Source organism: Hippocampus bargibanti, linkage group LG09, assembly GCF_051943395.1.
Source record: "Hippocampus bargibanti isolate YZ-2025 linkage group LG09, ASM5194339v1, whole genome shotgun sequence".
NCBI lineage: Eukaryota > Metazoa > Chordata > Actinopteri > Syngnathiformes > Syngnathidae > Hippocampus > Hippocampus bargibanti.
The window spans coordinates 16,358,974-16,647,331 of NC_142742.1; the positions used below are offsets into that span (position 1 = coordinate 16,358,974).

General features: G+C 41.6%; 6 protein-coding genes across 10 annotated transcripts in view; 4 read left to right on the forward strand and 2 right to left on the reverse strand.

The window, feature by feature from the left end:
- Positions 1-8,880, forward strand: part of maco1b (macoilin 1b) — a 13,474-nt gene extending 4,594 nt beyond the window's left edge. The window contains exons 4-11 of one of the 2 annotated variants that reach the window (XM_089004690.1): positions 295-418; positions 1,090-1,268; positions 2,245-2,794; positions 4,732-4,890; positions 5,010-5,192; positions 5,293-5,413; positions 5,550-5,724; positions 6,192-8,880. In XM_089004690.1, the coding sequence (XP_088860816.1) occupies positions 295-418; positions 1,090-1,268; positions 2,245-2,794; positions 4,732-4,890; positions 5,010-5,192; positions 5,293-5,413; positions 5,550-5,724; positions 6,192-6,394 (1,694 nt within the window). In that variant the 3' untranslated portion in view covers positions 6,395-8,880. The remainder of the gene's footprint in view (positions 1-294; positions 419-1,089; positions 1,269-2,244; positions 2,795-4,731; positions 4,891-5,009; positions 5,193-5,292; positions 5,414-5,549; positions 5,725-6,191) is intronic. The other variant, XM_089004691.1, reaches the window with a different exon arrangement.
- Positions 8,881-15,899: 7,019 nt separating this feature from the next.
- On the forward strand, positions 15,900-38,452 carry ldlrap1b (low density lipoprotein receptor adaptor protein 1b). Of its 2 annotated transcripts, XM_089004742.1 has the most exons (10): positions 15,900-16,124; positions 21,706-21,848; positions 26,691-26,803; positions 28,628-28,742; positions 29,213-29,285; positions 29,681-29,776; positions 31,072-31,205; positions 34,651-34,685; positions 37,483-37,514; positions 37,909-38,452. In XM_089004742.1, exons 1-10 carry the CDS (start codon positions 15,938-15,940, stop codon positions 37,953-37,955), a joined length of 975 nt encoding a protein of 324 aa, XP_088860868.1. In that variant the 5' UTR covers positions 15,900-15,937; the 3' UTR covers positions 37,956-38,452. The 2 variants fall into 2 exon arrangements, with proteins under 2 accessions (XP_088860868.1, XP_088860867.1); XM_089004741.1 differs by lacking the exon at positions 37,483-37,514 and having other exon boundaries at positions 15,902-16,124.
- Positions 38,453-40,177: 1,725 nt separating this feature from the next.
- On the reverse strand, positions 40,178-42,831 carry s100pbp (S100P binding protein). The gene is made up of 4 exons (XM_089004868.1): positions 41,563-42,831; positions 40,909-41,009; positions 40,714-40,804; positions 40,178-40,640 (listed from the first exon to the last, which is right to left on the reverse strand). Exons 1-4 carry the CDS (start codon positions 42,474-42,476, stop codon positions 40,511-40,513), a joined length of 1,236 nt encoding a protein of 411 aa, XP_088860994.1. The 5' UTR covers positions 42,477-42,831; the 3' UTR covers positions 40,178-40,510.
- Positions 42,832-55,681: 12,850 nt separating this feature from the next.
- On the reverse strand, positions 55,682-133,969 carry fndc5a (fibronectin type III domain containing 5a). Of its 3 annotated transcripts, none has more exons than XR_016116059.1 (7): positions 133,285-133,969; positions 123,071-123,144; positions 65,521-65,636; positions 64,281-64,479; positions 62,199-62,288; positions 60,306-60,503; positions 55,682-57,698 (listed from the first exon to the last, which is right to left on the reverse strand). XR_016116059.1 is itself a non-coding variant. In XM_089004967.1 (7 exons), exons 1-7 carry the CDS (start codon positions 133,302-133,304, stop codon positions 57,648-57,650), a joined length of 684 nt encoding a protein of 227 aa, XP_088861093.1. In that variant the 5' UTR covers positions 133,305-133,969; the 3' UTR covers positions 55,682-57,647. The 3 variants fall into 3 exon arrangements, 2 of the variants coding, with proteins under 2 accessions (XP_088861093.1, XP_088861094.1); XM_089004967.1 differs by having other exon boundaries at positions 60,370-60,503; XM_089004968.1 differs by lacking the exons at positions 123,071-123,144; positions 133,285-133,969 and adding an exon at positions 81,206-81,618 and having other exon boundaries at positions 60,370-60,503.
- A 19,553-nt stretch (positions 133,970-153,522) lies between these two features.
- On the forward strand, positions 153,523-154,610 carry olig4 (oligodendrocyte transcription factor 4). The gene has a single exon (XM_089004710.1). The coding sequence runs from the start codon at positions 153,523-153,525 to the stop codon at positions 154,426-154,428; it is 906 nt and encodes a 301-aa protein (XP_088860836.1). The 3' UTR covers positions 154,429-154,610.
- A 4,196-nt stretch (positions 154,611-158,806) lies between these two features.
- On the forward strand, positions 158,807-172,281 carry bsdc1 (BSD domain containing 1). The gene is made up of 11 exons (XM_089004987.1): positions 158,807-158,832; positions 159,380-159,434; positions 164,375-164,491; positions 164,985-165,152; positions 165,517-165,571; positions 168,949-169,064; positions 169,153-169,221; positions 169,894-169,978; positions 170,083-170,568; positions 171,068-171,171; positions 171,261-172,281. Exons 1-11 carry the CDS (start codon positions 158,822-158,824, stop codon positions 171,288-171,290), a joined length of 1,296 nt encoding a protein of 431 aa, XP_088861113.1. The 5' UTR covers positions 158,807-158,821; the 3' UTR covers positions 171,291-172,281.
- The last annotated feature ends 116,077 nt before the right edge of the window (positions 172,282-288,358 follow it).

Genomic DNA, 288,358 nt, shown 5'->3' on the forward strand with positions numbered 1-288,358 from the left:
ACACACATGTGTGTATGTATATATGTATATGTATATGTGTATATATATATGTATGTATATATGTATATATGTATATATGTATGTATGTATGTATGTATATATATATATATATATATATATATATATATATATATATATATATATATATATATATATATATATATATATATATATATATATGTATGTATGTATACATATATGTATGTATGTATGTATGTATATATAGATTTGAACTTATCTGTGGTGTTAATATTTGATAGATGCACATATGTTGACTGTTTCTGTTGTCCTCAGAGAGAGGAGTCTGTCTACCCACTGTGTCACTATGGATACTGTTCGTGTACATAGAGGCCGCTATCAGATTCAAAGACCTGAAGAACTTCCATGTAGACTTGTGCCGCCCATTTGCAGCACACTGGTGAGCCGCTCTTCTATTCAATACAATTTTTTAAATTATTTTGCTCTGATCTTAATTTACTTGAGTTTTGGTTATTTTCCAAATGTTAATAAATAGGTAATGCTTCTTTGAAACCTATTTTGTCACATTGTGTATCACATTTTAGGCCTTTGCTAATTTTCACAGAAAATCACTGTCTTTCCTTGAAACTTCTGAAAGAATTATCTTCAATGTAGATGCTTACTTTTTGTATTTGTGTTTTTCTCAATCAATGTTTCCCTTATTATTCCAATGCAGGCAAACATTTTACATTTGGTGTTGGGAAACAATTTCAAAGCACACTACCAAATAAAATGTCAAGACAACTGGATACCCATGTTCATTGTCATCTCAAGGGCATTGTGGTTGTCAACGTACATTGCTGACACAAATACATTATCAAATGTTTTTGGTAAATTGTACATACCGTATGTAGCATATGTTAATGTTTTAGTCACAGGGTGGGTGCTTTTAACATGAAGAACCTTTCCATGTCAACTGTCTTATTCAGGACCCTTTATTGATGTAATTATTTTATGTATGTATTTATACATGTATTTATTTAATTATGTATTCATTTGTTTATTTATTTACATTAAACATTGCACGAAAGAAGTTCATTGACTTGGTATTTTTTGTTGTGGCTTTTGTAGCATTGGCTACCCAGTGGTGACACTGGGCTTTGGCTTTAAAAGCTATGTCAGCTATAAGATGCGCCTCCGGAAGCAGAAAGAGGTGCAGAAGGAGAATGAGTTTTACATGCAGCTCCTTCAGCAGGCTCTACCTCCAGAGCAACAGATGCTTCAAAGGCAAGAACGAGAAGCAGAAGAAGGTAAGATTGATGATTGCAAACAATACTGTATCTTCTCTGCTTGCAAAGTGGATCTTTTCGACTTCACACATACAACCGTTGTACGACAAAAGTGGCAAGAAAAAGTATTTGAACCTTTTGTTGTTTTTTTTCCTTAAATATATTTGAAATGCTCCTGAGTAAGGCTACATTTATAGTGGAAATAAAATCAAATAATTATTATTTGCTCATATAGGATAAGTAATACTAATTTAATCACACTTGAAACAAATCACAAGGTAGACGTTTGTGGTATAGTAATAATTCAGCGAAAAACGATTCTTAAATTTTAACACGTCAATCATGTGACATTATCTTTAGTTGACATTTCGATGAAATTACATCTGTTGTGTTGGAGGAGGGTGACAAATAAAACTGCCTGCATTTTTCATTATTTATTTCTTTACTTTTCTTTCTTATATGGCACAATGAACAGGACATTGCATCAGCAGAATTGCAAGAAATGTAAAACATTTTATTGAGATGGTTATGTGATCTATGTTTTGTTTTGATATCTGAATCAGATGATGCTCAATGTGGCCATGTTATCCCTTTTCTAACTGTTCTAAAATATATATATATATTTTTAAACTGCCTGGAGAGGGGCTTTTGAGTACCGAACTTGGGTATCCCTGACCTGGGGGTTTGTCAACTTATAAGCACTACTGTAAGTTGAGTTTGGCCTGTTTTAGGTGATCACCAATAAAGATCCTATCACACTTGGGTAAATTTATGACAGAAAAAGTTTACATATTTTTCCTTGCCAATGTATACATGTTTACACTTGCAAAAAAGAAAAAAAATCATATTTAACACTTGGTATTTTCTTATTAACACATGAACATGAAATACCAATTTCATTAGAATTAAGTCATTAGAAGTTTCATTCGAAGTAAGTACTTCTAGATCTGACTTTGCTATTATATCGGCCTTCTCATTAATCAACGTATTCTTACAGCAGCAGCTAAAGGAATATCTGAAGTGGACACACATCCGGTTTCACAGAACGGCGCCCCTGCCAATAAAAAGACCTCAGCACCTTTGCCAGAGTTAGAGTATAGAGAAAAGGGAAAAGAGGGAAAAGGTGGCGGGGAGGCTAAAAAGCAGCACAACAGCCACACCATCCTGCCATCGTCAGTGGACTCTAAACTCCAAGAGATGGAGTATATGGAAAACCATGTGAACAGCAAGAGACTGACCACTGAACTCGGCAGCACTGACAATTTGTTGCTTAAAGAGGACAATAATTCTTCCTGCTCATCCTCTTCCTCCTCCTGCTCCAAAAACTACAAAAACAGTAACGCCACAGCGCTCAACTCCTCTCCACGTGGGCACAGTGCTATGAATGGCAGCCTGGTCTCCTCTACGCCGTCTTCCTCTTCCACAGGGAAGACCGACAAGAAGCACAAATTGGCAGTTGGGAAGGGGACATCAAGTGGCTCCAACAGAGATCCTACAGACAACTGTATTCCCAACAATCAGCTGAGCAAGCCGGAAGCACTTGTAAGGTAAGCACATACCCTTGTACATGATGTACAGAAGGGGACATGGTTTGAAGCCTTACTGAGAAGAAAAAGCACTGCAAAGTAATAAACTAATGTGTTTGGTCTAGGGAAATAAGTCCTGTAATTGATTCCCTGCCAACCAGCTCATGTACATACAGTCCACCATTTTTTTCCCTCCTTCACACAAAACTGAGTCTTGGGCCTCAAGAAAGAAGTCCTTACCTGGTTATCCATGTAAACGAAATCACCATAGGTTTTTGCACACACAGTTTTCAAGTATGTCAAGGAGAATGCAGGAATGAACTTTACCGGAGGATCACCAAGGGCTGCACATTGGGGCCGAATAAATAGATGTAGCTCTGGTGGGCTGTTGCTGTCCATAGTGGAATTTCCTCCCTCTGTCTCACTACCTCCATATACACATACACCACTCATAAAAAGATGGTAATATTTGGCTTTCGGGTAAATTTTCAGGACAATTTGACCTCAATGTGACCTTCTCTAAACATTTGAATGTCGATGTCCGAGTGTTGAATGTTTCAGTACTTTTTGGAAGTGGCCACTGAATTTTGAATGTCACAAATGTCATCGGCAGGTTGGTTGCAAAAGACATACAAAGTGTCTGAAAAAGTTACAGAAAGATGTAGAAGTAGACATAGCATTGTGACATCACATGCGGATTCCCACCACATTGTGAACATTGCCCTGAGAAACCGGAAGAATGCCACTAAACTCCAGGACTGTTTAAGGGAGATAGATGTGGGGCACATCAGACCATTCAAAACCGTTTATACTGATACGTCTTGTAAACTCTGTCGTCCAGGAGTGGTCCATCAATGAAAAGGTTTTTTCAGCAAGCAAAACGTCCGACACCTTCAAAGAAGTAAAGATGACGACTGAAGAAACCTTTTCACCGTTGAGACCGATGTTGTATGCATGCCAGACAACCTGTACAGGTCCCTGACTGCACCACCCGGCGCAGCTGTCATCATCTTGCATGATCCAGGAAGCATTTATGCTGGAGAAGGGCACAGTGGGCCTCGCTGCTGTTCTCTGAAAATTGATTTGTGTTGAGCAGAAAGGATTCCCACAATTGCTGAGATATCACGGAGTGTTTTACTCATCAGACACAAGCGTTTGGTATTGGCAGTTTTACAATGTGGGCAGATGTGTCCAGTTGGTACAGAGCAGCGCAACACTTTGTGGATACTTGAGTGACAATCCCATACTATCGAACTAACATAATTTATCCATCGATTATGCCCTTTCATGAAAAACACTGGCCGAATTTCATCTTCATGGAGGACAGTACTCAACTTTCATGAGCTTATTGTGTCATCAAGGAATGGCTGTTGGGAGACTGGTGTACCTCAAATGGAATGAATTTTCTTCAGATCCGAATTCTATTGAAAACGTATGGTGAGTCGCCTTCTTGATGATCAAAACGCCCCACCATGGAGACCTCAATAACCTGAGGGCTGGTCTTCAAAGAGTGGGATGTCATCCTTCAAGTCATTGGTTGACTTGTGCGCAGCATAAAATGATGTTGTCAAGCTGTAATTGTGAATCAAGGGGGGCACATGGGTTGATTGCGACACTTTATTATGTACCCATCATTGTTGTGAACTTTTGTTTCAATGAATTCAGATAAGAAAATTCCCAGTGCATCCTTATACTTAAATGTCCTACATTCATACGATGTGTCACTTAGTGTGAATGTTTTACATTTTCCATCAATTTCACCTAAAAGCCGCTACCATTTTTCTGGATAGTATGTGTCTTTACATGTACATGTGTATGTATGTATGATTGGATATGTACTATGCACACACACAATGTGGGTGTGTTAAGAAAATGTTTCCAAAAATGAGGTGGTTTATTTTTGTAATTGTAACTGGCTTGTGAATGGGTCAATACTTGTCTGCTCTCGTTTGGGACAGATTGGAGCAAGATGTTAAGAAGTTGAAGGCAGACCTGCAGGCAAGCCGGCAGATGGAACAAGACCTGCGAAGCCAGATTGGCTCACTTGGCAGTGCTGAGCGCTCAATACGTACTGAGCTGGGTCAACTCCGCCAAGAGAACGAGCTGCTACAGAACAAGTGAGTGGCTTACGTCATTCAGTCAGTCCCAAGAAGGTCGGGCTTGTTTGGTTTGAGGGTGGCTTTATTTTTTTAGTCAATTAAAATAGTTGATTCCCTCTGTTTATGTGGAATTGTAGGCTCCAGAATGCTGTACAGGCAAAGCAAAAGGATAAGCAGGCTGTGGGTCAACTGGAGAAAAGGCTGAAAGCTGAACAGGAAGCCCGTACCGCCGCTGAGAAACAGCTCGCAGATGAAAAGAAGCGCAAAAAGCTCGAGGAGGCCACGGCAGCCAGGGCAGTTGCTCTAGCTGCTGCTTCCAGGTAGCGAAGCTTCCAAATTGTTCTTTTCTTGGCGGCCATATTCTTAGTATTTGTTCACTGTCATTTGTTGGGGATCAAATGATGTCTTCCTGCTTGACAGAGGAGAATGCACAGAAACGCTGCGGAGGCGGATCGCAGAATTAGAGAGTGACTGTAAGAAACTAACCTTAGACAACAAGCTTAAGGAAGACCAGATCCGAGAGCTAGACTTGAAGGTCCAGGTAATCTGTTTTTTTTTCTTTTTTATTTAATTGATGTTATTACTACACAATCTGGGCAACCTTAAATCCCAATCTCCCAAGAACTGCAGTCAATGGACGTTGCACTCAACCTGATTGAAAATCTATTACTTTTCAGGAACTTCATAAATACAAGGAGAATGAAAAAGATACTGAAGTGTTGATGTCAGCTCTGTCGGCCATGCAAGACAAGACCCAACACTTAGAGAATAGCCTTAGTGCAGAGACCAGGATCAAACTGGACCTCTTCTCTGCACTGGGAGATGCCAAGAGACAGCAGGAAATCGTTCAAGGTCTGTAGTGTGGAGGACTCAGGTGCTAGCATTATGAACATCCCAAACCGTAGATTCTTTGGTCACAATTTCAACAAAATGATGTGATTAATGGCTTCCCATGACTACTCGAGACAAATGCTTTTTAAGACGGAAAACTGCAGCTGAAGGAATTTGGCAAACATGATACTTTGAGAATTTCCCCTTTAAAGAATTAAATGTAGCCGACCCCTGATGACTGCTTTTATGCAATTTTATGACCTGATTTGCTCCCTTTATGTTGTGAAAGTAGCCGTTCATGAACAGGCCACCATTTGAAGAGCTTAATGTGCTAGGTACCCATGAAAGATGGGTATTTTCACTCAATTTGGGAATTTGACGCTCCGAGGTAGTATCACGGGAGTAGATTTTAGAAAATTCCACCAGTGTCCATCAGCAAAAACAATTTGTTTGTGGAATAACTGCTGACTATTCATGTCGCTCCTCAGGTCAGATTCTTCAGAAAGATCAAGAAATAAAAGATCTGAAGCAAAAGATAGCTGAAGTGATGGCTGTCATGCCCAGCATCTCATACACAACCGACACCAGCAGCATGACCCCCGTGGCCCCCCACTACTCCTCCAAGTTCATGGACACCAACCCCTCTGGCTTGGACCCCAATGCCTCAGTTTACCAGCCACTGAAAAAGTGACAGTTTTGTTCTATTGCTCCCCCCCATTCGCTCTCCCCCCCCTTTTTTGTGTGTGTGTCCTACCTCCCGGCCCAGCACCTTTCAATCTGCTCGGCATGTCTGCAGCTGAGGATGTTTCTCTTGGGCCAACCCCTCCCCCCCTTGCCAGGTCAGAAGGATGTTGTATTGTGTGTAGTTGAAACAAAAGATGAAAAACAATTAAAGCAGACACCACATCACCTAGAAAGTCCCAGTTTTATTTCTCATCAGTGTTAAGTGAAATCTTGGGTACATCTCAAGTAGTTGCGTTAAGTTTATACTGTCTCCTTATTATCTAAATTACAAAAGATTCTTTGATGGCAGACAGGTAATTGAACCACCTAAAACACCACTGTCTGTAATAAAATAATCTGTTATAAATTACGTCTGAAGTATTTTGCTCTCGATATCCACCCCAATTATCCAACTCCTGGCCATGAATGAACTGCAATTTGGCCCGAAAGGATAATATATTTAACATGTAGGAAGGAGCTGTGACTGCTGATTGTTTTAACAATCAATACATCTTTCAATTTATGTTGAATTCGATTAAAAAAATGAATTTCCATCGCTTTATTTAAAGAAAAAAAAGCTTCGGTTTACGGTACCGTCTGTAAAGTGTCGGAAAATTGGCCAAAATGTCAACGTAAAAATGATCAAAACAATAGATTTCTTAATGTTGAAAAACTGATGTTCTCCCTCTGGGGACAATTTCAATTCTAAACGGTATCTAAAAAATGTGATAATCAATGGGTTTTGACTGATCAGTGCAGCTCAATTTAGAAGTATGGGACAGAATTTCCATCCAATGGACCGCAAGTTGTACCCCATGGATTTATTTAAACTCAAAGAAGCAATAAAAATCAGGGGAATTCCGTGGAACATTAGCACATTTGATCCATATTAATTATTTATATCCACATTCTGACTCCAAGTAAGCAGTGATCTATGCAGTTATTTTTAGTTATTTTTGGTGGCAAATTGTTTTTAAGATGTGTGAGGTTAAAAGGTTCAAGGTGTAAATGCGATAACTATATGAAGGAAGGTGACTTTCTAAAATAAATACAAGCACCTCCTTCCGGGTTGAGTGAACGCTGGCGCGTGTGGCATGCCGCTGCTCATCTGCAGAAAAAATATCCTGTGACTGTAAAGTGTCCTTGAGAGTTTTGAAAGGCGCTTAAAAATGTATTGTTATTATCTCAATTTAGAACCAGGGAAATTTCATAAAGTGGTGTTAACTGAATCTGTTGTGAGCACTTGAAAGTCTGTCTCTTGCTGAAGACATGCACTTTTTCAATTTCTAAAGAAACAAGTCCTGATTAGCCCACTCAGTGTAATGACAAGTCGGTCTATTCCACATTGGTTTTGATCTGATCACAAATATCACATACATACTTCCTTAACTCAGTCAGTTGAGCGGCTGTCTGCGTTTCCCTTTTCAACTAATGATTCTGTAGAAAACCCATTTGAAATGGGAAAAACCTAAAATGAACAACATTAAAATAACCTTAAAATTACAAATCTTAGTCTTGCACTGAGAGTATTTCATTTAATTTATCACCCCTCCTGTTCAGTTTACGTGCCAAGAATGACATTCTAATGTCTCTCCTCCGCATTCAAAAATGTATTGCAAATATTTGGCTGACATGGCTGAATATTTGTGTAATGCTTGGGAGCAGGAGTGGTTTCTTGCTTGTAGTCGACAGGATAGTTTCCAGCAAAGGGACTCAAACGTCTAGTTTATTTTCATGACTTTTAGCAGTATTTGCAATCGGCTATCAAAGCCGAATTCTGAAGTACACATTCAGTTTTACCTGCACCGAGCAAAGGAGTCTGATAAAGTTTCACCGTCGTTTGAAATGGTCGTTGTTGTGGACGTAGTTTTTGCTTTCGGTATATGGAGTTTTTTTAAAGTTTTTTTTTTTTAATTGTTTTGTTATTTTTTTGGGGGGGGTGGACTTGATTGCTGTAATGGTATCTTGGAAAGAAAAGTGTTGGCGATACAAGTTCTCGACAATTATTGGTCAATTGATTGTTGAAAGTATAGAAAATGTGTCGGGGTGAGGGGGTTGTTTTTTCTGTGCCCAGTCCCTCCTCTCCCCCATCCCGGTCTGACCTTGGCTGCTCTCTCACTCTGAGGTTTACAAGAAATAAATGTTTTTTTTTTCTTGCAGAGTGATGGTGTCTAATTTCCGATTTACTCATAATGCAGGCGGGTGTTTGAAGAGCTGTTGAAAATGTGCAATTTGTAAACTGTTTGTTTTGACCCGAGCCACAGCATTGCTTGGTTCTTCTAGTTGGGTGAAATAATGTTGAGATTTAATTGAATACAAAGCTCGAGGGGGTGGGTTTGGCGGTATATATTGAATGGGTATTCTCTGGGTACTCTGATATCCTCCCACATTCTACAAACAAGCATTGTGGGTTTATTGATCAATAAATTGCACAATGGTGTGATTGTGAGTATACATGTTTGTTTGCTGGCAACCAGTTCTTGGAGCACCCTGCCTACTCTCTCGAAGACAGCTGGAACAGGCTCCCGCAGGCCCATCATTGTGAGGGTTAAGCTGTTCAGAAAATGGATGGCTGGAATGTTTAGACATTTCTTGACCGATTTTTTTGCCACTTTTTCGACTAATTAACAACCAAAATATAGTAATTCGTGAACAAATGAAATGTTTCCAGTTGTTGATCATCTAATTTGGGATTGAAATCTGCAAATTCAAATCGATGTAAAGTAATTACATACCACAGCCACACCGGGGCGCTATATTCTCTCTCTCTCTCTCTCTCTCTCTCTCTCTCTCTCTCTCTCTCTCTCTCTCTCTCTCTCTCTCTCTCTCTCTCTCTCTCTCTCTCTCTCTCTCTCTCTCTCTCTCTCTCTCTCTCTCTCTCTCTCTCTCTCTCTCTCTCTCTCTCTCTCTCTCTCTCTCTCTCTCTCTCTCTCTCTCTCTCTCTCTCTCTCTCTCTCTCTCTCTCTCTCTCTCTCTCTCTCTCTCTCTCTCTCTCTCTCTCTCTCTCTCTCTCTCTCTCTCTCTCTCTCTCTCTCTCTCTCTCTCTCTGTGTGTGTGTGTATATATATATATATATATATATATTTTTGGACTTCATTTATAAGTAAAGGTAACACGATAATAACGTTTTTTAATTCTTTTTTCTATGCTACAGTTTGTATACAGTATATAAAGAATGCTGACATTTTAAACAAAACACGGTATAACGGTTGCCAATCAAATGGTGACTAAGCTACTCTGTGGAGTCATGTTTGTAAATCTGACTTTGATGACGTCAGTGCCTCACCAGCCATGAACCTCACCGCACATCACTGATGTATGTATATATATTATATATATACATACATACAATATATATTATATATATACATACATCAGTGATGTGCGGTGAGGTTCATGGCTGGTGAGGCACTGACGTCATCAATATATGCTATATGCTATATATATATATATATATATATATATATATATATATATATATATATATATATATATCAGTGATGTGCGGTGAGGTTCATGGCTGGTGAGGCACTGACGTCATCAAAGTCAGATTTACAAACATATGACTCCACAGAGTAGCTTAGTCACCATTTGATTGGCAACCGTTATACCGTGTTTTGTTTAAAATGTCAGCATTCTTTATATACTGTATACAAACTGTAGCATAGAAAAAAGAATTAAAAAACGTTATTATCGTGTTACCTTTACTTATAAATGAAGTCCAAGTCTCTCTGTCTCAATGGAGATCACTACCAGTTGTCAGTCTTTTGTGCTGAGAATGAGCGCTCCACTGCGTCTTATTGTGCCGGTCCCAAGCCCGGATAAATACAGAGGGTTGTGTCAGGAAGGGCATCCCATGTAAAAGCTTGGCCAAAACAAACATGCGAATCAAACCTCTGAAGATGGAGGCGCTGTGGCGACCCCTGACAGGAAAAGCCGAAAGGAAAAGAAGAATGAGCGCTCCACTGATGCTGTAGTAGCTGGAACAGTGAGCACGAGCTGGAGCAACTTTGTCGCTTCAGGAATAGTTTCAATGAGATCCTTCTTGGCCAAAAAGCTGAGAAGCTGTCCAGGAGATTTACATTCATCCCTCGCCGTTTGTGAGCTATAGAGTCCGGTGTTGGTCTTCCTTTAGTTATTATCTCCTGCTTCGATTGAAAGTCCAGTTTAGAAAATTCTTTAAATTTTGATATGTAATCCATCCATCCATCCATTTTCCGTACCGCTTATTCCTCATTAGGGTCACGGGGGGTGCTGGAGCCTCTCTCAGCTGTCTTCGGGCACGAGGCGGGGGACACCCTGAATTGGTTGCCAGCCAATCGCAGGGCACACAAAGACATACAACAGTCACTCTCACACTCACACCTAGGGACAATTTGGAGTTGTCAATCTGCCTGCCATGCATGTTTTTGGAGTGTGGGAGGAAACCGGAGGACCCGGTGGAAACCCACGCGGGTCCGGGGAGAACATGGAAACTCCACACAGGGAGGCCGGACCGGGACGCGAACCGGTGACCTCTGCACTGTGAAGCCGTTGTGCTAACCACTGAACTACCGGGCCGCCCGATATGTAATCCTCCATTCTGAAAATAAGCAACACAAAAAATGACTTGATGGTTGCACTTAACTTGCTAACTGTTTACTGTAGCTTGCTGTCACTAATTCTATTATTGTGCAACCGAGGAGTCGCAAGAAGAATCTCTGTAATCACCAGCGCCCCCTGTCATGAGGCAGGAGAACTGTGTGCCTCACCTATGCATACAGTTTTGATAAAAATTAAATAAAATAAACACTGTACTACTGTGTTTATAATGTAAAGTGACTTATACATTATATACACAAGCTAAACTCGAAATTTAGTTCATATACTAAAAGTGTTTGAGCACAAAAGCGATATGCAGAGGGACAGCAATGCGGTCTCACTGCAGAGCAAGCCAGCACAGTTAGCATAGTCATTGCGCAATCCTCACCGCTCGTCTCTACTTGGTATTTATACGGTAAATGTGAAAATTCAACGATTTTGAAAAAAAAAATCCAAAAAATGGTGAAGTTAAACGGAAAAGAACTTTAAAGTACAAATTAGTACTTTAAGTACAAAAATGTATTTGATATTTCCATGATGACAGGTACGGCCTCACCTGCCTGCCCCTGACTGCACGTGACTGACTATTATCTGTTCATATTCAGCCAAATGCATTACAATGAATTGGTGGTGCTTCACAGTGCGGGTGGAAAGTGACCATCAATGAGTTATTTGGGCATCAAAACATGGAATGTTATGCAATCTCTTTTCGTCAATGGATGCTACAGCTGCGTGTTTGCTTTCAACATTTAGCTTGTAGTCGACGTGCACATTCCACCATGATGTCCCTGATCCACTGGTGAAGAGACGCTTTGATCCTCTCCTCTTTCATCTGGAACTGCTTTATGTAACAAAGAGGGTACAGAAAGTGCTTCAGAATGAATGTCTCTGTGTCTTTGTGTTGTCATGTTATTTGTTATTTAGTTTTTTTTTTGTTCTTTTGACTTCAAGACGGCGACGCGAGAGTGGCTGCCTTTCCAGCAGCTCCTGTGTTTTGCTTTTCTACTTTCATTTCTTTCATAACTTTGCTGCTGTGAAATGTAAATTTCTCCACTGCAAGACTAATAAAGGCAAAAATCCAATCCAATCCAATCCAATTGTTAAATCCTGATCTGAATCTGATTGAGCATGCATTTCAAACTGATCAGAGCATGAGCAGACATTAAATACAGCATCTGGTTTTGTGTACACATTCCAGATTTTAGGCTAAATTTGACTCCCGAGGATTTGCAGCCAAGTATTAATAATTAAAAATGTGATCCATTATTATCCATTTGTACCATTAATTTTGGTCCCTTAGAGAGTGGGAAACATAAACTACATAATTCCTCTACCTCTCACCCGATTTGGGTGGAAGTACAACCAGGTTAAAGAAGAAGGTCTGTTGTTTTGTTGTGTATTTTGTTCATTTGATTTTAAAGCCATTGTGGTGGTGTTTACATGTCCCAATATTTCTGGGCCTGACCATTTTACCCTGGGAATATGCATGTTTTGAACTAAATCCTGTATTTTTCTGTGTTAATCGCACATAGAAAATGCTTTTAGTTCCAACTGGGCACTGCTGTGTTTGGGCCAGCCAGGCATGTGGAATTAACCGATTCTGAACCCCAAGCCCCGAGTAGAAATACGCTTAAAATCATTTTCTATCCATCCATCCATCCATCCATTTTCCGTACCGCTTATTCCTCATTAAGGTCGTGGGGGGTGCTGGAGCCTATCAGCTGTCTTCGAGCACGAGGCCGGGGACACCCTGAATTGGTTGCCAGCCAATCGCAAGGCACACAAAGACGTACAACAGTCACTCTCACACTCACACCAAGGGACAATTTGGAGTTGTCAATCTGCCATGCATGTTTTTGGAGTGTGGGAGGAAACTGGAGGACCGGAGAAAACCCATGCGGGTCCGGGGAGAACATGCAAACTCCACACAGGGGGGCCGGAGCGGGAGGCCGGAGCGCGACCTCTGCACCGTGAAGCCGGTGTGCTAACCACTCGACTACCGGGCCGCCCATCATTTTCTATATTTTTCTATTTTATTTTCTCTCACCTGATAATCTTTTTGAAGCGCAAGTAATAGTCTTTGATTTGTCTCGTCATCACATCAGTTAATTTACTGTTTATCCTTCGGCTTTAAGCAGCTTCATCATCATTACAGTGCAGCGATAATCATTTTAAAAGCTTGACACTGAAACGGAATTTCTGTTGTCTTTGTCCCTACTTCCAACAAATATCTCGATTACCAACGCACCTTTCAAAACCTGAAGCATTATTATTACTGTTAACAATTGTCTCTTTGACATTTTGCTGAATAGAGCTATTATTGTGTCACAGTTTGTCACTGCCACGAGATCTTGAAAATAGATTGGGAGGTGTTATGCAATACAATTCTAGGCTAAATGTCCCCGGGGACTGTCAGTCTGTGTCTCCTTTGTCTCTCTCAGCCTCTCTGAAATCCAGTCTTGCTGGATTTTTCTTTACCCTCCTCAGTGATTCTTTTGCTAATTGTAAAAGGTGGGAAGTAACAAAGTACAAATAATTCCCTCGGCTATACTTAATTCGATTTTTCCAGATATCCTCTTTGGACTTTACCTTAGTATGTACAGTATATTATTGTCATTGCCTGAGTAATGATATTAGTTTCACTTTTACACCTTCCATTTGAAATGGAATACTTTCTTGATCTTATTCTCAAAACAAATAGGAATGACAATTTTTAAAACCTCCGTAGATGACACAGATGTTAAAAGAAATGGCTTGCATTGAAATAAACCGCTGTTGATTCTAATTGAGTAGATGGATGGATGTACGGATGGATGAATGGATGAACTTAGTCTTGAGGATTTATAAAATAAATTCTACCAGCATACATTCTGTGAAGGGTTCATGATAGATTGACAAACATTCAGTCACAACAGAAACCCTTTGCTTCACGATAAAAGCACTCCCTTTTTTCACTCAGAATTTCTAAAAAAAACTCAGTTTTTAACAGATGATTGGAAATGTATTCTTCCTTAATCAGTCCTGTTTCAAATTAATGCTTTGAGTGGTCTTACCACAAAATCTGTTGTAGCTGGCGTAGTCATACAGATTTATAGAAACTGCCCAAAAAGGCTTTCATTCGTTCCTCACTATTTGAGAACAATGCAGCTTGATGACATCACCCTTTAAACTTTCAAAATGAAAGGGACAAGGTTGGCTGGCTGTGTAATAATAATAATAATAATAATAATAATAATAATAATAATAATAATAATAATAATAATAATAATAATAATAAAATGTTATTCCAAATTATTATTATTTTAAAATATTTGTACAGGGTGCTAGAAAATATGTGGTTTCCCTTGTATTCACACAGTGGTTGTAAAACTTGTTTTAAGAATATAAAACATTTGTATTTAACACTGACTGGCCAATAAATCTCTGCAATTTTTCTATCAGTGACTTCAGCAAACTGTTCAAGACTGTTTTGATTTCTTTTACCCTAGTTATTTTTCTATCCAGCACATCATGTTTTCATAATAATGCTATTATATTATTATTATTATTATTATTATTATTATTATTATTATTATTATTATTATTATTATTATTATTAACACCAACAGTGACCCCAGTGAGGTATAAGCAGTTCAGAAGATGAATGAATGAATGCATGAATGAACGAACGAATGAATGAGTAATAATAATTTTAAATAATACAATAATAATAATTAATAATAATAATAAAATAAAAAAACGACTTTCCCATCAACCGGTCGCCACAGCGAATCAGTGGACTCCATTTTCAGAGGTTTGATTCACATTTGTTTTGGCCAAGCTTTTACATCGGATGCCCTTCCTGACACAACCGTCTGTATTTATCTGGGCTTGGGATCGGCACAAGAAGACACTGCCTTGTGTCCCCTTATGGCCACAGAACAAGCAACTCGATGAACTTAATAAAGATAAAGATGCTCAGTAAAAAGCTCCCAAACACAAAATGGTCATCGGCACAGCAACATTCAAGCAAAGCAAAACTCTTCTTCATTCTTCTTCTTTTCTTTTCGGCTTTTCCCTCCAGGGGTCGCCACAGTGAATCAATGTCCTCCATCTAACCCGGTTTTGTGCATCCTCTTCTCTCACACCAGCTACCTTCATGTCCTCTTGGACCACATCCATAAACCTCTTCTTCGGTATTCCTCTCGGTCTCCTGCCTGGCAGTTCGAGGCTCAGCATCCTTCTCCCGATATAGTCACTCTCTCTCCTCTGGACATGTCCAAACCATCTCAGTCTGGCCTCTCTGACTTTCTCTCCAAACCTCTAATATGAGGTGTCCCTCTAATGTACTCATTCCTGATCCTATCCAATCTGGTCACTCCCAAAGCAAAGCAAAACTATATTCACAATAATAATAATAATAATAATAATAATAATAATAATCATCATCATCATCATCATCATCATCATCATCATCATCATCAACATCATCATCATCATCATCGTCATCGTCATCCTCATCATCATGGAATGGTTTACTGTATTTTTTATACATGACAGACTTGCGCTTGAAAATTTTTGTGGGGTGTTTCAAGATTTTGTTGTTGAATGCTCGATACACATATTGAGCATGAAGGACATTAACGTGCTGTGATGTCCTTACTAAATACGTCTGTCTGATTATGGTTGATCTGTAGAAATCACATTCAGTTGTTCATGGCAGCTCTAGCTTGGATTTCATCAAATAGTGTTCAAAATGAAGAGGTGGGCGCGTTTCTTCGCCTAGAAAACACCGCCCGCCCGACTCGCGCTTGTACTTACTTCAACCGTTCCACTCAGGTTTTTTTTTCTCTCCCAAATCTTCGACAATTTGCATAATATGACACCGCCCAGGGGGCAGTGCATATGATCCACTGTGGCTTGAATAACCGTGGCAAAACCACGGAAACAGATGAGAAAAGTTCACAAGAACTCCTATTTGCAAACAGGCGTGGTTGTTTCCACTTCCAGTGTACGGCTTGACGGAGGTTTTGCCCCATTTTTATATCGCGACATGGACGCGTTGAAATCCGCTGGAAGGGCGATAATACGCAGCCCCAGCATCGCCAAGCAGTCTTGGGGAGGCGGCAGACATAAAAGTGAGTACGTTTATTCTACATTCTGATACGCATTAAAAGAAGGCACCATTGTGTGCTAATTTAGCTACACTAAGCTAGCATCAGACTAAGGTCTACCGGCGCGTGCCTTAAATGCTACAATTCGACAGTTATGCTTGTTCCAGCAACTTAAAGTCAATGTTGCGGATGTTTGACAGCCGTCACAGCTAATATACACCATAATAAATGGCCCATTGAACTCAAAATTGTGTACGTTTACGTTTGAACTTGACCCGGACTCTTGACAGCAGCGCGCTGCATCCATTTAATGTACGCTAGGACATTGTAGGGCGGGTTAAATGATACGCTCAGTCCTAATGCCTCACTAGTCACATGTCGCTTCATGTTTGTCCAAACGGGGGGAAATAATAACAGGACTCTTACGGTCCTGTGTGAAAAGACCGGCATTGTCTGCCAGGTCACGTGTGACATTTACAACACAACAGTGGTACAGGGTCGGGAATTAGTGGTCGTATTTCTGGCAACACTGTACAATCCTAGCAACCCACTGTTGCTAGGCGATGCACTGTGTAAAATAAAAATGCGTGCCGGTGAAGTCAAACCCTTGTTTAGCCTCGTCTCTTCCTTTAAGTCGGGGCTTTTGTTAGAATGGAAGCCACTTTTGACATTTTCAGTTAGTACGGTCATCACAATTGATGTATTGATCATAAATGGACATAGCTGACCCTTATGAGACTAAAAGAGTTGTCCTCATCTTGACCCCCACACGCGCAAGCATCACTTAGTTAGTTATTGAAGTACACCTATATTGTGAAATGCAGATGAAATTTCTTCCCTCTGAACCCGTCAACAGATAACACGAGGATCTGCTGCGGGTGTCCGCAAAGAACATTTAATGACAAAATAATACACTCTGAAGTTATCGGCAGTCAGTGCAGGACAAATATACAGTATAGATAAACAACCATTCACAACCACATCCACACTGTCACTGAGAGGGAACTGATCCCACGGTCCCCGTACACAAATCATCACTACACCATCGGGAGCTTTTGAGGGTAAAGTGTCTGACTGATAATACGATCTTTACCATTTACTCGACTGCATTTCCTGACACAATATTGTGATAATGACTTCTTGCATTTAACTCATTGCTGGTGAATTGGGATGTGATATGAAAATTCCTTCTTATATACAGTATGTTGGTGAGGCAGTGCGTCTGGCCTCTGCTTTTTAATGTGTTTTTGCTTTTATTTTATTTTTTTTACTTGAATTAATTTGACATACAGGGCATTTAGTTTTTTTTTACTATTATTTGTAATGTGCAGTGTTAAAGTGAGAGTAACATTTTTTAACTTGACTAATATTGTAGGTAGCACTCCAGGCACATTCCAAATGGATTGCCTAGATTTGAAAAACACTTTAGATTGTAAGATTAAGAATCAGAAGGCATTGAATCGTCCCACAATGAGGAATTTTAAGGGTCTCTGGAATATATTTTAGACAACATTGTCACCACTAAACTGCAAACTCTGGTGGGGCACTGAGAGGAAGAGATATTTCTTTCTTGCCTGTATTATTCTGCAGCAGGAGGTTTATTTTTTGATGCTTTAAGCCGGTAATGCTTGCTGAACCTCTGGATACTATGATTGTGAAATGTCACCATCTGCAAGAAGGTAGGTAAATAAGCAAAACTATGACTATGCTGCTGTAAGCCTGTAATATTTACTGAACCTCTGGATCAGGGGTGTCAAACTCTGGTCCTCTAGGGCCGCCGTCCTACATGTTTTCCAAGTCTCCCTATTGCAACACACCTGATTCAAGGGAACTTGCTGATGATCTGATCATGAGAATCAGGTGTGTCCATTGAGCCTGTTCCCTTGAATCAGGTGCGTTGCAACAGGGAGACTCTGAAAACATGTAGGACAGCGGCCCTCGAGGACAGGATATTGACACCCCTGCTCTGGATGCTATTGTGAAATGTCACCATCTGCAAGACGCCAGGTAAATAAACAAAAGAATATGGCTTGACCAGTGATTTCAGAAAGTTTGTTTGTGACAGGCCAACTGGAAAGCGAAGACTGGTGGGAAGGATTTTACGTATTTAATTTTTTCTTAATCGATAAATTGTCTTGGCTTGCTGGTATTAAATATTTGAGAAGCGCATTCCTCCCCAAAAGACAATTGTTTCTACTGCATTAATCAATTTTATGATTCGTGAATGACAACGAAGTCATGGTTCAAAGAGACAGTGGTAAACCAGTTTCCTCATCCTGGTCAGAAATAATTAATGAAAGCCTCTTCAGCCATATGCCTACACATATGGCCATTTTGCACCTCAGCACCATTTTCATAACATGTTGGTCACTGAATTGATCCTCTCCTCTTTTATCTGGAATTGCTTTATGTAACAAAGAGGGTACAGAAAGTGCTTAAGAATTAATGTCTGTGTCTTTGTGTCGTCATGTTATTTGTGATTTAGTTTTTTTTGTTCTTTTGACTCCGCTGCGAGACTAATAAAGGCAAATCCAATCCAATAATAATGATAATTAAAAGAACTGACTTTCACCACCAGGAAAAGGACCACACATTTATTTATAAAACCTCAATATGTAGCAAGTTAAACATACCCCGAACCATGAAAGTTATTTATTGCTGTTTTTCTGTAAATTGGAGTACAGATGGGGTAGTTACATGGTTTAGTTGGGTTTTGGCTGGCTCAGCTTGGCTTCACATTTAAACCTGATAAGCTGACAAAGTCATTTTGATTCCTCAGTAGGAGACGAACCACTGAGATTGCAGAAGTTGAATACGTCTCCTCAGTAAAGCATCTCTCTATACGTATTTGCAATGTGACAAGTGGCTCCCATTTTTGTGGAATCTTCTGGGGGGCGGGGGGGAACTAACATGGAATGAGCACTTAAAACTGTCTCGAATCTTTTGTGATGAATGTAATGTGAGTCAGTAAAAGGCTCACGAAATGAGATAAAAAGGTTTGGAATGTACTGTAAGCTGTTTAAGTTGATGGACACAGGGAATTGCATGTACTGTGATTCAGCAAAAGGCTCACGAAATGAGATAAGAAGGTATGGACGCTTTGCTTACCCTTGAATAACTAGAGCAAATAAGGTAATACAGCCGAACCTCTTTGATGAACTGCATTGATGTCCATGTCAGCCAAGTTTTACTTTGAATTGGTACTGCAATGCATTGCGTAAACAAATGATGCTGCTGCTAGCTTGACGGTATTCCTGATAGTGCACATCAAATACATGGGTATTCATGGGGGATAAAACTCCAACCCTTTCAAAAAAAATGGTTGTGGTATCGGTTGACTCCACATGGGTGTTGGTCAGTACGAGAGCTGCCGAGGGGTATTGATCCAAATTTTAGGATGTTTGATACTGTTGGGGGAGAGAGTTGACCTTACTCTTACTCTGCATGTTCGTTGAATTTTGAACAGTGAGAATGTTGGTTTTCCAAATACAGGCTGGAAATGATGAACAGTACCTTTAATATTATTTATTTTCTGCAGTTACGATTCGATTCGGGCTCCTGAAAGTTTCAGATTTCTCCAGGAAACAAACAGACACACACTTATATTTGGATCAAATGTGAATGAGAAGTAAGCTGTCCTGCCCCTTCTGTAAATGACTTGAAACAAAGAAAGGTTGATACAATTCTCCTGGTATGAGAAGAGGGTCCAAACTTCTCCCATTGTGCCTAAATCGCAAGATGAGTTTCATGTCAAAGGAGCTTGACAGGCCTCAAGGACTTTCTTGAAGTAGGGAACAGAGAAGATAATTATGGGGTGTTGGTCACTCATGAAGGGAAGTGGCTCCAAACATAACATTATATTATTTGTTTAAGAAATCAAACAGATGTTCAGGGGAGAGGCTGGTTCCAGTATTACTCATAATACAGCTACATTCCTCAACAATACCTTTCAACAATATTGAATAAAGAAAAATAACAATATTTTTCTTTTGGACTTTAAAAGAAAGTTGGTATTGAACTTTTCATGTAACTACTCTTTGCACTTGATTGCATTCCTTGAAAAAAATGTGCTACCAGATATTTTGACACTTGGATAAAAGAAATCATATATTTTTTTCATTTTGTTGTAAATATGTAACATGTGTTTTCTAAAAAAATTGACAAAAAGATGAAGAGAAAATGACTATTCTTTTGTATCTGGAGAAACAACGTAAAGACGAGATGGCGGGCGTGGGGAACTGCGAAACTTGTTTTTTAAATAATGTAGTTGTCGTGCTTAAACAACGTAACGATAAATTTAGTTGATTCATCGCACATTCTCTAGTGTGAGTTATTAGTTGAGAGTATTAAAAAATACAGGAAGAGTTGGAGTATATAACAACCCCTACTTAAACGAGGGATCCCTCATGAGTGCTATTGAGCAATTTTTCGAACAATAACTTGAGTTTGACATGATTTGGTGCCAGTGTAACATAATGTACATTATAATTTTGCTCCTTCTTCTTTTAAATATTTTCAACCCACACCTTGTCATTCTGTGCCCGAGTAATTTCTTTTGTAATATGTGTGAGGCCATTTGAATGTGTGTAGCCGTATCGTGTGCTGGCGAGTTGTAAAAGAGGATCAAGGCTTTGGCAACACTGCAAGGAACTTGTGCCAAACAAGACCACCCGACCTGATTGCAGCATTTGCAATCTTAGGTATTCTCGAAACATGATTGGTAGAGGAAAGCTTGATGTTTTCTCACTCTCTTCTCTAAGCGCAATCTCCCTCGTAGCTCAGCCAACATGTTCACTTATTTCAAAGCAGCATCACACAGGCGAGCGGTGCTCACTGCCCAGTTGGTCACAGGTCCAGCGCAGCCTTTGAAGTTTGTACTAATCAGTGCCGGAGCTTCAGTGAGCTGCCATGGAGGCTGATGCTGGGTGCTGTGGGGGCTTGGTTATATGAATACAAAGTGACTAATATGAACATGGATTATTTTCTTTTCACATGAAGCAGCATTAGCTGGATGAATGATTATGTAAAATTAGAAGACAGTCTTCCGCATCCAGCATGGCATGCTTTATACAAGTGTGTTTTATCACACTTCAAAGGCCCATCGAGATCGGATATTGTATTCGTTGTCTTGTTTCATTTTTGCTGGACTCTGAGTCAGTCGGATAGAGCTGTTCCTCCGTCGGTGATAAATGGGTTCCCCAACTTCAGTTATCAATGTGAACTGTGGCGCTTGAGGGTTCTTTTTGAAATATTAGTGTATTCCCCACAATCAATCACGGTTGGTTTGCAATGCCAACATTCTGCATCAAGAATTTTTAGAGCAGTTTCAAAGGGGTCAAATGTTACAAAACTGTTCGTGGTGATTGTTTACAAATAGTTGGACCGCTCTGTTGGTTTCCTTTAAAATGACACAAATCTAATCAAGCTGCATATTTTTGAAAATATTAGTATTTTATCATCAAATCCTATCTGTTTTTGGTTAACTGTGATTTTTTTTTTTTTTCGGGGGGTTGGGGTCGTTTGTATCATTTCATTTCACTTGATTTACATTGCATCGTGTCTCTGTGTTTGTGATTTTTTTTTTCCTTTATTTATTTATTTATAGAGCTTCCAGAGAACTGGACAGACACGCGGGAAACCCTACTGGAGGGTATGGTGTTTCAGCTCAAATACCTCGGGGTCACAATGGTTGAGCAGCCCAAAGGAGAAGAGCTGTCTGCGGCTGCCGTCAAGAGGATAGTAGCCACAGTAAGATGGTGCACGCTCAAATACTAGTACCCAAACAAGCTCAGAAAGTGAAGACTGAATGAATCCCAAATTGCTGTCGCTAATTTTCCAGACTTAAATCTTGAGGGTTCCCAGAATAAGTACACTGATACCTCAACTTACAAACTTAATTGGTTCCCAGAAAGTGTGTGTAAGGCGAAAAGTTCGTCTGCCTAACATTTATTTCCCATAAGAAGCCATTAAAAATGTGACTAATCCATGAAACATAATGTTCTACTAAATAAGCCTTAAAGGACAACCGACGCCTCTGGACAAGTTGTGTCCATAATTTGTAAAATCACTTCAAATGACTTCTTCTACTGAGCGTATTTTACAAAGATTCCACGGCATATAGCTATATTTTACGTTTTAAGACCCGTGCCGAATATTCAGGAAGGCTTGTTTTCGAGATGATGACGATTCCTGACGTGACGTCACGTCTGGAACGCCCCTGACCGAGAAAGCGACACAATGCATTTTGGGTACTTTGTTTGGTCTGAAAACTTAGTGTTGATCCGTGTTGATGGCGAAATTAGAAGGAAAACACATAAATAATGTGATGGTGCATTGTTGTTTGTTGCACCAAGACTGCTATTTGATACTAGTTGACACAAATTCCCAGCAGACAAATCAGCCCATTTCCAACGGAGCTTGGGCGCCATCTTGTGCATTTTCTGGGACGCTACATTGGAGTCCTGACGGCTCGAATTGATACGGGAGGACTTTTTTAATCGATTGCAAACATTTATGCTTTCCTCTTCAGAACTATTTGAATCATATTCATAACTGGATGCGTAACAAGAAAGCATCTTCTTTGAATCTGAAGCCATTGTTTTGATTTAGAGCAAGGCAAGACGTGCTGGCGTGACGTCACAAACAAGGGGGCGGGACCTTCTGAAACTGCATCTCCGAGGTCATTTTGAAGTAGTTTTGGGACACTTTAACTCATTTTTATTGGTGTTTTGCATTTGACTAAAAATACCAGCCTGCGTGTTTTGGGTATTTTATTTTAGATGCTATAAAACATTTTTCTGATGTCAGTTAAGAAACAAAAAAATGGTGTCGGTTCTCCTTTAAAACTACACAAAATATACATTATTGTATGTATAATAAATGTACTATTTTATTGTATTGTAATTAAAGAAATAAAATGTACTGTATAATAGTCGTTTTATTTACCTTTGTTATGGTTGTTGATGCCTTGATGGAATGTAGTGGGAGGACAAGGGAGGGACTTACTATTTGGAAGGAGAGTCACCTTCCATAAAGACTGTCCCCTGCTAGCTGTTTTTCATTAATCCAAATCAACAGACATTTTTCAACTTCTTCTATTGCTCGAGACCGTTGCTTAGACAACACAGAAACTTCCTTTGCCACATGTAGCAATGGTCGACTTAGCATACTGGTACTAGGACGCTAAGTCACACAAGCGCACACCTCGTTCGTGTTTTTCCATGATCTCCTTCTTCTACTCTACCGTAATTTTATTTTGTGTCCTCTTCGGCTTAACAGTAGCCTGTGGTGGGGTCTTTTTCTGTCCCCAAAAAGCAAAAGTATCCACTCGATAACCACGTCTGCACTGAGTGCACTGAATGAAAGCGGGTGTGGAAAACTAGTCCGCCAGCCACAGTGGCGCTGTTCGACTGGTGGTTTGGTGTTCTGCCGCTGAAAACTAGTCCGCAAACCATTGTGGCGCACTGTGTTTCCCGAAAACTAGTTTGTATGCCAAGAATATATTCTCGCGAATTTAATGTTCGTAAGGCGAAAAGTTCGTAAACTAAAGCGTTCGTAAACCGAGGTATCACTGTATTTACAAAAGACATAAACACATTTACATTTTGTTGAAATAATTCTCATCGGTTGCTGTGCAGGACTTTCTCTAGGAGCACAAATGATCATTTTATGGAGTTTGGTAAGAGTGGACCAAAAATGACATTTACTCACCGTCAGGGGGAAGTGAAGCCACCCGGAGCCATCGTAGGTTGGCACTCTCTAATATTGAATGGTTATCATGCTCTATGGCGTTTTCAGGTTATTTTCTGAGTCGACTGCAAAAATGCCACCGTGTATGCTCCACCATACGGTTGTACCACTAAGTCAAGTAAAGGAACTACCGCAGGGGTCCCCAACCTTTTTTGCGCCACGGACCGGTTTAATGTCAGACAATATTTTCACGGACCGGCGGATAAATACAACAATGTAAAATGAGACGACAGGCATGGAAACTGTTTTTTTCTTTCATTTAAATATAATAATAAACGTGAATCCATTGTGTATTTTTATACAACTTTATTAGCAGAGTCCTGGTAACATCGCGGCAACATGTAACATCGTATCTGCCCCTTAACACTCTATGGTCACCAGGGTAATGTTTAAGCGTGCCTTCAAAATAAGATACACCACAAAAACAAGTACAAAGCGCATGAAAAATACAACTCACTGCATCTGAATCAGTGGGACCCCTGAGCTTGTTTCTCTGCAACGAGACGGTCCCATCTTGGGATAATTGGAGACAATGACACCCAAAGTGTGTCAGTCTACTCCGTAGTTTTGTTTTGGTTGCTGTCACTGCAGAAAACCCCGCTTCACACAAATAACATGTCGGAAACTGCAACAGGGTTTTCAGTGCTGTTGTGGCGATCTCTGGGTATTCTGCCATCACTTTAATCCAAAACACCGGCAGAGTTGTTGTCTCAAACATACTTTTAAAATCTAAAATACCGAAAACACGCAGTATGATATTTTTCGTCAAATACAAAACACCAATAAAAATGACTTAAAGTGTCTAAAAAGTACTTCAATTTGAAACCGTAAGTGGCCATTTTCAGAAGGTCCCGCCCCCATGTTCGTGGTGACACGGCAAAACGTCTTGCCTTGCTCGAGAATCAAAACAATGGCTTCAGATTCGGAGAATATGCTTTATTGTTACTCATCCAGTTATGAATATGATTCAAATAGTTCTGAAGAGGAAAGCATACATGTTTGCAATCAATTAAATAATTTATTCCGTGTCATTTTGAGCAGGGAAATGTAGCACCGAATGTGTGTCATCTGGGTGGGGAAATGTAGCACCGAAAAGAGGCAGAAGAGGGCGACAAAGCTCTGTGGAAACGGGCTGATTAATTCCTTTCAATTTTTGTCAGTGAATATCAAATAGATGCTCGGTGCCACACACAAGGATTCACCCTCGCGTTATTTATGTGTTTTCCTTCTAATTTCGCCATCAACACGGATCAACACGAAGTTTTCAGACCAAACAAAGTATTGCAAAATGCATTGAGGTTATGCAAGGTATGTCCTTTCTCGCTGAGGGGCGTTCCTTCAGTGACATAGGGTGAGGACTCGTCACCAACTCAAAAACAAGACTTCCGGAATATTCAGCGCGAGTCTTAAAACGTAAAATATAGCTATATGCGGTGGAATCTTTGTAAAATACGCTCAGTAGAAGTCATTTGAAGCCATTTTACAAATTATGTACACAACTTGTCCGGAGACGTCGGTTGTCCTTTAAGTCCGCCATCATCTGCTAACTCCAGCAGTTGTTTTTCCTCTTGCACAGGCATGCTGGATTCACCTGGTTTGTTGACAAATGGGTTGCGGATCCATTCCTTGGCAGTTCGTCAATGAAGGCTCGGGCTCAGTCTTTTCCAAAAACCCTGCCAATGTTTGAAACATGTCAAATACACCGCTATTCATGCGCCGTCCTCACAAATCCAGTTTGGTTTTAAATGCAGCTACTTTATCAGCCAACTTGAAGACAGTTGTCATTTTCCCTTGACGTGACAGATTGAGTTCATTGAGCAGGTTTAATATGTCGCACAAGTAAGCGAGCTTTGCGACCCATTCCTCGTCAGTGAAATGCGCTGCAAGCAGTGACATTTCATTTTCCTAAATAAAACGGAAATTATGTAAATTATTTATTCTTTCTGTGCGGCCCGGTACCAAATGACCCACGGACCGGTACCGGCCCGGGGGTTGGGGACCCCTGAGCTACAGTACATGCGCACATTTCATCAAAAGGAATGCAATTTTAAACATTCTCATAAGGTGTATCTTTAGGTCCTTCTCGAAGATTCTTTCGCATCATGTCAGAATGATTAACAAAGAAATGGAGGCAAATGCTTTTGGCACAATACTAATTTTTAAATATAAACTTAACCTCTACCACTCATAATTCACAATAGTGAGACCATGGAGTGCAAGGTCGATGCAAATAGTGAAGGTAGTTTATGACATTACTCCATACAGCGATCCGAGCATAAAACACACACTGTTATCTCATCTCTTCGGTGAAAATATAATAAATGTTCATGTACTCCGTTAACATAGCTAGGTAACATGTTCCAGAATGAAATATTTCAGCAACTTACTTTATTGTTCTTGAATTTGAGTGCATGGTAGCGAGACACGTTTGTCTTTGAAATCTTGCGGCCTTTTTTTTCCCGTAAGAACTACGAGTGAATTGATTTGTTTAACAAATCAAGTGATAATCAGGCCTGGGTGTGACCTGCAAAATTCAGTTTTCCAAAACTTTGGTTTTAATATTGTTAACTGTTAATTGACGACCCAACATAGCAATGCAATTACATTCTCACAAAGTTCCAGAAAGTATTATTTAAAACCTGCATTTTGTATTTACTTGGATTGTTTTTGTTACATATTTAAACTAGCTATGGCGACCCCTTGAAGGGAAAAGACGAAAGGAAAAGAAGATGAAGATTTAAACTAGCTTTATTATCTGAAAAGGTGTGATAAGTAGGGAAAATACTTATCACATTCTGTCTCACACTTATCTTGTGGTTTTTATTTTGTGTTGTTGTTCAGGCCAAAGCCAGCGGAAAGAAGCTCCACAAAGTCACATTGAAAGTCTCCCCTCGTGGAATCATCCTTTATGACAGTGCCTCCAACCAGCTAATAGAAAACATTTCCATTTACCGGTCAGTCCTCCTCTTCTTGTCATATACTGAGTTAATCATTCAACTGGGCAGCCCCTGTTTTTGCATACTTTCTGATTTCGTCATTTCATTAAAACAAAAGTATCCATCGCATGTTTCAAGTTCTGCGTCATTGGATTCTGTGGAGGGTCAAGAGGTGTGAGTCACTACAGTAGAGTTGTATGTGTCTGTCAGCATTCTGTCTCGCTCTCCCCAGCAAGCAGCACAACAAAACTGTATGTCTGCGCCTTCATGCAGGTGTGACTGACATGCTCGCATTCTGTCACACCCAAGTGACACAGACATTCCTCAAATTGCCATAGAAACCTTTCGCCTGCCTCAGCCTGCACATTTAAGACTTGCCCTTAATTGGCCTCGAGCTCAAATGACTACCAAGTTCTATTTTCATGAGTCTGTACAAAGAGAGTTAATCTAGATTCTCGAGTCTTTATTGGAAGTCATTTTGACTTGATGTTTCAGTTTTATATTTCCTTCACAAAGTATTTTCCTTATTTTTCATGAATTTGTGAAATTTGTTAAATTCTTTGAATTAAATAGTGGTCATAGAATTGCATTTCACAATTTTTCTGCCATCAAGTAATAGATGGTTTCATATGATTGTAGTAACAAAATGGCACTGCATCGCAAATAGTAGTTTGCACCAGCCAAATTGACAAGGGCTTTGCGATTCACAAGCAGTATATCTCTGGTAATGTCAGTCAAAATAGGACATTGGTATTTCACGAGCAACATCTTCATTAGTTTGTCTCAATGTTACGGCTGGTGGGTTGCTTTGACACTACAGCCTGGAAACAACAATTCATATATTTTGCGCTCAAGTGGCACAATTCAAATTCAATTTTGCAGCAGTTGGATTGACTCTTGGAAATTGGTTTCAAATACTATTGGGAATGTTTCAGTCGTGAAATAAGTAAAATAATTGACAGCAGTGGCCAATAATGGTCCCTTTCATTTCATTTTGCTTAAATCAAGGAATAAGTGGTGTGGGATGGCATATAGTCAGTCCAGACCACCTAAATGTTAAGTAATGATTAACATCCAGGTAACTGCTATTTGATCTGCACATGAGGTTTGTTTCCTGTGCTCTGTTCATACACTATTACTACTAATAATATTAATAACGTTTAGATTTGGAATTGGGTTATTTGATCAACAATGCATTGCGAATCCAGTGACGTGTAATTGACAGCAAAGCCTTCATTTATATGTCGCTATGTCACTGTCAGTGTCGGGGCGTTACTATCTGATTTACACAATCTTCATCAATAATAAATCTGATCTATGCACTGTTTGGGGTTTGTAAGTAACATCACTGTCATGAAGAATTTGGATGATAAATAAAACGTATTGATTGGAATCTGAGACACGGAATTTCACAAAGCCCCCATTGCAAATATTTGCCATTAATATTATGATTGCTTGCTCAGATTCTTCCAGCCAACCTCGGGCCCTTAGCTCTTCAAGATTTAAAATTGGAATGCTTTGAGGTTCACCTTGATGAATTGTTGTGATCAATTTCTAAAATTCAACCCACCACATGCATGCACGCTCACCCACACCCCCACCCACGCAAATCCATCATTTGAATAAATACTATCCATCCCTGAATTATTGGAGAAGACGTGTTTTCTTGCACAGACATGGTCAGTATGTAAAGACCAGGCAATAGTGATGCAGTTGGACATTTTTTAGGAGGATACATCAAAAGATGGAACCGTTTACAGAAAATTGTGTCACTCTGCTAACTTTATGTTGTAGTCAGTGCATCATTGCTTTCCATTGCCCTCAATTTGTCTGTCTTTTCAGAATATCCTATTGTACAGCAGATAAGATGCATGACAAAGTGTTTGCCTACATCGTCCAGAGCCAACACAATGAGACACTTGAGTGTCATGCCTTCCTCTGCACAAAGAAAAAAGTGGTAAGCAGGCAAGACTCTATGGTTTCAGTACATAGCAATTCAAGAGCAAAACAAAGCTTCGTGGATGCGTTCCTTTAAAAAAATGTAGTGAGTATCTCATCTCCTTGTCTTTTTGACAAGTTAACATACAAACATTCCAACAGAACTGAAAAAAGATGAGGGAGAACATCAAAGGGAGGCTAAGTTATCATTCCCTTATTCCCTCGAGGTTCTAGATCAAGTGAGCCCCACCCTCTTCCTTTCCCTCACTAATTTAGTTCTTGCCAAAATTCTCTATTGCCTCCCAGCTACCTAGAACAGGTCAGGGTGTCTCTATTTTTATGCCGACGGGCACATGTTTATACTGCTTACCTCTTTGCCTAAATACCCACAGTGCCGATTGCGAACCCCCCCAAAAATGTTATGTAAGAGTTGTGGTTTTTCTTCCTTTTACTCATTTTCCTTTGTGTGTGTGCACTTCCCCACAACAGGCACAAGCAGTAACTCTTACAGTGGCGCAAGCTTTCAGAGTGGCGTTTGAATTCTGGCAGGCAGCCAGGCAAGGTATGCATGCCACAGAATATATGATGAATAATCTGATTGGAATATTAAATGATTACTTCTTGTTCTTGATTGTATTAATTGTACATACTATAGAAAAAATGTCTGAGGATGCACTGCCTGATTAATTTATATGCTGCAATCACGACTGACTAAACTGAATGCTATTTTCTCAGTTCAGTGCCTCAAAGTCAGAGCAAATCTAATTAGGCTAATCTTATCAGCCAATTGTTTGTGCTTATTTGTTCAAACATTATTATATGTGTAACTGGTGGAAAATGTTATTTTTTCCAGCCACTAAATGAGTACACAGTTGTGCGAGAACAACCAATCCATTGTTAGTTTTCCTGTGTCGCATTGGTCTTTTCTCTTCCTCTGCATCTTTTCCACATATGCAGAAAAGGAGAAGCGAGTGAAGTCGGGTTCAGATGGTGAAGGAGTCAACGGCATCCAGTTGGACAGCTCAGTGAGCCTCGGCAGCCTGAAGGGAGAAGGTCAGTCATGTCACCTAACATCATGCCATCTGCAACAAAAATCAAGCCACTTGTCAAATGTTGGCCTCCATTCAGGCCGGAGTTCATCTGACAGCCTGTCTTTGTCTTGGGTTCATTTGAATGCGGAGACAATGGCATTCATGGTGAATGCACATGGTTGTCATTGGGAAATATAATACAGTAATAAATAAGGGCTATAGTTTGTTGACTAACCGATGTTTCTGTGACCTCATTGTTCGCACGGATTATCCGAAGATTCTCTTCATGCCCGGCCAAAGGGACATTATTGACATCCCGTTGGGCTTGACCTTCTGCAAGGCGTCATTAGTCTTGACTTTTTTTTACCGAGCTAAGATTAGACACAAGGGTTGCACACCCAATCACGCGTGTGAATGTCCTTTTCCTGTCACATTTGGTACATCAAATATTGAATGCTCCCGTTATCTTTATCTATTTATTAATGGCGGGGTTGATGCCAGTCCAGGAACATCTGACCTCAGCTTTGTAGACAGCCTTCCAGCCAAATATCCTCAACCTAGAAAGGGATCTCTGAGATCTAATGTGTTATGTGAAAAATAGGCGTGACAAATAAACACATGTAAACCTTTTGGATTTTTGTTTATGGGTAAAAGAGACACTTGTATACCGTGCCTCTAAGCGGTCCATGTCATTGTGAATCAGATTCTTGGAAATACAATCGACCTCATTTCTACATGCTCGAATCCTCCCTGCTTGTCATGTTGCAGATTAAGGACAAACATATATTTGTACCCCTGTCACTCTGCCTGATCACGCATCAGGCCACTGACTACTCGATGAGACTCTGGAACACTAATTCTGAATTTGCCATAAAATATGACACTTTAGAGGCAACTGAACAACACCTCAGTGTATTTCCTGTGTGTCCGCCATCAGTGTTACTTTCAAAAGGGGAGATTTCTGTGAATACTTTCAATCCTGTGCCAACAGAAAGGACATAAGTGGGAGCTACATTCTACTGGCACACAAATATTGTCCTCTTTTGATGTCAGGGGAAAGCCATCTATAGAGAAGTTTTGACTTTGACATAGGAAATTGCAACACTGAAATACCGCTTGGTGGCGTTTGAACTGCGGTCAGTGGACGTCATTAATTTAAAGGGTTCTCAAATATGACAGTTGACACAATCGGCCAGAAAGCGCATCTTATTATATGTCAGTGTTGTCCATATGGCACAGAGGCCTTAGTCCAAACTCCGTTATCACATCATGCATCGAGTGGAAAAGTGTTCTATTCGTTGTGGTTTTATTTTACAGAGGAAGCCGCCACAAAACTCCTCGACCTGGCGGAAGGGCCCAATGAAACGTTGGTCCACTCAGGAACATTTCAAACAGACTTGAATTCCTTGACGGTGCATAACTATACAACTGAGAACAACAATACAGTATGGGTAAGACAAGAGTCTGGTATTTTATTTATTTGCTTAGTTACAGCAGTATACAGTACAGTGGTGGGCCGTCAGGGCCAGCAAGGCCTTCTCTGCTGGCCTAATATAATCACATCATTATCATAATTATAATAAAAGTCAATTTCATTAAAAATGTATTTTTTCTAAATATATAATCTACATACTGTTTTCTTATATATTCTGTTATATTATATCCATTTGGTTATGCTCCTTTCAGTGTTGTAGTTTTAGGTCAGGGTTTTTAATCCAATCAGAATTCAGCTAGTTTGTGTCGCCAGGCTGTATGAAATCTGACCGACGCCTTCAGAATCAACAGTGAGGGCGTCTGTGCGCTGTACATGAACAGGCACATGTAGTTGATATACAGTTGCGATAGCCAATCAGATCACGAGTTGGCACAGTAAGGCCAGCTAGAGGGCCTCGCGTTGAACATGACGTACGCGTCCTGTGATTGGATACTCACTTTACCTCAGCCCTCAGCCCGGAAACTTTAGCAGAAAAACCAAGTATAACTACTTGCTTTTTTAACCCACAATGGCTGAATGAGAAGACAACTCGCTGTCGCATGTAGGTAAGCATATTGTCAAGAACAAATGAAAAAGATTTGTTTACTTTTATTTTCAACAAATAGTTCGTTTTGTGAACGTCTTGTTGTTTTTCTTATATTAAACTGACATTTTGTAATTTAGAGTAAAATCTTGTTAAAGATTGCATATTCTTGGTGGACTTCATAAAACTTTGTGGACAAATGATTTTAAATTTCCTTTTATTTTTAAGTGTTTGCAGTATCACGTATAGTGACAAGTTCTAATTGCTGATGCAGATTTATTGATGTGTAATTGCTCTGGAAAATAGCCTGTGTTGTAGATGATTAAGGTGATGCCACGCCCAGTACTGCGTGCGTGTGCTTTTGTAAATGATATCTCCAGCCGTTGTGTTATAAATTATGGTAATACGAGGGATATTTGTTCAAGTCGAACTAAGCAGGACTTCACTGAAGGCCTAGGTGTGAAATGCACGGACCGCCACTGATACAGTATATAGCCTTGGCATGATGGAATACTATGCAGTAATTTTAATGTCACCGATTAAAGGGTAAATTTGGATTAGCTTTTCGTCTTTATTATTCTCCTAGTGGAGACATTTAAATTTCACAGCAGCAAAGTTATGAATGGAAGAAGAAAGGAAAGAAAGTAGAAAAAACTAAATACAGGACCTGCTGGACAGGCAGCCACGCTCGTGGCACCATCTTGAAGTAAGAAAAAGAACAAAAAATCTAAATAAAAAATATGACAACACAAAGAAACTGACAGTTATTCAATCTTATGCTTTTTTGCACCCTCTTGCACGAAGCAGTTCTCGATGAAAGAAGAGTATCAAAGCATCCTTTTCACCAGTGGATCAGGGACTTCATGGTGGAATGTGCATGTCAGCTACAAGCTAAATGTTGAAAGCAAACACGAAGCTGTAGCATCCATTGACGAAAAGAGATTGTCTCACATCTCCTGTCCTACGTAAATCCGCTTTAATTCCAAGCCGCGGCAGTTCCACATACGAACTGGCACTCTGCGCTGACATGTCTTTCTTCTCATCGCCGGCTCCTCAAGCCATGCATACATCCAGCCGCAGACTGTCCAACAGCACTGACCTTTACGCTGAACATTTTGTTTGGCCGTAATGTTACTGTACTTGGATAGGAAAGGCATGTCCTGTTCTCCTGCTAAGAAAATGGGAAATGCTTCCCATTGCTTCACTTTTTCCATATTTTATGTTATTCCAAAATAGAATGAGTTTTTTTTTACAAACAACGCAAAAACACAGAACCCCCACCATGATAACATTGAAGAGTTTTTTTTTTCTTTTTTTCCGATAAATCTTTGCCAATTAAAAAAAAACAAATGTGAAGAAATTTTCTTTGTATTCACAATATATGTTAAATAGTTTTTTTAGTTCACTCGGGGATTACAGAGTCACAATAATGCCACAAGCATTGCACTGAATATTTTTGCTTTGTGCTTGGAGTTGAAGTCCCTCCAGAAACATGAATGTTGCCTCATTCTGAAGTCAAAATGGTTCTGGATCAGGTTTTCCTTCAGAATGCGTTTTTACAGATACAAACATGGTGCTTGATATTTGCTATGACATGACTTTCCAAATCATGTCAAATAAATTTAAACAGCGATTGACTCAGTTTGAGCACAATATTGAGCTTATTAGCAATACCTGTGCACCTGTACTTTTCTCTTTGAGTTGTTTATTTGTAATAAATTTGGAACGATCATTTCAAACATTATAATCTTGTCTTCAAGGGGCTGTGTGTGTTGGATTGAATCCATTTTGGATAATGCTGTTGACAAACACAATTTGGACAAAATTAAGCATTTTGAATACTTCTGAGGCACCCTGTAGGCTGGACTGAAGAATACCCGTACCTATTGGGCTGGAAAGTTGTAGGTGAGAAAGAGAAAGACGTTTTAAAGGACAACCAACATCACTTTTTTGTTTCCTAACTGACATCAGAAAAACGTTTTATAGCAACTAAAATACCCAAAACACGCACTATGATATTTTTAGTCAAATGCAAAACACCAATAAAAATTACTAAATGTCCATAATCTGCAAAAAAAAAATGAACCCGGAAGTGGCCAGTTTCAGAAGGTCCCGCCCCCTTGTTCGTGGCGTCACCCCAAGACGTCTTGCCTTGTTGGAGAATCAAAACAATGGCTTCAGATTCGAAGAATATGCTTTCTTGTTACTCATCCAGCTATGAATATGATTCAAATAGTTCTGAAGAGGAAAGCATACATGTTTGCAATCGATTAAATAATTTATTCCGTGCTATTTTGAGGCGATAGGGGGGGAAATGTAGCACTAAAAAAGAGGCAGAAAATGGCGACAAAGCTCCGTGTAAGGAATTAATCAGCCCGTTTCTACAGGCTGATTAATTCCTTACACGGAGCTTTGTCGCCCTCTTCTGCCTCCTTTTGGTGCAACACGAAGTTTTCAGACCAAACAAATACAGCAAAATGCATTGACGTGACGGAAGGACTGCTACAATGTGTCCTTTTTTCCGTCAGGGGCGTTCCTTCAGTAACATCGTCACCAACTCAAAAACAAGACTTCCGGAATATTCAGCGCGAGTCTTAAAACGTAAAATATAGCTATATGCGGTGGAATCTTTGTAAAATACGCTCAGTCGAAGTCATTTGAAGCCATTTTACAAATTATGGACACAACTTGTCCAGAGACGTCAGTTGTCCTTTCCCTCTTATTTTAGGTTCAGATTGGCAATAGGTGTGTATTGGTTTATGCATTCAAATAGCTCTAATATTTACCTTGTAACATCAATCTACTTTGTTTGAGTAATGTTAATGTACTGTTCATTGTGAGGTGATTTAGAAATTAACATTCTTCCTATGTTTGTTAGGAGCTTGAAGACGGTCTGGATGAGGCTTTCTCAAGGTAAGATATTTTTTTCCAACCGCTGAAAGCAAAACATCCCCAAAGGAGTTAGGGCATTGGAAATAAGGCACACCCACACTTCAGCTATCTTAATTCCTGCCAGCAAGCTCATTTTACAGGGCCCCAAGATGAGATGAGTTGAGATGAGATAACCTTTATTCATCTCACATTAGAGAAATTCCCAATTCACAGCAATAAAATTCTGAAAGGAAGAGTAAAGGAAAAAGAATACGTTGAAAAACAAAATATAGGGGCTACTTTAAAGGCAGCCACTTGGCAGACACTTTACCTGGCAAGCTACACCCTCAAAGAAAATGGGTCCGGAAAGTATCAATTCATTCATCCCGAACCTTCCAATCAAATTTGATTACTTGTTGTGATGTGTCCTTTGTGCGCAACTTCACCCAGTCTTTCTAAATGACGCACAGAAGAGATGATAGTGTGTATACCTCATTCAGCATTAAATCTGTTCGGAATGCCCAGAAACACATAGTCATGAAAGCATCCCGAACCTTCCAATCAAATTTGATTACTTGTTGTGATGTGTCCTTTGTGCGCAACTTCACCCAGTCTTTCTAAATGACGCACAGAAGAGATGATAGTGTGTATACCTCATTCAGCATTAAATCTGTTCGGAATGCCCAGAAACACATAGTCATGAAAGCATTTCATGGCATGTCCATTCTTCTATTTCAGCAACTCCATATTCATTCTTTTTAATAGTGTGATTACATTGAATATGTTGTTTGACATAATAACAGTATCTTGTTCTCACAGATACATTCTGAAAGGATTAATTCATCAGATTTTAAACCAAAATGTGCAGCGATATCACACATTGTATCTCAATTGTGCCTGGTTTGCAGCTCAATTGTTTTATTTTGGTTCTTCTCCCACCTAGTGGTAGTTTTATTCTCACTGTTTTTGACTGCTACTGTAGGTCAAAATATCCAATTCGATTAATAAGTATCAGAATATTTTTATTTTTTTAGTAACCAATACTTTACATGTTGGAGACACGTCTGCATCCCATTTATGAGTTTGTGCCTTTTAAGTCCTGGCTTTCCTGTGTGGAGTTTTTGTTCTCTCCATGCATACTTGGGGTTTCTCTGGGTACTCAGACTTAGCTCCTCTTTCAGAAAACATGCATGCAAGGTCCAATTGCAATTGACTGGCAATAGATGCAATAAGATCCACCTTATTACTGTATCTGGATTTAGATGTGCTTGCATTTGTCGGGGCACATATTCGACAGATGTTCAAACAAGCAAACAAATACAATAAATCAAACACACAACTAAAATAAAAACTAGAAGTACAGGAACAAAAAAATCTGATGGCTTTTTTTGTGCACATGGAAATAAATAATTTATCTCATTCATCGAGCAAAACAATCAACAAATGAATCTATTATCAAAGTAATCGCGGTTACAGCCCCTAAAACATTAAAGTTAGCAGGTGTTTTTCAATTTTTGTACAGACATTCGTGCATTCAGGGTATGGTTCGATTTTTTTTTTTCCACCCTTTCTTTATGCTGCTATGCTTCATCTGTGTAAACTGTGCTACCTTGGTCAAAAATTAGAATTGTGACAAAAAACAAGCAATGCACAAAAAGAAAAAAAATCCCATGAATGCAAACTGATTCTGGAAACTGTTCCAATGCTGTTGTTTCAGTTTGATAGGAATTGCTCCACCTGGTATACATATGATCCACAAAGCAATCTGAGTAGCTGTGATTAATTGACCATTTTAGTATGCATGCATACAACTATGTTCTCATAGTACTTGAGTCATCCCTTGCCAGGTTGTATGGTGACTGTTTACAAATTATTGTATTATTTTTTAAAGATCACCACAAAGTCTCATTTCTCATTAGTGCATGGACGAAGGGTGGCACGTGCTCCCGTTTCTGCCACTAAGTGCCTGGAGGCAGTTTCTTTTATTTATTTTTGTTTTGTTATCAGGTAATTACTTTTTTTCTCCACAATGTAATTACATCCCAACATCATAAATCTCCCACTCACGTTATAATGAGAATGTTCCTGGCATGAGCACAGATAGATCTGTTCTGTAATTGAAAGCCGCTTTAGGGCCTGGCTAGTTAATGTTGCCCATATCGAAAAATGGCTTTTTAGTTGTTGTTGTTGAGGTGTAGAAGAATATTGCTCCTGCTTCCCCCCGTGCCCCTGTCATGGAGGCCAATCTGTATCAATTTACCATTTCATCACGTCCTTCGATTTTATTCCATTGCAGTTAGGGGGTGATGAAAACTGCACCCAATTTCCTCACCCCGGAGCATGACTAGACTTTTGAAATGTTCATGGAGAGTAAAATCTGGTCTAGACTTTTTACATTTGATTGCGCTGGATTAGATGATGATTTGTACTTTAATGCAAATACTTTGATTTGCCGGAATGTCTTATTTGCCGTCCTTGACCAGCTCCGCAAAAAAAATTCCAGCTGCAGTGTGTCCCACATACATATTTGCTTGCGACCGTCATCTACAAATAACATTTTACTTCCCATTAAAAAAAATGTTGCTTATCATGACATTTTATGAACCCCCTCAACAGGAAATTATTGGATCACGTTACGAAAGGTAAAAATACAGTATGAGCCGGGACTTGGACCTGAGAGTTTCCTGAACACAACATACTTTAGCTGCTCTGCCATTAGCTACTATCTAGTTAATCCAGTCCGCGAGTTATCGGTCGATGTATTAAGCACCTCTGCTTGAAAGTATTTGCAACACATATGTATTCTTAGCTGACTTATGATGTTTGCCCCCTTTTCCAGCCAAAGTCTGGATAGCTTTGAATCCTGCTCAGGTAAAATGATGTCATTCACTGGCTCTAGTGAAATCCACCTCATTGTCCCTCTTCATCTGTCTGGATAGCCACGTGTAGTCAAATTCATTTCAAGTTGCCATCAACCATTCGCACTGCTCAGATCTCTTGTATGACTCATGTGCAGTTAGACAAAGAATATAGTCAACGTGTCATCAGTTTCTCACCTGCCTGCGAAGGAATCTCACTCCTCCCATCAATATATTGTCAAAGTTTTGGACATGTGTCTTTCATGTCAAGACATTTGACTCATCTTTTTACATGCATAGATAGCTCATATTTATCCAATATCCCTACAATATGTTCTCAAGGTTTTTGAGCATGTTGTGAGCATTTCCAATCCTGTCCTTTCAACTCTTATTGTGTCCCCTTGCAGACTCGCTGAGTCTCGCACTAACCCCCAGGTCCTGGACATTGGGATAAACCCTCAGGATTTCACCACTAATGAGTGCCTGTCGCCGGGCAAATGGGACCAGGAAGACACAGACTTTCCAGCACAAGAAGACTCTCTGGGGTTCTAATTGAAAGCCTCCATCCAGAAAGACCAACATTGAAAAAGGCGAAACAGTCAAGTGGGCGGGCTCTCGCCAGCCCGTTGGTCATTTACTGGTTCAGGCTGGCGACTCTCGGGCGTTTCTGCATCGACTCAACTCGAAGGGTAACACGAGCAGGCTTTGCACTCAACAGGCCAAAGCAATATTAAATGAACTAAACTAGTTTATTTTCTCCAACGTGCAGCCTATTTGTCACACTCTGTATTATTTTTTGTTACTTCTCCATATCCATCCACTGTATGTATTATGTTTTTTCACATGTTAAGAGTTTGTGTATGTGAGCAGATCATACCAAGGCGTTTGCTTCTTGTTGGTCAATATACACTTTAAGAAAAAGGAAGAACGTCTTCGTAAAAAAATATATATATATATATATATATATATATATATATATATATATATATATATATATATATATTTATATATATATATATATATATGGTGTGTGTGTGTGCGTGTGCTCAGAGATATGAACAAATGACAATCCTATTTTTCCAAATGCAAAATCTATTTTTGGCACAGTGCATGTTTCCATGTTTAAGATGACATATTTGTTGTAAGGGAATTTCATGTCCAATTTATTTGTTACCCATGCCTCGATACCTTGAATATAGCGGAGGAACCCTTTCTTACCCGCATTACACACAAAGCGTTACGAAGGCTGGTAAAATTGACTGGAAGAAGTGGAACACAGACATGTTGTTGGAACATACCATACCTGCAGATTCAAGATGGTTTTGATTATTTTTGCTTCGCAAACTTCAGAAGACAGAGATCCATTCCAAAATAATTTAAGGGGAGTGTATTCAACAACTGTTGGTGCAATGATTTATTTTTTTGGATTCACCCTTCAGTGTTATTTTTGTACCTTTTCGTTTGATGGATGGATTTAACTGAACACATTAAATTTAATTTCAATACAAACTGTGCTTGCTTATGTACAGTTGTGCCAGCATTTTGTTTGTACACTATTTTATTATTTTTTAAGACTATTTCCTCATGATGCTGAATGCTCAGGTTTCAGAATCTGCCAGTTTTCAACTGTTTCACATTGAGGTACACGTTTCAGCTCACAATTCACAATATTAATTGCATTGAGTAGTCAATTACAGAATTAAGCTAAAACAACAACCAATAATATTAAAGGACAATCAACGCTATTTTTTTGTTTCCTGACATCAGGAAAACGTTTTATAGCATCTAAAATACCCAAAACCCGCAGGCTGATATTTTTAGTCAAATGAAAAACAAATAAAAATGACTTAGTCTCCCAAAACTACAAAGTGATCTGAGAAAGTTTGTTTCAGAAGGTCCCGCCCCCTTGTTCGTGACATCACGCCAAGACGTCTTGCCTTGCTCGAGAATCAAAACAATGGCTTCAGATTCGGAGAAGATGCTTTCTTGTGACTCCTCCAGTTATGAATATGATTCAAATAGTTCTGAAGAGGAAAGCATAAATGTTTGCAATCCATTAAAGAAGTCCTTCCTTGTCATTTTGAGGCGTCAGGACTGATGTGTAGCGTCACAGAAAATGCACAAGATGGCACCCAAGCTCCGTTGGAAATGGGCTGATTTGTCTGCTGAGAATTTGTGTCAACTAGTATCAAATAGTAGTCTTGGTGCAACATTCACCATCGTGTTATTTAAGTGTTTTCCTTCTAATTTCGCCATCAACACAAGATCAACAAGTTTTCAGACCAAACAAAGTACCCAAAATGCATTGTGTGTCGCTTTCTCGGTCAGTGACAATACCTACCATGACGTCACATGAGGTATTGTCACCAACTCAAAAACAAGACTTCCTGAATATTCAGCACGAGTCTCAAAACATAAAATATAGCTATATGCGGTGGAATTTTTGTAAAATACGCTCAGTAGAAGTCATTTGAAGTGATTTTACAAATTATGGACAGAACTTTTCTCGAGGCGTCGTTTGTCCTTTAAGTCAATAAGTGTACCATTTTGGATTTGAAATGTTTTTATAAGGTCAAAATGTTATCTACCATGCCATTGTTCGGTAAGTTAATGAAACAAACAAAACAACACCTTACCACCATGAAATAACCGAGGCAAACACAACTATCATTTGATTCAAACATTTAACCCGAGCTATATACACATATGCAAAGATGATTCTATATCTAAATACAGCAAGTACAAAAACGCTGTAACTTTCAAGGTTTAAGTAACAAAACATTAAAATCGCAAATACTAAGATGATCAAAAAGCAATTTTGGTTCTTGAGCAGTATGATTTATACAGAAACTCGGCAAAAATGATTTCTTGTCCACATTTGCCAAAGCATTAATATTTTGAATTCCAGATTTGTAATTTGTTACCCTTAAACACAACATGCATTTACTTTTGAAACACTACAAACGTATTTTTAAAAGTGCTGCCATCACAATTGTTATTAAAAAAAAGTTAGGGAATGGAACTTCTTTCAAAGATTTTCTGCACCTTTTCAAAACGCTTGTGCATTCCCAAGCTCTTGGCCTGCCATTCGATGAGGGATATTTTCGGTACATAGTTCCTTAAGTGCGCTCTGTAGTTCCTGAAAGGAAATGGAATATTCATGTGTTAAATTCCTTGCGTCTTGGGAGTGAAATGCAACAGAGAAGGTGTACCTGCGCGTGAGGTCAGAGAGATGTTGCCACTGTCTTCCGGAGGAATCGTGCGACACTTGTGTCAAAAGACCTTGCATTTCATTGACGACTTCTTTACAAAATACATCAGCATTGTTAAACTTTGAAAAGTAACATTGTTGGCGTTGTGACCGAGGTCAACCATGTGTGGCGGTTCAAATCAGACCCTGACTTTACCTTGAGCAGCATCTGAAGCCTCACTAAGATGTTTGTGAACCAGCTCGACATACATTTGTTTCTCTCGTTCCCAATCTGCCTCGGTGTTGAGCACCACCCGCCTGGAAAACAGTGTCAACAAAAATATTGGGACACCTGGCCATTACAACTGCAACAAGTGAAAATGAAATTCAGTTGGTCTCCCCTCTTAGTTATGAGAGCTTCTCTTCTGTGATTTTAAACATCAGGACTGAGAAAAAAAATGCAATATTGACCCATTCATGCACTTTGTTACCCAAAAACATGACATGATGTCCACTGTAGTGTCTGCTCTCCCTGAAACGGTTAAGTTCATCTGACGAAACAATTCAACACAAAAGCAATATGAACATTCGTGAGGCGCTGGAGCCTACCCTAATGGACTTTGGTCTTGAGGTATATTACCTCAGTCTTCCCTCTCCCTAGCCACTTCTTCGAGCTCTTCCTGGCGGATCCCGGGGTGTTCCCAGGCCAGCTGGGTGACATAGTCTCCCCAGCGTGTCCTGGGTCGTCCCCCGGGGTCTCCGGTCAGTGGGACATGCCTGGAACACCTCACCGGGGAGGCGTCCATGAAGCATCCTTATCAAACACCTCAGTCGGATCATGTGCTCGTGTGGAAGGTGCTCGAGTACTAACCTCCCGGGAAGGATGGAGACTTGACCGGTGCTGCCGATTGATGTGTACAACTTATCCTTGTTAGGATTTTGTGAGTTCCAGATACTGTGCTCATCCTTTTTGCACACAGATTCTAAAACGGGGGAAGCAATATTCCATACCTCTTCCACATCACCCACGCAAGATTCTACACCTGAGTCTGATGACGGTGTACCCAGAGCAAGTTCTGCACTTGTCACAGAGTGAGAACGTTTGGGAAAAGGATGACTCTTGTCCTCAGTTACCTGTAGAATTGGACTTTTTCCTAGTAGGGACTGTAGTGACAGAGTGGGGCACACGGACAAATAACCCTTATCAACATCTTGATGATCTGTCGTATCGCTTTCATGGGACTTGGGGAGATTGAGGCACATGGCCTCATTATCATCGGAGTCAAAGACAGAGTCATGAGGTCCAACCTCATACTTGCACAGACATGGATCAGTCCCCGCAAGACTACATTGTTCCCACATGGAATTACATGCCACATGTTGCAAACTAACAGACTCACTGGTTGCCAGTTTGATGGGCCGGGTTTTAGAAAATGGTGAGGACTGACATTGGCCTAAAAGGAAGTTTTGTCCCATGAGAGGACTGGAGTGGGATATGAAACAGTCTTCATCTGGCCTGGACACATTGCGACTGATTGCTGGTTTCTTTGCTGGAGTCTCAAAGTATCTACACTGAATGGAATCACCCATTTTCCGCTTGGTCGCTGTGTTGTTGAACAAATCACTTTTAAAATTCGTAATTGGCTCTGCAAACTTGTTCAGATTCATCTCAGCAAATACCGCCATTCCATATGCTGACAAAGGTTTAAGGTGTCTGAAAGCAGAGCTCTTGGAGGGCATGTTTGTGTCTTTAAGGTGATCGAAAGTGGAACTCAAGGGCAGCATGTTTTTTTATCCAAACCTGTTGAGAGAATAAAGGAAAATAAGTTTACTCATTTCTCAATTCCACATGTACAACCAACCACCATCGTAGCCATATAAATACAGGACATATGACATTAATTCCTTATGTGGCACGACACATAATGTTGACGTCACAATACATGAAGGTAGCCTGATTTTGAGCGGACAGATGTGTCACAAACAAGCATATCCGATTCTGACTTGTCAACGGTTAGTTGTGAGACGTCTGCGAAACTTCGTGACCACTACAGCGAAAGCCTGGCATATCAAAATTTTTCTCTGAAATGTGCAATATCACCCTTCTATAGGTTCTTGGGCACTAACCAACCGAAAGACAGTGTCCTCCTTAAAACGAGATTTGCTGTGGCACACAATCACAAGGTGGTGTGTGCAATATTGTGATGTCATAATTATTTTGGTGTGCAAAGTTTTGCTAACTGTGCTTGGTGCTATGTAGTTCTAAGGAAGTAAAATGTGTGCTCTGGCTCAAGTAAATCTTTGGAAACATTTAGGTTGACTACAGCACAATTTTCATGTTCATAAAACTGCATAATTTGGGTTAATTTTTTTTTCAAATCTCCGACCTCTATAAATCCCAAGTATTTTACTCCTCATACTTCTCAATCCTGGTCACCAATATGTAACACATGCATTGAATTTTACATCCAAATGGCACAGGCCCGAAGCTTTTCAAACATACCCATTGAACCGATGACTAATTTTGTCATAATACCAAGTCCAAAAACAAGATACAACCGGACAGACACAAAGGGCCGGGGAACCGATGTCAGTATACGAACAGTTAGTTAGCAACAAACCAATCGAGAAACCGACGTTGCAAGCATTAATCGGTCATTATTTTGCACGGCGCGCATTTGTTATACTCTCAACTGGCGGCCACATTGGCTTCCTGTCGATATTCGCTTGAAAATCGAATTGATGAGTATTGTACGCAAAAGAAAAGACGACGATTGTTCCAGTGAAGTTCGTCTTACACACGATGTCGACACTGCACAGCGGTCCAAGGAAAACGCTTCTTCGAAAGTGTGGACTGGAACAGCTCTCACCAAATTGGCAGACTGCACACAACGACAGGTTGAGTCGAGGCGTTAGTGAGGTGGGGCATTGTTCAAATTTAGTAGTTTCATCATGTTTTTTTTTTTTAATTTATCATCGTCATCATTAGCAGCAGCATCACCGCCATCAGCATGATTATTGAAATACATCCTGTATCTGTTAATTGTAATGTGTGGATGGAGGGGCGGGACCACTCGGAGTCGTTGGGGTTAATGTCTGTGAGAAGTTACCGTTCTGGCGGTGATAGTTGGCCACCCGCCGCTCTCATCTTCGTGTATTCGTGCAGTTTTGTTAATTAAAAAAGGCAAACGGGACTTCGGGTATGTCAGTGAGACGATAGGCAGCAAACGCACGTAGCTCCTAGCCATACGAGCAAAAAACGGAAAAAAGGTTGGAAACAAACGGAAACTACAAATCGAACAAAATCCAAACTGGATATGAATAAAACTAACTGGAAAGGAAAGGGACAAAAAGAAGAAGAGCGAGAAACAGATGAAAAACACATACGACGACGAAGTTGAAGGAGGCCAGGTGTTAGCGACTGAAGCTAACACAGCACTACCTTGCGAAAAATAAACGGGGAACCCCTAAATGCTTTGGAAGTTCAAGTTTTGATTAAAAGGGATATGTTTTGTGTTTTACTGTTATTATTGTTTGTACTTAAATCGGTGATGCATCTGGGCCGCCCTTGTGCCATTTATACATTTTGACAGACACTGGAGCAACTTTGTAACTCCACTGCAACAGCACCAGCGCACGCCTATTCGGTAGAACCTTTTCCACGAAGGCGAATCCTTCAGTCCATTCAACCTGAAGTGTACGATACTCGTCTTTTTTTACTAGACAGGCTTATTTAAAAGGCGGCGTTTACCTGTTTCGACATCAATGGCCACTAGTTCAGTATCATCCAATCAAAATTGCGCATTCAGCCAACCTAGGTCAGTATCATCCAATCAAAATTGCGCTTTCCGCCTGTAATGATATGAGCAAATCGTATTTGTATGTTCCTGCCTGGCTATAGACCAAAGGAGCATGCGCGCTGCTGCAAGTCAGTCTGATTAGAGCCTACAAGAGGCCGACATGTCAATTGCCTTCTCCCTCCAACCAACACAGCCGTCCTAATAAAGTACCTCAACTCTATCCAAAAGTTGTATCATTTACCGAACCGCTTACACAAAGCAACACATGGTGTCAGAATTGGTCTGGAAGACAAGAGGACGATAAAAGGACGTGGAACGGAAGATTCCACGTAGGAAAGACATTGAGCACAACCCCTGGCAGAAAACGAAAACAAATGGAAGCTTTACGTCCACCACAGCTTTGCAGCTAACAGGTAACATGGCTGAAAACTGGAAGATTTAAGCAACGTTTTGACTGTATTTGTCTGCAATTGGAGCTGATGACAGCCATTCGAAGATGAAAGCATCCATGTTTTTGCACGTTGTGGGAGAGGAAGCTCTAGAGGTCGACAATAACTTCACATTTGATGCTGAGGATGACAAGATGAAGCTTTCAAAAATAATGGAAAAGTTTGAAGCTTACTGCATTCCGAAACGCAATGTGCCGTTTGAAAGGCACAGATTCTTCACATGTGTACAGACAGTTGGAGAAACTATTAACCAATATGCAAATGAGCTGAGAAACAGATCAAAAACATGTGAGTTCGGTGGATTCACAAAATCACTGATCAAAGAGAGAATAGTGTGTGGCATTACAGACAATAAACTGGGAGAAAGGCTACTCAGAGAATCAGATCTGGACCTGGAAAAAGCCTTAGCACTGTGTGGAGCCGCTGAGACTGTTAAATCACAGGCTAAAGAGCTGCTAAATGATGCTAGCTGCAATGTGGATGCAGTGGAAAGAAATGCACACAGATTCAACAAAAACAAGACTCCTGATATGAAAGCAAGAGTGAGACAACCCAACAAATATCGGATATTCAAACAAAAATGTTGTACTCGTGGTACGCAACATCCCCCAAAGCAGTGTCCAGCATATGGGAAAATATGTAAAAACAGCGACGAAGCAAATCACTATGCTCGTTTCTGCAGGAACCAAGAGATGAAAGTCAAGGTAGATGTAGTAGATGATCATTATGAAGTGGAGGAACTTTATGTGAATGCTGTAAAAGATGAAAGAGAAGAAAAAGATTGGATCAATACGCTGAAAGTGAACGATATTCATCTAAAATTCAAATTGGATACTGGAGCCAATGTGAATGTCATTTCAGAGACTGATTTTATGAAGATCAGACCGAGACCAAAAATACAAAGGGAAAACATGAAAGTAACAGCTTATGCGGGTGCAGTCATACCAATTAAAGGAAAATGCATTGTGAATGTGACACATAAAGGCCAATTACATAAGGTATCTTTCATCATAGTTCCAAGGGATGTGCAGGGTCTACTAGTATTGTGAAAGACTACACTAGCTGTAGTCTTTCACATGCCCATTAAATGAAATAGTGTGCCCAATTAAAAGGAAAAAAATCATGACGCAGCCTCTCCTCTTCCCACTACTACTTTACTTTTCCTTTGCTGCCCTCTGTTGCCTGATTGGTGTCTTTGGGTTGCCAAGACCGTTCTTCTCAAAATAAAAATGATGTACGTATTTCTGCAGTGTTCCATCCAGTGCACATTTTGTTTCTTCATCTCTCCAATAATTATAATGTCCCGTCTCATGATATTTGATTAAATGACTGTGTTTCGTGCAAACATTAGCAAATGCTTTTATTTTGTTGATTTCATTTAACAGGCAAACTTTCCCCCTGCTTTTAAATGGACAGAGTAGCCAAAACTGTTGCTCAAATAAGAGTAATGTTATATTAGAATAGTATCACTCAGGTAACAATAAAAAAGTCTTACTTATTAATAAAATATATAATAATAAAAATAAAATATAATTAACTAAATAGAACATTAATCCAAAACCTAAACTCTTTATCTCAATGTGTGCTGAAGTTTATGCTAGCTTTATTCTCATTAAAACTGAAATTTTAAACCAAGACAGAATTATTTTAATTGTGAGGAGATTTAGGATACACCCCAGGTCCTGTGGTTAGTGCATCAACCTCACAGTGCAGAGTAAAGTTCAATTCCAGCTTCAGCCTTCCGTGTGGAGTGTGCATATTCTCCCTGTGCTTGCGCAGGTTTTCTCTGGGTCCTCCGGTTTCCTCCCACATTGCAAAGACATGCATGGCAGGTTGATTGAACACTCCAAATAAAAATAGGAGAATAAAAAATAGGAGTCCAAGATGGCGCCCGAGTAGGCAGCCGTCAGCAAGTGCTCTCATGAGCCTTGCTTTTTTTTTGTTGTTTTTGTATTGTTTTGTGTTTTCTTTTGTCACTTTGTGTTGTTGTGCGTTGTGTGGAATGGATACGGATTGTTTTTCAGCATTTTTTACCACAACATTCATCAAGGAGGAGACTGTGCTGAGCGGTTGCGCCTTTTCGGCAGCATGAATATGCCAGTACTGTTTTTGAATGGGAGGAATGTTGGTGCCATTCGACTGTCATCGCTGGACACCACAGGGGCCATTGGGGTTTTTTGCGCCTGCAATGGGCAGCATCTTCATAGCCCCGCTTTGTTCAGCGGAAGGTCGGTGCTGTTGGGCAATCTGCGGCTGGATGGATACATGGCTTGAGGAGCCCGCGATAAGAAGGAGCGCCGATGCGTATGTGGAACTGTCGCGGCTTGGAATTAAAGTGGATTTATGTGGGACAGGAGATGTGAGACAATCTCTTCGTCAATGGATGCTCCAGCTGCGTGTTTGCTTTCAACATTTAGCTTGTAGTCGACGTGCACATTCCACCATGATGTCCCTGACCCACTGGTGAAGAGACACTTTGATCCTCTCCTCTTTCATGTGGAACTGCTTTATTTAACAAATAGGGTACAGAAAGTGCTTCAGAATGAATGTCTGTCTGTGTCTTTGTGTTGTCATGTTATTTGTTATTTAGTTTTTTTTTGTTCTTTTGACTTCAAGACGGCGCCGCGCGAGTGGCTGCCTTTCCAGCAGCTCATGTATTTTGTTTTTCTACTTTCAGTCCTTTCATAACTTTGCTGCTGTGAAATGTAAATTTCTCCACGGAGAGACTAATAAAGGCAAATCCAATCCAATCCAATCCAAATCTATAATATAGTACATCTTTAAGACAGGCATTGTGAAATGTATTCTACAACACTGAACTATATTAAAAGGACAAACTGAAATATAAAGTGGGCCGTTTGAGCCATGTAACTCCACGGCTCAATACAGCGGTGGGCCGTGGATTTCATCACTAGGCTTTCAGTCGTGCTGCATCTGAATCAACCCAGACTGAAAAAGTGTGGTAGGTCCACGAGACGTTACCATTAGCCAGGAAATAACCTACTGACCTTTCTTAATGATGTCTTTTTTTTTTTCGAAAAGTCCGTCTTGAAAATAGCTTTAACAGTGAATCTCCAACCAAATCCATTTATTTTCCCCCTTCAGCCTTTGTGGGTAGACACAACTGCTATTAAATTAACACAATATATTTGTTTATGCAGCTCACTACCGATGCAGTGTGCTAGCTCTGGCCAGTATACTCTTGTCCCTCATGGCTTGGGATCAGAGCAGTTTTCACAAACGATGATTGGCTAGTGACTAGCCAATCATCGTTTGGGAAAACTCTGATGTTGAACGAAGGCGTCAGTACCCCTTTTTGGGTTACTAACTAGAAATCTAAGTGGTTAGTGCAACAGTTAGATCGACACATTTGATGTGACAGGGCCCGCAAGAACTGATTGGTAAGGCTTCCATGCAGATTTCTGACCCTGGCAACAAATGATGGCTGAAATGGGATTAGTTAAATGCTCAAATTCAAAGACACACATCTGGAAGCAGTGCTACACAGGAAAAGTAATGGACAAAAGCTGAAAGACAATTTCGAATTATTTAATAAGAATTCATGGACAAAATATAATGTACATCAGTACGTGATTCTGATATTTTTAGACCAGCAGAGAAGGCTTTGCAGGCCTTGACGGTCCGCCACTGGGAGAATATGAGTTATACCAGGGGTCGGGAACCTTTTTGACTAAGAGAGCCATAAAAGTAAAATATTTCTAAATGTTTTTCAGTGAGAGCCACACGCACGCGCGCGTGCACATACAAACGCTCGCGCGCGCACACGCACGCGCGGCCACTTTTCAACAAAATATCAGAATGTATTATTTAAAATAACTTTGTGATAGTACTCACCGTTAACATGAATGGTTTTCCGTTCCTCGTGATTGGTAAAAATCCAGGCAAACGATCGGAATGAAATTCAATTTGCTGGTCCAGAGGCGAAGTTACTGCTTGCTAGCCTGCACACAGCTCATAAGCTTCCACACTTGCTATCTTCAATCTACTTCTCACAGAAGTATGTTGATGCTAACGTTAACATGGGGCTTGTTAAAATGTCTGTTAAACGACTGTTTCATCCATCGATGGTATTGTTTCATTGCAAATTACAATGAGAACATTTTCTTTCCTCTAATGCTCCGGTGCATTCACGCTGAAGTGCACTAGTTGGGCTCATTTAAAGGGGCGTTTACCTGTTTCAACATGACGGCCACTATCATCCAATCAAAATGGCGCTTTCGGCCATTCTAGGTCAGTGTCATCCAATCAAAATTGCGCTTTCCACCAACTGCAGCCCCAACGGGAAATGAACGGCGAAAAAAACGACAATATGTATTTAGTTTTTTCGGCGAGCCATATGCAATCATCAAACGAGCCATATATGGCTCGCGAGCAATAGGTTCCCGACCCCTGAGTTATACTCTAGCTCCGGTATAATGTAAAGATACTCATGACCTGAGCTTGTGTTTAGGGAAAAGTAACAATTATGACAATGCAAATATTCCAGGTAAGGACAGTGACATATTTCGATTGCATAAATAGTGTCATCACGCATTTGGGGAAATTCTTTCTCAGCCCATCTGTTTTTTTTTTTTGCTCTTTCACTCGCCCAGACAGATAGCATTGAAATAAGACAGCAGGCCCGAAACATCAGCAGGGGGAGCTGTCGGATCGCGGTGTGTCGTGCGCGCTTCTTCCAGGTCCTTCTGTCTTTCACCCCCCCCCCCCCCCACACACACACAGAGACACACATTTAACTTATGTGACAAATGGTAATGGATGTAGGAATGAAATCAAATCTCTTTTCAACTCACAGGATTTTTATTGACAGTCTCAACACAGACATTGCATTTGCAGGCCATTGTAGCAGTTGAGGAAGGCGCACACACGACTGATTGTAGACATGTGTTTATTCCAACTGCTAACAAGTGGATCTCCTCAATCATGGAAAAATTGAGTAAAATATTCTTAACATAAACCCGCCCCCTTTGGTACACCTTCTGGGTGCGATGCATGGTCCTAGTGCCTGCCTCACCATCCCATTTTTAGTAAATTATAATCACAAAAGCACTGTGGAAGACTGGTTAGCGCGTCTGCATCAGAGATGCAGTGTTTGGTTCCGGCTCTGGCCTTCCTGTTGTGCTACTCCCGTTTCCTCCCACCTTCCAAAAACATGCAGGGATTAATGGGACACTCTAAATTTGTCATAGGTGTGTTTGAGCGCCGATGGTTGTTCATCTCTGTATGCCCTGGGATTGGCTGGCAACTGGTTCACTGTGTCCCCCGTCTAGCCCAAAGACAACCCTCTCCCCTCGCGACCCTTGTGGGGATGAAGCAGCTTGGTAAATAGATGGATGGTATTGTGATTCTAATTTTAATGTTACTTTTTAGCTGTTTACTATTTAGCTATTTAATGAGTGTATTTCTATATTCATGTATGTGAATGCATGGTAAGTACGCTAAATTAATACAGTGTATTTAATCCACAATGTGGATGTGTTTAAAAGATAACATTTAAAAAGCCAGTCTCAAAAATTGTGAATAATTTACAACAATCAAGATCAAAAGAACTGAAAATTTTAAGACATTAAATGTACTATTTAAAAAACAAACTAAGTACAGTAATTACTGAAAGAATGGGCAACATTAGAGATTTGGAATGTTTTGTCATTGAAATATTCTAAAAACCTTCATCATACATGGAGGAAAATATGGTGTACTGCATTTGTTAATAGAGGATAAATGTCTTTTTTCCTTGAGGGCAAATTTTTCAGCTTTCAGCCAAAATGTGTTTCTGCATGCAGTTCAAGTATTTTATCCTTTGTAGATGTTGATCCTCTGTGCCTAGCAGTAACGTGCAGTCAGTGGAGGCAGGGGCGGCAGTGCCTCACCTGTCATCATGGAAAGCTGTCATGGAAATATCAAATGAAAAAATAAATTAAACAGTTATATGTATTTAGTGATTTGTACTTTAAAGTTCTTGTCCATTTAACTTCACCGTTTTAGGATTTTTTTCAAAATCGCTGAATTTTCACATTTACCGTTCAAATACTAGTAGAGACGAGCAGTGAGGCACCAGCCGACTGATCCTCACCATGGATTGCGCAATCACCATGCTTACTGTGCTGGCTTGCTCTGCAGTGAGACCGCATTGCTGTCCTTCTGCATATCGCTATTCAAGCGTTCAAACACGTTTAGTATATGAACTAAATTTCTACAGTTTAGCTGGTGTATATAATGTAGAGTCATTGTACATTATAAACACTGTACTACAGTGTTTATTTTGTTTTATATTTATCAAAACGCTGTGCGTAGGTGAGGCAAACAGTTCTCCCGCCTCATGACAGGCAGGGGGCGCTTGTGATTCCAGAGATACTTCTTACTCCACGTCTGCAGAATAATAGAATTAGGGACAGAAAGCTACAGTAAACAGTTAGCAAGTAAAGTGCAACCCTGCAGTCATTTTTTTCGTGTTGCTTGGCCTCACTTTCAGAATGGAGGATTACATATCTAAATTGAAAGAATTTTCTAAACTGGACTTTCAATCGAAGCAGGAGGTAATAATTAAAGGAAGACCAACACCGGAGCTAAAAGGTTTGCTTCAGACAACGGGACACAATACTCTCTCTTTTCAGGCGGACTGGTACACACGAAAAGGCTGGCTGTGTGGATGTCCAGCAAGAAACCGCCTTTTCTGCTTTTCCTGCCTTCTGTTCTCAACTTGTGACAATGTCTGGACTCAAATGGGATATTGCGACCTGAAAAATTTACAACGGAGCCTCATCAAAAATGAGCGAAGACTCAACATCAGCATCCACAATGCTAAGGTAAAGGAGAACCGGGAGATTTTAAAAGATCTCATCAATGCCACCTGCTTCCTTGCCAAACAACAGCTGGTATTTCGTGGAAATGATGAAAGTAAAGGCTCTGCTCATCGTGGCAACTATGGATTGGATATTGGATATTGGATATTGGATATATCTTTATTAGTCTCACAGTGGAGAAATTTACATTTCACAGCAGCAAAGTATGAATGAAAGTGAAAAACAAAAACATGAGCTTGGAAAGGCAGCCACTCTCGCGGCGCCGTCTTGAATGAACAAAAAAAAACAACTAAATAACAAATAATATGACAGCATGTGAAAGACATTCATTCTTGACTTGCTGTACCCTCTTTGGATGACATCGTTCGAGATCAAATTCCACCAGTTCAGGGACATCATGGTGGAATGTGCATGTCTGTATGTATGTATTTGAACTATTACATGCTTTCGCTGTGAAAGTGACAGGTTCGCGAGTCATTTTGGGATTTTCTATGAAACAGAATACAGAACGATTTAATTGAAGCAGTTGGTGATGTCATTAGAAATGACATTAAAAAGGAGATCGGTGAAGCCCCATTTGTTGCTGGAGAAGTAGACGAGATTGTCATTCTCAACACTGAAAACATACAGTCAGAACAGGACTGATCAAGGACGACTTTCTTCACTGGCAGTGATCTCCGTTGAGACAGAGAGACTTTTAAAACTGAAGAAAGATAAGGAAGGCTTCTACAAAGAAGTTATCGATGCCTTTCCTCAGAAGGAGCGCCGCATGGACTTCATTTACAAGTAAAGGTAACACGATAAAAAGGTTTTTTTTTTTAATTATTTTTTTCTATGCGACAGTTTGTATATACAGTAAAGTCTCGTTATATCGATATTCAAGGGAGTCCGAAAAAATATCGATATAACCGGGACTATCGATATATCCGACCCTGTTTGCATGTAATTTTCTCCGTGCGTGCATAGAAATAGTATCGATATAACCGGGACTATCGATATATCCGATATCGATATAACGAGACTTTACTGTATAAAGAATGCTGACATGAAATTTTAAACAAAATACGTTAACTGTTGCCAATCAAATGGTGAATAAACTACTCTGTAGAGTTCATATGTTTGTAAATCTGACTATGATGACGTCAGTGCCTCACCAGCCATGAACCTCACCGCACATCACTGGTGCCTAGTAACACATGGATAGATCCTTCCCTCCCTCTGTACATCCATTTTCATTACCGCTTATCTTGAATTGCTGGATCCTATACCAGGTGATTTTGGGCAAAAGGCAGAATAACCTCTGAACTGGTCGCCAGTCAGTCACATGGCACACCTTATGGATGATTATTATCTCAATTGAGATTTGTCCTTTGCCATTTCACATCAGTGACACTTTTTCCAATGTTTTAAATTGATATGGTATTCAAATATCATTGTAATACCTAGGGGTATAACATATACCGTATGCACATGATTAAAATATTCATTTAATTTGATGAATTAGGAGGCTACTGAAAAGGATAATATTTTTCCCCATATCTTTTATGGATATAGTGCATTTAAATAGCTTGGTGCACTAGTGGTTCGCACAGCTGTCTCACACATTGGCCGCCCTACTGAAAAGGCCAGCTTGTTAAAGATCCCTACTGCCTGCAGACCAAAACCTGGTTGACATTTTTCTCATTTATCAAAGTGAGTTATCTGAGAAGTCTGACAGTGAATGCCTCGGGAACCCCAAGCTTCAAATGTATTATCTATGGGATCTTCTTGGATTCATGTACTTTTTCTCCTCGAGCCAAACACCAGAACTGTTGCTTTATATTACCAGAGAGATTGAGATAGCAGCAGAGCAAATTATACATCCCACCAAACATTGTCCTGGATGAAAGAATTTAGACTGTTATTTGGAGAAAATATTTGATCCTTTATTTTAATCCAACACAAGTAAGCACACACCAGGTACTTCATAATTGAAGTCGTGTCATCTTGTGCAGAACAGTTGAATTAAACCATGCTAGCCCTCATGAAGCAACAACTGTCGTACACATTATATACTAAATAAAAATCAATGTTTTGAATCCCCCTTGTGTCAAATCAATTAGGCATCACTACTTGTAGAACATGAAGCTACAGCATATTTTGAGTGAAAATTATGTTTTTCAAGCAAAGTCAGTGTCACTTTTATTGTTGTTTTGTACAATTTAACCCTTTCATGCACCAATAATGTCAACCTGTAACTCGATGACATGATAACCTGTCCACCGTAGTCACTGCTGTCCTTGAAAGGGTTAAAAAATATCTTGACCTTTGTCCTTATCAGACAGTTTCAAATAATCTTTTGTTCTGTCCCTTTTCATGCCATTTCCAGCTGGAAACATTTTGCCATGGTAGTGATTTTTTTAGTTGTGGTGTAACATGATTTTGTGATGATTATTTTAGATTTCGCTGCTGAAAATTGTTGTTCAGTATTTGTTGGTTGTTTATTATGTCGTACAAATTATGTTCGTTCATCATAGTTGTTTTGACTTTCTTTTTCAAGGTACCCTCTACGACGGGTGTCAAACTATTTTTTTTGCCGCTGGCCACATCGCAGTTTCCTCTCGAGGTCCGTTATGAATTTGGGGAAACCATTCGAATGTTTCATCTCCTCCACATAACACAACTAATTTATGAATAACACATTTTTAAATCTGAAGTCAAGAATAATGACTGTTATTGTGGTTTACACGGGACAATTTGGAACTTTGGTCCGGACCTTAGCAAGCACTATGGCACTTCACATGCTTGATTTGCTTTCGCGCGCCGAATAAAATAATGTGGCAGGCCAGATTTGGCCCCTGGGTCTTGACTTTGACACCCGTGCTCTATGGGAGGACCAAGCTAAACAGCTTGAATTTTACTGCCCATTGCAGTTTTCAGGCCAGGGACGCTTCAATTGGAGCTCAATAATTGTGTTTGCCACGATAGCCGAAACAGAAAATTAGTGCGCTCTTGTCAGTCTTCATTAAAAAAAAAAAAAGATTAACATTTTTGAAAAAAAACCCAAACTGATAAATGCTCTCACTGCAGTCGTGATCAGTGCTATAACTATTAGACTCACTTTATCACTTTGTTCTCCCACTACAGTCTAACATGGACCATATACGTCAACGAAGTGACTACATTAGTGCAACACCCTGCAATCACTGTTGCATTCCGACCAGCATTATCATTTTGAAATGAAATGGGGTCAATATTTTTTCCAATGTTAAAAGAAGGGTTTAAAAAATTGTATTATTGTCGTGTGTGCAGTCTGAAAACACAATGTAATCTAGGATTCAAGCTAGTAAACAACTTATTCCACTCTCATTGAACCATAACAGCCCAATGACAAAATGTAGAATAGAAATATACAGCAGATAAGTGCTATGAACCGATTGTTATTAGTCTGACATAAACAGTAAGGCGCACAGACACAAATAATCGACATATTTCACCAAAAGGACCACCGTGTCATGTTGACAAATGCACTTGCAAAGGTCTTAGTCCAACTCTTGCCTCCATGCCATTTTAAGAGGCAGTTTTAACATAGTAAAACAGTAAATAGGAGGACTGATATAGATTTTATGAATTGCATAAACAAGGAAACTGTCAGTGATTTGGTCCCTCATATATAAATGAGGGTCCAATCCATTCAGCAATTTTTTTCCTACATTGTTTGCACTGGTATATATTTTGCAATTGTAGCATTATATAATGAGCGAATGTAAGAGCGGCTTTAAGACTCTTGCACAGTACTACAGCTGGTGTTCACAATTGTCATAACTAATTTTGAGCTCTGATAATATTAAATGTATTTACACATTAAATATTGAAGCATTACTCAGCCTGGTCTTGCAACTGTATTTTTCTGTTTACTGTACACACACACACACACACACACACACACACACACACACACACACACACACACACACACACACACACACACACACACACACACACACACACACACACACACACACACACACACACACACACACACACACACACACACACACACACACACATGCACACGCGTGACAAATTGTAACAAAAAATATCATGGCATATCTATATGTATACAGTATATCTTCTTCTTTTCCTTTCGGCTTTTCCCTTCAAAGGGTCGCCAGAGCGAATCAGTGTCCTCCAACTTTAGAGGTTTGATCCACGTTTGTTTTGGCCAAGCTTATGAGATATGAAATTAGATGGGCTGCCCGTTTTATCAATAAGTAAAATGTTAATCTTGATATCCTTTAGTATACATAGGTTGGAATCAGCCCTCAGGCTTCCCAATGAATTGCAAAGGAAATTCTTCTTCATAAAAACAAGATTTAACCATTTCCTGCACAAAAAGTAACAACCAGAAACCTGATATGTTAAACTGTCCACTGAAAGGGTTCAACTTCAAATAACCTTTTGAAAATTGCGAATTAAGTTCTTGAGTGTGATGTGCCATGATTCTATCGTGTTAAAGTTCCCTTGCCACATTTGGAGGCAGTCTAATTTCATAATCATATTTATATAACTTTCAACAATTCTACCTAGAGCATGGCCCAAAAACAATGAACTGAAAGAAGCACAATAGGTCCCCAATGTCAATCCTTTGTATGTATAATAGCCGAGGAATACATTTATAATTTGGAATTGAAAATTCTCATGAAAAGCCCTTTTGCCTTGATGACACCTGTTCATTCACAAACACCGGAGGCCCATTGTACTCACGCATGTATTTATCACAAGGTTGCTCTGTCCCAACATTGCATACCTAGACATTGCATGTGTGTGTTGTTTTTCTACAGAACGACCCCATTGCACGTGAAGTCCTTTCCCCCCAAGTCATGGGGCTTCGAGTTGATATTGCTTAAGGAATGCCGTCGAGTGTCTCTACAAAGGCCACTTCTCTGCAGACGTATTCAAGACTTTTTTTAGAATTCGTTATTTACATGAAACGCATTCGGTCAATTTGTCTTTTCACCCAGAATGCTGAGATCCATCACTCTTATAGATGAAAACACCTCATTCAAGATGTGGAATGTAAAGAGTTAGAATCGATTAAAAACACAAACGAGACAATGAGATGTGACCCAACGTGACAGCAAAATGTAGCCGTGAGCGATCCTTTGGAAGCTGTGACAGCGTCATCACAGTTCATTTTAAGAAAACGCTCCGAACTCAGCCAGGTGCAGTCTGGATTCCCTGAGGGGGGGAAAACAAGTGTGCCAGACATATATTCCCCGCAAAACGGCAGCACGTTCTACCTTGATGAGGTCAAAGAAGTACCGGAACATTGGAAATGTACTGGCAGTACGTTGTGGAACAAAACAGCACTGGAATGAGAAATTATTCACCTTCACTCAAAATAACAAAAGAAATAATTGGATAAAAGAATGTCAGAGCAATACAAAATCTAGATGATGGGACTAAATTACTCCACAAAAGAACATTTAGATACAGTGAGAACCACTCACAGACTGTATGTACGACCCACTAAAATACAGAGAAGAAATGGGAGAGTGGATGAAAAGGTCTCTGGCTCAGCTTTTCGACATTGGTCCAAAGGGTTGCTTTATCGGCAGTCTGTCCACTGCCAGAACCATTTGGCCCCGATCTCTGCCTCCCCCATGGTACGATAGTTGTTAATCGAGGCAAATCCGCTCAACTCTCCCTGAAGTAGTTCCACTCAGGATCGCTTGTTACGCTGGCCAAGTTGCTCCGAAATCCCTGGAGTCCCTCAAGCTTTACTTCATTGGCACGCCCGCGGCAAGGGAGACGTCCATGATGCATACTCACAATCAGATTTGCTTAAAAGGGCCTGCTGGTTTGTGAGGAGACCAAGTCTTTGGGATATAGAAAAAACAGTCACACTTCAATGATGTTGACAGATGGCATCCTGTTGTTGTTCTTGGAGAACTGTTGGAGAAGAGAAGATGAAATGATTGAAGATCCTGGAAGGACTCTCAGGAATTAAACAATCAACATGAGGATGCCTCTTGTGCTGTTTATGTATTTAACGATGAAGAGCTTTTTGTTTTGCTTGATTTAGGCTGATGCGTACTGTACATTGGCAAAAACGGCTGTTGTCGTGTTGGTATTGTTTACAAGAGCCTGAGCGTGTTTGCTGCAGTCATGCACAAATTGGAACCACATTGAAGCCATATTTTAATGTAGCCTGAAGCTAATTACTAGATGACGCTGTGGGTGTTTGTCAATGTCAAGTATGCTTGGGTTACAAAGGTCTCCTTCGCACTTCAGAAGATGCATCATTTCCTCTAATCATTAAAGGGCAGAGGTGGTAGTATTTCTAGGATTATTAAATTTCATCTCCGGACTTTGTATCGTTCTGTAGTGGAGCTTTTCTAAAGTGCAACCCTCCTCAAAAGAAGTCCAAGAAAGCAGCCGTCAGCAAGTTCTCTCACGAGCCCTGCTTTTTTTTGTTCTTGTTTTTGTGTTTTCTTTTGTCACTTTGAGTTGTTGTGCGCCGTGTGGAACAGATACAGATTGTTTTTTAGCATTTTTGGCCACAAGAATCATCAAGGAGGAGACTGCTGAGCGATTGCACCTTTTCGGCAGCACGAATAAGACAGCACTGTTTTTGACTTGGGATAATTGTTGGTGCCACTTAACTGTCATCGCTGGCAGCTCTGGGGTGATTGTGCCTTTTTTTTGCGGCTGTAAAATGCAACGTCTTTGCAGCCCCGTTTGTTCAACAGAGAGGTCGATGCAGTTGGACAGTCTGCAGCTGGATGGATGCATGGATTGAGGAGCCCGCGATGAGAAGAAAGGAGCGTCAGCACAAAGTGCCAATGCATATGTGAAACTGTCGTGGCTTGGAATTGAAGCAGATTTACGCGGTACAGGACATCTGAGATAATCTCTTTTCGTTCATGAATTCTACAGCTTTGTGTTTGCTTCCGACATTTAGCTTGTAGCAGACGTGCACATTTCACCAAGACGTCCCTGATACACAGGTGAAAAAATAATAATAATAAAATAATAATAATAATAATAATAATAATAATAATAATAATACATTTAATTTCTAAGCACCTTTCAAAACTCTCAAGGACACTTTACAGTTACGGGATTTTTTTTGTGCGGGTGAGCAGCGGTAGCCATTCTGGATCATCTCATCTTTCATCTATAACTGGTTAAGACAACAAAGAGTGTGCAGAAAGTGCTTAAGATTGAATGAATGTGTCTTTTGTGTTGTGTCACATTATTTGTTATTTAGCTTTTTTTGTTGTTGTTTTGACTTCAAAAGGGCGCCGCGAGAGTGGCTGCCTTTACAGCAGGTGCTGTATTTTTGTTTTTCTACTACCCCATCTTATTCTATATTTTAATGAGATACATGATGCAAATATTTACTTTACAGAGTTCATAATGTACAGTCTGTGAGCTTGTCACTAAGTGCTATTCAAAGTCACAAGCCAGCCAACCACGACTCCACTCAATGAAATACCATGTGATGTGAATGATTCCTCACACAAAAGAGTTCTCAGAAGATGCATAATTAAAATTTGTCATCTTGCATGAAGTTTGAAAGTGTTACAAAAGTATTGCAAAAAGCCCATCTGTTCATCAGTCTATGTGGTAAAATAGAGGGTCAATTAATTGACAGAATTTCACACTGTGACCTCCCTCCGTACAAATGGTGATCCTGTAGAGATGACTGCAAGAGCACAGTGGAGGTGTTCAATGAGGTGAAGAAGAACCCTAGAGCATCTGCTAATAATCTCATACACATTGTATCATCTTTGTTGATAGATCTATCACAAGTAAAACCAAGAAAAATGGAAATTAAAGAAGACACACTTGCTGTCCAAAAAACTGGCACAAAATGTTGCTGTTAATCTATTCTGCATATGAATGAAACTAAAATGGAGTCATCTGTGAAAAACATACAATGCTACGTGTAGCATGGTGGGGAGGAATCATGATTTGGGACTGCACAAATTGTGATTATCAACGTAAAAACAAAATCCCATACTTCATGTGATTTATTTGGCAATTAAAGTGTAATAGAGGAGGAACAGGACAAAAACCCAAATGACCCCCCAAAGGTAAATCAACAAAAGAAAGACTAACAGTACAAAAATGTGAAGTGGCTCAAGATCCAACCAAATTGAAATGCCCCTAAATATTTGAAGAAAATAGTTTGCTTTTGCTTTTTACAAGGATGAAGATCACCTTTTATGATCAATTTATCCAGACATGTGTGACGTCCAAAGGGACCCAATCCTTTTTATTGCAACTGTTAATACGATTTTTAAAAAATCCCACTTAAAACGCCCCGTTTGGGATTTTTCACTCATTTATGCCTCATTACCTCAAAGCTGATGCATAAACAATATAATGGGCAGTATTATACAGGTGGCAAGCAAGATACAGAATAGTCATTTGGAGGAATCCTAACCAACCACAATGACATTGACAATTTTTGTTTGACATTGAGAAACACTGTATGAATGCACATGAAGGTCAAGTGGTAAAGGTCTTGTGGCGGGCGGCACCATTCACCTGCCCGGAGCTGTTGAGGTGGGGGGGGAGACACCTCGAGGGGAGGGGAGTGGGTAGGTTATACCTTACTGCGCAATAGACCCCCTGTCGGGTGTTCTGGAGTGCTGCACTCTGATGAGTTTTTGGCTTTGTCCTTGTTGTTGGTAGGCTCATTGTCTTTAATGATGTCATACTGGCGACAAAAGAGAGCGATCACGCCTGGGAACAAGAGAATCAAAACGATCAGACAAACTGATTCGATTGCCTTTTGAGCGAGATTTATCATGTGGTCGTCGAAAATAAATCGGAATACATATGGACCGTGTCTGACACTGAATGGCTTACCAGTACATTGATAAACACAATGCAGCAAGTTTACAGGACTTTGAGTACTTCGAGTTAGTGTTTGTCCAGTGTACTCCTGTTTGCATTCCTGTTAAACCCTGGTCCTTCTTGCCTCTTGCCTGCTTTTTGGGGTCCGCCAACATCTAGTCGTGACATTTGCATTGATATTGATCACATGTTTATCATGATGCATAATGATACGGAATTATCACCCAACCGTATGTTGAGATAATTTATAATATGTCCTAAAAAGATTTGAGCTAGGAAATGAATTATTCAATCGAATTTTACAACATCAAAGATTATATGGAGAAAGTTGTTAAGATTGCACAACCGTCCATGTTTTTATGTTACTATTGTGTTCATTATTTTGCTTTATGTTGACTATATGTGAAGCGCTTTGTTACAGCTGCAGCTGTTGTGTAAGCGCTATATAAATTAGGATGTACAGTATTGTATTGTATTGTATTGTATTGTATTGTATTGTATTGCATTGCATTGCATTGCAGTGCAGTGCAGTGCGTCGCGTTGCGTTGCGTTGCATTGCATTGCATTGCATTGCATTGCATTGCATTGCATTGCATTGCCTTGCCTTGCCTTGCCTTGTCTTGTCTTGTCTTGTCTTGTATTGTATTGTATTGTATTGTATTGTATAATGCTATTATTTCCACTAGGGCATTTATTATCAAAGAATAGTTTGCTGTTTTGAAGTTTGAACAGAGAAAACATTGTGTTTGAATTTTTAAATACATTTTTCACAGAAGATAAAGGATGGCATTATGAAAAGAGCACTTTAGGTGTAATATACCTACCCCCTATTATTTTGCAGTAAATGTATTTTTTTGCCATCTTGTGTCATCTTGGTGCCAAGGAACCATGTTGAAGTGAGTTTTGTTGCTTCATTCAGACACCGGTAATTGTATTGTATTGTATTGTATTGTATTGTATTGTATTATGGCTTGAATAGGCAATTATTCATCTCTTTCAGGTCGTATCAGTCAAAAAAATTCTGTAATTCCCCACATTTGTCCTTGATTCCTCCCACCCACCCACTTTAACAGATTAACAACAAGGTAAAAAAGTAAAATTTTGTTGACATCTTCTCGGTGCCGCTGACAGGACAAGGAGTGTTTATGGTATCTAAAGATTGCAATTATACAGTATATTATATTCATCTCATCTCATTTTCCGTACCGCTTATTCCTCATTCGGGTCGCGGGGTTTGCTGGAGCCTATCTCAGCCGTCTTCGGGCACGAGGCGGGGGACATTATATTGGGGATATTATATTGTCATGTAAAAAACAGTACATTTCTTTCTGTCAATCAATATGCTTTTCTTATACTTGCACTCTGTACAGTTTTTGTTTTTTTATCTTTTCATCCCCCCACCCCCTTGCACGATGTACAGTTTTTGTTTTTTCCCCCTTCAAATTGCTGCTGTGGACGGCAAATGTACCCATTGTGGGACTATTAAAGGCTTTCCGATTGTGATTCTGTAGCACCTTTCAACAGTCAGATACAATTTATGAAATAATCTGTAGAATTCAATATAATTTAAATGATCCTCACCTGCCCACATTATAAGCACCACCACAATGATGATGAGCTCCCCCGCCCTCAACTGGTTGGTCTGGCCCACTTCCTCCATCGTTACCTCGTCTATGAGAAGTAGAAGGCAACATAATTGTTAGGGGATCACTGAGACACTGATTCTGTTGTGTTCCCACTTTTGTGATTCTTAGTGTTGAGTTGTACTGACCTCTGAGGCAAATTGTGCATCTCTAAGTCTTAAGAACGTGAAAGGTGGGTTTTGCCAGTCTCAAGAAATGGCAACAAGTTGTTGTAGAAATGAGTCTGAATCCTGTCAACAGCCAAGGTGCGCATGGGCCCTAAGCCGTTACATTTCTTATAGTAGTTAATGTCATTGAAGTCACAGTCTAGATATTAAGCTCACCACAGTGGGTGACATTTTGAGGTTGCGGCGTGGCAAGCATGCACCCCATGCTCCAGTAGCTTTCAGAAAACGCAATTTTGCTGATCGATTGGCCTCTGTTGCCCAGTAATATCTAATCAAAGCACAAATACCCAAAGGGTGTTTGGGCTTTTGATTCTTTCGGCTTGACTGGCCAAACTGTAACCCTTTTAAATCACAGTAGCCCTTGCAGAAACAGTGATTTCCTCCAACAACACAGATATTTGCCCAGTACAATGAGATTCAATACAAGAACGTCTCCAAAATAGGACAACATATTTGATTTCATTTGCTGATCTCGGTAATTCTTCAGGATGTTCAGTGGAAGCCAGCCTCAACACTCATTATGATAGTTAAAGTATGTTAATATTTACTGTATAAGTTTGGGGTTGAATCTTTGGGGTCTACATCTCTGTGTGGTCTGTGGAGGCTCTCAGTAGTACAGGTCCATCGAAAAAAAGGTTTCTTCAGCATTTATACTTCTTTGAAGGTGTCCGACGTTTTGCTCTTCATCCGAAGAGCTTCGCCAGTGAACTAAAGTTGTGCTGGTAACCCTGGCCCTATATCCCTAACGGACAGAGGTTGCTGTGCCAGACCTCCGCTCTGATAGGTCCCTGTGCCCATCCCTTGCTTTGATAGGTCCCTTCTCTAAGGTTGTGGGAGCAGTGGCCCCCACTGAAGCGAATCTGTTTACCTCTATTGTGCTATCCCTGGCTCTGGTTTCATCTCATGAGCCAATCTGAATACCTTTCCAATATGATTACCTCGATTGTACTAACCCTTTGCTCTGGTTTCACCTCATGAGCCAATCTGATTACCTCTATTGTTCTATCCCTGGCACTGGTTTCACTCATTAGCATACCTAAGCCTATGTGATATCAGCAAAACATGATTGAAGGCCGCTCCGTGATATTTATGCAAACACAATATGACACACCTTCATTTATTTATTTGACAAAAAAGTGAATACATATTTGAGAAGATTAAAAGTGATCAATATCACATAAATGAGCGTCAGGCAGTATGGTAAATTAAACTTGAATGAAAGTAAGAAAAGAAATATGTTCCAAAACCTGTCCAGCTATTGATTTAAAAAAAATTCTCTTGCAGCGAAAACACTAAAACAACACTTGCAGAGTTAATGTGTCAGGGGTGGATGAAGCCTAGCTCAATCTTTGACAATGATGGTACTTCCATTTGTATTCCACACTATCTTGCAAATGTGAAAGAAGTTCAAACTCTCTTTGGTTCCAATTTCAGGGAGGAGTCCTGCAGAGTGTCACACATGAGATGAGGATGAGGAGAAACACTATAGATCAGGCTTCAGCTGAGAGCGTAGTGATTTACCACCGCTTACAGCTGCGGCTTCGTGTAAATGCTGATCATTTCTGATAAATGTTCCCTCCTCACTCTCATTTCGGTTAACTGTACAGCGGTGCTGGTTGCCAGAACAGTGGCCTGAAGAGGCCACGTCAATACACAATGAAGAATACGCCCCTTTGGCTGTGTCGGGCACTCTGTTGTGAGATTTCATTTCACGATTTGTGGCAAATTGATTGTTATTGGTGTTTGCACAAAATCAGTCAATTTTATCAAGAGGCCAACTTCATCTGGAACTTCTGGCTCAAGAACAAACACACAAAGCCGAATTTGTATTTATGTGATCTGTGACCCTTTACCTTTGTTCTTAGAAGCCTGAGTCTCGGCCTCCTTTGGTGTTCGGAAGTGTAGAGGTTCGCTTTGGGGGCTTGTCCCAAACATGCTGATAGACTGCACGTGTACAATGTAGTCTGTCTCCTCCTCTAAGTCCCATAATGCACAGGAGCGTGTGGTGGTGTTGACTTCCTGGATGAATCGTAGCATGCGCACGTCTTTCTTCTGTAGACGCATAATACAGGAGAGTTGTGTGGAAGAATTTTGGACTCTGGAGGAACACACATCTCAAAGATGAAATTAAACTTCAAACTAAAAACTAAAAAAAGGATTTCTTACTCTGCAAATCAACCTGGGATTATGGGAATTTCTCCATTGTGAGATGAATAAAGGTTATGTCATCTAAGGTTATCTCCTCTGACTTTCCCCAAATGTTAATTATTGAGCCCAGCTATCTTGACAGCATCAGTGTTCCCGAGTGCAAGAATCCACATGTAAGCGTGAAAGGGATCCGAATGCCATCAAACATCTTCCAGATGAACTCGAATGGATATTGTAAACCACAAACTCTCGGTCAGCATCAGCAATTCTTAAAGACACACTTCAAAACTAATGTCTAAAAGAGTAAATATTGCTCATTATTTTATTCCACTAGTGTGTCGACTAAGTCTCCTACTACTTTAGGGAGGTTTTTGGTGCAATGACCTTTGAGCCACCCTAGCCCTGAGTCTGTTCATGAAGTTATGCAAATTAATAATTACAATTTGATTTTAGGAAACCGATTGCACTGTAATAAATTACTTTCAGAGAGGAATCAAGCAAGGCTCCTTTACTAATTCCTATAATAATAATAATAATACAGTAAAGTCTCGTTATATCGATATTATATCGATAGTAATCGATACTATTTCTATATTAATGCAAACAGGGTCGGATATAATAGTCTCGGTTATAATAATAATATATATATAACGAATAATAATAATAATAATAATAATAATAATAATAATAATAATAATAATAATAATAATAATAATAATAAATTTCATTTATAAGCGATCTTAAAGGCCAGAGGAAGGGAATCACACAGCAAGGAGAACAGGGAATTACAGGGAATTACATCAAGCAGCAGTGATGAAACGAAACTTTATACGTCTGTCGTCTTGAGTACTTTGTCCATGCATACGTGGAACCTCCTTAATGTCCATTATTTATTTGAACAAAATACAGAGCGTGCAGCATTTGTATTATCTGGATGTCAATCACCTGCTGTGTGATGGCAAAGCCAATGACAGGGTCTCCCTCGGGGATGTCCCATGTCACTAGAGCAGAGTTAGCCTTCACCGCTTTGATGGTAACATTGACAGGGGGGGACAAGGTATCTGAAAAAAGACAGAGATGAAAGTGTTTCTGTTAAAGTTTTGAAGAGTAAAATCAAAGTAAAGTTGGGCTCTGCCACATCTCTCCTGTCGAAGCAAACTGTGCGGAAAATGACTGGTTGGATGGTGTGCAGTTTTTTTTTTAAGATGCATCAATGAATTTAAAGAGGCAATGTTGCACCTATTGCACAACAAGGTGTGGAGATGTGGAAATGGCTGACAAATTTTATTCATCCACCCGTCCATCATTCTATTTTTTCGATCCGTTTTGTCTTCACAAGGGTCGCGGGGTATGCTTAAGCCTATTGCAGCCGTCTTCAGGCAGGAGGCGCGGTACACAATCGCAAGACACACAGAGACAAACAACCATCCACTCTCACACTCACACTCAGGGACAAACTGGAATGTTTTTAGAATGGGGAGGGAACCACAGTTCCCAGAAAAAGACCACGCAAGCATGGGGAGAACATGCAAACTCCACGCAGGAAGGCTGGCATTGGAATCCAACCCTGAACCCCTGCACTGTGAGTCCGATGTGCGAACAGGTTGACCAGCGTGTGTCTGACTACTTGTATCATATTTAAAATATCTATTTTTCAAAGTTCATTTCCACATCGAAAATATTAGAACTAAAATCACTTTGAAAGAATTAATAAACAATGCTGTCATTCCTATAAAACAATAATGAAGAGGAAAACAAATCATAATTGAAGAAGGGAAGGGACAGGAAAAATTTGTAGCAACTTAACTCATTCACTGCCAGACGATGTGCAAAAATGTTTCAATTTCATTTTCACTCAATTTGCAGGACCCACAGAATATTGAGTTTTAGGACTCCATAAACATCAATGCAGCGTAAGAAATCTTCGAGACTTTCATCAGAAAAAAAAGTTAATTTCTAAGTTACAGTATATGAGTCTGACATTATATGAGTGTAAAATGGGGGCGGCTGTACAAAAGGCAAATGCTGCCCCCTCGTGGGAGGGAAAAACATTGCCAGAGGTCTGACCAGCGCTTTATCGGCACCCCACCGCAAAAACAAAACAAAACCTGAACAAATTCGGGAATGGCGCTCCACGTCATGCTTTTCAATTCCCGAATCAATTTGTGAATGGCAGTGAAAGAGTTAACAGCCAAATGATACATTTGCATTACAACATCAACAAATTGTCCCTAGGTGTGAGTGTGAGAGTGACTGTTGTACGTCTTTGTGTGCCCTAAGATTGGCTGGCAACTAATTCAGGGTGTCCCCCGCCTCGTGCCCGAAGACAGCTGAGATAGGCACCAGCACCCCCCCGTGACCCTAATGAGGAATAAGCGGTGCAGAAAATGGATGGATGGATGAGCGTATCTCTATTTTTTAGTGTGCTCCTCTTTTTCTTTCGTAACAATGACATGGATACACCCCAAAAATATTTGAACAATACACATTCATTTAACACAAGGGGCCCTATTTTTGTTCCGGACACAAGTCCAATGCAAGGCGAGGTCTAAATTTGGGTCAAGTTTTCTGTCTTTTGGTGTTTTGTGAGAAATTATGCGAAGGGGAATTGGGTGTAGCTGGGCATATGTGACTTTGTATGCCCTTGTGGAATTGAAATACTGTAATATTTTTCCAATGAATCTTCTATCAAAACAAGGTAGTCGAAGGCACAGTAGGCATGAATATGCCATGCTTGAAATTGACGAAATAGAAATTAGACTTGCTTTATATAAGAATGTTCCATTTTAAATATGACAATGTGTTTATTGTTATTGTGTTAAATATTTAAAACTACAAAGGACTTTTTACAGTCCTAAAAAAGCCCAGCACTAATAAAAAAAATACAATCCTTATTTTTATTTTATTTTTTCATTTGACCCATACATGTGATTGCCTGCCATCTCGTGTGTGGATTACTGTGACAATAACATTCATGGTCTGTTTAGTACATGGCATGGTACAATGCCCAAGCACAATTAAACAACACAACCATGTTCTCATTAACCTTGTCTGTCCATTTATGTGTTATGGTAATTTGAGAATGCACACTTGAAGCACCAAAGCATATATTGCAACAAAGGTAATCATTACATCTGCAAGCATAATATCAATGCTATGATATCATGTTTGGCATTGTAAACAATAGAGTGTTGATTGGAGCAAATCTAATGGGCATGAGTATAGCTCCAGATGCTAATGTGGCCTTCGAATATGGTCCAAAAAATGTATTTTACATTTTATCCTCCTCTGTTAACATGTTTGCAGTCCGCTTGTGAATTACGGTGGACTTCAGGATTGATCAATATTTGAATTCAAAGCCCGAGTAAGATAAATTGGAAGAAGAAGAGGTCACGTTCAACGAAGCCACTTAGCTGTCTCATTCAGTAGAATATAAAAATAATCAGCTAGCTCTGCGCGATGAGATATTGTGAAATGCAGGTGAAGAAATTACCCTGCAAGTAATTAATGGGTGGGTTGCTGCAGCTTCTAAACTCACACAGCATTTACTCAGACTCTTGTCAGCAAATTATGAATCCCTAATACAGTATATTTCAGTGCTGCTTGTTCCACGATATTTGCGGTTGAAGCTGTGATGAATCGCCTGGATGAGAGAAGATGACAGGAAGGGGACTGGCTACATATCTTTATCATGCAAAACTCCCATGTTGCGAGTTATTTTCCTTTTGCTCACTCTCTACTATTTATGTCATCTCCTCTGAAGTTCCACAGATGAAAAGTGCCTGAGGGGACTTAAGAAGTCATAAATCAAACTCATTATTCAGCTCTTTCATTCTGTCTATATTGTGCTCTCATCTCAAAACACACACACAGTGGGTTAACCTTTGAGTCCTCCCAGGGAGTGTGACTCCAACAGGAACCTAATGTAATATTAAAGGCCAACTCTGTAGATTTAGTATTTCAGCCTGCAGATTCTTTTTCCTTCTCTACCCGCTGGCGCCTCCTCCCATCCATCCACCCATTCATTTTCCGTACCGCTTATTCCTCATTAGGGTCGCGGGGGTTGCTGGAGCCTATCTCAGCTGTCTTCGGGCACAAGGCGGGGGACACCCCGAATTGGTTGCCAGCCAATTGCAGGGCACACAAAGACAAACAATAGTCACTCTCACACTCACACCTAGGGACAATTTGGAGTCTTCAATCTGCCTGCCATGCATGTTTTTGGAATGTGGGAGTAAACCGGAGGACCCGGAGAGAACATGCAAACTCCACACAGGGAGGCCGGAGCGGGACGGGAACCAGCGACCTCTGCACTGTGAAGCCGGTGTGCTCAGCACTTGACTACCGGGCGGCGCCTCATCCCAAAATGAAGCACATACGTATAGGCTCATTTTAGAATTCTTTTGAAGATCCCATTATAGGTAGTTGAGTGGTTAGCCCATCGACTTAACAGTGCAAAGGTCCTTGGTTCACTTCCAGCTCCAGCCTTCCGGTGTGGAGTTTTCATGTTCTCCCCAAGCATGCTCCAGTTTCATCCCACATTACAAAAACCAGCCTTCCATGCCTAATCGATCACAAACCATTTATGCTTTCCTCTTCAGAAATATTTGAATCATATTCAGAACTGGATGAGTAACAAAAAAGCATCTTCTCTGAATCTGAACTCGCTGAAGCAATTGTTTAGATTCTGGAGCAAGGTGGTATGTGGGTGGGACAGGATCGCCGGATTCGCCCTGGTTCCCAATGTGACACCACAAACATGGGGGCAGGACTTTCTGAATCTTTCCAGTTTTTAGCTCATTAGTGGCAGTTTTGGGCAACTTTAAGTAATTTTGATTGATGTTTTGCATTTCACTAAAAAGATCAGCCTGCGTGCTTTGAGTATTTTAAGATGCTAGAAAACATTTTTCTGATGTCAGTTAGGCACCAAAAAAAGTGTGTCTGTTGTCCTTTAAATGCATCAAGCTCGACAAAAGATCTTTTCAGTCATGGTTGTGGGCCGTCGATTGCTCACATGGCAGTCAGCTCTGAATCAAGGAGTTCTGCAGACAACACCAACCTGCTGCATTCAGTAAGATAAACATCCGCCTCTGCAGTCTCACTGCAACTCGAGCCACGGGTTGGCAGGTTAAAAGCAGGTCAAGGATGCATTTCTGAGGTTTTGATACAAATCTGGATGTGCACCATACCTACGCAAAGTTCATCGGGCAAAGCAGCATGGATTTTATTTTATTTTTATTTTGTTTTTGGATTACAGTACAGTCCTTTTTTTAAACGGGATATTTGAATGCATTACCAAGGGCAAGTGAGTACCACTGATGATGAGGTGTACAAACTCCCATCCCTTTCATTAATTCACCAATAATCCGTAATTTGATCACACGAGAAGATCTCCACTGTCGTAACTGCTGTCCCTGAGAGGGTTCAAATAATTAATCAATATTTGCCATCATTTCCTACCACAATGAATTTCAAATAAAATGAAAATATTGTCTACAACTATGAGAAGGTTTCTTCAGCCGTCATCTGTACAAATTTGAAGGTTTCAGACGTTTGTCTACAACTGTAAAGTCATTTGAAAACGATTGCAGAAATGTGTCATTTACAATTTACGAGTTGCACCCGTTTTATGGAGAAGGAAGCTGCTTCCAGGCACACAAAAGCAAGCAGACAACTGACACATGAAGGTTAATTAGCTGGATGGATTCAATTCGCCTGTTATTACAAGACAAATGAAGCAGAAAAAAAAAAAATAATTATAGATATGAAGGGGGTGTTGAGCAACTGCTGCCATTATGCCATTCTATGAGTTCTCAAAGCAAATGTTAGAGGTGAACACATTGATAGCAATGATAGCAAAACCCATCGGGGCTTCTTTGCACAGCTAGTGCTGGCCAGCTCTTCATGGCAACTAATTCTTCTTCTGGGAGGTTGCTGTGTTCTGCTTGTAAGTGTGCCAGCCAATGGGCATTAGTATTGTGTGATGCTTCCTACTTCCAGGTACTCTTCCAGGATTGATCTGTCCCAGCTTTAGGAAGGTCTGCTTCAATATTGCTACCTTGCCACTGATACTAAGACTTATCTTGGTTGTTGGAGGATATTGTGTTTATTCTCCATGCTTCTGCCTCTCTTGTTTACCTCATCAGGCAAGCAAATACAGTTCTGAGTAATGACTCGTCATTCTAAAGAACCGCACCTATGGACATCTTGTTAGTGGCAGACCGTCAAGGCCTGCAAAGCCTTCTTTGCTGGCCTAAAAATATCATAATCACAGACTGATGTTAATAATATTTTGCCCATGATTTTTTATTAAATAATTCCAAATTATCTTTCAGCTTCCTTTCATTAATTATCCCCTGTTGTGGTGCTTCCACACATGTGTTTTCATATTCAGGCATTTAAACAATCACATTTAAGTCACCATTTGTTACCAAGGTCAGAAATCTACCTGGACGACTTCAAAATCAGTTCTGCAGGCCCTGTTGCATCAAATGTGTCGCTCAAACTGTTGCTTTAACCTATTAGATTTCGAGTTGGTGACGCAAAAGGGGACGCAAAAGGGGACCAACGCCTTCTTGAAGGCGCTGGTCAACATCAGCTTTCGCAAACTGTGATTGGCTAGTCACTAGACAGTCATAGATTGTGAAAACTGCTCTGATCACAAGCTGCTAGTGACAAGAGCATACTGACCAGAGCTAGCACACAGTGAGCTGCAAAAACAAATATATTGTGTTGATTTAATAGCAGTTTTGTCAACCCACAAAGACTGAAGGAGGAGAAGGAATTAATTTTGTTGGAGATTTACTGTTAAAGACATTTTCAAGACAGACTTTTCAAGAAAAAAATGGATGTCATTAAGAAAGGTCAGTCAGTTATTTCCTAGCTAATGGTAACCCCTAGTGGACTTGTAGTAAATCACACCAAACTTTTTTCAATCTGGATGATTCAGACATAGCGCTACTGAAGGCATAGCGATGAAATCCACGGCTCGCTACTGCATCATGTTGTATTTTTTGGGTAGTTCTGCCCGAAGCTTCACTCGTCTTTGCTCTGCTTTGTTTGGAGGCTAATTGCTCTCCGGGTTTTCCTCTATTCTTCTCTTCTACGGAGATGGTCCATGCTACGATCAGTTGTTCGTCTCATAGCAAGACATCTCAAGGACAGCTAATACTTCTGCATAGTTCAGCCAATTGGTTTCAGTGATGTTCTCAGCAATACAGTGTTGACATCATCCAGAAATGATTTTGCTGCTGCAAGTATTTGACAATTATTGTTTTTCTCATAAAAGAGCAGCGATATGTACAGCAACCCTATCATGGCTTTATCCCAGAATGCAGTGTTCTTGAAAAAGCAATGGTTGCGTGTATGCAACCGTTTTTACAAAATGTATTAAATTGGATTTTTTGGGGAAAATGTTATCCTATAATTACGTTATGAAAACCATATAAATCATACAGAGCATAGCAGAGCAGAGCAGAGAATACGCTCTGGATTCTTTTTTAAACTCATTTTTTTGCCTCTATTCACTTCCTATCGCCAATTTTGTCATGTTATCAGACACAGTGAGAGTTGCCAGTGACCACGAGCTTTAAATATCCCGCATGACAGTCAGCTCGAATGAAACACCATACACACATCTTCATAAACTCTCCCTGAGTGTAGTTTTCTGTATCGCCTGTGAGATATGGGTGCGACTTTGAGCTACGCTGGACATTTCGACGATGGCAGCTCATTGTCTATACCACACTGAGTGGCATCAAAGGGGACAACACTTCAATTGTTAGATTCTAATTCTTGTATCTCTTCCTGGTTCTGGTTCGACGAAGCTTTCCGATGAAATACCAGCGGGGACCATAAATGGTGAACAGAAAAACTACTTTATTCTCGTAAACAATAGAAGAACATGCCTAGTCGGAGCGGGAAGCCAAGAGCGCTAAGCCCGCCCCTTTTACCTAGTTTTATCACACAGCAGCAATGAGGTTGTCCTATCAGCAACGGGAAAGGGGGTTGGGAGAACATTAGACTGGAAATGAATACTTGTTGCATCTTACTGATGCAACAAGTTATCTAATAAGCTACATACATCAATATAGACTAAACTAAACATGAAATAACATAGGATGTTTACGGATGTGTATACAAACACTCTATCATCAATATCCCCGGTTATTAGAGAATTGATTGCAATCGACAGTATTTGAGGGATACTATCACAAGTAAATCAGAGATGGACACCTTTTTTTCCCTGTACACCATGGGAACATAATATACTGTTAGCTTTGGATTATTTTAGCAACTTTCTCTTCATCTCTATGCCATGACAAGCGAGTTGATCCTGTACTGTATTTAGTGTTTTGGTTTCATTGCTTCAAGTAGAATATTTGTCAGGTTTTGTCCGTGCTTGTTTCTATTGAACTATTTTTTTCAAGGCTTTCATTTTGACCATGAACGGTTTACATACAAACATTGTTGTACCTCAAACAAACAATTAAATTGAAAAAAAACAATGCCAGAAGAATAACAAAATATGTCACCCGCATGTTTGTTTCCATTCTGGTTGTACTTCTCTGTCTTACTTTGGCTTCAAGAAACACTGATTGCACACTGTGATTGTTCAACATTATAAGATCAGCCATAGAATGAATTCAAACAGAGCATTATGTTTTAAAAGGTAGAGGCTACAGTTTTCCCATTCATTCTTGTTAAATCGTACAGATACTGTGCACCAAATACAGTGGGCAGTGAGTGTGTTTTGGCAATTTACTGAATGTATATTTCCAATGTATTGATCTCTTTGCAGGCACACACTGGACCTCCGATTAACATTTGTTCTGAATAAGCAACAATGTAATTGCATTATATTCTCAACTTAATTTTGCGAGGCAGCTGTCTGTTAATGTATCAAACAACCAGTTCTTAATGAGATGGATTTCCTGAAAGCCACCCATGACTATATGCTGTGCATACTAATCTTTTAGAGAGCTCTGAATCATCAAAATTCCGCACTAGAATGAACTCCATGGATACGTTTTATACATTAGCGAAGTCATAAATGTAAAAAAAAAAGTCTTTTATGTTATTAGTGTAAATACAAAGTGCATTGTTGGCCTCCCTGATTAGAGTTCAATGTTGACATGAGGGCACTCAGGGTAGAAAGATGAATCTTTTTTTTTCTTCTTTTTTTTAATATCCATTCAGTGGTTGAGAGACCAGGGAGTTGTAAAAGCTTCCAGGGTGGTTCCTCTGCATTGATCAGCCCCCAACAGAAGATATTGCTGATTGTTGCAGCTCTACCACCCTTGGAAAAACATTACTCAAAGTCACTGTGTTGTGCCACTCCCCAGGGTGTTAATGAGTAAGACTGCAAGGAAAACTGACTCAAAGTTGCGCGTTGTCTAGGATATTTAGAGACAGCCTCTTGTGTTAACATTTCCTGATGGTTTCTTTTACTATTGCGTGTGAGTGTACGCATAAATCATAAAACCCTATTTCAACTCACAGCATAATAGAACAATAATTGCAGAAAAAGTTGATGTGATGTCGAGATTAGGAGGAGGAGCATCACCTCATATCGCCAAATTATATGTACTGTACTTCCTCCCACCTTGTGACTCTGGCGATATGATTAAATGAGTTGCGACATGAGGGACTACGACTTTTTCATTACAAAAATGTACATGCTAGCTGTGACTGTGAATGGTCCTTCAATGGAACGATGACAATCTTAAATCTTTGACATGCCAACCATCAAAAGAAGTATAAATGCAATCGGAACTATCACGTTGAGAAATTAATTTATTTGAAGTTATTTCAATTTTTTTAACTTCATCCAAACTGTTATGTTTGTCAGTGTAGCGTCAATTACAAAAACTTTACTGTTCCAATCGATGAAGTGAAATGTTTCCGAGCATTAAAAAGTGGTGTGTCAATATAAAAACCGCACAAACACTACGGAAAGAAAAAAATAAATTCAGTGACAAAGTAATACGAGGCTTACCCAAATGATGAGCAGTGAATTAATCGAAGCTGATGACAGTGAATATTTTAAAATGACAACATGGGGCTGCTTATTTCCCCTTGATAACGTGTTATTGAGGGTCTTGCTCTTTGCACTAAGGGGTTAACACACATTCACTGCAGAAGCCCGCTCACCTCATCTATATTTTATGTGCCATGATAGAGCCATCAGGCTTTTATGGGCTGAAGATTACCTTCACGTGTGTTAGAAGAGACCTCGGCACTCGTGCACCAGCGCTTCACTCACGCACCCTCACAGATAGAAATGCACATACTCAAGTACACAAAAATAAGTCAAGTGCATGCTCGCACAATCGCACAAAAGTCATGGCGATATGGCAGCGCACTGGAAAAAAAGGCCATCATAAAGCATGCCTTATTTGGATGGTTGAACATGAGTATATATAATAATAATTTAGATATATATGTAACAATGATGGCGCCCAAGTAGGCAGCCGTCTCCTCTTTCATCTAGAACTGCTTCATAATGCAAAGAGGGTACAGAAAGTGCTAAAGAATGAATGACTTGGTGTCTTTGTGTTGTCATATTGTCTTTGTGCTGTCATATTATTTGTTATTTAGTTTTTTTTGGTTATTTTGACTTCAAGACGGCGCCGCGAGAGTGGCTGCCTTTCCAGCAGCTCCTGTATTTTGTTTTTCATTCCTTTTCTACTTTCATTCCTTTCATCACTTTGCTGCTTTGAAATGTAAATTTCTCCTCTGCGAGACTAATAAAGGTAAATCCAATCCAATCCAATCCAATAAATATTTGCAGACTGCAGGAGCTTCCCACAGTGTGACACATTATACGTCTGTTTATATTATTATTTTTAATTACATCTACTTTCCAGGCTGCAAATATTTAATGATGCAAGACCAATTTAAATATCACCTAAATATTTGCACTAGGTACAGATCCCCACTGGAATAAAAAAAGTGACTGTACAAACCTCATGCCAACGTTTGACTGTCACAACTTTGAAAAGACCATCCTGAGGTATGCATTGTGCTCACTACCTTCACTGTCGCTGTGACCTTGTCAGAGTAAAAGCTCATTTTTTTATAGGTCAAATTCAACAAGAAATTTTCTGGATGACCACCTCCGATTGTAATGGAGGTAGAAGTGTCTGAGTGAGTCATTGCAGGGAACGCGACTGTTTTAAAAAGAAACACAAAGATGCATGATTTTTCGCCATCATTTTTGAGAGTTTGAAGCTAAACGTTTGAAGTCGAATAAAGTCTTTTCATTTGTTGTTCATTTGTCTGTCACCCACTGACTCTCAAAATCAGATTTTTCTTTCGCTTCTATATTTCTGACACTTTTTATTTGGTTATAGTCATGCTAATGTGCACTTACAGCTAGTGTAGGCGGTAAGTGACATTACCATCTCACAGTCAACGAGACAGTGAGTAAAATAAGGTGACAGTGTCTGTTCAGTCGGTCATCCTGTTATTGATTTGTCTCATGTGAGTTAGTAACTGACAGGTTTATGATGTAGGCGGATGCACACCTTATAGAAGGGAACAAGTGGCCACATTAACATGGACATCAATCCATATTAACTCAATGAAGGCTCTGAATAATGTCATGTAAACCAGCGGTTGCCAACAAGGATATTTCATCCATAGCTGCATAGACTTATGGGATCAAAAATATATGATAAATTTTCGAGGTCAAAAAGATTTTTCTTTTCTTTTTTTCGATGTGACAATCAGGTGCATCCGCCTGTGCTTCTACAGTACATTGAGAAAGTGGAAATAACTAAAGGGTGAGTCAGATGAAGGAGTGCCGACAGCGACCAAGAAAGATTGCTGCGCTTCCAATTTTTACCATTCAATCTGAGTCAAGTGGTATTTTCTGCAATGACAGAGAGCAAAAGAGCCTCATTACTCCATGATAGGAACACTTTGTTGAAGAGACACACACAAATAAAGGTTGAGGAAGATTGAGGGAAACATTTTCTGATTATCGCAACATGAAATAAGGTCATATTCATAACACAATATAGTCAAATTATGACACAAACATTGCTAACGACAGTTACTCCAAGCGATGTGGCTGAACGTGACTCAAGTGGACGATTGAAAAAAAAATAAAGAAATAAAATATTTACAACCTGCCAAGCAATAAAGCACCATACTTCTGGCACCGTGTTGCAACAGAAAAACTGCCAGCTTGTTTCAGATTTCGAGGCTCCAAGTGCAACATACCGTACTACATATACAGTATAGGTTTGATGATTGTCAAGGTCAAAGCGGATGGCCACAAAGAGGATATACTAAATTATACAGAGAGTGGGGATTTTATTTTATTGATTACCCAGATCAGTGACTGCCCCCAAGGCCAAAACACAAAAGGAGAAACAAGACATCAAGCTCTCGACCCCATGGAGCAGTAATGAAGTCCACAAATCAACACCTCACATTCACCTACTCACGTTTTTGGAGTAGTAGCCCACCTACTCACGTGTATTAAAATACTACACCTCACCTGTGTAAAAACACATGTAAACATGAATCTATCAATTTTTAACATAGTTCACCGTGAAGAGAAGTAGGGAGGGGTGTAAGAGATTATTCGAGCTGAGTTCGGGTGGGCCACACCCTGAACTGATCGCCAGGCAAATACAGAGGTAAACAATCATTCACATCCACATTGTCGATACCAACGAGTGGGAACCAAACACAAGTTAGGCGGGTGTACAACGACACTATCAGTGACTTCACACGCAAACATACACAAGTTCAAAGATAATGGAGCAATGACATCAGGACCTGAGGCTTGCTAAACACAAGCTGTTGATGTAGGATTACAGTGGCAGCGATGCTGCGCTCAATTTATATTTTTGGTTTCATGCATGGTAATACCATACTGTATGATATAACATTTAACTGTGTTTGCTCAAAAATTGTTTACAATGTACCATGGCCTCAGCCACTGATCTTACTGCCTCAATAAACCACATATGGGCTGTCAATGGACAACTTGAGGCATTTTGAAGTGCCGATTGCAAGAACAATCATATTCCAGGACACCGACAAAATACCCTTTTATATCATCTGCTTTAATGCAGCAGATCAGGTATTAATTAACATTGCATAATAATTTATTCTTCTTTTCCTTTTGGCTTTTCCCGTCAAGGGGTCGCCACAGCGAATCAGTGTCCTCCATCTTCAGAGGTTTGATTTGTTTGTTTTGGCCAAGCTTTTTACGTCGGATGCCCTTCCTGACACAACCCTCTGTATTTATCTGGGCTTGCGATCGGCGAAAGAAGACACTGGCTTATGTCCCCTTGTGGCTACAGAAAAAGCAAAGTTAATAGAGATGAAGATGCTCAGTAAAAGGCTTCCAAACACAAAATGGTCATCGGCATAGCAACATTCAAAAAAGCAAAACTATACTCACCATTTGATGACAATGCTCTGATCTTACCGTGAAATGAGCATCTCTTTCCCTACAGTACATCACAAACAGAACTTCAAAGTCCTTTAAGATGATTTATTTTCCAGTCACAGTTCCAAAGAATGTTATTTCCTCCCATCCGTCCTCTCATATGCATAGTAAGATGCTCAATATTCCCAATAAAGCTCAACTCATTGCTCGTTTCACCCAAGCGCACAACTATGGATCTGCTTTGCATTTGGCAAGAAAATAGAGCCCTTTGTGGTCCCAACAGCACATTCAGAGAAGAGCTTGTCACTGTATTAGTTGGAGTGAGAGGTATACCTCATAGAAAGGTGATAGATTGACTGAAAAAAGACATGAATGGGACAAGCATTAGGGAAAAGCATTACAAAATAATTCATCAGATGCTCCTGTATGATCCAGTGTCCCCCAAAAATAAATGTGTTTTTTCATGCAGGCAGCAAAACATTCTTGAAAGACTGCATTTTAATTAAAAGTAACAGAAAAAGAAAGGGGCACCACATTGTCTGTTGCATCCATTTGTTGAATGATTAATTGATTTTTCTTTCTTCTTTCTTTCCCTTGGAACAGTCCAGGGAAAATTGCTCTTGAGGATTTACGGACCCATTGAGATGGATGTGTTGGGGAGTCGATTTACATTTTAAATGGAAACGTTACTTCTCATTTCCCAGGTTCAACCAGCTGTTTATGATTCGTCATAAACACAGTTGCTGTAAAGACGTCACACGGTGCAAATATTGTAGTGCCACTCCTTGTCACTCTTGCCAGGCTGATGCCAGAGTTGGCATCAAATCACACCAATGCATCCTGGAGTTTCTAACACTTGTCTTAAAATAATAACAATAATAATAATAATAATAATAATAATAATAATAATAATAATAATAATGAACAACCTTGACCTTTTTTCCTCCTAGTTATGAGATTTATGTTATGGCACTGTTATGTAATGATGTGCCGTCATATGTGGATATAATGCCATTTTGCATATGTCATAAATTTGCATCCAATTATGGTATAAATAGATTATGAACACTTGTGCTTGATTACCCGTGAGATTCTCCCTATGTGGCCAAAGTATGATAAATAACCCTATTTATGAGCTGGTTCCTGCAAAGCCATCCATCCAGAATACTACAGCACCATTTCAACTATTATTCAAATTGGATGAGTCAAGAATGAATAAATATGTGAGCAGATTCAAATGATTTGAAAAGAGAAATTCAATACAAGTTCCAGCGGATTGCTTTATAGATGCAAAAATGTACCAAATTTCAGATACGTTTAAATTTTATGTTTCAGAAATGATTTTTATCAATATCTCATGGTTATTCTGATTATACAAACAAAAAAAAGAAAAAAACAGTCAATTGATCTACGTGCATCAATCCATATACCTGACAGCAAACAAACGCAGATAATTCAGAAATGTCAAGAGCCAGTTCCCCACTCAGTTCGTCGGAAATGTGATCTAATAGGTAATTTGTGAAACTCTAAGGCTTGGAAATAAATCAATATAGACATATTTCCTGATAGACACCTGCTCAATAGAAATAACCATTGCACTCAATGTATGTCAATATCTGGCAGCAAATATTGACCCTGTCATTGAGCGTGCTGTGGAAGGAGGCAACGGTAGGACATGAGATATGTGTCACATTTAAAAACACCTCAAATAAAAGGAAATTGAGAACAAAAAGTGTCTTTTACTACGAGATATTTTGTATGGTATTTTTCTTGTTGATAGGTGTATGTGATTTATTTATTTACCTTTCATCAATTTGATTGTTTTTCATTTGTTAATGTTTGAAAAATTAATTAATAGACCAATATCAAACACATACACTGCGCTTGATCTGAATTTAATCTTAACATTTACTAATTCATTTGATCTTTTCATAGTTGTTTCAACTTCTCATTTTAAGGTTCAATATTATATTGACAACTAAATTTACCTAAATGCAACCATTTTCTGACAGGTCTTTGTCTTGAGGTGTGTCATAATAATAATAAAAATATCATTTTATATTAAATATAATATCATGATATTTCAAGATCCAGACCCATGGGAAACCTAAATAATTGTGATTATTTTCACGTAGATGTTGTGCTTCACCCCAAAATGATTTGGGAGTTAAAAAAAATGTAAACAATTTCTCCGTAGAAATGTACTGAATGCCCATTCTATAATGTGATTCAATATTAGAGCTTTTTCATGGTAGCAAAAACAAAAAAAAAGTTTTAGGCTGGACAGTTCCCACCACTAAAATTACAGCCTCAAGAGTATATCTGATTAGATTGGTACATTTTATACCTTCTGACGGGTTCAGTTAAAACACTGAATTCCTGTCTTTTTATTTAGATACCTTTACCAAATGGCTTTATGGCTAATTGCCTAATCATTGTTTTGGATGGTGAGTGCAACAAGGGGTCGTAACCACATCAACACCAGTGTTTACAGTATGTGATAATTCATTATCATTACTGTTACAGTGCAGGTCTTGCATTTCTTATTTGAAATGTGCTGAGGTGACCTCATACTGTAGAGTAACAGATATAGTGTGCCAGAGATACTGGTACACTAGACAATATTATCATCGACCACAATGATTGATTGTTTTTTTTTGTTGTTGTCTTTCCTGATAATGAAATACAGTAGGCTATATGTTTGCATTTTGGTAAGAACAATGGCTTGCCACTGAGGTGAACATTCAGGCACATCTTGGACCCGGGAAAGATTATTAATAGTGTAGAATGTTTTTGACTGGACAAATTAAATACGTATGTCTTTAAAATATTTGATAAATTACAGATTTCAAACCCAAACACACAACCAAACACGTAATATGATTGGCAATTCCGGTTTTAATACAGCCTATTCAAGCCACTCGACCTACCCAATCGTCGTAGCGTCCAATCATATAATCGGACTCTAATTGTGGAAGAGGTAAATTCGTGCGTGTTGGACACAAAAATGTCACACATACGCTCTCCACAGGTTACAAAGATAATGCACAGCGTTCCCAGGATGCACAGTGATGTTGATATGGGTGCATACCAGCGTTTTTACACACCGCGGTGGCACCTTTCGTCGCGCAGTCAAAAGGCAGTCAAAAGGCACTCAAACGCGGATCCTGCTGCACAATCACAACTGTCGTTCCGATTAAACATGAACCAGAAACTTACCCGCTGAGACCCGCGAGACGCCAAAACAGCCGAGAACGAGGACAAAAAATCCTTCCATCTTTCTCGCTCGAACGACATGCGGTCCCATTTACTCCTCCAGCCCCGAATGCTGCGTTAAGCGCCCGGCTTGCATGTCCCTCCCAGGCAGAAGCTCGTTTGGACGGGAACAGAACACTCAGCAGTCCCGGTAGCCGCTTCCCCATTCAACACGCTTGACTGCGCCCGAGCCAACAGCCCACTACGAGCATCACTTCTTCGTGTGGTAGCGGAGCTCCAAAAGAATCGTCGACCTGCACCTGATTATAATGATTGTGATGATGATGATGACGATGGTGCGTGCTGATGCTGGAGCTTCTGGCTGCTGCAGAGTGAAACGTGCTGGTGTTGTATATGAGAGCCAATGCCTGCCTGGAGGCTACACCAACTCGCTGTATTATACAGCACGCCAACCAGTCAAACGTGCAAGTTAGACCATTTCCAATAATTTCAAATACTTTAAATGCCACATATCAACATGTTTAGTTTGCATTCAGCTGGAACAAAGGCAACATTCATCGACAAAATATAAAACATTCTGAATACAAACTGCCAGAGGCATTTAACTAGGAATAATGTTCCTCTCATTCTCCTGCACAACATTCTCTGAAGCATCACTGCCCACTCACTTATTAAATATGCATACAGTAGCCCACGCAGACAGTCTCTGCAGCACCGCTTGGCTTCCTCCTACTTTTAAATCAAACATTTGCCCCTTTACGAGCTCAGTTTTTTCCACCATATCACGATGCCTCCCCACCATTGGCAAACACAGAGGGAAACGCGACCATGGACGCAATTTCACCAACTCACATACTTTCAGGGGGCTATGTTGAAAAAGTTTAGATACTCTACCTGAACTTCAGATTGGATCCCCTGCAGCAAGAAGTGTGTTTCTGTCTGTCAGTGTGTGTGTGTGTGTGTGTACGTGTATGAGCGCGTGTGCGAGTGTGCGCGCGTACGTATGCGTGTGTGTGTGTGTGTGTGTGTGAGTGTGCGTGTGCGTGAGTAAGTTGTGGGGCATTCGATAGTCTGTATCCGAGCTGGCTCTCCAAGAAGTGCTTTTCACATGCAGGCTTGCACCCTGATTCATAGCCTGCTGCCTGTGACGTGATACAGGGAACAGTTATTATGTAGTTCTTGCTCTCCTTCATGTACGCGTGCGTGTGTGTGTGCGTGTGTGTGTGTGTGTGTGTGTGTGTGTGCGTGCGTGCGTGTGTGTGTGCGTGCGTGCGTGCGTGCGTGTGTGTATTGTGTGTGTGTGTGTGTGTGTGTGTGTGTGTGTGTGTGTGTGTGTGTGTGTGTGTGTGTGTGTGTGTGTGTGTGTTTCAGGGTCAGTTGAAATAGAGGTAGGCTCCACCTCCACATGACCCTGCACAGGAAAAGCGCGAAACTCGATGAATACAATTATTAAAGTGCTACAAAGCTCATTCAAAATAGTGGAATTGAAGACATTCCCTAACTTGGCAGTGGACTTTAAAAAGTAATGATTTATTTTTTTCACTGTCATACAAGGCTCAAATTAACTTAGAGTGATAAGAAATAAAAACAGTAAAACATCATGGGCTCCAGTGACGTGCAGGCAGGTGAGGCTGTGCCTCACCTGTCATCATGGAAATATCAAATGAAAAAATAAATTAAACAGTTATATTGATTTAGTGATTTGTACTTTAAAGTTCTTTTCCATTTAACTTCACCATTTTTGGATTTTTTTCAAAATCGCTGAATTTTCACATTTACCGTTCAAATACTAAGTAGAGACGAGCGGTGAGGCAGCAGCCGGCTGAGCCTCACCATGGATTGCGCAATCACTATGCTAACTGTGCTGGCTTGCTCTGTAGTGGACCGCCTTGCTGTCCCTCTGCATATCGCTTTTAAAGTGTTCAAACAGTTTTAGTATATTGTAATGCCCCTCAGCGTGATAAAGGATGCGCACAGTCGGTCAGGCTGGTCAGACTTTTATTAAGCAATCGTTGCAGTTAGCACAATCATACCGGAGTTGTTGTTACGCCAATACTCACGCGCAGTCATGCTCTCAGGCTCTCTCGCGGACTTCTCGTTCAGGTCCTCCTTTCTCTCTGTGACGTCATGCTCTCCCGACTAGCCCAGCCCCCAAACATGCAACTCACAAGCCGTTACAATATGAACTAAATTTCTACAGTTTCGCTGGTGTATATAATGTAGAGTCACTTTGCATTATAATCACTGTACTACAGTGTTTATTTTATTTTATTTTTATCAAAACTGTGTGCATAGGTGAGGCACACAGGTCTCCTGCCTTATGACAGGGGGCGCTGGTGATTACAGATATTCTTGCGCCTCCTCGGCTGCAGAATAATAGAATTAGTGAGAGCAAGCTCCAGTAAACAGTTAGCAAGTTAAGTGCAACCATCCAGTCATTTTTTTGTGTTGCTTGGCCTTATTTTCAGAATGGAGGATTACATATCTAAATTGAAAGAAATAGAGAGACTTTTAAAACTGAAGAAAGATAAGGAAGGCTTCTACAAAGAATGTATAGATGCCTTTCTTCAGAAGGAGCGGCGCATGGACTTCATTTATAAGTAAAGGTAACACGATAATAACACTTTTTAAATTATTTTTTTCTATGCTACAGTTTATATAAAGAATACTGACATGATATTTTAAACAAAACATGCTAACTGTTGCCAATCAAATGGTGACTAAGCGACTCTGTAGAGTTCATCTGTTTGTAAATCTGACTGTGATGACAATAGTGCCTCACCAGCCATGAACCTCACTGCACGTCACAGATGGGCTCTATTTCAGAACTGATGGGAATTTTACTGTAAATTTGTGCATGGACATGTAAGGCCAGATGTTCGTTCCGTATTTCCGTATTTACTTGGCCCAGTGGAATATTTTTCTCAATTTCTCCATATGTTCTGTTTTTGGCACAATGTTTACAAATGGAAACCTTTGTGTTTTCTGCTTGTTTTTGTGTTTAGTGACCCCCCTCCCCCCCCAAAAAAAACAGTTTTATTTCTGATTGTTATAAAGCCCATAAAAGCTTGGTAATCTCTGAAAATTGTATTTAATTTTGTATTGTGATAAACTGATAAAACAAGAAAATACCACACATCATGCTGTTGTGCTATTTGCTTTTTTTTTTTTTTTTGGGGGGGGGGGGGTCGGTGACATCAAAAAAGCACAATTATGATGAACTTCCTTTAAATGTATCATTCATTGAAGGTACAACTATTAATCCGGGACGCCTCAGTGCGGAAAACCTAGTGCATTTTAAAAAGCTGTTTGCGCTGCTGCAGGTGTTAACACAACCAACTACATTTTCTGCCAATTAAAGCTGCACCTCTCACAGCTTTTAAATGGAGCACATTCACTTTTTTATTAAGATGCTATTGTAAGGAAAACGATGTACTGCAGTATTGCCACCATGCTTGGCCTCGTTTCTACACTGATTCAGATCGTCTGATGACTGTTGAAGTCATATTTTTGGATGACATTTATTTGACATGTCTACTCAGAATCTGTTTGACTCTGCGGCGAATAAATCCAGCAAAGCTGTGTTTCATCAGCGGTGTCAGAATTCAGATGTTGTCCAAGCATGACTAACTCATTCACTGCCAGATGATGTGCAAATATGTGTCTCTCCAGTGCCAGAGTTTTTGTAATTTTCACTCAAATTGCAAGACCCACAGAATATTGAGTTTTAGGACAATATAAAGATTTGATACAGCATTATAAACCTTAAACTCTCTTCTTTCGTCACAAAAAAATTAATTCCCAAGTTATATCGGTCTGGAGTTATCTAAGCTAGAAATGGGGGGCGGCTGTACAAAATACAATACAATACAATACATATATACATATACATATACATATACATATACATATACATATACATATACATATACATATACATATACATATACATATACATATTGATTAATATTGAGCTTTAACAACAGCTGAAGTAAAGCGCTATCATGGAAAAAAATGGGAAATGCTTCCCCCTTGTGGAAGGAAAAAAAGATTGCCAGAGGTCTCAGCAGCGCTTTATTCCCACAAGAAAAAAACCCAAACCTGAACAAATATGGGAATGGCGCACCACATCACACTTTTCAATTCCCAAATAAATTCAGGAATGGCAGCGAATGAGCTAACTTCAGTTTGATTTTATGTCTCCAAATTCTGCATAGTTCAGATCATGATGCCAAATTGGCAAACAGGCAAAGCGAAACCTGACCGTCCATCTAAATCGGGATTCACAAGCATTTTCGCATGTAGCATCTAGAAAAATAGACCCCTCAGTCTAAACTGTAAGATAAAAGGCACATTGTGGCGTAACACCCTGAACAAAATCCAATGCCTAAAATGTTGTGTACACACAATAGCAATCCAGTTTACTCCTGCTTAGACGTAAACTATTGACAATACCTATTGGATTTGGTGGTTGAAATTCAAGTACCATGTCAACTTCTGGCTCAATAGTGGATAATGAGAGCCATGGAGTGAAGGTGAGGCCAAACATTTTGTCGGTCCTTCTGTTCTCCAAAGACAATTATCTCAAATTTATTCCCGCTTAATTAGATCCAACATTGCTGCATCTAGTCGTTCATTTGTTTGATGCAGTGAACAAGTCATTCGGTGGCTCTATAAACATCTGCTGTAAGAGATGTACATTTGTGCGCCACCCGTATAATGATTTTGTGCTAAATTATTCATAGCGGCTGTAACTCACAAAGGAGGGATGGCCACGTATTTTTATTTGATTTAAAGTGGCAATGTTGAAACGGGCCATAAAATGTCAGTTCCATCAAAATGTGTAGTACATATCAAAATCTAGAATTTATTTTGACTGTTCAATTATTAGGCTTACGGTTTTAAGCAGTAGCATATTACGAACACATTCGAAAGAATCAAATTTTTGACATGAGTAATGTTATAGCATACTGAACATAACAGTGACATATGCGGGGTAAGTAAAACCGCTCAACAGGTTAGCGTCAGCCACAACCTGCGGCGAATACGGCTCATGTACCACTTTTGTCTTTTATCACTCACTCACTGCATTTGTCGCATGCACCCACACATACACTTTTCCTCAAGCATTAAATTAACACCAACATTAACAGCACATTATTAACTGACTAACATTTAATTGAACAATAACTGTACCTGGTCACATAACTGTTCGATTCATTTTGAAATACATTGTGTGTCACTTTCTCGGTCAGGTGCGTTCCATTGTGACGTCACTTCGGGCATCGTCATCAACTCCAAAACAAGACCATGAATATTCAGCGCGAGTCTTAAAACATAAAATATAGCTATATGCGGTGGAATTTTTGTAAAATGCGCTCAGTAGAAGTCATTTGAGGTGATTTTACAAATTATGGACGCAACTTGTCCGGAGGTGTTGGTTGTTCCTTTAAATGTACACTGTAAAGTGTCCTTGAGAGTTTTGAAATGTATTATTATTATTATTATTATTATTATTATTATTATTATTATTATTATTATTATGTTTTCTTATATACGACTGCCTTACAAATGGTGTGTACATACGCTAAAAAGGTTTGACCTATTTGTATGCAATGGAAAGAGATTAAAACATTCAGATCTCCAAGCATGAACGCAAAACAACAATCTCAAAAACGTATGTGTCGAGGTGTTCCTTTTTTCTGTTACAACGGCAGCTCTTTACATTCGGTTAGAGTGGTGCAGCTGTCTGTATGTTACCAAATGTGACAAATCACTTCTTCAATAACGTATTCTGTTGTGGCTACTTGCTTGTCTTTGCTTAATCTACTATGCTTTTTTTATGTTGTAGGAGGCCGGAGTACCTGGAGAAAATCTGCACAGGCGACTAGAGAACATAGGATGTGCTTACCAGTCAACGAATGTTAAGAATTTCAAAAAAAATCAAGGAGAAGATGGTACTGAAAGGAAAGAAAAAAAAAAATAAACAGGGTCCAAATATGAAATTCAAAAGGGGGAAAAAAAATTTCCACAACATTCCAAAGTCAACGAAAAATGGACAAAACTGGATTGATTGAAGGTTGCATTTCCTTCTTTGTCAGAGAGTTCTTTAGAACCTCAAACCACAGCAAGGCCAATTTCTCTTTCCTCCTGTAGGAATGTCGCTGAGAGTACGTTTGAGATCGACCATAAAGTCATCGTTGCTTGACAAATAGGATATGTAATCTTGCAAATCCCGACACCTCACAAGGTTAAGTGAAACATTCATTCTTACACTCACTCATCTCTATATTGATCCCCCCCACACTTAGACTTGGCTGGAGATAGAAGTTTCTGGCAGGTCATATGAAGGTGAACACCCTTTCCGAGTGTGTTTTTTTTCCTTCAAGGTTGGTTTGGAGTGGAAGTGGTGATAGTGAGTATATGATGAACGGAGTAGTCATCTATGTTCCTCTTTTAGCTTGATAGAATTGGCACAGTGGCCTAGGCAGTGGAGATAAATGCTCACAGAGCTGTGACAGCAAACAATGAGAAAATAAAGTTAAGTACCTGACTTTGTAGATCACCCAAGGGATATCGTATATGAAAAGAAGATCTTATCTGCTAGACTTTTATCATAGGGCCAATATTTTTGATTGGCATGCACACCTGACACTTTAAAAGTTTCACAAAGGGCTGGTATGCTTTTGCATGTGTCTTGAACGTAGCTCCAAGAGGATTGTTATTCATATATCCATAACAGCTCAACCGAGTTTATTTGAATACTTAATGAGAGGACATACTGTTTGAAAATGAGTGAAATCTGAATGCACTTTAGCATAAATGAATCTTTTAACAGACTAAAATCATGACAAACTGTGATTATGTTGCCTCAATGTTATTTAATCTCGATTTATCCAGGTACAAGTCAACGGAGAACAGATTTTTGCATGCAATGCCGACAGTCAATTCAGACTAAAATACTGTGCATGTTTCACAGCATTGCTTTCATCATCATCATCATCATCATCATCATCATCATCATCATCATCATCATCATCATCATCATCATCATAAATCTTCCTATCGCAGAAAGGATGCCCCACAAGACTCAGTAGGTATATGTATCTAGCTATGAAAAACCAAAGACAAAAACACTTCCCCCCAAAAAAGCAAAGCCATCTTGAAAGGTTAAAATTCAGGTCTTGATTCTCACTGAAACAATCAGATGAAATCACAAAGTACACCTCACTTCTAACAATTCCAAAAATGATCAGGATGTGCAATTTAATCACGGAACCAATACAATAACAATGCTTCCGTCCACCCACCCTCCAATCGCATGCCCCTCTTTACCTGTTTCGTGGTACACAGAGCTGCAGCTTATCACAGTGGATAAATTGCAAGATGACCATGGACATCATCGGTCAAATGTGGAGGCCACGCAGCATTAAATCATCTGTGGCAAGCGCACTTGACCTGAGCACAGGGACCTTATCCAGCTGATCCTAGGTCAGGGAAACACAATCCTCATCTTCCCCATTCCACCCTCTCAAGTTCCCCGACCTGATGATCAATGTTTGTCCAAGTAGAATAGTTAAAGTCTGATCTATTGGATTCCTCCCTGTCCTATCACCAAACACAGCCGCATCATTTTCTTAACTTTATTTGAGACATCTTTAATTGTTTTCCTCTTTCTTCTGTTATCTTTAGCCACATCTTGAAATTCCAGCAATTTATTTCCTACACGCCATTCTCTGTTTTGCGATTTTCACAGAATGCCGCTGTGATGTGATCTTGCAGTCATTAAGGGCTTGTCTTCACGAGACAATGAGATTTAGAGCGGGTTTTCAGGTCATGGCTGCTCAGCTTGTTCTTTGCAGGCAGGCAGCCAGTCCATTCGAATAATGAGTCTCATGAATCAATGTGTGAATGAGACAGGCACTGGATTCAGCACCACGGTCAGCGCTTCCGCCTTTAACTAACCTTGCTGGTGTGAGTCTCCTGGCAAAAAGGGTGATAAAACTAGTGTGGGCTGTATGTGATGAAATAAGTGCCGTGGGTGACTTGCTCTCATGTTAGCCACAGTCAAATGATTCGATTTGGTGAAATGGTGACACTTGCAAGGGGAAAAAGTGATTCCCCAGGGTGCGAAAGTCAATTTAAGTGGCCGTTTTTTTGCATCGCAGGGCACAATAGCCTGTGTGTTGTTGTTTTTATTTCTTGGTTGGTGGGAGTGTGCTTCTTATTGTGTGAATAATGCTTTTAAATAAGACTATCTGACCTTCTGCAAGAGGGAAAGTTCCTACTTATTTGTGACCTTGTTGGCTGTCATTACAAGCAAAAAAAGGGAGAAATAAAGATGAGGTCAAAATGTAATCTCAGGTGAGGTCATGCACTAGGCTAGGCTTTCATTGGATATCAAATTCTTTTGGGATCAGAAAGGCATCATTTCATGGATCATTAGATAAGCAGAAAAGTAGCTGAGGTCTGATATGCTATACTCATCAACAATTTGAGGTCTAAGAAGAAGATTTTCCAGGCAACTCAGCCATTTTACATTTTTCACAGTGTGGATGATGTCACTTAGCAGCTCCTCAGGAAATCTCTCAGCCCATTCAATACCCCTGAGCCAAATTGTAAAATAACATAATTAATATGTGCATTCATGTTTATTGAACAGCAACATATTAAAATAGCTGCTCATAAAAATAGAGTGCAAAGTCTCAATGCCCAGGAATCCACACATGACGAGACATGGAAAATCACATTGAGATGTCATGGTGGCAGAAGAGAAACAGACAGAAAGCAGGATGTGCCAGCAGAACTCATGATCAGGTTTAAAACTTTGAGGTGTTTACAAGGAGGAAGATTCAGAGGCAGGCATCAGGGTCGGTAACAGAGATCGATTTCAGGAAGCGTGATAGGGTATATTACATAATCTGGCACTCAGTCAGGCTGATTTGAAGAACTGTTTTGCCCATGTGACCAGTGTGACTAATAAGGTGGGAGTCGCTGACTTGCCAAGTAGACTCCTGTTCCTTGTGAGTGGAAAAACACAGAGAGGGCACAAAATAGAGCAATGGTCCCAGAACATGAACACAATACCTCGAAAATAAACACACATGATAGTTTTAAATGAAAATGTTCTAGTCATACTCTCTCTCTCTCTCTCTCTCTCTCTCTCTCTCTCTCTCTCTCTCTCTCTCTCTCTCTCTCTCTCTCTCTCTCTCTCTCTCTCTCTCTCTCTCTCTCTCTCTCTCGCAATCGCTCTCTTTCTCTTTCCTCTCGCTGTCTCTCTCTCTTTCTTTCTTTCTTTCTTTCTTGCTCTCTTTCTTTCGCTCTCTGTCTCTGTATCTCTCTCTCTCTCTTTCCCTCTCTCCCTCTCTCTCTCTCTTTGCTACTCTCTCTCTCACTCTCTATCTCTCTCTTTCTCTCTCTGTCTCTGTATCTCTGTCTCTCCCTTTCTCTCTCGTTCCACTCACCCTCATTGTCATGTCTGTGTCAAGTCAATAAATGGGGTGTACTGTACCAGTGATGAGCGGATTCCCGATACGTCCATCTCTGTCTCTCTTCATCATTCTTTTCAGGTTTCACTCAGTGTCTCTCTCAATTAAATGGATCACTAAGTACTACTGTTCACATCTGAGGAAAGAGGAGGTGAAATGTGCTTGTATGAATACTTAGTATATATGTTTTAGCCAACGGGTGTCAAACTCATTTTTGTTGCGGACCACATTCTAATTACAGTTTCCCTGGGAGGGCTGTGATCAAATTTGGACAACCATAAACCTGTTTAATCACCTCATCCTATTACATACAGTATACAGCGCACAACAAATTGATGTATAGTTTTAAAATCAGAAGTCAAGAATAATGACTGTTGTTGTGGATTACAAATGACAATTTGAAATTTTGTTTGAGATTTCACTAACCATCATGGAGCCATGTGTGATTTGCTTTTAAGGGCTGCATCAAATGATGTAATGGGCCAGAGTTGAAAGATTATGAAGAGGTGTCCGGCCCACTTCCACCTAAGAAATGTCTAACATTTCGCTGACATCTTGAGGTTCATTTATATGTCAATAAGGACAAGCTTAAAGTGAGAGACAAATGGCTCACATTTTACAAGGAAAATGACATTTCCAGTGTGGCCCTAAAACAAATGCACAATGTTCATGTACATTTAAGTGTATGTCACCCTCCATAACCTCAATGTACAAGAGAACAGTTCATCCATGAGTTATAAGCCAACAAAACCAAATTGAAACCTAACTCTGCAGGAGCTTGCACTTCACATTGCTTTTAAATATGAAAAATGAGGCACATTGTTGGAGGTTCAAAGATTGATTGATCAAGAATAACAATGCCTCGAATGGAAGCTTATTGTCTCAGTATATAAAATAATCCTACAAGTTAGAATTTTTTTATTAATTTTAACCAACTCATCTAAATGTTTTTTCAACAATTAAGGTTTGATCACCCATCTGGAGACCAGAGACTCCTACGTCAGCATGCTGTTCATCGACTTCAGCTCAGCATTCAACACAATCATCCCCCAACAGCTCACCGACAAACTGAGCAAACTGGGGATCAGGACCTCACTGTGCAACTGGCTGCTGGACTTCCTGACGGGGAGACCACAGGCAGTCAGAGTTGGAAACAACACTTCCAGCACCATTACGCTGAACACAGGGCCCCCCCAGGAGTGTGTGCTGAGCCCCCTCCTCTTCACTCTGCTCACGCATGACTGCTCACCATCATCACCCAGCTCCACCCTCTTCATAAAGTTTGCGGATGACACAACTGTGGTGGGCCTCATCAACAACGATGAGGAGACAGCCTACAGGGATGAGGTCAGCCGCCTGGCCACAATCTCCGTCTGAATGTGGAGAAGACGAGGGAGATTGTCGTGGACTTCAGGAGAGTGTGCCCCCAGCATGCTCCACTTATCATCGACGGTGCTGCAGTGGAGAGAGTGAGCAGCACCAAGTTCCTGGGAGTGCACATATCCGAAGACCTGTCCTGGAGCCACAACACGGCAACACTGGCCAAGAGATCCCACCAGCACCTGTACTTCCTCCGTAAGCTCAAAAGAGTTGGAGCCCCGATCCCCATCACGACCTCCTTCTACCGCGGTACAATCGAGAGCATCCTGACCAGCTGTATCACCGTGTGGTACGGAGCTTGCACCGTGTCCTGCCGTAAGACTTTGCAGCGCATCGTGAGGACAGCTGAGAAGATCATCGGTGTCTCTCTTCCCCCCCTTCAGGACATTTACAACACCCGCCACACCCGCAGAGCAATCAGGATCGCTGGCGATCCCACCCATCCCTCCCACAGCCTCTACAGCGTGCTGCCATCGGGTAGGAGACTGCGGAGTCTCCGAGCCAAGACCAGCAGGCTCAAGGACAGTTTCTGCCACCAGGCAGTCCGGAGACTCAACTCCCTTCCAGCCCTGCCCAGCCTGCCCCTTCCCACTGCCACACTCACCGAACTCTGAGTACACGCTACATGCTGTACTATCATCCTGAACTCTATTTTTTTGTTCTCATTTTTTTGTGCAAGACCTCACTTCAACCCTTTCTTGTTTGTTTTTGCATTACTACATAACGTCACTTTACATACGTCACTACCTCACTTTCCAGATGACACTACCTCACTTTACATTCAGAAATTACATGTATTGTCTGTTGTCAATTCTATGTCTTTTTAGCCACATTATAAGTGGTTTGCATGCCTTGCACGCTGGGTCCGAGAGGACATTAATTTCATCTGTGCTGTATGTCATGCATATTAGCATATTTGACAATAAAGCTGACTTTGACTTTGACTTTGATGGTTTCTGAAAAAAAAATATGAACTCAACTTTATTCATTCTTCACGCTGATGTTCATATTTAGATTTGTTCATGCAGGAAAAAATATCACAGATTTTTCTCATATTCAAGTAACATTTGCATTTAAAAACAATAATTTACCTTTACTAGCTGCTGGTCAATGCTTATGCAACAATGTGTGTCGCCAACAAAATAATTTTGTGAATTTCCCGGGAATAAAAAAAAATGAAACAATATTTAGGATAGACGAAAAACAAAAGACTTCCACAGAATGGATCTCAGTGGAAGACCAATGTGGTATTTTATTATTTATTATTTATTTATTATATGCCTGAATTTTCTCAATTTCTATTTACCTATTGTTGTCGACCATGAACAGAGGACCTGTAGTGCAATACCCTTGACATCGTAGTAGCCGGATTTCCCAAGGAGAATTGAAGTGTCAATTGTGTCAAATTCCTCTGAGAGATAGAGAAAAATAAAACAAATTCTCTTGTCTCATCATTTAGTTTCTCATGCAAATCTATAGGTCATATTATATGTGCTGCTCGCTTTCCTGAAGCCATATGGTGAAGAAATGTCAAGAAAAAGTCATATTTTTAAAAATATTTGGGAAAATGTTGGATGTCAATGAAACTCACATCTACACACAAGCACAGAAATGCAGTGAAGTCAGAACCATTATTGATGATTTTCTCATTCTAACATTCAATTGTAAAATTAAACCTAAAAATAACCAAACCAAACAACACAAACCACAAAAAATATGTGCTGCTTCACCCCAAGGTCAATTGCTCATGCTTCTCGATCAAACCCGTATTCTTCTTTTCTTTTTTTTTTCATCTTTTTCCACCTCACCATGGCTGCCAGTATCTTCCAACTGGCCATGATTCAGCACAGCCTGCTGCAGTCTGATACGGCCATCGAGCACAGCACAATCACACACATGCAATCATGCAGAAAAATTATCCTCAAATTTAATGCTGTATGATTTGCTGAAAAGGTGAATGAGAAAGATTTTATTATTATATTTCAATGTTTTCTAGACCAAAAGAAGTTCATATGAATGGCTCAGACTTCCCCCCTGCCGCCAAATGAAGGTTGCAGTACATTCCCAGACGGAATCACAGATAGCGATGAAACACTTCACACAGCGGGCAGCGGAGAAAAATGAGAGGATGGAAATTGTTCAGCTGCAGAGAAAAAGGCCGAAACCAAATAAAGCTTTTGGAGATGAGAGAAAAAAACGTTGATACATCAAGGAGACATGAGTAGTTAAAATACCATTGGTGACGCACGGAGTATGTCCATAAAAAATCCAATGGGATACATGTCCACGTCGAAGGAATAATGGATATATTTGCCCAAACAAGTGTTGCCTTACACTACCAACATACAAACATAATACAACTAGCCAACTGTACATTGTAATTCTTTTAAAACCCACAAATAACTGGGAGCCTGCAAATATTTTGTGTTTTTATTCCATTTTCCCTGGCCCAATTCTTTGCCGTCCCATCAATTGATTGCGTGCCTTTCTCCGATGTAAATAGGACCAAAAATTGAAGCATCACTCAACAGGTGCATTTTTAAACGCAGTCTTCATTGTCTTTTTTTTATGAAAAGGAGTAAAGTAAAAGCTCCATGGTGCATTATGCCAGGAGCAAATTCACAGATGAGAGTTTGTGTTTGTCACAAAATCCCTGGAAATGCAAATTAATCTGTTGCTCAGTGTATATGTCCATGTTAAATGATGGTGACGTACTAATACGATTTTGATGACTGGCTGTTGCCGTGTGAAGATGCTGCCACCGAAAAAGCAGAAGGATTTGCCCTAAAATACTCGCAATAAACTTGAATTTTGCGATGACGGAAGTGCGTTGAAAGTAACGGTAATGGTCTGATGATAGCGTCCGACAATAGCGAAAAAGACCCGCTGTACTAATCTACGATGAAGCGCGGTTAACATAACGATGACGGACAGACGGACTGATAATGACAGAGGTGGTCAACTTGAAATAACGACAGACTGCTAATGACATCGAGGTAGTTCGCTGATGGCGAAATACAAAACGTAGGCTGTCAAAGAGCAATCGGATACAGTATTTTGTCTTGTCTGTTCAATCTTTGAGGAAACCTGTGTTTTAATGATCACTATGCTGTATTAATTGCTAATATATAATTTGGTTATCGGAAGATTCAGCTACTGTAATTATCAAGTGATTACAATGGTTTAATCCTCCTGCTCAAGAGTCTTTGAAATATTTAGACATTTAGACAAAGTCATGAGTAATCAAGAAAAAACAAAGACTGCATTTAACCATCTGTGTTTCATTTCCCTCCAGTACAAGTCATGAAGTATTCACCAGAGAAATATGATGTATAACTGGCAGGCAATCAATCTTTGGTTTATTTTAACATACTCTTGGGGCCTAAAAGGCAGAATGCTGAAATGGTGTGCCAGCCTATTGCAACCCGTCAACACCATTGTTGAAATATGTTGCTCTGCCCGCTGACTTCTTGAATGAATGATGTGGACTGGAATGGAAAATGGAATGTTTCAATCGCATGGGGTTATTCCTGTCTCAGGTCTTTTTTACTTTCCCAACTGTGGAGGAGAAACTGGCTTCTGTTAGCCTGATAGAGTGTAACAAAAACAATGAGAAGTTGAATAGCTGTCAACACAATGGGACATCAAAAGATTTTAAAGCATTACATCAATCCAAGTTATACACATATCCATTTTTTATACTTATTGTATGACCAAAAGCACAGCGGAGGCTAAAGTGTGTGTGTACATGTGTGTATGCGTGTGCACGTGTGTGTGTGTGTGTGTGTGTGTGTGTGTGTGTGTGTGTGTGTGTGTGTGTGTGTGTGTGTGTGTGTGTGTGTGTGTGTGTGTGTGTGTGTGTGTGTGTGTGTGTGTGTGCGTGTGTGTGTGAGTATGTGAATGCCTCGACTGGGATCACCACCTTATCGTGGTGAGGCACCTTATCGTGGTGAGGCACTTTGCGCGTCTCCATGACCCCGAGAGCTATGTCGGCTAGAGTCTTGTACTCCTGGCAGGGTCACCCAAGCCGAACAGGTCGGAGGGTAGAGGCCAGACAAAGAGTGATCCCAAACCCGCACCCGGGGGTAGGCGTAGGCGGAGTCCAACAGATCGGACCACCGGCAGCCCCTTGCAACCGCACTCACCTGAAGGTCGTCTTGAGTCCTCACTCTTGCCACTGGAATACAGCGGGTGCGGCCAAGTATGTGGGGGAAGGAATTGCGCGCCCCGTCCCTCACACTAAATCCACTAGTAGTGCAGGTTCCAGCTTCCACCATATAAGTCCACTGGCGATAGGATAAAGTGACGGACGGGGGCAGGTCATGGATGTGACTGGAAGCTTCTAGCTTGATTCCTACACAGGGGCGGTACAGGATTGACGGTCGTTGCGAAGATGGGATGGAGCAACATTATCCTTCGGCAGCATCCTGTGCGTCTGAGCAGCCCTATTCAGGGTCCGCACTGCTCACCCCTTATAGGGGAAGGGTCTAGAAAAGGTGACCTAAACATTGCTTGTTCCACCACACCTGGGTGGCCCACCGCAGCCACCAAGGCATCCCCCCTCTGCGGTCGAAAACGAAATATAAATAAATTAATGACTATGAACCTGGCTTCCTGGAATGTTCGCACCCTCCTCGATGCTCGAGACGGGATGGAGAGACCTCGAAGACGAACTGCCCTCATCGCACATGAGCTCAGGAGGTACAACATCGATATTGGCGCACTCAGTGAGACTCGGTTCTCAGGCAGAAGTTGGTGAGGGCTACACCTTCTTCTGGAAGGGTCTCCCAGAGAATGAGCGAAGACTGCATGGAGTTGGCTTTGCTGTGAAAAGCAGCTTACTCCGTAACATCCCTGAGTCCCCCCAAGGCATCAGTGAACGGCTTATGACCTGGCGTATTCCCCTGGTAAAAGGTCGCTTCGCAAATTTAATCAGCGCCTATGCTCCCACCTTGGATGCTGACGACAACACCAAAGATGCCTTCTACGAGTCCCTGGATGCTACCATATCCAAAATCCCTGCCTCTGATAAACTTGTTCTGATGGGTGACTTCAATGCCCGAGTAGGTACTGATGCCAGGCTCTGGAAACAAGTAATCGGAAGACACGTGACGGGGAAAATAAACAGCAATGGCCTCCAACTCGTCACTCTGTGCTCTGAGCATCAGTTGATTGTAACTAACACCATCTTTCAACTGAAAAAGAAATACATCACATCATGGATGCACCCCAGGTCCAAACATTGGCACTTACTGGACTACATCATCACAAGGCAACGAGACCAAAATGACGTCTGCATCACACGGGCCATGCGTGGGGCTGAATGCTGGACTGATCATCGACTGATCAAGTCCAGGCTCAAGCTGAGAATTCGACCTTCTCACAAGAAACAGCAACCCCAAAGGCGTCTTAACACCAGGGCCCTGGAGTCCCCAGAGTGTGCAGCCAACTACCGCAACAAGCTGGCAGAGGGACTTGCCAGCCTGGACAAGGACACCAGTAACGGTGACCTTGATATTGAAAGCAGGTGGAAAAAATTGAGGACAACAATTCATCAAGCTGCCTCTGAGACCATCGGCTTCACTCAGAAACGTCATCAAGACTGGTTCGATAACAGCTCAGCTGCCATACAGGAGCTTCTGGAAGCCAAGCGCAAAGCCCATACCACACTTCTCTCCAACCCTCATTCTCCACTTCTCCTCTCTCACTACAAGGCCATCCGTGGTGAAACACAGAAACAGCTGAGGATGATGGAGAACAAGTGGTGGCTCAGCAAGGCCCAAGAAATCCAGAGGCATGCAGACAACAACAACACCCACGCCTTCTATGATGCTGTAAAATCCCTGCACGGCCCACGAAGACAACACATTGTCCCAGTTAAATCTGCAGACGGTTCTGTACTACTGAAGGACAAACAGCTAATACTTGAGCACTTTGACTCCCTGCTCAACCAAGTAAACCCTTCAGACACATCTGTCCTTGACTCCCTCCCAGAGCTTCCATCAGTTCCCTCCCTTGATGAACCTCCTCAGTTCACAGAGGTCCTCTCTGCAATCCGGAGCCTTAAAAACAACAAAAGCCCTGGCCCTGATGGACTTCCAGCTGAGGTCTTCAAGAGCGGCGGTTACCTCCTGACACGGAAGCTTTACCACCTCATCTGCAACATCTGGCAAAACGGGACACTTCCTCAGGAATGGAAAGACAGCAACATTGTTACCATTTATAAAAGGAAGGGAGACAAGTCAGTCTGTGGCAACAGCCGTGGTATCTCCCCACTTTCTGTTGCTGGCAAGATTCTTGCAAAAGTAATGCTGTTCTGTCTTACATCGCACATTACCGAAGACATCCTCCCAGAGACACAATGCGGTTTCAGGAAGGATCGAAGCACTCTGGACATGATCTTCGCTGCGCGCCAAGTTCAGGAGAAATGCAAGGAACAAAACAAGGACCTCTATATCACCTTCATCGACCTTACAAAGGCATTTGACACAGTTAACCGTGACATTCTCTGGACCATACTGCAGAAATTTGGTGTTCCCTCCAAATTTCTCTGCATCCTAAAACAGTTCCACAGCGGCATGCAAGCAACTGTACTTGTTGGTGGCCAGCAATCTTCCCCGTTCCCTGTGGAAGTCGGGGTGAAGCAGGGCTGTGTACTGGCCCCTGCTATATTCAACCTGTTCCTGATGGCAGCTACGCTCCTCTTCCATAAGTCCATCCAGGAAGGTGGCGGCGTACAAATCCAATTCCGCCTGGATGGTAGCCTGTTCAACATCAGACGCCTAAAGGCCAAGACCAAGACCCTGATCAGCGACATCCACGAGCTACAGTATGCAGATGATTGTGCTCTGTTGGCCCACAGCCCAGCTGCCATGCAACATGCCCTTGATACCATGTCCTCCGTCTACCGATCACTCGTGATCAATGTAACCAAAACGGAGGTCATGGCTAAAGAGAGTTCTCCTACCCCAGCGTTCACCCTCAGTGGCACACCCCTCAAGGTTGTCCAACAATTCAGCTACCTCGGCAGCATTCTAACACCCTCCTGTCTAATTGACGACGACGTCCAGGCCCGCATCCATCAAGCCTCCAAAGCTTTTGGCAGATTGCGTACTCGTGTGTTCGAAAACAACCACTTAAGAACTCCAACAAAAGTCGCAGTCTACCAAGCAGTGTGTGTGTCCACGCTGCTATATGGCGCAGAAGCCTGGGCCATCTATCGACGCCATGTGAGACGCCTTGATGCATTCCACATCAGGTGCCTCCAACGAATCCTCTGCATCACCTGGCAGTATCGTGTCCCACACACTGACATCCTTCAACGCACCGCCTCCACCAGTATTGAGGCTATACTGGCAAAGAGGCAACTCCGGTGGGTTGGACATGTCATCCGGATGCCTAGCTGCCGCTTGCCTCGGCAGGTGCTTTATGGACAACTCCTGTCAGCGAATAGGAAGCCTGGTGGCCCTAAGCTGCGATACAAAGACCATCTTAAACAGACTCTAAAGAAATGCAACATCAAGCCCAGCGATCTGGAGTCTGCTGCAGCTAACAGGCCACTGTGGCGTTCCTTATGCCACGAAGGGGTGACACAACTTGAAAACAAACGCACGCAGAGGAGGATCGTGAGGCGCGAGCAAAGACACCTCTGTGCTGCTTCAGTACCGCCTCGCCAGCCCGGTCCTGGCCTCACATGTCCTGAATGTGGCAGGATTTGTGGCTCCAGAATCGGGCTTCATAGTCACCTACAGTGGCATCGACGCCAGCGCCGATAACCACTGTCCAATACCCCACAAAGCAATGGAAGCGACGTCATCTTCGACTTCGATGGACTGCCAAGAGAGAGAGAGAGAGAGAGTGTGTGTGTGTGTGTGTGTGTGTGTGTGTGTGTGTGTGTGTGTGTGTGTGTGTGTGTGTGTGTGTGTGTGTGTGTGTGTGTGTGTGAATGTACGGTCTTCTTTTCCTTTCGGCTTTTCTCTTCAGGGGTCGCCACAGCGAATCGAATCCGTGCCCTCAATCTAACCCAATATTATTATTCATAAACATGAATAATATTAATGTGTAAGTATATTTATTATTATTATTATTATTATTATTATATTTTTATTATTATTATTATTATTATTAGGGCGGCCCAGTAGTCGAGTGGCACACTGGCTTCACAGTGCAAAGGTCGCCGGTTTGCATCCCGGTCCGGCCTCCCTGTGTGGGTTTTCTCCGGGTCCTCCGGTTTCCTCCCACACTCCAAAAACATGCATGGCAGGCAGATTGACCACTTCAAATTGTCCCTAGGTGTGAGTGTGAGAGTGACTGTTGTATGTCTTTGCGTGCCCTGCGATTGGCTGGCAACCAATTCAGGGTGTGCCCCGCCTCGTGCCCGAAGACAGCTGAGATAGGCTCCAGCAACCCCCGCGACCCCAATGAGGAATAAGCGGTACGGAAAATGAGATGAGATGAGATTATTATTATTATTATTATTATTATTATTATTATTATTATTATTATTATTATTATTATTATTATTATTATTATTATTATTATTATTATTTTCCTTTCGGCTTTTCCCTTCAGGGGTCGCCACAGCGAATCAATGTCCTCCATCTATCCCGGTTTTGTGCATCCTCTTCTCTCACACCAGCTACCTTCATGTCCTCTTTGACCACATACATAAACCTCCTCGTCGGTCTTCCTCTCGGTCTCCTGCCTGGCAGTTCAAGGCTCAGCATCTTCTCCCAATATAGTCACTCTCTCTCCTCTGGACATGTCCAAACCATCTCAGTCTGGCCTCTCTGACTTTCTCTCCAAAGCCTCTACCATGAGTTGTCCCTCTAATGTACTCATTCCTGATTCTATCCAACCTGGTCACTCCCAAAGAAAACCTCAACATCTTCAGCTCTGCTACCTCCAGCTCTGCTTCCTGTCGTTTCTTCAGTGGCACTGTCTCCAGTCCAAACAACATGGCTGGTCTGACCACTGTTTTATACACTTTTCCTTTCATCCTAGCTGAAACCCTTCTATCGCACATCACACCTGACATTTTTCTCCAGCCGCTCCAGCCTGCCTGGACACAGTTCTTCACCTCTTTTCCACACTCTCCATTGCTCTGGACAGTTGAGCCCAAGTACTCCACCTTCTTTATCTCTTCTCCCTGTAGCATCACTCTTGCACTGGGATCCCTCTCATTCACACAGGTATATTCCATCTTGCTGCGACTGATCTTCATTCCTCTCCTTTCCAGGGCATATCTCCACATCTCTAGTTTGTCCGCCACCTGTTCCCTGTTCTCGCTACAGATCACAATGTCATCTGCAAACATCATGGTCCAAGGAGATTCTTATCTAACATCGTCTGTCAGCCTGTCCATCACCAAAGCAAATAAGAAGGGGCTCAGAGCTGACCCCTGGTGGAGTCCCACCTCCACCTTGAATTCCTCCGTCACACCGACACCACACCTCACAACTGTCTTACAGTCATGATACATGTCTTGCACCGCTCTGACATACTTTTCTGTAACTCCAGACTTCCTCATGCAATACCACAGCTCTTCTCTGGACACCCTGTCGTACGCTTTCTCCAGATCTACAAAGACACAATGCAATTCCTTCTGACCTTCTCTGTACTTCTCTAACAAAACAAACACTGCATCTGTCGTACTCTTTTTTTTGGCATGAAGCCATACTGCTCATCACTTCTGCTCTTGCTGTCGTTAGTACAACTCTGCACATCTCCTTTGTTCTTAAAAATGGACACGAGTACACTTCATCTCCATTCTTCAGGCATCTGTTATTATTATTATTATTATTATTATTATTATTATTATTATTATTATTATTATTATTATTAATAACAATAATAATAATAATAATAATAATAATAATAATAATAATAATAATAATAATAATAATAATAATAATACTATAAGTTAATATTTTGATTGGATGGTGCTGGATGGATGAATGGATACATCACATTGAGGTTGTTTTTGGAGAGGAATTCACTTTTTAGTGTAAAACCTCACTAGTGTATCATGCTTGCTATAGACCACAGGTGTCAAAGTCAAGGCCCGAGGGCCAAATCCGGCCCGCCACATAATTTTTTTCGGCCCGCGAAAGCAAATCAAACTTGTGAACTTGTCCATTATACTTGCTAAAATCCGAACCAAAATGTCATATTTTTGGATGTAAACCACAATAAGTCATTTTTCTTGACTTCAGATATGAAAACTAGTTATTAATTATTTTGTTTAGCGCTCTGTATGTAATATGTGGAGGGGATTAAACATTCTAATGGCTTCCCCAAATTCATAACGGCCCTCGGGAGGAAACCATATCTACAATGTGGCCCGCGGCAAAAAACGACTGACACCCCTGCTATGGACCAATTAAAACCTCCATTCTGCACACTTACTCTGTACTTACTCTGTATAATTATTCAATCGGCGGTCGTGTTTTTCTCCATTTTGCTCCAATAATGTGTTTCTGTGCCATTTAAGAACACATTGGAATTGTGAAACTGGAATGCTGTAATGTAATCACAATCTACTTCATTTGACAATGTCACTAATTTCCAGAGGCCATCGACATGCTTACATGGACCAATTTGATTAGTGCGGATCAGTCTCATTGACAAAGAGAACCTAATGAATCTGAGATCAGCGAGTTGAAAGCAAGGGAGCAAGCCCTGTGCACTAATGAAGCGACTCTTCATTGTGCTTCTTTTGTGCATCGTGTCTACACTCTGTCATGGATTGCAAGGTGGTAATGGCGGGTGCGGATCCCAAAAAGCAGGCAGGAGGGAGCAGGAGGTTGTTTGACAAATTGTATTAAAATAAAGTCAGCAGGAACAAAATGTAAAACATCAAAATCATCTGAATGGAAAAAATACAAAGTATCAAAAGAAGACCAAAAGTAAAAGTCCGCCAAGGTTAAACAAACACAGACAAAGCATGCAACAAACATGCAGCAAACAATGAACCGACACCGGATGGTCGTTCCGGGTGTCCTTTTAAGTGTCAATGATTAAACGACCAGCATCTGCGAGGCTGCAGGCAGGGCTGACGTCGCTACCCGCTGGTCGCCAATCTGATCGGGACGACCAGCACCTGTGCAGGTGTAGGCGGGGCCGACAGCGCCCCCCGTTGGTCGCCAACCAGATCATGACACACTCAAGTATAGGAGGTGAAACATTTCTTTCAGCTACAGCTCTGTGACTAAATCGTCAGCAGAAATTTATTCCTCCCCTTAGGGAGATGGTTCCTCATATGTCAGCACTTGAGCTCTCATTTAATTTATTGCCTTCTTGTTTTGTGCTTCTGTTTCAAACTCTCCTCTCTGTGCATGCTAAATATACCATTATCGGTTGGTGCAGCGCCAGCTGGGAAAGTCATCCAACACGAGAGATGATTTTTTGGGGGAGAACTTCTGGTGACATCAGCCTTTGTAGAATAGTTAATCATTTTTATTCCTCTCAGATGTATCCTAATGGCATCATCAAATTAATAGCATTAACCAAGGAGAAACAGTGATTAGCTGAAACTTCGGTCTTCCTAGTGGCCTTGAGGAGCATTACTTAAAGTACAGTCTTAATGTTATAGCGGTGCATATTAATCATTCACATAACCCCTATCGCCTCCACATCCTGCCCCACCTCACGCCAGATTGCAGCTCTAAATATAACCGTCCGGTTCTTTCTGTCTCCCCTTCAGCAAATAACCTTACACAACATAATGTCACATTTTGTCATGTATTCTGTCTCACTGAGTTCCCAGGAGATCATTCGTTTGTGAAGATTTTTGCGATGAGAGAAAAACATGGGAAATGTTACCTTTACTTGGTTATGACACTTGCCTTCAACAATCGAGGTGCACAGTAAAGAGCATTATTGCAAACACCTCAGACACTCTTCAGGAGTTTCCATTTTGAAAAAGAGGAACGAAATATTGCAACAAATTATTTATGAGGTAAAGTCAACTGCCAGGCTAAAACTAATGCTGCATGATAGCGAATAATTCAACCCGCTGTGTGGAACGAGATGATGAACTCATGCTGAAGATGTCAAGACAGTGGTCTACATATCGATTGGTATTTTTTTACACCATGTCCTGATTAACCCTTTTAGTGACAGCGGCTACTACAGTGGACAGTTTACTGTGTTATCAGGTAAGAGATTATCAATATTGGAGCATGAAAAAGAGAATATCAACTGCAAAATAAGTAAGTAGTGGGTTGAAAAAAACAGTGTGACAGAATTGGATTTTTGCATTGATTTGGATTGGATTCGTGTTGATTGATATGACATTGAAACTGTGAATGATTATCGCAATGGGTCCCAGTCACAATGGGTCCCAGTCTTTGTACCACACAACTTCGAACTCCATTGGATGAGTGTTCTGGGAGCACTGAATATTTCGTGCACTTCAAAACTGAAGCCAGCTGCCTGGTCAGAAACATGACGCACTTATAAGTCGATGTGATTGGCCCAAGTTAATGCCAAAGAAAGACGGATCATCTGCTTGTTGTTTTTTGAAAGTGCCTGCCCATTTCAAAACACTTTCAATAGATACTTACACAGATGGATTTGTAGAAGAATCCATCTGGTCTGTCATGCAAAAAAAAAGTTATCAATTCACAGCCATTAAGCTGACAAATCTATGCAATTCTCTGTATTCTGGCAACAATTATAACAAAACACACTTGCTGAGAAATACTTTTTGGAAACGCCTTCTCGTTGGAGCATCTGCCAATGTCTTCCGGACACTTTACGCTCTTTAGCAGGCAGACTGGTGTAAGAGTTACTTACTCCATCTGCTACTGCAGAGCAGCACTCAATATCACAGCATAATTCATACCAAAGCCCCATTGTATAAACATCCACATAAACGATGCATATTTAAATAACATCTGCCCGAGTAACTTGGTGCAAATCGTTTTCCCCCAATGTGACTAATGCAAAATTAAAAAAGACCTGTTTTCTCATCACACACTCAGCAGGAAAGAACACATGTTTGAAGAAGAATGGTTGTCTCTTTCCAAAATACCTCGTAGGGAAACTTAAATGTGTTTTTGAAGAAACTTTAATGTTAAATTGCACAGAGCATTCATATAACAGGACCATCTGTGAAAGAAACTGACAGCAGTTTGAAGTGAGCCTTGAGGTGTCTGTCAGGAATTCAATGGATCAACTCAATACAGCCGAGCTGAAAGGATGGAAAACCATCATCCATTCATCCATCCATTTTATGATCCGCTTTATCTTCACAAGGGTCGCTGGAGCCTATCTTCGCCCAGCCGTCTTCGAGCAGTAGGCGCAGGGCACTCTGAACCGGTTGCCAGCCAATCGCAGGCCACACAGAAAACTTCCATTATGCTGCTTCCTGCCTGGCTCGGGCCAAATGGGGTGGAAGTTAATTACTTCCTGGTGAACTCATTGTTGCATAAAGTAGCTGAATATCCTCTCATGGTCGGCTAGAACAGTGACTGACTGTCTGATTGAAATCATGTCTCTCTGAGATTGATTCCCATTGATTCCAATTTTCCAAATTGCATTGGATGTACCTTTATTCGTCCTGCAGTGGAGAAATTTACATTTCACAGCAGCAAAGTTATGAAAGGAAGAGGAAAGGAAAGGAAATTGCTGTTGTATTCCTCATTTGTACAACTTATCAAAATACCGGAATGAACTTGTTCAAGATACAATGACTGAATGTACTATACTGTTGTCCTTCCTTTCTTTTGCTCATTGACATTCCATGTTTTGGTTGCAGTTGCACATGTGAGTATTCATGGTCAACTGGTCTAGCCTAGTGACATTTGGGAGAATGTATCCTTTTGAAAGGTGATGAACTTTATGGTAATTTCAACCCAAGACCTGAGCGTGACCCTTCGTGAACACACATAAGCATGATCAAAGATCAGTTGAACACAACCAGTTTAACACATTCAGTATTTATATTTTTCGCTAAACATACATTACTGTTGAGGGCGGCCCGGTAGTCGAGTGGTTAGCACACCGGCTTCACAGTGCAGAGGTCGCCGGTTCGCGTCCCGGTCCGGCCTCCCTGTGTGGAGTTTGCATGTTCTCCCCGCACCCGCATGGGTTTTCTCCGGGTCCTCCGGTTTCCTCCCACACTCCAAAAACATGCATGGCAGGCAGATTGACCACTTCAAATTGTCCCTAGGTGTGAGTGTGAGAGTGACTGTTGTATGTCTTTGTGTGCCCTGCGATTGGCTGGCAACCAATTCAGGGTGTCCTCCGCCTCGTGCCCGAAGACAGCTGAGATAGGCTCCAGCAACCCCAGCGACCCTAATGAGGAATAAGCGGTACGGAAAATGAGATGAGAGACATTACTGTTGAATGAGCTAGTTTTGTGTTGAACTAATGCAATTGCATCAAATAAGTTAACAATGACATCTATTTTTCGATATTGAAACCATGCAGCCCCGTGAAAGAAATCATCAAACAATACTGTTTGACCCTGACATTTTACTGAGTTATGATGATTTTGCAGCATGGAACATGACTGGTTAGTGTGGGTCAGGCTTACAGTGCAAATATGCAGGGTTCAGTTCCGGTTCCAGTGTCCTCGTGTGGAGTTTGCATGTTCTCCCAATGCCTGGATGTTTTTTTCCCCTGGTACTGCAGTTTGTCCCCACATTTCAAAAACATGCATGGTAGGCTGGCTTACCATTCTAATTTGTCCCTAGTTGAGCGCGAATGGTTGTTCGTCTCTGTGTCCACTGTGATTGGCTGGACACCGGTTCAGGGTGTCCCCCGCCTACTGTCTGAAGACAGCTGGCATGGGCTCCAACACCCTTGCAAGGATAAGCGGATTAGGAAATTGAGGGTGGATGGGATAGGTCACTCACAGACAGACACACACATACGCACGCACGCACGCATGCACGCATACACACACACAAACACGCACACACACACACACACACACACACACACACACACACACACACACACACACACACACACACACACACACTGCTCGGATCATGCTTTTTTAGGATATTTATTGCCTTTAATTCAAAGTCAATTGGAAAAGACTCCTGCTCATGCACTGCTCTCATTGGAAAACGCGGTGTACAGAGCTGATGATGGGTGGTTGGCATACTGTAAAAAAAGCAAGAAGGGGTTCATTGTTTTATTGTTTAGTTGAAGGGCACTGTGGCAATGCTTCTGCATTTGTTTTTCCGTATTGACTTAATCATGGGCCAAGTGGACAGATGGAGCCTTAATGGGTGGTTTCTTTTTCAAAGGAATGACAGGTTCATCCTCCAAAGCTAATCTTCATCCGATAAATAAATTGGCTTTGATCATAGGGTGACTGACTGATGTTACCACTACTGCAAAATGCCACATTACTGCACCTCTTTTCCGCTTGCCCTACACCAGCCTTGCTCCAATGCCTGAAAGATTTAGCTGGCAAAGAATAAAGATATACAGTCATCCAACTTTCTGGTTCAATGGTTACAGTGGGCTGCGATTGACTGGATGGATGATTTCTGACTCTTTTATATAATTGCCACCCAGATGACATTGTAGCGGCGGCCGTGACACATTACCAGTTGGCGACTGATGGGAATTTTTCTTACGTCACAGAATCTCACACAGCGGTGACCCGTTAAATAACAAACTGAGGTGGTGCTTTGTTGTTGTTTTTAAGGCCAAACAAAAAAAAGATTCTTTCTGCAAATATTTGATAATTAAGTAATTCATTGAAGTAGCTCTCTGTACAATCTACAAATTATATTAAAAGAATACATTTTCTGAAAAATTGCGTCTTCAAATTTACATAAAACTTCAATTGCTGAACTGCATGGGGACACGTATTACATTATGGCTAATCTTTGCACAAAACCGTTTTTTATTAATTATTTAAACAAAACACATCACAAAATGTCTCAAAACGTATCTAAACTTCCTATTCGTCTGTGTAAGCTCTCAGTCGTACACGAGTGGTCCATCGATGAGGTTTCAGATGACGGCTGAAGAAACCTTCGATAAACTTCGATAAACCATCGATAAACTTCCTATTATATTCCAATTTAACCTCTACAAACACAAAAACTATTTATTTTCCATTTTGTGGAGATTAATTACTGAAGACATCGCAGTAGTCAGTTAAATCCCAAATAGTGTGCCGATCGCTTTGGTTTTCACAACTTAAATGGCTATGACTAAAGCTGTGCATGTGACTTCTCGAGATGATTGGAGACATTTTTTAGACAGGTGACAACACAATGTGACGAAGCAATTAAGCAAACAATATTAAAATGCTTTCCTGCTTCAATTATGTAGTCAGGGTGATGTGTGTGTGTGGGGGGGAGCCGTCACAGTTCACAAATAATGGCTGTCATTAATTCAGAATTAATAATGGCCATCCTGGTGTTTCAGGGGGATGGATTTTTGTGCTGACATTTTTACATGCAGACTTATTACTTAGTGTCAACGTTGAGGCCAACCAATGGCCCCTTTAAAAAGAAAGGTAATATAAAAATGGAAAATTGTTAACGCCACTGATGCCATTTTTTAGGAATATGCTGCAGATATCCAATTCAGAATGAGAGCCTATTTGCAAAAAAATAAATAAAACAACAGTCGTGTTTATCAGTCTGAACATGAAATAGATTGGTACTATAATTGATTATAGGTTAAAACAAATTGGGAAAATGGCATTGTGTTTTTATTGATGTTTTACACAACATCACATTTTCATTGGAATTGAGTTTGGTATAATGTATCGTTTAAAAATTTACATTCAGTTTATTTTGCCAAGTATGGCAGATTAGTGATTTTTTACTGCATTTTCATGTATAAAATATTTATATACAGTATACATCTACACGTGATTAGACATTACATCTTTGCATGAATTATGCATTTTTCTGCACTCTTCGAGGCTGAATAGAAGTACAATAAAATCTAAGCATTAGCATGTGAAACAAGGCTGCAGTATTATGTGTGAAACGTGCCTGAAATGATCATCTGGAACTGCGATCTTTTGTAATGCTTAACACCTCATCGGGTTTCAAATGCAGTAACCATGGCATCAATTTTATGAACCAATGAACTGGTGGACATTTTGAGGAAGTGAAGCAACGCTGCTGCTTGACAATACAGAATGTGGATATCCTCTGTGCTTTTCAACAGGTGGCATCAAAAACTGTTGGTTGAACCAGGACGAGCACTTCTGAGTTCACTTTTGGCAAAAAGGCTTATCAGTATACATTAAAATAACATGCATGTTTCTTTTCAGGTTTCTGAAAGTAATATTATTCTGTATGATGCCCACCAATCAAAAGTCCATTTTTGTTTTAGCAGCACAATCAAAACTGTTGTTGAATTTACTGGATTAGGTGCTCCTGTACAGTGTTTGCATAACAGAGGGGAGCTAATATTTTATCTCAAAGTAGAAACGAGAACCTCAATTACCAATCTAAGAATAAACAGCAATGCCTTAATAATAATTTTATGCATCACCGTTTGTGATTTATATTTTTTTTACAGTCAAAATGTTTCAACATGCACCACATAGTGTATTGCTTGAAAATTGTCATTTACTGTATTTGTTCTGAAAAGAGGTTGCAGAAAAACACAGTTTACTCCTCCCAAAATGTTCTACGACCCGAAAATGTGTTCGCATGTTTTTTTGTGCGGGTATTTCAGCTTGCCCACACATTCCCAATAAATGCATGTTGGGAAAATGTATGCCTCTGAATTTATTTTTTACCTATATAGAAGGTAGTCGGTAACCATCCAGTCATTGATTGCCAAACAATTCAGTGTGTGCCACCAGCCTCACCAAAGTAGGCAGGACTAAAACCCGATGAGGACAAGTATGAATTTCTAGATACAAATCTACAGCTGCTTCAACACTGAAGCGTGGCCATTAAATGAACAGCCACAATTTTAATGTCTGATCAGCCTGGTTACCCTTGAAGAATGCCAATATGTTCACAAAACTATTTCAAGTCATTCTGCCTTCCAGATCATCATAAAAATATCACCTTCATCACCACAGAGTTGTGAGAAGAGCCAAATGTACGAGATCAAATGGAGCTGGCTTGTGTCCCAAACCTTCTGTCAGCTAATGTTAATGTTGCCCCAACATTGGCTGCACTTCAGCACCCCATTACCTTGCTGAGTCTTCTGCTCATTCACTCTCAGCCAGGTTGTAATCACTGGCAGAATCAGCTCGGGAGGCTTAAGTGAAACTGACATGAGAGTACTGCAATCCCATATTTCAAACCAAAACAATTAAATAACATTGCAAGGCTATTTTGTGACCAGTGCAAGTCCAGTGCAAAGTGTAGTCAAACTGTCTAACTTTTTTTATTTATTTAATTGGGGCGGGGGCATGCCTACATATGGGTGCAGTTGGAAATGGGCTTCAGCGGTGTCATGATCTGGTTGGCGACCAACGGGTGGCGCTGTCGGCCCCGCCTGCACCTGCGCAGGTGCCGGTCGTTTCCAATCAGTTACACTCAAAAGGACACCTGGCACGACCATTCGGTGTCGGGTAATTGTTAAATGTCATTGAAGGGGGGGTACTGTCATGATCTGGTTGGCGACCAACGGGTGGCGCTGTCGGCCCCGCCTGCATCTGCACCTACACAGGTGCTGGTCGTCCCGATCAGTGGCGGACTGCCACGTTCGGATTGGCAACCAACGGGTAGCGACGTCAGCCCTGCGTACAGCCTCGCAGGTGCGTTTTAATCAGTGACACTTAACAGGACTCCCGGCACAACTATCCGGTGTCGGTTCGTTGTTTGTTGCATGCTTTGTCTGCAATCGCATGCATTGTATGCTGGGCATGTGTTTATTTAACCTTGGCGGACTTTTACACTTGTTTTTCTTTTGATACTTTTCTTCTGTTCAGATCATTTTGCTGTTTTACATTTTGTTCCTGCTGACCTTTATTTTAATACAATTTGTCAAACAACCACGTGCTCCCTCCTGCCCCGCCTGCACCTGCACAGGTGTCGGTCGTTTCCAATCAGTCACACTCAAAAGGACACCTGGCACGACCATTCGGTGTCGGGTAATTGTTAAATGTCATTGAATGCTGTCAAACACATTGTATGCTGTTCGATGCAATTGTATGCATTGTGTGCAGTGCATGTGTTTGTTTAATCTTGGCGGACTTTTAATCTTGGTTTTCTTTTGATACTTGATGCTGTTCCTGCTGACTTTATTTTAATACAATTTCTCAAATACAACCTCCTGCTCTCTCCTGCCTGCTTTTTGGGATCCGCACCCGCCATCACCACCTTGCAAACCGTGACATGCGCCATTGTGAGCACAGCAGACTTTACCAACACTTGTTCATACAGTACGCAGCACACCGTTAGGGTCTATTTCAAAATAAATTGGAAAGATGTAGAGTAGATGCCTCACTTTTCTTTTAGTTTTTGGTTGGGCGCCATTGTGGCATTGCAGCGACTGACAAGACTTCCAATAAAGCTTGCATATATATAAAGCTTATATATATATATATATATATATATATATATATATATATATATATATATATATATATATATAAGCTTTATATATAATATAATATAATATAATATAATATAATATATATATATAAGCTTTATATATATATATATATATGACTAAGCTTTATATATAATATAATATAATATAATATAATATAATATAATATAATATAATATAATATAATATAATATAATATATATATATAAGCAACCAAAAACTAAAAGAAAAGTGAGGCATCTACTCTACATCTTTCCAATTTATTTTGAAATAGACCCTAACGGTGTGCTGCGTACTGTATGAACAAGTGTTGGTAAAGTATGCTGTGCTCACAATGGCGCATGTCACGGTTTGCAAGGTGGTGATGGCGGGTGCGGATCCCAAAAAGCAGGCAGGAGAGAGCAGGAGGTTGTATTTGAGAAATTGTATTAAAATAAAGTCAGCAGGAACAGCATCAAGATAGCTCAGTTGATAAGGCATCGGTTTGGCATTTGGGAGACGAGGGTTCGAATCCCACTTGTGGCAGTGAAATTGAGCAGAAATGAGCACAATGACATCATCCAGTGTGGGTCCTTGGGCAAGACCCTTCACGCTAATGCCTACCTCATACAATGATGAGAGACAATAAATGGAATGACATGCCGGCTCAGACGTCGCCCGGCCAAACAAGGTCTGCGTCAGGTGCTGGGGAACCAGAGCACCCTGATGAAAAATGGGCTACTGGAACAAAGCGGAGATGGACGAGATGTGATAACATGGCTCTGTTGGAATGCTACTACTCAAGCAACCCTAGTCAGAGGGGTTACATGCGGAGAATGGGGGCTGAATGGTTACTTCGAAACCCACAGTCACGGTTGACCACGAAACAACTAGTAGCTCAGTGTTCCAATATCCACAAACGGCAATTGCTATCACAACTTGAGATTGATGAGGTACAGCACAAATTCCGAGGTGAAGGGCCCCAGGCTGCCACATCACAGGAAGAGGTTCAACCAGAGATTGGGAGGCAAGCCCCAATGAATAATGAGATTGGGAAGCCAGCCCCAATAAATGAAATGCTGAGCGAGGCAGCAAATGACCTGAGAGATAAGATCATGGCAAGAATGAAAACTGGGCAACAAAGGCACCGATTACAACGGCTATGTGAAGTACCACCTGAAAGTCTCATGGAAACTGTGAATGCAGCACTGAGAACGATCCCGACCGGAACGATCACGGAAACCAATGAGCTGATATACACCTCAGCATCAGTGATTCTAGACATGCTTGGCTACAAGAGCAACCATGAGAGCAACCATTACCCACCATGGAAAAGACGGTTGGAGGCTAAGATCAAGGCGGCTCGGAAAGATGTGAGTCAATTGACGGAGACCCAGAGAGGTGTGAATAAAAGGCCAATACCCAAGAGGTACATGCAGATAACCATACCTGAAGCACTCGAAACTGCCAAACAAAGGCTCCAGGCCTTGGCCAGTCGCCTAAAGAGGTACACGAAAGAGAATGAGGCCAGAAGAATAAACAGGCTGTTCGCAACACAACCTGCGAAAGTGTACGCTCAGTGGCAGGGTTCTAACAGCAGAGCAGACCCTCCAAGGCTGGAAACTGAAAGATACTGGAAAGGCATATGGGAGAAGGAGGTCGCACCTAACAGCAGTGCACAATGGCTGGTGACTCTGAAAGAGGAGCACAGCAACCTCCCTGAACAGAACCCAGTTACCATCACAGCGGCAGATATACAAGGACGAGTCTCAGGTATGAAAAACTGGACGGCACCAGGCCCGGATATGGTCCACACCTACTGGCTAAAGAAACTCACAGCTCTCCACGAGCGCCTAGCAGCACAAATGAACCAGCTGCTGATGGATGGGACTCACCCAGGATGGCTAACCGAAGGGCGAACAATCCTGATCATGAAGTATTCCTCAAAGGGTGCAGTTCCTTCCAACTATCGGCCAATAACCTGTCTCTCCACAACATGGAAGCTCATGTCAGGCATCATTGCGGCTAAGATAAGTGGACACATGGATCAATACATGAGCAAAGCACAGAAAGGCATTAGTAGAGATACTAGAGGTGCCAAACATCAGCTGCTGGTTGACAGAACAGTCGCTCAAGACTGCAGGTCCCGACATACCAACCTGTGCACAGCCTGGATTGATTACAAGAAAGCATATGACTCGATGCCACACACATGGATCAATGAATGCTTGGAGTTGTATAAGGTCAACAGGACCCTGAGAGCCTTCGTTGCAAACTCGATGATGATGTGGAAAACCACACTTGAAGCCAATGGCAAGCCACTAACGCAAGTGTCCATCAAATGTGGCATATACCAAGGTGATGCACTCTCCCCACTGCTGTTCTGCATAGGACTGAACCCCCTCAGCCAGATAATCGCCAAGACAGGCTATGGATACCGCCTCAGAAATGGAGCTACGATCAGTCACCTCCTCTACATGGATGACATCAAGCTGTATGCTAAGAGCGAAAGGGACATAGACTCCCTGATCCACACAACCAGGATCTACAGCAGTGATATCGGAATGTCATTCGGGCTGGAGAAATGTAGTCGGATGGTGACTAAGAGGGGCAAGGTAGTCCACACTGAAGGGGTCTCACTCCCTGAAGGAACAATAGCAGACATTGAAAACAGCTACAAGTACCTCGGTATACCACAGGCCAATGGCAACCTCGAATTAGCAACAAGGAAAGCGGCTACGACCAAATACCTCCAGCGGGTGAGGCAAGTCCTCAGAAGCCAGCTCAATGGCAAGAACAAGACCCGGGCAATAAACAGCTATGCCCTGCCAGTGATCAGATACCCTGCAGGAATAATAAGGTGGCCAAAGGAAGAGATTCAGACCACGGATGTTAAGACCCGAAAACTCCTCACCATGCACGGAGGGTTCCATCCCAAGTCCAGCACCCTGAGACTGTACACAAGCCGTAAGGAAGGAGGCCGGGGACTAGTGAGTGTGAGAGCCACTGTCCAGGATGAAACATCCAAGCTCCATGAATACATCAAAGAGAAGGCTCCAACGGATGATGTACTCAGAGAATGTCTCAGTCAATGGGGAACAGAGGATGAGGTGCTGGAAGAGGGACAATCATGGGAGGAAAAGCCCCTACACGGGATGTACCACCGAACCATAGCAGAAGTGGCTGATCTCAAGAAGTCCTATCAGTGGCGAGAGAGGGCTGGCCAAAAGGACAGCACAGAGGCACTCATCCTGGCTGCCCAAGAGCAGGCCCTGAACACCAGAGCCATAGAGGCAGGGATATACCACACCAGACAAGACCCAAGGTGTAGGTTGTGCAAAGAGGCACCTGAGACAATCCAACACGTAACTGCAGGGTGTAAGATGCTGGCAGGGAAAGCCTACATGGAGCGCCATAACCAGGTGGCTGGCATAGTCTACCGAAACATCTGTGCGGAGTATGGACTGGAAACCCCAAGGTCAAAATGGGAAACACCTCCCACGGTGGTGGAGAATGACCGAGCAAAAATCCTGTGGGACTTCCAGATACAGACTGACAAGATGGTAATGGCCAACCAACCAGATATCGTGGTCATAGATAAAGGGGAAAGGAAAGCCGTTGTCGTGGATGTAGCGGTCCCGAGTGATGGGAACATCAGAAAGAAGGAACATGAGAAAATCGAGAAATACCAAGGGCTCAGAGAGGAGCTGGAGAGAGCCTGGAAGGTAAAGGTGACAGTCGTGCCTGTGGTGGTCGGAGCACTTGGGGCAGTGACCCCCAAACTCGACGAGTGGTTGCAACAGATCCCGGGAACAACATCGGATATCTCGGTCCAGAAAAGCGCAGTGCTGGGAACAGCACGGATACTGCGCAGAACCCTCAAGCTTCCTGGCCTCTGGTAGAGGACCCGAGCTGAAATGGCGACAGACACCACCCATGGTGGGTGAGACGAGGATTTATATATATATATATATATATATATATATATATATATATATATATATATAGTGACATTTTTATGATGATCTGGAAGGCAGAATGACTTGAAATAGTTAGAAATTCATACTTGTCCTCATCGGGTTTTCGTCCTGCCTACTTTGGTGAGGCTGGTGGCACACACTGAATTGTTTAACTGGACCCTGAGAGCCTTCTTTGCAAACTCGATGAGGATGTGGAAAAGGACTGATTTATGTGAGTAATAACCGCTGCAGTGTGTCCGGTTAACAGTGTTTTGCCCATGTGATGAAGAATCAGATTTTACTTATTGTACAAGGATGTACAGAACTGCAGCAGCGATGACCTGTGCAATAATACTGTTTCATAGAGGTGTGCTACTTTAATACTTTGCACCTCATAACAACATCTCGTCTGTGGGTGTTGGATCATGAGTGTTATGGAGTTTTTAAAAGGGAGAGGGTCTGAGTGTCTCCACCGGGCCGCTGCTACAGATGGCTCATTAGACAAGCGTTTGAAAGAATCCTCTCTATCAATCTCACTCGACTGCCCTTCATCCTTCTGTCAACACAACACCACCTGCTTTCAGGACACCTGAAAGAAAGAGCAATTCAGTTAACCCATTGACTGCCAGACGTGCAAAAATGTGTCCACTCCAGTCCTTGGAGTTTTTCGTCATTTTCACTCAAATTGCAGGGCCCACAAAATATTGAGTTTTAGGACGTCATAATCATTCAACACAGCGTCAGAAACCCAAGACTCTCTTCTTTCATTAGAAAAAAAACATTTACTTCAAGCTGATTTGGTTCTGGAGATCAGCTGTTAAAATCAGGCCTTTTCAGGCTAAATTTTTCCCATAAAGCCGAGAAAATTAGCTTTTTCTGTAGAGTAGAAAATTGAAGTAGAAAGGTGATAAATGACCATATTTTTAATTTTGAGTGACACCTCAAAAACCTGGACAGTTGTTTACTTCCATGAAACAACAAAAGAAAAAGTTTTTATGACAAAACTATATTTATTTACATCGGATGAAGAACCAGAACTATTTACAGGTGTGTGCGTGAGTTATATACAAGTGCGTGCTTGTGTGTGTGACGTTTTTTTGAACACCGGGATTATGACAGACTATTACAGGAGGAATTTGCCTCGCAAACAAAATAAAACTACCACACATTGGATTGGATGTACCCTTATTCGTCTCGCAGTGGAGAAATTTACATTTCACAGCAGCAAAGTTGTGATAGGAAGAAGAAAGGAAAGAAAGAAGTCAAAAAACTAAACTCGGGAGCTGCTGGAAAGGCAGCCACTCTTGCGGCGCCATTTTGAAGTTAAGCCATTAATTCTTCATCACTTGCTGTACTCTCTTCGAAGCAGTTCTAGATGAAAGAGGAGAGGATCAAAGCGTCCTTTTCAGCAGTGGGCATCAGGGATGTCATGGTAGAATGTGCACGTCTACGACAAGCTAAATGTTGAAAGCAAACATGAATGCACATCAGGACTTCGGGGTGGGTGGCCTCTCCTCCTGCTTTTACTGGTTCGTCGCAGTTCGGGTGACGTATCACAACTGCCACTCATCAAAGGAATCTGTATCCGGCTCAGAGTCACCCGGCAGATCACACTCTCTTCGTGTTGCCAGTCAAATACTGTGCCAGCGTAGAGTGATTGTAATTGTGACTAAAATGCTTCGCCATGTTCGCCGCTCTGTCCTAGATTAAAATATTGAAAAGAAGACCCACCTCTCCCATGTTCTTCACAGGGCGATTGGAGGCTGCATTTTTTTGGGCAATGCGCAACTATTGCCCCCTCTGGGAGGGAAATATATGACCTACATAATTTAAAGCAGATTCTTTACTTACAGACAGTGTAGTTGTTCAAATACCTGACATGTTTCGGCGTCTCCTTCCGCCTTCGCTACAGAAATCGCTGGGAGGAAAAGCCCCTACACGGGATGTACCACCGAACCATAGCAGAAGTGGCTGATCTCAAGAAGTCCTATCAGTGGCGAGAGAGGGCTGGCCAAAAGGACAGCACAGAGGCACTCATCCTGGCTGCCCAAGAGCAGGCCCTGAACACCAGAGCCATAGAGGCAGGGATATACCACACCAGACAAGACCCAAGGTGTAGGTTGTGCAAAGAGGCACCTGAGACAATCCAACACGTAACTGCAGGGTGTAAGATGCTGGCAGGGAAAGCCTACATGGAGCGCCATAACCAGGTGGCTGGCATAGTCTACCGAAACATCTGTGCGGAGTATGGACTGGAAACCCCAAGGTCAAAATGGGAAACACCTCCCACGGTGGTGGAGAATGACCGAGCAAAAATCCTGTGGGACTTCCAGATACAGACTGACAAGATGGTAATGGCCAACCAACCAGATATCGTGGTCATAGATAAAGGGGAAAGGAAAGCCGTTGTCGTGGATGTAGCGGTCCCGAGTGATGGGAACATCAGAAAGAAGGAACATGAGAAAATCGAGAAATACCAAGGGCTCAGAGAGGAGCTGGAGAGAGCCTGGAAGGTAAAGGTGACAGTCGTGCCTGTGGTGGTCGGAGCACTTGGGGCAGTGACCCCCAAACTCGACGAGTGGTTGCAACAGATCCCGGGAACAACATCGGATATCTCGGTCCAGAAAAGCGCAGTGCTGGGAACAGCACGGATACTGCGCAGAACCCTCAAGCTTCCTGGCCTCTGGTAGAGGACCCGAGCTGAAATGGCGACAGACACCACCCATGGTGGGTGAGACGAGGATTTATATATATATATATATATATATATATATATATATATATATATATATATTTATATATATATAGATATAAATAGTTAGAAATTCATACTTGTCCTCATCGGGTTTTAGTCCTGCCTACTTTGGTGAGGCTGGTGGCACACACTGAATTGTTTAACTGGACCCTGAGAGCCTTCTTTGCAAACTCGATGAGGATGTGGAAAAGGACTGATTTATGTGAGTAATAACCACTGCAGTGTGTCCGGTTAACAGTGTTTTGCCCATGTGATGAAGAATCAGATTTTACTTATTGTACAAGGATGTACAGAACTGCAGCAGCGATGACCTGTGCAATAATACTGTTTCATAGAGGTGTGCTACTTTAATACTTTGCACCTCATAACAACATCTCGTCTGTGGGTGTTGGATCATGAGTGTTATGGAGTTTTTAAAAGGGAGAGGGTCTGAGTGTCTCCACCGGGCCGCTGCTACAGATGGCTCATTAGACAAGCGTTTGAAAGAATCATCTCTATCAATCTCACTCGACTGCCCTTCATCCTTCTGTCAACACAACACCACCTGCTTTCAGGACACCTGAAAGAAAGAGCAATTCAGTTAACCCATTGACTGCCAGACGTGCAAAAATGTGTCCACTCCAGTCCTTGGAGTTTTTCGTCATTTTCACTCAAATTGCAGGGCCCACAAAATATTGAGTTTTAGGACGTCATAATCATTCAACACAGCGTCAGAAACCCAAGACTCTCTTCTTTCATTAGAAAAAAAACATTTACTTCAAGCTGATTTGGTTCTGGAGATCAGCTGTTAAAATCAGGCCTTTTCAGGCTAAATTTTTCCCATAAAGCCGAGAAAATTAGCTTTTTCTGTAGAGTAGAAAATTGAAGTAGAAAGGTGATAAATGACCATATTTTTAATTTTGAGTGACACCTCAAAAACCTGGACAGTTATTTACTTCCATGAAACAACAAAAGAAAAAGTTTTTATGACAAAACTATATTTATTTACATCGGATGAAGAACCAGAACTATTTACAGGTGTGTGCGTGAGTTATATACAAGTGCGTGCTTGTGTGTGTGACGTTTTTTTGAACACCGGGATTATGACAGACTATTACAGGAGGAATTTGCCTCGCAAACAAAATAAAACTACCACACATTGGATTGGATGTACCCTTATTCGTCTCGCAGTGGAGAAATTTACATTTCACAGCAGCAAAGTTGTGATAGGAAGAAGAAAGGAAAGAAAGAAGTCAAAAAACTAAACTCGGGAGCTGCTGGAAAGGCAGCCACTCTTGCGGCGCCATTTTGAAGTTAAGCCATTAATTCTTCAGCACTTGCTGTACTCTCTTCGAAGCAGTTCTAGATGAAAGAGGAGAGGATCAAAGCGTCCTTTTCAGCAGTGGGCATCAGGGATGTCATGGTAGAATGTGCACGTCTACGACAAGCTAAATGTTGAAAGCAAACATGAATGCACATCAGGACTTCGGGGTGGGTGGCCTCTCCTCCTGCTTTTACTGGTTCGTCGCAGTTCGGGTGACGTATCACAACTGCCACTCATCAAAGGAATCTGTATCCGGCTCAGAGTCACCCGGCAGATCACACTCTCTTCGTGTTGCCAGTCAAATACTGTGCCAGCGTAGAGTGATTGTAATTGTGACTAAAATGCTTCGCCATGTTCGCCGCTCTGTCCTAGATTAAAATATTGAAAAGAAGACCCACCTCTCCCATGTTCTTCACAGGGCGATTGGAGGCTGCATTTTTTTGGGCAATGCGCAACTATTGCCCCCTCTGGGAGGGAAATATATGACCTACATAATTTAAAGCAGATTCTTTACTTACAGACAGTGTAGTTGTTCAAATACCTGACATGTTTCGGCGTCTCCTTCCGCCTTCGCTACAGAAATCGCCATCAGCATATATCATATCATCCTCAGTTCTGAAATTCAAACACAAGAGTTGTTATGCGTCGTTTGGAACAGATAGGGATTGTTTGTCAGCATTTTTTGGGCCACGACATTCATCAACACAATGTGGGACGCCAGCACTGTTTTTTTGCTTCATGAATGTGCTACATTGCGAAAAATGAGAATTTATTTGTGCATTTTTTAAGAGGTTTGTGTATATGTTCGCACATCTCCTTTGCGTTGTCGAAAGAATCGTTGAATCTAAATTGATTGAGCGAGAGTGTTTTGTCTCTCCCATACATAAGTCTGTGACGAAAACATCAAAATAAAATACAAGATTTCATGCAATGTGTTCTATTATGTGGTTGAGACAAAAATAGGTTAAACACACATTAGACCATGAACAGAAAACAGTAGGCCTTTAACATATTGCTTGGCAATGTAAAATCTTATCGGGAGGCCTCAGGGTTAGGGACAGTAAAACGCTTCTGCTTTTAATTTCTCCTTAAATTCAACTGAACAGTGCCACAGATGTTTGCTGGCTAAACGATTTGAAAAATTACATTCTCAAGTTATTGACTCTTCTGAAAGAGATATTCTTTGATGATCCAAGTGCCATACAAGTACTGAGGAACTTTTTAATGGGCCGGTACAGGTGGCCACAATCTTTTCTGGAATGGAGATAAGAAAGCTTAATGACGAGGACAACGAGGTCATTGTCTTACCTTAAATAGTGGCAGTGCAGCAATGTATTGATTTACTGTCATTTTATGACTTCAGCGTTATATTTGTCTTCTATCTTTCCCTGTGCAATTACTAAAATTGAGGCAGTTAAAGATGTGGGCACAGAGGTGACCTGCCTGCCGCATTCATAAATCAATTTATTCCATGAAAATGACACGCTGCTTATATTATCGACACTTTGTGTGGCTCTTTCGAGTTTATTTGACTTTTTTTCCCCTCTCCTCGCATACCTGCTATGACTTGCATGCGCACTGTCTTCAGGCTATAACCAAGGCAGTGTATCAAGCCTTTCACTGACACATAAAGTCCCAGCTTGCGAATGTGATGCTGATTAAATGGCTCTGACTGAAATGGGTCCCCTGAGATAGGTTTGACTGGCAAAGAGCCAGCAGGGCCACGTTGCCTCTTTGCTTCTATAATAATCAGCATATTTTAAAACTCCCTTACACCATTATATGTGTCCCTCACTACTTTTATGTCACAACCATTCAGCCTTTTTGGGTTATGCGCCAGGGTAACAGAAAAGAGCAATCCGTTAAATTTAACTTTTGAACTTGAAACAATTATCATTCAAAATAAGTTGCGGTCGAACTTCTGAATTTGACACTTTGGACGCAATCTCCTCACAGTGTATCATCACATCATTTCTGATCATTTTTAATGGGCAATCCTTGAGTTCTGACTTTTCTTCTTCTTACCTTGGATCACCAAGAAGAAAATACATCCTTTTTTTGATGAACACAAGGGAAAAGTAATGAAAGGAAACCAAAATCAGTTTGGAATTATTTAGTAAGATTTTATGGACAAAATATGATCAACATCAGTCCGTGATTCTGAGATTTTTTTTTCGGCAAGCAGAGAAGGCTTTGCAGGGCTTGATGGTCCGTCACTGCAGAGCACTATGAGGAAATTAAAGAGAGGGAATTTGGGGGTACCAAAAGTAGACCGATGATGAGTCCTTACAGAGGAGATTAAACTTTTTGGGTATAAATAAGCCTCTGTTATTTTTGTATTACGTATAAACGTTTTGTGTAAACACATTTCAAGCAATGTTGGGTACCAAACATAGACTCAAGAATGTCACTGCTGTACCCCTCTGTTCTCGATCCAAAAATATTATCTCTTCTGTTCTTATTTTTATAAGCGAATGGTTGTTTGTCTCTGTGTGGTCTTTTTTTGTGCCCTGCGACTGGCAGGCAACCTTTTCAGGATGTACCCTACCTACTACCTAAAGACAACTAGGATGGGCTCCATCAATCCCGCAATCCCTGTGAGCATAAACTGATTCGAAAATGGACAAATAGCCGCAAATGATTGCAATTATGATCTGCTGTGGATACTTACTTTCTAGTCCTGTACAAAAAGGAGCTGCTTGAACAAAAAGAATCAACTTGTTCCTGTGGGATTATGGTTGCGTTTCCAACGCAAATGAAATGAGTTAGAGGCTTTGAATCTGAAAATGGAATATGTGGCCAGTAATGCAGCCAACACAATTTTGGATTACCCTCTCACACGTTTCGAACCACTTATTTACAAGAAAGGAAAGAAAGAAGTCAAAAAACTAAACTCGGGAGCTGCTGGAAAGGCAGCCACTCTTGCGGCGCCATTTTGAAGTTAAGCCATTAATTCTTCAGCACTTGCTGTACTCTCTTCGAAGCAGTTCTAGATGAAAGAGGAGAGGATCAAAGCGTCCTTTTCAGCAGTGGGCATCAGGGATGTCATGGTAGAATGTGCACGTCTACGACAAGCTAAATGTTGAAAGCAAACATGAATGCACATCAGGACTTCGGGGTGGGTGGCCTCTCCTCCTGCTTTTACTGGTTCGTCGCAGTTCGGGTGACGTATCACAACTGCCACTCATCAAAGGAATCTGTATCCGGCTCAGAGTCACCCGGCAGATCACACTCTCTTCGTGTTGCCAGTCAAATACTGTGCCAGCGTAGAGTGATTGTAATTGTGACTAAAATGCTTCGCCATGTTCGCCGCTCTGTCCTAGATTAAAATATTGAAAAGAAGACCCACCTCTCCCATGTTCTTCACAGGGCGATTGGAGGCTGCATTTTTTGGGGCAATGCGCAACTATTGCCCCCTCTGGGAGGGAAATATATGACCTACATAATTTAAAGCAGATTCTTTACTTACAGACAGTGTAGGTGTTCAAATACCTGACATGTTTCGGCGTCTCCTTCCGCCTTCGCTACAGAACTCGCCATCAGCATATATCATATCATCCTCAGTTCTGAAATTCAAACACAAGAGTTGTTATGCGTCGTTTGGAACAGATAGGGATTGTTTGTCAGCATTTTTTTGGCCACGACATTCATCAACACAATGTGGGACGCCAGCACTGTTTTTTTGCTTCATGAATGTGCTACATTGCGAAAAATGAGAATTTATTTGTGCATTTTTTAAGAGGTTTGTGTATATGTTCGCACATCTCCTTTGCGTTGTCGAAAGAATCGTTGAATCTAAATTGATTGAGCGAGAGTGTTTTGTCTCTCCCATACATAAGTCTGTGACGAAAACATCAAAATAAAATACAAGATTTCATGCAATGTGTTCTATTATGTGGTTGAGACAAAAATAGGTTAAACACACATTAGACCATGAACAGAAAACAGTAGGCCTTTAACATATTGCTTGGCAATGTAAAATCTTATCGGGAGGCCTCAGGGTTAGGGACAGTAAAACGCTTCTGCTTTTAATTTCTCCTTAAATTCAACTGAACAGTGCCACAGATGTTTGCTGGCTAAACGATTTGAAAAATTACATTCTCAAGTTATTGACTCTTCTGAAAGAGATATTCTTTGATGATCCAAGTGCCATACAAGTACTGAGGAACTTTTTAATGGGCCGGTACAGGTGGCCACAATCTTTTCTGGAATGGAGATAAGAAAGCTTAATGACGAGGACAACGAGGTCATTGTCTTACCTTAAATAGTGGCAGTGCAGCAATGTATTGATTTACTGTCATTTTATGACTTCAGCGTTATATTTGTCTTCTATCTTTCCCTGTGCAATTACTAAAATTGAGGCAGTTAAAGATGTGGGCACAGAGGTGACCTGCCTGCCGCATTCATAAATCAATTTATTCCATGAAAATGACACGCTGCTTATATTATCGACACTTTGTGTGGCTCTTTCGAGTTTATTTGACTTTTTTTCCCCTCTCCTCGCATACCTGCTATGACTTGCATGCGCACTGTCTTCAGGCTATAACCACGGCAGTGTATCAAGCCTTTCACTGACACATAAAGTCCCAGCTTGCGAATGTGATGCTGATTAAATGGCTCTGACTGAAATGGGTCCCCTGAGATAGGTTTGACTGGCAAAGAGCCAGCAGGGCCACGTTGCCTCTTTGCTTCTATAATAATCAGCGTATTTTAAAACTCCCTTACACCATTATATGTGTCCCTCACTACTTTTATGTCACAACCATTCAGCCTTTTTGGGTTATGCGCCAGGGTAACAGCAAAGAGCAATCCGTTAAATTTAACTTTTGAACTTGAAACAATTATCATTCAAAATAAGTTGCGGTCGAACTTCTGAATTTGACACTTTGGACGCAATCTCCTCACAGTGTATCATCACATCATTTCTGATCATTTTTAATGTGCAATCCTTGAGTTCTGACTTTTCTTCTTCTTACCTTGGATCACCAAGAAGAAAATACATCCTTTTTTTGATGAACACAAGGGAAAAGTAATGAAAGGAAACCAAAATCAGTTTGGAATTATTTAGTAAGATTTTATGGACAAAATATGATCAACATCAGTCCGTGATTCTGAGATTTTCTTTTCGGCAAGCAGAGAAGGCTTTGCAGGGCTTGATGGTCCCTCACTGCAGAGCACTATGAGGAAATTAAAGAGAGGGAATTTGGGGGTACCAAAAGTAGACCGATGATGAGTCCTTACAGAGGAGATTAAACTTTTTGGGTATAAATAAGCCTCTGTTATTTTTGTATTACGTATAAACGTTTTGTGTAAACACATTTCAAGCAATGTTGGGTACCAAACATAGACTCAAGAATGTCACTGCTGTACCCCTCTGTTCTCGATCCAAAAATATTATCTCTTCTGTTCTTATTTTTATAAGCGAATGGTTGTTTGTCTCTGTGTGGTCTTTTTTTGTGCCCTGCGACTGGCAGGCAACCATTTCAGGATGTACCCTACCTACTACCTAAAGACAACTAGGATGGGCTCCATCAATCCCGCAATCCCTGTGAGCATAAACTGATTCGAAAATGGACAAATAGCCGCAAATGATTGCAATTATGATCTGCTGTGGATACTTACTTTCTAGTCCTGTACAAAAAGGAGCTGCTTGAACAAAAAGAATCAACTTGTTCCTGTGGGATTATGGTTGCGTTTCCAACACAAATGAAATGAGTTAGAGGCTTTGAATCTGAAAATGGAATATGTGGCCAGTAATGCAGCCAACACAATTTTGGATTACCCTCTCACACGTTTCGAACCACTTATTTACTCTCTTACCCACAACTGAATTTCTTTTGCTCATATACGTAAAAAAAAAAAAGCAATCATGTTTTAGTGCAGTACTTGTCTATAAAAGCGTTGAAGTGCCTGGTGTCAAACATACAGCCTGTGGGACAGATTGTGCCCCATATAAGGTTTAAGGTAACTTTTGAATGCATGAAAAACCAACACTAGATTTTCATTTTCCGACTTATCCCAGCCAACTTTGGGCAGGGTGTCAACCTGAACCGGTTACCTAGCAATCACATTTTGCTGGAGCTAGAATTGAAACAGATACCTCTGCATTGTGAAGTCAATGTGCTACTCTCTTTGAAGGGCCGCTCTCTTTGTTCATAATGTATTGTTTTATTGTTGTATACCTGTACAGTGAGACCTCAGCTTACGAACACCTTATCTTACGAACTTTTCATCTTACGAACGTCAAATTTATAAAAATTAAACCTTGAAATACCCACTATTTTCATGATACACACCCACCACGGCTGGTGGAGTAATCTTCGGCGGAAGAACACTAAAGCACACGACCTTCGGATCTGGCGGAGTGATGTTCGACGGAAGCACACGACCGAACTGCACTCCAGCCGGCACTACTTTCCACACCCACTCTCATTGAATGCACATGTCGATCGCCTCCCTTGGAGCTTTTTGCTGATAATTTTACTATTATGGGACCAAAAAAAAACACCGCAGGCTCGTCTTCAGCCCAAGAAGACACAAAATAAAATCACCGTCGCTGAGAAGAAGGAGATAATTGAAAAACACGAACGAGGTGTGCGTTTGTGTGATTTAGTGGCCGAGCACGGCTATGCTAAATCAACCATTGCTACCATTCTCCTGAACAGAGAAGCCATCAAAGGTGTGTCTGTTGCAAAAGGTGTTTCTGTGCTCTCGAAGCGTCGGTCTCGGGCAAGCGAAGAAGTTGAAAAACTTCTGTTAATTTGGATTAACGAAAAGCAGCTATCCGGCGACAGCGTGAGTAAAGCTATTTTATGCGAGAAAGCACGGCTAATTCACGCCGATATCATCATGTGCCAACCTAGAAGTTCGGCGCTTATTGAGGATTTTAAAGCCAGCAACGGATGGTTCGAGAACATATGAGGGCGAGGAGGAGGAGATGGCTGCAGCATCAAGTGAGCTCAAAAAGGCAATGTTGGCAAAGTGGAATGATGTGCAGGCTTTTACCGAACAGTTCCATCCAGAAAAGACTGTGGCTAGGACAATCATCAACATGATGATCGTCCAGACCAGAAAGCAACAGGTGTCAATTAAGAGGTAATCAGCAAAAATGATGAGGAGTCTCCAAAGAAGCAGAGAAGAGAAGCCACACCAGAGTTTAAGTTACCAACAGTCCTTCAATAAGCCATCAACGACCATCATAAAGGTAAATAAAACTTTATTTTACAGCACAGTTTATTTCTTTAATTACAGTCCTCATGTAATGTGCCTCTCTTTCCAAATAGCAATTCCCTCTGACCTTCGACCTCCAACACCATTCCATCAAGCCACCAATGACCATCACAAATGTAAATAAAGTGACTTTATTATACAGTGCAGTGTATTTCTTTCATTACAATACAATAGCACATTTATTATACATAGAATAAGGTATGTTGTGTGTAGTTTTAAGGCTTATTTAGTTGAAAAGTATATTTTATGGAAACCCGGGAATGGATTATTCCCATTTTAATGGTTTCCTATGGGAATTTTTTTTTTCTGATACACACTTTTTGGCTTACACACTCTGTTTGGGAACCAATTAAGTTCGTAAGCTGAGGTCTCACTGTATATGATATTCGCTCCGTGAACAGTACTGTGTTGAGAGCGATTATAGCTTTTAAGTGATTTATTAGTACAGTTGGTTTGAGTTGAGTCTTTCAGTCGTATTGATGAGCAATTCAAAAATGTCACAAGTGTTCATGAGCAAAAACATTTCAACACTAACTTTGAACATTTGCCGCCCAACATTGCAATTTGTGTGACAGCAGTACCTGACTTAAAAGCATTATATTTATGATATATTTATTTTGACTATTTCTAGAATTTGTACAAAGCAAAAAACAAATCACATTGGGTGAGATTCCTGTCTTTCCTGTTGACAATGATGAGACACTGTGTGGTTCTCCACGGCAGTCTCTCAGCAGAGACTCCATCTCCTCCACCACAACCCTCCCCGGGGATGCCATCACACCCACGATGTCTCAGTTACCTCGATTCTCCCTCCCATCACCGTGGAAACCCATCAAACTGTTCCCAGCGGGCGTTGATCGCGAGCACGATTCAGCCATTAACACCGTATTATCACCTCCGTTAATGGAGTCATTTAGCTTCTTCACATTTCTTTGAACGCTAATTAGCTTCTGCACCGATGAAGTTGAATAACCAACATGTTCAGGATTGAAACACTTCGTCAGAAAAGGATCTTTTAAGCAGCAATGAAGCAACACAGCTTCTCAGCAACAATCAATTTTTGGATGCTAATTTCAGCGAGTTACAGTTATTTATGTAGTTATTTATTCGTTCATTTCTTCTCGGATGAACTTGTCATTTACTTTTCTGTTTTATTGCTCATTTAGTCAAAAGTATTGTTTTCCAGAAATCCATCCTTTTCTGCTCTTCTAAGACAACACTTCCTGCTTTGCAAATCACCTCACCTGATCCCTACAGAGACATTGTTTTGTTTACCACATTTGTTTGAGATTTCTCACCAGGGATTCTTTTCTTCACACACTGCTCTGCTTAGAAATTTAGGAAATTGTATCCATGGTAATACCACTCTTTGAATGTAAGCACTTTCTATCTACTGGTATGCCTAGAACATCTACCAGAACAATCGAATCACAATATCTTGTAATGTCTGTGTAGGCTCTCGGTCGTACAGGAGTGGTCATCTGTACTGCTTTGAAGGTGTCGGACATTTCGCTCCTCATCTAAAGAGATTCGTCAGAAAATTAAAGTTGTGCTGATAACACAGGGCCTGTATCCCTAATAGACATATGTGGCCGTGCCAGACCTCTGCTCTGATAGGTCCCTGTGCCGTCCCCAAAGGTTGGGGGAGAAGTAGGCCGCTCCCTGAAGCCAATCTGATTACATCTATTGTTCTACCCCTGGCTCTCATGTAACATCATTAGCCAATCTGATTACCTCTAAATTTGTATACCATGCCGCTGGTTTACCTCATGAACATGACTAAGCCTACATGGTATGAGGGTAATACAGTTTTATACAAAAAAGTTACTGTTTGTAAGTACAGTAAAGTCTCGTTATATCGATATTCAAGGGAGCCCGAAAAAATATCGATATAACCGGGACTATCGATATATCCGACCCTGTTTGCATGTAATTTTCTCCGTGCGTGCATAGAAATAGTATCGATATAACTATAACTATCGATATATCCGATATCGATATAACGAGACTTTACTGTACTGTTACAAATTTGTGATGTGTTAGTCTGCGTGTGTGTGCATATGTGTGTGTGTGTACATGTGTGCGTGTGTGTCTGCGTATGTGTGTGTGTGTGTGTGTGTGTGTGTGTGTGTGTGTGCGCGTGTGCGTGTGTGTGTGTGTGTGTGTGTGTGTGTGCGTGTGTGCGCGTGTGTCTGTGTATGTGAGTGTGTGTGTGTGTGTGTGCGCGCACGCGTGTGTCCGTATGTGTGCATGTGTGTGTAGGTGTGTGTGTAATGCCCTTGCCATTCGTTGTCTTGTGATTGATTGATTGTGCCTTCCATGCCAAGAGTATGTCGCTCCCAATCACCTCATGTATTTAACATTTTTTCTAATTATGTCTTCTCACCAGTTCGTTCTACCTCATCATCACATATGAGTGCTCCTTCTCATGTGTGTGTGTGCGTGTGTGTGTGTGTGTGTGTGTGTGTGTGTGTGTGTGTGTGTGTGTGTGTGTGTGTGTGTGTGTGTGTGTGTGTGTGTGTGTGTTTTCGTGTGCGCGTGAGTGTGTGAGAAAGCGTTCGTGTGTGCGCGCGCGCGCGTGTGTGCGTGCGTGCGTCTGTGCGTCCGTGTATTAGTGAATTCATTGAATGTCAGGCTTGTTTATTGTGGCTGTCTGCATGCTAAGTGGAGGTCAACAGCACCCCCTGTCCAGCATCTGGAGTAATACAATTGGGACATCACCTAATTGTGCCAAGCTGCCTTTGAGTGTGCTTATATTTTATTTTCCTCAGACACATTTTCACCACTCTATGTTAATTAGAGAGGAATGCCAACATTGCAGAAAAAAACATCCTGAAATTACTCTTGGGAAGTGAATCTCAACGCACCTCGCCACTCTGGCTTTGTGACATACCTCTCCTTAGGAAAGTTAAACTGCATTTTGTGTTTGTTTGCCTGGGGGGAGCTAAAAATAGAACATCTTGATGTGGCGAAAAGGATAATAAAGTCACTGTGCAGTCATATTTTTGTCATATTTTTGTTACCAAACACACAAACATACAAACGCACACACACACCTTCATTACCATACAATACAATACAATACAAAACCTGTACATTTATATAATGCTTTCACAACAGCTGCAGCTGTAACTAAGTGCTTTACAAAACAGTTAACACTGAATAAAAATGATATGACACAACACATAACATAAAACACGGACTGTCAAGCAAATCTTAACCACTTTAACCACATTCGCTCGGTTGTTTGAAGCAACTCTAAATGAAAGAGGAAAGAATCAAAGTTCCATTACATGCATGCACAAACTGTGCAAACATCTGCTACATCTCATTTAAAAGAGAGGCTGTAGCGTTCATTGACAAAAAAAAACACGAAAAAACAAAATACATTGGTCATGTCCCATGGAAATCTGCTTCAATTCTAAGCGCAGGCTCTCAGTTCCAAAAACACAACATATCCACATCATTCTAAATAACATTGAAAACCAATATTGTGTCAAATGTTGCCCTTTAGGCATCCATTGCAACGTGGTCATCCTGCGCAAGGGGAATTCTTTCATCCGCTGCCCCTTCTCAAGGCTGCTCGTTTTTCTTCAGATGGATTTTGTGGGTTTTTCCTAGCCCTCCTGGGGCTTACAGTCAGGGGATGTCATGAATACTTGTCAACTGTGGACATGTGAAGCCCTTTGAGAGTGTTTGTGATGCAGGGTTGTATAAATAAACGTGACTTGACAAAGTGAATTGAAGTTAACTGACCTATTTGTGAAGGACTTTTTGTGATGAGTTGTTTTTTTGTTGGTGTTGTTATTAGTCATCTATATTGTAGACAGCAGAAATAATAAATTCCTTGAAGGTGAGTTTGAAACTATAGTATACAAGAGTCGTATTGCGAGCAGGGATACACATCCCGTGACAAGCCATGTTAGTTGTATTATGTTCATCCTGTCTACTTGATATCTAATTTAAAACAGATTATTATTTTACAGACAGTGTATTGTAAGTGTTTCAAATACCTGACATGTTTCGGCGTATACTTCCGCCTTCGTCAGAGTGTCCACTCTGACGAAGGCGGAAACACCTACAATACACTGTAAGATAAGAATCTGTTTTAAATTACACAAGCCATGTTGTTTACGGCAGACTCCCTTGGTGTTCTTTAATCAGAAATGCACGAGACGCAGTTGCCGAAAATTTGTTGTGCGCTTGTTAATATGTAGACAGGAAGTTTATTCATTTAGGGCCTGATCAGCATTTGTCCCACAGTTGTTTGGGGGGAAGACATGCAGCATGCACATCAGTGAAAAACATAGCTCATCGTTGATTCCCTGCTTAAGGCATCAAGAGCCAATGATTAATAATTTATTTGAGCTTTCAGCTGTCGCAAATTCTTTTCAATCCAACACACTACAAAGACAAGATATTGAATGTTTTTTTTTCTCCAAAAAATGCTCTTCTCACCAATCTGATGCCTCTAATACCTTTCCACAAAAGAGGGCAAAAGAAGACTCGTGAAAGTTGGAACATTACACAGGTGAACAGGTTGTTAATGTCCTGATTTGGTAGAAGAGGAGCAAAGCAAAAACAAGGTGAGATTTATCACTGTGTGAAAACTGCATGACCAAAAAAATTGGAACTCGAGCTGGCACAGATAACTTGGTGTTGAATCCGGTTATACTAATACCATAGGTTGCATGGGTCAAAAGTCTGCCTAAATCTTATGCATTAGCTTCCTGCTATATTTTAGAAACATTGTAGTTATCGCATCAGTATCTAACCTTCAAAGTCAATTAACAAATGAGTGATGACATCCATTCTTCTTGTAATTTCATTTACATGGTTCAACTTTTTTCATAACTTTTATTCCAGGGGGAATATTTTAAGGACCAGAATCATTTCCAAACTGACACTCTTTAAATGTCTCCTTCATCATTCTCATGCATGCTCAACAACCCCTCAAGGTGGTGAACTTCAAAGGCTGTTCTGACATTATCTGCCACAGTGCTCGGGTGTAGCTCTGTGTCAGCCTCTCATCTTGACAAGCAAATGTGCCTCATCAGCTGTTGTCACTGCATTATTCATTGGATGAGTGGAAATGAGTGACTCAGACACACGCTTTGTTCAGTGAGTGCCCGTATGTAGCCTTTAGCAGAGTATGCAGATGGGAGCTTGTACTGAGTAGAGCACAAAGAAAAGCTGGTTAAAAAAGCACAAGTATTGTCTATTGTTTGTATATGCCTCTGATTTGTTTTTTAATGAACAAGTTAGAAATAATGATGTGTATGTGTGAATACATTAGGCCTTGTTTCTTAGTGTTCTGTCCGAATGAAATGAAACTTTGGTCACAACTAGTTTATTATATTCAAAACATCTCATCAAAACACGCAAGTCCTTTTTTTCTCTCTGTTCTACAGCATATGTTCTATATGGCCTCCATTTAGCTCCATGCATTATTTGAGGCGCAGCACGGAGTTGTCCATGACATTCTTACAGACTGAATTGGTCCATCTACCCATTGCTCATGAGAAAGTTCTGGTTTCAGCAAGACGGATCAAGTTCTCACACCTCGAACCTGTCCTGAGATTGGCTGAAAGAGAACTTCGGAGGCTGCTGAGTGATGAGCCTCAAGACTGATTTTGAGTGGGAACCCCATAGCCTGGACCTTAGCCCCCCAGATTTTTTTCTTTGGGGCTATGTCAAAAACAGAAACTAGGCAAGGAAACCCAGAACCATAACAGAAATCAAGAAAGTCATCAGGGACGAGATGAGAGCCATTACCAATTCAGTCTGTAAGAACTTCGTGGACAACTTCGTGCTGTGCCTTAAGAAATGCATGGAGCTAAATAGAGGCCATCTAGAACATATGCTGTAGAACAGAGAAAAGAGTACAAATACCCTCGTGTTTTGATGTGATATTTTGAATATTATAAAGTAGTTATGACCAAAGTTTCCTTTCATCCAGACAAAACACTAACAAGCGGGGCCTAATTACAGTTGGGGCCCGTTTTTTTTTTCACCATATATGTATTGAGTTATATGTGTTTTATGTGTTCTCTATGAAACCACTTACACATCAACCCTGATATGTGTACATTAAATCATCACGCCATTGACAAACTGGACTGATCGCCAGTCAACCATTGGTGCTCACATTCACCACTCTGGTCAAGATACATGGTTTTGATTTGTGGAAGGAAGCCGCAAGCAAACTCCACCCAGAGATGAGATGGAAACAATCCCTTCCTGCACTCATTTGAACTGAAAAGGGTAATGGTGAGAATGGCGACTAGAGGGCACATTTATTCCGATTACATACCCAGTGAAACAAAAAACAAACACAAACAAAAACATGGAAATGTTTCAATAATAGATATAACTGTGCTGTCTATAGATTAATGTGTCACGTGAGCCAATTTTAGAGTTTGAAACATTTTATTTGTACAGTTTAAGTGTTTTCACACATTATCAGTGTCGCTCACCTTAATGTCCCAAGCTGCATTTGTGTCACATCTCGTCGCCGTCCTGGGCGCGCCCCGCCCCTCCTGTCACCTCCTCCGCTGCTCCCGGGGAGACGGCCCCTCCCATCATCACGCACCTGGGTCCCCCGCAGCTGATTGTCATTCCCTTGATTGTGCCTTCTGACTATATCTACTATATTCAGTCGCCGTCGGAGTATTCTGAAAGCTACCCTGCTACTGCCGTGCCGTCAGATCAGTTGTCACCGATTTCCCTCACTCACCTCATCCTGCTGTCATTTTTTCATGCGTGCCTCAGTAAAGACTTTTGTTCACGACTATCTGTCTCGCCGTGTATTTTGGATCCACACTCCCCGCTTTCCTTTCGTCACTCGAGCCCAGCCCTCGAGCCTCAAGTGACGTGACATAATACTCCGACCAACTATGGATCCCGCCGGCGAAGACAGATTTCTCGCCGCCCTCACCGAGCAAGCGGAGCGTTCGAGCCAGCTGGCCCGAGCCATCGCGGAAATCAGCCAAATTACCACCATGCTGGCTCAACGCTTCGAGGCGGCTGAGGCACGCATTTCCGCGCTCACGGCCAAGCCTTCCCCGCCCGTGAGTAGGCACGCTCCTCAATTTCCTCTTCCCTCCCGCTACGCAGGCGAAACCGGGCGCTGCGCTCAGTTTTTAATGCAGTGCACGCTCGTGTTTGAGCAACATCCATACGCCTGCGTTAGCGACGAGGCGAAGGTAGCCTTCATCACCAGCCTGCTCACGGGAGAAGCCGAGACGTGGGTGCTGGCCATCCGCGAGTCCCGACCGGAGCTGCGCACCTCGTACACGGACTTCGTCGCCGAGTTACGCCGGGTTTTCCATTATCCGGTGACGGAGTCCGAAGCTGAGGGGAGATTACTGGACTGCGTCCAAGGGGCCCGTTCAGCCGCGGAATACGCCGTCGACTTCCGCATCCAGGCCGCTGGCAGCAGCTACGGCGACCGAGCGTTGAGGGGGGTGTTTCGTCGCGGATTGAACAACGATCTCAAGGACGAGTTGGCTACCCGCGACGCTGGCACCACCTTCGACGACCTGGTTGCCATAGTCATCGGCCTGGATCACCGACTTCGAGAGCGACAGAGGGAGCAGCGCGGCCGGCGGCTCGACGAGCCCCGAAGCCGGTCCAGGTCTACCACACCCGGCGGCGAGCGTGTGCGGCGCCTGGAGGAATCCCCCGAACCCATGATCCTCGGGGGAAGGAACGACCACACTACCCCCGGGGCTCGTCGCACCCGTCGGCCCCCAGGCGAAGACCTCAGGTCCACGCAAGTCCCCGTCAAGACGGCGACCACAGCGACCTCTGGAGGTCAAATCCACGACCCCCGTTACGCGGTTGGAGCTGGACAGCGAATTAATCGGCCCGTCCAGCTCCCAAACCGTGCGGGCCCTAGTGGACTCGGGGGCCGACGGGTGCATCATTGACCCCCAGCTGGCGGACTCGTTGGGCTGCCAGCTGATCGATCTCCACCCCCCAAAGGAGATGGTCGACCTGGACGGCAGACTGTTAGCCCGAGTCACCCACCTCACGGCCCCGCTCAAACTCCGGGTCGCGGGGAACCACGTCGAGCACCGCCAATTTTTAGTTATGCCCTCCCGGAATGCGCCGTTGGTATTGGGTCTCCCCTGGCTCAATACCCACGAAACAGGGCAAAAGAAGACTCGTGAAAGTTGGAACATTACACAGGTGAACAGGTTGTTAATGTCCTGATTTGGTAGAAGAGGAGCAAAGCAAAAACAAGGTGAGATTTATCACTGTGTGAAAACTGCATGACCAAAAAAATTGGAACTCGAGCTGGCACAGATAACTTGGTGTTGAATCCGGTTATACTAATACCATAGGTTGCATGGGTCAAAAGTCTGCCTAAATCTTATGCATTAGCTTCCTGCTATATTTTAGAAACATTGTAGTTATCGCATCAGTATCTAACCTTCAAAGTCAATTAACAAATGAGTGATGACATCCATTCTTCTTGTAATTTCATTTACATGGTTCAACTTTTTTCATAACTTTTATTCCAGGGGGAATATTTTAAGGACCAGAATCATTTCCAAACTGACACTCTTTAAATGTCTCCTTCATCATTCTCATGCATGCTCAACAACCCCTCAAGGTGGTGAACTTCAAAGGCTGTTCTGACATTATCTGCCACAGTGCTCGGGTGTAGCTCTGTGTCAGCCTCTCATCTTGACAAGCAAATGTGCCTCATCAGCTGTTGTCACTGCATTATTCATTGGATGAGTGGAAATGAGTGACTCAGACACACGCTTTGTTCAGTGAGTGCCCGTATGTAGCCTTTAGCAGAGTATGCAGATGGGAGCTTGTACTGAGTAGAGCACAAAGAAAAGCTGGTTAAAAAAGCACAAGTATTGTCTATTGTTTGTATATGCCTCTGATTTGTTTTTTAATGAACAAGTTAGAAATAATGATGTGTATGTGTGAATACATTAGGCCTTGTTTCTTAGTGTTCTGTCCGAATGAAATGAAACTTTGGTCACAACTAGTTTATTATATTCAAAACATCTCATCAAAACACGCAAGTCCTTTTTTTCTCTCTGTTCTACAGCATATGTTCTATATGGCCTCCATTTAGCTCCATGCATTATTTGAGGCGCAGCACGGAGTTGTCCATGACATTCTTACAGACTGAATTGGTCCATCTACCCATTGCTCATGAGAAAGTTCTGGTTTCAGCAAGACGGATCAAGTTCTCACACCTCGAACCTGTGGTGCATCATTGACCCCCAGCTGGCGGACTCGTTGGGCTGCCAGCTGATCGATCTCCACCCCCCAAAGGAGATGGTCGACCTGGACGGCAGACTGTTAGCCCGAGTCACCCACCTCACGGCCCCGCTCAAACTCCGGGTCGCGGGGAACCACGTCGAGCACCGCCAATTTTTAGTTATGCCCTCCCGGAATGCGCCGTTGGTATTGGGTCTCCCCTGGCTCAATACCCCGAAACAGCTTCAGCGATTTTTGGGGTTTGCCAACTTCTACCGCCGCTTCATACGCGGGTATAGTCAGAAGGCACTCCCCCTCACTAACCTCACGTCCACCAAGATTCCCTTCAGGTGGACGCCCGATGCTGAGGGGGCATTCAATCGCCTCCGTCTAGCCTTCACCAATCCCCCTGTTCTGCGTCATCCCGACCCGGATTTCCCGTTCACGGTCGAGGTTGACGCATCCGAGTCCGGAGTAGGGGCCGTCCTGTCCCAGCGCTCTCCCACGGACCAGAAGCTACGCCCATGCGCCTTCCTCTCCCGCCGGCTCAGGCCCGCTGAGGCCAACTACGACGTCGGCAACCGGGAACTGCTGGCGGTCGTCCTGGCCCTGCAGCAATGGAGACACTGGCTTGAGGGAGCGAAACACCCCTTCACCGTCTTCACTGACCATAAGAACCTGGCGGCCATCCAGTCGGCCAAGAGACTGAACTCCCGTCAGGCCCGATGGTCACTCTTCCTCACCCGTTTTAACTTTTCTCTCACCTACTGCCCAGGGTCACAGAACACCAAGCCCGATGCCCTATCCCGCATCCATGAGCCGGCAGAAAAGGAGGAGACCACCACCAACATTCTGCCGGCCCAGCGCATCCTGGGTGCCCTGAGGTGGGAGGTTGAGAGAAAAGTCCAGCAAGCCCAGGGGACGACCCCCATCCCCAGGGGCTGTCCGAAGGATCGCCTGTTCGTCCCCCCCCCTCTTCGCACGGAGGTGCTCGTCTGGGGGCACACCTCCAGGATTGCCTGTCACCCGGGGGTCAACAGGACGATCCATCTCCTCGCCCAACGATTCTGGTGGCCGGGGTTCCGGAGGGACATCACCCTCTTCGTGAAGGCCTGCCCGACCTGTGCCTGTGGGAAAGCCTCCCATCAGCCCCCGGCAGGACTCCTCCGGCCGCTACCGGTACCGTCCAGACCCTGGTCCCACATCTCCGTTGACTTCGTGACAGGCCTCCCCCCCTCCCGTGGCAAGACGGTCGTCCTTACTGTTGTGGACCGATTCTCCAAGTCGGCCCACTTCGTCCCGTTAACCAGGTTGCCGTCAGCCATCGAGACGGCTCAACTCCTGGTTAACCACGTCGTCCGTCTCCACGGGATTCCGACGGACATCGTGTCGGACCGGGGACCGCAGTTCGTGTCCAAGGTATGGAAACGTTTCTGTCGGTCCCTAGGGGCGTCGGCGAGCCTGTCGTCTGGATACCATCCCCAGACCAACGGACAGACGGAGAGGAAGAACCAGGACCTGGAGGCGGCCCTCCGGTGCGTGTGCCTCCACAACCCGGCGTCGTGGGCCCTGCACCTACCCTGGGTGGAGTACGCCCACAACTCCCTGGTCTCCGCAGCCACAGGTCGGTCCCCATTTATGTCTGCCTGTGGCTATCAGACGCCCTTGTTTCCCACTCAGGAGGGCCAGATGGAGGTCCCGTCTATTGAACATCACCTCAGACGGGCCCACCGAGTCTGGAAGGAGACCAGGGACGCCCTGACACGCACCGCATCCCGGAACCAGCGGGTGGCGGACCGTCACCGGAGACAGGCACCCAACTACCAGGTCGGGCAGGAGGTGTGGCTGTCGACGAGGGACCTTAGGCTGGCAGGGTCTTCAGCCAAGCTGGGCCCACGCTTCACGGGTCCCTTTCCCATCGAGGCCATCCTCAGCCCGGTCTCGGTGAGGCTCCGGCTGCCACCCACCATGAGGATCCACCCCGTTTTCCACGTTTCCCTCCTCAAGCCAGTGGAAACCTGCATGTCCTCCCGGGGCCCGCGTGGGTTTTCTCCGGATCCTCCGGTTTCCTTCCACATTCCGAAAACATGCATGACAGGCTGATTGAATACTCCAACTTGTCCCTCGGTGTGAGTGTGAGAGGGACTGTTATTTGTGTCTGTGTGCCCTGCGATTGGCTAGCAACCAATTCAGGATGTCCCCCGCCGAGTGCTCAAAGACAGCTCGGATAGGCTCCAGAACTCTCCGCAACCCTAATGGGGAATAAGCGGTATGGAAAATTGATGTTTTAATTCATTTTTAGTCCAAATGTTATTGGTTTTTATTTTGTTTACTTTTTGTTGCATTTTAATTGTTATTTTCTGGACAGATTTTTTTTCTGCTTTAGTTTTATTGAATGAAAGCATCTAGTTTTTTTAATTGTTTGAAAAGCACAATGCAGAGCCTCTGGTGGAACTGTAGATTGTATCCACTCTCGTTTTTATTGCTTTATTCCTTCTTCGGCTAATCACACCCTGTAAACTGTTTGAGATGATCAACTTGCACTCTTTTTAAGTGAGACGCATGTGCCGTGTAATCAGCAGCTTGAACATTTGCTGAGAAAGTGAGACGATGGGTCCCTCCAGTGTGTTTGTTTTGATCTAAATCCTCACTCCCCATGCTCCTCACATGTAACCTTTCCACTCGCCCCGCCCAAAGCCACGTACATTTTCTTTGGGGACAAAAGGCCCGTCCATGAATCCTGCTGACGATGTGGCAGTGGTCCGATCCCAGGGCCGCACCACACTGAGCTCCCATGGGGGCTACGACCCGAAGGTTTCAGCATCAAAGAGTTGATAGGTCAAGGGGCAGAGTAAAACCTGATTTAACCCTCCCGTACCCTTTGCATCACAATGTGTGGGTATGTTCCTGCTCTTCAGTACTCACTTTCCCCCATGATATGCATACATCAACGTTGCCTCCACACCTCCCCAACAATCTCATTTGTCCCTCCCACTTCTGCATGGCACACAAGTTACATAGGAAGGAGCTTCACTCCTCATTCAGAATTGCTCCATAGTGTGACTGTCCATCCATCCATCCATCCATCCATCCATCCATCCATCCATCCATCCATTCACCCATCCATCCATCGATCCATCCATCCATCCATCCATCCATCCATCCATCCATCCATCCATCCATCCATCCATTTATTCATGAATCTGCAGTCCCGGGGAGAACCCACGCAGGCCCAGGGAGAACATGCAATCTCGACAGAAGAAAGCCAGTGCTGGAATAAAAAATAATAATGAAAGCACTATCCTACATACTTTTTAGTGGTCTCAGCTATTTTTCAATAACTTTTTGAACATTTTTCTTGAATTAATCTCACACTGCTGTACAGTATCTCTACAATGATTATGGCAGTTGCAACACAGTGCTGTAAAGTTTCAACCCATTGATTTTTCTCTGATGAATAAAGTTCAAATTAGCTCACAGTGGTCTGTGCCTTATTACATACACATAATAGTCGGGTAATTAAGTTTCACTGTGTTATTACACTTGTTCTTCACTGCTGACATGAATCAAACTATAAAAGAATCATTGTCCCCAACTTTATTTTTGTGACGGACCAGTTGAGACAAGGACATGGTGCGTATTGGATTTTTTATTTCATTTCTTTCAGATTGGCAGTTTGAAAGTGCAGCTTCATATTCCACAACCCCTTAAAGGGGGGGGGGGGGCTTTTCTTGTCAAAATGGCTTCATCTTCAGAAGTCATGCACTGTATGTTTGGTCAGTTTGTTACTCCAGCAATTATCGTATTTTCCGAACTATAACTGTCCAACTATAACTATACCTTCAATGAATGACATGTTTAAAAAGGTTTTTCATTTATTAAGGCCCACCACATTACAACGCGCTACAGAAGAGTCTGGGGTTGCGTTTTATTTATCCCAGTATGGACCGCACACTACAATACATGTTCTATGGGGGGATATACGGGCTCAACAGTACGTTGCATGTAAGGCACACCGGCGTATACGGCGCAGGGTCATCTTTTGAAGACAATCAAGGCTTTTGGTTGCGCCTTACACATGTAGTTCAAAAAATAAGTTACTTCCGCTTTCCTTCTTTCACCATTCAAATTATTGGCAACTTCTTTTGGTTTAAACGTGCAAACCAATGGGCGCTATTAAATGGCGGACCTACGCTTGGGGAACCCTGATTAAGGCTAGCAGTGATTGGCGTTAGCTTCAAGTCATTAGCTTTTATCTAATGTCTGATTCATCTGTTAGGTTCCACTATACTGTACATATCTACTATTTTACTAAAATGTCTTAGAAAAACGATGCCGCGCCTGCAACGTGCGTGATATTACAATTTATCACTTCACATTGTTTCTTGTCTTTGGAGTGTTTGAGCTATGAGATTTATTTTTTTACACATACCCTCAAGAAGTAGTCGTAAGAGCTGAACGCTCTATGAGGTAGTGCAGTACCAGGAACCCTCCAAACTAAACTTACAGTACCACTCTGAGGATATCAAAAAGCACTGAGCATCATTGTGAGAACTGCATGTATAATACAGATGTAAAAGTGAACCTTGTAAGGGAAACTATGTTGCATTAAAGATGTTTTCTTATTGAAATTGAAGCCAATGGATTTTCACGAGTTCCGCTTGCAATGTGATAGCAGAAGGCAATTGTCTCAAAAGGAGGTTGGACTGAGCTAACTTAAATGGGAGGTGGGAACGGCTGGCAGGGTCTTCAGCCAAGCTGGGCCCACGCTTCACGGGTCCCTTTCCCATCGAGGCCATCCTCAGCCCGGTCTCGGTGAGGCTCCGGCTGCCACCCACCATGAGGATCCACCCCGTTTTCCACGTTTCCCTCCTCAAGCCAGTGGAAACCTGCATGTCCTCCCGGGGCCCGCGTGGGTTTTCTCCGGATCCTCCGGTTTCCTTCCACATTCCGAAAACATGCATGACAGGCTGATTGAATACTCCAACTTGTCCCTCGGTGTGAGTGTGAGAGGGACTGTTATTTGTGTCTGTGTGCCCTGCGATTGGCTAGCAACCAATTCAGGATGTCCCCCGCCTAGTGCTCAAAGACAGCTCGGATAGGCTCCAGCACTCTCCGCAACCCTAATGGGGAATAAGCGGTATGGAAAATTGATGTTTTAATTCATTTTTAGTCCAAATGTTATTGGTTTTTATTTTGTTTACTTTTTGTTGCATTTTAATTGTTATTTTCTGGACAGATTTTTTTTCTGCTTTAGTTTTATTTTTAAATTAGTTTTCATGAATTGCAAAAACTTTTCACGATCTGATGGAAGACAGGTCATTTTTGTTGAGGCTCAATTTAGCTTTTGCTTTTGTTAAGCAATTTCATCTGTCGCCTCTTGCGCTTGCCGTCATTAACAGTGATGATCAGTTGTCAGTATATCTGTCTGAGGTGGCATTGCTTTGGTACTTTACGTGAGACTACACGTGAAATATCGCAATACAAAACAGAAGACGTGACAAACTTAGAGATGTCCTTAGAAACGTGAAATCAAACTGAATGAAAGCATCTAGTTTTTTTAATTGTTTGAAAAGCACAATGCAGAGCCTCTGGTGGAACTGTAGATTGTATCCACTCTCGTTTTTATTGCTTTATTCCTTCTTCGGCTAATCACACCCTGTAAACTGTTTGAGATGATCAACTTGCACTCTTTTTAAGTGAGACGCATGTGCCGTGTAATCAGCAGCTTGAACATTTGCTGAGAAAGTGAGACGATGGGTCCCTCCAGTGTGTTTGTTTTGATCTAAATCCTCACTCCCCATGCTCCTCACATGTAACCTTTCCACTCGCCCCGCCCAAAGCCACGTACATTTTCTTTGGGGACAAAAGGCCCGTCCATGAATCCTGCTGACGATGTGGCAGTGGTCCGATCCCAGGGCCGCACCACACTGAGCTCCCATGGGGGCTACGACCCGAAGGTTTCAGCATCAAAGAGTTGATAGGTCAAGGGGCAGAGTAAAACCTGATTTAACCCTCCCGTACCCTTTGCATCACAATGTGTGGGTATGTTCCTGCTCTTCAGTACTCACTTTCCCCCATGATATGCATACATCAACGTTGCCTCCACACCTCCCCAACAATCTCATTTGTCCCTCCCACTTCTGCATGGCACACAAGTTACATAGGAAGGAGCTTCACTCCTCATTCAGAATTGCTCCATAGTGTGACTGTCCATCTGTCCATCTGTCCATCAATCCGTCCATCCATCCATCCATCCATCCATCCATCCATCCATCCATCCATCCATCCATCCATCCATCCATCCATTCACCCATCCATCCATCCATCCATTCACCCATCCATCCATCCATCCATTCATCCATCCATCCATCCATCCATCCATCCATCCATCCATCCATCCATCCATCCATCCATCCATTTATTCATGAATCTGCAGTCCCGGGGAGAACCCACGCAGGCCCAGGGAGAACATGCAATCTCGACAGAAGAAAGCCAGTGCTGGAATAAAAAATAATAATGAAAGCACTATCCTACATACTTTTTAGTGGTCTCAGCTATTTTTCAATAACTTTTTGAACATTTTTCTTGAATTAATCTCACACTGCTGTACAGTATCTCTACAATGATTATGGCAGTTGCAACACAGTGCTGTAAAGTTTCAACCCATTGATTTTTCTCTGATGAATAAAGTTCAAATTAGCTCACAGTGGTCTGTGCCTTATTACATACACATAATAGTCGGGTAATTAAGTTTCACTGTGTTATTACACTTGTTCTTCACTGCTGACATGAATCAAACTATAAAAGAATCATTGTCCCCAACTTTATTTTTGTGACGGACCAGTTGAGACAAGGACATGGTGCGTATTGGATTTTTTATTTCATTTCTTTCAGATTGGCAGTTTGAAAGTGCAGCTTCATATTCCACAACCCCTTAAAGGGGGGGGGGGGGCTTTTCTTGTCAAAATGGCTTCATCTTCAGAAGTCATGCACTGTATGTTTGGTCAGTTTGTTACTCCAGCAATTATCGTATTTTCCGAACTATAACTGTCCAACTATAACTATACCTTCAATGAATGACATGTTTAAAAAGGTTTTTCATTTATTAAGGCCCACCACATTACAACGCGCTACAGAAGAGTCTGGGGTTGCGTTTTATTTATCCCAGTATGGACCGCACACTACAATACATGTTCTATGGGGGGATATACGGGCTCAACAGTACGTTGCATGTAAGGCACACCGGCGTATACGGCGCAGGGTCATCTTTTGAAGAAAATCAAGGCTTTTGGTTGCGCCTTACACATGTAGTTCAAAAAATAAGTTACTTCCGCTTTCCTTCTTTCACCATTCAAATTATTGGCAACTTCTTTTGGTTTAAACGTGCAAACCAATGGGCGCTATTAAATGGCGGACCTACGCTTGGGGAACCCTGATTAAGGCTAGCAGTGATTGGCGTTAGCTTCAAGTCATTAGCTTTTATCTAATGTCTGATTCATCTGTTAGGTTCCACTATACTGTACATATCTACTATTTTACTAAAATGTCTTAGAAAAACGATGCCGCGCCTGCAACGTGCGTGATATTACAATTTATCACTTCACATTGTTTCTTGTCTTTGGAGTGTTTGAGCTATGAGATTTATTTTTTTACACATACCCTCAAGAAGTAGTCGTAAGAGCTGAACGCTCTATGAGGTAGTGCAGTACCAGGAACCCTCCAAACTAAACTTACAGTACCACTCTGAGGATATCAAAAAGCACTGAGCATCATTGTGAGAACTGCATGTATAATACAGATGTAAAAGTGAACCTTGTAAGGGAAACTATGTTGCATTAAAGATGTTTTCTTATTGAAATTGAAGCCAATGGATTTTCACGAGTTCCGCTTGCAATGTGATAGCAGAAGGCAATTGTCTCAAAAGGAGGTTGGACTGAGCTAACTTAAATGGGAGGTGGGAACGCATAGGGGCAAAGGTCACAATCTTACATGAGTTTCCTTTTTCAGTGATACCCAATAAAGTTGTGAAAGGAAAAGAAAATGAATGGCAGCGGTGGGGTCACTGGGAGAGACACAATTGTGGCTAAGAAGGAGAGAAATCTAATCAGTTTGGAGATGCTAATTTTATGGAACACCAATTAAGGAGAGCTTTTATGACACATTTTGGGAGAAAGGAAAACACCACAGTCGTCCCCCTGTTGCTTGAGGATCTATTGTTAATGCAGCCCCCTCTTCACACACTCACACACACACACACACACACACACACACACACACACACACACACACACACACACACACACACACACACACACACACACACACACACACACACACACACACACACACACACACACACACTTATCCTCAACCTCAGCAGCATTGAGCCCAGCCTCTAATGGGATGGCACCTCCTTTCTGCCTGTCCTGACCCACATTGGGGAAATGAGGCTGTGTCTGTTTGTTGTTGTGGAAGCCTACATGCACCGTTTATCACTGTCACAGAACAGAGACACATAGAAGGAGGTGGGGGCTTTGCTGTCCAATCTGTCCTGCTTCAGGCTTTATGGCCACCGGCCTCACGTGGCGAGAACCCCACTCGACACCCATACGTCTCCATCGCTGCCTTGCGGGCACGGCGGCCTTTTTACCGGCTCACTTCGCCTGCCAAGATATGCGTCTGAGCTCCTAATGTTGGGCTCCTAACTAGACAATGACAGGAGAGGCAAGATGGCCAATGTTTAACCAGCGAGTGGGCCACTCATGCCCCTGTCCGGCCCCACAGCCCCCTGTGCTTTTGTAGGCTATGGGTTAATCTTTTAATGGCTGGAGCTGAGCTGGGACATATCCCCTCCTACCTACTGCAACTAAAATATACTACCGCACAGTCACTAGAGTTGTACTTTTAAAGGATCCTTTGTTTCAGCGGTGTGTACAGTCAAAGCACTTCATGGCGCTACAACCCCCTTCAGGAATTTAAGTTTATGTGGTAGACAGAAAAAAGTGGAAGTGTTGAAAAGCACATATTCATAATCTGTTTAAATGACCTCAAAAACTGAGAAAATGAGCGCCCATATGACACTTTGAATCAACTTTGTTTTATTTTGTCAATGGACAAAAGGAAATTATCTGGATCTAGTTACATTTTTCAAGTAGTTGCATTTTCTACAATTTCCAATTATTGTCTTCATACAGATGAGAAGCAATGAAAGAAAGATTCAAATACCGCAATTGTCCCGTGAACATGAATATGGGGCATCGATAGAAGAGCATCACCATAGATTTCAAGTGGTTGTACAAAATAAATGTAAATTTCTCCACTGCGAGACTAATAAAGGCAAATCCAATCCAATCCAATCCATTTCCATATTCCCACGTATGACAATTACATTAAATCATCTGGATCCAGATACATTTTTTTCAAGTAGACTATACAACTACTTGAAGAATCGATCTGGACCCAGAAGTGCAACCAATTGACAAAATAAAACTGAATACATTCAACATATTTTTTTTCAGAGTATGGCCTGGAGCGTCCTTTTATTATTCCTTCACATTGATGTTGTTTTTCATTTTCCCCTCTCCTCCATCTGTGGGCCACTTTCATGCACATGAGAGAAATACTGTGCTTGGATCTTTCATTGATTCTTGTCTGTATCAAGTATTTACAGCCCCTCATATCGTATTGATATTTAATGCTGCACTCAGCAGGACGGGATCTGTTGTGCAGAGCTTGACGAACTGCGTTTCTCCAAGATAGAAAAAAAAAATCAAACAAAGAATATCAATGACGAAGGTGCTAGAACAAGCTGAATAGGCTACACAGTTGTATGTTTTTTGCCTAGTTTAGCATCTGTGTAACAGATTGTGAGCCTTGACTCCATCTGACCTGTCGAGATGACAGCTTCGTGCATCAATTTGACTGAACACTGCCCAGCCGCTACGCAAAATTGATCACATAATCTAATACGGTAAAATGCAAGAGTGCTACCAAAATGCTTTCTTTACAGCAAAGGTGTCAAACTCATTTTTTGGAGCGGACCACATTGTAGTTAGGGTTTCCTCTCCGGGGCCGTTATGAATTTGGGGAAACCATTAGAATGTTTAATTCCCCCCCCCCCCCCCCCACATATTACATTTCGAGCACACAACAAATGAATGAATAAGTAGTTTTCAAATTTGAAGTAAAAAATATTGACTGTTATTGTGGTTTACATACGACAATTTGACATTTTGGTTCAGCCTTTCGGACACATCATGGAACTTGACATGCTTGATTTTCTTTCGCGGGCCGAATAAAATGATGTGGAGGGCCAAATTTGGCCCCTGGGCCTTGACTTTGACACCAGTGCTTTACAGGATAATAATTTGTTTAGCGATAGAAAAAGAGAATTAATATTTAATCAGTTTGCCATTTTGTGTTGCACTCCACTCACATACTGTGAGTTATTTTCATGACTTGACATTTTTAGCATAATGAGGGAACCAAAACGTGATTACCATACTAATGTGAAATGTATCTCTTGAGGGGTGTATCATCAGAGGTACAGTATATTATAATACAACTCATGTGCATTTGGTTGATGTTTAGCTTCCTTCGAAAGTGTGCTTCATTCTGTTGAATTAAATGCAAAAATTGCAGTAATCGCTTAATCATGTTTATTTATTACATACATATTACAATAAACATAAAGTGCAATGAGATATGTTTCTAGTGTTAAAGTGTAGGAAGTAATTTGGCGATTATCAGAGTTTTTTGGAGGATGGGAGGGGCTGTCAGAAAAATATTAACATGTATAAAGTGTCATTTGTCTCCCTATGATATTTTACTGTATCATGTATTTCTTTTTTTTTTTTTTTTTTTTTTTTGCACAGTGACCAAAGTTATCAATTCCACATTATGCTTCAACTGGATGTTAATATGTCACAGATTTCCTCATCAGCATTCACATCCACTCATATGCAATTTAAGGTTTAATGTATGCCAGTAAATTACCCACCTGAGTCCACGGTGACTTGTGGAGTGAATAAATAAATTAAATAAAGGAGCAGCATTTTAAAACACAGCTCAGGACATGATAAATAAACAAACAAATGCAAAATACATTACGAATAGTGATTAAAATAGAACATTAAAGCCTTCTAAAATGTCTTTGGCTTCAGGCAACACTAGTATGATGCACTTTTTTGGAATGTTTTTAAGGGAAAGTCATGTTGCAACTTAATTGGGGTAATTTGCCGTTATTTCATCAAGTAAAGTGAACAAGCGAAATTAATCACTTGTGAATTACTATCCTATATAGTATATACTATCCTATAACTATCCTGATGCCTTTCTAAAGTTGAACACCATCACACTTAAGTTGGTGGTCGGAGCATCCCATATAGAAGCCAACCGTGGGCGCACACACACACACACACACACACACACACACACACACACACACACACACACACACACACACACACACACACACACACACACACACACACACACACACACACACACACACACACACACACACACACAGGCGCCATTGATCAACTCATCAATCAAGAGCCAATGAGGATGGCCAGTGGCCACCAAGACTCTGGTTATTGTGTGTGTTGACCTCAGTGTCAGCAATAAGTAGCTGAGGACTATGAAACACACAATAGGGCAGCATCATGTACTTTCCACATACAGTTGCGTTGCCGCCGGCACCCATCCGAATGGACACATGGCAAGCCTATCCACAGATGGGACAGAGACAAGGAGGGTGTACGAGGGGGCAGGGGGGGAGGCATGGCTGCGTCTCTTGTGTGTGTTCGTTGCCATGGCAAGGGCGCACACGCAGAGGTAACAGACTGAAACAATGATGCTGATGAAAGCAACAGTCGTGCCTGGGCTTCTTGGATGAAGATTATTGGGTGAGCATGTCCCTGATTCTATCCACCCGATAAAGTAGAGACAAGGGGGGCATGGGGGAAACACAGGCAAGGGAGAGGGGAGTTGCAAAAAGTGGCAGAAGTTTGCAGACTGCCGACACAATGCCACCCACATGCCTCAATGAGTGGCCAACTGTTCAAAAGTGTGACATGCACGCTGCTAAAGGAACACAATGTAAGTGTGTGTGTGTGGGGGCGGGGGGTTACTGACTGTTTGCTTGTTTTGCATTGATCAAGATTACAAAGCTGCGAAGGAGACTAGTTGTTTGGTAAAATATTTAATTAGATTGTCAGATAATTAAGCATTGATGAACATGACGGTGAATGTATCATTATATATGAACTGTATCAGATACAAAGCTGCAGGAACAATAACTGTATTAACATTTCTCACAAACTGAAACCAATTTTCAAAAATAAAACGACATATATATGTATAAAATGTTGCTATTTCATTTAAAATGCTGCCTGATGATGTCGTGTTTGATCAGCTGGCCCTTCCTGCAGACAGTGCAGCTTTGGTTCCCACTCTGTGATGGTGTGAATGTGTGAAGGGTCGTCTATGCCCTATGAGTAGCAGACCCGTCCAGTGTGTCTACCTCTTGAATCACTTTTTAAATCAGAATCACAATTGAAATTCGTGAAATGGTTCAGATTAAAAGTTTACATCTGTAGCATTGTATGTTTAGCCTGATAATCATTGTTGTCACAGTGAAATTAAATCCATCCCTTTTGTACTTTCCTAATTGATTTTATAAAAGACCAAAAACAGATGATTTCTTCAGTGACATTGAGCAGCTGGCGACAACACGCCTGAATATAAAGCCGTTTACATGTATTTTCACAGTTATGTTTAATACTCAAGGTTTTATAAAAAAATAAATAAAGACATTTTTCTTAACCTCGAAACTGAGTCTACCTTGTGCTTAAAGTCAACGATGAGCTCCAGCAACTCTGGCGACCCTGTTTAGGATAAGCCATGCGGATGGATGCAAAAACTGAAATTCCAGCAGACATCTCTGACCAAAACTGAACAGCGAATGCTGAAGTTGCTCACGCACAGATGCGATAGGCGCAGCTCGTATCTCTCTTCTTGAACAGTTGAAGGAAATCCATTGCACATTTCCAACATTTTGCAGAAGTCTCTGGTTAAAGATTTGTATATTTTGACGAGTCAAAGTCAGCTTTATTCTCAAATATGCTAATATGCATGACATACAGCATAGATGAAATTACTGTCCTCTTGGATCCAGCGTGCAAGACACTATACTGACTTTGTCAAACATAATAAACACGAAAACGCCAATTTACCGGGAGAGAGAGGAGCAATTCATTCTTCAGCACTTGCTGTACCCTCTTTGTGATATGAAGCAGTTCCACATGAAAGAGGATAGGATCAAAGCATCCTTTTCAGCAGTGGATCAGTGATGTAATGGTGGAATGTGCTCGTCTACTACAAGCTGTATGTTTAAAGCAAACACGCAGCTGTAGCATCCATTGACGAAAAGAGATTGTCTCACATTTCTTGTCCCACATAAACTCGCTTCAATTCCCAGCAGCGACTACATCACAAAATCAGACAGCAAAATGAAGGTGATTCATGTTCATAATAATGATGTCATATTAATACCACGCATTATTTTTATATCTAAATAGATTGTGCTAATGTAGCTTAAGTTGTAGCAATGCATTGTCTATACATGCATATTTATCAAAGAAGGGGATGCCCGCATAGTTTGCATTTTGTACTTTTAAAAGGCTAAACAAATGTGTGTTGACAATCTCAGGAATGAACCATCATTAGCATCACCACAAACTGAAGGCCAGCATCTGGATCTGGGCCCGACACCCTCCCGAAGGGGTCTGTACAGCAATCGGTTCTGCACTTTCTGCTCCTTTCACAATTTCGCCCTCGGGCCACTTTTTTCACCCTCTGTCTTCCCCCTGGGGTAATTGTCGGGTAATTTATGAAGTTCTATCAGCATGCCCTAAGCCAATGTATGGGGCAGCCTGCTGACTAAGTTCATTCAAGCCAAGAAGAGAAGCCACGGACTCCTTTCATCCCACTCATAATTGTCAGTTCTCCATGGACCTGTGTCCTTCTTCAGATTCCCCTCGCCCTGCAGCCCTCCTCAGCAGGTGATCCTCCGTGGCTGCTTAAAGATGCAGGAGAAAGTTATTGGGCTCTTAAGTGACTCATAAACATCCCAGAGCATTTTCATAGCACCTTTGTGCCCTTTTTGTCATTGCTGAAATGATGCAATTGTTGCCGGCAGTGTAAATGAGTAAACCACAGGACAGTTTACGCATAGCGATAAGACAGGCTGGCACTTCCTGTTTGTTGAAACATCCCATTTGGACACATTGCGATACAATTTTATGTTGCTTTCTCCAGGCTTCGATACCTCGTCGAGCACAGTCAATGTGGAAGATGTTAAAATGAATCCAAATCTTGCTCATAGTCCCTTTTACTCCTTTAATATCGTTATATCTAAGCCATGATATTTAATTAACAGTTCTCTTGCCACCGCCCACCTCCCGCCTCCTAAAAAGAGAAACCGGTAAACAAAAGCTGCGAGATAATCTGAAGGCAGCGCTCCCAACCACATGCCCAGATGAAAGCCCACATGTGCGTGTACAGAAGATGTAGCCACTGATCCAGTTGAACAATAGTCAGTAGAGAGTGAAGGAAGCCTTTTGGTCCACACCACAAGTTTGTGTTTCAGCTTAGCAGTTTTTTGAGCCATGATAGGACGTAATCTAGCCTGATCCACTGTTGCGACAAGCATATGTCTGTGATAATGCCCTCATTTTCTGGTTACCTGAACACTTTCATTGGACCCCATGAGGTAAAAGAAAAGGAGTCTCTAAACCTTAAGAACATCTGTCACAAAGCCCTCAAAATGGATGTAGGGCCTTGAAAGAAGAAAGTCAAACAGCCAAATGCAGGGTTAAAAACTGAAGGATTATGTGGAAACATGGAGGGTGGCTATGCATTCATTTGTAAAATGCAAAGCTCGGAAAGCCTTGTATCTCTCTGTGTGGCCCGTTGCCTCTGCAAACACATGAATGAGAATGAGGAGGAGAAAGAGATTTATTTGGCTCATGCATGTATCTGTAGTCCAAGCGGGAGATCAATTATGTTTCTATTATTCCGCCTGAGCCCCAAACAATGATCTACGTATCCGTGTATAGCAACTGTTCACTGACCATCCCGCAGTTGCTCTGCCTTACTGTTATGTTGCATCCCAATGTAAATAATTGGCAATCTCAGAAAACGAATCTCAAATGCAGTTTAACTGAAATTCAATTAAATTAATAGGCCCTCTATACACGCGTTGACTTTGCAGTGTGTAAAGCACATTGAAAACGGTGCCACAGAAGCAGCCATCAGAGAGTGTGAACAGGCCGTAGAAGAATGAAATCCGGGCCATTGTGTCCGGCATAGTTAATTAGGATCCGACCCAATTAGCGAGGGGAAATCCAGCAGCCATGTTGGCGCGGAGCCTAACGATGGGAAAATCCATATGCTCCAAATAAACGGCCCATGTTGTCGCTCAAGGTTCTCCAATTATAATATCACTACATGTTGACGGGGGTAAAGCAGCCTGTGGGGCCCCCTGATGGAGCTCTGGTGGGGGGTCCTCAGGGCCCCCTTGATTCCCATTCTGTGGTTGAGAAGCACACACAGTTATAGTATATCTTACACTGCCTCAGTCAAGACGATGCACTGTGCAAGTCATTGAAGGTGCCCCCTGACAAACACAATTAGAGACTTTGAACGCTTGTTGTCAGTTGTTTTTGGAACAACTATGACCCAACAACTATGGCGCTGACGAATGAGAGGAACAAATCAAAAACATTTCCAGTATTGATCGTGCGGCAAAAAGCTAATTCCCAATTCAATTGTCGCTATATCAAACTCATCATTTCCTCAATTTGCAACAGAATCTAATAATCTCGGGCACAATATATTGCCTGTGATTCATGGAATATTAAGTCAAATTTGTCAAACATTCTGTGAAAACGTGAAGGAAGTGGTTGGAAGATTGATATGCAAATTGTAAACATCAATTGTTTTTGGTGTCATGTAACAAACAATGTCACTTAATATTTCATATAAACTGATTTGTAAAAAGCAACCAAGTGTGCTCTTGAGAGTGTGAGTGCTTTTATGGTCGAATTAGGGGAAGACAATGCGGTGTCGACACTCCAGTATCTTTTGAACTACCTCCTCCTCGCGTGCACGCTTCCCTTTTAGTAGTGATAGTGCTGAGATTTTGCAGACTGTTTGGAGAGCCAAGTTAAATTTATCTCACTCGTTTTGTCTTGCTTTTGGTTGAATTGTATCGAGTCTGCCATTAACGTTACTCTTTACATGTTCGAGAACCTCAGATGGTGTTTCATGCTTCTTTCTTGTGTCGCATAGATACTATATGTAAATAAGTCCTTCGAGGTATCGGGTGTTATAGTGCAGGGCATTAAAATGGTTGTCTGCTTCATTGTATGTCTAGACTTTCACTTGGACATCACGTTCATTGAATGGTTCGTATATGTCTGGTGTTAACAAACATACAAACTATGAAAAAAGTGTTGTTTTTGTCAAAATGAATCTTGAAAAAGACTGAATGTAGAACCTGAAATAAATAAATCCATACTATGAATCATTCGATTTAAAGAATCTCCCAAAATGTAAAAATAATATTTCATTAAATTAACTGACAATTAAAAAAATTAAGACCCTCCTTGTTGATAAACAAAGCTGAACAAGAATGAATGAAATGTACATGGCTGTCTGCTGATTTATTTATCATGATCATAAAATTGATCATGACACTATATGATAAACATTTCTCAAACATTATTAAGTCTAACAATTTCAGCAAAATTAGAAATGTCCTTTAATACATCAAGGAGTTAGCCAGCCAGAGAATAAAGGCATTATGACAACTGTCTATAATGGAGTATAATTAAAGACACAGCTCTAATTTTGAAGCATCACTTAAAATGGTAACACAAAATGTGATTTTCTACAATTGTTTTCCTTTCCTTTGATTAATTTTGAATTTATTTAAGTTTAAGTATTTGTAACTGTGCCCTTTCAGGAATAGTGTTATAGGTTCATTAAAAAATATATTTTATACCACTCAATATGCTGTCCTGAAGTAAATGTTAGCTCTCTCTGTTAAGTTACCCTTTATGCAGGTTAACACGTGTTCTTGGTTAATGTGCTAATGTTAATGTTAATGTTCATACAGGGTGGCGATGGTGGCGGGGCGCGGGATAAAGAGGGGTGAAATGTATGTGTGGGAAGGTGCAATAGGCACCACAGGACTGTGTGTGTGTGTGTGTGTGTGTGTGTGTGTGTGTGTGTGTGTGTGTGTGTGTGTGTGTGTTAGTGTGCGCGCGCGTGTGCTTGCGTGTGTGTGTGTGTGTGTGGTGGGGAGTGGGGGTGTTGAGGGTGAACATGTGCCCCTTCTGCAATTGGCTGTAACTCTAAGTGTCTCATTATGCGACTTATTGTTCCTTTGTTATGGCGGCTGTATAAATAGAACCATGGGCCACGAGGATGACAGTTTCGACAGACCGGTCATCAGACTGAATAAAGGGAATTGCGTTACAAGAAGCGCACACAGATCAAGAAACACTGGGAAGCACCTGAAAATAGGCCAGATTTTTTTTTCTTTTTGCGCTAGTTTTCATTCAACCAAGATGGATTCTGATGCTGGTTCCACCTGCAGTCGCTCCTCATCCCCAGACCTGGTGGTGGATGACTCAGCTGGGAGCTTCTTCTCAAACAAGATGTTTCAGACATATTGCCAAGAAAACCGGTCAGACAGAGAGGCCGACCAGAGCAGCGGTGGTAAGGCCAAGACCAGATCTCAGCTAAGTAAGGAAGAGGTGCAAGACCTGAGACTGAAAGTCAACAGTCGGGAGAGGAAGCGAATGCATGATCTGAATCAGGCCATGGATGGTTTGAGAGAAGTCATGCCCTATGCTCACGGCCCGTCAGTGCGCAAGTTGTCAAAAATCTCCACCTTGCTGCTTGCCCGAAACTACATCCTCATGCTGTCCAGCTCATTGGAGGAGATGAAGAAACTGGTGGGGGACGTGTATGGAGCCAATGCCGCCGTCCAGAGTCGTACTGCCCACCCATCGATCACCCCTGCTGCATCACCTGCCCACCTCCCCCTGCACCCGCTGGCCCCGTCCCTACACTCTCTGGTTGGCACCAGCCAGCATCATTCATCCACTCCAGCTACATCTGCAGTTCCAGCCCCACACTCGCCTCCATCGACCAGCTTTCTTGGGTTTCACGCTCCAGTCCAGGGCCTTCTGAAAGACCCACTCCACCTGACCACCTCCTACAGGCATTTCCCTGGCATGCCCTGCCCATGCTCACTTTGCCAAACTTTACCGACACCGACCTCTTCATTACACAGCTTGGCAATGAACAAGTGACTGTAAAACTGAATACTACAGTTATTATCAGAATGAGGGCCCAAACAACTTAAACAAGCAGAACCAACTGGAGACATTGATGACCGGTGCCACAATTTGTACATTATGTCGATACTTTTTCTGCCATGCAAACTGCTGCTATTTTTTTTAAACTATTCTATTCGGTGTTGTTTTATGAAAAAAATATTCGAAATGTAGGGCGGCCCGGTAGTCGAGTGGTTAGCACACTGGCTTCACAGTGCAGAGGTCGCTGGTTCGCGTCCCAGTCCGGCCTCCCTGTGTGGAGTTTGCTTGTTCTCCCCGGACCCGCGTGGTTTTACTCCGGGTCCTCCGGTTTCCTCCCACACTCCAAAAACATGCATGGCAGGCAGATTGACCACTCCAAATTGTCCCTAGGTGTGAGTGTGAGAGTGACTGTTGTATGTCTTTGTGTGCCCTGCGATTGGCTGGCAACCAATTCAGGGTGTCCCCGCCTCGTGCCCGAAGACAGCTGAGATAGGCTCCAGCAACCCCCGCGACCCTAATGAGGAATAAGCGGTATGGAAAATGAGATGAGATGAGATATTCGAAATGTGGAATTGATTGTATGAAAAGGAGCAAAGAATGTAATTTATGTGATGAACAACATGATGAAACACTGTCCAAAAAATGATTTTTTTTGGGGTCCTTTTGTATAGGATTTCTATTTTCTTAAATTAAATTTGTTATGATCATACAACTTGTGTGCTGACATAATTACGATTGTATGTTTTTTTGTTCATTTAATTTAAACAAAATATATATTGACCACCATTGTCCGCCAGGACGAGCTAGAAGAAGTGGCTGGGGAGAGGGAAGTCTGGGCTTCCCTATTGAAGCTGCTGCTCCCGCGACCCGACCCCGGATAAGCGGCAGAAGATGGATGGATGGATGGATGGATGGATGGATGGATGGATGGATGGATGGATGGATGGATGGATGGATGGATGGATGGATGGATATATTGACCAATTATGTTAATTGTTACAAGACATGATATCTTCAAAAACTTGAGTCATACTTACATCACAAAAGCTTTGACATGATGAGAAGAGGGGAGCAGTAGAAAAAAATAACACACTTAGAGTATCATTGGTTCCCAACCGCAACTTTAGAGGCACTGACCTCTCAAAGAGGGACAGAAAGGAGACACAATGTGACAACACAGAAGCTGAATGTGTTGTTCCTGAGCAAAGGGACCATCCATCTTTACCTCAACAGGGCGTAGGAGGTGAAAGGACAACTCAGGCACCAGGAAGGCGCGTCCCTTTTGTCCGACAGAGGCGAGAGACATAGCTATGTCCTTAAGCCCTCTAGGACAACTATTTGTCACTGTCTCATTGTGACTTATCTGCACACAAAGGACAACTTGCACCAGAGGCCACACTGTGGCCAGTCTGTCAAAAGTTTGAAATGTATATATTTCATACGAGATATTTTTATTTGTACACATCGCAAGCATAAAACAAATGATTAATCGGCTGAGACACAAACACACTGAAACATGATTTAGGCAAACAACGCAACAATGACTTGCCTTCACTTAGCAACAAATCAAGCGTGTAAAATACATGCTTATCCTCCCACGGCTGACAGATGAGTTGCAGATCAGGGGAGAAATAAAGAGATGTAACTCATTCTCACCCACCTTCCTCTTGGGCCTCCTCCCTCTCCTGAGAGCCCTGAATGGGGTTGAACAATAGCCCGTGCGGGGACATAAAGGCTCGGGGTGTCCAAGCTCTCGTGCCTCAGACACATACCCCCTCCATTCAATCTACATTTCATCATGGTAACAAGCGCTGTCAGGCCAAAAAGCCTGACACACTCACTCGCCACAAAGGCGGTTAGCTCTAATATATGAGGCTATTGACACTGTAAGGAGCCCCTGTCAGTGCTAGGGAATTGTCAGCTGTGGGATGTCTCAGTGGGGGGAGGCAGCTGCCAGCCAAACCAAGCAGCGGAGCTTCTGGCATTGCTGTATCACCTGGCGCCTGCTCCCTTGACACAGAGACCCAAGGTCCTCCCACAAGGCCCCCCTTTTATCAGGGCACAGGTGGGAATGGGAAGCAGAACACATTGCGGAGATTAGTGGAGACCGGCCTCCCTTTGGTCAAGGTAGATAATTAGAGACATTGACTTGTGAAAATCTGGTGTTTCCTGATTGGCACCAGATGGTGTTAACCCACGGTGTGGCATCAGCAGTCTGGAGTGAACGTGTCTGTGAGTGCGAGTTTGCCACGTAATGGATATCCTACTTAAATCATCCAATATGGGTAAGTCCTCTGTGGACCATTATGGTCAGCCACAACAGCCGTCAGCAACGCCTCAGCAGCTTTTGGGTCACAATGATGTATGACGAACAATGTTCCAGAAAAAGTCATTTCACAAATGTGTGCTTAATCTCGATGTCTTAACTGCACGATACCACTTTCTGCACTTTGCGGTGTATGAGCAGTGAACACAGGCGAATTTAACTGAACCATGTGAATGTTATGTGCAATGGATAATAATAATATTATGCAACATTAATAATAATAATAGTAATAATAATAATAGTAATAATAATAATAATAATAATAATAATAATAATAATAATAATAATAATAATACAAATAATATATTTGTTCCTTTCGGCTTTTCCCTTCAAGGGGTCGCCACAGCTAATCAGTGTCCTCCATCTGGAGGGGTTTGATTCGCATGTTTGTTTTGGCCAAGCTTTTACGCCGGATGCTCTTCCCGACACAACCTTCTGTATTTATCCAGGCTTGAGACCGGCGCAAGAAGGCACTGGTTTATGTCCCCTTTTGGCTACAGAACAAGCCACTCTAATAATAATAATAATAATAATAATAATAATAATAATAATAATAATAATAATAATAATAATAATAATAATAATAATAATAATAATAATAATAATAATCACATGAATTACATAAAACAAATTGAACATGAGAATGATACTAGAGAATCACTTAATGTAATTTGGGGTTCATGTAACAACATATTGTCAGAGAATGTGTGTAGTGTGCATTTCGCAGTACAGTAGTTTCTTTTTTCATGTAAAGGACTGAGAATGGTTCTGGGTTACATATTACTGTAAACTGCATGTGTACTGTGTAACTATCAGAGATACAATTGTGCAACAAGATGAATATTTGTCACAATGGGAACAAAATTGAGTCTGGCAAATTATACAGTGCTGAAGGACACTGCATGTCAAAAATAAACACATTGTAATGATGTCCTATTATATTTGCAGAGTATTGTGGTAATTTTTAAGCAATGTGCACTGCTCAAAATGACTGTGAAACGGTCAAGTTCTCTCTCAATGGAATGGCGCAGAGAAAATGAAACATTTAAAAATGTGCCAGTTCAACGAATTAATTCCATGATATTGTTGACAGATGGATATGTTTAAACGATTCAGATTCTGATCAATAGAAAAGCAGTTGTGTAACTTGGCTCATTCAATCTACATTGACAGGGTTAATTGGGAGACTGAAAATTCCAATTAGTGCAAAAGAGACGCTGGACAAAGGATACATATTGCAGGACATATGCACACATGGTGTCGCGTCTGGATGCAGGCACTCTTCAATTAAGTGACAACACGCTTCCTGGGCTTTGTTGTCTGTTTTATTAATGATTTTTCTTTTTATTATTTTGAGTTTAGTAATTCCAACAGACAGACCATTACCCAAAAACTGAGAGATTAAACGGCCATACAAATTACACAGAGCTTTTATTCGGTGCTCCATGACTGTCCCAAAAATGAGTTCAAATGTAATGATGCCATTCTTCTCTCGCTGTGTTTTGCTGAGGAGAAATAGATCATGACCATTGGTCCACAGAATGCAATCAACCAAAAGTGTATTATTAATGTTTAATTACTGATTTAATTTTCAATGTAGCTGTGCGTGTGTGCGTGTGCGCTCGTGTGCGCGTGTGTGTTTCCGATCTTTTACCACGGATTTTGGTCAATCACGTGCGGCTTCAACCGAACGGCGCAGAGGGAGACATCGGCTCCTAAAGACGCTCCCTATTAGGAGCGGTACAGGATTGGATTGGCCTTTATTAGTCTCACAGTGGAGAAATTTACATTTCACAGCAGCAAAGTGATGAAAGGAATGAAAGTAGAAAAAAGAAATACATGAGCTGGCTCCAACATTACGTTCGTTCACGAACGACACATCACGACAATACAGTACATGTTAACTAAAAATGGAATAAATATAATTGTTTTCTATTTTCCACGTATATATGAATGATTGATGATGTCAGGGAAGTATAAACGGTTTTCGTTGCTTGTTTATTACTTTGACGTGACTGAGGGTAGAGTTCAGAACACTGATGATGACGTCATCATCTAAAGATGGCTGAAGGGTGAGTATGAAGCACGTATTAGCTCTACTTTTAAAAGTTGTTTTAGCTACGGGTATATTTTCGGGAACATTGGCTGTCAACATTGTTGCAAATTCTGTTGTTATTATTATTGCTGTTATTATAAAATTCTATGCACCAACTGCGTTTCTCAAATGTTCGAAATCATGACAGGAAGTGCGTTTGTTTACAAAATAGCCTAGCAAACGTCTGCTTAGCTTTAATGTAATTCCCTCTAGTAACATTGATCACCACTTATCAAACAATGAAATTGAATTGTGCTTCGTTTCGATGTCTGGCGTATCTATTTAACGAATCAAATTGTTGTGCAAATTCATAAATGACAGCATAGCGAGGCATTAATTTTGCGGGACGGTTAGCCTTCCACCTCAAACTGTCACCAACCGCTTGCCAGTTCTTTGCACGTTGAAGCAGATTTGGTGAAGTTATGTTAAATCTACGATGACTTGACAGCAGCAAAGAGATTCTAGCTGCATGAACATTTTGGTTCTGTTGCTAACGTGAATTATAATTTTGCATCCGATGCCAGAGAAAGCTGGTGGGGAGGCTGGCTTCATCAGAGCTTCCAGGCCGTCAAAGACAAGGTAACCATTTATATACACATTTTTCAGGTCAAAAGTTCCTTATCATTTTACCACCACAAGTGTTACTTGTGCATGTCGACAGGTTATTCAGGTCTTTGAGGTTTTGCGTTAGCGTCTGTCTTGGCAAGCGTGTCAACCTTTCTTTTATGAACATGTTTTGACTTCTCTGTGTTGAGTGTGCTCGTGACCGTACGGTAGTTCATCATTTGCCCATATTCCAAAACAATACTTGCATATTACGTGATGGCTTGTAGATCTGAGAATGTGGCAAGACGGCCGTTGGGAGCAGTGCAGGGGTGGGTTTAGAACTGACAGTCGATGCTTGGAACCTTTACCTTCAAATGGATTGGATTTGCCTTTATTGGTCTCGCAGTGGAGAAATTTACATTTCACTGCAGCAATGTATGTATGTATCTAATGTATGTAAATGTAGTTTATAATAGACGAATGATTGTGACAGCTATGATCTACTGGTGAAAGGGCACTTTGATTCTCTCCTCTTTTACCTCTGTTACCACTTTAAACACTAAGGTGTATGTAGTACAGTGTGACCTTGGATTACGCACTTAATTGGTTCCCAGACAGAGTGTGTAAGGTGAAAAGTGTGTATCCCAAAATAATTTCCCATAGGAAATAATTAAAATGAGAATAATCCATTCCCAGGTCTCTATAAAATATAATTTTCAACTAAATAAGCGTGAAAACTATAAACAATATACCTTATTCTATGTATAATAAATGTGCTATTGTATTGTAATGAAAGAAATACACTGCACTGTATAATAAAGTCGTTTTATTTACCTTTGTGATGGTCGTTGATGGCTTGATGGAACTGTATAGTGCCACTTAGCAGTTGTTTTTTTTAACAACGATACTAGTGCAGCGTGTTCTACCGGAAACAAATTCCTTGTGTGTTCTACATACTTGGCAATAAAGATGATTCTGATTCTGATTCTGATTCTGATTGATGGAATGGAGTTTGCAGGTCGGAGAGAATTGCTGTTTGGAAGGAGTCACATTCCATAAGGACTGTAATTAAAGAAATAAACTGTACTGTAAAGTAAAGTCGTTTTATTTACCTTTGTATGATCTTTGATGGCTTGTTGTAATGGGGTTCAGACTTCTATTCCTGTGTTATGAAAGTCCAATGAGGCATCTTTTTCCAAAAAAGGCCGGTCTCATCTGCATTAAACACTTGCTGAGGAACGTAGCCTTCTTCTTTCACCATTTCGAAGAATGATCCCTTGTATCAATAAACGGTGAACTTCCAGGTTGCCGCATGACGATATTGGAATGAATTAGCTGTGCTTTCTCGGATATAATTGCTTTATTCACGCTGTCGCCGGCAAGCTGCTTTTCGTTAACCCAAATTAACAGAAGTTTTTCAACCTCTTCTATTGCCCCAGACCGTTGCTTTGACAGCACGGAAACACCTTTAGCAACACACACAACTTAGCATATTGGTACTGGGCTGTTAAATCAGACAAACACACACCTCGTTCATGTTTCTCAATGATTTCCTTCTTCTCCTCGACTGTAATTTTGTTTTGTGTCGTCTTCGGCTGAACATGAGCCTGTGGTGGGGTCTTTTTCGGTCCCATAACAGCAAAAGTATCTGTAAAAAATCCGTGAAGACGATCGACGTGTGCACTCAGTAAAAGGTAGTGTGGAAAGGTAGGACGGCTGGGGCTCTGTTTGGTCATGTGCTTTGGTGTTCTTCCGCCGAAGATTACTCCGCCAGCCATGGTGGGGCGGCGCTCCATGTGTATCCCGAAAAGTAGTGCATGTTCCAAGGTTTAATAAATTTAACGTTCGTAAACTGAAAAATTCGTAAGGCAAGGTGTTCGTAAACCGAGGCCCCACTGTAGTTGATACAATTGTAGTGTGAATGGACATTTTTTATGTATGCCCAGCGATTGACTGGCAACCAGTCAAGGGTGTACCTTGCCGACTGCCCTAAGATCGCTGGGATAGGTTGTAACCAGTGACAGGGGAGGCTGTGCCTCACCTGTCATCATGGAAATATCAAATGACAAAATAAATTACACAGTTATATTTATTTAGTGATTTGTACTTTAATGTTCTTTTCCATTTAACTTCACCATTTTTGGATTTTTTTTCAAAATTGCTGAATTTTCACATTTACCGTTCAAATACTAAGTGGAGACGAGTGGTGAGGCAGCAGCGCAATCACTATGCTAAGTGCTGGCTTACAATGCAGTGAGACCGCATTGCTGTCCCTCTGCATATCGCTATTAAAGTGTTCAAAAGCTTTTAGTATATGAACTAAATTTCTACAGTGTAGCTGATGTATATAATGTACAGTCACTGTACATTATAAACACTGTACTATAGTGTTTATTTTATTTTATTTTTATCAAAACTGTGCATAGGTGAGGCACACAGTTCTCCTGCCTCATGACAGGGGGCGCTGGTGATTAGAGATTCTTCTTGCGACTCCTCGGCTGCAGAATAATAGAATTAGTGACATCAAGCTACAGTAAACAGTTAGCAAGTTAAGTGCAACCATCCAGTCATTTTTTCGTGTTCCTTGGCCTTATTTTCAGAATGGTGGATTACATATCTAAATTGGAAGTATTTTCTAAACTGGACTTTGAATCGATACTGGAGATAATAATTAAAAGAAGACCAACACCGGACTGTATAGCTCACAAACGGTGAGGGATGAATGTAAAGGAGTCCAAAATGCCCGAGTAGGCAGCCGTCAGCAAGTGCTATAATGAGACTTGCTTTTTTTGTTTTTTTTGTCTTGCTTTCGTGTTTTCTTTTGTCACTTTGTGTTGTTGTGCGTCGTGCAGTTACACCTTTTCGGCAGCATGAATATGCCAGTACTGTTTTTGAATGGGAGGAATGTCGGTGCCATTTGACTATCATTGCTGGACAATAGCTCTGGGGCCATTGTGCTTTTTTTTGCGCCTGTAATAGGCAGCATCTTCACAGCGCCGCTTTGTTCAGCGGAAAGGTCGGTGCTGTTGGACAGTCTGCGGCTTGATGGATGCATGGCTTGAGGAGCCCGTGATAAGAAGGAGCGTCAGCGCAGAGCGCCGATGCATATGTGGAACTATCGCGGCTTGGAATTGAAGCGGATTTACGTGGGACAGGAGATGTGAGACAATCTGTTCATCAATGGATGCAACAGCTGCATGTTCGCTTTCAACATTTAGCTTGTAGTCGACGTGCACATTGCACCATGATGTCCCTGATCCACTGGTGAAGGGATGCTTTGATCCTCTCCTCTTTCATCTGGAACTGATTCGTGTAACAAAGTGGGTACAGAAAGTGCTTCAGAATGAATGACTCTCTGTTTCTTTGTTTTGTCATGTTATTTGTTATTTCATGTTTTTTTTGTTCTTTTGACTTCAAGACGGCGCCGCGAGAGTGGCTGTCTTTCCAGCAGCTCCTGTATTTTGTTTTTCTACTTTCATTCCTTTTATAATTTTGCTGCTGTTGAATGTAAATTTCTCCACTGCGAGACGAATAAAGGCAAATCCAAAGCTTCTCAGCTTTTTGGCCAAGAAGGATCTCATTGAAACTATTCCTGAAGCAACAAAGTTGTTCCAGCTCGTGCTCACTGTTCCAGCTACTACAGCATCAGTGGAGCACTCATTCTCAGCACAAAAAAAACTGAAAACATAGTTGTAACAGGACTGATCAAGGACGAATTTCTCCATTGAGACAGAGAGACTTGGACTTCATTTATAAGTAAAGGTAACACAATAATAACGTTTTTTTTAATTCTTTTTTTCTATGCGACAGTTTGTATACAGTATATAAAGAATGCTGACATGACATTGTAAACAAAACACGTTAACTGTTGCCAATCAAATGGTGAATAAGCTGCTCTGTGGAGTTCATATGTTTGTAAATCTGACTGATGACGTCAGTGCCTCACCAGCCATGAACCTCACCGCACGTCACTGGTTGTAACACTCCCACGGCCCTTGTGACGTTAAACGGTTGAATGCTGGACACACGGATGTCAATGCTTTGTGATCTGCGGGATTATTGTCAGTTGATGTTAAATGTTCTGTAGTTTTTAATAGCTGTGGCTGCTAAGAAAATGCTATTGAAACCAAAATCACTTCATACAAGACTCAAAATAAAGTTTTTAAGTGTGTGTGTGAGTGTGTCACCCTTTCAGTATCATTTTCTCAAAAGTCTAAAAAAAATCAAATACATTAAAGCAAATAAATATTTAACTTAAGGTGGCATTGGAGGTTTTAGCGCTCAACAATCAGCAACTGCAGCTTATGATCAAAGCTGTCGCGCTGTATTGTTTATCGTTATCAACTCTGTAACTCACTTCCACACAACATCCGAAATATTTACTCTTCCCACCTTGAAATCTTGAAATCTGTTTAAAATTGCATTCAGGATTTAGTTTAATCTGGTATTTTATTCTAATTTTTCATTCTTCTTTTTGATTGTATCGTGTTCTTGGGTGTTTAGAAAGGTGCTTGTAAATAAAATGTATTATCATTATTCCTATTATTATTATTATTATTGTTATTATTTGCAAAAGCCAACTCCCAAATAATAATAATAATAATAATAATAATTATTATTATTATTATTATTATTATTATTATTACAATTATTATGAGCAAAGTACAGGAATCGAGAGGGCAGAGGGAAGTATTTTAAAACAGTATGTGTTTTCCACAAGATTTAACAGACTGCGTCAGGCAGCTGCTCATCTTGGCGTGCGTGAGTATGTGTGTGCGCATGCACGGTAATGGGTCAGTCGTTGGGAATTTGCTTAATCAAAAAGTCGATCTTCGCTCCAAAAATGTTGTACACCCATGCAATGAACCATATACAGTGTAATGGTTTATTGGATCTTACAGTGCATCTATGCTATGATTGCCCAATGTTCCTGGATCTTCGTTGTAATTGTCATTTCTTTATTCTTATTACAGTCATCTGAGGCCTTTGACTTTATTAAACGAGACTTGACGGAGTTTTCCACAGTTGTCCAGCATGACACAGCCTGTTCAATTGTGGCCACTGCCACTGCTGTCAAAAACAAGCTGGCGGTAAGTTGTTGCTTTTTTTGTGTCATTGCATCCGTTTGGGCTGCACGTTATATCACTAAAATGTCCTTTGCACCCCAAAATGCACCGCAAACTCAAGATGCACGACAAACACCAGCATGTTGACATCTCGATAATTAATCTAATGACATCAAAAAGGACGCCATGGGTACGACAGTGTTCTGAAAGCCAACGAAGGCGGCTGCACTTTTGAGAAAGGGAAAGTACTGTCCTTCTGCCACTGAGGAGTCAAGGGCTCAAACGATACGATCTCATTTCAACATTGACATATGGCCCATTGGCAAAAAAATCGTTTTTGCATTGTTGATTTTTGTGGGCTACTGAGTTACTCGCTACATACGGTTGAGACATCCGAGCCTCCACTATCTTCAGATACAGGCATAGTATCTCTTTTGAAGAAAAAGGAGTGTTTTGTAAAATTGTTTGGACATAAAAATAATGCTGAAGTCTGAGCCCAATGCCTTCTCTTTTCTAGGTTGAAGGCTCATCAGAGACCACAGATAAGGTGAAGAAGAGCCTCTCCACCTTCTTAGGAGTTATAACAGACACACTTGCTCCACCCCCTGACAAAACTATAGACTGTGATGTGATCACATTGATGGCAACACCGGCTGGAACTATGGAAGTCTACGACAGCTCAAAGGTGGATATTGAGTTTACATTTTATGACAGTAAACCAAAATGTTTGAGTGTCAACAATTCAACGCCCATTTTAAAGACTGCTCTCATATTGTATTTTTAAAGCAAAACTAATTTTTGTGAACTGTAGACTGATACTTTAAATACTGACAGATTAAGTTTTACTCTGTTTAACACACTGTTGACAAAAAGAATGTACATATATTGTACAAAAAGACAAGTTTTTCCCCCTCACTGTCTGGCAAGGTCAAACTCAATTTGTCTGTTTTAAGTCAGTTTGCATTACCATAACCCTATTTGTTCAATGTTAACGTAATGAGAGAAGAATGTTTGAATTGTGCATTTTCATGTTATTTTTTCCCTTACAGGCACGACTTTACAGTCTGCAGGCTGATCCTGCCACATATTGCAATGAACCTGATGGTAAGACCCAGGAAATATACAGAGTAAAGATGTATAATTTAATAATCGTTAACTATTTACTCTCATCAAATACAATTTTCTCCTGAAATGCCTTGAATTCATTCAAACCCACTTCAAAACATCTTAATTACTGAGGATCTTGAGTTAAAAGTCTCTTCCGACACCTGCCCATACAACAGCTCTGTTGGCTTTGGTAATCTTTTTTGGGGGTTACAAATTATTATTATTATTATTATTATTATTATTATTATAATAATAATAATAATACAATTCATTTATAAGCACCTTTCAAAACTATCAAGGACACTCCGACTGCATTATTACTAACTGGCTAGTACATTCCTGCCGCCATAGGTACACAACTAAGAAGAGCATTTGCTTTTCTTCAGTAGAAAGACCAATAAATATGTTAAAATTTTGTTTTTATACTTCTTTCATTCCTTTCATCTTACATAACTTTTCTGCTATGAAATGTAGTTATCCACTGCGAGACTAATAAAGGTAAATCCAATTCAATCTAAATCATTTGTCGTATTTAATAAATACTAAAGGTCTACACAGTTACTTGCTACAATCTTGGTAGTCAAACTGAGGGTTAATTCATGGCAAAAAAAGATGACTGAAATACCTGCTGTGCACAGTGTGTGAAAACACCAAAGGTAGAAAAGTGACAGCCCATTTACCAACAATTAGATTGAACGTGCTGACTAACATAAACAATCATAAATCTGGTTTGCTACGTGTCAATCTTTGGTTGCAAATCATGTCAATGTCAACAATGTCAACCTGGAGTGTCGAACCTACAAACATCATCAGATGCTGCATTTTGTCTTGGGTGCTGGAGCGGTTTTCAGTTTCTGCATGTTTGTATATTTTCCTTTCAGTGTTTCAAACAATAACAAAAAAATACATACCAAATGGTCAAGTGCTATCCAGTGAGTTGTGAAGCTTTTGGATGAAAAAGAGAGGATAGCATTGCCCAAAACATCGATGAAAAGGTTTCTTCAGACGTCATCTGTACTTCTTTGAAGGTGTCGGACGTTTCGCTTCCTATCCAAGATGCTTCTTCAGCGAACTAAAGTCTTACTGGTAGTTTCGGCCCTATGTATATATATCCCTACTGTCCAGACATGGCGGTGCCGGACTCTGCTATTGTTGGGGTAATTCGCTATGCGGACATCTTTAAACATCGCTTTCTAATCTTTGTTTACATTTTGGACTTCCTGATACGTCATATCCTGCCTTCCTTTACCTGATGTCGCACACCATTACGTCACAACCTATTGCGTCACACACTGCGCGTCATACAAATACTCTCCCAGTCCGTTCTCTCTCTCTTCATGCTTCCTCTCAGCCGACACCGCGATGTCTCCGCTTTCTTCAAGATTAAACTAACTTTCTGTCCAAAACCTGGCTTCCTGCTGATTTAACCATCCTCTGCCATCAAGACCCATAGAAGCAATGAACCACGGACGAACGATCAAGATAAACCCATTAGCTATGATAGGTCCCTGCTCTCAGGTTGGGGGGAGCAGAGGACTACTCCCTGCGGCTCCACTGATTGCTCCTATTGTCCTAACTAACGACTGGCCTGATTGCCTATTTGCTCTGGTATCACCTCATCAGCATTACTAATCCTATGTTGCCTAAGCAGGCTGTTCACACCACCATATCGGTTTAGTGAAGGATTTAGCTGTTTTATGAAAATCGCTTCTTTTACTCCCCTTTCAAACCATCTATGTTCTTTCGCTAAGATTTTAACCTCATTGTTGTGAAATGAGTGGTTGGTAGCTTTTAGGTGCATATGTACTGCCGATTGAGGCCCACGAGTATTATCCCTGCGATGTTGCTAGTCTTTTTTTGAGAATTTGTTTAGTCTCCCCAATGTATTGCCCTTTATCATTTTCATTCTTACAATGTATTGAATAAACTACATTACTTTGTTTTTCATTTGGCAGCCTATCTTTTGGATGCACTAATTTTTGCTTTAAAGTGTTTATCGGTTTGAAATAAGTAGGAATTTTGTGTTGCCAAAGGACTCTAGTTTTTCCGAAACTCCTGCAATGTAAGGTACTGCTACTCCTCTCCTGTTTGTATCTTCAGAATTTTTGGTTTCATTCCCTATTCTTTCCTTCTGACATTTGTTAAAAGACCACAGAGGGTACCCACAGTTTGTGAGAATCAGAATCAGAATACCTTTATTCGTCCCACAAAGGTATTTTGATTCTGATGGTCCCTTTATATGTTTTGACTCCTTTTCTCTACCTTCGATGCCTGTTGGTATTAGTTTAGCTCGATGCTCGAGGGTTCTCATAACTCCTAGTTTGTGTTGTAGAGGGTGGTTAGAATCAAAAAGTATTGGTCAGTGTGCGTAGCCTTCCTAAAGACTTCTGTATTTAGCCCTCTGTCCTCTTTTAGAATTACTTTACAATCCAAAAAGGCTAGTTGGTTCTCTTTAATGTCCTCGCGAGTAAATTTAATGTTGATGTCTACCGAGTTGAGGTGATCTGTGAAGGATTGAATTTCTTGTTTTTTAATTGTGACCAAAGTATCGTCCACATATCTAAACCAGTGTCTCGGTTTCGTCCCCGGGAAGGATGTGAGGGCCGGTTTCTCCATCTCCTCCATGTACAGATGGGTGAAACTGGTGAGCACAACCATGCATTTGTTTGTAAAATGTCTCCTTAAATTGAAAATATGTAGTACTAAGGGAGATAAGGCAGAAGGATACATATATAGGGCCGAAACTACCAGTAAGACTAATTCGCTGAAGAAGCATCTTGGATAAGAAGTGAAACGTCAGACACCTTCAAATTAGTACAGATGACGTCTGAAGAAACTTTTTCATCGATGGACCACTCCTGTACGACTGAGAGCTTACACAGACGTATTGCCCAAAACACTTTAGAATTCATTTAGCCTCTTATGTCAGGAAAAAAGATGAAACTAACATTCATCCTGGCAATACCTACAATACATTCTTTCTGAATATTTTACTTCAGGAGAGTCGCAACAAAATTACCCAAACACTTCAGCGTTCATTGAATCAACAGTCTCTTTGGATCTTTTGTGGACATGTCAGGATGCTTTGCAACAAATTCTCTCTGACGAATCTTGACTTTGAACCCTTTGGATATTTTCAGGCGTTGGATACATGTACTGCATTTGCATGTTCAACGTGAGATAAAATATGCCCTCGTATGAATATAGAAAACTTCATGACATTAAATGTGAGTCGTGTCCTTGTTGTGTCTTCCATGCGGCACCATCAAAGACCAGCTCAGTGGGATTTGTACTGATCAGAATTCTCTGCTAATGGATGCTCTCACACTTGTTCAGATGTGCTATTACACTTTATTTAAACCGGTTTCTCCCAGGGCCCCCAGAGCAATTTGACAACTGGCTATCCAACTTCAGAATGGAAGATAAGAAAGGTGAAATCTCAGAGCTCTTGGTTAGCAGTCCCTCAATACGAGCACTTTACACAAAAATGGTACGTTGACTTTTGTAATGCTACCCATTTGTTTGATTAATTAAAAAGCAATCTGGAGATGAGTTTATTTTGTGTGTTTTATTTAAAGGTTCCGGCAGCAGTTGCCCATTCGGAATTCTGGCAGAGGTACTTCTATAAAGTATTTCAGATGGACCAGGTAAACTTACCCAGCAGTACAAATCCTTCAGTATGTGACCTCAACATCCGCTCATGCCCATAGCCAAACATGCAACTTGTTTCATGGTCTTTAGCCCCCCCTGCTGTTAAGTTTGAATATGAGAAGCAACCCCTTGCCTCTTTATTGATGCTTTCAGATGGATGAAAACAGCTGCTTTTTTTAGCTTATGTATATTGAATAAATTAAATATTAATCATAATACTGTGATTAGACTAGCGGGGATGCATAGAACATTTCGTAAAGAACACTTTTGACTTCCCTTTTTAGTTGGTTCAGTACGGCGCTTTGGCACACTTTGAACTCAAATTTGTTAACTGCTATTGATGCTAAAGTGCTTTATGTTCTGAAGTGGCCATTTTCATATCTTAGTCTCTTTCAACAATTTTGTGTTTACTGGTGTCACTTTGAAATATCAATTGCGGTACTGTCTTTGTTGGTGCCACATGGCACCATCATTTCGAATGAAATAGGAGACTCAAATTGGATATTGGATATTGGATATGCCTTTATTAGAATTACGTGTCATGTCATGTCATGTTAATTACATGTCAGATTTTAATTCCTTTGGCATCTCTAATTTCTTTGAACATCATTAGATAATGTGGGTGAAATTGTTGCAAAATTAGTATTTGTCCCGTTTTGCATTGTCAGGAGGAGGCACGGCGAGTAGTGCTGAAGCAGCGCGCTGAACAGACTTCCCACACAGAGGTCCTTGGCTGGGAGGAAGAGGAGGAAGGTATACCAGCAGCAACTTACTGACTTAATTTGGTGACTCGATCCACGCTCCGTTTGAAACTCAACTCTCTCACGCTACCTTGATGGGTTTCCCTTTTCTTTTAGATGACTTTGTTGGTACTACATCCTCATCTCATCTCAACTTCACTCCCGCTTTGGACACAAACTCAGCACTGGAGCCGGCACCTTTGAAGACTCCTCCAGCAATCACACAGCTGAGTAATACAAACCTGTCTCCCGGTGAAGAACGTGACGCCACCCTCTCAATTAGCAGTGACAGCGTCAGTCTGCCAACGCAGCTGGAGTCGCAGCCCAAGCCCATTGTCACCGAGCTGGTAGCGAAGCTGACCGAGGTCACTGTGGACGATGCTGTAGAAAAGAGGCCAAAAGCGCAAAAGCCCGAGCAGACCTGCGACTCGGCTCCCGAGGCACAAATGGAAACTGGGACCCAGCCAGAGGTCACTGTAGATACAATGACATCACGGACCCCAAAATTAGAGGCTGCAAAGGAGAATGGACTCTATGACCTGCGAGTATTTGAGCTGAACTCTGACAGTGGCAAGTCTACACCTTCAAACAACGGCAAAAAAAGTACATTCCCCAGAGGTTTTATATCTATATATTTTTAATTGTAGACGTCTATTTTTACTCGTTCAAATCATTTTAATTGTGATGCCTCCCTGCTTAACTCATTCACTGCCAGACATGTGCATAAATGTGTCCACTCCAGTGCCAGGGTTTTTGTCATTGTCACTCAAATTGCAGGACCCACAGAATATTGAGTTTTAGGACTACATAACCAAACATTCCAAAATACAATGCAATACATACATAATGGTTTATATAACACTTTAATAACAGCTGAAGCTGGAACAAAGCGCTAACATGAAAAAAACGGGAAATGCTGCCCTCTTGGGAAAAAACATTGCCAGCGTTTAATCGGCACTCCAGCAACAAAAAAATATAACCCAGGGCATATTTTCAATCCCCGAATCAATTTGTGAATGGCAGTGAATGAGTTCATCTGTTTTCAAAGATGAACAAGACAAGTTGTCAAAACGTTGAAGACTGTAATCCTTATGTCCACAAGGTTCAAGTACTGATGTGAGCGAGGACTGGGAGAAAGACTTTGATCTCGACATGACAGAGGAAGAAGTTCAAATGGCGCTCTCGAAAATCGAAGCATCTGGAGAGGTTTGTCTCTTCGTCCCTCTGTCACAATTTATTTGATTTGAAATTGGTGGCCTATTTCAGATTTTTTTCCCCTTTTTATTTTATACAAGTTGGAAGAAGACTGGGAGACCTGGGAGTGAGAGACCTTGCAGCACCAATCATGTCCATGACATCAAAGCTTATTCTCTGCTGATGAACCATGCCTTAAATCTTTGTCCAAGCCGTCACCTTGTCTTATATGTCAGTTCGAGTTCAGAGAATTCCCAGCCGGGGTTTTGAACCAGTTTGGGGCACCTATTGGAGACAAGATTTAGGTAGGCCTCTCCTCCAGACACCGTGACTTGGAGTTGCAGAGCAGATGATACGAGTAAATCGACGGAAGTTGTCATCAAGATCTCATCTGACAACAAAGAAGGAACCCCTTCCTTTTTTCTTTGTAGGTACTATGTGTTCATGTATGTTTTTGCTGGCTTAACTTTAGGCAAAAAGTAGCGGAAGTGCTGCTTGTCACCATTGTGAGCTAAAATCCTCCAGCAGTAATTTTGGATTATTATTAAAGAGCAATTATTAAGTCTACCCTTGCGCGCCTTTATTTGACTTACTTTTTATGCAAATATCAAGAACCTGAGTGAAAGTTTTCATACACTCATTTTTTGCGTATTTTTGTTAAATCACAACTTCTAATTTAAGTTTTTTTTTTATCTGAATAACAAATACAATCTGAAAATTGGCATGCACACAACTACTTAGCCCAATCTGGTACCTTGTAGCCACCATTTGTCAATATTTGCCCTGCGGCTTTCTGGTCACTTGTTCAGACTTGACTCTATCCCAAAGTCATTGGATAGTCTCGTTCAAGGCCCAAGTGAGCCATATTGAAAATTGATGGGTTTATTTGAGGAATAAAATACAGATGAACACAGGAATTCTTATTAAGTAAGTCGGAATGGCATGCATGCAAGTTAACTTGAAAAATGCCGTAGTTGTTATGTGATTGGACAGTTTGTTTCACATCTGCAATTTCTGTTTTTCCATCTCAATGCTATCACATCATTTTTACTTTTAAGTTGCTTTCAGTCGGAATTGTCAATTTTTCATGACATTAAAAGTTTCATGGCGTACTAAGTTTGATTTATCTTGCACTATGAAATTATTCAGATGCTCTTTGTTGTTAAAAAGCAATAGCCGGAGATGACTGTTATCATCATATGGTAATTAATGGGGTATTTGGTACATCGGTTATAATGTATTGTAATGTAAACGGTGTATAGGAAGTTGCCACTCATACCAATGTTCTTTCCACATTATGTATTCCAAGTACGTACTGTATTTTGGGAGATCGAAACTGATCAAAATCACAAAGCAGGCTCTCAATATACCGGACACTTTTCAATGAAAATGGGGAGTGGGGGAGGTTAGGTTTCTAATTTTACTTTTATATGATACAGTCAGGCTTACTTAGAATTTCGGAGATGGGCATTTATGAACATGTAAAAAAATAAGTACAGGAAACCTTTATTCCTCAGTAATGTGGTTGAAAGCCTATCCCATGCAAGTTTAAAATGTATGTATTTGTATGATGAAACGTATTTATTAGGTGTGAGTAGAGTTGCTTGTTCTGTAGCCACATACAAGCCAGGGTCTTCTTGTGTCGGTCACAAGCCCGGATAAATACAGAAGGTTGTGTCAGGAAGGGCATCCTACGTAAAGTTGGGCCAAAACAAACGTGCGAATCAAACCCCTGAAGTTGGCGACCCCTGAAGGGAAAAGCCGAACAGAAAAGAAGAGTGTGAGCGCGGATGGTTGTTTGTTTCCGGCTGGCAACCGGTTCAGGGTGTCCGTCCCCCCGCCTACTGCCCGAAGACGGCTGGGATAGGCTCCTGCCATCGGTCGGCGTGACTCGAGTGAGGATAAAGAGGTCGGGGAAAGGAATGAATGGATGGATGAATTTAAAGGCAGTGTCATTCTGGGACAGTTCCGGGCGTCTGTCCAAAATTGACTGCAACATCCCAAATGAAACACGTGAGGTCAGCATTGTTCCAGTTCTGTTGATTGGCTTCTGTCACGCAGACTTGGATGAACCACACGTTTCCCATCGGCGTTTTTATTAATACAAATTGTTTACTCACCGAATCTCTCCTCTTTAGACTCAAATGAGATACAGCCCACCATCGTCCATATTTTCCATGTGGCTTTTGCCTTTGCAGCATCTTGTCTAATGCAAGCCAAGGCGGGCTCGTGTGCAAATACAATACACTTTCTGTGCTCATTACATGTCTTCTAATTTTGAATAGCGTATTTGGGGCATTTGTATTTACATCCGTGATTGCTGTCTGATTTTCATGAATAATAAGTGTTGTGAGGAATATTATAAAGAACATTGATCTATGACCACCTGATGGGTTTCATCAAGAAAAACAGGCACATAGCAAATATATTTTCCCCAGAAGTCTTATAAAGAACCATTTACAGGCTGAAAAGCTCAACGGAACAATTTACAGTTGGTCGCGAAGACATAGAAAATATATGCTTGTTTGCATGCTCGTTTATATATAATTGTTTTATGACTTATTTAGTCGCATACAAGGTCTTTCACATATGTGTGGTAATGGCGCGTGCATATGGTCTCATAACCGCGCACGCACACGCTCACACACACACACACACACACACACACACACACACACACACACACACACACACACACACACACACACGCGCACACACGCACGCACGCACGCACGCACGCACGCACGCACGCACGCACACACACACACACACACACACACACACACACACACACACACACACACACACACACCCCGTATGCATTACAGTCTCACTCAGTTCTCACTTTTACTCCTTAGTCAGCAGAAAGGCTATAAAGGAATTTCCTGTTGAAGCCCACCACCCACCCAAGCGTGTCTTTGTGTGTCTGTGTGTGTTTACCCGGCCACTAGCAATTGCCAATATCATGCACGGATCATTTGGGCAAACAAAGATGGTGGGAGGGAGATATACATCCCTCTGGAGGAGCATTCCTCATAATCCACTGTTGACAGACCACTTCCTGTATCTCGCCATCCACAACTATAATGTCCCAAACTAAATCTCTCACACAAAAGACACAAGCAAACCACAAAGTGTCGGGATGAGATTATTGTCTTGGTGTCTCGATACCCTAAAGGGAGAAACCCTGTAACCCCCCAAGGTCCCCACTTTTTAAAAAGCACAAAAGACTCGCTCTGAGGAAAGAGGCAGACACTGTTGGAATGTGTTGCCAGGGCTTCTATAGCAACCGGCCTCTGAATTCACTCATTTCATTACTGCGCTTGTCTCCATGAGGAGTCTGCACCTTGTTGATCCATTCAAAATAGGCTCCATATATTCAGTTCCTCCATCCTATTGAATTCTATTGCGCTTACTTCCTAGCGGGAAGTTAAAACAAACATATTTGTGTTTCATGAATGTGCAAAGTGCTGATCTCCCACTGACAAAATAAAATGTTCCAAGGACACTTAAGATGTCACTTTTTTCCGTGACAAAGATTTGTCTTTTCCCAATGTCTTGTGGTGGGAACTGGCTGCTTTGTTTGGATAAAGCAGTGTCTGAGAGGAATGTGGGGCTTAGATGAGGAGGGGGATGCAGTGGGGTAAGTATGATCACTCCCACCCCATTCAGATTTATGTTCGAAATGAGGGGCTCCTCTGGCCGCACGTAAGGGGACGAACAGACGACTATGCGCAAGCCAAAGCAAATGTTTAGTCACTCAACCTTTCTCCTTCCATTACTTCTGCTTTTCTCCTCTGCACCATCTTCTGGGAAAGTGAGCTGAGCCTCAACATGTTTTCACATTTCATTCTTCAACTGGTCAGCGAAGAGTAGCTGTAATATGGAAGTTTCTTCTTATAGCTATATACTGCGCTTTCAACTCGATTAACCTACTTTTCACAGACCAGTTGGTAAAACACGGAAATGTATGATGTGTTTTACCCTTTGTTACTATTTTACTCCAAGTGATTTGCAACATCTTTCCAGAGTGGCAAGTCTCTTGCACCTATAGTAAGCTATGTTTTACACTTAAATTACATGTTATCTATTTGATTTATTTGACCTTGATCATTTATATCCCGTGAGGGGTAATTCAGTTTTCTCTTTGCTTCAGACATTGAATTGTATGCACTGCATCACACAGAACTCCAAAACAGAAACACTACGGGCAAGGAAGGATGTTGGAGGATATCATGTTGGCAACAAACAACCCAGGCCAGACTGAAGGATGTTTCAGGCAGAAGAATATCTCTTGTACCTCATCTTTAAACCATATTTCTGAAGAGAATAGGGTCGATGGGGTAGATGGGGTCGATGCGGCAACCGCTTTATCCTCACAAGGAGCATGTTGGAGCCTTTCACAGCTATATTTGGGCAGACAGAAATGAGCAACCATCTGCAAAGGGACAATTTTGAGTGTTCAATCAACCTGCCATGCATGTTTTTGGGATGTAGGAGGAAAGTGGAGTACCCGGAGAAAACCCATGCACTAACGGCGAGAACAACGCCACACCGGAAGGCGGCGTCAGGATCGAACAAGGTACCTCTGCACTGTGAAGTGGACTAACCATGCCAGAACCACCTCACATCAATTGTAAAACTGATAATTCAGGTGTTTTTGGTCAAATTCAAAAGGATGACTGAGACATGGACCCACTTTGGGATGCCCGGGCTGAAGTGCCAGCCTCTGAGAGTCTTTTTGTGACAGTTTGACAGCATAAAAAAAACAAGCAGGCTATTCTCTGACAGGACTCAACCTCTTCCACCCTTTAAAAAGGAGCAGATAGAAGCCCTGTGTTCCAGCCACCTGACCTCTTTTGTTGATCTGGCCTATCTCCTAGTATCTCTTAAAATTTATGACACAGGGCTGCCAGACAGTAACACAACTGACCCAAACATACCTATACATGAATATGCCATTGAGAAGAAGTGTGTGTGTTTGTCTTCTGTCAGTTGTGTTATGTTAGGTTTCTTTTGATTCATTGTGGGATTGGCATCGCTCCAATCATTGCACTTGTCTCACCTCGACACTTGCCAGTCTTTAACTTGTCAACTGCAGTCACCCATTACAGCAAAAGGGCCACTCTATAAAGAGTCACCCATTGCCAGTGCATCTATCTTCCCCGCCGTACTTGCTACTGCCCAACTGTTTACGTTCAAGCCTTCCTGTTCGCCTCAATTTGGTTTCTCAAACTGCCTTTGGATCCTGCCTCCTTGCCTTGTCACTCTCCCATTCAATAAACCACTTCTGAGTTCACCGTGTCTACCGCTAATCATTTGAGCACAGCGAGAATACAAAACAAAGCAGAAATCATAAAAAGCAGAAACTACATGGAGAGGAAATAGTCAATGGCCACCATATTTCCTTAACATGACTTGCCTCACTAATAATTGCCTTTGCATTTTTTTCCATATTAGGAAGGAAAATTAATTCACGCTTGTTTTGTTGTACCTTCGGTGAATTTTTGTGTCATGCCTTATTTCAGAATACAAACGAATACAAAGTGAACGAATAATCACACACACACACACACACACACACACACACACACACACACACACACACACACACACACACACACAAACAATTTTAACCATCGCTGTGTTATCCTGCGAATTTAGAATTTCAAGATAGGCTGTTGGGAAAACAAAATCTCCTTCGTACGCAGTAGCATCAAAAAGCTCTTCAACAACACTCTTCAGAGATGAAGCAAAAGTTATGGTGAGGACAAGTGTTGAACTCGTGTGGTTGTTTTAAAATAGACCAGCCTGTCAACGTACTGCCAGTGTGTGATGTAAGGCTTCTGCCTGCTTTCACATATTTAATCATCCCTTTCTTTTGGTTGGTTTCCTACAGTGATTTGACACATAAAAATAGCCAAACCAATTAAATGTATTGGCGAGGAAACTTTCACATCATATTTTGTGTACCTACTGTTACTTTTTCTAAAGTTGGGACAGCTTCCAATGCCTAACGTTGATTTTAACTCATTAATTGCCAGAGGTGCAAAAATGTGTCCACTCCAGTGCCAGGGTTTTTTTTTTTCATTGTCACTCAAATTGCAGGACCCACAGAATATTGAGTTTTAGGACTACATAAACATTGAATGCAGTGTAAGAAACCGTAGACTCTCTTCTTTCATCAGAAAAAAGGATAAATTATATGGGTCTGGAGTCATATGAGCTTGACATGAGAGCAGCTGTCCAAAATACAATGCAATACATACGTTTTCGATTATAAAGCGCTTTAACAACTGCTGTAGCTGGAACTAAATGCTAACATGGGAAAAAAGGCAAATGCTGCCCCTTTGTGAAAGGGGAAAAACATTTCCAGTGGCGTGGACATCGCTTTATCGGCACCCCAGTAAGAAAAAATAAAACCAATAGAAATTTGGGAATGGCGCTCTACGTCATATTGCAATTCCCAAATAAATTCTGGAATGGCAGTGAATGAGTTAATGAGACCTGTACTTTTTAACCTTCAGTGCAGTTTGTTGAGCTAAAGTACATGTGTTACATCTGGTAATGGAATTTATGCAGGCTGCACTTTCAGTGTTTCACTTGAGCGCGGCACACTTGAAAAAAGTCACTCGCTATCTGCTGGAATTCATGTTATTGTCAATGTGTTCGCTTTTTGGTTTACACAGAAAAAAAGGCTTGCTCAGTTCATAGTGAAAACATTTGAACTAAATTTATCCATCCATCCATCCATCCATCCATCCATACATACATACATACATACATACATACATACATACATACATACATACATACATACATACATACATACATACATCGACCCATTATCTGGAGCTTAAGACAGTCATCTTCGGGCTGTTGGCAAGGGACACCCTGAACCGTTCGCTAGCTAATCATAGGGCACACATTGACAAACAACCATTCGGATGCACAATCACATACTGGGCACATTTTGAGTATCCCATTAACATGTTTCCCCATTGTGGGACTATTAAAGGCACTTCGTATTCTTATTTACCTGCCATGCATGTTTTTGGAACGTGGGACCCGGAGAAATCGCAAACTCCACACAGGAAGGCCAGGGCACAGAATCTAACCCATCTGTGCTCTGTTGATTGGTTGGCAAACAAATCAGGGTGTCCCCTGCCTACTGCCGGAAGAGAGCTGGGATAGTCTCCAGCACCCAGTTGTTAGAATAAAGAGGATCGGAGAAAGAATTGGTAGAATATGAGTATATACAATTAAAATGACTTCCAATTCCTGCCCAAGATAGATTTCGGAACTCAACTCTATGTTGAATATTTCTCAGTCTTTCTTCAAACCTTGCAAAATCGAGCAATGCATCTCTGCTTTCACTCTGCTGATGCTGCATCTCACCAGCCAAACCTGCTGTTTCTGGCCTAGGCGCTTTTGGAGAACTCGCTCTTAGAGAACTCGACTCCGACTCCATCCCAATCCAGGGGATCCGATTGACTCTGTGACAGCGCCATCTCCCCCCTGACAAGATTACACTGAACACAGGGCCAAGATATCCTCAGGAAAGCAGATTAAATATGAAGGGCATATAGGTCAGGAATAGTTGTGTCACTACATCTCGAGATTTAGTCCAAGCATACCCCACTGCTTTATTGTATGTCACGAAAACCTTTTTTTTTTCCAGGGACACACCTGTATTTTGAATCTATTGTATTTGTTTTATAATATGCACATCCTTCGTGGCCATAGAACTCTCACTCACCTCTTTAAATCTGAACAAATGTTCTTTTCCTTTGGGCTGCTTGTTTTCTAAACTTGTTGGGGGGTTACTTGCGCCAAACATAGGAAACGGTGAGAGAGATGGAGGAACAGCCAAGAAGGAACAAAGACTACCACTTAGTCGAAAAACGGTTGCTAGGGAAACCGTGCCCTCCTTTCCTCTCTGAGGTCCATTTGAACAGGATTTTTTTTAAGTGGCTGCAAATCAGTAGGATCCACTCCCAAGTCTTCCAGTATAACAATCAAGTGATAGTTGTAAATGTTGCTGTTGTTTTTTTTTTAATCTAGTTTGAAATTTTAAAATGCAAATATCATGTTAATTGGTCAGTCCGGGGTGAAAAACAGAGGACCTGTAGATCCACAAATATGGCATTTGGATGGAATTCCATGACCCGTTATGTGAGTGACACTCTTCATCCGACTGAATGTGTGCGCAGGAGGAAAGCTTATGGGGGTGGCAAGGTTTTGTGTATGTGTTTTTCTGTAGAAGAAGGAGGGGTGTCTCAACTCTTGGTTCTTTTCCAAAGAATTGTCCTCACTTTCTTTGAAACAATCCAGAACCCCACCATATGGCCACGGCATTCAAGAAGAGTGTGTCTGTGCTTCATGTCTGTTAACATCTCTTGCTTTGTGTCTGTTGTGGTCCGATCTTCAGTGCCAAACTGTTCCGCATGTGAAAACAATGCCAGGTATGGCAAACGTGCCATGTTTTACTCTGACTGGTTCTTATAAGTGCTTTTGCGGTTTCCACTTCCTGGCTGTACTGTTCTTGACTCATCGGGGTTTTGACTTCTTTTTTAACTACTCCTCACATTGTTTTCCCATTCCCCTCACTGCGCATCACATTTCCATGAATCTTTCAGCTCATCGTTATGGGTCCGCCATTTGCCCCCTCTCTTTTCGTCCCCCGCTTCTGCCTTCTGACTACCACTGGCTCATTAGGCTGAGATTCCAAGATGTTTTCACTGAGTGCCCATTTATGGATTACTCACCAAGAAATCATGTGGCACAATTGAATTACTCGCTGTAACAGAGACCTCACTTAGTGCTGAAGCATCTGGAAAATGCTCCTTTTCAAAAGCGATTCCCAGCCCAAATATCCGTGATCCCGGCATACAAAGAGTCTCTTCTCTTGCCCTTGTTACCCCGAAGGCGCAAGTGCTAATGCTTTCGTTTGTCTGGTGATGTCCTTCCCAGACAAAAGTAGATTTAAAACATACGTGAAAATTTCCGCTGAGATTTCATTAAAACATGTTCAGACTATGTTTATTTTAGATTTAGTTTTAGGATGAAATGTAATTACTTCATGACTCAGTCATTGATGGTGTTTATGAGGTTGTTTCTTTACAGTGCAAGATGCTCATGATTATTAACTGCATGCCTGAGCAGATGTTCAGTCTTGAAGAAGAAATGACCTCAGTTCTCTATTTTCAGACGTTAAAACCAAGCACACAAATTAAAGAATCATGTACTGGATAACATGACAAGATTGTTTTATTGGGCTGGATTGAACCACCTGACATCTTAAATTTGAAAGCCGGTCAAGGTCGAAAGAAGCCAAATGTGTTGAACAGACCACTATGAGTTGTAGGTCATGCGTTCTCTAACAGGATGATAAGTCAAAACAACCAAGAATGGTTAAGATTAAAACATCAGACGCCTCTGTAGTCACCCTGATCTAAATCCTATTTAGAAACTGTTGAAGAAGCTAAAATATGGAGCTGCAAAATATGAGACAGATGGACATGTCTGCTCATAAGGAGTGGGGTAAAAGTCAAAGTCAAAAGTCAAAGTCAAAGTCAGCTTTATTGTCAAACGTGCTAATATGCATGACATACAGCACAAATGAAATTAATGTCCTCTCGGACCCAGCGTGCAAGACATGCAAGGCATTTATAACGTGGCTAAAAGACATGCAATTGACAACAGACAATACTTGTAATTTCTGTATGTAAAGTGAGGTAGTGTCGTCTGGAAAGTGAGGCAGTGACGTATGTAAAGTGAGGTAGTGACATATGTAAAGTGAGGAAATGACGTATATAAAGTGACGTAATGTCGTAATTGCAAAAACAAACAACAAGAAAGGGTTGAAGTGAGGTCTTGCAGAAAAAAATGAGAGAGAACAAAAAATAGAGTTCAGGATGATCGTACAGCATGTAGGGTGTACTCAGAGTTCGGCGAGTGTGGCAGTGGGAAGGGGCAGGCTGGGCAGGGCTGGGAGGGAGTTGAGTCTCCGGACTGCCTGGTGGCAGAAACTGTCCTTGAGCCTGCTGGTCTTGGCTCGGAGACTCTGCAGTCTCCTACCCGATGGCAGCAGGCTGAAGAGGCTGTGGGAGGGGTGTGTGGGATTGCCAGCGATCCTGATGGCTCTGCGGGTGAGGCGGGTGTTGTAGATGTCCTGAAGGGGGGGGAGAGAGACACCGATGATCTTCTCAGCTGTCCTCACGATGCGCTGCAGAGTCTTACGGCAGGACACGGTGCAGGCGCCGTACCACACGGTGATACAGCTGGTCAGGATGCTCTCGATGGTACCGCGGTAGAAGGAGGTCGTGATGGGGGTCGGGGCTCCAACTCTTTTAAGCTTGCGGAGGAAGTACATGCGCTGGTGGGATCTCTTGGTGATTGATGCCGTGTTGTGGCTCCAGGACAGGTCTTCGGATATGTGCACTCCCAGGAACTTGGTGCTGCTCACTCTCTCCACTGCAGCACCGTTGATGGTTAGTGGAGCATGCTGGGGGCGCACTCTCCTGAAGTCCACAACAATCTCCTTCGTCTTCTCCACATTCAGACGGAGATTGTTGTCCTTGCACCACGTGGCCAGGCGGCTGACCTCGTCCCTGTAGGCTGTCTCCTCGTCGTTGTTGATGAGGCCCACCACAGTCGTGTCATCCGCAAACTTTATGAAGAGGTTGGAGCTGGGTGATGATGGTGAGCAGTCGTGCGTGAGCAGAGTGAAGAGGAGGGGGCTCAGCACACACCCCTGGGGGGGCCCTGTGTTCAGCGTGATGGTGATGATGATGGAAGTGTTGTTTCCAACTCTGACTGCCTGTGGTCTCCCCGTCAGGAAGTCCAGCAGCCAGTTGCACAGGGAGGTGCTGATCCCCAGTTTGCTCAGTTTATCGGTGAGCTGTTGGGGGATGATTGTGTTGAATGCTGAGCTGAAGTCGATGAACAGCATTCTGACGTAAGAGTCTCTGGTCTCCAGGTGGGTGAGCGCTGTGTGGAGAGCAGTGGAGATGGCATCATCGGTAGATCAACCAGCACTACAAAAGTAATTTGATTGAAAGGATTTCCTCATTCAAATCAATTCCTTTACATGAAGGTTCTTCAGGTTTTTTTTCATGGGACCTCCGGTTTCATCCCACGTTCCAAAAACACACAAGACAGGCTGATTAAACACTTTAAAGTGTCCCCAAGTGTGAGCGTGCGCCTAACGCTAACAGTGTCTCTCTCACTATTGTTGACAGCACACTCTCTTTCCACTCCCATATAAATAGCTTAACCCGATCTGCGTACTTCCACCTACGCAATATCAATTGTCTTTGCCCGTCTCTCACCCCTCACACCACTGCTATCCTTGTTCATTGTCTTGTCACCTCCCGGATTGACTATTGCAATTCACTATTCCTTGGTGTCCCTCAGAAACTTATCCACAAAATTCAACTAATCCAGAATTCCCTAGCCCGGATCATCACCAGAACCTCATCCTTTCACCACACCAACCCTGCCCTCCAAGAGCTCCACTAGCTCCCGGTCAAATATAGAATCAACTTTAAAATTATACTTTATGCATTTAAAGCTATCCATAACCTGCCCCCCATATTTATCTGACCTTCACATTTCTATTCCCTCTCGTTCCCTCAGATCCCCTTCCTCCTTCCACCTCAGTGTGCCCCCCGCCTGTCTCATCACGATGTGGGACAGAGCTTTCAGCTGCTCTGCCCCGAAACTCTGAAAGTCACTTCCTCCCAACATTCGTAACATCGATTCTCTTCCCACCTTCAAATCCCATCTCAAAACCCACCTATTTAAAATTGCCTTTTCTGTGTAGCTCTATCTATTGTTTCTATTTATGCTTTTATTTTATTTATTGTATTCCATGCATAATTTTATTGTATTTAATATTGTATCTATGCTTGTCTGTGACTGTAATGTGTCCTTGAGAAATTTGAAAAGCGCTTGAAATAAAATGTATTATTATAATTAATGATTGTTTGTCTTGCGAGTGACCGGCAACTGGTTCAGGCTGTCCCCGACCTACTGTTGGGATCGGCTTCGGCATCCCCCACGACGCTTGTGAGGATAAGCGAATAGGAAAATGGATACATTTCCGCAAAATGGTTCTACAACAAAATGCAAAGCGCCCATCATTTGGTCCATCCCAGTTTATTCACTTTTCAGTCATTTAATTTCACCCCAAAAATAAGCAAATACTAATTTTATTTGGTATCTTTCAGTGAAATATTAAAGATTGCTTGTCACCTTTTAATGATATCAATCATGATCAGATTTTCTTTTCTTTTCTTTATCTTTGTTGGATATACATTATTTTTTATTGCAACTCTCGTATCGGACAAAGCATCACACCTGGAAAATAATTGAAAGTCAACAAGAGCAAATACTAAAAACACAATTCACTATCCGTCAAGCAGCTTAAGTCATGTAGTCAGTGTAAGAAATCCTCGCAGAGAAAGATGAGACAGATTCATGATACGTTTTATGACCAGAATTCCCACCCTCACCTACCTCCAAGTCCATCAAAATGATAGTGATATTCATAATGCTGATACTGTTGGGGTGAAATAACGCTGCTTGTATTTTCCTGACATTGCCAACGCTGGCGACTATGGCAGCGTACCCTTTGTTGATTTATGCTGGTGAATCTTTGTTTTATGCCAAATATATTTTAGAGCAGCAACGAACATCTGTCTGAGCTCAAAGGTGGAAGCCCAGCCACACGCGCACTCACATAAGCTTTCTCACATTTGCACTTTCTCACACGTACAATGCCACAAAAAAAATCATGATGGAGAGGTTGTGCTCCTCGATTTAGCATCTCCTCCGTTTTTGGCGAGCCCAAACGTTGTCCTTCATTCAGAGTGGCAACTTAATCGCTTCATGCAGTGTTGAGAACAATTCTCTCTCATTAACACACACGCGCGCGCGTGCGCGCACACACACACACACACACACACACACACACACACACACACACACACACACACACACACACACACACACACACACACACACACACACACACACACACACACACACACACACACACACACACACACACACACACACACATATAAACACACACACAGCGATTGCTTGCCAAGTATTCAGTCCCACCTCCCCTTTTTGTGAGGGAGAAAGTTTGTCTTCCTCTTCATCAGCAGCTCGCTCATCCTGATTGGATGCTCCTTTCACCCCAGAGTCCAAGTGAGAGTGTGAAACGAATCCAAGGAAAAGCCTTTCACCAAGTGGAATGGAAAGGTAACTATACCTCTGTCTTCACAATTCTTTTTCTTATTTCTACCTCCAATGTTTGGAATGGTTTCAGGTTCCTAATTTGCCAAGTGTGGGGTTTCGGCTTGCTTCTTTTTGCAGTACCCCAATGCTTTCTGCATGCACGTGTGAGCATGCACACCCTCACGTATATAGCTTTGCTGCCACGGCGCACCGGAGATGCATTAACCCTCCATCTGACAGCCATATCTATCCTCCCCACTCCCCAAAGGCCCTTCTGCAGGGTCACTTAGTGGTCTGGAATTCCACACATGAGCACACATGTGCGCGTGTGGAGTCTGAGTAACACACAATCGCAGGTGACATCACCAGATGGATGATGGGGCCACAGCAATGCCAAAAGCTCCTATTTCATCAGGCTAGTTTATCTTCAAAATCTTCACTGTGACACTCATTTAACTGGCAACACCTACCACTGCAGACTCTTGACGACACGCAAAGTCTGCAACTGCATCAATGATAAATGGCAACATTAAACTTTTTTCTTTGCATTTTGTGGTCAATCTCCACCTGCACCCTGCCTTTTTTGCATCCGTATTGCACACCTTAGTTGAAAGCCGCCAATCCATCAATCCATTTTCGACACCACATATCCTGAACAGGGTCGCAGGGAGTTGCTGGAGCCTGTCCCACCTAACTTCGGACAACCTGAACTGGTTGGCAGGCACATATAAAGCATACCGATCACTTAAACCCACATTCACACGCACACTGAGTTTGAACTGATCCCACACTAGTATGTGCAACTACACCATCAGCGACTACCACAACCAACGAGTATTCTGCATGAATAACATAAAATGTTTTCTAGGACTACACGGACCCCGTCAAAAGAAAAAATATAGGTTCACTTTTGTTGTGGTGATGTCATTCATTTGACATACCAAAAATACACCTTCATCCATCCTACTATTTTACAAAAGTATTTTTTCATAGTCTGGCATATCTCATCAGGTAAAATATAATTTTATGTCACACTGTTCCCTACCAAATTTATCAAGTTACATCAATGACATGGCATTTTGCAGTCCTGTGTAACCTCTATTGTGAATATGGGCGCCTACCATTCATACTGTTCAATATTAAATGTTTTTTTTTTAATTCAGTCTTACACAATTACATGCAATGACTTCTGGTGTAAATTCTATTTCTATAAAGTGTTTCAAACGCTCGTTGACAATCTCTTGCTAGATTTTAGCTCAGCAGTTGCTGTGCTTTGCTTCCAAGCTGACAGGGAGGTTGTGGTACGAATTTCAACCCTGAGTTGGTGGACTATGCATATGTGCCTTTATTTTACTTGGAGCACCTGCCCAGTCAAAGGTTCCTGCACACAGCAGTAGCTGAATGTATATATGGAGCTGTTATATTATATTATAAGCCGGCCGTTGTTTAAGCGTAGCTGGGCAACGCACGCAAGCGTGGCATTCCTATGGATTTCATGACCGGCATATGTCAAATAAAAATAAATGATTCAAAATCTCATTCCACAGTTAGAATGACTGCAATTTTCGTGCGCTGCGCTTTCACATAAACTTCACTCACCAGCCCGAGTGAGCACTTGGCCAACGCAGCCATCTCGGGTGGAGCATGGAATCAAAACATGCAATGCTATGTTCACACCTTAAACAAGCGCTCGTCCTTAGTATAGTCTCCTGAATGCTTAAGTGGGATGATGCTTAAGCTCTGGAAAAATACGTAGACTGCATGAAATGACAAGGGATGTTCTCATTTAAATGTCGCTGTTCTGAGAGTGGGTCTATTTTATGAAGTTGATGGGAGATTGTGCACAGCCCCAAATTTGAGAAGCAACATGGTCCGATTCTTTCAGGATGCCGCTCCAAATGGTGACATTTCATGAAAGCAGACACAGTCACGTTGATATCGAAGACTAATGAAAGTCTGCGTCATCTGACAGCAGTGTGGGACGACAGTGTGGGACGACAGATTTGTCTGTCGTCCCACACTGGCACACAAGCAAAGAAAGGAAGTCCAAGATGGTGCCCGAGTAGCCACGAGGCTTGCTTTTTGTTATTTTTGTGTTGTTTTTGTGTTTTCTGTTGTCACTTTCAGTTGTTGTGCGTCGTGTGGAATGGATACAGATTGTTTTTCAGCATTTTTGGTCATATCATTCTTCAAGGAGGAGACTAGCGGTTGCACCTATTTGGCAGCACAAATATGGCAGCACTGTTTTTTATTTGGAAGGAATGTCAGTGCCATTTGACTGTCATCCCTGGACAGCTCTAGCGCAATTGTGTTTTTTTTTGCGCCTGTAATGGGGAGCATTTTCACTGTCCTGATCTGTTCATCGTTCAGGTCGGTGCTGTTGGAGAGTCTGCAGCTGAATGGATGCATGGCTTGAGGAGCCCACAACGAGAAGAAATGAGCGTCAACGCGACGATGCGTATGTGGAACTTTCGCGGCTTGGAATCGAAGAGGATTACGTGGGACAGGAGATGAGAGAGTCTTTTTGTCGATGGTTGCGACAGCTTCATGTTTGCTTACAACATTTAGTAGCTTATAGCAGATGTGCACATTCCACCATAACACCCCTGATCCACTGGTGTAAAAGATGCTTTGATCCTCTCCTCTTTTATCTAGAACTGCTTCATACAACAAAGAGGGTGCAGAACGTACTTAAAGGACAACCGCCACAATTTTTTTGTTTCCTAACTGACATCAGAAAAACGTTTTATAGCATCTAAAATACCCAAAAACCACAGGCTGATATTTTTAGTCAAATGCAAAACACCTATAAAAATGACTCAAAGTGGCCCAAAACTGCCACAAATTAGCTCGAAACTGGGGAGATTGAGAAAGTTCCGCCCCCTTCCTTGTGACGTCACGTTAGGATTGGCCCACCCATAAACTGCCTTGCTCCAGAATCAAAACAATGGCTTCAGAATGTTCAGATTCGGAGAAGATGCTTTCTTGTTACTCATCCAGTTATGAGTATGATTCAAATAGTTCTGAAGAGGAAACCATAAATGTTTGCAATCGATTAAAGAAGTCCTTCCGTATCAATTCTAGCTGTCTGGAGTCCAATGTAGCGCCCAGAACATGCACGAGATGGCGCACAAGCTCCGTTGGAAATGGCTGGTTTGTCCGCTGGGAATTTGTGTAAAAGTACACTTTCTTTATGCGTGTTACCGCAATTGGCTGCCACAACGATTCACCATCAAGTTATTTACGTAGTTTTCCTTCTAATTTCACGATCAACATGGTGTTTTAAGACGAAAAAAAGTACCCAAATTGCATTGTGTGTCGCTTTCTCGGTCAGGGGCGTTCCGAATGTGATGTCACTTCCGCCATCGACATCAATTCGAAAACAAGACTTCATGAATATTGAGTGTGACTTTTAAGAGGAAAATATAGCTATATGAGGTGGAATCTTTGTAAAATGCGGTCAGTAGAAGTCATTTGAAGTGATTTTGCAAATTATGGACACAACTTGTCGGGGGGTGCCTTTAAGAATGCATGACTCTCTGTGTCTTTTGTGTTGTGTCACATTATCCGTTATTTAGTTTTTTTTGTCATTGTTTTGACTTCAAGATGGCGGCATGAGACTGACTGCCTTTCCAGCATCTCCTGTATTTTCTTTTTCTACTTCTTCCTTTCCTTACCTCTTTCTTTCATCACTTTGCTGCTGTGAAATGTAAATTTCTCCACTGCGAGACTAATAAATCCTAATCCAATCAGATCCAAACCAACCCCACAGCAGACATCAAATTGTAAATCAGTTCATTTTGTTTCCCGATTTTCAGCCATCATCCTTCTTCAGAAGTCGAGGCGGAGAGAAACACAAACACAAACATGTTCACTGAAGACACGCTTAGCAGACTCTTTATGTCCTTCTGCCAGATTAATAAGAAGCAGAACCGCTTCAACTCATTGAAAACAAAGCAGGATGCTCGAATCTTAATCAGCAGTTTGGAACAGAGGGTGATTCTTCAAGCACTGTTGACAAAGTTAAGATCATACTGTGACGGTGCCGTTTCATTTGATTTAACTTTACACATGTGCAAAATAAATAAATAAATAGAAAAATAAATAAATAGATAAATAAATAAATAAATAAATAAATAAATAAATGAATACTTAAACACCAACACTAAAAGAACTGTGAAAAAGTAAGTGTACAACCTCTGTTCCTCTTCTCTGGCTTTGAAATATTATGCATGCCATTCAACATCTGGAACGTACATAAACATACAACTGATTCAGTTTGATGAGTCTCAAATATTTTATCCCCCCATATACTTGCATTTTTCATGCTCGCTGTTGTGAGAATCATCCATCCATCCATACCGCTGCTGGAGCCTATCTCAGCTTTCTTCGGGCACGAGGCAGGGGACACCCTGAATTGGTTGCCAGCCAATCGCATCCAAAAGTCACTCTCACCGAGGGACAATTTGGAGTGGTCAATCTGGCTGCATGTTTGACCCAGAGAAAACCCACGCGGGCCTGGGGCGAACATGCAAACTCCACACAGGGAGGCCGGACCGGGACGCGAACCGTCGACCTCTGCAGTGTGAAGCCGGTGTGCTAACCACTCAACTACCGGGCTGCACATTGTGAGAATCAGTCAGGCAGAATTATTTGTTCATGTCCAAATTCATGCCTTGCTAATTTTCTATGGAGATGTTGCAAGGCTTTCACAAGCGCCATATTTAGACTCAATAATATAAAACCACTGCTGTTGAGAATTTGAAAAAAAGTGTGTGTGTGTGTGTGCGTGTGTGTGTGTGTGTGCGTGCGTGTGTGTGTGTGTATGTGCGTGTGTGTGTGTGTGTGTGTGTGTGTGTGTGTGTGTGTGTGTGTGTGTGTGTGTGTGTGTGTGTGTGTGTGTGTGTGTGTGTGTGTGTGTGTGTGTGTGTGTGTGTGTGTGTGTGTGTCTGAAAGTGCGTCTGAAAATGCGTTGGGGGTGGACAATGAGATCTGTGCCTTACTCATAGGTACCTTCACAGTAGCCAAAATACTGCAAGTGAACTCTGAAATTGAGTAGAAAATGGACATGGAATGAACAAAAATCTACCCAGACACTCCAACATCTTGAAGAAAGTATTTCAAGTAGAGTGCAAGCTGCTCAGAGGTAGAGCAGCTCCTTACCATCTACAGGCTTGTTTTCTCAAGTCTGAGTTCAGTGTAAATTCAGTCGCAGTTTTTCCACACAACTTCATCGGGTGTGTAAACCACAGAGAAAGGAACCAGCTGCGTGATAATGGAAATCCTGAAGCCGGAGATGAAAAAGATTAAAAAAATAAATAAATGAACCCTAAGGTCATGTGATGACAATTAAGAGGATAGGCATGAAAATATGTTGACCGAATATCAAACTTGCGTAAACTGCTGTTTATTTCGCTTTCAGAAAAAAAAATATTGATGTTATTTCTTAACAGATCCCCGTTTTAATGTTTGTTACTTGAAATCATCACATAATAAAAATCGAGCACAACAGCAGTCCATTTTAAATTGGAAATGGATAATTTGACCTATTTCTCCTGGCAATCCAATCGGAAAAAAGCTGACGATGGACTTTTGAAGAAAAACTTACTTTGGTGGAGGCCGTGCGAAATAGAAACAGGCTAAGCTAAATTGCATCTTTGCTTCTTTCCCAATTTTTCGCTTTCTTTTCAGCCTATTGGTGTCAGTTTACAAGACAAACTATGCAATTCAAAACATTCAAGCAACCCAACTATCCTGTCATTTGACACGGCCACAACAACACAAACACAGGAATCACATCTTAGGTTTCCTGAAGTGCATTCTTGAAGGTTTTACAATCATTAATCCTCCACGGCATCCGTGTCCCAAACCACCTAACACCCAATGGTAAACGAGAGCGTGTTGGAGCTGGGAAGCAAATATTATCACAATAAACTTCCCCACCCAGGATTTTGATTCCAGGCCAAGCCTCAGATATTTCTCTTCTGTCGACAAGCCAATTTTCTTTCCAGCATTTCCCGCATATTGCACTCCTCATTTTCTCCCTCTTTTCACTTTGAAACTATGCATCCCCACGTGAATGCATAATGAAGAATCACAGATGTCTTGGTTGATATATCTTTTTTCGAGAATTATAATTATTTATTATTTTTCAACATATGGAAAGGTTTACAGGAAAATATCTCTGGTGAGAAGGCATTGAAGGCCACATACAGGATCCAATGACTGCTGTAAAAGCCAGCATCGTTGCTACACTTTAGTCCCCCAAAATGATGTGCTCATAAATAGCAAGACTCCCTTTGACCTTTTCACTTGACTTGCATGTGTTATGCATTACAGCCCATCTTAATTTTTTTCTTCCTTTGTTTTTGTTCACATTCTTCACCAGCCGGTATGCGCTCATCCATGAACGTTGTGATAACAAACTAGTCAGATATATATCTACAGCTGACTATTTCATCACATTATTTTGTCTCTTTACGCACCTTCACATCATTTAGCTCCCACCCAAAAACAATAAAAAATAAAAAAAAAAAAAATCATACATATAGGCAGGTTGAAAAGCTCATGCAAACTTGCACTCACATCAGTTGAGCTGCAGTAATACGAACCAGCTGTCCGTATGATGCTAGCTGAACTTGTGTCTCTTTGGCCATACCGTGTGCTCTCATTCCAGTAAACTGAGTTGAGTGTGCTCCATTTGAGATGGAGTACAAAATTAACATTGAGATTTTCTCCAAAACCTGGATGCAACTTTTAGCATTAATGGTGCCGTCGCATACGTGAGACTGTGGTTAGCCATGCCATTGGCACCAAGACATCCATTTTCCACTTTGTGTTGGTCCATCTCAAATGAGCCGAGAGAAGTTGGCGGCGTTTTGCCGATACATGGCTGTTACTTTGTACAGTCAGATTTTAAATTGCTAGATTTGCTGACATTTGTTTTCTGACATGCTCCTGAACCCAAGTGGTGATATCCTTGACACATTGCTGTTGGTTCATCTTGCAATGCTGTCTGAGGAAACAAGCAAAATGTCAGATTATTGGAATATTTTTACACTACGTACTGTAAATTCCTTTTGTTGAGAAACATTGTTCTTAACCGGTTAAACTATTTATTCACTCAGTTTTTCACAAGGTATTGAGCCTCACCCCATTTTCACTTGTGTAAACTGAGACTTTCAGATTTTTTGTACACTTTTTATGGTGATTTCCAAAAATTGTGCAGCATAATGTATTGAACCATATTGCTTTGTGGAAACTGTAAATTTTGTAACTTTTACATGTTGGCTTGGTTGGTTAGTGAATGAAGGATCCTGAGGCTCTACTGAAGTAACATTTTTAACATGATTAAGAACACCTGGATGTAACATTAAATGGCATAGTGATCTACCAAGGTAAATCAATAATGGAGATGCGGATTAGGAATAATATAAAAAGGTTGATCCATTACATCACCAACCCAACCCCAACGAGTGGGCTTCTAATAAGGAAGACAGCAGTCTGCTACCTATCCGAATGCAACAATGTCGTCCTGCTTGATGTGAGCTGGAAACTGCTGGAAACAAACTAGAGGTTTTTTTTTTTGATACACTCAGTACTGCAATGAGAATGACTTGTAAGGAAACCCCAGCTTCTTCTCATGGCTCAAAAGCTTCTGGAGTCACACAGTGTGATCATGTCAAGTCATGAAAATGAATTGTTTATAATTTTCACTGCAGCTGTTTTCTGGCTAGTTTACTGGCTCTGAAGTCATAACAATGTGTCAGGCAGACTCTGGCCAAAAAGACATATTGTTATATGATCATCCCCGAGAGACTCACCACACCCTCAGTCTCAGTCACTATATAGAGAGGAGCTGAGCGGGTGGGACAATCAATGGGGAGAGCAACGGGTGACTTAGATTGCCTTATTAACCCCGAAGTAATCTCTGAATATCTCGAGAGAATCTGGAAACCTTCTCCCAAATCAAAATATTGGAATGCCAAATGCGTGGGTTTGGCTGACAGGCTCTGTTTGAGCTCATTGCTCCTGAGGCAGGGCTCTGAAGGTCTTCCACACCAAACTCAAATACAAATATGCTGGTATAGGGCACACTCATTTTAGAACAAAAGTCCTCCAGCAGGATCTTCCTGCAGAGCAGGAAGCAGACAATTGTTATATGACCAAAGAAAAGAGTGTGATCTGAGCAAAATTCTTCATTGATTGTTTAAAAGTGTCATCTAACACTGTTGTCCACACAGTATATCTTTATATACTGTAAATCTGCATATATGTATGCACTAAATCAAGGTATACATCAAAAGCTGGTCCTTTAAAAGAATATATTCCTGGATTTCTGCCACAGATTACCATCTGCAATTTTTTCGCGGTTTCTTCAGAGATCTCTTATTGCTGTTGTGGAGAGTTGAAACTCTTTGGGCCCTTTTTTAGATACAGTATGCATGAGCTCTGCATGAAAACTGATGCATTTTGGCAGACCGTGCAACATCTTATTGGGCATTCAAGTAAATGCAGGGCTATTACAATTACAAGCTGCTGGTGTTTATAACAATTTAGTGAAAGTCAAAGAAAGTGAAAGTAGACTGGTAAAACCAGGGTTGAATTGCAATGTTGGTGGATTTGATCTAGCTGCAGGCAGACAGATTCTGGGCTCCACTGATATGTATGAGGGATGCCATTATATTTCATTCATAAACATGCATCAAACCCTCTGAATCATTGTCAAACCTATTAATTACATTCTTCCTCCTGGACTGCAACACAGGGGGAATGTGTGTGTGGGTGGGGGGAGGGGGGGGTTGCAGCGGCCAACTCTATTTCTTCCCTTTAAAACTACTTTGTGCATGCCAAACTCCAGCATGGATTCCAGCAAGTCCATTGTGCTTCCGTCATACACATTGCGTGCCTCTTCTGCGCTGAATTTAAATGGAATGAAGGGAGACACTTTGTCACGGGTCCGCTGCATTCAGTCCCATTTTGGCACACGCACACATTTCTAATTTCTAACTGTGCCCGTGTATGAAACTACTAAAAGAAAGAAAACCCATATGGAGAGTTGTACAACACTTTCGCGAAACTTGCACTGAGCACAAAAACATCATCATACAAAAATATGGCCTTGCATGAGCCATATTGTTTTAAAGTGTTCTACAACATCTGCATTGTTGAGAGTTTTTTTCAAAATCTCAAATAATGCTATTCTAGACTGTTTATGTCCTAGTTGCATTTAAATAAAGCTAAGGTGTGGCAGAAATGATACTCAGTAACAGATGGCATTTTTTCCCCTAGTACTGAAAAACATCATGTAAATTCCACAACAATTACTACTATATTTGTCCTTGAGGTTTCATGTCGAGGCTGTTGGGTAAAAAAAAACAACAGGAGCATTTTGGGTGGAAATGTCATGGTGTTAATTTTTAAAAAGCAAACATTAATTGCAGGCCATGGACATGGTGGTTGTTATCCACGAGCTACCACGGTGACCTTTACATCCTGACTTTCCATGTTGGAGCAAGTGCTTTAAAAAGCTACCACGTCATATCTGCATGGTCTCCTTGACCATATCCAGCCACTTTTACATGTTATTGTTTTACGGTTGCGTTTTTAGGGAAAATATAATTCCCCTCACACAATACTGCATGGTGTCAATCACAGCCCACCGACACGAGATACTATCAGTAAGCTGAAACCTCATCATGGAAATCATAGGAAAAATTATCATTGGGGTTTCCGTTACGATGCTTCTTGTCATGTAACCCCCGAGTTGTTTTTTCTCCTCCATGATGTGTAACCATCAATGATCTTATCTTACGATTAGCAGAGAAGCAGTCATTAATTTGCTCGCAATGAAATCATCCATGATATGCTTTTTGTTTCCTGAACAGAACACATTCTTTAATTCATTCACTGCCATCATCAAATTTATTTGGGAATTAAAAATTTGACGTGGAGCGCCATTCCCGAATTTGTTCGGGTTTTGGTTTTTCTTGCTGGTGCTGATAAAGCGCTGGTCAGAGCTCTGGCAATGTTTTCCCTCCCACGAGGAGGCAGCTGGAATTTGAGTGACAATGACAAAAACCCTGACACACTTTTGCACACGTCTGGCAGTGAATTAATTAATATCGATTGTAAATGAAGTACTAATTATTTTTTTCTGAAATAGATTTTTCTGGTATCTTGGACTTTACTTGAGTGTTCATTTTTATTGACCGCTTTTTTACTTTGAATTGACATGTTCTGCTCTGATTTGTTTTTGTTCCAGCACCAGTGTGGTATCATGCCAGTCTACACTGGCAAAGAAACAACAAAACAAAAAACAATAAAAGATCTTTGACTGATGTGAGCCAACTTGCTTCTATAAAAGAGTAAATTGTTAGTTTTCAATAGCTACCGGAGAATCATCTTTTGATAGTATTCAAGTCTGAGTTTGGAAAATGGAGAAATTTTGCATTCAATGTTTGGTTTTCTTGTTGTGCCAAGTTGTCAAAATGGGTATTATGCGCAATTGGCAGCAAAACATTCATGTTTGCTTTTGTACTGAAGCAATGCATTCCAGGCTTAACTTTTCAACATTTTTTTTATTCTAAAGTACCTACACTTCTACTTAAATAGAGGTTGAGAAACTTTCGTCCCTATGATTAAACTATATCTATAACATTGGGGTGGGAACAAGTTCTCGAGTAATTTGAGTACCTCGATTAAAAAGCATGCTTTAGGAATTTTTCTGACCAAGGGAAATCTTTTATTTGATGTGTACCATCGGGAAGACAAGTTAAGCCATCAACCACGTTTGTTCATACAATATGTTATGGTAACACACCGCCGCTCTGCGAAAGCCAATTTTAAAATAAATTAATGATATGAATGACGTCTACCAATGTCAAAATTTGGCCAATATATACAGCGAAATCGTCTGAGACATATGAGTCAAATCTGCAGTTAGTTTGGTTTTGTTATGTCAGTCCAGGCTTAGTCGGATGAGTCATACGGTATACATTGAAAAGACATTTAACACATGACCCGCGGCCACCAACTTCTCATATACTCTGTCTGGGCCAAACACATTCCGCAAACTTAGCTGTTAAAGCAATTATGTGATTCGTCAATTTATGGCGGAGACAAATATGAATTCTCTGTTGGGATTCTATTTTTTTGCCGGATTTGTTAATTTATTTCACAGCAGGACCCTCTTATCCATCTATATCATAAATAAATTATACATTGTGGGCCAGTGAGCCAAAGTGAAACTCGCGATGTCATCAGCCTCCCTCTGTCTTGGTGTTTCATATAAAATCGATGTCTAAGTGAGATGGAGTGAACGGCCTTTAAACTATTCAATTGGAATTATCTCTTCTCTTTTGTCTCTGTTGACAAGGTATATGAAGGATGGAAAATGGATTCCGACTTGTGTGTCATGTACCATTCATCGGTCACCTTTATCATACCTCTCTCATCTGTTTGTTCAAGTGGTCACCACGTTTGCAAATGACCAGAAAGCTGAAATACTCTGCTCTGTCATCATGATTGCCGCAATATATTACGTTTTTAGGCATATTTGACTTTTCCTCTGTTTTTCCCCCAAGTTCATGAGAATTAATACAATCCCACACTTGCCCGCCAACTCATTAAAACATCTTGAACCGAAAATGTCATCTCCTTTGTGTATGCAAACCTTGATTATCGCATTCTCCTGTACAAGCAATCGAGAGTGCTCCTCTGGGACGTTGGCTTTGCTGTAATTCCAGAGTAGATGATAAGATAAGGTATGCGGAGACAGCGGGCATGAGAGAGGCAACACTCGAGAGACAAAAGTGAGCAGGGGGACAAAGAGACCTTGTTCAGGAGTAAGACGAACCTTGAAGAAAAAACTATCACCCTGTCCTCTTCAAAGTGGACAATGAACTAAATAATCAAACTCTGGTTGAGTTCATACATAATGAGACTAATGTATAAATAGATAAATGAAATCATGCTTTTCGCCAGAAATCTTAGGGATCAAAAATAAAGAAGTGAGGGTAAAACATTATTATTATTATTATTATTATTATTATTATTATTATTATTATTATTATTATTATTATTATTATTATTATTATTATTATTATTATTATTATTATTACAGCCCGGTAGTCGAGTGGTTAGCACACCGGCTTCACAGTGCAGAGGTCGCCGGTTCGCGTCCCGGTCCGGCCTTCCTGTGTGGAGTTTGCATGTTCTCCCCGGACCCGCGTGGGTTTTCTCCGGGTCCTCCGGCTTCCTCCCACACTCCAAAAACATGCATGGCAGGCAGATTGAACACTCCAAATTGTCCCTAGCTGTGAGTGTGAGAGTGACTGTTGTACGTCTTTGTGTGCCCTGCGATTGGCTGGCAACCAATTCAGGGTGTCCCCCGCCTCGTGCCCGAAGACAGCTGAGATAGGCTCCAGCAACCCCCGCGACCCTAATGAGGAATAAGCGGTACGGATAATGAGATGAGATGAGATTATTATTACAGTAAAGTCTCGTTATATCGATATTCTCGGGAGTCGGAAAAAATATCGATATAACCGGGACTATCGATATATCCGACCCTGCGCGCATGTAATTTTCTCCTTGCGTTCATAGAAATAGTATCGTAATAAGCGATACTATCGATATAACCGATATCGATATAACGAGACTTTACTGTATTACTATTATTATTATTATTATTATTATTATTATTATTATTATTATTATTATTATTATTATTATTATTATTATTATTATTATTATTATTAACATACGTAGAGCACACAAACACACCTAGGGACACATTTCGATTGTTTCATTGTTCTGGCATTCATGTTTTTGGAATGTGTGTGAAAGGAAACCGGAGTACCCGGAGAAAACCCACTGAGGTATGTGAACTTCATACACAAGCCAGAATTGAACACTGTGGTGCAGTGTACAATTCTGCGGCACGACTGCACCACTATTGTCGTGGTGCAGTGTACAATTCTGGCTTGTGTATGAAGTTGAAATAAGGCCAACATGCTAAGCAGTCGAACGCTGTTCATCAACATCATCATCATCATCATCATCATCATCATCATCATCATCATCATCATCATCATCATCATCATCATCATCATCATCATCATCATCATCGACATCATGTTTATTAATTATTATTATTATTATTATTATTATTATTATTATTATTATTATTATTATTATTATTATGTGGCCTGGTAGTGGATTGGTAAGCACACCTACTTCACAGTGCAGAGTTTGTGAGTTCAAATCCCGCTCCAGGCTGGAGTTTGCATGTTCTCCCCGGGCCCGCGTGGGTTTTCTCCAGGTACTCTGGTTTCCTCTCACATTCATAAAAAACATGCATGGAAGGCGGGTTGAACATTTTAAATTGTCCCAAGGTGTGAAGTGTGAGCCAAGATGGTAGTTTGTCTCCGTGTGCCCCGCCATTGACTGGTTCTGGCAACTGGTTCAGGGTGTCCCCCGCCTAGTGCCCGAAAACAGCTGGTGTAGGCTCCAGCTCCCCACGCAACCCTTGGATAAAGTGGTCTGAATGAATGAGTGAGTGAGTGAGTGAGTGAGTGAGTGAGTGAGTGAGTGAGTGAGTGAGTGAGTGAGTGAATGAATGAACGAATGAATGAATGAATTGATTCATCATTATTATCACGTGAACATGGGGAAAATATATGATCAGTCTACTTTTATTTATTTTGAAACTTAAATGTATTTCAACATATGTATGATTTTTTTTCCTCAAGAAGTAGAAAAATAAATAAATCAGTCCAAACCCAAGATCTACAGTTATCTTTCCGTTCTGCAGTGTAACACATCATGGAAACATTATGGCCAAAAGAAGACCAAGACAAAGGCAATGAATGGATAGTAATTGTAATTAGGAAGAATTGCATCCAGAATAGATAGTGTTTTTCTTTTTTCTTTCTTAGGGTCAGAGACTGTGGTGAAGTGTTTCTAATTGAATTTGAACTGAAGTGAAAGGTTAATATGGTTGCAGGTTTAACTACCAGCTCACTGCTTGGCATCATTGATCATTTTCATCTATCACAAAGCTGTTTGCGGCAAGAGTGCTGCTTTGCCATGTTAAATCACTGAACCGAATCAATGAAAAAAAAATCCTGTCTTCTTTGAAGTGATTTTACTTCCAAAACAGTCACCATAAAATGATAACAGTCTTGTCCAACAGGTGGCACTCCCTGTGCCCCACTCTGACCTCCAGTTTCTGTTGCTGTCCATGAAAGGGGGCCTCACATACCCCAGTAACAGATTTGATTGGAAACCATCTAGCCCCTGGCAACCAATCCCCAAGCAGTGCACACACAGAAACACAGACATGGTTACCATGGGAACCGTGGTGTGAGAAGTAGTCTAAATCAGTGGTCCCCAACATTTTTTGCGCCACGGACCAGTTTAATGTGAGACAATATTTTCACGGACCGGAAAATAAATACAACAAAATAAAATGATACGACAGGCATGGAAACTGTTTTTTTCTTTCTGTTAAATATAATAATAAACGTGAATCCATTGTGTATTTTCAACATTTTTCAAAATAAAACATAGTTCGGACGCAGATAATAAATAAAATGGAAATTATTATAATAATAATAATTAGAATTATTTATTCTTTCTGCGCCGCCAGGTACCGGTCCACAGCCCCGGGTTGGGGACCTCTGGTCTAAATGATTTGGTCCACGGACCGAACCAGACTATGGTCATGAAGGGGCAAGGTCTCGGAGTGTAAGCAGGAGAAAATAGGTGGGTGCTGAACCGTTGTAACATTGATGTGAGTTTCAGCAAGAAAAAAATGGAAAGAAAAGAAAAGTATAAAAAAATCCCCTTGTGATGAAACACAAAGTGAAAATAAAAGAAGTTAGACCACTGGACTATTGCACCTATCCCAGCTTTCACTCCAGATGCTGTACAGTATTTAAGACATGCATTTTCTACAATATTTTTGTCATGATCTGGTTCGTGACCAACGGGTGGCGCTGTCGGCCCCGCCTGCACCTGCACAGGTGCTGGTCGTCCCGATCAGTGGCGGACTGCCACGTTCGGATTGGCGACCAACACGGGTAGCGACATCAGCCCTGCCTGCAGCCTCGCAGGTGCTGGTCGTTTTAATCAGTGACACTTAAAAGGACTCCCGGCACGACCATCCGGTGTCGGTTCATTGTTTGTTGCATGCTTTGTCCGCAATCGCATGCATTGTATGCTGTGCATGTGTTTGTTTAACCTTGGTGGACTTTTACACTTGGTTTTCTTTTGATACATATTTCTGTTCAGATGATTTTGATGTTTTACATTTTGTTCCTGCTGACCTTTACTTTAATACAATTTGCCAAACAACCTCCTGCTCCCTCCTGCCTGCTTTTTGGGATCCGCACCCGCCATCACCACATTGCAAACCGTGACAATTTTGAAGTGGATATGCCACAGTGAACGGTGAGAGCCAGCAAGGCCTTATTTGCTGGCCTGGACTGAATGAGAAGCTATGACATATATTTACAATCTAAGTCTCGTGTTTGTGAAAATTGTATTCATTTATACCCGGAAACTAGTTATTTAGCCATTTACAATATCATTAATTCAGTATGAGCATCTGCTCCTTACTCATTGCAAATGTTTTCATTTTGCATTTCTGTGTGTGTGTTCTGTGTGTGTGTTTGACTGTTTCGATTCCAGGCTCCGGCCTTCCCGTGTGGAGTTTTAATGTTCTTCCAGTGCCTGCGTCTGGTTTCCTTCCACATTCCAAATATCTGAATGATTTGTAAATGGAATCCCCCAAATTGTCAATAAGAGTGATTGTGAGTATCAATGGTTGTTTGCCAAATCGTGTCAGCTACCAACCAGTTCAAAATTTACCCCGCCTACCCGCGAAGATGTGCTTCAAGAAGTTTGCAACCCTCGTGATGATAAGCAGTTTGGATAATGGCTAGATGTGTCTACGGCACTAGTGATTCATTTCAACACCTAATTAAGTAGAATATATAAAATACTTTATATGTCAATGAAATGCACAAACATATATGTACATTCTCCTTCACTCTGTGTGGCTGTATGTATGCTTAATTTTGTTTGCATCAAGTTTTAACTAGCCATTCATCTGTGATGCTCTCCTTGGAGCAAGATATCAAACAGCTTCCAAAAACAGGGCTTTTCAGAGATTACTGATGCTGAACCAATTCTCTCTGGTTACTGGAATGGGATTAAAGGCTGAGTGTGTATGTGTGCCCTTGTGTTTGTGTGTATGCGTGGATGTAAGTATGTCCACTAAAGAGAATGAGATGAAGACAGAAAAGGGGACAAATCACTTGTGTACACTCCAGGCCTCCATTGTTGTTTGTTGTGATAACTGCAGTTTGTTTAATCTTGCAGCCATTTTGTTGTGTTATGTGGCTCATCTCTGTGGCGCTTCTCACGGCAGTCACGGGCTTAACGTCCCAGAATAGTTACCATAGCAACACAGACAGAGGTTTATCTGTGACCATGGTGATTGCTGATGCGCCAAGATGTACGTAGCCAAGGTTTGGGGATGTAGAGCATTTGCCCGAGTTAGAAAGGGGATAGCAATGAAGGGAGGATGAGACTTTCACAATACAGACATTTTTGTATTTGTTTATTTTGACAAATACTTAATCTCATGACTCTTATTTTACCCGTGTTTTAAACCACTTTGACTGAAGTGTTCCCTGACTGGCTTGCTGTCTCTCGGTCCCGTCAGGCCGTAAACCTCGACTTTTATTGTGGAAAGTACTTTGTTTTACAATATTTTAGATGAAATGTGCTCCATAAATAAAGCTTCAATGGTTGATGTCAAGGAGGTGTGTGTGTGTGTGTGTGTGTGTGTGTGTGTGTGTGTGTGTGTGTGTGTGTGTGTGTGTGTGTGTGTGTGTGTGTGTGTGTGTGTGTGTGTGTGTGCGTGAGCGTGTATGTGTGTGTGTTTGAGCATGTGTGTGTGTGTGTGTGTGTGTGTGTGTGTGTGTGTGTGTGTGTGTGTGTGTGTGTGTGCGTGCGTGCGTGTGTGTGTGCGTGTGTGCGTGCGTGCGTGTGTGTGTGCGTGTGTGTGTGTGTGTGTGCACGCGGACAGCCCAGTATGGTCCTACGTGCCACTTACCTCAGCGTTCTCAAATCAATTCTTGTGAATAGTGAATAGCTTTGACTTTCCCTCCCCTCTGCGTACAAGTAGTAATTTAAAAAGTGTAAATACAGCTATTGTTGGAGGCATAATCAAACATTCATGAGAGCGGGATCCAGGGAGAAGCAGAGAATCTAGGTCACAGAAATGGCAAGCAAGACGGCTGCTTCGCTCAGTACATCATTCTCTTTCTAAACCTCTCTTCAACTATTCTTTGTCTTCTCAGCTATCTCTACTTCCACCCTCACTGATTTTCCTCTCATCTTTTTTTCTTTCATCTTGTCTTCTCCCCACTCTCCTCATCCTACCTTTCTTTTAAACCCACGGCTCACCTCTCATTTGTATTCCTCTTCTCTCATCATCTCTCTAGAGATCCCCTCAAACTGCTTCCTCCATTTCCTTTGCCTCTGTGTCTTTTATTCTACTTATGCACTTCAGCAAAACTTAATGTATGAGTGCCACCACAATATTAAGCCTCACCTGCAACATTTGAGCATATCTGTGCATTTAAGCACAGAGTAACACCTGCCGGTGACTGATACACTCACTCATAGTGACAGTCCTGTTGAACATCATTTGTCAAGGTTAAGTCATGTAGTTAGTGCTTCAACAATCATTCAGGAGCAAACTGAAGTGTCAAGAAACCTACAAGGGCATAACCTTGAAAAACGAGCCAGAAACAGCATGAGAAATATTGGAGAATATAAATGGCTTTTAAAAAATGATCAAACTAAAGGCTCTAGTTTTGTGCTCAGTGTAAGACCAGCATGAAGTTTAGCATGAGGCACAAAGGCAGGCGATAACAAGGTCTGGTATTTTCGAAGATAAAGGCAGCTTTGCACAGTTTGAATCAGGTGTTCTTCACCATTGTGGTCATGAATGATTGATTGATCTTGATTGGCGGCCAATGGAAGCGACTCTTCTCATTCCCTTTAACATCAGGCGGGAGTGCTTGGTTTGGCAGAAGCAGAAATTGATTTTCTGGAGTTCATGCAGTACATTGTGCCACATCAAGGTGAAGCATGTTTGTGTTTGTCTGCCCACTTCCTGTTTAATTTTGAAAGAATGACTCTCCTCTCCTTTCAGGTCACTTCTCTTTCCTCTGCCAGGCTGGTTCTCAGTCCCTCCCGCATTGTTGCCACCTCTTGCCCTTTAATCTGGTGTTTAAATTGTTCTTCTTTCCCTTTACACTGTGTGTCATCCTTATGCATTGACCTCTGCCTCCAGCCACAGCTTTGACCAGTCCTTACCTTGTTTCCATAGTTTTCCTTATTTTGAGTTTTCAGCCGCTGATGCTCTAATAAATATCTCCTTTACTCGAACCCTGCAGCTGTGTCTCGTGTTTAAGCCTTGTATTCACAGTCAGACATGTGCAAAATCTGTTTATCAGGAACTGCAAGCAGGCCAGAATGGCTGGATGATATAAAGTTGGTTAAGGCGATCACAGATCAACACTTTTAAGTGGCCAATGGGGACAGCCTTCCAATCTTTGCCTCCTTATGTAATCCCCATTAGCCCCAATAGCTGTTGAATGGATTGTTTTCATATTTATGAATAAAGTACGTTGACATTCAGGTGGCCTGGTCGTCGACTGGTTGACGTGGCAGTCTCACAGTGTAACGGTGCAGGGTTGGGTTCCGTCTGCAGAGTTTGCATGTTCTCCCCGTGCCTGCGTGAATTTTCTCCGGGTGCACTGGTTTCCTCCAACATTCCCAATAAAAACTAACATGCGGTGGGATGGGTGGGTTCGGTGAATGGATGGACACAATTACATCCACCAGACTCTTTGCTCCTTGAACAAAGTCACCAAAAATCGTGTTACATGTGGTGTTACACCAAGTTTTGTCTATGTTCCAAATGTACAGTTTGCACATGTTAATTCTAATATGTGATTTATCATAATCCAGACGATTAAGAGTACAAATCCCTGCAACTGTCCATCATCCATCCCTCTAACTCCACTCTTCCTCTTCGATAATATATGTTTTCAATTAAATATCAGGCAGTGGACAGTGAATTATTGGTCTTTGTACACTTCTGACGTAAATGTAGCCACAAGGGGGCACAAGCCAGTGTCTTATTGTACCGGTCCCAAGCCCGGATAAATACAGAGGGTTGTGTCAGGAAGGGCATCCGACGTAAAAATGTTTGCCAAAACAAATATGCGAATCAAACCTCTGAATCCCATACTGGATCGGTCGAGGCCCGGGTTAACAACGGCCGCCATTGGTACTGTTGACCTTCAGGGTGCCAGTGGAAAATGGACTACTGTTGGTCGAAGAAGGAGAGGAGGGAGGTGTGCCCGGAGGAAAAGAGAGAAATGGAACGCAAAGAGTATAGAACTAAGAGTAGGAACTTTGAATGTAGGAACATTGACAGGTAAAGGTCGAGAGCTGGTTGACATGATGCAGAGAAGGAGGGTAGACATACTGTGTGTCCAGGAGACCAGGTGGAAAGGGAGCAAGGCTAGAAGCTTAGGGTCAGGGTTTAAGTTGTTCTATCATGGTGAAGACAGAAAGAGAAATGGAGTTGGGGTTATCTTAAAAGAGGAGTTTGTTAGGAACGTCTTAGAAGTAAAAAGAGTATCAGATAGAATGATGAGTCTGAAGCTAGAAATTGAAGGTGTGATGTTCAATGTTGTTTGTGGGTATGCCCCACAAGTAGGATGTGAGCTGGCGGAGAAGGAGACATTTTGGTTGGACTTCGATGAAGTCATACAGAACATCCCGAGAAGTGAGAGGGTTGTAATTGGTGGAGACTTCAATGGAAATGTTGGCGCAGGAAACCAAGATGATGAGGAGGTTATGGGCAGGTTTGGACTCCAGATGAGGAACGCTGATGGTGGTTGACTTTGCTAAGAGAATGGAAATGGCTATTGTGAATACTTTCTTTCAGAAGTGACAGGAACATAGGGTGACCTACAAGAGTGGAGGCAGAAGTACACAGGTAGACTACATTTTGTGTCAACGGCGCCATCTAAAGGCAATCAGTGACTGCAAAGTAGTGGTTGGTGAGAGTGTAGCCAGACAGCATAGGTTGGTGGTATGTAGGATGACGCTGGCAGTGAGGAAGATGAAGAAACCAAAGGCTGAAGTGAGGACAAAATGGTGGAAGTTGAAAAAGGAAGAGTGTTGCATGACATTTAGGAAGGAGGTAAGACAAGCACTGGGTGGGCAAGAGGTCCTTCCAGATGACTGGCAAACTACAGCGAACATAATCAGAGACACAGGTCGGAAAGTACTTGGTGTATCAAGGGGAAGAAAGGTAGATAAGGAGACTTGGTGGTGGAATGGGGAGGTGCAGGAGTGTATACAGAGAAAGAGGTTAGCAAAGAAGATGTGGGACACTGAGAGGACGGACGAGAGTCGACAGCAGTACAAGGAGATGCAGCGCACGGTTAAAGTAAAGGTGGCAAAGGCAAAACAAGAGGCCTATGATGACTTGTATGCTCGGCTAGACAGTAAGGAAGGTAAGACTGATCTTTACAGGCTGGCGAGACAGAAAGACAAAGACGGTAAGGACCTGCAGCGGGTTCGGGTGATTAAGGATAGAGATGGCAATGTATTAACAGGTGCCAGTAGTGTGATGGCAAGATGGAAAGAGTACTTCGAAGAATTGATGAATGAGGAAAATGAGAAGGAACAAAGAGTAGAAGACGTGACTGTTGTGGACCAAGACGTAGCAAGCATTAGCAATGATGAAGTGAGGAGGGTGCTGAAGAGGATGAAGGGGGGAAAGGCACTCGGGCCTGATGATTTACCAATCGAGGTATGGAAGTGTCTTGAATGAGAGGTGGCGGTGGTGTTCATGACTGGGTTATTCAACAAGATCTTAGATGGTGACAGATGCCTGAAGAATGGAGACAAAGTGTACTTGTGCCCATTTTTAAGAACAAAGGAGATGTGCGGAGTTGTACTAACTATAGAGGAATAAAGTTGATGAGCCATACAATGAAACTCTAGGAAAGAGTAGTTGAAGCTAGACTAAGAGCAGAAGTGAACATTTGTGAGCAGCAGTACGGCTTCATGCCAAAAAAAGAGTATGACAGATGCAGTGTTTGCTTTAAGAATGCTGATAGAGAAGTACAGAGAAGGTCAGAAGGAATGGCATTGTGTCTTTTTAGATCAAAAATGTTTGCCAAAACAAATATGCGAATCAAACCTCTGAATCCCATACTGGATCGGTCGAGGCCCGGGTTAACAACGGCCGCCATTGGTACTGTTGACCTTCAGGGTGCCAGTGGAAAATGGACTACTGTTGGTCGAAGAAGGAGAGGAGGGAGGTGTGCCCGGAGGAAAAGAGAGAAATGGAACGCAAAGAGTATAGAACTAAGAGTAGGAACTTTGAATGTAGGAACATTGACAGGTAAAGGTCGAGAGCTGGTTGACATGATGCAGAGAAGGAGGGTAGACATACTGTGTGTCCAGGAGACCAGGTGGAAAGGGAGCAAGGCTAGAAGCTTAGGGTCAGGGTTTAAGTTGTTCTATCATGGTGAAGACAGAAAGAGAAATGGAGTTGGGGTTATCTTAAAAGAGGAGTTTGTTAGGAACGTCTTAGAAGTAAAAAGAGTATCAGATAGAATGATGAGTCTGAAGCTAGAAATTGAAGGTGTGATGTTCAATGTTGTTTGTGGGTATGCCCCACAAGTAGGATGTGAGCTGGCGGAGAAGGAGACATTTTGGTTGGACTTCGATGAAGTCATACAGAACATCCCGAGAAGTGAGAGGGTTGTAATTGGTGGAGACTTCAATGGACATGTTGGCGCAGGAAACCAAGATGATGAGGAGGTTATGGGCAGGTTTGGACTCCAGATGAGGAACGCTGAAGGACAGATGGTGGTTGACTTTGCTAAGAGAATGGGAATGGCTACTGTGAATACTTTCTTTCAGAAGAGACAGGAACATAGGGTGACCTACAAGAGTGGAGGCAGAAGTACACAGGTAGACTACATTTTGTGTCAACGGCGCCATCTAAAGGCAATCAGTGACTGCAAAGTAGTGGTTGGTGAGAGTGTAGCCAGACAGCATAGGTTGGTGGTATGTAGGATGACGCTGGCAGTGAGGAAGATGAAGAAACCAAAGGCTGAAGTGAGGACAAAATGGTGGAAGTTGAAAAAGGAAGAGTGTTGCATGACATTTAGGAAGGAGGTAAGACAAGCACTGGGTGGGCAAGAGGTCCTTCCAGATGACTGGCAAACTACAGCGAACATAATCAGAGACACAGGTCGGAAAGTACTTGGTGTATCAAGGGGAAGAAAGGTAGATAAGGAGACTTGGTGGTGGAATGGGGAGGTGCAGGAGTGTATACAGAGAAAGAGGTTAGCAAAGAAGATGTGGGACACTGAGAGGACGGACGAGAGTCGACAGCAGTACAAGGAGATGCAGCGCACGGTTAAAGTAAAGGTGGCAAAGGCAAAACAAGAGGCCTATGATGACTTGTATGCTCGGCTAGACAGTAAGGAAGGTAAGACTGATCTTTACAGGCTGGCGAGACAGAAAGACAAAGACGGTAAGGACCTGCAGCGGGTTCGGGTGATTAAGGATAGAGATGGCAATGTATTAACAGGTGCCAGTAGTGTGGTGGCAAGATGGAAAGAGTACTTCGAAGAATTGATGAATGAGGAAAATGAGAAGGAACAAAGAGTAGAAGACGTGACTGTTGTGGACCAAGACGTAGCAAGCATTAGCAAGGATGAAGTGAGGAGGGTGCTGAAGAGGATGAAGGGGGGAAAGGCACTCGGGCCTGATGATTTAACAATCGAGGTATGGAAGTGTCTTGAATGAGAGGTGGCGGTGGTGTTCCTGACTGGGTTATTCAACAAGATCTTAGATGGTGACAGATGCCTGAAGAATGGAGACAAAGTGTACTTGTGCCCATTTTTAAGAACAAAGGAGATGTGCGGAGTTGTACTAACTATAGAGGAATAAAGTTGATGAGCCATACAATGAAACTCTAGGAAAGAGTAGTTGAAGCTAGACTAAGAGCAGAAGTGAACATTTGTGAGCAGCAGTACGGCTTCATGCCAAAAAAAGAGTATGACAGATGCAGTGTTCGCTTTAAGAATGCTGATAGAGAAGTACAGAGAAGGTCAGAAGGAATGGCATTGTGTCTTTTTAGATCTGGAGAAAGCGTATGACAGGGTGCCCAGAGAAGAGCTGTGGCATTGCATGAGGAAGTCTGGAGTGACGGAAAAGTATGTCAGAGCGGTGCAAGACATGTATCATGACTGTAAGACAGTTGTGAGGTGCGCTGTCGGTATGACTGAGGAATTCAATGTGGAGGTGGGACTCCACCAGTGGTCAGCTCTGAGCCCCTTCTTGTTTGCTATGGTGATGGACAGGCTGACAGACGATGTTAGACAAGAATCTCCTTGGACCATGATGTTTGCAGATGACATTGTGATCTGTAGCGAGAACAGGGAACAGGTGGCGGAGAAACTAGAGATGTGGAGATATGCCCTGGAAAGGAGAGGAATGCAGATCAGTCGCAGCAAGATGGAATATATGTGTGTGAATGAGAGGGATCCAAGTGCAAGAGTGATGCTACAGGGAGAAGAGATAAAGAAGGTGGAGGATTTTAAGTACTTGGGGTCAACTGTCCAGAGCAATGGAGAGTATGGAAAAGAGGTGAAGAAGCGTGTCCAGGCAGGCTGGAGCGGCTGGAGAAAAATGTCAGGTGTGATGTGTGATAGAAGGGTTTCAGCTAGGATGAAAGGAAAAGTGTATAAAACAGTGGTGAGACCAGCCATGATGTTTGGACTGGAGTCAGTGCCACTGAAGAAAAGACAGGAAGCAGAGCTGGAGGTAGCAGAGTTGAAGGTGTTGAGGTTTTCTTTGGGAGTGACCAGGTTGGATAAGATCAGGAATGAGTATATTAGAGGGACAACTCATATTAGAGGCGTTGGAGAGAAAGTCAGAGAGGCCAGACTGAGATGGTTTGGACATGTCCTGAGGAGAGAGAGCGACTATATCGGGAAAAGGATGCTGAGCCTCGAACTGCCAGGCAGGAGACCGAGAGGAAGACCGAAGAGGAGGTTTATGGATGTGGTCAAAGAGGACATGAAGGTAGCTGCCGTGAGAGAAGAGGATGCACAAAACCGGGATAGATGGAGGACATTGATTCGCTGTGGCGACCCCTGAGGGGAAAAGCCGAAAGGAAAAGAAGAAGAGGAGTACACTTCTGACGTAAACATCAATCAAAAAAGAGGGGAGACCTTGGAGTTGAAACAAAGCAAAATAAGAGCAAAATATAGGTCACATGTTTTTTTGTGAAAGCTTCACAAGTAGATTGAGCCTAGATGAAATAATCATAGTCATATTTGAAAGAGACAGACAGACTGCTGCTCCTCTTAGCTACCAATGATTAGCCAACTGGCAGACAGGATGATTCAGTTGTCTATGCAGTTATGCTGTTCATTTCGGTTTACAAAAGCACAGATGAGAAAACAATCAGAGGGACAAGTCGTCCCCCAGAGTTAGCGTTTGCTAATAAAAGTTCGTTACAACGAGTTACATGCACAAAAAGCACATTCAGAGACACACGCTAAATAACTCTAATAATTCAATTACGAATGTATCCTCTTTGTATACTGAAGAATGTCTTCCTAATTGGAAGTTGCCGTCACAAGGGGACTCTTTATCATCTTATCCCTTAAATTCCCATCAGTTTACTGAAGAGGTGTCAAAATACGGGACTAATGTACTTCTTCTGTATCGAATGTTTTATGGTAGGATAGGATGTCTCCAGTTTGTAAATCAAAAAAAGGTATGATGACATTGTGTTTTACTCTTTGAAGTAATCCAAATAGTTCCACAGTCATTTTTCCACCTTCCTTTTTCTTTTCCATTTGGTATCTACTTTTGCCCGCATTGCTATCGGTGTTCATCGCTCAATATTATTCAGGAAACTGCTTTAACACTCCAAAGACCTTCAGTCGAACCCATCCTTCATCCCGAATGCTCCCTCTTTGCATTCCTCTACACTTCCCGTCTTCATCTCTCTACCCACATGCCTTCCACAACCTGATCAAGAGCTGGCCTGACAGGCTCATCAATAACGCAAATAATTATCAGCCCAAGTTGTTTCATATTTAAGATGCCGTTCGCTCCATTTTTAGAATCACTTCTACCGTGTGATTTCAAGCTTGATACCACAAAGCTTTTGTCTCTTGTCGTGTATTTCCTCCTTGCATGGATTTTTAACATTTGATACCAGTGCTGCTGTGCTGCGCCTTTTTCTTTTGTCATTTTTGTCTCCTCCACTGCCACTAAATAAGACAGGAAAATATGATAAACCACTCAGGTTTATCATATTTTCTTTCCTCTCTTCCCGCTCTGCATGCTCTCTCATCACCTTCTCATCATCAAAGAGCTCAGATAAAAAAGCCTCATCAACTGGAGCAGCATCTGTGGATCAGTGAGATGCAAAGGGGGAAGAAAAGAAAAAACCGAGACTGCAGATAATGTCCCTTGCGTCCTGAAGCCACATCTTGAGTAACATCTGAACTGTGCAAGACAATTGGATTGGATTGGATATGCCTTTATTAGTCTCACAGTGGAGAAATGGCAATGGCAATTCCTTTTGAACTTTGACCATGTTTATTCATAATATCTTTGAAAAAATAAGATACAATTGTAAAATTGATCTATTTATGTCTAAAACACACATCAAAATCATTCTGGGTGCTAACTTTCTGGTCTTTCATCTCGCTCACCCATTGTAAAGATGCACGCAATGATGCAAAACAGAGGAAGAGCTGTGACCTCAAACGTCCTCTTGGAATTTTTTTTATAAATGAGTGTAGTAGGGTGGGAACAAATGAGCCACGCGAGATGATATGTTCAGAACATATAGAAGGTATGCTGATATCCATTTGTGAAACATGTTGCTATGAACTTAGTGTGTTCTGACAACAGGCATGTAGAGTTATGTGGAGACGTGTGGCAGCATATGCTAACAGCTGACCAACTTCTACAGTGTCTCCTCCTACACACCCCACTTCACTCAAACCACCCTCACCCCTCCACCCCCCAAAACAAAAAGACACGTTTACATCTCGCTTCATTGCACCTGTATTGAGTCCACTTCACTGAGCAAGGGAAAGTTTTTCACTTTGTCATTATTTCAAAGTGTTCTTTTTGAAACAACTCATGCATCAGTAATAAGAGGTCCTCTGAGCACAGCAGTATGGGAGATGCTCAATTGGCCATCGGTGGCCAGTACAAATGTGGTGTCTGTCATCAGGGAATCCAAAGCAACCGGCTGCTTCGCTTTTTTTTTTGTATTTTGCAACATGCTTTAAGCACATGGATAATAAAGGAGCGTCATCAAGTAATGACATAATATCACGAAATTGGCTTTTAAATGGAAATAAGTGATAGGTATCAGGAAAGAAAAGAAAAGAAAAAAAAAGAATCACTGTAAGAATATGCCAGCTGGATAGCTGTGGCACATGCGTCACTCATGGGGCCAGACAGAGGTGGCTGCTAAAGTGGATGCAAAGTGGGACAGAGATCGATGCTTCACACACCATTGTGGCTGAATTTGGTAAGCTACTGTATTTCATTAAATGTTAAAGTGCGTGTCACTTTAGAGTTAGATTATCCTATAGTAAACTAGCCAAGTACCTATTTGTGAAGATATTGACTCATAACATTAAAAAGACGTGGTGTTTGAATAAAAAAACAAACACAAAAAAAACAACAACAAGAAATACTTTGTAGCAGGAATAGAGAAAATGAAGAGACTAACTAAATATCAAAACAAGAAAAACATGTCTGAATATCTGGTCATACCATACTGGTGGACTTTGTTGCCAGGGTTGCCAGATTGTTTGGCTAGCATCCATACATCCATCTATTTTCAGATCCGCTTAGCTTCACAAGGGTTGCAGGGGTCTATCCCAGGGGTCTTTGTGCAGTAGGCGGGGGACACCCAGAACCTGTTACCAGCCAATCACAGGGCACACTGCAAAAAAACAACAATCCGTACTCACACTCACACCTAAAGACAAATATAACTGTTCACTCAGACTGCCATGCATGTTTTTAGAATGTGGGAGGAAACCAGAGTGCCTGCAGAAAACCCATGCATCCAAAGGCCACAGGGAGAACATCCAAACATCACACTGGAAGGCTGGAGAACATGGTTCTGTAAATTGCGTACTTACAAAAAAAAGGTTTTCTCTCAAAACAAAAGCCACATTATATTAAAAAATAGCAAGTAAAGTCGACTCAAGTCCGAGTCATGTTCCTCGAATCCACCACATCAGAGAGATGGCTTAATCATTACAGATGGATCTGAAATACTCATTAGATATAGAGAAATTATAACTTTTATTTGGGCTACTGTTTATTGGTTGTTGTTTTTTTACAATTATAATTTGTGGATTTTGAATAAGTTTACTATTTAAATTTAGTGATGTGGTTTTTGGCATCCAAAACACAGACAACTTGGAAAGGTATAAAAGTGATGGGGATTAGCCTGTACTCTGTTTCAGATTAGTCTGTCACTGTGATAAGTGTTTTGCTAACCATGTGGCGGCAGGCTCCACACATCGAGTAATGACTATCGAGTGTGACCTCATAGGTCCTCCCCTCAGGCGATTTCAATGTAATTAGATGAACAGTGGCTAATGACTGAGTGGATTTTTACATTCAACGCTTTGGTCATATGTACCAGACATTTTTCTTTTAATTAAAACATTGTGAGTAAGGTTGCATTATACATCAGCTTGTTTCAGGTGATGACATTAGCACCTCTACTGGACACTGGCAGGCACAGGCAGTGCCCCACGTCTATTGAGCGAGTGTGAGCCAGCTGTGTCAGTGAAATCAAATTTGTCATTTACGCCATGGATCTGTTATTATAACACGCTGTTCAAATAAAACTCGCCTCCTACTTTGACTGACACATTTATTGCAATTTCAACATATGCCCCTGCCATTGCAATTGCATTGGTGGGATACGCATGACATGTACACCCATTTACACACGTGAACAAAAGCACTAGCCTTTGTAGAAAAACTAGGTAAGCAGGGTGCTTAACTGAACCAACAGCAGGGGTAGGAAAAACAAACATAGAGAGGCCATCAGTAAATCACCTCCATCCGCAGCAGCTCCCTTGGGATTGGATGGCATTGTGAGGATCGATGGTAAAGACCACTCGAGTGGAGCATGCCGCTGAGAAATAAGGATCAGGCAAAAGCAAAAAGAGGACCACCCCATACCCCACCCTTCTTCTGTGCAACAAACCTTTCTACTCAGCTATTCTTTTGAGTATTTTTTTTCAGCACAGAAAGAGCGAGGAAGAGACAGGAGCAGATATTTAAGGAGTGTCACTCGTTGTCACCTCCTTAAATGTCCCTCTTTTAACCTCGTCCAGTGGCGTCAGCCAGAACACAGGAAGTGAACTATTTGCCCCTTTGACCAAAAAGGAATGTTTTCCTCTTCCATCCACAATGCCTGTGAAGTTATTCTGCCCCTGATGTTGCAGAATGGAATTCTTTGGGACTTTTTAAAATGTACACCCTTATTTTGAATTTAAAAGATTCCACCGTCAGTCATCTCATCTCAGTCTATCACTTCAAAATAGTATGGCAGAGTAAACAATGAAATGCTGGATTGAACAGATGAGTTTCATTGGGCAAACGCACAGTGTTCTTTATTTCTAGCTTACCTGGTGATACTGATTTGGGTATTTTAGATGCTATAAAACGTTTTTCTGATGTCAGTGGGAAACAAAAAAAATGGTGCCGGTTTTCCTTTAAATGTAGTATGTACAAACCTCATAGCACAGTAAGAACACTACAACCCAATTTATTAACTGTCTTTCAAATGTGAAAAATATCCCTGATCAGTAAATAAATTTGTCTCAAGGAATATGGCGTTTACATACTATTTTGCAGATACTTGGAGGAGGAAATGGAAATAGATTAAAATAACATATGCACTGTGATTTATCAAGATTGCATCTGTTTTTAATAAGTTTCCATCGAAGGAGCAAAGTTAAAGAAATCAACATTTATTGAAAAATGAAATCACTTTCAACATTCAAAACATATGATTCCACAACGAAATATTCAAGCTCAATAATACCTACTTGTGTTAAATTCCGCCAAATCATAGAGGGTTTGTCCTGACCGCGCGCTCAACAAACTCCTCACTGACGCCCTCGCCTACACGCGCGTTTAGATAGAGTAGTCAGCAATGTAGACAAATTTTGAAGAGGAAACGGAGGACAAAAAGCAAACAGACAGCAGTCGCGAAGCAGAGCTTTCAGCGTGACACATGTCAAATATTTGAATGATGTGGCAATGACATGTCTGATCAATCAATGAACATCAAACAATATGCCAGTCGTACGGTATTCTCTCTACGCAATTGAAGGCCCAGCTAACCAGGTATTGGGTGCCTTTTCTGGTCGTACCTGATCATCTGAAATGTCTTCAGTGACAAAGCACCGATTGCAGGAGCCATGATGAACCGCAGACTGTTATGTATGTATTTAACTATTCGGTGAAACCAAACAAATACCATGCTGGCTCATGAAGATCTGGAATGCTTTGAGGTTGTGGACTACACATCGTATACATATATCATATTCTCACAGCTCACCTGATAATGTCAGATAGGATTGTAATTTGTCTTCCTGGCACTGTGCCAGTCAAAGTCAAGTATTTTACCTTGCTCCTGCATGGAATGCTTTTGGTAATGACTCCGAATGGACTTTAAAGTATTGGTCATTAATCAATGAACAGTGCTTCTGCTGCTCCTGGGGACTGCTAACACAAGCGATGAACGTCATCATGTGATGAATATCATTTTTGTGATTCCCTTTGTTAACGTTATTTTTTCACTACCAAAGCTGAAACTAGTGAAAGATAGTATACAGGAGAGTGGATGAAGATACCTCCAGTCATTCATCCTCTCTGTCCTGTGAATCTAAATTCTTATATGTAATACAACAAAGACACGTGCAAAGTTATATATGTCTTCAGTTATTAGATAGCTCATACCTCAAACCAAATACTATCTCCATAGTAATGATTGTGACCATTTCTCCGTTCATGTAAACGTAACCTGTCATCCATCCCGAATCACTGCTGCCATGAAACTCTCAGGCACTTTCAAGATGCCTCAGCATGCTCTTATCACATATTAGATCCAGATGAGACCCGAACTTCTCCTTGAGACCATCTGAAAAATTTGGAGATTAAAAGCAGATGGCTGACATAAACCCTCTAAAGTTAATGCTGAGTGGACCAGGACATGATCGCTAAGTCACAAACTTATCTTGCATTAAAGAAGAGTTTGGTAGAGTAGAAGTTTTCAAAATGGAGTCATGCTGTTGCAAAGTGAAAGATATATCAGAATCAGAATCAGAAAACCTTTATTCGTCCCACAATGGGGAAATATGAAAGCCAATGTTGTATCACAGTAAAATAAGTGATGAGTTTTGTTCAAGATAGCCAGATGCCTGACTCAACACTTGATCAAACAGATTTTTTTTTTCTTGTTGAAAACACAGGCCCATTCACTTATCTGGTTGCCATATACCAGGAGCGTAACGGTTATCACACTGCACAGCATGGGTCTTTTCAAATACTATTTAGGAGTCACTCAAACATTTTATCTTGGACCTTTGAAAGTGCAATAAATATCTTCCTGCTAATAAAGATTATTGAGGGCTTTCATGTACACTTGCATTTTTAGGCGAACAGAATGTCATGGTGATTGGATGACAAATAATGATTTGAGATTGTTTTTGCCGACAGGCCTAAAATACGCACTGCAAGCATGTCACCATCCAAATAGATTCCATACCAGCAATCTATATTGCTTTAGGTTTTCTTTTCTCTTTTTTTACGCAATGACGTGATCATCTCCTAATTTAACCCACCACAATCACATGGAAGTCAACTTTTATTGGTCCCTGGGTTTGGAATGTCTTGTTTGGTTTGCGCCACACTGTATTTTCAAAGAAAAGGCCATTTAAAATATTATGAAAAATTAAATTAATATATATGTTGATGTTCACACATTATCAATACATATTCTGTATATGTTATAGATGTAATTAAATGAAATGCTGATATGCGCTTCTTTCATTTTCAGCTGAGAACAAAATATTTCCGTTGGTTAAAACAAAATGTGAACTAGATCCTCAAGTTGTCATTTTTTTTCTTTTTCTTGAGTTCTAAATTATGTCTGTTCCCGCTTCGCTCAATGTTTTTTGCCCCCCTTATTCTGTTTTTGCGCCGTCTGCTGAGAGCATTCGACCCTCCCCAGTGGCTTTAGGAAAATGGGACTTCCTCTCTGACCTTTGCTTAATTGGATGAGCTTTGAACTTATGATTCCAAATATGCACTCACAACTTGTACATTAGCAGGCCTCTGCTTCAAGAATATATTACGCAATTCTGGAAGCAGCTGCACTTACAACGAAAGGGGAAATAATACTCTGATTGAAAGCAGATAGTAAGAGATTAAAGATTGTGCAATTGATTTCTTGTCTGGTTTTATTGCTGATAGAGGATGTTGTTATCGTTCTGCTTGTCTCCTCATTCTATCTGTTTGCCCTTCTACTTTTCGCCTGCAACATGCCCTAAACCAGCTTCTGATTAAAGCGAGGACCCAATGGAAATACTGTCAGTTTGTTGCTGTGCTTGACATTACGTTGATGAGGTTGGAATCACTTCACAGTAATTTGATCTGTAAAATGATATTATATATCTAGTGTTCTTCAGAACAGAAAGGTAATGCTGATCAAAAAGTAAATGAGTCACCAAAACATCCATCCATTTTCATACCGCTTTATCCTCATAAGTGTCACAGGGGGTGCTGGAGCCTATCCCAGCCGTCTTCGAGCACTAAGCAGGGGACACCCTAAATTGGTTGCCTGGCAATCCCAACATGACATAGAAACTCTTGCTGCTGTTATAAGTAATCTGACATCAATCATTTTTGGAAAATTCTAGTTTTGAACCCACGTTGCCTGTTATGCAATGTCGAATGAGGCACTGGATCCAGACAAACCCAACCGGTTCATATTCATATTCACCAAACCCTTAGTGAAAACTGAAAATATAATTTGGATTGGATTGGATTGGATATGCCTTTATTAGTCTCACAGTGGAGAAATTTACATTTCACAGCAGCAAAGTGATTGAGAAGTGTTCCTTTAGTTTTCCGATGCGAGATGAGAGTTGCTGATCTTGACAAATCAGGCAGATAGGACACTGAGTCCCATCACCTTCCACTATCCATGTGATCCCAGAGAGAGATCCCATGTGAATCCATGTTGTACACACTTGTACTATCACGACAGTTACATGTTGACTACTGAGCAAACTAAATTTCCCACAGCAATGATTGGTGAAGGCAACCTGTGCCAGTGATGGCCAAGTGGGCAGATCATAATTAATTGGCATGTTGAATCAAGTGTCTTAACCGCCATGGCAGTGTCTCTGTTGAACCCCTGATACTGATTCGCCGAACCCCTCAGGTTCGATCCATCCCAGGTTAAGAACCACTGCACGAGACAATGAGTAAATTTCCAAATATTTTTTTCTGTGATTTTTTCCACACTCATGTTGAATCATTCCTTGTATAGAATCTGAGAAAGCTCATTTGACCTTTTGAAATGTTGAATTGCAACTTTTGACTCCAAGACGGCGCCGCGAGAGTGGCTGCCTTTCCAGCAGCTCCTGTGTTTTGCTTTTCTACTTTCATTTCTTTCATAACTTTGCTGCTGTGAAATGTAAATTTCTCCACTGCGAGACTAATAAAGGCAAATCCAATCCAATCCAATCCAATATACGGACATATTTAATTGATGATTTATTACCCATATGAAAAAATGTAAATGTGCAACTTTATGATGGAAAGCAAATTGATTATGTTTCAACAATTGTAAAAAGCATTGAAACTTGTGTTGTTATGGTATTCAACTCATCAACAGGCAGGAGCTGACTTGGTCTCTGCATTAAAGTTAAATTTCGTCGAAAACAGTTCTAACATGATGTAGTTATTAAAACATTCTGCTCTACCATTGTCAAAAAAGGCCACGATGAATTGTTTCAAAGCATGTTTTATATCATATATGGATATGCTCGTGCATGCCCAAATGTATATGACTTGCCTATTGATTGAACCACCAGCTCAGTGGGTCCGCCGCCAGCGTTGTAAATTAATGAATGATTCTGCAGACTACCGTCTGAACCCAATGACCTAAGCCGCTTGACTGACAGAGCACTGAGAGGATCAGAGAGGAGATAAAGGCTGCATACCATACATCTAAAGAGCATATCAGGGCATCAAGACAACAGCCAGCAATTTCATTTAGCAGTTTGCAAAGATTCCAGGACATCGCTAATTGGCCAGAGGGGTCAGAGCACAGATATACAGAGATAAGTAAGAGAGAGACTCGTTTGTGCGACAGAACATTTTGGCAAAAGGGGCAGTCAAGGTGCCACATTGTGATTTACAAAGCCATCGTACACTATATGGGCAAAGATATTGGGATACACTTCTTCAATGTTGAAATACTCAATCGGTGGAAGAATCAAAATTCTTATTCAGCTCTTGATTATCAATTCTATACCCTACTGGGACATTTTTAGAACAGAAAGGAAAGTTTGAAAAGGCCCTTCTCTGTTCCATGGTTATTGTGTCCTCGTATACAGAGCAAGTCAATAGTTGGATGAATATAATGTGAAAACAAATTCTAAAGTTCTGATCTTTACCACATCTAACACTTGCTAAAACAAATCTTTTTTCCACAGGCACTGTAAAATTTCAACCCTATATCAGCTCACGGAAATCCATACATATCAATAAATCAACATCTGCAAAGGTAAAATTACATGGTGATTTTTTTTAATAACCGTTTGTTGACTGAAGCATCACTCGGTAAAAGGAACGCACCATCTTTCTTAATACAGTGTGGTCATGAAGGGAGGATATTTTTTCCCCTTCTCATTTGGCGAAAGAACTGTATTCTTGAATCCTGTTTTAAAAATATCGTGGCTCAATCATCTTTTTTTTAATTATATTTTGTGTTGAGTAGGGCTTGTTGTTTATGTCGACTTATGTGGTTGTATTTGAATGGCATGACTTTGTGTTTCACCAGGATTTAAATGGTTGTTCTTCGAGCTGAGATCACTGTCTTCCCTTCTTTGTCAAATGCTTCATTCACATCTATATTGCTCTTGTGCACTTTTTTGCAGTGTACCTGAAGCATGTTAAAAGCTCATCACGAAGCAAAAATGCAGTTGATCGTCACACTAGCGCTTCTTCTCGTGCATGTCTTGCATCCCACTTAGTCAACAATCTCCATTCCATACATTGCCGAGCATCATGGTAGATCTGCTAGCATGCTCCAACATCATACTAGCCTAGACATGATGCTATAGCAGAATGAGAGATTCCGAATCAATCAGAATACAAATCAGAAAGTCTTTAATAGTCCCACAATGGGGAAATTTTGCTGCTATCTTGCATGCCCGGATACTTTCGGTGATTTAAAATCCTGCAGGTGAGCAACATAACTTTGTGACGACACTTGAGTTTACGAACTTGCTGACCCATTTCCACATTTCATAGGGATGACATCCAACATTGACATTGGAGATTCCTGCTCAACAACACCCACCCACCAGGAAGTGTTGGTAAATGCCAGATGTTTCAGGGATAATAAATAGCCAGGGGAATGAAACACAGTGGAAATCTTTAAAACGCTGATTAATTGCCCATCTGTTGTAAATATCATCATGCAGAGGTTTTTTTAACTGCATAGGTAGAATTTTTTCCCATCTCTCTGGACCATTAAAATGAATCGTCTCTTACCACCAAGGAAACTCTCATTTCCAACCAAATTCCACTGCTACAGTCATTCTTGGAGGAAATTACAGAACCACGTTTCAGTATGCTGAGTTAGCTTTTTTTTATGTTTCCAAAATGTAGAAGCACTGAATCGTGACAAGAGGGAAGTGATGACAGGATATTTGCCCCAAAATAAACAGATTTCATAAAGATGCCAAAGTCTCAATTAAAAGCATTTCACTTTTTGTTGGCCATTTGTGGGAGGAAGTGAAGTTTGAGCATGGTGCACATTTGGCTTTTTTTACACCATTATCCAGCAAGGAAACCACATCGTAGTCCAACATTAAAGATTCTAATGCAACTGCGGTTGCAGCCCGGCAGCATCCCAAAGTCAGACAGCACATTCAATTAATTTATGTGACAGCGGTTAGCGCCAATGTCTATAAAACTTTGACACGGTTTTTGGGCTCCAATGGCAGAAAGCCTCTTTTATCAGTGCAATAGGTAATATAAAGTAACAGAAGCAGATTACACATGCGGGAGGAAGTACGTTTCAGGTGAGAAGCAAAAGGCTAATTGGCCACCACCAACAAACCTTCACCTTTTTGCTCGTCTCCTTCTTCACCACACCAGTTCTCCCCAAATCCACCAATTGATCTCCCACTGCATTCATCTCTCACTCATAAACAAGGCCACAACCTATTTGAACACCTCCACCTCGGGTGGGTTCTAATATCACCTCTTTTTTGACTGCGAATCATTGACACAGATGAAGCGAGAGTTGAAGATCGCGGAATGATAAAACTAACAGAAACACACCAATCATAGTAGGATTGAAGCTAAACTGAGACCAGCCTAACAAACGCTTTCAACGCCTTGGTTGTGCCTCAAAAATCTTTCCATGAACATTTGAGACACAATTAGTGACACGGTGCAGCTGTGGCAAAGTCCAACCCACACACAGTACAGAACATTTTGCAGACTCCGAACTGCCAGCAACACAGACCAAACTGATCATAAAGGATGGAACAGCCTGTAAAAGGGAGTGCGGTAAAATACTCTTCAATCACCCGAACAGGACTTTTCAAGAGCCTGCTCCAAGTCCACAAAAATCCTGTGCAATGTGGTTGTCCGAACTCCGATGAGCCCTTTAGGATCAGGAAAGGCCAGTTGCAGCCCGGTGACCGAGGCATTGAGACATTTCTATTTCTCTTTCTGGTTTTTTTCCTAATTCCTTCCAACCACGGCTGGTTAGTTGGGCTATCAAACTTGTGCCCAACTTCAGCTGTGCGGGAATGCTCACATTTTTTTAAAGGCATTACTTGCACTACACACATCAGCCTTCATTCGTGCTTGCACGTTTTTCTGATTGGCTTGATCTGCATGCTTAAACTAGGAAGATGGTTGCCGCTTTCCAGATTTTGTCTGTCATGGGGGTGGTCTGGAATGTCAGCCCACAATAAACAAGGGATTACTGTCTCAAATGTAGCGTTATGTTTCTGCTACTTCACCTAACTTCCTATACCAAGCAAAATGACAGAAACCCCCAATGAAGCAGCCAGTCTTTTTTGAGTTGAGTTTAACATTTTTTAACGTGTAAATGATACATTGGTGTGCTGCAGACAGGTTAGCAATAATAGTTGTAGTGTTTACCTCCTAAAAAGTGGAAATTTGTATCAGAATTGTTTCAGATCATTGGACTGTGACTGGTGGAATGTTGACCTTAATCAACATTTCTTCACTGTACTTGGTCCATTTTTTTACAGAAGAGAGGAATTTACCAAACAAACTTTGAGTTAAAATACCACACCAAGTTATTTAGGGGGCCTTCAGCACTTCTGAGGAAAAATGCCTCGCAATGTGACTGAAGTTTACTCATTCATGTATTCACATGGGTAGACATGCTTACCCACACATATTTTTGATATGAGTGAACCCGTTCCAGATTTGTAATTGTCCCTAATGACTAAAGCACTATGTGTCCTGTCCTATATGATGGCCTTGTTTTGCTCAAGGTCAATCAGACACATTCATCAGTGTGCGTCTGGTTTCTTCAAGTGCTGATTTGGCTCCAATGAATAGTGAGCTGAAAGGAGGAGGGGTGAAGGAAAGACGCAGTCTCTTGTTTCCTCTCCACCAGTACAGGAAATACTTCTTGAGCAGGGGTGTGGGAAAGCCGAAGCCAGCAGCTATAGGGGCTCAGCAGGGCGCAGAAGGCCTCCTTGGCAGGATGCAGGCAAAGGGGATTGTGGGAAATTACATGGGATTAGAAGGGCGTCTAATGCCCTCATCCAGCGGGACATTTTCATCAAGAAACAGGGCCATTGGACAGCCACAGAGCGGGGGTGGGGAGTTGGGGGGGTGGAGAAAACTCCGCCCAGCATTTTTTTTTCAGATCTCCGGGATTAGACTACAGAAACTGGCCTCTCGTTTTCTCAATTGTGCCGCAAAGAGAGTGTGCTACAATGAAAAGAATAAGGGAGGAGGGGGGTTTATTGATGGCTGGCAACCCCACGGTTCTGTTTGTGGTTCAGATTTCTAAAATGACGACATGCCTTCATTTCTCAGCCCTGCCCAACATGCCGAAGTAGGCTTGAGCCATTGCTCTGATGAATCCTACTGTACTATTGAAATAGAGGCCATAGGCACATCTCCAATACAATGTTTGCAGACGTAAATCCAGTACGATTTACGTAGTCAGGCTAATGTACTGTATTAAATAGTTTTTATTATATTTTGAGTTTTGCTGAATGACTAACACAACCGTAAAATTGTAAGGTGGATTATTTTCTGCCTCCACACAATCTAACCAGCCACATTGAAGTGGATGTTATGAAAATATGAGTCATCAATTTGTTCCTTTTTTTTCCATTTGCATTAATCAAAATTGTGTTAGAAGAAAAATCTATAATGTTTTAGGTTGTTCTGATATACATAGACTTTATTAATCACGTGGGAATAGTAGAACTATTAAATCATAAATTATATGCTCAATCTATTTTACATATTTTCACAAATCGTGTATGGACTTGGTATTCACAACATAGCCAAATTAGAGGTAGAAATTTGCTGTCAAATCTCGGCACTGATCTCGTATATTTAATAGGTCCTAAGTGCAAACTTTTATTAGGAAATAATTGAGGTTTTTTTTTTACAGTTACAACATAAATTATTTAAACAGTCAAAATTACTAGTCTATTAAAAGGTGCTTTGGCTCAATTTGAATGGCCTGGGAGAAGCTATTTACTGTAACTGCTTGTGGAAATTGGACTGGGCTTGTTTGTGTGTGTGTACTGCACTGTTATTCACATTTAAGCGACTTTAACACACTAACAAAAGCGTATCATGAACCATTGTATCTATGAGCTGGACGGTCTATTGCACTGTTGTTTACAGAGTGGATATGTGGCTAAAACATGGGATAGTTATACTTTCTGTCCCTTAACCCAACAGTGTGTAAACATAGTATGCTTATGTACTAGCCAGAAGTGCCCAAATACATGAAATGTAATGATTTCTGAAGCATGTTTGTCAGTCAGGACTTGATTTCTTTTTTCTCAAACATAAAACATAAATCTGGCCAGGAATCCACATTAAATATGTTACCTTTCAAGTGGATCCTTTGTTTATGACCAGCTTTGTTTGTACTGTTTTAAATTTATTTATTTATTTATTTATTTATATGGAATGGAAACGACAAAAGGCGTATCTCTTTTAGCAATACAAATAAAATAAATGAAACCTAATATAATGTGTGGGTGCTGCCTTCATCAGCATCACTTTGACTTGGTTCACTCGACATACACGATTCTCTCCAAGTCTCTGTTGAAAGCCACTGAGAGGCCCCTCACTCATTTTGTAGTGGTTTACATGGCCATTAAATAAGGCTTAAAGTGAGTTCTAAAGACATGTAGGCTTTGTCCAATTAGTAGTGAAGAGATGATTGCAAGGTCACTGGGTATAATGCTGCGCAGTCACATGAGGAAAAAATAACCTCAGTAAAACCGCTCACTAAAATGAGTTCAATTTGAACCCGTGTCTTGTTAAAAGTTTTCCAGGATGGTGTTACTTTTTAACCTTTGCCACTGGTATAACAATTCAATTTTTAATGTGGTTCATTTCTCCAACACTTCACTCACTTGGTGGAGTGTGTGTTGTTTGATTTGAGCTGCACAGCAGAATACTGTACTATATATCAATTCTCACTCCAAATGACTACAAAGTCCTGCTTTTGACAAATTTCATTTATGGACAACCATTTCCTTTTTTTTCAAGCTGCTGCATTTACAGTTCAATATTTTAATCTCAAAGCATTGGTATTACATTTATAGGAGGAAAGCATGTGTTACTGTATATGAATAATGCAAAAAATATATCCTGATAAATGTTCAACACATCACGCCAGCGTCAACTCAATTATATGACAGTGGTTCGCAAATCCTTCCAAAAATGGGAAAAAAATGCGTTCAGTGGCACTTTTAATCATCGAGAATCTCCCAGGTGTACTTGTAATAAAACACAGCAGAGCCCTCTCCCATAATAACCAGTCTGCAAAAATACACACATAGCATCATTAAGTGAATGTTTAATAAGAGTGGGAGAGGGCCACTCCAGTGGCACGACCATTTTATGAGCAGTAAACTCAAACCGCCCTGTCACCAAACCATGTCCAATGTAATTTTATTGCCTTGATGGAACCACACATGGCTCACAGGATGTGGATTCCGACCACCCTTCAGTTCAGCATCCATGCGTGTGCAGCACATTTACTGTACATCGCATTGCGATTCGTAATTAAAAAGAATGGCATCAAATGCCAGAGCAGACTCTACAAAATATTCTGTACTGTCTAATCTTGAGAAACCGATTCTGCTGTATTAATACTTAATACTAATTAATTTAGAAACGTTAGATTAGTTTAACATATCATATTCCTATTCTCGCAACATCTGCAAAAATACAAATGATGCCAAAAGGATTGAGATACAGCATTCTTCAACCTAAAAGGCATTGAATTTGACTCGAAAGAGTTCAAGTTGCACTCATATAGAAAGGCTTGGGTGTGTTTGTTGACAAGCCTTAGCAAAATCCTGACATTAAACCCATCAAACACCTGTTGTTTTTGTGTTGCTGCATTAACTCTTTCTGCCCTCCATTTGGTCTTCCACTGAACCAGTTTGTGTGGCCATTATAAATACACACAAGGTATCGTGTGGAAAAGCCATGAAATAAACATTGTAATCTGAGAAGTGCTTCTCACTGCCAAGCTTCACAATGTCGGTAGAACAATATCAAGAGTTTCTCATTGTTTGTATTTACACCAAGTGCCACCTTAGAAAAACAAACAAGCTCTCTCACACCAACAATATAACCAACAATAAATTACAGTTGCATACTAAGTTTTTAAATGGTTTTCAAAAACAAAGCAAATTCTATCTCCAAAAGGTCTGTTGAATGTTATTGTAAACCACTGGAATATATATAGTTACAAAAATATTGCCCTCAATCCAAGTTAATATAAGTGAATATTTTGGCATGGGAAGAATATAGTACTTGTTCTCACTAATATGCTCTGTATTTGATGGAAGGATGATTTTACTTGCATTAATTGCAATACATATACCATATATTCACACTAAAATGGATTATGGGGCATTAGTGGTTCGTGTGCGACACTATGAGTCAATGCTTTCAAAAAATACCTTTCATGGGTGGCATTTTTTTCATTTAGTTAGTTTTTCTCGTGAATAATTATTGTTTTTTATTGTTTCTGGGGCCAAAATGTGTTGACCTATCATAACATGCACGTTTTATTTTGCACCTCATCAAACAAGGAATATCAAATATGTTCAATATTTGTCTCATGAGGCACAACACCCACATAACCATTATACGTAAACAGTAAGCTGAGCTAACCGTCTTGAATAATTCTTTTAACCAACAGTTTGAACTTTACCAGTGTGTGGTAGGCATTCTTTTAATTTTCTTCATTCTCTTTGTGAGTGTTTCCATTTTGTATTTGTACGTTTTTCTTTTGCATTCAACAATATGCTGAACAAACGGTCTCAACTGGCTTTTTACTCAGCATGTATCTGATATTGTGTAGCAAAATGAACTGAAACACCTACAAAGGCTAAGTACATTTTTAATAAAATTATGAAAAATCAGGATGTGATAAAAAAAATAAAATCATACTCAGCATAAAAAAATATTTTATGAGTGCTGGAGAGGCTGGAAGCCATGGCAAATGTTGGCACTTCACATCCAGTCAGTGGCGAGTTCACTAAATATACAGCTTGACCAGTGAAAAATCAACACGGTCACAGCTGGCAGGCTGTTTGTGCTGCACCGACAACCGCTGAGTTCTATAAACAGTACTGTAGCGTGGATGCTGCACCACCACTCAAGCAGAAAGACACACACACATACACACGCACACACACACATACACACACACACATACACACACACACACACACACACACACCTGCACATGAACCCGACTTTGCATTTGTTTGCATTCCTGCTAGATGACATCAATGGCCAGGGTCAAACCCAAAGAGCTGACTGGTTGGCTGTGGCACAATTGCTGATCACGTCCAAAGATCACAAAGTAGTGCCAAGAGGTGACATCAGCATGTGGAGCTCTTAGCCAGCAGCCGAGAGGTGCTTCCGATTGATGCAGGCGCATGCACTCCAGTTTGTCTCACAGAAATTTTGTGTTTCAATGGTAATGCGAATTCCCTCCCGTCAGACAATAATGTGTGCTGTAATTAAAAAGTGGTTTATCTTGAGACTGAGGAATATGTTACTGATTAATTGTGGAATTCCATTTGATATCACTGGATGGTAGTTCAGACGAGGGAAGCACCACTTTATTGAAAAACGTCTGCATTTTAGTGTCAACATTCACGGTACTGTTCACATAGTTTGGGCTAATCAAATTTAAGAATATAGATGAACTGCCCACTTATGACATTCTATACCATATATGTTGTTTAGGGTAAAACTCATCACAATTATTCACTTGAAAACATTTGAAGTAACACGTTATTAATTATGGTAATAATGCACAAAATTTTATTTGCACCGTTGCACAGAACATATAAAGTTCCAGATTTGTGTATAATGTCCGATTCTGTACACAGACTCTTTGTAATACAGCTCCTTGTTACTTGGTGTTATTATAACTCATTCACTGAAAAAAACTGATGGTTGGTTTGTTATTTCAAACTGTTGGCAGATGGCACACAAAAGCAGTAATGGCGGCTACTTGTGTTATTTTCATTGATGCTGTTCTCACTCCAAACAAAATGATCGATAATGGCATATGACTTTGTCATTCATGTTGCGGACATCATTCATTCATTCATTCATTCATTCATTCATTCATTCATTCATTCATTCATCTTTGTCACCGCTTCATCGTCACGAGGATCGCAGAGGGTGCCAGAGCCTATCCCAGCCGTCTTCGGACACAAGGCCCCTGACTGTCCTTTAAATCAAGTGTGAAAGACACACCAACTGCAAGAAAGCCAGCAATGTTGAAGCAGTATAATTGAAAATTTTCTTCAAAAGATGACCCTGTGCCTTATATGCCACTGCGCCTTATATGTGAAGCAATACTCTATTGAGCGACAACAGGTCTTGCTACTACTGTCATCAGCCACCGACTCCATTTCTCCCTGTAGAAGATATCGTGCGCGGTCCATGCTGGGTTATATAAAACGTAACGCCAGCCTTTACTGTCATGCCTTATAATGTGGTGTGCCTTACTGTATATATGGAAAACCGTTTTTAAACATGTCATTCATTGAAGGTGCACCTTATAGTCTGGTGGCCCTTATATATGGAAAATGTTTGAAAATACACCATTCATTGGGGCTGTGCCTTATAGTCCGGATGCACCTTAAACACCGGAAATAGTATATGTTGGTGATTCTGTTGCATGCACTGTGGAACCATTGACCCTGTAAGGGTTAATGTGAATGAAAATTACCTGCTCTGCCCTAACTGGGTAAATTTGACATTTTCACCAATTGGAGACTGGGAAAAAAACAACAACAAATGAAATTTGATTTTGCTCCATTTTATTTTATTCAGTGGTCATATTAAATGAAATTATCTTGTGCGTCAATCATATTGTGTGTTATCAGTTTGTTTGTTGTTATCATAAATTAGAGAGAGAGAATGTGTGTGTGTGCATGTGTGTATGTGCGTGTGTTTGTGTGTGTTTTATTGTTGACCAATATTAAGGGTCCACAAGAGCCTTTGAAGATTCAACGTTCGTGGTTTTGATTTTGGGGTCTTGTGAGAAGTGAGGCTGTGGGAGGTATGAGAATCCAGTGATATTCAGTATGTGTAAAAGAAGACGACTGTTGAAGAGAGGTAAACCATTTGCGCCACATGACCCATTTCCTGTGAAAAAAAAGTAATTTTCTTCATCAAAGTCACTCTGTTTTACCATTCAACATTGCTTTTGATTTTTCCTTGAAAGAAGAACACGCCAAAATCCACTGAATAGGACATTGGTGAATCATCTGTCTTGATGATGGTGAATAGCAAACTGAGTGAGGAGACTCCAGGGTAGCTTCCCACAAAACTTCGAAGGAACTCAACAGGAAGCCATATTGATGCTTGTAAAATGTTGGGAAAAAATCGTGTCCCAGTGGCCGCTGTAGGACCCCTGCAAAGACATTTGGGGTTAAGCCTTCTCTTGACTCTGTGCGGAACAAAAGACACGGATGCTGTTTTAGTGACTCTTGGCAATAGACAACAAAGCTTCTTTCGACTCTATAATCTTCTGTCTGCTATATTAAGCTGCAGCATGAATACAAAGACAGCTTCATCATTATTTCCCTACCGAAGAATTTTTCTCATTTTAAATAGGGACATCCGTGACCTTAAAGTGAAGACATCCATAAGTCCTAAACCAGGGCACCACTTTGTGGTTGGGACACATTTAAAAAATGGAACTGGGGATTTTTTCCCTTTTAAGATGCTGCATTCTGTATGACCCGCATCTGTCCTTTCTTCTGACACAATAAGCAAAGATTAAATTATTGTCCAGCCTCTGCTCGTCAAGGGACATTTGACTCTTAGTTGTACTGGATGAAAACCAAAGTATTTGTCATAGTGAAAGCTGGGAAAACAGGGGATTTCTCTATACTCATCCAGCATAATCACAATGGCACTATTGGGCTGTAGAAACACAACTTCCTCCTTTTGCTTTCGTTTTTCTTCGACTGCCAGAGATAGTGGAGGGTATGAAATGTAACAACAACAAAAGCCAAACCTTGAACAGAAAGCAACTTTGCTCATTAGCCAGTGAGAGACATTTTGCCCCACATTGCACAAGAGCTGCCATTGTTGAGGTCTGGGGGAAGCACAGTGTGTGGTAAGTCACGGATGGGTGAATGATAGGGCTTTAGAGCAGGCTTCTGTTAGTCATTGTACATTACCGTTAACGCATCTGACTGCCTGGCACCGATTCCACTGTACAAGCGGGCATGCGAAATCCCATCAGACAGTTACAATCATGTCTCACATTGACCCGGAAAAAAAAACACAGTTGTGTCATCGTGACATACTGGCTCCTACCCTTCCCCCATGCACATGGCCTAACTGCTGATAATTGATTTGGTTGGCATTAAAGTTGTCAGATAGGGCAGGGGGCACTGTGTGGCCCCTTGTCCGCATGGTAAATTGGCCCTGACTCAGCTTTCTGGCACTGAACATGTCTCTGGCTACAGAGTTGCCCCGATCAAAAGGAAGCACAACACAATTTGCGGCAACACCAGAGCAGCTGGTGCTGATCACAGACTGCTTGAGTGAAGGCCAATAGCATTTACACCTCATTTACATGTCTATATAGTTAAAGTTAGTCTAAATATGCCCATGCGTAGGAAATTACATTCTCAGCGGACTACATTGAGACGCACAAATTAATCAGGATTCCGACATTTATTTGTTCATTTTCTGTTCTTCACACTTCTTTAGCAAGTCTAGTGCATGGTGTGTATTGTGATCGCAGTGGTGGAGTGAAAGGTCCTCACAGATTTATTGCAAGCTGATCGAAAGTCAAAGTGGTATAAAAAAAGATTGTCAAATATACGCCTTTGCTTGAAACGTCTTTCAAATTAATTGCAGAAGTTTTGGAAATGTTTTCATTGCTGTTTATGTCCTTTCTTACGTCACTAAATATAGTTTAGTTGAACAGAAAGAGTACAGCACTCCTTGTCGGTTTTCCTCAGAATGTTTTCTATTTTTAGGAGACACAGTTGAAGACAACTGAATTTTTTTGGGTGTGTTTTTAATTGCTAGAAAGACAAAAGCCTTGAATAAAATGAGTTTGTATTTTGGGATTTGCTCAGACAGTCTCAGTTTCAAACATAGTGTTCTATTTTTGTAGATAGCGCAGATGGGCTCAAGCGTAAAAACTGCCGTGTCTTGATTTTGAAAGCCTTGTTTCACATCTTTGTAAATTTGTCTGTATGCCATGGTGTGTGTTGTGGTGTACCCATGTCTGGTAAGGGCGTCTCCGTTGTCTCGTTTACATGCATCCGGGGCCCCTGACAATTTGATGGCTGTAAAAAGACTAAACATTCCACATGCCCTCCTCACTAGGATCTCTCGCCGCATACTCCGCGGTACTTTAATGCTAATTTTGATTAGCAATAAAGAATTGATTTTCTGGATGAGTGTTTTCCCCTGAATTAATTTGACCACTCCTGCATGTCATTAAACAAAACAGAGAATGCAAATTTTGTATCTCACTCCACCCCACCTAGATCTTGTGCTGCTTCTCTTCTCCGTCTGTCCCTTCCCATTTAGTGAATTTTCTAGATGAGAATGGGCAAAGTGGCCCGGTAGTCGAGTGGTTAGCACACCGGCTTCACAGTGCAGAGGTCGCCGGTTCGCGTCCCGGTCCGGCCTCCCTGTGTGGAGTATGCATGTTCCCCCCGGGCCCGCGTGGGTTTTCTCTGGATCCTCTGGTTTCGTCCCACACTCCAAAAACATACATCTCAGGCAGATTGACCACTCCAAATTGTCCCTAGGTGTGAGAGTGACTGTTCTGTGCCCCGTGATTGGCTGGCAACAAATTCAAGGTGTCCCCCGCCTCGTGCCCGAAGACAGCTCAGATAGGCTCCAGCACCCCCCGCTATCCTAATGAGGAATAAAGGGTACGGAAAATGGATGGATGGATGGAGAATGAGCAAAGTGTGCCTGTAAGACTGCAGGATTCTCTACCTTGTTAAAGGAAAATATATATTGTGATGTCACGAGAGGCTGGGTCCTGGAGGGCAAATACATCCCCCTAAGATGGCTCCACCCAGAGAGAGTCTTGGCCCCACCTGGTGGAAGGCAGCAATTAAACCCACACACCTGCAGCTGATCAGGGCTTGATTGGAAAGCAGGGCTCTTAAGGCAGAGAGCCTCTGAGTGTGGAGCTTGGGGAAAGACAAGCTCGATTGCTGTGCTCTGTGGAGAAGTTGATTGCTGCGTGGAACTCATTGCCAGTTGGGACCACACGACTGGACACTGGATTTGAACCTAGCTAAGGTGGCTAGGCTACGTGACGAGGACGTCAAGAGGGGTGAGGCCTAGAGACTCTTGTAAAGAACTCCGTCTTTAGTTTTACCTCAGAAGAGACTTTATTTGGATTTAAGTAGCAGAAGAGACTTTATTTGGATTTAAGTATCAGAAAAGACTTTATTTTGATAAGTATTGGAAGAGACACTATTCAAACCTTTGTTGCTTGTGAATTCCCCCTGGAACCCTTGATTAAAACCTTTTGTGTGTATCCAAACCTGTCGTCCATTGCACTTCTTGTCCCGTCCCGCTGAGAGCTAGCCTCTCATGATATCACTATATATATATATATATATATATATATATATATATATATATATATATACAGAACAGCGAGAGTGATTTGAAGCATGCGCCTAACTGAAGTGGAAGACATTTCATCCCTCGGTGTCCATGAATCCTGATGTAAATCTGCCATGCGTCAAGACTTGTCTGTCTGTCAATGATCCTCACACACGTCACACAACATGGCAAAAATTGTATCGTTCGTGTCACGGGGCCACGAATAAAGTCTACAGGGAGTAGAAAATGGCTTCAGCAAAGTGACAGTTCTTTATTTGTTTTGCATTCCAAACACGACTGCATGTTTCTGTCACACACTGGAATTCAGCAACATGACACAGGGTTGTGGGTTCTTTTTGTTTCTTTTTACTGCACTTTGATTTTGAGAATGCATTGCAGCGTTTTGACAGCTTACCGACTGTGATGGAGGAGGAAAAAATGGGGTGCAAAGAGACCAAGGAGGATGGGGCCGGGGGTTGGGGATGATGGGTGTGGCCGAGCTGGAATTCAGGGCTGCTCAATGTCATATTGGGGAGGACTGCTAGAAGAACAAAAGGGGGGATGGGCGATGTTTAAAAGGCCAAGTCTATCTGGGTTTGTGAAGATAAAGGAGATATGCTGGAAGCATAACAGGATGGAGAAGTCATGCCACAAGGACAGAAACATCCAGAAACATGGCCTCAGACATGTACTGGATAAGGTGAAAACACAACACAAGCCTTTCTTCCCTTTTTCAAACATGCTCACATTATGTTGAGTAACGCAGCAGAATAAATTGGTGTGTAATAAAACACCCCCGTGCCTCCTCCTCCAAATCTGCTCACAAGCAACCGAGTCCAATTGAGGAGGAAGAGGAGGGTGAAAAAGTAGGGCACGTCTACAGATTTAATGAGGCAAAAAAAGCGCTCTATGACAAGCTTATGTTTTCAACTCCAAGCAGCAGAGCAATGCAGCAAAAGACACGCTTCATTTTCTCTGCCAGCTACAGTGTTGTATAAACTCCATCAACCGCATGTCATCGCAATCACATTTGATCGTTTTTAGGATGTAATCCCATTGAGTAGGCTTAGAGTGCATTAAATCTCAAGCCCCTTTTTCATTTCTGATATGTTTTGGTTAGGGCATTGTGCTATGTTGTGGGAGAACAGATACTCAAATATATGGCTGATTCTCTTTCTGGAGCGCACTATCCATTTGAGTGCGCAGGTCGACCTCTCATTTCTTCCACTTTCAACACAGTTATTCTGATATGAACTACTGATAAAGGAGTTCATGTCTTCCAGGTCAGACAATCACAGAGTCTTCGTATGTTTTTCCACATACGATACAGACCACTCAAGTGAACTTATTGAAGATTATTTTTGACTCAAATTGAATTTTGGGGCCTGTAAAAGAGTGGTCAATCGGTCCCACCAGGTCATTCCCACGGAATGAATAGCCCTTAGATCCGCCCCTAAAAAAATGGTACTCACGTCCTAAAAAAATAGCACTCACATTCACAGCTACGGGCAATGTGCAATCTGCAAACAACAAGGGAAAACATGTTTTTGGAATGTTGGAGGAAGCCACAATATGGGAAGAAAACCAATGCAAGTGAGAAGAGGACATGCAAACTCCATAAAGGAAGCCCGCAGCTTGGATTTGAAAACGGCTGGGATAGGCTCCCGCACCCTCTGTCACCTCATGTTCAAAACATATAAAATTAATTTAATGAGCGAAAAAATGAAACCAATATAATTTTTTTTTTCAAAGACATCATCATTTGGCCCAGCGATACATATCCCCAAAAGGTATTCTTGAAAACATCTCTAAGTGAGTTTATTTGTTATCAAGATGCGCTCAATCTTATTTCAACTGCTTGGATTATGGAAGGAAGCACATTTGAAAGAAAACCCTCCACCAGCCTTGTTAAAGATCATCACGACGAGCATGCGAACATAAACTGAAGAATATGTAGCGAATGTTTTCAAGATGTAGGTTGCCTTGCCGTTTTTAGAGTCCTGATTTGAAATGTTGAAAATTATTTCCTCGTAAACACATGTTCATTCTTTCAACAATGTCACAGTGAACTGACCCAGCTTTTAACAAGAGGCAACATGATCCGCTTGTTTGTTCAATAGGTGTCAGTGAGGCAGGCTTTTCCAGCGTGCCTGTCAATTTGTTTGTCTACATTCTTGGCGCCCTGCAATCACAGTCTGACATTGTGGTTTGTCACTGCACTGCCTTGAAAACAAAAACAATTGCTCATTCTACAATTATGGAAAAATTATCAACAGCAATCCCGATTCATGCGGTTATATGGTATCTCATAAGCTCTTTCAGTATGATATAATTACGTTGTCTGTGACCCAAAAAAAATTTTTTTTTTCTTGCGCGTTCAAAAATGAAAAACGTGTGTCTGATGACACTAACCTTTGATGTGCTTATCATTTTTGTAACGAGAAATGAGTTGGGGGAAGCAGAGTATGTGAGAAAATTGGATGCTCTTGTGATTGCATTTGATTGCTGTCTGATTACTAAAGGTGGGATACATTTCAGAGATTCATTCAATTATAAACACCCACTCAAAATGGACTGTCGGCCTACACAAATCATACAGCGAGGCATGCATTACGTACATCTGAACAATACAATACATTCCGGTTCCTTATCTGGGACTGTCTGAGTTAAGTGCATTTGCTTTCCTCATTTTACTTTGGATTTTATTTAATGATTTTTTTATTACAGCTACTAATGCACCATATGGAGGGAATGAGCAAAATGACAGGATGTCAAGTCTGCCTTGGATGGAGTTCATTCCACACTCTTGTGTGGAAACTTGCTCTGCCATAACTATGCTCATAAAAGAATATTTGTAACCGGAAAGTCTGCAATATCTACACTAATGTCTGTGTGAGCTCTCAGTCGTACAGGAGTGGTTCATCGATGAAAAGGTTTCTTCAGCCGTCATCTGTACTTCTTTGAAGGTGTCGGACGTTTCGCTTCTTATCCAAGAAACTTCGTCAGCAAACTAAGGTCTTACTGTAGTTTAGGCCCTATATATATATATATATATATATATATATATATATATATATATATATATATATATATATATATATATATATATATATATATATATATATATTTAGTATTATGCCTAGGGATATATATATATATATATATATATATATATATATATATATATATATATATATATATATATATATATATATATATATATATATATATATATATATATATATATCCCTAGGCATAATACTAGTGGGCCTCAATAGGCAGTACATATGCACCCAAAAGTTAGCAACCACTTATTTGATGACAATGAGGTTAAAATCTTAGCAAAAGAACATAGATGGTTTGAAAGCGGAGTAAACGAGGTGATTTTCATAAAGCAACTAAATCCTTCATTAAACCGGTTTGGTGGGGTGAGGTTCAATTTGGATCGTTCATACAATAGCCTGCTTAGGCAACATAGGATTAGTAATACTGATGAGCTGATACCGGTCGAAGTGGGGCAATCAGGCCAGTCGTTAGTTAGACCCATAGGAACTATCAGTGCAGCTGCAGGGAGTAGTCCTCTCCTCCCCCCAACCTGAGAGGAGGGACCTATAATAGAAGAGTGTGGCACCGCCATGTCTGGACAGTAGGGATATAGATATAGGGCCTAAACTACCAGTGAGACTTTAGTTTGCTGACGAAGTTTCTTGGATAAGAAGCGAAACGTCCGACACCTTCAAAGAAGTACAGATGACGGCTGATGAAACCTTTTCAGCAATATCTACAGTAGTTTTGTTGATAAATTGTCAAATGCAGCACACTGCACATATCTGCTTTTCAACTATGAATGAAATCCTTTTTACCACCTCAAATTATTTTTCTAAAAGCACAGAGGAGAGAAGCATTTATTACAGACTCCGAGTGTAGTTAATACGAGCTATAAGGCGCCACCAAGGGACAACTCACTTATCACTACATTGAGAGGGTAGGATGAAAGGATGGGTAATGCTCACCTGTTTATGTACAGTACTTGGCCATTTGCTGTAAGCTAAACACACTTATTTTGACCACAAAGAAGGGTGAAGAAAAGGGAGGGGAGTCATTTTGTTCAGACGGTGCCATGAGTCATTCTTTTTTGTTTCCTCTATTTACACTTTGATCCCCAAACAAAAGCAGTTAAATACTCTTAGCTAGAGTTTACAGTATCCTGGCCCTTGGTTTTATGGCTTTGGTTAAAATAGCCACACAGCGAAGAAATCAGTACTAAGAGTCATATACTTGATGGTTGAAATGATTGATTTTATGTCTCTGCATCCTCCTTGATAAATCCAATGAAGAAATATTCGGCTGAGCCTATACCAGCCTATATAAGTCAGGCGATACTGGAATTTCAAGTTTTATGGTCCGCAACAGGGAACAGAGGTTACTGATGGAGTCCCCAGAGATACCAGGAGTGGGGACTATGAGAAGAGACACGCACAAGCAGCGAGTTGTCATTTCTAGGAACACTCTACTCCTGCTATGTGCCTTAAGGTTTGATCGCAGGCAACCGCTATCTTCACTACAGCCTGACCCGATTGTACATTATCATCCTATTTCTGTAGCTAGACCAATGGTTCTCACAATGTTTACCCATAATACCACCTCAAAAAATGCAAATCTCCACAAACGCCATCAAATGAACAACATTAAAATACTGGAGCACAGTAGGTCAAAGTTTTCATTAACAACATGGGAAGGGTTTTAAAATTCAAAAGTGTAAGATCATTTGTGGTGAAACGATTATGTCAGCACGGTTCATTTTAGAATTTCTCACAATAATTTGAATCCTTTGGGGTTTTGCCATTTGAAGGAAAATTCAGTATATTCCCAACCAAATGCTGTTAAGTATCACAAAGATTAATGTCGTTGTACATTTGGTCCACTACATGGAGCAATTACCATTCACTCATACAATCATCGCTCATGAAATGATGACGTGGTTAACCAAGCTCTAAAGTAGCTGTGCGTGAAGAAAGCACAAAGGTGGATTATCATGTTGCATTTGTTATGCAGAGTTCTTCGTTTTCCTCTCACATTCCAAACACATGCACTGCCGGTTGATTAAATGTTCTAAATTGTCTTGAGGTGTGATTGTGAGAGCCAATGGTTGTTTGTCTCTGTGGGCCATGTGATTGGCTTGCAAGTTCAGGGTCGAATTACCTACCGCTCGAAGACAGCTCTAGCGCGCCGCACGACACGTGTGAGAATAAGTGGATCAGAAAATGGATGGATTGATGGATGAATACTGCATTGTAATAGACAACAATATACTTCCAATCGCATGGCACGCACAGAAAAACAACCATTCACACTCACGTTCACACCAAAGGACCATTTAGAGCACAGGTGTCAAAGCCAAGGCCCGCAGGCCAAATCCGACCCACCACATCATTTTTTTCGGCCCGCGAAAGCAAATCAAACTTGTTAAATTCCATGATGATTGCTAAAATCTGAGCCAAAATTTCATATTTTTGGATGTCAACCAAAATAAATGTCATTATTCTTGACTTCAGATTTGAAACCGAGTTATTCATTAATTTGCTGTGTGCTCTATATGTAATATTTGAAGGGATTTAAACATTCTAATGGGTTCCCCAAATTCATAACGGCCCTCGAGAGGAAACCATAACTACAATGTGGCCCGCGGCAAGAAATGACTTTGACACCCCTGATTTAGAGTGTTCCATTAACTTTTCACAAAAACATTTGGAATTTTGCTGGAAACCGGAGTACCCAGAGAAACCCCACGCAGGCCGGGGGGGGGGGGGGGGGGAGAGAACATGCAAACTACCTCTGCACTGTGAGGTTGAGGTGCTAACCAACGGGCCACCCATTATATTCCTTTATATTCAAATAAAATATAGTGATACCTCAGTTTACAACCGCTTTAGCTTCCGAACTGTTCGCCTTACGAACAGTAAATTCATGAGAATATAATCTTGGCATACGAACTAGTTTTCGGCAAACCAACCAAACCACACGGAGCGCCACGGTGGATGGCGGACTAGTTTTTGGCAGAAGAACACCAAACCACATGGTCGAACAGTGCCACAGTGGCTGGCGGACTAGTTTTCATCATCCCTTTCCTTGAGTGCAAACGTGGTTTGTTATCAAGATACTTTTGCTATTATGGGACCGAAAAAGCCCCCACCACAGGCTAGTGTTAAACCGAAGAGGACACAAAACAAAATTACGGTTGAGCAGGAGAAGGAGATCATCGAGAAACACGAATGAGGTGTACGTTTGTGGGACTTAGCGTCCCACGCCCAGTATGCTAAGTGGACCATTGCTACGTGTGGCTAAGGATGTTTCTGTGTTGTCTAAGCAACTGTCTCAGGCAATAGATGAGGTTGAAGAACTTCTGTTGATTTGAATTAACGAAAAGCAGCTAGACGAGGACAGTGTGAGTGAGGGTATTATCACGGAGAAAGCACGGCAACCTCACTCGGATATCATCAAGAGGCAACTACATTAACAACCATCACTTTTTCAGCAAACAGAACAAACCATAAGAACCACAATAAATAGGTATGCCAGTCAAGGTCCTCCCTGACTGACAGACAATTGGACTCATAAAGGTCGAAATTTAGCACCTCTTTTCTGACAGCAAAGGTCGGTCATGCAACAGTACTAAAAGTTTGGCAGGTTAACATGAAAGGGCAACACACGAGATGGAATGGCCTGAAAGAATGAGAGCGTGAAAACAGGAAAGGAGTGCAAAGAGGAAAAGCCAGGGGGCTAATAGGCTCGTGGCTAATCAATCCTGAGTGATGGCCACTTTGGAGTGGGCGAGGCTGACATATGGACACCATCCCTCTGCTTTAACTCTCCCCTGACTCCCTGGTTCATAACTATCCCTTCAGCAGGCACCGAAATGAAACAGCCCAGGAGGGCATCTCGCATGACGCAAATTCAAAATATCAAGACATACTGAGCCTACACCGCATTTGGTTGAGCGGTCACTCCATTTATTTAGTGAAAAATGACCATATCTTGGGTCAATACTGTAATTCCTGACATGGATGGGTTTGAACGGGTGCAGCATCAATTGTAGATTGATTCTCCATGAGGATTGATTGGACTAAATGAGCGCAGGCAATGATTTCTGGAGGCAGGGGGCCTGTCGTAAGGGGGTGGGGAGAGGGGGAGGGAATTACTACACAGGACAACCACATGCTTCTCTTGGACAGTTACCCTCCGAATGAAAATATTCTATTCATACGAAATCATAAATGAGAGATTTGCCACAGTGGCAGAAAAAAACACATTTTCCACATCACGCTAAGAACTGGGATGGGGGATGAGTGCAGAATAATTACTGGAAAAAAGATGTCAGAAAAAAAATTGCCATTTAAAGCAACTTAACCCACTGCAATTCTACAAACAGGGACTGAGGAGTAATCTTGATCATCCTCATAACAGTTTCACAGAACACTTGTCGAAACAAACAAAACTAAGAACAGAATAATTCCATTTCATACGTCCTATACCAAGAATCGTCTTGAGAGGTTTTTTTATGGCGCTTGTAAGAGAGTTGGAATCTAAAACTGGACCGCGGAAGAAAGCGGTCTTGTAAATTGCTCTCTTAATGGCTTGTTAAAAAATATTAAACGGTAAAGGGTTCAATTCAGTGTAAACTGCTCGGACAGACGGGCTGGATTTCTACCTCATTTACGACAGTGGGAGGGTGGACGATGACAACAAGGCTGAGGTTTGAAAATTCAGTGGTTACATGCCTTGCGCTATTAGGAGTCATGCTGCCCTTGCTTGAATTCTCAAGCCTCTAGAACAGCTGCAAAAACCCATTTGATACTGTGTTTTCTGCCTCACTATAGTGTGTGCATCTGCACACACAGGCAAGTCCGTCTCCCATGGGGCCTTTTTGCACATGAAATCATACAAACCTGCATTGTCTCTCCTGAGCTGTGCCAGTCTTTCCTTTCCACTGATGTTTTCCTGCCACAGCTGTCATGTCAACAGTCAGTCAGACTGCAACACGATTCTTACCCCAGACTTTGCTTGAGCTTCAATCCAGCACTTCCCGTACTGAAGAAAAGGGTCAAAGCACAAGGCACAGATGGCAGAATGTTGACTGAGTTTTGAAGAAATCCAACTCGGCGTGAGGGAGGTATTGAAAGGGGGGATGAGTGTAGTACTACAAGGTCGAAAAGGCAGAGGGGAAAAAGAAATAGATCTGGCTTGAAATGAGGGAAGAAAGTGAACTGGAGACAGGCCGTTTGTTTCCACAACCCAGCACGCACACACACACACACGCACACACACACACACACACACACACACACACACACACACACACTCACACACACATGCACACACACACACACACACACACAAACACGCACACACACAAACACACACTCACAGACACACGCACACACAAACACGCACACACACACACACACTCACAGACACACACACACACACACACACACACACACACACACACACAGACAAAAACCAGCCTGTAACAAATCCACTGAAATCACGCCAGAATGTGTATTGCTTTAAAATTCATGTGGTATCTCTCTATAACACTCACAAATAGTTATGCATTTCACAGTCGTATTTTGAAAGCGTTGGTTTTGCCAAGATGTTCTGTCTGTCGGCCAGACCTGCTGTGCTCATCTATATCCTTCTTAATAGTGGCCTGTGAAAAGCGACCACTAATCCTCTGACGTTATGAAAAGTAAAGTCTAGCTTCTTTTGAAATGGGAGAGAACCACCTGCTGGGTTCTGGAATTGAATGAAGCTGTGAAAACAAGATCTCGCGAAGCGGACATGCTCTGTAATAAGTCCATGCTGATTAGGTTAGGGGATTGACAATATCAAAAGTTACATTATGCCAAGCCTACCACATTACATGCGTATTGTCAAAATATTTGCAGCTGTAACAGAAATTTACCCGTAAATATAGGATCATAACATGTTTAAAATTATCATTCGAATGGACACGGTCAGTCAGGGGTGGCGCTTATATTGTGGTCGCCTTTTTTAGCTTCATGAGAAAAAGGCCCCCACAGGCACATGACATCAATTTGACATCTATTTGTTGTTGAAGATTGGATTTTGATGTTATGTTGACGTTGAATTGACATCTGATGCCAACTGGGAAACTATTAGAAACTGCGGTGCAGTTGTGCACCACACACAGCCAGAGCAGTACGCGTGTCATTAAAGGAAGACCGACGTCTCCGGACGTCTGTGTCCATAATTTCTGGAAGTGTCCATAATTTGTAAAATGGTTTCAAATGACTTCTACTGGGCATATTTTAATAAGATTCCACCACATATAGCTATATTTTACGTTTTAAGACTCACGCTGAACATTCAGGAAGTCTTGTTTTTGAGTTGGTGACGAGTCCGTACGTGACGTCAGAAAAGGACCGCCTCCTCACCGTAAAAAAGACGCATTGTAGCATCTTTCCATTGCTGTACTGTTTTTTTTAAACCATGTCTTACAGCCAAAAGCCGCCAGCAGAGGAAGGCAAACTCCATGGAAAGATAGTATCAGCCTGTGGAAACGAGCTGATTCATTCTCACCGGAGCTGGTCGCCATTTTTCTGCCTCTTCTTGGGTGAGACACCCCCCCCCCCCCCCCCCCCCCGCCCGTTTGCCTCAAAATTGCCCAAATAAATTCTTTAATTGATTGCAAACATGTATGCTTTGCTCATCAGGACTATTTGAATCATATTCATAACTGAATGTGTAACAAGAAAGCATATTCTCCGAATCTGAAGCCATTGTTTTGATTCACAAGCAATGCAAGACGTCTTGGCATGATGTCACGAAAGGGGGGCGAGACTTTCTGAAAATGCCCAATTCACAGCTTATTTTTTTTTGCAGATTTTGGACACTTTAAGTCATCTTTATTGGTGTTTTGCAATATCATACTGCATGTTTTGGGTATTTTAGATGCTATAAAACGTTTTTCTGGTGTCAGTTAAAAAACAAAAAAGTGACGTCGGTTGTCCTTTAAATGAAAATATCAAAATATCAAACTTGGTGCATATTTATTTTGCCATTTCTAAGAGTTATTGTATTGCATCTCTCCGGGTGGACATGTATTTTTGTTATCATTTCATATAACTGTCATTCTGTACGAATGTGAAAGGAGGACTCATTCCAAAAGGTATGCTTTCAAAAGCCCATGTTTTAAAAGTTTGTGGTTCCACTGTGGAACTGCTTTAGCTCTCTGAATGTTAAGGAAACCAAAACAAATTTCTGGATCTGCATTCCGGTGCTGAATCGTTCGTAAGATCTAAGTATTTTCTGGCCTATAGTCCAGCCCCTTAAGAAAAAGTCTGCATAACTTTGTTTGTTCACAGACGTCCAGTCACTTCTCATTTCCACCAAATGGTGTTGCATTTCAACTTTTTCATCTTCTTGAGGTTGGTGACTGGCTTGTTTGCTCAGTTAACTGTTAGTTAACTAAGTTCGATTGGTTTGAAATTTTGTGAGATGAGGTTACACTGATAGCAGCAAGTATGCAATAAAAAGTGTGTATAATTCAGTATACAACATTATTGAATCCCTTGCAAATGACTATAGTACTTGACAAAACATGAAAAATTATTGCTATCTTTTTTCCTTCATTGTTAAGACCATGTATTAAGGGGAACTATTTGAAATTGATTATTTTAGTGATTCTGTTGCGAGACCAAGTGCTGGACACTGTAGTCCTACACTCCTTATTTTTCACTTTGCTGTTGCCGTCCTTTTGATAGCCTCTCAGTAACCTCTCAAATAGAAATACCATCTCCTTTATACAGTTAACGGCCTCAGGGGAAGAAATAAACAGAAGAACCTCCTTCTACAGCAAGTTTCAATGTGGTTTGGCTTTTGTAGTTTCCCCGCAATCCTATTTTGAAGTGGCAAACTGGCAGCTGCAAATCAAATAGAATTGAGCCAAATTTTGGGAAAGCAGCAAAAAATGGCAATGCTAAACAAAAAAAATATCCCTTCACCGCACAAATATGATTACAGAGGTCTTGAAGCAGACACATTAATAATTCTGAAAACAAATGAGTGCTTTGCAACATACCACATTTAGAGGGAATTGGTTAACTGTGAATAGCTCAACGTGCTTCTCCATGCTCAGACTAAACAAAGGTTTCTGTCTCAAAGACGCATTTAAGTCATTGAAGATTAATAATTGGAGAAGCGCTAGTGCTGGGCAAACACTATTTTTGTTGTGCTGTGCTCTGACTGCGGATGCAAAGAGCAGTCAATGAAAGGTGAGTCTGGGTAGCAGAAGGCGGTGAGATGAACAGGTGACAACACACACCCTCCTTGAGACGGTGCGCCAGGCTCAGTTTACCATAGAAAGTCTCACAGCAGATGGTGCCCAAGGAAGTGAATTAGCACAGAGAAGCCACACACGCCAGATGGGGGTAGAAAAGGAGACAATGAAACCGAGGGGGTAACACAATAACGCAAAGTTGGGGTGTGTTTGTAGGGTTGCATGTGAGGGGTGGGGCTAACTCACTATGAGTGCATGACTTTGTGTGTGTGTGTGCGTGCGTGCGTGTGTGTGTGTGTGTGTGTGTGTGTGTGTGTGTGTGTGTGTGTGTGTGTGTGTGTGTGTGTGTGTGTGTGTGTGTGTGTGTGTGTGTGTGTGTGTGTGTGTGTGTGTGCGTGTGTGTGCGTGTGCGTGTGCGTGTGTGTGTGTGTTAGCCAAGTTCATTGCACCTTTTTTCGGTGCCATAACTCTTTTTAACCAATTCGTGACAACAAATGGTACTATGTCGCTCGTGAAACTGGCTGGTCTATGTGTTGAAACATTTCCCTCAGGATAAATAGCAGAACATATGTTCATATTAATGTATCACTGTTAATTCAACATCCCTCCATCCACTTATCTTCACAAAGGTTGCGGAGGCTGTAGCCTATCCCAACCATCTTCGGGCAGTAGTCCAATTGCAGGGCACACATAGACAAAAGACCATTCGCTGCCACACTCACATCCAGGACAATTTGGAATGTTCAATCACTTGCCATGTATGTTTTTGAAATATGGAGGAAAACAGAATACCCGGAGAAAACCTACGGAGGCGTAAGAGAACATGCAAACTCCACACATGAAGGCTGGTGCTGGGATAGAACCCACAAACTCTGCCTTGTGAGTTTGACACGCTAACCAATGGTCTAGTGGGCTGCCCTTCTTTTCTCATCCTGTTAAGATTTTTATACATATTTTTATTTTCAGTTATGGTGTTGCACTGTAAGATTCCCCAATTTCCGCTGCTGTTGGTGTGTCCTGACATTCAATATTTGGACCTTTTGCAAAGTTGAGAAATGACGGTCTGTAAAAAGCACAAATGACAGCTGAAGTTTGTGTTGGTGGCAGGAAGAAAATAGCTAGGTTTTTGTCAAGGTAATATTACAGTGTCAGTGTTTCTGGAATGAGCCCTGGAACGTTAATCAGGGTAGGCGGCTCAAAATGACTAAAATACCACACAGATGTGCCACAGGGGATATAATGAAGCATGGAAATCAATGGTGGCATTTGTAAATACAGTGTGAACTCAGTGAAACACTTGAAGTCGAAATAAGACATCAGTAAAGTCTCAAAAGTCACGTTGGAATCTTACACTGCATGGAAAATGTCATACCCTTTATCTTGTTTTTCAATCTTTCTCCCCCCAACAACTCTGACATTGCCCATCTGGTCATGATTATTTGCTAAAACCAACGCTGCATCTCTGTTGACATGGAAGGCATTCCCAGATCTCTGTTGTCTTTTCTTCATTTGTACTTTTCCTCTGTTGACCTCTTTCAAACTCCTTTCATTATGTCTCTATATTAACTTGGGTCCCTCTCGGTTGTTGCATTCGTCAGAAAGCAATGAGTGCCTGCGTGGCACCATGCCAATGCTGACAGCTGGCAGAGAAGATAATAAACAACAGGGGCGAGAGGGCAAAGGGAAATAGATGTGAGAGATGAGAGAGGACATCCGATAAATACCAGGACAGGTTCACAATTCCAAAATCACCTTTTGGACCGCGAACAATGCTGCAAAAGCGCAGAACATTAATGATCCAGAGGCAGGCAGACACCCAAGTATCAAATAAAGGCAATGCAAGGGCAACCACTGTACTCCCACTTTCATTATAAGTCCGCCTGTCATATCCATCCATCATCTTCCATCCATCATGGATGCATGAAATGTCTATTGCAATAGCACGTCTGATTCTTCTTCTTTCTTCTTTTCCTTTCATCTTTTTCCTTCAGGGATCGCCACAGCAAATCAGTTTCCTCCATCTCCAGAGGTTTAATTCACATATTTGATTTGGCCAAGTTGTTAGATCGGATGCCCGTCCTGACACAACCCTTTGAATTTATCTGATCTTGGGACTGGGACAAAAAGTCACGATCTGGACCAACGGGTGGCGCTGTCGGCCCCGCCTGCAACGGCACGGGTGCTGGTCATCCTGATAGGTGGCAGACTGCCACGTTCTGGTTGGCGACCAACGGTAGTGCTGTCGGCCCCGCCCTCATTTGCTCAGGTGTTAGTCATCTTCATCAGTGGCAGTTAAAAGGACTCCCGGCACGACCATTTGGTGTCGGGTCATGGCATTGTGTATAGTGTGTATGTGTTTGCAGCACCCTGTCAGGTTTGTTTCATCTTGACAGATTTTCACTCATGGTTTTCTTTTGATACTTTTTTTCTATTCGGGTGATTTTGATGTTTTAGCTTTTGTTCCTGCTGACTTCATTTTAATACACTTGCTGCTTTAATACACTTGCTTATTTTTATAACCTGTTGCTCTCTCCTGCCTGCTTTTTGGGATCCAGAACCGCCATCACCACCTTGCAAACCGTGACAGAATGACGCGACCAACCATCGGATCCCGCAGGTACAACGAACCGGTCTCATTTCCACTCTGTGCCTGGCAGTGCAACGTCCATGTCAAGCCGATGCTTCATCCCGTGATTGTGTCAAAAGGATGACACTCACATTCACGACAAGCGGTGCCGCTTCCACGTACACGTCAGGCCGAGACCTCTTTACAGGTGGCCGTCCAGGGTGACACTCGATGTCTGGCAGTGCGACGTCCACGTTGAGCCATGCGTCGTCACGTGATTGTGTGAGATAGGGTCACACTCACGTCCACGACGAGCCGTGCTATGCCATGTCCGCGTCCGCGTCCACGTCAGGCCGAGACCACACTCACTGCACCACACTGCTAAGAACTACTACTGCTGGAAGCGGTCCCTTGAAGGGGGGTACTGTCACGATCTGGTTGGCGACCAATGGGTGGCGCTGTCGGCTACGCCTGCGCCTGCACAGGTGCTGGTTGTCCCGATCAGTGGCAGACTACTACGTTCTCGTTGGCGACCAACGGATAGCGCTGTCGGCCCTGCTTGCAGCGGCGCAGGTGTTGGTCGCTCCAATCAGTGGCAGTTAAAACGACTCCCGGCACGACCATTCGGGGTCGGGTCATTGTATGCATTAAATGTGTTTGCTTCACCCTGTCAAATTTGTTTCATCTTGGCAGACTTTTACTCTTGTTTTTTTTCTTTGATACTTACGTATACTTACGTATTTTTCTGTTCAGATGATTTTGATGTTTTAGATTTTGTTCCTGCTGACTTTATTTCAATACAATTTCTCAAATACAACCTGCTGCTCACTCCTGCCTGATTTTTGGGATCCACAAGCGCCATCACCACCTTGCAAACCGTGACAAATAAGACACTGGCTTGTGTCCCCTTGTGGCTACAGAACAAGGAACTCTATGAACTTATTAAAGATGAAGATGCTCAATAAAACAAGGCAACGGTGGCATGATAGCAAGGCTGTAAATATATCGATAGCACTGGAGATTGATTAGCATCGCAAAAAAAAATCATTGGGCATTGTTTTTTTGCTTTTTACGATTCCCTTCGTCACTCACCCGTCTGCTGAAAGTATCAGGGTGGTTCATGTGCTTTAAGGTCTAATAGACCCATTGTGGACAGAACTGGCTTCCAGGATAATAAACACTGAGCTCTAAATCTTGTCAAACGTGGGAATGGGAATATCTTTAAACATGGTGTTTAGTCCTAGATCGGGGCCAGATTTTATATTATGCATTCTCCTAATGCAGCATCATTCCTAAATTAATACTTAATCCTGGTTGAGGCCTAACCGAACATATTGACAGTTTCTTTTACATGAATGTCGAAGCAGAACAGTATTATTTGCCTCCCTTGCTTGCAGTGTAAAAACAACATCAGCAGGGTTACAATGTATACAGAACACATTGATGTGCAGTGTGAATGCTCCATCACAAGCGTCCTCACTTGGATTTATAGGAGACATGGATTAAATTTCGAAGGAGAGGGGAAAAAATGCAATATATAAATATAATGACGTCACTGTGAAGAGGCATTTGAAAGAAGTGCTTAAATGATGAGAAATTTATAGAAAAAGTGAGAAATGGGTCAGCGAAGATGCATGTTTAAGATTATTTGTTCTGTACAGAAGGGCTAAAAGTCTCTCTCACACTTGGAATGAGATGGTCAAAAAAATCAGATTAACAGAGGGGGGATGGTTTTGAAAAACGAGACAGAGGACAGAGAAGTAAATCCCTACTTTTTTCATCCACTAAATGTATGTCAGTAGGCTGAGCTATGTGCCTGGCCCACATCTGAGTTCCTCAGCCTTTGCTGGCAATTCAAAGCACTTAAGTACAATAGTCTACTGCCAAAGCTCCCAATTCATATTCCAAGTGCGTATTCCGTGCGCTCATGCAGCACAATACACTCTCCCATTGACTAGCTAATGGACAGTGTGAAGAGGTCTATCTGGCCAGCAAATTTGCTTCATTGAAGTCTCCCTGGCTCTGATGCAATGTTTTTTTTCTTTCAATACCAATTACAAACAGTGAATATCCACGTATGAAATGCCACACCATTCTTTCTTTTCTATAGATTCCCTTTATATTTCAGTAACTTGTTTTACACAAACACATAACCAACACATTGTGCATTTCAAAGTTACATCTTGAAATAAACATTGTCCGATCATTTTAAAGTGTGGTCCCTGAACACGTAGGCACATAATAAAATGAATCATAAAAGGAAAGGGTGCTGACATTCGTGTTATAGTCCATTCATTTTCTATACCATTTGGGCTATACTAGTGTGAACTGTAACCCATGCCATCTCGTGCTTTGCCTTGCTGGGAAAAAGGCAAGGCGACATTGTGGAATGGTCATCAGCTAAGTACAGGGCACAAACACGATAAACTAAGAAACATCCTCATCTGGACTCCTGGAGACGTTCAAGTCTTGGAAAAAAAGAAGTGCCCGGGATTAAATGTGTAGAGCCAGGGTGTCAAAGTCATTTTTTATGTTTTTGGCCATATTTTAGTTTTTGTTTTCCCTTGGGAGGCTGTTATGACTGAAAGCAAACAAGAAAATCAATAATACCAATTTATTGTTCGTTGCTGGAATGAGTGGGGTTTGTTTTATTTTAATTCCCAAGTGTTATGGATTCTGTGTTATTCAGTCTTCCATAATGTCCTGAGATGCAAAGTATTGTGAATATACACTTTAAATAGTGGGAAGTTTGTGGTGAAACGTCTGTCATCTCTCGGGTGAGCCACGGGATGAATGTTGTATGCCGATGTGTTTAATAAACAGTTTACTTTCATTGAAATATTATTGCACTGTGGACCTACACACCGAGTCAACAACAAGCGAGGGGTGATATAGCTGACAATCACATTGGCAAAGAGGATATCTGCCTAACTTGTGAGATAACTGGGTGGTGAGTGCCTCTCGGGCATGGAAATATTAGACGACTCAGTGGAACATATTCTAGCCAGTGGAGGCTTTACGCAGATTTACTTTCACAGACCATGTATGTTGCCTGGCCAGAAGGAAGGTGTGTGGTATTTGGTTGACAGTTGAGCAGGTTGTGGTTTATGGACATTCAGTGGACACACTTCCAGGGTCTGAGAGTGGAGAATATGGCTTCATTTTTCATCATTTTTATACTGTAATTGGAAAAATTTCCATCACTCAAATTGAAGAGGGGTTGTCAGACTCATTAATTACAGTTATGAGATTCATGGGCATTTTCATTTTTATTTCACAAGACTGTTAAAGGATGTTTCAGAATACGAGGATGTTTCGGCAGATTTTCTCAACCTCCTCTTGTTGTGCAGCATCCAGGGGCATCATGAAAACTAAATATATTATAATAATGTGGTCAAATTGTCGACCAAATCTTTGTTTATTCCGTACTTTAACTGTTGATTTAATTTGGTTGAGTGGAAAACACCATGCATGGCAAGGACACAGATATTTGTCTGAAGTCGTAGTAATAGAGCATAGTTAAGACAAGGTAACTACAGGAAATGAACATGGGGGAGTGAACCTTCTGTAACTTCTCTGGGAATTTTTCTAAGGTCAGATGCCGGAAGTGACGGCCTGATTTACTGTTATGGTTTATCCCAAATGTGTTTGAAGGTTCAAGTTTTTCTATTCCAACATCTCATCTCATCTCAACTCATCTCATCTCATCTTCCGTACCGCTTATTCCTCATCAGGGTCGCGGGGGTTGCTGGAGCCTATCTCAGCTGTCTTCGGGCACGAGGCGGGGGACACCCTGAATTGGTTGCCAGCCAATCGCAGGGCACACAAAGACATACAACAGTCACTCTCACACTCACACCTAGGGACAATTTGGAGTGGTCAATCTGCCTGCATGCATGTTTTTGGAGTGTGGGAGGAAACCGGAGAAAACCCACGCGGGTCCGGGGAGAACATGCAAACTCCACACAGGGAGGCCGGACCTGGACGCGAACCGGCGACCTCTGCACTGTGAAGCCGTTGTGCTAACCACTCGACTACCGGGCCGCCCCTATTCCAACATGTATATCTCAACATAACATAACGTAAAGTCTCCATCATCTGCGACAGCTCAGCTCAATTTTTGACCTCCACATTCTGTACACCATACATATACAGAGTAAAGAGTGACATCACAAAATATCTTTCATAACATGCCAAAAGAATTTTCCCAGCAGCTGAGAATGACTGTAAATGTTGCAGAAATTCCAGAAGGAAGAGTTATATGCCTGGGCTTGCCTTTCACATGGCCTATAGTCTCCCGTAATGAATGGGTCTGCGTGCGTGTTCATGTCACCATGTACAGTATGTGACTACACGTGAGTAAGGATGTATAACATCTGCCCCCGGAGGTAATGATAACTTTCAAGGTATGAAAGGAAGTTTCTTGTCAGTGTAAAGAAAGATGACATGAAACACAAGAGGTTCACTTTACTGTACATTAACTTGGTGACAATGTTAACAGGATGACTTTTCTTGGACAGTATGTCTTACCTCAGAGAATGCTGACGTTTTATTCGCAGTTTGGTCTTGGATGGTTTTATGAACTCCACAACTGATGTTTACCACATTGTATCTGTTTGTACAATTGGGATATTTTTTACAAGGAGCCTACTGGGAGAGAAAAGCATGCTGAACTGATGGTGGCCATTGAGAAAAAGAAATGTAATCTCAACAATATCAAATACTGATTTTAAAAATAGGAAAATAAATGTAAAGTGCAAGTTATTTTATTTTATTTTTGTTGTTTTTTTGGTCTGTTTTGCTTTGTGAAGGATTGGTCTAGAATGATATGGTAACGACTTATGATGTTATTTATCCCACAAAATTATGTTCTGTGCCACGGACCGGCAATAAAAGACAACATTAAACTGCTCCCCAACTACAGGAAATGAAGTTGGACAGATAACAGAAAAAAGACACAAGAAAAAAGGAAAAAATTGCTCACTGAAAAGAATATATATTGACAAACTGTACCTTGTGGTTGCATAATGCTTCATATCACATGGTGAATAAGAGGTTCGAAGAGGGTTATAACAGGTGCAGTAATCATTCACTGTGATTAATCAAAAGTAGTGCACACTTTGGAGAAAAAATGATTGATAAAGTCGGTGGGACCAAGAGTGCCGATAGTAGTATGCATTGTGCAGATGCATTTAAGATAATTTTGCCAGCAAGTGTTTTATTGATAAAGATGGACGAATGAATTCAATCATGGCACGTTAAACTGTTTTAAAGTGAAAGACTGTGGAGCCTTCGTGACAGTATCATTCATGACCAGCACATTACAATAAAGAACATTATGACAGTTCTCCCTACTATTTCACATGTATAACAGAGTTGCATGAAGTACTATAGAGTAAGATTTTCAATAAAGGCTGATAATTTTACCAAAAATGTGCAAAACAGAAGAGGTGGCACACTTTTGTGATTTACTGGTGAGTATTTTGGCCTTCCAGTATAGCCGTGCAAGGTTCAGTTCTGGCCCCAGAATGTGTGGACTTTTCTCCGGGTACTTTGGTTTATTCCCACGTTCCAAAAATAAGCGTGGCAGGTTAATTGAACACTCTGAATTGTCCCTAGGCCTGATCGTGAGCATATGGTTATCTGTCAATGTGTGCCATGCAATTGGCTGGCAACCAGTTCAGAGTGTCCCGTTTCTACTGCCAGCTAGGATCAGTGCCAGGTTGTCCCGTGACCCTTGTGAGGACAAGCAGATCAGAAAAAGTATGGGTGCATGGATGGAAGTTGTTTGCTCCCTGTCAAATTTTAATTATAACGTTATAACAATAATATCAAAAATATTAAGTAAGAACATCACGTTATATCAAAATGCATTTCTTATTCTTGCACTATGTACAGTTTTTTATGGAACGGTTTTGCACATTTACATTTGCACAGTATACAGTTGACATTTTTAGTTTGTTATGCTTAGAATATCTTGTTTTATATCCTTTCACCCCCACCCCAACCCCATCCCTTTTCAATTGCTGCTGTGGACTGCAAACTTCCCCATTGTGGGACGAATAAAGTTTTTCTGATTCTGATTAATTCAAGTGACACTACAATGTGTTCCCAACAGGGAAGAAACAAACAATGCATCTGTGATCCAGTCCCTGATTTTAGGGTCACTGTCCTCTTCTGCCACATAGCCAACCCCTTTCTGACCCTTCCTGCCCAGGAGGCTTATCCTGTTTCCAACAGTTTCCTCTTCCCCATGGACAGGAAATTGCTGGAGGCCACCGACACACAGCTCTCTACAAACACACAAGGGAGGAAGCAGGAAGTGATCTCACTGCAGCACCTGCAACCAGGAAATAGAGCAGACCCAATAGGGAAGTGGATGAACAAAACTCTGTCTGTCTCTCTTTTTCATTTATTTGTTTCTCTCTCTCTCTCTCTCTCTCTCTCTCTCTCTCTCTCTCTCTCTCTCTCTCTCTCTCTCTCTCTCTCTCTCTCTTTCTCTCTCTCTCTCTCTCTCTCTCTGCCCCTCTCTCTCTCCCTCTCTTACACACACAGAAACACACAGACACACACGCAGACACACACGTACACGTGCACACATGCGTGCGCGCACACATACACACACACACACACACACACACACGCGCAAACGCACTCACACACACACACACACACACACACATACAAAAGCAAAAACATATATGATGAACATAAACAATTTCAGAAGCCACAAATAGCCTTTGACTTCCGCTACAGCTGCTGGCAGTAACACCATGACAAAGGAAACACAATGTGAGATCAGCACAATGTGTTTTTCGCTTCGCTTTATGCTACCCCCAAATCTCAACACATCTGTCAGTAACATGTCTCATTACTGGCCCAATTTAATTTAGACTTGGAAATAATCCATTCACTAGATCACTTTAAATCGTGTGAACTGAGAGTAAGCACAGAGCAAGTTAAAACCCCATCAAACTTACAGAAGGTACCGTATTTTCTAGTGTATATAGGGCACACCGGAGTCTAAGGCGCACCCTCAATGAATGGTGTATTTTCAAACTTTCCAGATACAGTGAGACCTCAACTTACGAACTTAATTGGTTCCCAGACAGAGTGTGTAAAGCGGACAGTGTGTATCTCAAAAAAAAATTCCCATAGGAAACCATTAAAATGGGAATAATACGTTCCCGGGTTTCCATAAAATATACTTTTCAACTAAATAAGCCTTAAAACTACACACAACCTGCCTTATCCTATGTATAATAAATGTGCTATTGTATTGTAATGAAAGAAATACACTGCACTGTATAATAAAGTCACTTTATTTACATTTTTGGTGGTCATTGATGGCTCTTAATTGACAGCTGTTGCTTTCTGACTTGTAAGGTCTTACGAAACTGAGGCATCACATTATCATTCATCATGTTGATGATTCTTATACCCTTTTCTGAATGGAACTGTTCAATAAAAGCCTGCACATCAACTGGCCTCCTTCTGCTTGTCCTCTTGAAGGCAAATCAAATTCTCTGTGTTGATGACCTCATTATGGTCATCAACAAACTCCTCGATGTCATCTGCATTCACTTCAAGTCCCGTAGGTGCTGGCAGAGATTTTATGACAACAAAAGGCGCGAGTCCGATGATTCCACGGACGCGGAATAAAACGCGACAAAAGAAGGCGGACGGGGCGAATAAAATGGCACACTCGCGTCTAACAATCACCTCGTGCAAAGCAAACTTTTGGAGCACAAGCAAACTTTTGGAGCACAAGACGTAGCGATTAACTTTCGTCGTAATCATGTCACCGGTGAGGTGACAGTGAAATGAAATGAAATTGAAGTGTCGCGAGCGGCAGCCAAGCCCGAGCTGTCAACTCGCACGTGACAATTTAGTGTGACTATTGACATGCTACGGAGCCCCTAAGGGGACATCGAAGAAAAAAAAAAAAAACTTTGCGAGATCTCGCAAAACTTTGCGTTCCCTCGCAAAACTTTGCGTTCCCTCGCAATACTTTGCGTTCCCTCGCAATACTTTTGCGAGATCTCGCATTCTTTGCGAGATCTCGCATTCTTTGCGAGATCTTGCAAAGAATGCGAGATCTCGCAATCTTTTTTTAAAAAATACGCGTACATGTACTTCCGGTTCATCGTCAGTGTAACCGAAAACAACAAACATGGAGCCTTTTCACCCTTTCGTTCCTTTAATCCAGTTTTACTTTAAAATTGGCTTGAAATACAAAGATATAAAATCCGTTCTTGAGATTAAACACGGCTTACTAATAAGTGAAAGACATTTGAAGCGAGTGGTGAACAAAAGTGGACTATTTCGCCGAAAAACGTTCGATGACTTGGGCGTCTTGGTTGACTTTATTCACAACCAGTTGCAGAATTCCGGACAACTACACGGTTACAGGTGGATGTACAGTAAGTGCAGAGAACATGGGCTTCTTGTCAGGGAAGAGGATGTTCGTCTGGTCCTGAAAGAGTTGGATCCGAGAGGAGTGTCTTTAATGCAAGCAAGACGTCTGAGACGACGAAACTACTTCTCGAAAGGGCCGAATTTTATTTGGCATATGGATTCATGACAAACTGAAACCGTTTGGAATTTGCATCAATGGGGCTATTGATGGCTTTTCAAGGAAAATAATGTGGCTCAATGCCTACACAACAAGTAGTGACCCGAAGTTAATTGGAGGTTACTACATTGAAGTTGTGCACCGTTTGGGAGGTTGTCCTCGAATCGTTCGAGCTGATTTGGGGACTGAAAATGGTCATGTTAAAGGCTTCCAGCGTTTCCTGGTGCCCATACCGCCAGGCAGCACCCTTGACAGTTACTTGGATGGAGCCAGCACCGCCAATCAAAGAATTGAATATTGGTGGGGGTTTCTTCGCAGCCAATGCATGGAATTCTGGTTATCACTCTTCAAAGACCTCAGAGACAATGGCTTCTTTGATGGTGGATTTCTGGACAAAAGCATCCTGCAATTTTGTTGCATGGGACTTATTCAGGTGAGTTCATATATTCTGTAGCTCCATTTATGAAATATGTATTTTTGTATTTGAGAGGGTGTTGATGGGACACAAAAGAAGGTAAATAATCGGATAGTGGAAAGAAGATAGTGGTCTGTGTGTGTGGGGACATAGGGTGAAGGTGAAATGATCAAGGAAAAGATGAAGGAAAAGTGGGGATGGGCAGAGTAGTAAACATGAGTGACGAGTTTAAGGTAGAAAGGAGGGAGCAGGGAGAGAAAAGCAGTCTAATTCTATAATTTCTTGCTCATAAGAGCTGCTATGACTGTGCAACTCTTCCTAAATCTGTCTGTATATCACACCAAATCCAGCAGGCATTTAAACAACTTCTTCCCTCAAGCAATTAACTCTCTAAAAAGTAACCCCAATAGAACTGTATAGTGCCTCCATTTTTTGATGAGACTAGTGCAGCTACAGGAGACAATTTCCTTGTGTGTACTACATACTTGGCAAAAAAAGATGATTCTGATTCTGATATTATTCTCAACAGGATGAGTTGGATGATACTGCCCGTGTTTGGAACAGCCATCTCATCAGGCCCTCAAAGAACATAAATGTCCCCAGTGGTCGGCCCAACGTGATGTATTCTTTACCTGAACTTTATGGCACAAGGGACTTCCTCTCCACAGTTGACAATGAACAAGTTCAACTATGCAAAAGCCAGTGTGTCTTCCGTTTAACTATGCCTTGTGATCCGGATGTATTTGTATTGTGTGCTTCCTTAATGGCCCAGTCTGGTCTGATGCCACCAAAAGAGCCGTATCAGGCTGTGAACTTGTACTTGCACCTCAGAGAGGCCCTTACTGCAATTCTAAATTAGAAGCATGATGTTTTCAGGGGTCAGAGACATTAACCTTTGGTGAAAGCATTTTTGTTTCCGTATACCAGTCATACTGGAATTATATTACATTAAAATTTAAACATGAATTACTCAAAGCAATAACCATATATTTTTTGGTGTGTGTTTGGGTGAAACCATTTTATGGCTCCTCAACTGGTTCGAAGTAACATTTAATGAAGGCTGAATCCGACGACCATTGCCATTTCTTCAACCCTTTGTTCATCATTTCTTTTATCACTTCACTTTAAATGGATTATTGGGATACATTTGAGGACGAATAATATATAGCAATCACAATTTAAATAATTTTTTGTCTGCTGTTTTTGTTACTGTATAAGGAAAGCATATTTGATCAATATGAAATGTTCATTTGTCAAATCATTCTGGGTGTCAATAAATATACTGTCTTGGTTGCTGATTTTAACCACAAATACTTAACCAATGTGGATCTGAATAGTATTCCTGCACCCCAGTACACAATCACTTGCCTGTAAATGATAACATAATTGTCACTCTTCAATTTCGTCAGCAGGTGGTGTCTTGTGTTTAAAAAAAACATGAATTATTTGGAACAAATTTTATTAACATTGACAAATTGGTATGAACACCAATCACAAACATATAAATGGAATACAATATCAAGTACAAAAAGAATTGCTTTTGTTTGAACAGTGCAAATATTTGCAACATTACATGACATATCAACTTCAAACCTTTAGGTCAAACTGAAAGTGGCACCATATCCGAAACCATTAGGAGAATAAGTGATATGGAAAATTGAATGAATGAATAATAACCATGAAATCAATTGTAGACACAAAAGGAAAATACAACTGTAGACTGCCCTACGCAAGGTTGACCATGACAGATGTTTTACATCTCAAAGTACAAATAATGAAATGCTCCTAAACTGATGTGTGTGCATGTGTGTGTAGACATAAGAGAGTCAATCAATCAATTGCGCACTTTCTCCCACCATGTTGGTGACAGATGAATGAGCTTCACTGCATTCATCCAAATGAGATGTTGGAGTATTTTCTTTTGTGCCAATGTAAAATCTTAACAGTTTCAATTTGTTTTTTTCATAGAGTCTGCCAATTGTTTCATCTAAAGCAATGTGGTTTCTTTTGAAATCACAGACCTCAAAAGTAAAGTCTTCAACAGGTCCTTTGGTTTAGCTTCCATCTGGGAAAAATAGCCCTTTTCCCAGCTCCAAAATTTGAGCGACAGTTGCTGTTTTTTTCCAGGATGGCATACCTTGTTCCTCCACCTTTGCTTGTCCTCACTTGATGGTAATCGTTGCCATAAATCTTCCTTTGAGTCTTTTCTGCAGAAACATTGTTATGTCTTGCCATCCCATCAACATGGTTTTGGAGTACTCCCGAAGTCTCAGCCAGTACACCTTTTTTCCTTGATCTTATTTTGCCTCTTAATTTTTGGAGGAGCAGTTCATTATCACCACTGGACATTTTCTGATGACAAAAGCAAAGGACAGCTATTCGATCACCATAAGAAGTGATATATTTGCCCATTTGCTCTTCGGTCATCATAGCAATTACTGCCATGTCAACCTGCAAAGATAAATTGTGAGAATAAATACTTGACATGTTTATTTAATTATCAATAACTTTTAATACATTTAACATATTCACATGAGTGATGGGACACTACAGTCATCATTATTTGTATTCAGTATTACACGAGAATAGTACATTAGGTAGCGGCAGCCAGCCCAATTACTAACTGCAATATCGATTTTAAATTGTGTTAATAACCTCATTATTAAAATAGAATTAACAGTACAGGTAGAGTAGATAGAAATGTTAGCTTCACTTTCACTTTATTGACCTTCTACCAATACTACTTCGAAAAAAAATGTCCATGTTTCTCTTGTTTTGCTTATTACATCAGACTTTGTAGCTGTATGCCCACCTTGTCGCTTTTCATACGTGCAATGTCCACGTGAGGGACGTTTCTTGACTGCAAGAAGTGTTCCAAGTCTTCCTCCATGATGCGCCGAGTTGTTGCCTTCTCTCAATAAGCAGCGCGCGCGACCGTCTACCTGAGCCAAGCTGACCCGGAAGTACAGGAACGCACATTTTTTTAAAAAAGATTGCGAGATCTCGCAATCTTTGCGAGAGAATGCAAAGTATTGCGAGGGAACGCAAAGTATTGCGAGGGAACGCAAAGTTTTGCGAGGGAACGCAAAGTTTTGCGAGAAGGGAGGAAGCAGGAAGTGATCTCACTGCAGCACCTGCAACCAGGAAATAGAGCAGACCCAATAGGGAAGTGGATGAACAAAACTCTGTCTGTCTCTCTTTTTCATTTATTTGTTTCTCTCTCTCTCTCTCTCTCTCTCTCTCTCTCTCTCTCTCTGCCCCTCTCTCTCTCCCTCTCTTACACACACAGAAACACACAGACACACACGCAGACACACATGTACACGTGCACACATGCGTGCGCGCACACACACACACATACACACACACACACGCGCGCGCAAACGCACGCGCACACACACACACACACACACACACACACACACACACACACACACACACACACACACACACACACACACACACACACACACACACACACACACACATCCAAAAGCAAAAACATATATGATGAACATAAACAATTTCAGAAGCCACAAATAGCCTTTGACTTCCGCTACAGCAGCTGGCAGTAACACCATGACAAAGGAAACACAATGTGAGATCAGCACAATGTGTTTTTCGCTTCGCTTTATGCTACCCCCAAATCTCAACACATCTGTCAGTAACATGTCTCATTACTGGCCCAATTTAATTTAGACTTGGAAATAATCCATTCACTAGATCACTTTAAATCGTGTGAACTGAGAGTAAGCACAGAGCAAGTTAAAACCCCATCAAACTTACAGAAGGTACCGTATTTTCTAGTGTATATAGGGCACACCGGAGTCTAAGGCGCACCCTCAATGAATGGTGTATTTTCAAACTTTCCAGATACACGTGAGACCTCAACTTACGAACTTAATTGGTTCCCAGACAGAGTGTGTAAAGCGGACAGTGTGTATCTCAAAAAAAAATTCCCATAGGAAACCATTAAAATGGGAATAATACGTTCCCGGGTTTCCATAAAATATACTTTTCAACTAAATAAGCCTTAAAACTACACACAACCTGCCTTATCCTATATATAATAAATGTACTATTGTATTGCAATGAAAGAAATACACTGCACTATCTCGCAAAGTTTTGCGAGGGAACGCAAAGTTTTGCGAGATCTCGCAAAGTTTTTTTTTTTTTCTTCGATGTTCCCTTAGGGGCTCCGTAACATGCTGTTCCGGTGTGTGTGAAAACACTAGCTCTGATTGGCTTACCATGACATATGACTCTACCCTTTAGCCAATCACAATCACTTCTATCGCATCTTGACAGGGGGGTGCGTTCAAGTCTAGCAACACAAAAACGTTGGCAAGTCTTTGTCACCGCTCATTCAGTTAGACCAGGGGTCGGGAACCTATAGCTCGCGAGCCATATATAGCTCTTTTGATGATTGCATATGGCTCGCCGATAAATCTAAATACATATTCTCACTTTTTTCTGTTCATTTTCTTTTGGGGCTGCGGTTGGCGGAAAGCCCAATTTTGATTGGATGACACTGACCGACGTTGGCGGAAAGCGCAATTTTGATAGGATGATACTGGCCGTCAGTTGAAACAGGTAAAATTTATGAGCCCAAGGAGTCAAAACAAAGTACACTTCAGCTTGAATACACCGAGGATTTACCTTTGTGGAGAGAAAGGGTTTTGATTCTAATTTGCAATGAAACAATACCATCGATGAAACAGTCGAATCTCAATTACATTTTAACAAGCCCCATGTTAACGTTAGCATCAATATACTTCTGTGAGAAGTATGTTGCATAGCAAGTGTGGAAACTAATGAGCCGTGTGCAGGCTAGCTAGCATTAACTTCGCGTATGGAGCCGGCAAGGTGACTTTCATTCCGATCGTTCCGCTGGATTTTTACCAACATGAGGAACGGAAAACCATTCATGTTAACGGTGAGTACTATCACAAAGTTATTTTGATTATTAAATTCTGACATTTTGTTGAAAAGTGGCCGCCCGTGCGTGTGTGTGTGTGTGTGTGTGTGTGTGTGTGTGTGTGTGTGTGTGTGTGTGTGTGTGTGTGTGTGTGCGTGCGTGTGTGTGTGTGCTCGCGTGTTGTGGCTCTCACTGAAAAACATTTCTAAATATTTTACTTTTATGGCTCTCTTCGTCAAAAAGGTTCCCGACCCCTGAGTTAGACAATGCTTTCCAAACAGCCTAGAGTCATAAGAAGTCGTGCGCTATTCTTGAACCTGAACGCACCCCAAGTCTTGGATGACAAATAAAGAGAGCAGAGTAGACGTGTACGGCTGGTAGTTTCTTCAATTTATTCATAGTAACACAAAACATTTGAACTGAGGCTGAACACGAGCCTGTGGTGTTTATTTTCCGGTCCCATAATAGTAAAATTATCAGCATAAAGCTCCAAGTAGGCGATCAACGTGTGCATTCAATGAGAAGGGGTATGGAAAGTAGCGCCGGCTGGAGCAAGGTTCGGTCGTGTGCTTCCGCCGAAGATCACTTTCGCCAGATCCGAAGGTCATGTGCTTGATGGACGACCGGCAGTGGTGGGTGTGTATTATGAAAATAGTGCTTATTATAAGGCTTAATTTTCATGAATTTGACGTTCGTATGATGAAAAGTTTGTATTATAAGGCGTTCGTAAGTTGAGGTCTCACTGTATAAGGCACACCTTCAATGAATGAAAGAAAGTTTTCCATTATATATATCTAAATATATAGACGTTCTGCAAATATAAGACACACCACATTATAAGGCACTACAGTAGAGGCTGCGGTTACACACTACTTCTTCTACAGGGCGAAATGGAGTCAGGGCTTCTGACAGTAATTGCGTGACCTGTTGTCTCAATGTTACTTCACATTTAAGGCGCACCTCTGTAGAAGGCGCAGGGTCATCTTTTGAAGAAGATAAAGGCTTTTGTGCGCCTTATACACCGGAAGATATGGTACGTTAAAGTAATTTTGCCAAGACGTTTTGCGCCTCTATTTAGTGTAATTTACTGTATATTGAACTCAAGGGTTGACTCTTGAGTTGCCTTTCATTTCCACATATATACCACCTAAGTTATGAGCACAGAAGCCAGCGAATTGACAGAACTGTTTGCATAACTGTTTGCATCGGATTTACCAACGCGATTGTAAATGAGGTAAGAAAAGAAGTGAATTACAGGATAAAAGTTCCACTTTACAGTCGGTTCACTTTACAGAAGAAGATACTGCATTATCCTTATCATATTTTTCCAACTTCAAAAAGTTACAATCGAGTGCAACACAGTCTTCACAGATTCCGACCTGTCCTTAAGAGTGATGTTACATGAGCCTCATCTGCTCGGCTTGGCAACTACGCTCAGTGCTTGTGTATGTTTGTGTGTGCAAGATTTATGAATGAAACAGCGAGCCAAGTTGGCTGGGCTTCCTGAGTAGGTTGATGTGTGTGTGTGTGTGTGTGTGTGTGTGTGTGTGTGTGTGTGTGTGTGTGTGTGTGTGCGCGTGTGTGCGTGCGTGTGTGTGTGTGTGTGTGTGCGTGTGCGTGTGCGTGTGTGTGTGTGTGTGTGTGTGTGTGTGTGTGTGTGTGTGCGCGTGTGTGCGTGTGTGTGTGTGTGTGTGTGTGTGTGTGTGTGTGTGTGTGTGTGTGTGTGTGTGTGTGTGTCGATAGAACTTCCTGTCAAAATATGTGTGATTTCCCGCTCTCTCACAGCTGCTCAATAGAGCACGCCAGGGAAACACCCTTTTTGTTATTTGGGTTGGAGGGACAATGTGTTAAGATCTGAGAATCACCTCGCATCGCGCAGCATATGATTTTCATTAGGTGCAAAAAGGCACTCAGCAATTGGAAGAAGACGAGCGGCATTGGAATTAAGCTGGCCACTTGTGTAAGCAATGTCAATCTTGAGAAATGCAATACCTCTTTTTTTCTTATTGATGAAAGGGCTGATGGTACACGGTGAAGACCTTTTAACTCTGTCAGCCAGCATTCTTCAAGATGCACATCCTTAGACTATAGTCCATGTCAGGAATGTAAAAGCTTGGATGCATACCCAAGTGTGTTTTCCAAACATCTGTGGGGTCTTGACTCCTCGCCCATTTACATGACAGTGACGTTTCTACATTTTCAGAAGCTTAGACTTCAAAAGAGAGAAAACTTTTGAAAAGTGGCATCACAATGACGGCAGTGATATCTGTCCATATAAATACCGTCAAAGCACATGTGTTAAATCTTCAGGTTACATGTGAACGGATTACATCAAGACCAAAACAACAATGGCGGATCATGTCATTTGCAGTTCCAGTACATTGTTTTCCATAAAGTTACACTGATTGATTTCTCACAAGGAGGAATTCAACTCCCACTTCAAATCTAGATTGTCACGTCGCTGTGTTGTCGGTGGGCAGACAAGGAGAGATTGCAAATTTCCCCATTGTGGGACTATTAAAGGCTTTTCTGATTCTGATTCAGTTTGTGCAAGCAGCATGCCAAGAGTCCTGCACCACTTGGTCCATGGAGAAGATGCCTTGCTTAAGGGCACATTGACATGTATGCACATGACTATCTCTCCAAGTGCCAGTTGCTATTTTTTACTTTTACTTTTTTGTGTAAGTTCAATGTTTTAAGTATACTATTACTTTTAAGGTCGACCTAACTTCATAGTATTAATGATGGTAAATATTTGTATGGAACACCTTCTTGCGCCACGTTGACGACATATTCATCCGCCGCTGCATAAACTAGTCCATTGTTTGCCTTTTATGAAGTCCAAATCGCAAGATCATTGTAAACTGATAATTCCCTGATTATAGTAAGTTGCTCATGGGAATACACCTGAATGTTTGTGTTTAAAATGCCTCGAGAGCCCTTTTTGCAACTCAAGTGTTTCAACGATTCATTGGTGATTCATTGGTGATTCATTGGTGATGAGGCTTAAATGTCTGAAAAGCCGTTTGTTTCATCACTGATAGTTAAACATTAAGCCAGAAATCAGTGTCATAAATGATGGGATAGCTTTGACACAAATAATGGCCCAAATTAAATGTAGTTGTTTTGAATGAAAGAGCTCTTTAAAAGAAAATGCAAATTGTCTGTATTTTTATGATGAATTTGTCATAAAGTCACAAATTAACTTCAAACAGACGTTCCAACACTCACTTCAACACTCCTCTTCTGCCTATTTATGAGGTCTTAATTGGTGGATGGCTATCTTTAGGGCCAGCCGGGATGGGGTCACGTGAAAACGCTTTCTCTCTTGATCTCTCCTGTGGGTGCGGCCAAGGTTTGAGCCACCAATCAGTCAAATAGCCCCAAAGACTGGTGTATGCGTCAAAGGGCCATCAATACTTGTTGGGATAAATGATGGATCTCTTTCTGGTTCTGGGCTCTACGAAGTTTTATGATGAAACATCAGCGGGGACCAAAGTGGTGAACAAAAAAGATTACTTTATTCTTGTAGACTACAGAGGGACATGTCTGGTCAAGGTGGGAAAGCCAAAAGAGATAGAGCCGCCTATTTTCACCAGGTTATATCATACAGCAGTGATTAGATCATCATTAGACTGAAAGTAAAGTACCCCCTACAGATACACAAAGTTATCTAATAAACTACATACATCCATAAAGACTAAACTAGAAATGAAATAACAGGATGTTTACGGAATTGTATAGACATGTTCTATCAATACTCTTGCAAAAATTTTATTATTATTTTTTTTATACGGTAGGGGTCAGAGACATTCGGACAATGTCAACGTTGTGAAGTGCAAAACGCACTAAAAGAGAAAGCCTGCTTTCATTCCAACATTGAGTTAAATCACAACAAAATCTTATGTCTGTCACATCTCGTCGCCGTCCTGGGCGCGCCCCGCCCCTCCTGTCACCTCCTCCGCTGCTCCCTGGAGACGGCCCCTCCCATCATCACGCACCTGGGTTCCCACAGCTGTTTGTCATTCCCTTGATTGTGCCTTCTGACTATATTTGCCGATCGCACAATACCGTCTCCGTCGGAGTATTCAGAAAGCTACCCTCGCGACTTCCCTTCCGTCAGGTCTGCATTATTCTTTTGTCCTCACTCATCTCCTTTGGTGTTGTTTTTGCATATGTGTCTCAGTAAAGACTTTTCTTGGTTCACGAGTATCTGTCTCGCCGTGTACTTTGGATCCGAACTCCCCGCTTTCCCTCGTCACTTGAGTCCTGCCTCAAGAGACATAACATAATACTCCGACCACCTATGGATCCCGCCGGCGAAGACAGATTTCTCACCGCCCTCTCCATGCAAGCGGAGCGTTCGAGCCAGATGGCGCGAGCCATCGCGAAACTCCGCCTAGTCACCACTTCGCTGGCTCAACGCTTCGAGACGGTCGAGCAACACTTACAACCCAGTCCTCCCCGCCTGTGGGTGGGCACACGCTTCAGCTACCTAACCCATCGCTCTACGCAGGCGAGATCGGGCGTTGCACGCAATTCTAAATGCAGTGCACGCTCGTGTTTGAACAACAGCCGCGCGCCTACGTCAGCGATGAGGCTAAGGTAGCCTTCATCACCAGCCTGCTCAGAGGAGACGCCGAGACATGGGTGCTGGCCGTCCGGGAGTCCCGACCGGAGCTGTGCACCTCATACCAGGACTTCGTGGTATCATCCGGTCACGGAGGTCGAGGCTGAGGGAAGACTCCTCGACTGCGTCCAAGGGCCCCACTCGGCCGCGGAGTACTCTGTCGCCTTCCGAATTCAGGCCGCTGGCAGCGGCTACAGTGACCGAGCGTTGAGGGGGGTGTTTCGTCGCGGTCTAAACACCAATCTCAAAGACGAACTAGCAACACGCGACTCTGGCACCACCTTCGACAACTTGGTCGACATTGTCATCGGCCTAGATCACCGCCTCCGGAAGCGACGGAGGGAGCTGAGCGGTTGCCGGCCCGACGAGCCACGAAACCGGTCGAGGACAACCACCCCCGGCAGCGAGCGTGTGCGACGTCTGGAGGGTTCCCCCGAACCCATGCTGATCGGTGGGGGGAGCGACCGCGTCAATCCCGGGGCTTGCCGCACCCAAGGCCCCCAACCAAAGACCTCCGGTACCTGTAAGTCCCCGTCGAAGAGGCGACCACGGCGACCGCTGGAGGCCAAACCCCCTACACCCGTGACGCGATTGGAGCTGGAAAGTGAATTAATTGGCCCTTCCAGCTCCGAGACCGTGCGGGCACTAGGGGACTCGGGGGCCGACGGGTGCATCATCGATCCCCAGTTGGCAGACTCGTTGGGCTGTCAGCTTATTGACCTCCTTCCCCCCAAGGAGATCGTAGACCTTGACGGTGGACTGTTAGCCCGAGTCACGCACATCACGGCCCCGCTTAAACTCCGGGTAGCGGGGAACCACGTTGAGCACCGCCAATTTTTTGTTATGCCCTCCCGGAACGCACCGTTGGTATTGGGTCTTCCCTGGCTCAGTACCCACGACCCGTTGATTTCTTGGGAGGGTCCCACCATTCAGGGCTGGAGCCCCTACTGCTACGCCTACGGTCGCGAGACCCCTCCCGCGGTGGCCCGCCCGAGGCCATCTGCCTGAAGGGAGTGCCATCGTGCTACCATGACCTGCGGGAGGCGTTCAGCAAGGACAACGCCCAATCCCTGCCACTCCACCGACCGTATGACTGTGCGATCGAACTGCAGCCAGGGGCTCCCCTACCGGACTCCAGACTATTTCATATATCCCGACCCGAACGAGAAGCCCTGAGCACTTATATAGACTCTTCCCCGACATCACCATCCGCAATAAATACCCCCTCCCCCTCATGGACTCAGCATTCACGCCCCTTCAGTCAGCAACCATTTTTTCTAAATTAGACCTCGGCAGTGCGTACCATTTGGTCTGCATCCGAGAGGGGGATGAATGGAAGACAGCATTTAAGACACCTTTAGGGCATTTCGAGTATCTGGTGATGCCGTTCGGACTCACGAACGCGCCCGCCGTCTTCCAAAATTTGATTAATGATGTGCTCAGGGTCTTCCTCAACGTTTTTGTGTACTTAGATGACATTCTAATTTTCTCTCATTCTGCAAAAGAACACCGGCAACACGTCCGACGGGTCCTGGTGCGGCTCCTGCAAAACCGGCTCTACGTGAAGGCAGAGAAGTGCGAGTTCCATGGGTATAGTCAGAAGGCACTCCCCCTCACTAACCTCACGTCCACCAAGATTCCCCCGAGTCCACTAGCGCCCGCACAGTCTGGCAGCTGGATGGGCCGATTACGTCACCGTCCAGTTCTAGTCGTGTAACGGGGGCCATAGGCTTGGCCTCCTGGGGTCGCCGCTGTTGGTTTCAAATTCTTGTTTCTCTACTAGTTCGGTGTTCAACGAAGTTATGTGATCAAAATATCAGTGACGACGATAGATGGTGAACAAAAACTACTTTATTCTAGTGAGACAGAAAAAACACTTCACTCGTCTAGGCAGGAGCGAAGGCAAGAGCACACGAACAAAGATCACAAAGAGAAGTGAAGAGCTCCCGCTCTGACTAGTTTTTGAATGTCCACAGCAGCGACCTGTTGTCCAATCAGCTACGGACAACTCAGTGTTGGAAGAACATAGGCTGAAACTTGATACTCGTTACATTCTGCTTTCACACGATTCGACTGATACTTTATTCCATGTAGTCTAAATTGAACATGCAATAACATAATACAGTAAAGTCTCGTTATATCGATATTCAAGGGAGTCCGAAAAAATATCGATATAACCGGGACTATCGATATATCCGATCCTGCGCCGAACTGCATTAAACAAAAGCCGCCAAAAGAGGGCAGCCAAGTGCCATATAAGAAACGGAGCTGGCCATTAGCTCCCTTTTTTTTGGGGTGAGAGATGTTCCCCCAATGTTGCCTCAAAATGGCACATATCAGAATCAGAATCAGAATCAGAATACCTTTATTCGTCCCGCAATGGGGAAATTTGCAGTCCACAGCACCAATTGAAGAGGGATGGCGTTGGGGTGGGAGTGAAAGGATAGAAAACAAGATATTCTAAGCATAACAAAATAAAAATGTCAACTGTATACATATAATTCTTTAATGATTGTAAACATGTATGCTTTAATCTTCAGAACTACAGTGTATTTGAAACATATTCATAACTGGATGTGTAACAAGAAAGCATATTATCCGAATCTGAAGCCATTGTTTGGATTCACAAGCAATGCAAGACGTCTTGGCGTGAAGTCATTTTTATTTGCATTTGAATAAAAAGTGACATCGGCTGTCCTTTAATACACAGTATGGAATGTTAATAATTTTTAAAATCATCGCGCTTCAGCAGACAAAACAAGAAACATTGTTGCAAAAAACGATTGCATTCATATACAGTACAGTGGGCATGTACATAACACAACAGGGAAACTGCAACGCTTACATCTTACTGTATTATGTATACAATTTAAAAAAGTCATCAATCTTCTTCTGCTTCCCATTTTTACCTTTTAACACAAACACTTCAATCTCGTCTGCTACACACGAGCTAGCGTCTGAAAATGAAAATGGCTCTGCTACACGGGTGCTGGGCACGTAACCAAGTCACCTGACCAAGTCGACCAATGGCGCGACTGATGGCGTGACACGAACCAAGACACGTGACCAAGTTGACCAATGGCGCGACCGATGGCGTGTCACGTGACAAATTCACACGGCCAAGTCGACCAATAGCGCGACCGATGGCGGCTCATGTGACCAAGTCGACCAATGGCGCGACCGATGGCGGCTCACGTAACAAGACACGTGACCAAGTTGACCAATGGCGCGACGGATATATCGATATAAACAACAAAAATGGCCGGCGGGGGATGAAAAGGAGCACCGTAATAACCGGATTATCGTAATAACCGGGTATCGTACTAAACGGTACTAATTATACATAAAAAGACTAGAAATGTCCAAGGGAAATGAAAATAGTATCGTAATAAGCGGTACTATCGATATAACCGATATCGATATAACGAGACTTTACTGTATGTACTAAACTAACATATGTTTACTAATCTAAACATGAATGACATAATATGTTTACTAATGTGCATAAGCACTCTATCAGCCGCGGTCGCCGTTTAGATGAGGACTTGCAGGGACCGGAGGTCTTGGGCTGGGGGCCTGGGGTGCGACGAGCCCCGGGGACGGTGCGGTCGTTCCCCCCTCCCATCTGCATGAGTTCGGGGGATCCCTCCAGGCGCCGCACTTGCTTGTTGCCGGGTGTAGTGTTCCTTGACTGTGTGCCGGGCTCGTTGGACCGCTGACAGCCCTGTTCCCTCCGGCGCTCCCTCAGACGGAGGTCCAGACCGATGACGGCGTCCACCAGGTCGTCAAAGGTGGTGCCGGCGTCATGGGTGGCCAACTCATCCTTGAGTGCGGCGCTCAGTCCGCGACGAAACACCCCCCTCAGTGCTCGGTCGTCGTACCCGCTGCCAGCGGCCTGAATCCGGAAGGCGACGGAGTACTCAGCTGCGGAGCGGGATCCCTGGACACAGTCGTGGAGCCGCCCGTCGGCTTCGACCTCCGTCACCGGATGATGGAAGACCCGGCGAATCTCTGCCACGAAGTACGACGCACGCAGCTCCGGTCGGGACTCCCGGACGGCCAGCAACCAGGTCTCAGCGATCCCCGTGAGTAGGCTGGTGATGAACGCTACCTTGACCTCGTCGCTATCGTAGGTGTGGGGTTGTTGTTCGAAGACGAGCACGCATTTCATAAGAAATTGCGCGCATCGCTCAGTTTCGCCTGCGTAGCGGGAGGGGTGTGGTACCTGAATCTCACGCCTGCTCACGGGGGGGCGGGGGGAGGGTCGTGTGAGAGGCAATGCGTGTCACGATTGACTCGATGCGTTGAGCCAGCGTGATGGTAATTTGGCGGACTTCCGCGATGGCTTGTGCCAGCTGGCTCGAATGCTCTGCCTGCATGGTAAGGGCGGTGATGAATCTGTCTTCGCCGGCGGGATCCATGGGCGGTCGGAGAATTATGTCACGGCACTCGAGGCTAGAAGGCAGGACTCGAGTGACGGAGGAAGGTGGGAAGGTTTGGATCCGAAATACACGGCGAGACAGATATCCAGGAAAAAAAGTCTTTACTGATACACACATGTAAAATAATAAACAGGGGCAGGTAAGTGACGGCAACTAACAATGACAGACCTGACGGCAAGGTAGTCGCGAGGGTAGCTTCCAGAATTCTCCGACGGAGACGGTAATGTGCGATCAGCATATATAGTCAGAAGGCACAATCAGGAAATGACAAACAGCTGTGGGAGCCCAGGTGAGTGATGATGGGAGGAGACGTCTCCAGGGAGCAGCGGAGGAGGTGACGGGAGGGGCGGGGCGCGCCCAGGACGGCGACGAGATGTGACACAGAGCTCTTCAATGCTTGTATTTGGTTCCCACTTCACAATGCTGTGAATGTGACTGTGAGTGGTTGTTTCCCGATTGGTAGGGATGCACCATGTGATTAACAAGTGACTTGGCACTTGGTTGACATTTTTTTGCATTGTTGTTAACAATGCATTCTAAACTTTCCCTAGCATCTCAGTGAATAAATACATTTTGGGAGAATATTCAGAAACTGTTGATTGTTTTTTTTTACATCTTGCTGGGCAAAACAAATCAAAATGTTCTGCCATAGTCTTTTGGACCGACACTAACTATAGCTTATAAAATCTTTTTTCCCTCACACTTAATTGTCTGTAGCCTTATTCGTTGTTAGTCAACCTCAGCATAGCCTCTCTTACCCAACATCCACTCATGCTTCAACCTCTTAAAGATGTTATAAATTCTTTGAACGTTTATCAGCCTGACTCAGTGTCTGCCCCAGTCTCTCAATGTATCTTGGAGACAATCATTCCAATGTGTCATCCCTCCCTATCTCTTGAGAAAACATGAGGTCTCTTCCTGTTCCTCTGGGATGATGTTCCATCTGCTCTGCTGCCCAATAGGGCACAGCTACTTCCGGCAAGACCTCGGGGGCGGGGGCTTCAGGAGAACAAGTGGGGAGTGGAAAATAGAAGCATGTATGACTGAGAGGCACTCCATAGTTCTCTCGCTTGATGCCATTTTGATTAATTCAGCGTTTACTTTTTGATGTGACATGGTGGGAGGGATTCCCAGAAAGGCTGATATTGATGAGTGTGTGTTGACATCACTTTTAAAATATACAGATCATAAGTTCATTAGGTTGTTTCCAATGCAGAACAAACGTCTTCTGCCGCAGTTTGGGGCTTCCGATGGGGAAAATGCAAATATTTGTCAAAATATTCATGTTCAGACTATATTGTTGTCAAAAATTCCATTTGCAGCGTTGCAAAAATGACCTTTGGCATTTCTACATATGTACACCAATTGCATTTAGAAGGGGTTACATTTTGTTTTATGTGCATTGCGTGTTTATTGGACAGTCACCACAAAAAAAGTAGCATTTCCTGGGAAGTAATATCCAACTTATTTTCTTCAAATTTGTTTGTGACATACTCCCTCAAATCTCAACCAAAAACATACCCGTTAATGAAATCATTGAAATAGTCCAGGGTCATTATATTTCCTTATTGGAATGAGAATTTAATAACAGCTAGTTTTTCATGTTGCAGGAGTTACGTCAATCTTCATGCAAGACAAGAGTTTTCTGCTTCCTTCTTAAATTACATCCTTAAATTAGTAGTTGAAACATTCAGTCAGGGGGGAGTGTTTGGCTAGGGGAAAGTGTTGGAATCGAACTTGGAGCAAAAATCCCTTAGCACCCAACCACCTAACACTTTACAGCATGCGTTTTTGTTGACAATAGTACACCACCTATCAAGTGCAAGTCTTTCATTAACAAGCCATAATAACATAACGATAATTGTTTTATTTTTTGGAGATGTCGGTAGATGCAGGCTTTTGGATAAACATTCACTGTGCTGTTATTTTGTCTGTGGGTTTTCTCTGGGTCCTCCGGTTTCCTCCCACATTCCAAAAACATGCGTGGTACGCTGATTGGACACTCTAAATTTTCCCTAGGAGTGAGTGTGAGAGTGGATGGTTGTTTGTCTCGGTGTGCCCTGCGACTGGATGCCAACCAATTCAGGAAGACCCCTTCCTAGTGATCAAAGACAGCTGGGATAGGCTCCAGCACCACCCACAACCCTAATGAGGATAACGGGGTACGGATAATGGATGGATTGTTTTCTATCCTTTCACTCACACCCCAACCCCAACCCTCTTCAATTGCTGCTGTGGACTGCAAATTTCCCCATTGCGGGACGAATAAAGGTATTCTGATTCTGAATTCTGATTCTGATAGATGGATCTTCTGTTATTTTGCCTTTTTTTAATATTTGAGCCCATATTGAAAGCTGTTTAATTGTAGAAGGTGGAACATGTGAGGAACTCAACGCCATTTTTAGCACTATTGTGGCAACAAGGTCATCAAAAACACCAACTTCACCTAAAATAAGGGTTGTTCCAACAGTCAAAATGGATATATGGAATATTTCAAACTGATCTGATTCCATTTATTGCAATTCAATTTTTTACAGTGGGTATTTACACATTAGCTTGGTGCTCATGGGCATGGATTCATAATCATCAGATTACAAATTTACGTTTGGTATTTGCACACACACACACAAGCACACAAACACACACACGCACATACACACAAAGACATGAATTCACCCAGACATTTAACTAGAGAAGCTGAGACTTTTTGCCTGTCTATTGAACCCAAACTAGGATGAAGGATGCAACAGTAATTCTCCCCTCGTGTAACTAAGCCACATAAGGTCGCAAAAATCAAATGAAAATGAAAAAACCAGGAACAATACTAGGGAGCGTGTGACCGAGGCTGCCATTCGCGGCACCATCTTCTCGTATACCCATCCATGCGCACCAAATCCAGCAGACATTTAAACAGCTTCTTCCCCCAAGCCATTAACTCTTTACACAGTAACCGAAATAGAACTGTGTAGTACCACTTTGCAATTTTTTGATGATGATACTAGTGCAGCGTGTTCTACCGGAAACGAATTCCTTGTGTGTTCTACATACGTGCCAATAAAGATGATTCTGATTCTGAGTCTGATTGTAAATGGACCAAAGGAGAAAAGTAAACCATTAACAAAATGGATTTAACAAAAGAAAATTGACGTAGTGGTGTGGCCTGATCTGAGTTCTGATCTCAACCAGATTGAGATGCTGTGACGAGACCTCAAAAGAGTGACTCACACCAGAGAGTCCCTAAAATATTCTTGAACTGAAATTGGAAAGCTTAATGGTCGCCTGACCAGCACCTTGGTCCAGAGAAGGTTCACCCAGCTGTTAGCTCCACATGTTCGCATACTTTTTCCATCTATACTGTATACTGTGCGAATTAATCTTCTCAGGGACAGCGATCACGGGAGTGGACAGCTTCTCGTGTTATCAGGTTAAAGGGTGCACAAAAGGGTTAAAAAAAATGTAAACATGGAATAGTATATATATATATATATATATATATATATATATATAAGGGTGCACAAAAGGGTTAAAAAAAATGTAAACATGGAATAGTATATATATATATATATATATATATATATATATATATATATATATATATATATATATATATATATATATATATATATATATATATATATATCTCGTCACAGCATCTCAATCTGGTTGAGATATATATATATATATATATGTTCTACATACTTGCCAATAAAGATGATTCTGATTCTGATATATATATGGAGCTAACAGCTGGGTGAACCTTCTCTGGACCAAGGTGCTGGTCAGGCGACCATTAAGCTTTCCAATTTCAGTTCAAGAATATTTTAGGGACTCTCTGGTGTGAGTCACTCTTTTGAGGTCTCGTCACAGCATCTCAATCTGGTTGAGATCAGAACTCAGATCAGGCCACACCACTACGTCAATTTTCTTTTGTTAAATCCATTTTGTTAATGGTTTACTTTTCTCCTTTGGTCCATTATATATATATATATATATATATATATATATATATATATATATATATATATATATATATATATATATATATATATATATATATATATATATATATATATATATATATATATATATATATATACTATTCCATGTTTACATTTTTTTTAACCCTTTTGTGCACCCTTTATATATACACAACCAAATACCTCCAGCGGGTGAGGCAAGTCCTCAGAAGCCAGCTCAATGGCAAGAACAAGACCCGGGCAATAAACAGCTATGCCCTGCCAGTGATCAGATACCCTGCAGGAATAATAAGGTGGCCAAAGGAAGAGATTCAGACCACAGATGTTAAGACCCGACAACTCCTCACCATGCACGGAGGGTTCCATCCCAAGTCCAGCACCCTGAGACTGTACACAAGCCGTAAGGAAGTAGGCCGGGGACTAGTGAGTGTGAGAGCCACTGTCCAGGATGAAACATCCAAGCTCCATGAATACATCAAAGAGAAGGCTCCAACGGATGATGTACTCAGAGAATGTCTCAGTCAATGGGGAACAGAGGATGAGGTGCTGGAAGAGGGACAATCATGGGAGGAAAAGCCCCTACACGGGATGTACCACCGAACCATAGCAGAAGTGGCTGATCTCAAGAAGTCCTATCAGTGGCTAGAGAGGGCTGGCCTAAAGGACAGCACAGAGGCACTCATCCTGGCTGCCCAAGAACAGGCCCTGAACACCAGAGCCATAGAGGCAAGGATATACCACACCAGACAAGACCCAAGGTGTAGGTTGTGCAAAGAGGCACCTGAGACAATCCAACACGTAACTGCAGGGTGTAAGATGCTGGCAGGGAAAGCCTACATGGAGCGCCATAACCAGGTGGCTGTCATAGTCTACCGAAACATCTGTGCGGAGTATGGACTGGAAACCCCAAGGTCAAAATGGGAAACACCTCCCAAGGTGGTGGAGAATGACCGAGCAAAAATCCTGTGGGACTTCCAGATACAGACTGACAAGATGGTAATGGCCAACCAACCAGATATCGTGGTCATAGATAAAGGGGAAAGGAAAGCCGTTGTCGTGGATGTAGCGGTCCCGAGTGATGGGAACATCAGAAAGAAGGAACATGAGAAAATCGAGAAATACCAAGGGCTCAGAGAGGAGCTGGAGAGAGCCTGGAAGGTAAAGGTGACAGTCGTGCCTGTGGTGGTCGGAGCACTTGGGGCAGTGACCCCCAAACTCGACGAGTGGTTGCAACAGATCCCGGGAACAACATCGGATATCTCGGTCCAGAAAAGCGCAGTGCTGGGAACAGCACGGATACTGCGCAGAACCCTCAAGCTTCCTGGCCTCTGGTAGAGGACCCGAGCTGAAATGGGGACAGACACCACCCATGGTGGGTGAGACGAGGATTTTTTATATATATATATATATATATATATATATATATATATATATATATATATATATATATATATATATATATATATTCTGATATTAGTTTAAACAGACTGTTTGTTTCTTAGACTTAGATAAAGGTCAGATCACATTCTATGAATAATGAATGCAGGAATTAATACTTTTGCCAAGGGGTTTCTGTCAACTATATACCTTACATTGCTGAAATTTTCCGATCCGCTTATCCTCTCAAGGGTCGGGGAGTTGGGAGGTGGGGGGGTCTGAAGCCTTTCCAAACTGTCTTGGGGCAGTAGGCAGGAGACACCCTGAACTGGTTGCCTGCCAATCACAGGCTGTAATAACGATAAAAGAGTATATGCATAGCATGTCCCATTAAAATAATACCAACTTTTCTCCATTACATTTTAAGTTCATCACAACAAACTTAGAGCAGTGAGAATTGTATTCATCCATTGGTGATTGTAATTGCACATCAGCATCAGTGCCACGGTAGAGAATGTTGATTGGCTGCAAAGCAAAATTTAGAGACAATTTTTAAATGCAAGATATATCAAGAGCTACAGTTCGTTTTTGTGTCTGTATGGACTTGAATTCCAAAACAAAGAATGTCGGTTTATTTCTTCATTGCGAAAGGAATTGCCCACAAAGTCACTCCAGATTACAGTTTTCCATTCTGAGTGCAGAAGTGCCACAAAAATGACACTTGGCCTGACATGAACACGAAAGAGAATGCAGTCAGGCACGCACTTGCCCACTGTGACGATTGCAACCCTTCAACTTGTGGGTTGTGTTTGCCGTGCATTGTTATCTGTGTGTACATGTCTCACTGTGTTTGCATGGACGTATAAACAGTGCCGAAGTCATGGCTTGAGTTCATAACTTGGATTCCTCTGTTTGTCTGTTTACAAATAGTGCAACCATTTCCCCTGCTTGTCTTTGTCAATCTTGACCAATTTTAGCGAATGTTGGCGATGAGATAAAGAAAGCCTTCACCAGTTTAATCCCAATTTGGGAATTACTTCAGAGCTGCTAAAACACATTTTCTTCAGAGGGTTTGGTCAGCTGTCATTCATCTTCCTTTCACACATTCCCTGACCAGCCCCAGCCCCGAATATATTTTCTTTGTTTGTAGCTTTTTCCACCATTCGCAAAGGGGGCTTAATAGTATTTGAGCTAAAGCTCAGGGGACTCTGATAAAACACACAATCTGAAAAAAAAACATTCCATGCACATTTATGTACACAGTCCGAACTATACAAGAGCAGCAAAATGAAGGAAACACACATTCTGATATAGGTACAAAGCTGAGATAAAAACAATTCATGAGACATTTTGTCTTGATGTGTAGAAGCTCACCCCCAAGCATAAACGATGAGCTCCATTTTACATGTTTGTCACAACACTGGACATTTACAATCGACAATTGTTTTTAGTGTTGATATTAACAATCAGTAACCTCATTTCACACTTGGATTGCGGTAAAAGTTCAAATGAGAAAATATGCAAGTTTATTTCCCAAGTATTATTTAAAGACACTGGGGCTTCACCAGGGTACAGAACAAATTGACTTTATTTATGACAACAATATTTTGTGTCATGTCTACCTTTGTTTGGCAAATTCCTTTCCAAAATAATCCAACATGTACTTTAGCTTGTAACCGTGTTGTATAAAATGTCAGCCATGAATATGAGGCCGCTTATTTAGGTCTCCTTTGAGTGTCTGTTGGTGAGACTTTTGGAAGGCCGCAATGGAGCTTCCAGTGTGGCCTCGGGTCTTGGATCTTTGTTTTTCTTTCTTTCTTTTTTTGAAGAGCATTGTGTCAGGGCTAATTAAGAGGATCACATTTCTTTCCCAAAATTCAGAGGGGGTTGGCGGGGGTGGTGGTGGGTTGAGGGGGGTCGACGACTTCCTGTGGCCATGCCGTAAGCACCAAACCCTTTCAAAGTTAAGCCCAAACAGATGGACTCGACAGAGGTGGAGAATTTGACTTTTTCATTTGAATCACACCCTTTTTTGCATTTCCTGTTCATGCTATCGCATATTGCATGATGCTTTTTGTTTCGCCCGCCAATGAAGCTGATTTGTTTCTTTTTCATACACACTCCCACTCGTACTATTTTTCCTGTCCTCCTTACCTCTATATTGCTCATTGGGTCTAACACCTCATTTGCTTTGAACTTTTTCCAAAGTGTAATTCAAACATCCCTCGACTTTCAGAACCGACAAGCAGAAAAAGCCTTACATCTTTGTACTCTCCAAGGTATGGGACAGAGGCATCAGGCTACGACCATCTGGAGAGCGTTAATGAAATCAAGGCATATTGGACTCCTCAAACAGTCATTGGCAGGAGCTCAGGGCTCGGGCGGAATGGAGAAATAGAGAAAGGGCGATGCTTTTCTGATTTGTGTCCTTCATGTCCAAACAGATTGTTAAAGAGGTGGTGCATTTTATAGGTCATTCTATAAATTGGTTGTGGAATGTTGTCCAATCGGAGTAACTGTGAGATCACAAAAGAAACCTGGAATGTTTCGAATACAAATATAGAGTGAGACAAATATAGAGACAGGGAGAGAGAGAGAGAGAGAGAGAGAGAGAGAGAGAGAGAGAGAGAGAGAGAGAGAGAGAGAGAGAGAGAGAGAGAGAGAGAGAGAGAGAGAGAGAAAGAGACATAACATATAACAGCAAGAACAACAAACTAAAAAGACTGATACCAAGAGTCTGTTTTTATCCTTGTTGAGCCAGCAAAAAGGATAGACAAGGAGGCTGTCTAACAAGCATGTATCCCACTGAGAGGAGTAGCCATAAAGCCAGGTGGCTCTGGCAGACAGAATCCAATCAAAAGTAAAAATGGGAAACGCGAGGCTGAAATTAATATGTGAAGTCACTTTTATGATCTGAACCAAATTATTGCATGCTTGCACTGCAGCACTCATTGACCCGCCTATTTCGAGATGTTTTTTTTTCCAATATTTGAAAATAATGTTTTGAAATTATTAGGTGTTTGTTTTTTCCCCCATGATAACTTTTTAGCTCACTTAGTAGTATGGATTGGATTGGATTTGCCTTTATTAGTCTCACAGTGGAGAAATTTACATTTTACAGCAGCAAAGTGATGAAAGGAATGAAAGTAGAAAAACAAAATACATGAGCTGCTGGAAAGGCAGCCACTCTCGCGGCGCCGTATGGGTTGTCTCATCAACCCCGTATCCCTGTACCCACTCTTTTGAGGATGAAAGTGTGTTTCCAACAGAAAAGACAGACAGATTGAAAGAGGACCAAGAGAGGACATCTACAGGAAGGTTGAAAGACATTCTTTTAAGAGAGTCGGTGGCTTAAGAAATCCCCTATAACCCACATGAAATGCCATCCTTTGATCTACTCCTTTATGGCCTTTTTTCCATGCAGTTCCACTACCTTCTTATAATTGAATGGAATATCAATGAGGGAGTTTTCTCCCTACAACTCTTGTTGACGGACAGAGGACCATCTGTAAAGCATCTCTACGACAGTCATTTTGCATTCAAAAAGAATTATATCATATGTGCTTTGGGCGTGCCATCAATTTGCAGCATAAACAGAATAGTGTGTCTTTCAAAGGAACTCAGGCTGGTACAGTCCCAAGTCAGACTTCTTGCATTAACTGATAAAGTGAGCTCAGGTGAGAGGTGAAACATCTTTTAAGACAACCAGAACAATCCTCATAATTTCATGACCATGATGGATGAGAATATTGAAATTCATCTTGTATTATTAGGCCTTTGTCCAAAAAGTCGCGGACAGCAGGTGGTTTGACTTTGTGACTGGTACAGAACATGTAAACCACCCCCTCCCACGTGTTATAGATAACAAAATAATATATTGTACTGCGCAATAAGAGTTTATGATTTGTAGCATTGCTTTAAGAAAAACACAACTTTGTACAAGTTAAATACACTATCAGACTTACTGAAAAGCGCACATGAATGCATCCAAAGAAAGCTTTAAAAATAATGTGTTTTTATGATTGTCATGGAACATGTACAAAAATAACGGCGGAAAAAAATTGGTTGCAAATGTGTGTTCCTGTGTGTGTACATGGGCGATGCTCTTCACAGGGTGGCGAAAATCAGTGCACCTGTATTACCTTTCTGTCCTGAAATTCTCCCACAGCTTTCACCTCCATTCAATCAATCTCCATTCAATTCAACAATTATTGTGAAAAAGCCTACTCAACAGACCACACACACGCACGCACACACACACGCACACACACACACACACACACACACACACACACACACACACACACGCACACACACACACACACACACACACACACACACACACACACACACACACACACACACACACACACACACACACACACACACAAACAGTCGCTCTGTGAGATTTTATTGTGGGAATGGATAATGCCTGTGTGCTGCCATCCTGCTTCCATCAAGCGAAAAGGTAAGGTCAGACTATTAACCCTAGAGCAGGAATATGGCATGATTTAATGGTTGCTGGATGAAAGTCAACACTTCTCAGTGCAATATCTTAATGTCACTGCTTATTTTCACAGATGACGATAAGGTGTGGCTCCACTGTTGAATGGAGGCCAATTGCTGTGAACCATACACTTAGCAAAGGCTGTGGTAATCAGCTCAGAAATAAACAATAGCCCCTGAGATACAGACGTCATGCCTCATGGTTCAAACATCGATGCATTATGAAATCAAGCACTCAACGAAGCACCTTCACGGGGTAATGTTATTGACTTATCCCATAACTGGCTCAACCAAATCTGCCTGCTGCACTTTGCTTAATGTACAACAGCTGCTGGCAGCTGAGCCCCGTGGCAGCCATGATAGATGTGATGTCACATGTCATGTAACTTTATCTCCCCAAATTCCCAATTTCTTGCACATACAAATTTATGTCAGATGCCCAACATATATGGACAATCGAACTGCTTGATGAAAAGCTATCTATCCACTTTCCCATTTTATAACCTTTGGTGAGGTTTAATTTCAAGCGACTAGCATGTTAGCTGGCTATCCCGCCGGAAATAACATACGTAGTTAGTTGTTGACCCAAATCAAAACGAAGCAGACTTGGAAAATGGAGAGGAAGACAGTTGATCTTTCTGATACTGTAGGTAACTTGTTTAGAGTTGTTGAACTGTGGGCCACGGTAGCGGTAGTATTTCCTATTTTCTGTCAAAAAAGAAGACACTCCAGTTCTCTGTTGTGGCGTGGTGTGAAAAAGTGGCTTTTATGCGTTCATATACCTCAATGAAACTCCCGTCAGATAGGCGGGGCAAAACAAAATTTCACCTCATGTCTGAATTCAGCATTAGCATGTCAGCCATCTCCTGAAACCACCCATGTCCTTAGTATTAAAGGACAACCGACGTCTCCGGACAAGTTGTGTCCATAATTTGTAAAATAGCTTCAAATGACTTCTACTGAGCGTATTCTAAAAAAGATTCCACCACATATAGCTATATTTTATGTATTAAGACTCGCACTGAATATTAAGTAAGTCTTGTTTTTGAGTTGGTGACGAGTCCGTACGTGACGTCACTAAAGGAACGCCCCCTGACCGAAAAAAAAGACACATTGTAGCAGTCCTTCCATCACGTCAATGTATTTTGCTGTATTGTTTGGTCTGAAAACCTTGTGTTGCACCCAAAAGCCGCCAGAAGCGGGTGTCCAAGCTCCATATAAGGAATTTATCAGCCTGTGGAAAAGGAGGTGGCCACAGGAGGTCACCATTTTGTGCCTCTTTTCTGGTGATCGTTTCTCCCCAATGTTGCCTCAAAATGGCACGGAATAAATTATTTAATTGATTGCAAACATGTATGCTTTCCTCTTCAGATCTATTTGAATTATATTCAAAATGCCCAATTCGCAGCTGATTTTTTTTTTGCAGATTTTGGACACTTTAAGTCATTTTTATTGGTGTTTTGCATTTGAATAAAAATATACTGCGTGTTTTGGGTATTTTAGATGCTATAAAACGTTTTTCTGATGTCAGTTAAGAAACAAAAAAAGTAACGTCGGTTGTCCTTTAAAGCATAATAATGGGAGTCAAACTACGACACTGTCATAAAAAGGGGTAATTTCTATCATCATGAACATCATCAGCATGCAAGATGGGAAAATTGTGATTGAATGTGCACTTGTATGTGTGCTTGTGGATGGGTGAAATGGTTAGCTGAAGCCATATCAATTGCAAAGGTAACCTTAATTATCTTTTCTTTCTTATCATTTCATTTCAAGTCATAACACACACTCAGCAGGGATGGTGCTACAATGGAGCTAAGCTGTGGCGTTTTCGCTATTAGATATCAGTACAGTGACAGTTAATGTCCTCCAGGATTTTATTTAATATTCTGAAACATAATTATTAAGTGTGGCTCTGTGGTGGCACCCCTATGGATCGGACAAACCCCCTTTCAGCCTCAGGAGAGAAAAAAGAAAAACCCCAAGCTATTCCTGACGCTTGGCCATGTGAATAGGTTAAAAATCTTGAGCGAAAGGCATGGTCCAGTGGTTAACTTGTCTCCTCAGACCTCTGAGAGGAGTTCCACATTTCTGAAATACACACACACACACACACACACACACACACACACACGCACACACACACACACACACACACACACACGCACACACGCACACACGCACACACGCACACACACACATGTGCACGCGCACACACACACGCATGTGAACAAAAGCACACACACTCACACACAGACACACATACACATACACGCACACACACACACACACACACACACACACACACACACACACACACGCATCAGAATAAAATTTTACAGTAAATTGCAAAATCATATTGAGATGGACATTTACATTTACAATATACACTTTTTGTTATATCTTAAAACCTGTTTCAAAATATTGTTTTCTTGCTATACCTTAAAACCTGTTTCAAATAATGCTCATGCTGATTTATATTGAGGATATAGACCTCGTCAATATAGTATCTACTTCAAAGATCTATCCTCTGGATATTGTTGTCATATCTTAGTTCTATTTTTAGTGTTATGGTATTAGAAGTGCGCAGTACCGCTGTGTGGTGTCCCCGTATGCACCTTGAACAGCCTCCGACGTCATCTGCTAATTATATGGCATCAGGAGCTTCTGAGGAATCTCTATCTTGCTCAAGAATACATGCCAGAGTCACAAAGGCTCACAAATGAAGGGAACATGTCAGGCTGAAAAAAATATGTATCCTTGCTGTTACTTTTACAGGACTTCATCATCACCTTTGACCAGTTAGCATTTTTCAAACGCTTACTGTTAATTCATTCATTACACGTGAATATGATATGATTTTTGGAAAAAGCCAATATTTCGACTAACCCATCCTACATGCCACATGTGGGAGTCTTCAGTTCCAAACTCCTTCATTCACAAAACAGCATGCCAAATTCCATGAGGGTTGTCAAGGCATTGTCATGGCAACCACTTAAATCCTTGTCACTGATGTCAGCGATGAGTCAACAGAGAATCTGTGAGAGCGGGGGAAAAGCAATTTGAGGCTATGAAAAGGCTATGAAGAGGGGTGTCTTGTGATTGAGAATAAGAAGGTAAATATTTCATATGAGCTGACCGTGAAAGTATTGTGAGCAATTGAGGGAGGCTCAGGAAGAGAAAATAATGCAAATAGCGATGGAAAACTGTTTGAAACAGCACACTTATTGCAACAGTCTTCTTCGCTGCGTGGATACAAGCAAAAAGCTGCGATGCACAGCACGTACATGCATTATTAATCACCATGACTCTATTCTGGGACTTCGTGTAAAGCACGTTTGCCTGAGAGTGCAAAAAAATGGGGTAGGATCACACACAGTAGTGGTATGTGAGTTTACCAATCCAGCAGGAAAGTAATCATTCTTTACTTAGATGTATCATGATGGTGATCTACATCATTTTGATAAGACAATTGTTGGTAGCTGCTTATCAAAGGAAAACCCACGCTGGTGGCAGAACAACATTGAACCAGATCAAATAATGTTCATACTTGAAAAAAAATACTGACACATATAACTCATCAAGTGGACCTGGACAAAAATAATGATAACCATGACTGCATTTTTGGTTGCCAAACATTTTAAGGCAATTGTTGCGCGAAAAAGTGTTTGGTAACTTTCAATGATACTTTTGCACCTCTCAGCAGGTATTCTGACCCACTTCTCATGAGCAATCTGCTCTGGTTAACTCAGATTTGAAAGCTGTGTTCTCCAGACACCATGTATCAGCTCTTTCCACAAATGCTCAGAGGGGTTAAGTTCAGAGCCCATGTTGACCAGCATAGTCCACTTTAAGCTATTCTTAGGTGTTTTTCACTGTTTTGGGTTACTTTCTAGTTGCAAGACTCCTGATGTTCGGCTGAGACTAAGCTTTCTGACACTGGGCAGTATATTTTTCCCTTCAATACCTTGATAGTCTTGAGGTTTCAGTGTACCCTGCACAGATTCAAGAGCCGGATGTAGCAAAACTAGCTCTAGAACATTAAATAATATAACATAAACCACAACAGAACGTAACAGAAACTCTTCCACGGTACACTGTCGAGACAGTGATCTTTACTTAGGGTGTGTCATGCTTGTGACAATTAACACAGAAATTTATTGAACCACCTCAAGCAATATCTAATTTTCTTTTTTTTAACATGGGTTTATGACTGTGGGTTTTTCATTCATTAACAGAAGAGAGCCAACAATCTGGTCCACGTCTGTAGATGACTAATGACACACATATATTTTCTATGGCCTATAAACTTAGAAACGGCTGTCTACAGGACAATATAAGAGTGGTTAAACAAGATGTTTATTGTTTTTGGTTGTACTAGTTTATAATACACTTCCGGGTTGAGTGAACGCTGGCGCATGTGGCTGCCGCTGCTCACCCGCAGAAAAAATATCCTGTGAATGTAAAGTGTCCTTTGGAGTTTTGAAAGGTGCTTATATGCTTTCAGCATGATATTATGATGTCATGCTGAAAGCAGATGTTACTATTTTTGCTACCTAATTAGCTACATAAGAGAGACACAAGACAAACAAGTGAAGTCACTGCAAAGAATTAAAAACATACCACTTGTACTTGATGGTGTTAATGACAGAACACCTCATAATGTGGACAGTGACAGTGGTTAATATTTCACCTTCTCTCAAATACAATACTGTACTTGGAAAAACACATCCATATTTCAAGGTGATTCTGCACTGGCATAACTGCTAGAATGCCTCTCTTGACAGGGGGGTTACATGATTCATCCATTTGCACAGCAGAACGGTGAGATAGGGGAGAGTGAGAGAGGGAGGGAGGGGGAGAGAGAGAGAGAGAGAGAGAGAGAGAGAGAGAGAGAGAGAGAGAGAGAGAGAGAGAGAGAGAGATGCGTAGGGGTTAGGGGGGGGGGGTCGGGTACAGACAACAAGAGACTACCGAAGGGACCAACACACATACAGAAGGAGTCTTGGATGCTAAATCTAGTCTTCGTTTTATTCCTAGAGTTTGAGTAAAAATAAATTAATACAGAATGCTGGCATTGCTCAGAGAGTAAGTGTTACAAGTGTGGGTGAGACAGTATTGCATTCATATATTTAGATATTTCATATTCATATTCCAGTATGACTTGATCATATAATTTGGCACTGCAGACTAATATTAGCATGTAAAATGGAGAAACAATGTTTTTGTTGTTGTTTTTTAGGAAAAATAAATTATTTAAAGCTAGCAGACAATACAAATTATACAGGTAACACTGTTTAACCATATGTGTACGAGACAGGCAAAGTGAGAAATCATGGTCAATGTGTTGCCAAATTGAGATGAGATGAGATATCCTTTATTCATCTCACATTGGATATATTTCCAATTGTTCTATTTTTGAGTACAAAAGCAAAATCAAAGGTAACCTTGTGATTCACCCGGCTCTAACACAGATCTGCTTGTACGTTTGGCAACTTCAAACATTAAATCAAGTCAGCACAGTACTTTATTCTTTTCATTGTACTCTGCTATGGAGAAAATTGCCAAAGTATATCAAGATTTGAAACTTTGAAATGTTTCAAGTGCCTGACAGGTGAACTTGCTGTTCACGTTTCAAAGACGGCATGATTGTGAGAGCATCTGAAAAGGGGGGAGAAGGTTAAAATGATGCGTCATTTGTGACCAATTAAATCCTGACCAGGCCTGCAGACCCACTGTGGTAAATGCTAATGATAAATACGCTATGTATAACCAGCACAGGCCTGACAGCCTATCTCCTGACCGAAATACTTTGAGGTTCTGAATTGTTTGTGCGTTATCAATTGTGTGCACAGCTGGAGCAACAATCCAAATATATTACCACAAAGCACACCACATTGCGTCGCTTGAAAGTACGGTCACTCATTTGTACGTTCATGGCACTGCATTACCGCTACGCTCGATACCGGATAATACATGAAGTGAAATGATGCAAGCTGATGAAAAAGTGAATACTGTCCTTGCAAGAGAATGTAAATTGTCTCTGTCAAATGTAAAGGGGTGCAGTCCACAGTGTTTACATGTCATTGTTTCATGAATTTGTTTGCATGATTGTTGTAATCTGCGTCAAGGATGTTTCTAAGGACCCGCAAGCAGACCTCCATGAGCGGATGACGCTCATATTTCTGCACATTTGTTAAAGAACATATGGGGGAAGAACCTTGAAAACATTCACCATAATTTTAGAAATACATGTCAGAAGGTATCCAGTGCAAATGAAACTCAAATTAAAAACGGATTAGAAAAAACAACTAACATTCTCACTTGATTAATTTCAACAAGGCATTTTTGTATGTGTGTGTGTGTGTGTGTGTGCGTGCGTGCGTACGTATGTATGTATGTATGTATGTATGTATGTATGTATGTATGTATGTATGTATGTATGTATGTATGTATGTACACAACGGTCCCGGAGCTGTCTAGCAATGACAGTCAAATGGCGCCGAAATGCCTCCCATTCAAAAACAGTGCTGGCATATTCATGCTGCCGAAAAGGCGCAACCGCGCAGAACAGTCTACTCCTTGATGAATGTTATGGCTCAAAATGCTGAAAAACAAGCCATAGCTATTCCACACAACACACAAGACAAAGTGACAAAAGAAAACACAAAAACAAGACAAAAAAAAAACAAGGCTCATGAAAGCACTTGATGACGGCTGCTTACTCGTGCACCATCTTGGACTTGCATGATGACTATCAATGTACAATGGGAATTTGAATTAATGGGGGTGGCCATTTTGCATGTCCAGTCTGTAATATCAAATGGCGTCGTATACAATATTTGTTTGTTTGTTTGTTTCCTTTTAATTATGGGTGTCACCTGATAAAGAGGCTAGTACGTGCTTGGGCAATAGCATAAACAATTCACGACTGACAGGAGACTGTGTAGGCAAATATAAAAAGCAGTCGGGTCTATTTGCAAACTATAACATCAGAGCAGACAGTTTTTAAACGTGAAGCCTTTTTAAAATCCTTGGACACCTGGACTGGGTTTCATCAGCTCCCTCACGACTGGCATCGCTCTTCTCGAGATTCCTCGAAAAGGCCTTGGCCAAGCATTGTGAGGTATGTCTTCCCATTTGCACTTCCTCCCATCCATTATGCACAAGTGAAAGGTGGAGGTTCAAATATATCTTCTTCTACGACAAGGGATTGATAAATCATTGATTTGTTCGGCATTTACATTTTTCATTGAGGCAAATATTTATTATTTGACTGTTGCCTTCCCCTCTACCTAGTTGGAAGAGCACAACCATGCATCAAGCTACACAGTATAAGCTTTGTGCCAAAAATGCTTCAGGTGACAAATTCATGAAGGCCTTATAGGTGACTTGTATTTTTCTGAAGGGAGGAAGTTTAAAAGTTGATCCTCGGCTTCAAATGTCTGTATAATTTCACTCTGGACGAATAAAGTATGTATCTATGAAAAACAACAAAAAAAAAACAGATAAATAATTAAACAGTTTTTGTCACAGTTTCTCAAACAATTGTACTGCTTGCACCTCGGCCACCAGGAGGCAGTCGCATGTACAAAACTGTAGTGGAGTTTCAGCTCCTTTTGCTGCATCTCAGTACGGCAATAATATTAGTCGGATAGAGACAAAAAGGCCATGAGCAGTGTTTCCCTCTTGCACTACTCAACAAGTAAGCAAGTTCAAAAAGTCAAAGTTAAAGTCACCTTTATTGTCAAATATGCTAATGTGCATGACATACAGCACAGATGAAATGACTGTCAAAGACAAAAAGTCAAAGTCAGCTTTATTGTCAAATATGCTAATATGCATGACATACAGCACAGATGAAATTACTGTCCTCTCGGACCCAGCATGCAAGGCACTTATAATGACTTTAACAAACATAATAAACATGAAAACGCCAATTTGCTGGGTGAGGGGTGTTCACGCGCCGCCATCTCGGGAAAAAAAAACAACAAAAATAACAAATGATATGACAACACAAAGACACAGAGTCATTCATTCTTCAGGACGTGCTGTACCCTCTTGGTGATGACATGAAGCAGTTCTAGATGAAAGAGGAGAGGATCAAAGCATCAATTTCAGCAGTGGATCAGGGACGTCATGGTGGAATTTGCACGTCTACTACAAGCTAAATGTTGAAAGCAAACACGAAGCTGTAGCATCCATTGACGAAAAGACATTGTCTCACATCTCCTGTCCCTCATAAATCCGCTTCAATTCCAAGCCGCGACAGTTCCACATACGCATCGGCGCTCTGCGCTGACGCTTCTTTCTTCTTATCGCGGGCTCCTCAAGCCATGCATCCATCCAACCGCAGACTTACCAACAGCACCGAACGTTTCGCTGAACAAAGCGGGGCTGTGAAGATGTTGCCCATTACAGGCGCAAAAAAACACAATGGCCCCTTTGGTGTCCAGCGATGACAGTCCGGACATTCCTCCATTCAAAAAGAGTACTGGCATATTCATGCTGCTGAAAAGGCCCAACCGCTCAGCACAGTCTTCTCCTTGATGATTGTCGTGGCCAAAAATGCTGAAAAAAAGCCACATCCATTCCACACGACGCACAACAACCTAAAGTGAACAAAAGAAAACACAATAACAAGACAAAAACAACCAAAAAAGCAAGGCTCATGAGAGCACTTGCTGACGGCTGCCTACTCAGGCGCCATCTTGGATTGGATTTATTGCATCGAAAACCGTTTGGAAGACACAACATTGCCAGAAATCCCCTTCTGAAAATGTACACCCCTTTGTTCTCAGCAACACCGCATCATGTGGCTGGAGTAACCGCGACCCATTGAGCTGCAGGACAATGTGACAATTTATCCACTTGTTGCGCTGAGGGTACAAATATACAATGGTGACAGAATCTGCGTGGTAAATGTAATCCTGCAAAATATTCAACATTTTTAATAAATGTACCTCGCACTCTGACTGATGCAGTTTGACATTTCTTTTGTATTCTAAATACGTAATGCGGACACGTATTCCATTACTCCCGAGCCTGATGAAGGATTATCTTCAATTATTAAAAGATCTAATAAGCATTTTTTGAGCGTTTTCATACCAGCGTGAAGCTACTACTCTGTCTGAGGTAAAAACCTATACAAGGAGGAGAAGCACGTCTGACTACTGTACACTTTGGCAATGATCACATTGCTCTTGCAGAGTGCATCACATCACTTTCATCATATTGCATTAACACAGGTGATAGTCAAAGGTTACATGTCAATAGACCTTAATCCTCCCATGACAACTAAAAAGAATTGACAATCTCATCAAATTCTATACATTGTATAAAAATTGCAATTGTTGGTTCAAGCCGATTATCCTTTGTATTGCCTATGGTGCCGAATCGGCTTACCGAGCATATTTGAAGGCATTATGAAGGTCCACTATTAAGACCGGCTCATGTGGTGGATGCGTGCACTGCACAGGCAGGTGTATCTTGAAGGTCAACAATTTTGTTTTCAGTATGTGAAAATCATTCTGAACTCGCTTGAAATCAGGTAAAAAAAAATAAAAAATTGGCTGTAGCCTTGAAAAAAATTCCATGATTTTGCTTCATTCTTTTAAGTCGAGCGTGGTTATTCATCTGCACTGTGACATGCGACCCCAATCATCTCGTTTTCACATTTGTCTAAATATCAGGAAAGAGTATAACCCGATGCATTTTACAATTCACATTGTTATTTCAGCTGTCATGTTGGACACAAGTGACCCTTTTCCATTAGCCGCTATAAGTGCTCGTTAAATTTAAACTGCCTCCGTCATGGTTGACACATGATGTGGTATGCTTTGTATTATGTTTGACTTTTCATTTCACAACATTTGAGATGTTTTCTGACCTTTATTTATTTATGTATTTGAGGGTGCAGGAGGGGGACACCGATCAATGGAAATACAGACAATTGTGTTGAAATTGAAATCACACATCTTGGTGTTAACAGATCGTAACCGGCGACCAGTCAAAAAACTAGAATGCCAATGTAAACGTCATGCAACAACATCCACCAACCTAATACAGTCATACCTCGGTTTTCAAATGTTTCTCTTCTCAACCGAATCAGTTTTCGACCAGAAAATTCTAGATTTTTACACTTTTACATGAATTATGACTGAAATATGGTTTTAAACAAAATTAACTCATCCACTGCCTTTCCAGAATGTATTCGTGAATTGAAAAGCATGGTGTGGAGCGCCATTCCCGAATATGCTCAAGTATTACTTTTTTCTTGCGGGGGGGGAGCCGCGGGGCGGTGTTTGAAGTGGGTTTGTTTTTTTTTTGCTCACACGAGGGGGCAGCATATCCCTTTTGTACCACAACCCGCACTTTCAATGCAGATAACTCTAC

What these genes read in the sequence shown, in the direction of transcription:
- ldlrap1b (XM_089004741.1), top strand. Translation starts at nt 15,938, where the DNA reads ATGAGAAAAGTTCACAAGAACTCCTATTTGCAAACAGGCGTGGTTGTT. An exon ending in TCTGCACAAAGAAAAAAGTG is followed by an intron (nt 28,743 to 29,212) that starts GTAAGCAGGCAA and finishes TCCCCACAACAG; the next exon opens with GCACAAGCAGTAACTCTTAC. An exon ending in CTGGATGAGGCTTTCTCAAG is followed by an intron (nt 34,686 to 37,908) that starts GTAAGATATTTT and finishes GTCCCCTTGCAG; the next exon opens with ACTCGCTGAGTCTCGCACTA.
- bsdc1 (XM_089004987.1), top strand. An exon ending in CTGTCAAAAACAAGCTGGCG is followed by an intron (nt 164,492 to 164,984) that starts GTAAGTTGTTGC and finishes TCTCTTTTCTAG; the next exon opens with GTTGAAGGCTCATCAGAGAC. An exon ending in AAGTCTACGACAGCTCAAAG is followed by an intron (nt 165,153 to 165,516) that starts GTGGATATTGAG and finishes TTTCCCTTACAG; the next exon opens with GCACGACTTTACAGTCTGCA.
- s100pbp (XM_089004868.1), bottom strand. Translation starts at nt 42,476, where the DNA reads ATGCTGCCCTTGAGTTCCACTTTCGATCACCTTAAAGACACAAACATG. An exon ending in GTCTCCATCCTTCCCGGGAG is followed by an intron (nt 41,010 to 41,562) that starts GTTAGTACTCGA and finishes ACTGTTTTCCAG; the next exon opens with GCGGGTGGTGCTCAACACCG. An exon ending in CTCTCTGACCTCACGCGCAG is followed by an intron (nt 40,641 to 40,713) that starts GTACACCTTCTC and finishes ATTTCCTTTCAG; the next exon opens with GAACTACAGAGCGCACTTAA.
- fndc5a (XM_089004967.1), bottom strand. Translation starts at nt 133,304, where the DNA reads ATGCAGCTTGGGACATTAAG. An exon ending in GCTTTGCCATCACACAGCAG is followed by an intron (nt 64,480 to 65,520) that starts GTGATTGACATC and finishes ATGCGTCTACAG; the next exon opens with AAGAAAGACGTGCGCATGCT. An exon ending in TCAGGCTTCTAAGAACAAAG is followed by an intron (nt 62,289 to 64,280) that starts GTAAAGGGTCAC and finishes TACTTCTCATAG; the next exon opens with ACGAGGTAACGATGGAGGAA.
- olig4 (XM_089004710.1), top strand. Translation starts at nt 153,523, where the DNA reads ATGGGCCACGAGGATGACAGTTTCGACAGACCGGTCATCAGACTGAAT.